Below are 264,778 nucleotides of genomic sequence, written 5' to 3'. Positions count from 1 at the left end.
TTTTTTTGTTTTCTTTGTTTTAATTGAGGACTATTAAGGTCATAATTTAGTTTTCTCTGGTTTTTTTGGAACTTTTTTTAATTTTTGTTTCATATTAACTATACTCCTTTGGTTGGTTTGTCTGCTTGGTCTGTTGTATATTTTATTTTTTAATGGTTAAAGCAGTTTATACTTCTAAGCCATTTACTCTAGTTAAGCTTCAAAAGATTTTCTTTTTTTTTTTAAGATTATATTTATATTCATGAGAGACACAGAAAGAGAGGCAGAGACACAGGCAGAGGGAAAAGCAGGCTCCCTGTGGGGAGCCTGATGCAGGACTGGATCCCAGGACCCCAGGATCACCTCCTGAGCCCAAGGCAGACGCTCAAGCACTGAGCCACTCAGGCATCCCCAAAGGGTTTTCAAAAACAGAAGGCTAATTTTCTGAAGCACTAGAAAATCCACTATTTTCTATCACAATCACTATTTCATATGCAAAATGAGAATTTTTCCATTGTCTCCTGTGCCAATTATTAACGTATTGTCTTGGCTCCTCATCCATCCTCCTTCTCCTGCTCTGTGATAATATAGCAGAACTGACACCATGTTAAGTTTTGTCAGGTGAAGGGACTGGAAAGACACTGGAAGAGGAAGGTCTCTCTCCCAGGTTCTGATGTATTCTTCTCTCAGGCTCCTGCACGCTGCACGCTGTGGATTCTCCAGTGCCCAGGAGCCAGCTGTTCCCCTGAAAACTCCACAGGAGGCTCTGTGTGAGTTCAGTAGTTAGTCCTCTGAGGGCAGCTTACCCCATCACAACAAAGGACAGAGTACCCACAAGTTCCATCAGTACAGCATCTCTGTGACTTTTCTGCCTTCCAATAAGCTACTGCCAGGCGATGCATAACGAGTTTTGGAACTGGGTTCCAGGAGTGGGTGTCTCTTCCTTGGCCACTCTATCTTAGCCCTAGATGTAATGGAGTAAGTAAAAAAGTATTCTTTTTACTTCTTCCTAGTCCAACCCTCCTCACTCTATTTCTTTGAAAGGTAATAATATAGATTTAGCACCAGAAAAAAACTCTAGGTCAGGGAGCTAGAAATATGACTTTTAGTTTACTCTCTTGTTGAGCCCAGTTCCTAGGCCCGAATTAATTCACAGACCCAGAGCTCCTTGACTGAAGAAAATATTCTGGTCCCCATGAAGAAGGACCATTGTCACAGCTACATACTATAAATCTCTACTGAAGACTTTCCACAGGGACCTGTGGTCATTTACTAGAGGTATTGTGCATTAGTGAAGTAGAAATACCCAAACATTTGGAAAATTACTGGACATTGGCTCTGAATTGAAGCGAATTCCTGGGGACCCAAAATGCCAATGTAATCAGGTGATATATGGAACACTAGCTCAAGTCCATTTTACAATGAGCAAAGTTAGTCCCTAGACCCACCTTTAGTCCCTAGACCCACCTTGTAGCTATGTGCCCAACTCCTAAATGTATAATTAGAATAGAGACTTGGCAATGGTGAGAGTCTCTATATTGGCTCTTTGATTCATAGAGTTTGGACTATTATTATATAAAAAGCCCAGAGAAAACCTCTGGAACTTATCTCTACCTATAAAAATAGGATACCAGACACAATACTGCATCACTGGGGGGAATTTCAGATATTAATGCCACCATCAAATATTTGAATGAAGCAAAAGTGGTGAAACCTACAATATCCATATACTATTCAACAATTCAATGTGTGGAGAAATGAGGCAGATATTAGAGAATTAACATGGATTACTGTAAGGTTGATAAAGTGGTCATTTCAATGGAAGCTGCTACCCCAGATGTTATATCTTCACTGGAATAGCACAGGCCTTGCCATTTCATATGCAGCTATTCCTTCGAGCCAGAAGTACACCTTCAGAGACCTCTCATATCTCCTGCTCTCTACAGAAGTATGGTCATATAGAGACCTTGATCTTTTTGACATTCAGTAAAATAATTGCACTGGCCTACTATATTGATGATATTTGCTCATTATATATAGCCAATTGGAAGTAGCAAAGATTTTAAATGCCTTAGTAAGACATATGTGAGCTAGAGGGTGCCAGATATACAAAGATGTAGGGGGCCACCTCAGGGAAATGTCTGAGGGATCAGTGGTTTAGAGCATGTGAAGATATCTCCTTCCAGGTGAAAGATAAGTTGTGCACCTTACATCGCCTGCCATGAAAAAAGATGCTCAATAGGCCTTTTTAGATTTTATAGGTAATTTATAACACATTCAGGTGCAGACTTCAATCCATTTAAAGAGCTATCTGTAAGACTGCCAGTTTTTAGTAAAGACCGGAGTAAGAGAAGGCTCTGGAACATGTTCAGTCTGTACACAAGCTCCTCATTGCTTTGGCTGTATGATTAAGCCTATCTGATGATACTCAGGAGCACATAAGGATGCTGCATGCAGATCCTGGCAAGCACCAAGGGGAAAAATCAGTGTGTATTTCTAAGATCATGGAATCTCTCCATCTCCATTTATTCATATACTTATATGTATCTATATATACTTACATCTGTATCTAATACGGATAACTACTCTGTTCTTAAGGAAGAGCTTCTTCTGGCTTTCTACTGAGCCTTGGTAGAGACCGAACACCTAACAGTGGAACAGCAGGTGACTGTGGGTTGAGTATACCTTCATGAACTCGGTTATTTGAGCCACACAGCCATAGGATGGGAAGATGCAACTGCAGCAGTCTATCATCAAATGGAGATGATATAAAAATTGTGTATAAGAGATGATGCTTGGGCAGGTCTACAAGGTCCGAGTAAGTTGCAGGAGCAGGATTTCCCCAACACCAAGAAATGTTGTGCTGCCTCTCAAATTCATACCTATGGCCTGGTGTATTTCCAATGACCTGAGGAAAAAAAAAACCCTCATGTCTGGTTTCCAAAGGGGTACTCACAATATGATAGTTCTAATTTAAAGTGGATAAATATAGTACTAGAGTCCCACAGGGTAGCCCTGATTGTCATTAGTGAAAGGAATCTTCTCAATGGGCAGGATCTTCAGCAATTCATCTGGTTGTTCACTCTGTGAGAGGGTCAGAAATAACAAATCTCTGCGATTCCTGGGCAGCTGCTAAATATTTGGCTGAATGGAGGAATAGAATTAGAAAATTGGTGACATGGAGTCTGGGGAAAACACTGGTGACAAAGAGTCTAGTGAAGAAAATTGGTGACAAGGAATCTGGTGACAAGAGCTGTTGTGAGCAAGAACAGCATGACATTCCATCCAGGTCCTTCTCTCCCTGTCTCCCCTACTGAACCAAAGCTTTAAATGAGGCTGGATGGGGAACAGTCAATGTGCACACCATTAGAGCACTAAAAAGAAACTTGTAGCTGGGGAAGGAAATAAAAGTTACTTCTCCCCTTGGTAGATAGACCATCCATGACACCCAAGGACACTGTCTGCCTAAGACACATGTATAACCAGAACCAACCTTGCAGGCTTTTTTCCTTTATAGTTATCAATAAAACAACTCTAAAATTTATACAGAAAGCTGAAGAAACTAGAATATCTAAAACAATTCTGGAAGGAAAGGCAAGGATTGAGGGCATTTTGTTTGTCTTTTTTCTTGGCCTACTTTTAAGATTTTTCTCAATATCATTGGCAGTTTAAGTAGGATGATTCTAGATGTGGTTTTCTTTGTATTTTATCCTGAATACATGAGTTGCTATTTTTTTTTTAAATCAAATCTGGTCATTTTTACCCCACATTTGTTCAATATTCTTTTTTCTTTCATTCTCATTCTCATTCTCATTCTCATTCTCTCTCTCTCTCTCTCTCTCTGTCTCTCTCTCTCTCTCTCTCTTACTACTCCAGTTACATGAATATCACCCTGTTTCATATAATCCCATTAGGGTTCTGTACTCATGTTTTCAATATTTTTCTCTGTTTGCTTCCATTTTGATGATTTCTATTAACCCGTTTAGAATATCAATGGTCCTTTTTTTTCTGTTTGGTCTGCTATTAATCCTCCTGCCCACCCTTACCCCAGTGGATATTATTATTCCAAATATTATATTAATTAGCTCTTGGTTATCCACTTGGTATTTTCTTTAAGGCTTCAAGTTATTCCTCAAAATCCTCCATCTTGTCACTCATTATATCTATGCTTTTCTAGGGATTTTTAAAACATATTTATTACAGCTATTTGAAAATTTTGTTCTACCATTTCTACACTTCATTATCTATGTTTGAATTTTATGATGGATGGTTCCCATTCACTGTGAGTTGTCCTGCTTTTTTGCACATCTTTTTATTATTTTTATTGTAGGTTGGACAGTGCATCTAAAGACTGGGTATGTATATTATTTCTTCCTTTTTTAACATAAAGTACATCACTTTATTATTTGTTCTTTTTTAACATTAATGACACCACTTTCTTCTGTTAATATTAGGTAGCTAGTGTGAAATATGGTAAGAAGTTGTTCAACTTGATTTGGTCTAAAGCTAAATTAGTTTGGAAGGAGGTGGCTTTAATTCCTCTGTCAGAGCTTTAGAATTAGAACACCAGGAATTGGATAGATCTCTGTTTGCCATCCCCATGTGTACTATGAAAGCATTGATATATTTGATGTCATCAGAATTTGAATTGAGTAGTAGTTGGTTATGACTTTGATCAGACTCCCTTCATCTCTGGCTTGAACTGGCTTGACATTGAGTTAGTTCTTTCCCAACAGTAGGGACCCACAAATCATGAGACTGCAGGACCTGAAGACTGCATATCTGTGAAACCATGAAGTTGTGAGACCATGAGGCTTCAAGACTGTAGGCATGTAGATCATAAGGTTGCAGAGATTTTCTACTTTTCGGCCACACTCCAGCTTCTCCTAACTCATCAGAATTCCCATGTAAGAGCATTACTTGGCAAAAGGAATGTTTCTGCTTTTGAGGCTCTGGGAGTTTCAAATCAAGCATGCCAATGCTTGGGTTTGTTAAAAGTAGCTGGCTTCTTTTTCCAAGCAAACATGGTGCACGCTTGATTTTCTACCAGCCCTGCTGCCACCCCCAGCAACTCTTCTAAGTATAAAAACATGAGCTGTCCCTTTCTTGTGTAGAAAATACTTGCTTCTCTTGACTTTGATCCTTTTAAATTTCTTGGTATCCAAAGATCTTCACTAGTTTTAAAGAAATTTATAATCTTTTTGTTGCTATTGCCTGGATATTCCTTATACTTTTAGTGAGAGTGAGGAATATGTAAAAGGCTACCTCTGGCCCATAGATATGAAGTGTCTATGCCTAAGTGCAGAGAAATGCCTTTATTAAGGTAAAGGTCATATACTGAAATTAATAAAAATTAATTTTTAAAAACTAAAAGCTATAAAAATCACCATTAATCCCCCTACTTCCTTTTTAAGTATTTATACTTAGAAGCAGAATGATCACTGACCTGAAACCCCAAAGGTAATCATTATTAACATTTTGGTGATTATAATTTAAGACATTTCCCTACTGGATTTTGTTTTTGCTACTTCTTATATGGATGTAGCCATATATGCATATAATCACATCTACATTTTTACTCAAAAATAGAATAATCTAACACATATTGCTCTTTTACTTGCTCTGCTCACTATCACTCTTCCAAATCAAAATATATAGATTTTTGTTCTTAATTGCTGCAGAGAATGCCATTCCACTGGCAAGCCATAATTTATAATAGTCTTCCACTGAGAACCATTTATGTTGCTTCCATTTTTCACTGTATTTAATATTTTTATAATTATATACTTTAACATTCCTAAAAGAAGAATTTCTAAGTGATAAAATATAGGTTTTAATAGATAAAAGGACAGTTTTGTAAGTTCAAGGAAAACGATGAAGCTATTGCATTTGATTTAATGTTCTAGCTTTCATATTTTCTACCTAGTAGTTATTCATATAAATGCCTTAATCATTGTTTATATGCTTGCAGTTAAGCTTTCTGTTTGACCAAAATTTTTGGATTCTAAAATATTCAAGACATAATCCTAAATGCTTGAAATGTTATAGTCAAGTGCAGTAGAAATAATAGGGCCTTTATGAGGTGTATGCAGCCTTGAATCCCTGGTTGGCCAAGCACCAGCTGTGTATAACTTCTTTAAGCGTGTAGAGTGGACATATTGACAACTCATGCTTCACAGGGATTGTGAGGATTAAAAGAGAATGTTTGCCCAGCACTTAGACACTATACAGTATATACTCGGTAATTTATAGCAGCTATCATTATCTTTCTGGAAACGTTGATCTCAATGGAAAGAGGGTGAGGACCAGAAATAAATTAAATTTTAAAAATTAATGATTAACAACTAACATATGACTAGAGATAAAAATCAGTGTAATAATACATAAGAAGGATAAATTGAGATAATGAAATGACAGTTTTACTTCGACATTTCTGAAGTGGTTAAAATCAATACCAAGGAAATTGGATTGGAATAATGGGTAATCAGTTCCTTCCTGGATAGGGAAGATCATTTTTAAAAGACTTAGATAAAGAAAAGAAGTTTTAGGGGGAAAAAAGTGCTTTCAAAAGAGGAGAGTAAAGCTTTTTGGTCTCAGGGAAAGCTGATAGATGGCAAAATAGTGAACAATATAAAAAGAAACGATGTCCTTACATATGAGGGCAGTTTTGTTCACTATTAAAGCAAACAAATGAACAACCTCAGTTTCATACCATACTAGTCAACTAAGCTAAAGAAAACCAAACTAAACAAATAAATTGTATTCTTTTGCCTTTTTACGGCATAGAATTGATCCAAATTTAAATCCAATTTATAGTGATTTTCTGTCAGAATTATGAGTGCACGTGACTGTACTGCAACAGTCCACCTCTAGTAAGCAGAGTCACAATGACAAGAAAAATGAGACTTCCTGAAATAAGGCCATGTGGGAACACTCCCTGGGATACCAGATGACAGGGAGGGATGGGAAGACTCCTGACCTACTGGCCATCCTCTCTTAGGTAAGAAAAACACCTCAAATTTTCAGCTCTCTGCTTCTGCTCATTGGAGACCTTCCTCCTCAGTGACTCCCACCAAGCTTAAGAAAGGGAAGGACTTCTAAACGAGGACCCACAGCACCCACCCCCCTCATCCCTACTCCGCTGTCCTCTAGGATGCACAGCTATGATTTGCATTTCACCAGCAGACTAATTAATCACAAACGAAGGTAACGAAGTGAACTCTGGGGAAGAAAATATGGGTAGCAACTCCACCGAGTTCCTTTCAGTGCGAGCAGCAGAAGAGTATCAGAATCGACCCTTCTACCTTCACCAGATTTCCCCACGCACATCCAGATACAGTGAAGCAGAGAATGGTGAGCATTGCAAGGATCTACTAATGAACAGGTGGCACAGACATGGCCACTGCAAGCAAGTGTCATGATCCCTCCCACTCAGCCTCATCCCCTGTGTGGCAAACACAGCAACCACCCCTCAGTGACCACGCTGCTACTGAATTTCTCTGCACATGAAGAATAAATAATCGATTAGCTGTAACCATGGAAATATGGCCCAATACTTATTTTAAAAGCCTATTCTCTGCAAGGGCTAGCATGCATGGTCCCTTTCTATATTGTACCCCGCTGTGTCCACTGGTTTGGATAACCCAGGAGTTGGAATTTTAAGCAAAACTAGATTTTATTCAGATTTCCTTGGGAGCCCCATCTTACAGTGTTTGGGAAACTTTTTTTTTTTAAGAGAGAGAGAGAGAATGAGAGAGAGAGAGAGAGGCATGGGGGGAAAGGCAGAGGGAGAGAGAGAATCTCAAGCAGACTCCCTGCCCAGCGGGGAGCCTGAGTCAGGCTCAATCTCACCGCAGTGATTAGCCGACTGAGCCACCCAAGTGCCCTTACAGTGAATGTTTGAGAAACTTTTAAAACAAAGCAAGGAATGCCACATTATCCTGATATGTGTTGTTTTTAGGTCTAACCAGTAGGCTAGAGAAGAAACCCCCATAACGATAAAAATCACACAGAAAACAAACATACGTATAGTCCATTATTACTTGTTTGTAATTCAAAGATAACACCTGCACGATGTATGTGTTGTGTTTTTCTTCTTCACTTTACACTATCCATTAGCTACTCTGCTAGAGAATATACCAAAATTTAAAAAGAAATGAAATAGAGTTCTATTTCATTAGGAGTCAAAGGTGGCCCTTAGGAGCACAAAGTTACCATACTGAAGAAAAGTTACTATATACCTTTGTGTTAGGCAAAGAGGGAAAGTCGGGAACCTGAAAAGCCTCTGCTTTTGTTCAGAACAAATTGGTGTGTATTGTTCTCATTAAGATTTTCTTTTTAATTATAAAATACTAACAGTTGTAGAACATCTTTAATTCATTTATTTGTTCACTCAACCAATCAACCAACATTTACTAAGTGTGTGTGTATGTGTGTGTGTGTGTGTGTGTGTGTGTGTGTGTGTGTACTCATTACTATGCTGAGAACTAGGAATTCAGGAGTAGGACACTCTCTGCCTTTGGGGGTTCAGAGCCTGGGAAAGGAACCCAGACAGACGGTTCCAATGAGTTCCAAGCCCTGGGCAGTATTCAGAGATTGTGTCTTGCAACAAATGTATGCAGAAGATTTCTGGACTGTGTTTTATAAATGAGGATCCTGAGGCTAAGATACATGAAGCCATTTACTTGGGGACATTCAGCTACTAACTGGAAAGGGTAAGATGTAAACCAGTCTCCCTGACTCCAAAGCATGCTCTTCCTACACTGCCCCATGGTGGGAGACAGGAAGACCAACACAGCACAGTCCAGCCTGGGGTGGGGATGTGGGGGTTGTGGGGGATGGATAAAGAGCTCTGGAGCACTGTGCACTTTGTCTTCGCCCTTCTAAAATGGTACAGACAAGTTAATCAGAAGGAAAGTCAATATTATGGCTGCTTGTTTTTATATTTCTGCCTGACATTATAGATAAAAGGCTTTAATTCTGAGTATCTTTGAGAACACAAAGCCTTGGAGCTCTGAAGTATTGATTCAATAAGCGTTTCTAATTAAGTGGTTTAATAGGCAATCTGACCCAGTAAGATTCATGAGGAATTTACATATGCTGTCAGTGCCCCGCCCCCTTCCTCCCCGTAGATCCTCTTTTCCAAGAGCAAATGGAGTGTGTTTTCCCCAGCCTGGCAGCCTTCTATGTGTGTGCTCTCTTAGCTTCTTTTCTTCTGATCTAGTCCCTTCCAAGGCCAACATTTCCAACCCACTTCTATTCCACTGAAGTGGAATAAAACTCCACTGACGGAATAAAAACTGTTCCCCCAGGATCTCCTCACTTCTCTGTATCTTCCACATCTGCCTCCCCTGGCCAGAGGAAATTTGTTCTATAAACATGCAGAAAGTCTCTTCCATTTAAAAAGAAAAGAGAAAAAAAATAAAAAAATAAAAAAGAATGCAAAACAGAAACTGAACAAAACCCTCTTTAACTATTGCCGTTTTTCTATTGCTTGTCTTCCTTTTTTTTCTCATTTCTGGAAAGTTTTGCCTCTACATGCCATGTTCAATTTCTCACTTTCTTTTCCTTTTTTAAAGGTTTTATTTATTTATTTGAGAGAGAGCACATGCAAGCACATGCACGGGGAGATGCAGAGGGAGAGAGAAAGGGAGAAGCAGATTTTCTGTTGAGCGGGGAACTGGAAAAGGGGTTTGATGCTAGGACCCTGGGATCATGACCTGAGCTGAGGGCAGATGCCTAACCAACTGAGCCACCCCAGTTTCTCACTTCTGATTCACTCATTACCCACTTGTGATGTGCCCTTCAAAAAAAAAAAAAAAACACCTCTGAATCATTGTAGAACTTTATTTTTTTTTACTCATTTATTCCTTTACTCTTTATGTATATGTACGAGTATCACAAAATGCTTTGGAAAATCTCAAGTCCCTGATTCCAAATGCATGGGACATCTGTAGATTGTGACTTTGACTGGTGCTTTTAGCGCATATAATACTGCTATGCTTGCCTTCCATGACATGTTTTTTTGCTTCTTTTTTACTCAAACCATCACTTCTTGGTCATATGCATCCTGACCCATTTGTGTAGGAGTTCCCTGAATTTGGTCATTGGGCCATTGATTTCTTCTTTCTACACACTATCTTTGAACATTCTCATTGAATCTAACGGTATGAATAATTTTGTTGATGAACTGTAATATTTAGCTTTTACAAAGCTTCAGAATCATTTGCTCAATTGCCTACTACAATTATAATTTTCATGTCTCATAAGCACATCAAAGTCAATATGCAATCAAGTTGAATTTTATACATCTCCCTACATGAGTTCTTCCCCTTTGTTTGATAAATGGAGAAAAGAGACGACTTTTCCTTGAAATAATTTATATGGCTATTCCATGTTGAAGAAGGGTGTAGTTAATTGAATGGTGGCTTGCCAAAAGATATATCTGCCTGGAATCTGTTGGTATGATCTTATTTTGAAAAAAAAAAAAAAAGGTCTTTGCAGGTATAATTATGTAAAGGATCTTAAGACAAAATCATCCTAAATTATCCAGGTGGGCCCTAAATCCAATGACAAATATCCTTATAATAAGAGAAGAGGTCAGAGGAGAAGGCTCTGTGAAGATCATAGCAGAGATTGGTATTATTCTGCTATAAGCCAAGGAATGCTTAGAGCTTGAAGATGAAAAAAAAAAATTCTCCCCTAGAGCTTTTGGAGGGAGCATGATCCTGATAACACCTTGATTTCAGATTTCTGGCCTCTAGAATTATGAGAAAAGTTTCTATTGTTTTAAGTCATCAACCTTGCACTTTGTTATAGCAAGAAACTAATATTGGAAACTAACACAAATGGAAGCTCCTTTAGTGTTGTATGTGCATAGTGACTACTTTTCAAAGAGTACACTATAAAAAGGGAAAATAATTGAGTAACTTTGCAGTAAAGAAACCCAACAAACACCACCTCAGTCACATGATGAAGGACAGCAGCAACAGTGATAAATCATGTTGATATGTAAATTCTTGATATTGTGTAATGAGAATGGCATTTTACCTCTGTTATTTCTCCCCAAAACCCATATCACCAGTGTAATAACTAAAAAGACATAAGACAAATTCCTGCAATGGCGAATCCTATAAAATACCTTACCAATTCTCCTCAATGCTGATATAGTAATCAAAAACTAGTAAAGTCCAGGAAACTGTCACAGCCAACAGGAGCCTAAGAAGATGTGATGACTAAATATAATGTGATATCCTTGATAGGATCCTGGAACAGAAAAAGACATTAGGTAAAACTAAAGAAATATGAGTAAACTAGGAACGTTAGTTAATAATAATGTATATTGATTAATTATAATGAATATACCATAGTAAATAAGATGTTAATAGTAAGGGAAACTGAACACAAGTATATGCAAACTCTTTTCTATTGTCTATTCAATTTTTATTTACAAAACTGTTCTAAAAATTAAAATCAGGGCAGCCTGATTTCAGGGCTCATTAGTTTAGCACTGCCTTCGGCCCAAGGCCTGATCCTGGAGACCTGGGATCGAGTCCCACATCGGGCTCCCTGTGTGGAGCCTGCTTCTCCCTCTGCCTGTGTCTCTGCCTCTCTCTCTCTCTCTCTCTCTCTCTCTCTGTCTCTCATGAATAAATAAATTAAATCTTATAAATAAATAAATAAATAAATAAATAAATAAATAAATAACTGGAGCACCTGGCTGGCTTAATCAATAGAGCATGCAAGTCTTGATCTTGGAGTCATGAGTTAGAGCCCCACACTAGGCAGAGATATCACTTAAAATAAATAAATAAAGATTTTTAAAAATAAAATCAGGGGCACCTTGGTGGCTCAGTGGTTGAGCATCTGCCTTTGGCTCAGTTTGTGATCCCTGGGTCCTAGAATCCAGTCATGCATTGGGCTCCCTGCAGGGAGCCTGCTTCTCCCCCTGCCTATGTCTCTGCCTCTCTCTATGTGTCTCTCATGAATAAATAATAAAATTTTTAAAATAAAATACTTAAAATAACTTCAAGTAATTAGATCAGACTAAGATATCATATTTTACTAAATTTAATTTCTGAATTTTCCTCATGTCCTCAGCTAGAACATAAAGATAATTTTAACCAAAAATAAAATACCCTCTTCTTCCAAGCAAGCTACATTATGCTTATGGCAAATCCTCTTGAATATGTGAAAGAGTAAATCTTAGATAGTCTGAGAAAACCAGACTGTATATTTCAGAAGGATGGTACAGAGAGCCATAGTGTGGATATAGAACATGCAAGATATATAGTGAAGACAATGAGTCAATTTCATTTCTGTAATGGTTCAAAGAACCATACTCAGAAAGGAAATGAGAACAATGTGAACTCAATTATTCACATCAAGAGAATCTTTATTGCTGTGTCTTTTATGAGATTTGTCTAGGATCTTCTGGTCACTGCAATCAAAGGCTCAAAGGTCTCACCTGTAATTTAAATTGTTATGGTTTGTTACTATTTTACAAACTAAAGGCTAAGAAAAGTGTAATTAGTTCACTTTACAATAGTAGATTTTTAATATTGCAGCAGTTAATTATCCAATATCTGAAATATCCTCTTGCTTTCAAATTCTGACTGTCTGTACTTATTTCAAAGCATGAACAGAAAAAGTAGAGAAGACAAAACTTAAAATTGTTAAATTGCTTGTTAGTATTTACAAAGTATAGACAAAATCATGTTTAGTGATTAGCTGTGCAAATTCAAAAGTTAAGTGGAAGATATTATGAATACAATATTAACCCTGTGAATGAAGTGCAATAAAATCAACTCCATATTAAACTCATAGTATATGGTTTCACATACCTGTAAACAAAAATGGTACAAGATACTTAAAATAATACATACTTATTCAATGATGAAAATTTCCTTTCAATAAATATACATTTCTGTTTTTTACAAAAATAGTTACATAACTCTAGTTGATTTAGCATAAGGGCTGATTATAAGTTGGAAATTAAGTTAAAGCTAAGAGACTTCACTTTTAACCAACAGAACACATTTGCTTCTCAAGAAAGATGCTCTTGAGTTAAAAAGACTAATAGAAAATAATATTAAGTTCATGAAAACTCATTCAGTGGATTTAATTTGTCAAAAACTTACTTTTATACCCCTACTCAGATAGCCTATGGGGCAGTGAACAATCAAGTAAATTATAAAAAATGGAGTCACAGAAACCCAGGAGCTGAAACTAAATTTAAAAAGCAGGGAAAAGGAAAAAAATGTCATTTGCCAATGTGTGCCACTGTGAAATGAACTCATTTCACATATTTGCAAAGTCCCAGCCCATATACTTTTCCCACAAATTCAACAAATTATCCTCCTCAATGTAAGCTTACCTGTCAGATGTACACATATTATGGCTTTCACTGTCCATTTTTCTCCAGGAATTATTAACTTCTAAAAGGGATTATTAGACTTACAACACATGTCAGGATATAGTAAAAGCAGATGACAATCACCTACTTTAAATCTCTAGACTATATATCAGAATCACTTGAGCTGTCTATTGCATATATGGATTCTTGAATTCCATTCCTGGTATATGAGTTCTGATAGCAGAGATCCAGAATCCACCTTATCAATGAGCATTCAACTTGATTCTTGGCACACCAATACTTAAGAATTTTGCTTCAAGCTAATATAATTGATTACAGTGTAAAATAGTTGAATCACTATATTGCACACCTGAAACTAATTTTATACTGCATGTTAACTAAAATTTAAATAAAAACTTTAAAAAAAGACATAAAACTGCTGAATAGGAGCCAAAAGTGGTAACAAATAAAATATAAAGGTTTAATGAGCTGACACCTAAATTTGTTTGTTCACAGATTAAATGAGAATATGTCGAAGAACATCACAATACAAATTAAGTAATAGTTATATGAATCAAACCCCGAATGTTTTCAGGCTGTTTGAGGATAGTCTTCATTTGAAAATATCCTTCTTTCCTTCTTTCTTTCCTCTTTCTTAAGAAAAATCGAAACAGTCTCATATTTGAACTAATGTTGAGATCAGAAATCCATAAATGCATATAAATAAATACTTTAATTGGTCTTAATGCATTTCCTGTGTTGTTAACTCAACATGGGAAATTTCATCATTATTATAAATGTATATCAACTGTTACCATTCTGAAACTAATAAACTTTGACATATTGATTTTCAAACAGCTCAGAAACATAATTTAAACAAATATGTGCTGACATTTTATATATTCTTATTTTAAAATATAAATCACACGTTTCTAAAGCGGTCAATAGAAGGGAATCAAAAGTTTACCTCTGTTCAGTTAGTAAGCAGCTAATTATTCAAGAAGAAAGAAATAAAAGACAGATCTCCATATACCGTTGAGGTCAGAGCCTTTCAAAATCAACCGTCAGACAGGAACAAGACAAACAAAAAGGATGCCAGAGAGACAAGAATCCTGGGGCAATACACACACAAATTAAGTGAAAATCATGCCTATCCCTCTACACATAAGTGACAGCCTGGTCCAAAAAAGATCTATTTAGGAGTGAAAGACTCTGACCCAAGATTTGTAAAGACCCAAATCTTTACAATTGACACATCCAATCCTTGCCCTACACTCCACATTCTCCAAAGTTCACTTCCCTACTTTAGAATTAATAACCCCTAGGCACCAGTCATAAGTATGATTTTCACAATTACTGAAGGGTTTTCCACTCTGTCCTGTTCAGAGCAACCATTGTAGGTCACTGTAGCTCAATCAGAATTTGAAGTGTACCATTATTCGAAATGAGTGCTTTTTTTATTAATTTCACTTTGGCTCCTAAATTACTTTTTGACATTGCCCTTTCAAAAACTTGATTTGATATTGGCTTCCACTGTGTGAGTTACCTTTCAATCAAAAGACATTTCCATTTTATATTGTTTGACCTGCTTCTATTGGGGGCCCCCCATTGCCTTGCTTTGTGTTGAGGCATCTCAACCTCTATCCTTTCCTACATTCATGTCTTCTTTGGGAAAAACAACCCTATTACAGTCCTAAAGACAATTCCTGTTTGCTTTCCCCTTCTGCCCAGAGAAATACGAGAAGGAGCCTCTAGACCAATGCTTATTATATTTTCCTTCATTTCACAATAACTATTTTCTAGGCTTTTACAAAACTCATATTTATTGTTATGCATATTCACTGTAACAATAAAAAATAGAAAAGATAATTTTCTTGTTCTTTCAACCACATCATATAACTGATGATAATATTTTGGTGTGTATATCTCCATTTTTATCTCAAGCTTTTGCAAACATATGCAAATACTGATTTATATATTTAACCTTTACTCTTATGTGGTTTTCTAGGTGTGGTTATTTTTAAAAATTTATTTGCACTGGAATTAGAACTTATTCAGGTATTGTTTTTTTCTTATTTTTCTTCATGCTTTTGCATATTTTCATTGAAACCGTACCCTGGGGACTTTGCTTCAGCATTAGCTGACCTGCCAGTTGCTTCCTGTCGAGCTATGCTCCTGTTGAACTGCAGCTGTCTGCCCTCTGGGATGTCCAAGTGTCATCTGGCCTCATCCTCAGCTTTTCTTTTCTTTGAGACTTAAAAGCGACTGGATCCAATTTAATGAGTGAGTGTTAATGATTGATACTGTGGGACGCCTCAGCAGTCCAGGGCCTACCTTTGGCCCAGGGCATGATCCTGCAATTCTGGGATCGAGTTCCACATTGGGCTCCTTGCATGGAGCCTGCTTCTCTCTCTGTCTATGTCTCTGCCTCTCTCTCTCAGTGTCTCTCATGAATGGATAAATAAAATCTTTTTTTTTTTTAAAGATTGTTACTGTATGGCAACTGTTCCTTGTGTAGGACTCCTGGAACAGTGGCTTAACAGGGACTCTGTTATAGCAAGAAAGGGATTCTAGAATTTGTGGAACAAGCAGGGTGAATTGGAAAATTACTCAAGTGGACCCAAAACATCTTAGGCTGATCTATTGAAACCTTTATCTGTTACTTCATATGGTTTTACTGGTCATTTCTTTGAGGTAGAAAAATCACTGCTTCTTCAAGACAGGTTGATTTTCTTTTTCACAAATGACGTGTCCTTCAAGAGCAACTTTGCTGCTCAATTAGCTGGGTAAATGATATTTGTAAAACAGACTGGGCAGCCACTGGGTGGCAGCAGAAATTTGAAAAATATACAGCATGGATACACTTACTGTTTTATCCTATCTCTTACCACTTAGCATACTAAAAAACATTATTTTCAACAAACTGTCTTTTGACAGATTATATTCATTAACTTACCTCTCTCATGTAAACTAGCATACTCAACTATGAGAAAAATAGATAAAACATTAAACCTTATGACCCAATATTCTATGAATATAATATACATTTTTAATACTATTCAGGATGATTTTAGATAGATATGGTATTTTCCTAAAAATTAAAAGCTGTCATTACTTTTAATAGTTTTAAAAATCTAAGAGAAGTCTTACAGATTCAAAGAAATGCTGAGGAGTTTAGAGAAGACAAAGAATAAAATTATTCAGAATCCCCAAAACTAAATTAACCATAGTCACTGTCATATATGTATAGTTTTTTGATGTCTACTTTTTTTTCAATAGTAAAGACTTTTTTTTAACATCATGTTTTAAAAATGCTGAGTTGTCGGGGCATCTGGGTGGTTGAGCATCTACCTTTGGCTCAGGTCATGATCCCAGGGACCTGGGATTGAGTCCTGCATTGAGCTCCCTGTGAGGAGTCTGCTTCTCCCTCTGCCTGTCTTTGCCTCTCTCTGTGTGTCTGTAATGAATAAATGAAATATTTAAAACAAAACAAAACAAAATAAAATAAAATGATGGATTGTTTAATTTAATATACTGTGAATTACTTGCTCATTTCATTAAATGTCCTTTTACAGAGTTATATTTAGAAATAGAAAAATATTACCTCACATGGCTAGGCTAGTTTATAAGCAATTCCTTCTGGTAAAGCATTTACCAATTATTTACCGATTTTTAATATTACTCTTATAGACAACTGTTGCTAATTCTGAAGTCAAGCTAGCTGATAGTTTTCAGCCTTCCAATGTTAAGTGGTAAATTAATATCTTTTATAATGAGAGGTCCTGAACTTTTCTCTGAGAGAGAGTCAAAACCTCCTGATCAGAATTGCCTGGACTGATCCTACATCAGAACAAGTTTGAGGCACAGACTTCTGCATTTTAACAACTGAGCTAGTTCAAAGTTTTGAACCAAAAAAAAAAAACAAAAAAAAAAAAAAACAAAGTTTTGAACCATTGGCACTCTGATCAAACTATACAGTCAGAAAATCTCAACAATAATGTGCAAACTTGGAGAAACACTTATACTTCACTTGTCTCCATTTCTTTATCAGTGGAAAAGATGATGTGTCCAGTTTAAGGTGATGTCAAGGGAATACTGGTGTATATCAAGAGCTCATTTCCACCTTAAAATGCAGGCTTTGGAGACACTGCAGGCAAGAATATGCTTCTTTGAAACCAGAGATCATTTATTGTGACTGTCATATGCAACAAACTTTATGCTAAGCAGTTTACATGTACTGCTATTCCCCAGAGCAATCTTGCCAGGTTGCTATAATTTCATCTTTATGGATAAGCTCAGAGGTTCAGATGGGTTAAGTAAATCAACCCAGGTGACTATTTTTCAAAGTCAAAATTGGAATTCAAACCAGTCTTTCTGGTGCTATGACCTATGTTTATTCAACTCCAGGACCCTGTCAGGCTACATGCAGAAAGGTACAAAGGTAGATAGGCCAATGAAGTTCCTTCCTGGCTCAGTAAGTTGACAAGGAGTTATTGTATGGTTACTGGTTTGTCGCTTTCCTCTGCTATTTGGAAGTGGCAAGGGAATATTTCAGAGCTGCTGTTGTTGCATATCATGCAGTTAATTGAGAGGCAATTGGATTTATTTGTTCTTTTTATTTTTTTAACTCTGTCATTTTAGATGGTGCAATTATTAATTACAGGTCAGAAAGTGTTATACATTGCTCAGAGGTTTGGGGAAAAATGTAATAAAATAGAAGACAAAAACATATCCCTGCTGACAGTTTCTTTAAAATGTATAACTACTCACAACTACAAGGGAAATGTGGCAGATAAGCTAATTCTGAAGTAGTTCATGCAAATTGACAAGTAACTAGAACCACATGGTTTAGAAAGGGCATGGTTTTTGGAGACAGGTCTTTTCTGGGTGACTTAATAGGTTTGACTCTTTCCTTATCTGAAAATAGGGATCATATTACTTTCTTAGCTCTCCAAGGTGGCTTTTGTCCTAGCAACGCACCAGATGATATAATATGTGAGGCCCTTTTAATACCTTGCTTGGTGAATAAATAATCCAATTTTTTATTAGAAGCCTAATAACATGGGCTAAGGAAAACAACTGATTTTAGTCATTTACTAGGAAAGTTAACACTTCTCAGGTTGTGCCTTTGGAAACAGCTGATCCCATAAGTTATGCAAGAATCTTGGTAAGTGGAAAGCCTAGGAAGTTGATAGTTTTGCCTTCTAGACATAGAGGGTTGTTTTAAGAATGAGAGATAATTTTATGTAAATTATCGGCTACAGCGCACTGAAATTCAGTGCCCTACATTTGCTTTTACCAATAACCCAAAGACCTCTCTGTCAGATATTCACTTGGCATGCACCTGTACCCTCACATCTTCTATTCTCGACTTAAAAGTAATCTTGTCAGTCACCTTGTGCAACCACAACAAAAGACCATGAACTGAGTGGCTTCAACACAGAAATTAAATTTTTTTTTTTTAAGATTTTATTTATTTATTCATGAGAGACACAGAGAGAGATAGAGAGGCAGAGACACAGGCAGAGGGAGAAGGAGGTTCCATGCAGGGAGCCTGATGCAGGACTCGGTCCCGGGTCTCCAGGATCACGCCCTGGGCTGAAGGCAAGCACTTAACCACTGAGCCACCCAGGGATCCCCCAGAAATTAAATTTTCTTATGGTTCTGGAGGCTGGGAAGTCCAAGATCAAGGTGCTGGCTGGTTTGGTTTCTGGTGAGAGCTCTTCTCCTGGCTTGCAGATGTCACCTTCTTGCTGAGTCTTTACATGGGGGTGGGGGGGCGGGGGGAGGGGGAGAAAAAACACCTTGGTACTTTTCTTAAGAGAACATTAATCCTAAAGTATCAAGTCCCATTTTTATGACCTCATTTAACTATAATTGCCTCTTTTTAGGTCCTATCTCTATGACAGTCACAATTGAGGCTTCAACAGATGAATCTGGGGGGATACGCATAGCATTTCCTCAGTAAGGCTTTCCCTAGGAAGCCTATATATGTTTACAACCTCCACACCACTATACAGTTTATGCCTTACCATGATTTCTTTTCCTTTATAGCACTTTCCATTTTCAAACTATACTACATATGTCATATATTTATCTCTTAGCTAGCTGTCTCCCGACACAAGAAGAAAAACTTAGGAATTTTGACTGTTCATTTCAGCAATTATAGCACCCATGATGGAGCCCGGCACAGAGGAAGCCAACAAAATAAATACTGCTATGCACATAAATGGACTATCCTCTGTTATGTACCATGGAACCTGCTAGAGACACCAAAATAGATGAGATCCTACACCTGCTCTTCAGTAGGTCTTGGTTCTGCTATATAGACAAGGCTTGCTATAAGTGAATGGTAGCTCTCTATAACTATAAACTATAACTCAGGAAATGATCCAAAAGGAATGTAGAAATCTGTATTGTGCACAGTCAAGGGAGATATTTGCTTCTGCAGGAGCTAACCTCTTCAGATTTGCATAAATCTATTTGCTGAACCATGGGTCAGGAAATCAGATTTCCCATTATTAAAGTTATCATTCTTTCTTGGTAATATTTATATGAGCCAACTTCAAACCATAAGAACAGGTTAAATCCATGTACTGAAGTACATTTTAAGTATCCATCCTCACAGGCAAATTACACATTCAGAAATATCCCAGGACAATAGTTTAATAAATGACCATGCATAAGAATAGCCAATTGTAAAGCCCAGATCTTCCTTTCTGATAAATTAGTCTGAATTCACTTAAAAAAAAAAAAAAAAAGGAAAGAAATGATTTACTAGGTCCTGGCCAGAGAGTTTTCTACGTCATTCAAAATTTTATTAAGCTTGCAAAGGTATTTTTTAAGCACCCCCTCATTAATTTGGATGTAAAATTATAGGAAAAAATAATCTCTAGCTACAAGACAACATTAATTTTCTTGCTAAGGTCTAGTGACAAAACAATATTAATGCATATTGGTCCTATTACTGCAATATTGAAATGAGGAGATGCTGATTTACCTTGTCTGGTGAGTCATGCAGGGCACGAAACCACAATCCTGAAGCAGACCAGACCATCTGTGCTGTTTTCTCCAGATGAGCCAAATTTGGTGACAAACCATTTTCCATACAAAGGAGCTGTTCTTTTTAAATTATTCTATTTTAACTGAGAAAGTATAATTTCTCCAGTAAAAGATGCAGAAAAGTTATTTTGCTTCTCATATTATATTACCTAAATATCTTTACTCTGAACTTAGACAAAGTAAATTAAATTATGACTTCAAAAGAGATTTTTCTCTCCAGAATGTTCATTTTCTCAATTATTCTCCCCATCCATACTCAAGCTGTTCTGGAAAATAGGATGTTTCCTGGAAAGGTACATTTAAATGGCATTTTCCACTGAAATTAATTCTTTAAATGTCATTTTCTGAGAAAATTCATTTTATGACAGTATTTTGTGGTACAATTCTAAAACACAACACACTAAAGAAATGTTTGGTAACTATTTTTTCCTGAAGAATCAAGCCATTGGTAAAATCTTTTGTCCCCTGTAATGCAGTCCCTAGCACAGATGTGGTGATCAAACTAAACAAGTTTGCTCATTGAAGGTTGGATGAATCTTGGCATCAAAATGCTCCCGTTGTTGGAATCCCCTTTCAAGTATTGAGGGTCAAGGAGTATGCTCTGCTTATTCAGTGAAATGACATATTCTCCTTAAGTAGAAAAGAAAGTTAAAGCATCTCTTGGGAAATAACAAATTTCCGACATGATCTAACCTTATAAATTTAGTATTACTTTGATAGATCATCAAATACTTACTTATTAAAATACTTAAAATATTAGCATGCCAGATGGCTCTAAGAAAAATAGTTATGAGTTGATAAAAGATGATTTTGTCCTCTGGGGAAGATTGTGAGTCAGACGGTGAATAGGAATGTGAATAGCCCAAAGTCGTGCTCTTATCCTTGTGGCATGAAAAGAGACAGGAGGGCAGAGGCCACTGGGCACTACTGAATAAGCTTTTCTGTATTTCTACCACTTATGTTCCCAGTTACCAGGCTGGAATAAATGAAGCAGTAGGATTTACTTATCCAGTTAAGGTTTGCTTGGAAAAATACTGATGTAGGTGAAGCTGATCTCTGGTGTTATCTATTGGCTGTCCATCTATGCATTCTCATTTTCCTCAGTGACCAAAACATTTCCCTCTTGTGATTATCAGCAAAGTGGGAGGCTTTTATTTCTTAGAAGAACTGCATGAGGCACTGTGAATTCCCTGACTTCAGTCCAAATCCACAACTTACACGTGCAAGACTAGACCTTTGTGTTATCTGAGCTCTACTGAATAACAGAAGTCAGAAGCAATGTCTTCTCCCTTTAAAAAGGAAGAGCTCACATTGCAATTTATATCAGGACTCTGCTATTTTTTTTTTCTGTAGTCTCTGTAATATGACTCTGTAACATTTTAACGTCCAGAAATATGTATCACATTAATCTAAAAAAGTATTAGGAAGTCAATGACCACCAAGGACATCTGATACCACAAACATTGTTTTAATATGCTGTTAACTTTCACAAAATCAATTATCAACATCTAAACAAATTCCTAGATTAATGTAAGAAGGGCCAGAAGGGGACAGAGCTCTAAAATGTGTAAAGGATCATACACTTTGTAGAAATCATGATCAGGAAGGACCGTGTCTTTAGTGATGAGCCCTGTTCAAGGGAAATGATTGGGATGCTCACAGGGAGGAGCATGCCCTCTCCGTCACTGGGTCAGGTATGGGCAATGGATGTTCCTCTGGAGGTTTCGTTCTCATCCGGTAGCAGTTCTAAATAGTTTCACCCCCTTGATGTCTCTCTCTTCGCCAGCGCACCTTGTACACGTCTTGATTATACTCCTGTTATATTAAAATTATTTTATCATCTCTCTCACTAGCCTGTAATTTTTTTTTCAAGGTTTGGGACCCTCCTATTTTTCTCAGAATACATAGACGTCAGCGAAGCAGCCATTGACTGCATCTTGTAGTAAATAAAAGGATGGACACTGGTCTCTGAAAAACATTTTTTGATACTCAGATTTTTCCCATGTATTCTTTTGTTTAAGCCTTGGGCTCCTCATTTATTACATGGCTACAATAATAGTGCCTGCCTCACGGGATTTTTCTAAGGACAAATGTGATCATTAATAGCTGTGAAATGCTTTGCAGCACTCCGCACTAGCTTTTTGCAAATATTTTCTATTTTTAAAAATATAGTCTGTCTTTTGGGAATTCTGGAAAATTGCTGATTTGCTTAGTATACAGCTAAAACTCCAAGTTTATTTCTATGAAGAGAGTTTATAAAATCTCCTTTATATTCAGATCATGAAGGCTAAAGACTTGGAAATAATTTATTGAAACATGACGTCTAGGCAACCTGCAATTAAAGTCTTCAAATAAATTCATGAAGGGACGCTTCCTAGGATTTCTGTTCAGTTGCCTTTTGCAGGGGGTGGGGGGGAGCCCAAACAGTTGTGTCAACTGCTTTCCTCGGTAGGTTCTTCCAAAATAAAATATTTATCTTTGATGACAATGAAGTGTCTATGTGAAACTTAATGAATCACTGGGTAAACTACTTGTTCTCAGATAAAGCCTATGATGGATACAAATAAATACCTCCGATGCTGAGTGCAATTTTTACTCAAATCAGGCCAGAATAATGTACACAATATTGCATACAATAATGTACACAATAATGTACTAAGAACAATTGGATATTTGTATAAAAACTGTATAATTGTTCCTATTTCATGAGAATATAGGAATTAAAACATAAAGCATTCAGATTGGTTTCAAAAAACATCGGCTTAAAAAATGCTGGACTGTTCAACTTTCTCTAGTGAAAGTTATTTATTTTTTATTTTTAAAAAGATTTTATTATTTATTCACGAGAGACAGAGAGAGAGAGAGAGAGGCAGAGACACAGGCAGAGGGAGAAGCGGGCTCCATGCAGGGAGCCTGACGGGGGACTCGATCCTCGGTCTCCAGGATAAGGTCCTGGGCTGAAGGCGGCGCTAAACCGCTGGGCTGCCCCTCTAGTGAATTTTAGAATAAAGGATGCCTGTGAAATAATGCAATGAAAACAAAAAAATTCCATGCTAAATAAAATTAAGAAAGCATTTCATAATATTTTAATAGAAAAAATAGGACAAAAAAGGAATGCTATCATTGTAGTGAAAATAGCTTAATGACACTTATAAGTATCAGTTTTCCATTGACTCATTTGGGTAAGTTGGACTTTATTATAAGCATTTAATTCAGTTTTTGGAGGAAGCCCTTTTATTTTGTTCTTTTCTTTCGCCCCTCCAAATGTAAACATCCTCTTTCGCCATCTGGTGGCCAAAGTCAGCATTATAGAGGAAAACAGCTGAGCTACGATTTAACCAATTGTTTAATGCTTTCTGATTCATCTTAACCTAAAAATATGCGTTTTTAACCAATGTAAACATAACTGAGGCAATTTTGTTCCAATGGCACACAGCGCTTTCTTCAAATAACTCTAGCTGTAATGTTTAATGCAAGATAAAAAAAATTAACCTAATCGATTCTTTTAAAAAAGAATTTTGGAATTCATTTGGAGAGTTAAAATTAATTATGGTAGTTAACAATTTGACCCGAATGTCTTTTGACTTAAAAATTAAACAAGATCTTTATGAAAGCAAGTTGCAAATATACTTTTTAAATGATAATAAGCACAGTAGATATTGTTAATTTCAAATAGGTTTCAGTTTTAACAGTTAAATTGTGTGTTGACAATTCACCAAACTGGAAAGGGTCGATAATTCAACAGTATGTGGTTTTTTTTCTCCCTAAAATTTTTTAAGTAAAATTTTCGATGTATTTAACACATTTTATGTAACTACCTCATTTCATAAAAAATTAAAAATGACAATTATTTAATGTTTAATTTCTTTATTTTCTCCAGAATATTTTAATATTGAAACCCAAATTGTTACTTTGAGAAAGGGAAAAAAACAGAGAAACATGAAGAGACAAACATTTCATTTCATTTAACTTATGGTATTGTGAGCAGTCACTTTTGTAGGCAACACTTTTCTTCTTTGTAGAAAAGAAATAAAAAACAAACAGCACCATTAAAGAATGCATGATCCCTGAATTCTAAACAAAACACTGTCTAAAAATTGTTTAAATGCTCGTTGCACTGAGTCACATTTAGTCAGGTATCAAAGCAAGCATAACAGTATTAAATTGTAGCAGTCTTACTGAATCAACTGCTCCCCCTTCTGAGGATTTTACACACCTTTCGTGAGTTTTTCCTGTGGGAATAATATATTCTTTGGTAGAGGACTGAAGGAGGGTTTTACTTTTCTGTATGCTGATATAAAATGTCTGTATGTTCAGGGCCTTCGCCCCCAATCTGTGTTTGTCATGCATGTTATGTTTGGGTTGATTTCACATTTTGCTGTTACACTGTAGGAGTAATACCGCCTTTTTTTTTTTTTTTTAAAGGCATTAAATGGCTAATGTCAAACAGATGTAAACATTCAGAATACTGACCCCCAAAAAAAGTACACACACACACACATTAAAAAAACAAAACAAAACTGTACTGAAAATATGAATCAGATTAGGTTTCTAGGAAGCAGGGGGAAAAATACAGCAGTACAAGAAAATTATGGCAACCAAGTAAAGCACTTTTTTGGAAACATTCATGAACAGTACAAATACAACAAAGTTTTTCTACAGTCTAAATTATTCTGCAACTATCAAATATAGTACAAAGCGAAATAGTATGTGCTATAAAAAAGCAGCTCCTTTAAATTATAGTAAAAATGCTTTTTGTTCGCTTTACAGTGACAAAGCATGAGGACTGAAGACAAGAATTTTATATTCAGTGACATTTTGGCTACATAGGCCCCTGACAGTCTGACGAGTTCCTTTTCTAGGACTCTTCACATTGTTCTCTAGAAACACAGAAAGACAGTGACTCTGGGCTCTGCATGCTCCGCGGGCTCATTCCCACCAGGGAGCTAGTGCGGTGCTGGCCTCCACACCAGAGAGACGATGCAACCCTAAGCTTGGCTTCAGCTTCTGTGACCTGGAACCTCACCAGACCAAGCAAGAACCGGGAAACCAAGGCCACAGTAACTTCCTCTCGCGAAACGGTGCGAGTGTTTAAAATGGGGCTGCAACATCACGTATTCTTAATCTTGGCTGCGTTATGAAGCACCATGTGCACCAGCTTGTTGGGTTTTGTAGGTTTATTCTGAACGACTTAGAACATCCAAGGTCTAGAAGTCACCTAAACCTGCTCTACAGCTCATCCCAGAAACACATACCACCATAAAGTCTTTATAGCAACCAGGCTCAACCTCATAGGTTTGTTTTCAAGTTTTTTTTCTTCAAACTAGACCTTAGTAGAGAAATATTATATATAACTATGGTGCTCAGTTCACCAACATTTCTGCTACTCTCACTTTGGGGAAGGAAACTATTTTCATTTTGAAAATGAATTTGCATCAGAACGTTCTTATTAACATGCCCATTAACTACCTAAATGTCTTTACACACTTCAGGCATATGCATATCATAGAGGAGGGGGATGAGGGAATAGCAGTTCTCTGCTTTCCCCTGCTCCAAAAGTGCTACTTAGGGAAATACATCCTTTGTGATAAAGAAAAAAAAATTACATGTTACATGTGCAAGTTCTATTCCTGATAGGGATATCAGAGTGTCCAATGATCAGGATAATGCACACACTAACATTTGCACATTACACCACAATAACCATGTAGTAAATAACATACTACATTTGCACATAGGCAGACACCTGTGGAAATCAGGAAGTTAAGAACCTACTTACCTAATCCGAATATACTGGTTTTCGTATATGTATATTAAGTGGACACTTGTAAAATATCTGACCCACATTTTACTTCTGAATTTTTCTTTCCATTATTTTTTAGCCCAAAGATACTAATTTTTTCACTAACATAAACCATATGCGAACATTAGGAATTTGAGCTGGGGCAAAAGAGAGAAAGGGCACAGAAGAATTATCCTCTTTGGACCTGGGTGATAGAATCCATGCACGATCAACAATCGATTCACCAAAATCATGTGAAATATCACCTATTTTGTGAAAAATCAAAACATACAGAAGGACACTTTTTTCTTTATTCCCAGTACCTTGCAGGCAGTATCCCACAATGATGGAACCGACAGTGAGCTCAGTATCACTTCTGCCTCAACCGGACCTCATATACAGAGTGCAAAGCTTCGTAGACCAGGGTTTCTTCAACACGGTGCCAGTTACTGATGTAGTGATCTTTGAATCTGCTGGTGTGGCCAGTACCTGACACTGGTAGAGTGGCAACTGCATTCGGAAGGAGTTGGCATGCAAGGGTCTACATTTTACGGGCTCCCTTCTGTGAGACTAGAGCGTGCTCTTCTGAACTAGGATGGTATTGCAGCCAAGCCGACCACCGAGAGGATGCCGCTCAAACACAGCCTGGCACAGGGGAACTAAGGGTCCACTGCAACTTGCGCCGCCGCCTTCCTTGGGAGGGGCTGGTTAGTGCACTGCTCACTTTCTCAGTCGTTCGCTTTGTTAATTTCAATGTGAAAAACAGAAGTGATGGTCCGGAAGGAAGCATGGCAGCTCAGCCACAGAGGCAGACCCTTCTTTGCTTTTCTAAGTATCTTTCGCTATCAGCAACTTATTAATGAAAGTGACATCTGTATCACCTAACAAAATTTGGCAACATCACAATAATAAATATGGAGGAGAAAACAAACAAACAAACATGTACCATGGTTGATTCCTATTAAAAAATCACAAGTGTTTTTTTTTTCTCCCTCCAGGAATGTAATCTCTGCTTATTCCAGTTAAGTTTTAAGACATGTTTTAAGGGAATGTCAAAAGTTTACATTGATGTGAAAATGTCTGTCACTTTTACCCTGGATACAGAGGATACCCCCCACCCCATGATTTGTTTCATTTTTTAAATCCTACAGCCATGGTCAAGCAATGAATTAATGGCACTCCATATTTTGTGCTCTGCAATCTGAAGTTAAATGGGCGTGGCTTTGTTGTCTTTCATCTTTCCCACAATGTGCATGTGCTTTTGAACTTGCTTTAGGGAACAGAGCCTCCTGAACTACAGCTGTTCTCTGGCATGAGGGTGGTCAAAGTATGAGGAACGTAGCTCAAATACTCAACACTCAGACTTTACTGGATAAACACTGACGGTATTTGTAAGATGCAGTATCCCGTTTTCAAAAGCAGTTCCACTCCCCCAAATACGAAGAATGTACTGAATTCACCTGAGGGGGGGGGGGGCGAAAGAAAACAAAACATGCAGTACCTAGAACAACTTTTAAAACAAAGGCTATTTCAGAGTCAAGTATAATTATGTAGATTGTGAATCATAAGAGAAAAATTGTTCAGAAACGTATCGTCACTTCAGCCTTCTGTAGTTCCTTTCATCATCATTGACACTTCTGCGGAGTCAGAAGCCAGAATGTACTGGTGTCATTAATAAAGGGTACGATTATTTTTCCCCCAGTTTTAATATCTAGTAGCTGTACTGGAGTGAACAGAATGGACTGATATTTACATTATCAACCCACTTCTATGTGTTTGCATACACAGCATTTTACTTGCTTACTCTTTAAACTTAAGGGCATTTTTTCATACTTGCTCTTAAAAGCTACACACGATGCTCTGAAATCCTCTGGGCCTCTGGGCCTCTGTTGGTCAACTGATCCTACAGTATCAGGTGTCAAAGGGCTCAAACCAGATTACTGGGCATAGGGCCCACGCTGCAATTTCAGGTGTAAGACACATTTCACTACAATGTGTGCACAATGTCCAAGGCAGATCCAGAAATGCTGCCAGTCTCTGAAAAGAGTAAAAAGGGAGGGAAGAGAAGAAGGACAGTGGAGTTCATTAATGGCATACCTCCTTTAATGTATCTTTTGTGATATGAGCAAATACAAGGAATCATACACTTAAATCAGATTCCCCTTTCCAAATATGATTTAATCACTGTGGTCAAGGTAGGTCCAGAAGAGTCAACTGTGAAAACCCTTGTAATGGTTAATCTACAGAAGAATGAATAACCAACCACTTTAAGTCACTTGTACCATCCTCCTTCTACATCTGCATTTCTGGTTAGCATTAAGTAATTAAAAATGTCCTTTTTCTATCTACATCTGGATTTAAAAAAGAAAAAAAAAAAAAACAAATGGGGCAGTGACCTGTATACACTTGGACAGAAATTTTCCAGAGCTGGGAATGGCAACTTAATATGTAAAAGACATGCTGCTGAGCCACTTGGTTGGGACGCCATCTCCCCTTTCTGGGAAATGCAAGTAAAGAATCCCAGAGAGAGAAGAGAATCTGTTCCAAAGTAAAATAAATTAGCACGATATAAACCACTGAGTTATTCAATTTGTTGCTGCTGACGCCGTTTGGCTTTTCCGTGTTGAAAAGGGATACTGCATCTTTCCTCGGCTCTTACCGCACAACCAGGCAAGCTACACAGAGTTTGGAGGGACCTATGCAGTCGTCATGGCAGAAGGCCCCGCAGCCTTTGCACACAATCATGGCTTTCAGCCGGCAAGAGCATTTCAGTTCCAACTGGTCCGCATTGCTGCTGTCGGCAAAGTTCTGAACGGGCATCTGAGCGTTCTGACCGGGCAGGCCCGTGGCAGGGCTGGAGCCGCTTCCCAAAATCCCAATGGACTTTTCAATTGCAGATGCTGCCCTTTTGAAGCTCGTGCTACCAAAGTGTATTGTTGGATAATTTCCACAGAGCTGCTGTTGTTGCTGCACCTGCATTTTCTGAGCAGCTAATTGGGTAAAAGGCTTTTGTGGCTCAGAAAGCAAATAGGAAGAGAAATCTGCATTTTTTAACGCAAATGCTTTTAACTGTTCTTTCATTTCATTCTGGTCATAGGAAACTTGTTTCATGCCCAGTTCACAGCTGCTGCTTAAACCTTCCTCAAAAGAAAGAGGTTCCGATTTTATATTGCTACATATGCCCGTGGACTGTGGCCAACTAAGTCTCTTAGTGGTTTCCATGGTAACTGGTGGTTGCTTTTGATCGGATGGGACTTCTGCATTAGGAATAGGTGGAGGTAGCGGAGGTGGCGGTGGGGGAGGCGGGGGCAAGGCCAAGGGCGGAGGGGGCGGAGGGGGTGGGGGTGGGGGATGCACCAGTGCTTTGTTTGGCATGGCGTGTGCGGCCCCTCCCACGTCATCACCTTCTTTCATGGCCATGTTGGGAGATAACATGTTGGCTAACCTTAGCTGGTGAGGTGCAGAGGAAAGGCCCACCTCTCCCAACCCCTTCTGTTCCAGATGCCTATTGAAGGCAAACGCACCACAGCCCACCGGGGGCTTGGCAGAGGCCTGTAACAGAGCTGCACTTGGGATGGGGCCCCTGGCAGCCACGGGCATTTGGTAAAACTGCTGTCTGTGTGAGGTACCAGCATCGGGGTGGAAGCTGCCATTCTTGTCGACGTGAAACAGGTTCTGCTGGAAGCTACACGAGGGGAGCAGCCGCTTTTGCTGTTTGACCTCGGGGCTGTGAACAATTCGGGTCTGCATGGAGTGCTTGCTCAGCCACTCCTGCTTAAACGGCTGGCTGTGTCCTAGCTGATTCATGCCCGAGTTGATGACACAAGGCACTCCTTTGACATCTGGCTCCACCAACAATTTCCCTGGCTCGCATTTAACTTGAGTGTGTTCCCCCACAGTCCTAGCTACTCTCTTTTTGGGGTGGTTTTCTCGCTTCCTCATCTGTAGTGGTGCAAGGGTCCCAGCCAGGTAGCCCTTCCCGTCCGGATTGGGAGAGCTGGACGGCATCTCCACAACGTTCCTCTCTGGTGCTGTCTTCCCCGCTGAGGTAGTTTGAAGAGGCAGAGGAAGCCTGTTAATTTCGAGCTTGGCTCCCAACCTGGGCTGAGGCAACACTTTTTCCAAAGGCAGGTTGCCCTGGAGTAACTGCGTCACGAGTGGATTGTTAGCCTCCACGGACGACAGCCGGCAGCCGGAGCTCCCCGCACTGGGGACTCGCTTCAGGGGGTCTGGGGCCAAGGAAATGGGCTCGTCTACGGCGCCAGGGGTGGGAGCCTTCACGCTCTGGGCCTGCTGCACGCCGGGGGCGACCTCTGTGGCCGGAGGCGGCAGCTCGGGGCCAGGGAAGTCTTCTGTGTCCATTCTAAAGCCCTTGTCCACCTCGTGAGGTTCAGACTTCACCGGGAGAGTGACGTTCGTTAGGAGGTTCCTGGGGTGAAGTTCTGACATGTGGGAGTAGCCGGCGTGCTCGGTTTTGATGGCCTTTGGACCACTCTGCTCCAGAAATTCTTTCTGTTTACTGGGAGTGGAGTGACTGACCAGAGGCTGCCCTGTGCTCCTCATCCCCTCGTCATTCCAGCAAATCCGGTTGCCCGGGTTATATGGATTGCTACAGGTTGTGTCCGCTTCACTCTTGAAAGCAGTCGGGCCACGAGCCTGCTCGGCAAAGCAGTTACTGGGAGTGGTCACCTCGTTTAGTTTATCTGGAACGACAAGGGGTCCCTCTCGGAGACTGGAACCGGCTGCCTGCATTGCTTTATTATTACACTCTTGCTTTGCTGCAGCAGCAGTGATGAAACTAGAACTGTGATCGACGGCGTCGCTGGCCACGGGCTCCGGCCTGCTAATAACAGATACCTGGGGACACACCATGGGCTGTATGGAGGCTTCTGTCCTCACTGACCTGCTCGGGAGGTCCAAGCTGGCTTCCGCGCTCTCGATGGAGACGGTTAGAGACAATGTGGAGGTCAGCGTGGTGCTGTGGTCAACGATGACTTTACACGGAATCGATCTGTTTATGGCTGCTGGTGCAAAGCCCCCCGCAGGTGGCTGAGGTTTCCCAGAATTGTCTGCCCTGTTTCGAGGCCCTGAATTTTTGTCCGAGCTTTCAGCACTTAATTTGGGAGGACTCTCATAAGAGTTTATCGTAAGCATGCTTCCAGTAAACATTGCGACAGGTGGTCGTGCAGCCAGAGGGTCTGTGACTGCCCCTGACTCCCTACAGCCGAGGGCGGCTCTCACAGTGGTGCCCACGGGCCCTGTGGCCTGTTCTTCACTCCCAGGCATGGCTATCTTCTCAGAGGGAAATCGGCTGTTAATTCCCGTTGGGGGAATCAAGACAGAGCTCGTGGAGAGATGGTTTGGCAAGTTCTTTCCAATGGAGGGAGTTGGCGCAGAGTTGTACTGACTGGGGATTAAGTGACCAGCACTGCTGCTGGGCAGGAGCAACGGCTTGTCATCCATGGGGCTCGAGACACTGCAGCCCTCTGCTGTGACGGGGACAGGAGCGCTTTCGATACATTTTGGTATAATGGTTATGCACGGAGTGTCAGTTCCCTGGATGGTTTTTAACATGCTTATGTTACAGGCAGAAATTGTAGTGTTTGCACTGTCAACAGACATTAGAACAGAGGATTTATCAACAGAACTCACAAAGGGATGTTCTTTAATTGCTCCCGACATAGCAGTGCTGCAAACAGACACAGGGACAGAATTTTTATTAAAAAGCATGGGCACACTGCTATTTTCAGAAGAGGTAGATGAAACAATTTTCTCAGGTAAGTGTGACACGGGTATGTTTTCATCAGAACTATGCACAGATAAGTCAGTGGCAGTTTCTGGAAGTTTAGCTGGGTTAAGAGACTGCTGTAATACAGTGGTGGTCTCGCGGAGGTGTGCAGACTTGTTGCTAGGAGATCTGCAGTTTGGATTGACAATAATCACACCAGTTGACCCTTCAATTTTTGTTTCAGGAGCAGAAGAGACTTCTAAGCTTGGGGGCCCTTCCTTTGAGCTGAGCGGAGGCAACCGGGACTCTTTAGTGTTCTGGAAGAGGTGGGCCCGGGCTTGATGCTTTGCAAAGAGCTTTGCCTTTGTCTGCTCTTTGATGTGTGCCAGGGTTCTTGCCTTTCCACCCTCTCCTGGGCTCCCCATGGCTCCTGAGACGATGCTCGCCGCGGCGGCTACCGCAGCTGCTGCGGCCGCCTCTCGCTGGGCCCTCGCTTGCTGGGCCCGGGCCTTGATATCTGCAAGGGTCCTGGCTCCTGTATTCCTCCCACTGCTGACCGACGTGCTGGGGGATGTGCGAGACTCTGGTTTGGAGACTGGTTGGCTCTTGATAATGAAAGGTGGCCCAATTTTGGAAAGCTGGATCTACAGGAAGAAGGGGAGAATGGAAAGAGAAAGCTCATGGTACATGATCACAGAGGAGGCAGGTGGAAAGCGATAATGTGAGAGAGAAGATGTGCTGCATTCTCTCATAATGTGGCAGGAACGACACCTAAATCCCCGAATGGGCCTTTAGGGGATAAAGCGACAATAAATGTGGCATGAATGTGAAATTAAAATTTTCAATCTCTGTTTTTCATCTACAGAAACATCAACCGGTGACTTCATTTGGTATGGAAATGAAACATCTTCTTAATGCCTCATATAAATGGAAACAAAATCCATGCGTCTTAAAATGAGGTTAGCTAAAAAAGGCTTAGAGATATTTAGCTTTTAAATTATCTTCCTTCCTGGCAGAGAAAACTGGGACCTTAACTCTACATGAGTTTATCTCTTAATTTGACACAAAGAGAAAAACCTTAGCCAAGAGGTCAGGGGATTAGAATTCTCGTCCTGCCTTCACTCAAAGAAACTCTGTGATTTCAGGGATCACCATGCAGTTCGATTTCTCCAATGACCTCCTCCAGCCAGAGACTCTATAGTTTTTATGTACTCCCATACCAACCAGCACGCTGGCTCCTACATGCACAATAAGTGCACAATAAGAGTTTGTAAACTCACCTGTAAAATGAGACTAGTTATTTCTGGTCTATTTCCTTCATAGGGCTGCTATAAAGATGGAATGAGACTATATTTGTAAGAGTGCTCTGCTTTCCAAAGGGATCTGATATCGTTATCTTTCCATGAAAGCAAGGGTAACTCTGGTTTTCTGCCTCTAAAAGCAACTCCGGAGCTTAGGCAGTTCCTTTGGATACTGGTAATCTACAATTTGCTGAATTTCATAAAGTCACACTGTTCACCTACTCATGCTAATTAGGAGACTCACAGTCATCACCAAACTCATGAGGCACAAGACCCAACACCAACATCCCAAAGCAATGCCTGTGATGTGCTGGTCACTAAAACACTCTTAGAGTCATAGATTTGGAGAGCTGGAAGGGATCTAATCAAAGCCCCTCATTTTATAGCTGAAAAAACTCTTGGAGGGAAAATAGGTTGCCCTGGGGTCACAGAACTAGGGATTGACAGAGAGAATCTTTGGGTTCCCTGTTCAGGGCTGTTGACTGGTACTATGATTCCTTCGTTTTTCTGCTTCTAAAAAAAGCTTTTCCTAGAAAACATCTCTCTTTTTTAACATACATATATTTACACTATAAACAACATTTAACACATGATGTAGGATCATATCAATCTGAAATTATGCTTTGGAACTTTGGTGGATGAAATTATCTGTCTTTGCTATCTCATTTCTCATTTTCCAACCTGTAATGTCTCTCTTCTAATCCAAAGGTTCCAATGAAAAATGAATTTAGAGAGGAGAATCAATTTTTCCTGTTAAATATTTTATTTAGTTAATAAAAAAACTAAAAACATTTTAAAAATTATACCTAGATATACTTAAACAAGAATGCAAGGCCAAACACCAAATGTACTTATGGTATCCATCTATTGTAAAGTGTGTAGTACATTGAAAACAAGCTTTTGACAAGAAAAATCAGACTGCCATGTTCAAAAATATTTCCTATGAAAAGCACTTACATTTTTCTTTCCACTGCTTCAGAAATTAAAATGCACAGTGGGATTTTAATTGGAGTTTAATGTTCATCTTCCATATCTCTAGAATTTTATTTAATAGGGGTTACTTCATTAAGTAAAATAACTACAGCTACACTTTTAAAAGTCAGCCTTATGGGTATCATGAGACACATACAAAAAAATAGATGTCAGGGCAGAGTAAAATAAAGAGAAAGAGACTAAGAGAAACAAAGCTTGAATATGTTTTTAATTCTAAACCAAACCTATGGTGGAATAATCCACTTTATTGTAGAACAATATAAATGGACTGAGATGAAAGCACCAAATAAATATAGCTTATATTGGGTAGGATTTTTGTTGTTGTTGTTGTTAAACAGTGTTTCTTTTGAATTAATCCTAATTTTCAGTTTACTTAGGCACAGCCAATTTATATAAAAGGCTTGTTTTCTGAGAGTTAAAACCTACCTGGGATCAAAAGAGAATATATAAATGGGAATGTTTGACTACAACTTTATTATTTGTGAAGTTAAATATCTCTTTACTATCTCAAAAAATAGGATTTGTATATCTAAATATCTATTGCATACCTCAGGGTATGCAAAGTAATTTCATCAATTTACTCAAGAAATATTTAATGAGGCTCTTCCATAAGTCAGGTCCTTCTGCTAGACAATGGTAGTGGTGATTATTTGCTGGAAAATAAATGAACCAGTATTCTGTACTTTTACCTCCTTAGTGTATGCCTTTGACTTTTGACTACTTTCCCTCATCCTACTAAACTTTTATAGGAGGCTAAATTATCAACTTCCCCCAAGTACATGTACCTCTTGGTCCTATACCTTGGAGTCCCCAAAAGACTATCTCGTGGCCTATAGGTTCCTCCAGGCCCTGTTCTCCCTCACTATTTCTTTTTCCTTAAATGCTGAGGTCTAAATATATACATGTATCTAAAATTATCATATGAGCTCAGTGATCCTTAAAAAGGATTGTTTAATATTAGACTAGTGCTGGGAGTATTAGATCATAAACTACATAAAACCTAGAGGGACAAAAACCTTACTTAGTTCTGAGAATTAAGCATCTACACAGGAAAAGCCTATTTCTCTGGAATTGTCTTTATTGTTATTATTATTACTCCATACCTTCAGAGGTGGCACTCTGGGCTCTTCTCTTGGAGGCTGTTCTTTCTCAGGTGGGCTGCTGGATGACAGGTTCCGGGTAGACTGATCATCTTCTATCCTAGCCCTCTTTTCCTTACAGATTCCAAAACTGTGCTGCTCTGCAGTTTTCCTTTTTGATATCTCGGATTCTCTACTTTCATTTCTTATCCCATCGGGTGATTTGGAGGGCTCTGATAACTTGGAAGAATGCGAGGTCTCCAACCGATTCTGTGAACTCCCCTGCTTATGTGTTTTATTTCTAGAGCCTTCTGAAAATGAAGCCTTATCCACTGAGGAGACATATTGCTTGTCCTGTAACTTAGCTGATGGAAGCTCATTTCCCTTATTCTCTGTTTCTTCAGAAAAGACAGATAGCTCCAATGGTGAAGATGCCCCTTTCTTTTCTGTTCTTTGCAGGATATTATGATTTTTTACCTTTATTATTTCTATAGAAGGAAGTTCTGGAATCGAAGCAGGGTAGGGCTTTTCAGTTTCAACATGTGATTTACAAGGCTGCTGATTCAGAGTCTTATTGTGCAAGTCTTCAGATGGAAATGCTTCAGGAACAATGGAGGACCCCATTTTGAGGGGTTCAGGAGTATTTGATAGAGTCTTCGGTTGAGAGAGAAGGCTCTCTCCCAGGGGCTTGGCAGGAGCAGAGCCTTCCTCTTTCTGTGGGGAGAGCGGTTCTTCAGATAGGGAAGGGGACTTTCTTTGCTGATGCATCATTCTCTCATTCATGGAAGAATTAGAAAGTGGAGATGTTTCTGAAGGAAGTGGCAAACTGGATATAAAAGTAGTCTCAGATGTGAGAAGCATGGAAGACACTGAAGATGTTTCTGATGTCAAAGGTAAATCAGACATGGGTGATGTTTCTGATGTTAAAGGTAAATTTGATACTGGGGATGCTTCAGATGTTAAAGGTAAATTGGACATCAGAGATGCTTCTGATATTTCAGGTGAAGTGGATATTGGAGATATTTCTGACATCAAAGATGCATGAAGGTTTTCTTCGGGGGGATTTCTCTGATTATATTTGTCTGCATTTTCAGTGCTGGACACCTCAGAACAAAACGTTGTCTCAAGGGAGGCTGGAGTACATGATTCCTCTGAGGTGGACTGGGTTTCCCCTCCTGGGGATGTCAGGCTGGTACAGGCTCCCTCTGGGCTCTCAGAAGAGAACGAAGTTTCAGAGATGCAAGCATTCTCAGAAAGCTGTTCATCAGGGTCACTCTGTAGCTCCATATCTACAGCAATTCCTTCACTGGGAAACTGACCTTCTAAAGAAGATGATGCTGTTTTTATTTTTGGAGTATTGGTCTCTAATGCAGCTTCTGACTCCTTATGTTCTGTGTCACTGACATGAGTCATAGATGAAGTGCAAGGAATGAGAGAGTCACAGACTTCTAGCTGATCGATAACAACTGACATTTCTTCCTGGGGAGATTCTGATTTTTCTTCCACCTTAACTTCAATATGAGGCAATATTTCTAAAACATCATTCATCATAACACAGGATTCCAAGTTATCTTCAGGAGGTGCAACTTGGGGCTCTTCATGAGAGTTGGCTGGACTTTCAGACTCTTCAGAAAATTCTGGTATTGTCTTATGATTTTCATCCTGACATTCACAGATACTAGTCTCTACCTCTTCTGCAATTTCCTCCTGAATCACGGATTCTTCAGGGATCAAGATATCTTCTGATTCTGATTCCGCCATTACATCCTTACCTACATCTACCATAGGACAAAGCGTATCACAGAAATCAGGCTCTGGAGAAGTTGGACTTTTCATGCTTTTTGACTGTTGCTCTTCCAAGGGAGTCTGTGTAGAAAGACCTGGAAGGCCAGAGGTTCCACACGAACTTTCAGCTCCGTCATTGTTTGGTCCAGAAGTGAGCTTTATCGATTCCTCCCTTGACATGCCCAACCTGAAGAGAAATTATAAGTATTAAATATTATTCAAACACAAATAAGGTATAACTTGGAGGTATGGATATATATATATATATATACACATATATACACACACACATATGTATATGTATACATGTATATACATATATGCATACATATATGTGTATATATGTACATACACATATGTACATATATACACATACACATTCTGTTGAATACTATATATAGTATACTATATATAGTGTATATACATACACTATATTCAATTATAGTATTCAATATATAGCATACTATATATAGTATCCAACAGAAATAAAAGCATTAGTATTCAACAGAAATAAAAGTATATATATAGTGTATATATATACTATATTCAATATATAGTATATATATTTATTCAACAGAAATAAGAGCATCAAATTAATTTTATAATCACTAACATGCTTAATTTATGTAAACATGTTTATAATGACTTAGTTCTACTGCCTTTATAATCATAAATAAACTAAACTCTACATTTGGTTTAAAAAGGTATATATTTTCATTTTTACTTATTTATTTGATATAGATTTTTATTCTATAAGCAAGGAGACATAAATTCTGCCAAATGTTAGTAAAAGGAATTTAAAAATTACATACTATAAAAGATTAGAAAAATATGGTCAGAAAAGTCAAATGTATAAGATCTAAAACTTTTTAAAGTCAGAAAGCAGCACTATGTCTTTATCATGAAAAAACTGTAGGGCAGCCCGGGTGGCTCAGTGGTTTAGTGCTGCCTTCGGCCCAGGGCGTGATCCTGGAGACCTGGGATTGAGTCCCACATCGGGCTCCCTGCATGGAGCCTGCTTCTTCCTCTGCCTGTGTCTGTCTCTCTCTCTCTCTCTCTCTCTCTCTCTCTCTCTCATGAATGAATAAAATATTAAAAAAAACTGTACAGTTTTCAAAGGATGCAATATAAGCAAATAAGATTGATACAAGGTGGGTAGGTTGTAAAATCTTAAAACTGAAAAGACTTCCAAAGATTAAGTTCTCTTACACCAATGTACAAGGCATTACTCACCTTACTTTAATCTCTAAGTGTCTAATCTAAGACAATATGGAAATTTTGCAAAAGAGTAATGGATGTATTTGGTGTCAACAAAGTTGATTCTACTAGTTTACATTTATATGAGGCAAGACCTTAAAATTATTTGATGTGATCTTACTGTACAGATATTCCATAAAAGATAGCAAAGAATATAAATAAATAATCCAACCTAATATTCATGTCATAAGGAAAAGTTCATCAGAATTACAAAGATATTGTAAACCACTTTTTCCCATCATACTAAGTTACAATGTCAGCATCACATGGTAGATAAATAAGCTGTTCTAAAAGAAGTTAAATTCTTCAGACAATTACAAAGATAAGCAGAAGAGATATGTCTTTCTTCTGGAGAAAACATATCTGTCTGAAGAAATATAGTTAAAATAGTACTGATGTAGGAAAATATCTCAGTGAAACCTTCAACCTTTTGCTTAAATTCTCAAAATGAAAGGGAAATAAAACTGGATACATTTTTTGGATTGCATTCATTGACTTCTTTAACTAACATTCAGAAGATTCTAAAAAGAAGATAAAAGATACTCCCCCTCATTATTAGTCTCTTTTCTTTCAACTTTCCCTAAGATGGGTTCAAACGAACCTACAATTTATAACTATCTACACTGAGAGGAACAGAAGAACTACATTACAGATAAACTTAAAGCAAAATAATCAACTAGAAATATGGGGCTCGGCCAAGCAGAGATGCCACTGATACTAGGTTAAGTGTAGAATATACAGTACCTATCCACTGGCAGCCAAATTTCTGCTGGTTGGTTAATAAGGATCTAATAAATTTATTATTAATTCATATTAAATATATGTAATATCATTAAATATAACAAATGTATGTAATATATATTATACATATGTGTGTATATGTATATAATAGATATGTATATATGGACAATAGCACTGCATAAAATATGCTTATGTTGACATTTTATTATTTTCATTAAAAAAATAGATTTAAGATGGCATAAGGCATAGGTTGATTTTCACAGCACACCGCATAACACCACAAAGGAAAACAGTTAAGTTCAGAAATCTAGACTGTAAACCAACAGACCAACCCCTATAACTGAGTTAGCATCCCTATGGGTGATCTCTAAGTAACCAAAGCAAATATAGAACAGTACTATATTATAAGCAGAGTAAGTCACTAAGAACCATAATAAAGACCTCAAACAAATAGCTAAAAACTAAAGTAGACAACTCTTAAAAACAGGGGAGTTTGGATGGCAACATTCTTGGGAAAACTTAGAGCAGTAAAAAGACACTTGTCAACTGAAAATTATCTGACGCTATGAAACATAATCCTTCATACACTGGAGCCAAGTAATCTAGAAGTAACAACATTAGAAGAGCACTCAATGAAATGTCCAAAATATCTCTGTCATCCAGTATGTAATCGAAGACAGAAAGAGACAAAGACCAGTGACAATAAGGGGACAGAAACTCTATAGATAAACTACAGCAAGAAAAGGGTCAAAAAAAGAGAACTGTTTGTATTCAGCCCTCAGGGAGGTTATGTAATGGAGAATCATGCTTATTCACAGGATTGTAGCTGTTACCTTCCAGGGCAGGGGCCCTTAACCTGAGAGGCATGGAGGTCTAGAAGCCCTCAAATTTTATGTAAAAAAATTGTATGTGTGAATTTTTCTGAGAAGGAATTGTGGCATTAGGTGACTGAGCAAATCATTTAACCACACTGTGTAAACCTGGAAAAATTACTCAGTTTCACTGTATCTCAGTTTCCTAAACCCCTTTTTTAATGTAAAAGTAATAACGGTGTCCATCTTACAGGACAGTTGGGTAGGTTAGTGAAATAATACTTGCACAGCTCTTAGACACATATCAGAGCCAGGTATACTCAATCACAACATGCTGAATGGGGGGAAGACCTCTGTCATGCATAGTCTCTAGGGTACAGGCTCTCTGAGGGCAGAGCTTAAGAAGCCCTGTGAACATCTGCACCTCTGGCATCTAGATGAGATACTGAATTAATTTTGCTGAATTAAAAAAAAAAAAAGTGCCCACAGTCAACCGCAACTAAGGACCAGTGCACTGGAGGTAACTAGCTCAGTTGTACCTTTGCCAGCACTGAAAACAGTGCTCCCAACATTCCCTTTGTCAGAAATATCATCCTCCAGGTTCTTAATCCTGCTGGGCATCAGCATGACCTAGAGACCATCTAAAAATACATATTTCTGGGCTCAACTACTGGACATTCCCAATCAGTATGTCTGGCATGGGTCCTGGAAATCTGTATCTATTTTTAAAAGCTCCAGTGAGGATTTTGATGTAGCCAGGCTTGAGTAATACTGCTGGTGACAATATCTGAAGGTATATAAGGAGCCTGCTGCATTTTAATTTTTGAGAAAACACATTAATTATCTCCTGTAAGTTTTCTTAAATATGTATATGCATCCACGGTCCTAGGATAGCAATGAAAACAAGCCTTCCTACTTGAGAGTACTGCTATTTAGGACACTCCACCAAATGCTAGCCTACTCTAAGCAGGCTGTTAATCACGTAGTTCCTTTCAAGAACACTCATATGAGACTCCTGATATTGTTTTCTCTGTTTACCGGGGGAAATTTTATGAAATGAGATCAATTGGTACAGATTTTGTTACCTGCAACCACGTCAGTGACATCTACACAAAACGACTTTCAGGCATGAATTATGTACCTGGGAGTTCAAGCACAAATTCCTTTCTAAGGAGGATCTAAAGTCACTGTCAATTGTCAGTGACTTCCTTCTTCCTTAGGGATATGCTAGTCTCTGAGACTCTAATTCTGCTCAAGTATGATATGTCCCTTCTAAATGTGAGGCAAAAGCTAAACTACTTTCAATTTAATTCAGTTGCTACCAAGCTTAAGTGTGGCCAGTATTATTTTAAAGAGAAACACATAAAAAGAGAAATAATAAAAACCGGTTACACTCGGAGAGGAAGATAGATAAAGAGTAATACTTCAGGATCTTCTCTAAACACATGTATATGCACAGTCAACATTAGAAAAATGTGAAAATTAAGTGTGTCTAAAACTACTTAGCTCTAAAGTATTCATTAATGAACATACTTGGATTAAAAACAGGAGATTTTTTACTAAAATCTAGTTAAGAAAGCCATAATTGACTTCTATAGGATTTCAGGTGCTTTTTTCAGGCCAAAATGAATTTTCATGGACAAGTTATAAACCCTTGAAAGCGCATTTTTTAAAAATTTAAGTGCTGATATGCCACTATAATTTTACCTGCAATTTCTTACACTGTGGGACTATTGCCTTTTATCGCAGGTTTATTAAGTTTTACAGCATATGAGTGTGCTATGTGAAGCAGAGAATTACATTTTCATTTCCTTCTGAGAGAAATGAGAAAAAAATGCTCTAGTACTTACTTTTCTCCATAAAACCTTTCAAAGAATTTTTCTTTCCAAGGTTCTGTTTTCTTTTCCTTCTCAATTTCTTGCCTTATCCGCAACTGCATTTCTGGAGTAAATTCTCCTAGAAAGCAAATGCTTATATATTGAGTCAAAGTGGTCATCTCTTTTGCCGATTAATAAAGAAAACATGTAATTAATTTGAGTAAGCTTTTATGGATGTTGAAAAGTAAAACATAGAGTACTGACAACATTTCTACAGCCTCTCTTTTTACGAACATGGCTCAAACAGTCATTTAGTCATAGGTGAACTTTAAAACCCTCAGCAAATATACTGTGTGCTAGGGGCTGTGAATGAAATGGCATATATTCAGTGTCCTTAATGAAATCAGTCTGGTGGGAGAAAAGGCACACAATTGACTATAATATAATGCTGAAAGCCCTGTATGGGCTGTAGGAATAAAGGCAGTGAAAGTACAGAAGCAAAGGCACTTAATTCTGCCTGAATCGATTAGGAAGGCCACATACAGGAAATGGTTCTTGAGTTAGCTTTTGAAGGATGACTAAGCTTTTATAAAGTAATTAACTCACAAGGCACAGAGATATGAATATGTATATTTATGTTCTTTTGAGTGGCCAATTGTGGGAACACAGGAGTAGGATGAAATGAAATGGGAAAGGTAGGCTGAGGCCAATTAACAAATACACGGTTTAAAGAGGGTTTTAAATTTTTCCTACAAGAGACTGAGGGAGGTCCTGACAGCATTCACTCAGGGAGGAATGTGGCCAATTGGCTTAGAAACAAGATGAAGTGGAGGGACTTCAGCCAGGAGGCCACTGAATGGGACAGATGAGAAAGGAAGAGTAGAGTCAGGCCAGCAGCTGTGGGGATGTTCAAGGGGAATCAGATTCACAGCACAACTGACAATTCATGACCAGAACAGGAGAAGGAAGAGGACCAGAGGGATCATCAAGTTTCAAAGTGAGGAGCTCTGTGGACAGCGGTGACATTAACAAACAGGGGGCAGAAGGGATGGCAGACAGTAAAAGAAAGTGAGGTTAATATTGACATTATAGTTTTCAGCTGCTTGATATCAGCTAGGGAGATCCAACAGGCATTTGGAACAGAACATGGAATTAGGAAAAAGGAGTTAGAGCCAATATGGAAGTTTTTGGCATATGGACTACCAAGAAGGTGAAAGAGGCTGCTTTGCGAATGTGCACAGCTACAGGAGAAGGTACCCAAGAGAGTGGTGGAGACATCATCATGTATCATTAGATGGAAGAACAGAAGCTCTAGAAGGAAACTGAGGTATGGCTATCAGCAATGCAGCCACAGGAAACAATTTAAAATATACTGTGAATGTCTTAGGTAGATCGTTTCGTTTCAAATTGGACGAGGTAAAAAAAAAAAAAAAAAAGGATATTGCAGAAGGAGCCTGAAATTTAAGGAAGAGGAAACTGGGCTTTGCCATTAGAAAGTCATTAATATTCTCAAGGAGGCATTATTTCAGTTGTGTATAGTAAGTAGGGTTACACCCGATCATTACAATTTGAGCGAGTAAGGCAGTAAAATGATAGTACCATTGGTTATTTTTGTTCTTTCAGGAAGCATGGTGACTAAAGGAAGAATAAGGTAAAGTGGTGGCTTTAGGGGGAGAGAGCATTAAAAGAAGACTATTCAAGCTCTAGGACATTAAGAGAATACATAATGCTTCAAGTAAGTGATTAAAATTACCATTCCAAAGAAAATCTAGCTACATCAAAAAGTTTTTTATTATGTTCCAGATAATATTATGCTTCCTTCAAAAATGCCAAGTATAACAAAGACTTAGTGAAGTCATTTGGAATAGAATGAGAGTTTTTACTACATTAAAGTATACGTCAGGGAGAGAAAAAGACTCAGAAATCAGAGAAAGGTGCAAGGCTCAGTACAATGTGTGTATTCAGATATGCCAAAGAATAATGGAAAAGAGAAATTTACCTTCTGCCAGTCGCTGTTTCCATCCTTGAGCTGCATATGCAAAGAATTCGTTATTTAGTGCTGAAGAACTCAGGCGTAAAATTCCATCGCTTCCCATCTAGGAAATAAACGGAAAAAAACAAGATCCATCAAGGAGAATTCAAAGCAAAAGTATGCAGGAAAGAAGTGAAAACAGGGTGTGTGCATGAGAGAGAAAGTGCGGGGTAGGAGAAAGGAAGAAAAGGAGCCTAGCAGAAGGTGAATTCCCTAGTAGAAAAAATGCACTTTACTATAATGACACAAATATAACAATTTAAAGGAAATCTTTACTAGGCATTCCCATTATTGGTAGTGAGGAAAACAAATGCATGGGGTTTCATCAAAACAGTTTTATATCTTTATCATTTTACTACGTCCTAAGTGGTACCACCTTAATCACCATGTTTATACCTTTCAATTATCTTTTAGTTTTTTTCTATTATCTTTTATAAATTAAATTTTCTAAAATTTGTGAAAGCTAAAGAAATCCAGTCTGATCACTTGGATTTTTTTCTCTGGCTGAAGTTTAGACAAGAAAAAGCTCTAAAATATTAAGGCAAATACACCCACACTGTCATACAAATCCCTTCACACTTCTTTCCAATTTGGGTGCACACATACACATACACAAAAAAAACAGGTAAATGGTAAAGTGTAAATACATGCAATTGCATAGTATTAACCTCTTTCTTTAAACATACTAATTTTTTAAAAATTCACATGTAGAAGAGATTCAGATAAGCATCGTCAAATTGGATGCTTTTAACTTTCCAATTATTTATTGCACCTTCTATGTGCATGTAGTCTGCTTGCTGACATTGGAGATAAAAGAATTGGCCTTGTCCTTGACTGGTTGCTTATATCATTGAGGAATGAAGATAACACAGTGTCAAACATTGGGTGAATGGGAATTAAGAAGTGCAAAAAATAAAAGCTGGAGGATGATATCTAGATGGACATGAGTGGTGAGGAAGAACTTGATACCAGAGGCGAAGCCAGGTCCTGCAAGATAGGATTTGGACAGAATGGCTTTAGAGATAAAGCATGTAGTGTACTGCAGAGATTAGGAGCTTTACTGCAGAGGCAGGACATCACAGACAACCAGGAACTGGACCAGGTACGAAGGTGTGAGGTGCTTTAACCTGGTCAATGGCCTGGCTCCAATTACATTTTCAAAGACTTTCTCTTATTCCCATATATACGCTTCATGTGTCCTAATCTTTAATTGTCACTGCTACCTGAGATTTCTCATCCCCATGTTTCTGTCTATGGTCTTTTCCACACTCCATCTTCACCACAGAAATACTACTCCTCTCTTAAAATGTCACTCAACACCTTCATGAACATGTCAGCTGAACCACCATTCAGGAGCAAAGGAGAACACTGAAACTGAAAATCAGTATTATACCAACCCTCTAAACTGGATAATGGTAGATCAAATTCAGAAGAGAGACGCTGTGAAAAAACATAAGGTATGCTGAATGCTGCCATGACATGGACAGGGAAGCCGCAGAGTGGACATTCTAGGTTTCCTGCATCTAAGAAGATATGGATAACCATGCTAAAATATTCAATACACTTGGAAAATGTCAGGCAAGACTTTGTTCATTCACTGAATCACTGTTTACTCACTCAGAGCTATTTCGTCTTTATTCAAGACACTTATTAAGCCACTCATATGAACCCATGTACCTGGCACGTGTATACAATTGCACTGAAGAAAAAGCCCCTGCCCTTATAGTGAATATATTCTACATAGAGCAGATGCTTGTGGTCCCTGTAGGTCTCTTCCGCCCGCCTGGGTTCAGCACAACTGTAATGCAATTATATCACCATGCCAGTATCCCAGGGCAGTGTCCAACACAGCCCTTTGATCTGAATGGATTAAGTGCCCCACCCTTCTTATCTTCTGATTGGACAATTCTAGGACTATCTGGAATGCAGTATACATACTGAACCAATGGATGACAAATGGATATTTGGTCCTGTGTCCCCAGTAGAACACATGGTCCTGGAAACCAAGGGATGGGATGAGTGAATCTTCATACTATCTCTCACAGGAAACCACTGGCAGACTGTGTACTTTTGGTGCCCACAGTTCCAGACCATGTGAGATTAAAAGTCCATGCCCCCCCCCAAAAAAAAATTGAAATTTTTTTTTTAAAGTACATGTCCCCAGGGGAACATCATTTTTTCTAGGGCAAGGTCTCACAGACTTGGCACTATTGTCATTTGAGTCCAAATACTTCTTTATTGTGGAAGCTGTCTGAATGTTGTAGGTTGTTGACCAGCATCCCTGGCTTCTATGCACTAGATGCAGCAGCAACCCCCCCTTCCCAAATGTGACAATTGTAAATGTCCTCAAACATTACCAAATGTGCCGTTGAGGCAAAAATCATCCCCAAGTGACAATCACTGCACTACTGGACATGGTGAGGGCACCACTGCAGCTAAAGCTCTGCCTGGTTCCTCTGTGTCTCTCATGCTGGTGGGTCAGTAGGCAAAGAGAGGAGTTACCAGACAGGTGGGATAATCAGCACCAACGTGTCATGAGGAAAGAGGATTATTGCCATAGGACAGAGGCAGAGTGAAGGATATAGGGAACACTGGAGATTCACTAGGACCTCTCTTGGTGTTTCTGTATCTGGTGGTAACAAGTGAACATGGATTACAGCAATGACAGCCAGAAATGGTAAGGGAGCCAAAGGCTCAGACTCTTCAGGGATGACAGTCTGGGTGACTTCACCAGGCAAACTAGCAGAATTCCACTGGGTGTGAGGAAATTCAGAAATGGGTGACAGAGAAGGGAAATGAACTTCAATCATAGCCTTAAGACCAGCTTGAGACTAGCAGTATGTGTAGCTAGTCCACTAAGTCCCTGGTCAGAAGTCTGGTTCTTTGTTTTTTGTTTTTGTTTTTGTTTTTGTTTTTTTTTCCTTTCCAAAATACCATGACCAGCCACTCTTTACAGAACTAGTCGCAGAGGGAACTTAACATGAAGCACAAGGTCTGAGTGGTAGAGAGGTAGACTGGACTGGACATTGGTGAATCTGTATCTAGCCTGCATAAGTATAGAGCAGATGGGGCAATGCTTTTCAGCGCACTTGTCCCACCCACACCTATAACACTCTAGGGTTTTCTTTGCTACAGATGCAGCCTGGAAGTGCAGAGTCTGGCCCTGAGGGCAATGCCCCCATCCATGGGAGACAAGGATCTGTGGTAAAACGTCTTGTTTCCCTGTTGTCCTCTGGGACAACTCTCAGAGGGCCCTCAGCAGAACTGTGACTGAGTCATTCCAAGGGTATTTCCTCTTGTCTTCACATCATCTAATCCCTGGCTTCTGCTTCCAAACTAACTATACTCAAGTTCTTGTTCCAGGCTCCATTTCTGGAGGGAAGGGGCAGGGGAGGATCCTCCTAAGTAAGATTCTGAATCTAAGGAGTTTGGGCTTTAGTCTCCACATGGAGATGACCCAGTGAATGTACCTAAGGTGAACCGGAGGCTTGAGGCAGAGCATATATCAGCATGGCGCCTCTGGCTGGTCACCTCAAAGTCCAAGTTAGCCCCCTGATTTACCTCTGCATATTAATCACCTCTTCAACATGTGCCACAATAGGGTAAAGGTGAGAAACCCTGCTCTAGGTAAAAGGAAACTACCATTAAAAAGGTCAAAGTTGGGAAGAGTCCAAAAAGATTTATGTTTAACAAGATAACTTTATTACCTGTGAAAAAGATGGAATGGAGAGGAATGCATAACAGAAAGACATCACCAGCAGGTAACAGAATACTTCCAAAAAAGGAAAAGAAAGGCAAAATCTTCAGGAATGGGTGGAGGGCTTTAGGACTGAGGATGTAAAGGTAATGGAAGAACATTTCAGCAGACACCAAACACGCTCAGGATGACTCCAGGAAATGGGGTGGATGAAAAAGGCAGCTGAGCTTGAGCACAAGTCTTCAAGCAGTGTTATGAAAGAGATCTAGCAAAGACAAAAGGATGAAGAGAAGACAGGCCATCTAAGTGTTATGCCTCTAAGAAGTCTGAAATTTTTCTGTGAATGTTAACTCTGAACGTCTGTCTGTGGTTTCGGAGCCCTGAGAAAAAGCGACTTCACTTAGGAAGACTAAAAGGGAAGAGGTATTCTTATTGTGTAAATTTTAAATAGGACTAGTAGGTGGAAGGCAAGTTCCCTGAAGAGGTAAAGAAATTTGTTTGCTATGAAGTGCATTTATAGCAGGCACAATGAATAGGTTAGAATTCTTCTATATTTGAGGACATGCATGGTACCTTATAATCTTCTATAGTCCATGCAATGCCTAGTGTATTGCAGGTACTCAATAAATGTTTATTGCTGCCCTCGCTTTATGTAATGAAAGATTTAAAATTAAACTCCGGTAGCTGATAGGCAGGATTTTCATCTCATGCATTCTCCCAGGCCAAGAGCATGATTAGTTATTAATTGAAATTTCAGCATAATTTTAAGACACAAAGAAATACCAGATCCAGATTAGCTCTGACAGAGTCTCAAGGTTTCAGCACATGAAAATGCAAGGCAGTGTGAAATAAACACATTCAAAAATATGGAAGCTAGCCCTGAAGGAAAATGTTTTTCTTTTAAAACAGAAAAATAATATTAACTGCCAGACTTCCAGGCTGTATGAGATAGCACAATTAAACATTAGGGCTAAATTGGACTTAGGAAATACGTGCCAATAAAACTTTTAAAATACACTATTAATTTTATGGCCTTTAAGAAATACTGTCCAAAAGACATAACATTTTAATGAGCTGGAACAATAAACATTTCTGAAAGATTTATTTATTTATTTATTGCTGAGCTATAAATTCTTGTTTTTCAGATTACCCACGCTAGAAATGTTCATTCTAAAAACTCCCTTAACTCTCTTCTAATGAAGTGTCTAAGCTATGGATAAATTATGCTTCCTTTTTAATTAGGAGGAAAAAACTCTGAACGTTTTAGTTGTTATAGAGGAAAATAAATACGAGTAAAGGGAAATTCATTTGTGTTGAGATCCTTTCACAAAGGTTCAAACTCCTTGTTCGTGAGTCTATAACTTGCCTTTGGTATTGATTACAGTAACATCCATTTTGTGGGATGGATGTCTGTGGAATTCAAAGGGTGGAAATGCCAATTTTCCTTGCACCATATAGCCAGTTTTTGAAGGTCGATGAATTTTAATTCCGTACACGAATATATCTATGCTTAATAATAATCCTTCAGACCTCTAATATATTATCACTTTTTTCTTATTTTAGATTTCCTGTAAGTGATTCAGAATGCATGGCATGTGGGCTGCAAAATGGAACAGTGAGAGATGTGTTGGAGAGTTTGAAAATAGCCAGACAATAACGGGACACCTAGATATACTAAGCAATGTGGATTTCATTCTTCAGACAATGGGGAGCCATTCAAAGTGAAGCCACCTCACACTGCGTGTACGCAGGTAGGCAGGCTGCTGGTTTAGATGGGGTGTTCAGGATTGGCCTCTGGAATGCTCACTCTTAATAAGGGATATTCATGTAGAAACCTGAAAAAAGCAAGGAAGCATCCCTGAAATCGCCTGGGGAAGAGTGTGTGAAGTAAAGGGATGCCAATCCAGACACTGACCCTTGTGGGGGGGCCCACCAGGAGATCTGAAAACCCGGAGGCACATTGGACTGGAGCTACAGAATTGTGCTGGGCTGCAGACCCACTGTACAGACTGGCTTTTCCCCTCAAGTGAGCTACAAAGCCTTTGAGGGGATTCTGGTCTGAGGAATGGGAAATTCTGACATTTCAAAAGGATAGCTCTGACTGCTGTGTATAAAAAAGACTTTAGAGTGGTGCCATCCAATGGCAACATAAATGTCAGCCACATACGTGATTTCAGTTTTCTTAGTAGTCACATTGAAACAATAAAAAAGAAGGTGAAATTCTAATAACATCTTTTTTTAATACCACCTATGAAAAATGTTATTGTTTTGATATATAACATAGAATATTAAGATATTTTCATTGTTTTATGTATTAATTCTTCAATATCTAGTATATATTTATAAGCATCTCAATTCAGATCAATCATATTTCTATCGCTCAGCAGCCACTGGTGACTCGTAGCTACTCTACAGGACAGCATAGTTTTAGATGGTAAAGACTTACAAGGACACAAGTATGTAGTTACTGTGGTGATCCAGGAAAAGGATGAGAGTAGCTTGGAATATGGTGACAGCAGTGGAAATGCTTGGGTTCTGATTTTCTTCTGAGGGTTGAACCAATAGAACTTAATGATGGATTGGATGTGTGGTAAGAGAGAAAGAGATCAGGCAAGGATGACACCAAAGACTTTTTTTTTTTTTTTTTTGGCTTTGGCAACTACAATTATAAAATTTCTATTTACCAAAATGAAGACAACAGTGAGAAGAGGAGGTTTGGTTTTAAAACAGTTGAGGTGCTAATAACAATTTTAAGCAGGTGCCTCAGATATATCATTCTACATATAGTGTAGGGGATGCCCTGGATATAGCCAAGACTAGGGACAGAGGTTCCTGTTCAAGAATCATCAAGAGAAGGTCAAGGTATAAATGATGAAGTCTTAAGATTATTCAGGCAATGCAAGTAAAAAGAAGAGAGCTATTCAAGAGAGGTACAGGAACCGCAGACTGGATGGGGCTGAGTGCACATGTAATGAGTGGTGAATGAGACAAAGGTGTAAATGATGAGTCTCAGGCATAAAGTTTGGGTAAGTTGGTGAATACTGGTAGCGGAAATCAGGACAGGAAAAATACAAGGAGGAGCAGGAATCTGGACAAAGAAGTGATGGGATTTGTTTTGGATGTGTTGATATAAGGATATTTTAAAGGCATCCAAATAAAGAAGTCTAATCAATAACTAAGACTCAGGGCAGGAAGCTCAACAGTATGGGAGGGATCAATGAAAACTAGCAATTATCAGCAAAGAAGAAAACAAGGATATGATGAGAACATGGAAGAAGAATTTACTGGAATAGAAGACAGCTCTAAAGCAGAGCCCTGAGAAATACTGATCTAGAAGGAATGGGCAGGAAATGTAGATTCTGCTAGAAAGACCAAACAAAAGCTGTCTGACAGAGGTAGGAAGAAATGCAAGGAAAGATGCAAGGGAAGTGAGCTATATTGTATGCGTGTGCTAGTATCTATCAAACCATGTAGAATTATTTAGGTCAACAGTATGTGCAGTATACTATGTAAGTTGTGGTGCCCAATTAAAAAAAAAATCCAAAGAGTCTTTATGGCAGACACAAGCCAGGCAGTGGAGACTAACCAGAAGGCAAATGCAACAGCAAAAGAGTAACAAGCAGATGAACAATAAGCTGTCATCACTGACCCTCTTTTTTAATTTTTTAAAAGATTTTATTTATTTATTCATGAAAGACACACAAAGAGGCAGAGACAAAGGCAGAGGGAGAAGCAGGCTCCCTATGGGAGCCCGATGTGGGACTTGATCCTAGGACTCCGGGATCATGTCCTCAGCAGAAGGCAAATGCTCAACCACTGAGCCACCCAGGCATCCCATCACTGACACTCATACTCCAATCAAGCACCCTTGAACTATGGACCCCAGTAAGAATCAAAGGTAGGATATTATTCATTCTAATAAGAAATTTTTCATTTTTTACCTTATCATTTAGTAGAATTTCAGGTGGCTCAGAACACTCCATAGGTATGCTCAAGGTTTATCCATAAGCAAAAATGTAATTCTTTAAGCATAAAGTTAGGCATAAAAATGAAAGAGGGCTGCTGAGAAAGAAAGGATCAGTAAGGGAGACAGGAGTGACAATAGACTAAGGACAATCTGGCCACTAACTTTTGAATGCTATTTCTAAAGCTGCATTAAGACAATATTTCCTGGGGTGCTTGGGTGGCTCAATGGTTGAGCATCTGCCTTTGACTCAGGTTGCGATCCCAGGGTCCTGGGATCAAGTCTTGCATCAGGCTTCCATGCAGGGAGTCTGCTTCTCCCTCTGCCTATGTCTCTGCCTCTCTTTCTTTCCCATGAATAAATAAAGCAAATCGTTAAATAAAAAAAAAAAAAAGACAGTATTACCCAAACAGTACTTTGCAAAAACAGTAATTTAAATAGGTAATTTTAATTTTAATGGGTAATACATCTAAAAGGATATTAAATCTTTTTTAAACAGACTTTATGTATTTATTTATGAGAGAGAGAGAGAGAACGCACAAGCAGGGGGGAGGGACAGAAGGAGAGGGAACCCTACGTGGGGCTGGATCCCAGGACCCTGAGATCATGACTTGAGTCAAAGGCAGACACTTAACCTACTGAGCCATACAAGCTCCCCAGTAAACTGATTCTGCTGATAGAATCAGTTTGTATTTATTAAATATGGTTAAAACAATTTTCTTTACTGTAAGTACTTTCTAATGTACTATAGTTTATTTTTAATACCTAAGAATATACCTATAAAGCGATATTTCTCCAATTTTTAACCCTGTAATCCCCTTACAGAACAATTATCAATATTTCATGGAACAAGTATTCTTCAGAATATTTTGGGAAATGATGTGTTAAGAGCTGTAAATCAGTCAGAAGCAGTCAAATGAAATAAACCTAAGCACAATGAATATGCACATGTTAGATACTAAATCCCTGTTGAACAAGTGATCAAAGAATGCTCTCAGATCTGGACATGGGATAACTTTCACTACAACACAGAAATCAAATATTCAAAATAAGTAAAATAGTGAAAATAAAACTAGAGATTATGCTAAGTGAAATAAGTCAAAGACAAATACCATATGATTTTACTTATATGTGGAATCTAAAAAACAAAATGAACCAGAACAACAACAACAAAAAACCTCCCACACTCTTAAATATAAACTGGTGGTTGCCAGAGGACAGTTGGGTAGGAGATAGATGAAATAGGTAAAGGGGAGTAGGAGGTACAAACTTCCAGTTATAAAATAATAAAACACAGAGATGAAATGTATAGCATAGGGAATATAGTCAATAATAATGCAATAACGTTGTATGGTGACCACACTTATTGTGGTGAGCATTGAGTAATGTATAAAATTGTCAGATCACTATGTTATAGACCTGAAACAAATATAGCATTGTATGTCAACTATACTTCAATAATAAAGATAAAGTTAATGATTTTTAAAAGTAGTAAAAACTTGTAAAGAATGACATAATAGGCTTTAGTCTACAAGCCTAAACAACTTCAAGTTCAAAGCCCACTTCAAGAAACAACTATTTTGGGGTACAGGGGTGGCTCAATTGATTAAGTGTTTGCCTCCAGCTCAGGTCATGATCCCAGGGTCCTGGGATAGAGTCCTGCATTGGGCTCCCTGGTCAGCATGGAGTCTCCTTCTAACTTCTCCTACCCCTCACCCCTGGCTCATGCTTTCTCTCTCTAATAAGTAAATAAAATCTTTATTAAAAAAAAGGAAACAGGGATCCCTGGGTGGCGCAGCGGTTTGGCGCCTGCCTTTGGCCCAGGGCGCGATCTTGGAGACCCGGGATCGAATCCCACATCAGGCTCCCGGTGCATGGAGCCTGCTTCTCCCTCCGCCTGTGTCTCTGCCTCTCTCTCTCTCTCTCTGTGACTATCATAAATAAATAAAAATTAAAAAAAAAAAAAAAAGGAAACAACTATCTGGCATTCCTTTCTAAAAAATACATCAAAATATAAGCAAACATAACATCTTTTCTTTTAAAAAGTAGAGACTGTAATTTCAAGGGCACCTGGGTGGCTCTGTCAGTTAAGTGTCCGAGAAAAAAAATGAAGTGTTACACCATGTTCATCCTCCTTCTACCTTTTTTTAAATATGCATGTAGAGTAAGCTAAAGTAAACAAAAGGGGAATCTCAGAGAGGATATAAATATATTACCCCCCCCCAAATCAACACAGGCTTTTGTGTTATCACTGTTATGATAGGGCTTTTATCATAAAAGTCCCTCTTCTGAACTGAGCCTTAGTTCTTTCTATCACTTACTCCTTGGGGAATCACTGCTGAGCACTAGGGTGAAAATCACAAGGTATAAAGTTCAGCATGGAAAGGTTTGGGAGATGGAAGCTCTCCCACACTCTGGATGATGCTGGATATAATGCTTAACTGGAATGAAGTTCTTCAGGCAGAGGGATGGACAAAAGAAATATACAGCAACAGTTCATTATTTGATGAGACTTTTGTGGATGTGAATTGCAAAGGGCTTTGAAACTAAAGATTATAAAACGGCATAATGAAAACTAGTCCTGTGGGAACTGTTTATTGCCTTCTCATTAAAAAAAAATGCATAGAAACATATATCTGTATGAATCTACTTGTACCTCTCTATACATTCATTCATACATACACACATATATACATACATATATACATATATATATATATATATATATATATATATATATCTGTGTATCCATGCATGTACACACACACATACACCAAACACACGCAATTTGTAAGGCAAACCAACCACTTGGCTAAGATAATGGTCGTCTTTATTTTTTATTTTTTTTTTTTAAATTTTTTATTTATTTATGATAGTCACAGAGAGAGAGAGAGAGAGAGAGAGGCAGAGACACAGGCAGAGGAAGAAGCAGGCTCCATGCACCGGGAGCCCGATGTGGGACTCGATCCCAGGTCTCCAGGATCGCACCCCGGGCCAAAGGCAGGCGCCAAACCGCTGCGCCACCCAGGGATCCCAATGGTCGTCTTTAAAATGGGATCTCTTGCACATTCTAAGATAACTGTTCTCTCTCCCACCGGATGACCTGACCAAGCCCCAAGCCCCCAAGTCCACAGAGGAAATGTTCAATCAGAGGTTGGGGAGGCCATTCCCTAAAGCAAGACATGTTGGCAAGCAATTTCTCAGGCTCCAAGCAATGGGAAAAAAGAATTCCCTAGCAATAAGAGAAAAATAAAAGTTTTCTCGTAATTACTGCCATGAATTTCAGCATATACAATAAGGAAAACCACATTTGCAGGGTGTGCATATTAGAAATATATGAAAAGGGAATTTTCATATATTGATTCTTAAAAGTTTTCAATTGTTGAGTTTCAATTACTATACACATGAGATTTCTCTCAATCTTCTATACAATCTTATGAGCAACAATAATCATTTTCTAATGACATTATTCTATGTTTTTACAATCTGCCACCTTTTCCAAGAACCATCCCATTTGCAGATTTCAAAGGGAGGAGTCTCTATTCAAAGTACTATATTCTCTTTGATGTTTTAGCAGTTTGCTCAGAAGAAATATAGCCTGTAATGAAACAGGCGAGCATAAGATAAATAAAGATGCCTAAAGGCAAAAGTAAAGTCATTGATATATCAAGTTTTTATCAACTTCTCAAAACTAGAGACATGTGCTTTTATGCCTATCTCTTTTATTCAATTTTGTGGACAACCCCTGGTCATTTGGGAATTTTGATGGATCTTGGTATGAAGTGATTTTTTAATACAAATGCAGATAAATAAAATTTGAACAAGTTTTTGCAAATTGGAGAATACGTAAATGCCTTAAAAAATCTCTCTTATAATTGCATTTTTATCAATGTTCCCACTGTGGGAGGGAAATAAAGAAAACTTTCAATGTATCCAACCATGAGACAGAATACTAATGCTTTATTTAGTGAAAATCAAGCTCATGCTCTTGTGTAGATAAAATAAGATTATGTCATAATGTAGTGGGAAGCAGTGAATCACTGTTTCTACTTGTAATACACTGAACAGCTGTGTTTAAGTGACTATCTATTAGTCATTCATTTCTTTAACAAACATTTCATAAGCATCTACTACGTGCCAGGAACTATGAAATGGACAGCTTCCGCTACCACAAAAGCCTAGCACCTAGAATAAGACAGACAGCATGATAAGTGCCCAGAGAGGAAAAAGATAACTGTGAGAATTGCCAGGCCTGGTTATCTGGAATGCTTCTAATTCTCCCTTTGGAATCTGTAAATATCCATGCCTGAATTTACCTTTTTCCTCCTCTATATAGTTTAACAATGGCTCCAATCCACTTACTGTTCAATAATAACTAAAATCAATAACTATAATGACTATAGTTAATTTTGTACCTATAACGACCCTGTAGATAGGTAAGTGGTGAAACAATATAATCCCCCAAAATGATAACTCTTTATACCATATGGCTTCCTTTAATTAACACTCAAAATCTTCATATGCTAGGTACTGGGAATGCAGTGATAAAAACAGGCAGAGGACTTGAATAGATATTTTTCTAAGAAAGACATACAAATGGCCAACAAGCACATGAAAAGGTGTAAAACATCACTAATTATAAAGGAAATACAAATCAAAATCACAATGAGATATCATCTTACACCTCTTAGAATGGCTATTATTAAAAAGAGAAGAAATAACAATTATCCACACTGTTGGTAGAAATGTAAATTGTTACAGCCTACTAAGTCAAACAAGATGGAGGTTCCTCAAATAATTAAGAATAGGGGGTGCCTGGATAGTGCAGTCAGTTAAGTGTCTGACTCTTGGTTTCAGCTCAGGTCATGATCTCAGGGTCCTGGGATCAAGCCCCAAGTTGGGCTCCATGCTCAGTAGTGATTCTCTCCCTCTTTCTCTTCCCCTTACCCTGCTACTGCACACTCTCTCTCAAGTAAATACATTTTTTTAAAAATTAAGGTGTTATTCTGTATGTTGGTAAATTGAACACCAATAAAAAATAAATTTATTAAAAAAAAATTAAGAATAGAACTACACCAGGATCCAGATGTTCCACTTCTATATATCTACCAGAGGAACACAAAAACACTATTTGAAAAGATATATAGACACTTACGTATATTGAAGGAATTTTTACAATAGCCAAGAAATGGCAAAAACATAAATGTTCATCAGTGCATGATAAAAATATGGTATATATAATATATAAAAATATGTGTATAAATATTACTCAGTGATTAAAAAAATCTTGCCAATTGCAAGAGACTAGATGGACCTTAAAGGTATTACACTAAGAGAAATAACATGGCGAAAGAGAAATACCAAATGATTTCCCTCATGTGTGGAATCTAACAAAACAAATAAAACATAAACAAACTCATAGAGAATTGGTCAGTGCCATAGGGAAGGGAGTGATGGTGGGTGAAGTATGGCAACTAGGTTTTGTGGTGATCACTTTGTAGTACACACAGATGTCAAATTATAATGTTGTACCTGGAACTTATATAATATTAAACACCAGTTTTACCTCAGTAAAGAGAGAGAGAGAGAGAGAGACAGAGACAGAGACAGAGAGACAGAGACAAAGACAGAGACAGCTACCAAAACTCTGATGAGGGAGGTAAAGAACCTTGTTATAAAGCAAAATGCAGTGAGTGGTGGTAGCTGAAGAAATATGTAGCACCAAGATTTGCTGTTATCGTTTTTGCCTATTTTTTTGATGGATAAAGGCTAGCTGAGAAGGTCCACCTCTCTACATTTTAGTTTCATCATATGTAAACTTAGAATAACAAACTCTTCACTTCATACAGTTTTTGTGATTATTAAATCAATAAATATATGTATAATGCTTTGAATAGTGCTGGTGCAGGGAAAGAGCTCAAAAAGTGCTCTATAATTATTATTATTATTATTTGGTAGACGGTGTGACAGACACACCCTAGGATACCCCAGTGAGTCACCTTTGTATAATTTCCTCCCTTTGGGTATAGGAAGAAACTGTAATTTGCTTTTAGCCAATCGAAAATGGGAAAGAAAATGGGCTGTCACCCTTTTGATTATGTTACAAAGAACTACACGTTAACCAATGGAGGCAGAAACACTCTCCGGCTGGCCTTGAAGAAGCAAACAACCAAGTTGTGAATTGCCTATGGAGAGAGGTGACCTCTAAGAGCTGAGGGCTTCAACCCTACAGCTGTAAGGAAGTGAATTCTTCCAGCAACCTAAATGAGCGGGGAAGAGGATTCCAAGCTGTAAATGAGAATGCAGCTGGCCAAGACCTGGTTTCAGCCTGAACAGAGAAATCAGCTTAGTTGTGCACAGACTCCTGACCCAGGGAAACTGTGCTAATAAATATGTGCTGTTTTAAGCTGCTAAATTTGTGGTATTTTGTTTTACAGCACAGAGAACTAATTCAGAGGAAGAGAAAAAGATTATTTGATTGCTTCTCCTTTATCAGTTGAGAAAACTCTCAGTAGGCATACGCATGTGTGTGTGTGCATGTGTGTCTAGGGGATAGGAGGAGAGAACACAGGAATACAAGTAGGATTATCAGGCAATGGATTATGAAGAAAGAGCAGACTGTCATCTCTATGAGGGCAGCAATTTGCATTCCATGACAGAGTAGGTGCTTAATAAATATCAAGGAATGAACTAATTTTGTTGCAGTTTAGTTGTATCATTATTTGATGCTTCTATGTAACCTTATCCAGTCTTTTGATGAGGCAGTGCCCAAAAGACAGTTTGGTAGTGTATAAACAACTGATTTTGTTAGGAACATACAGGTAGCAGGAGATACATTTAGTTTCTGTCTTTGATGTAAAGTAATAAAGAGGGCGATAAAGCAGACAATGGACTTCAGTTTTTGCCTAGAGGTTATCAACACCACAGTTATGTTAATGTAACATAACATTCCAAAGTGTCAACAATTTATCTCTTCAAATTAAATCAATCTGTTGTGCATAAGCCAGAAAATGGAAGAAATACTCTAGTAGACTTTAAATTGTATGTACATACTGGTTTCTCTGATATCTTCTTTAATTTCTAATTTAAAAAAAAACCCACAAACCCTTCTGATATATGCAAGACATTTCCCTTGAATTCTCCATCTGAAGTAACCCAGCATGCCACAGTGGAAAGAGGGCAGACTGGGTTTAAAGTTAGAAAATCAAGTTGCTGAGCCCAGCTCTGCTTTTTTCATAGTTGTCTGAAGATGCTCCAGCTTTGTAACAGCTTTGAGTTTCTGTCTCATTATTCAAATGGCAAAATCAAACATACTTCCAAAGCTGTTATATGAATTGCAAGTAATAAGTGTAAAGAACCCAATATACTACTTAGCAAGGAGTGAAATTTTAAGATACCACATATGAAGAGTGAGATTTAGAAAGATTCTGAAAGATTCTGAAATTTATAGTAACACCAACCATTGTTTACTGAGTGCTTAGTTTGTGATCTTTCAAATCGTGGAATTCTCAAGTATGTCCTCTTAAGTTTATATCACCTGAATACAGATACCATATCTAAGAAGTAACATTTGGAGTGGGCTGCTTCGAAATGAGGCATCACAGCTGGAAAGTGCAGTGTCCAGGGTAGGCTTTGCTGCTTTAGTGTTGGCTGGTCATCTTACCTCTACTATTCCCCTGAGACATCAGCTCCTTAGCTGGGAGCAAAATCAGTTGTATTACCCAATCAGCTATTGGCCATGAGACAAGTGCGAGGGACAGTGCTGTCACAGAGAGACAACATACTATTACTTAAGACAATTGCTCTCTTGGATACCAAAGGAGATCCCTGAGAAGAACAAAGATTCCCCCAAAATCATATAGCAAAAGAAAAGAGGTCAAATGCATGTTTAATTCCCTCCTCCTCCCCTGCAATTACGTAAAGTTCCCCTGCCCCCAACACATCTCTATTTCTTGCAATCTGAGCAAGGCCAACTAACAGGACTAGAAAGTATTACACTGAGTAATCTGTTAAACATTTTCCACTTTGAGGAGATTGTACAGTTCATTGGAGAAGGAAATTCCATTTGCCAAAAAAAAAAAAAAGCCAAAGACCATGAACAAAGTTGGACGACAATGTAAATTAATAATGAGCCAGCAGTTCAACTTATAGCACACTATAAGAGTAGAGTTTCATAAAGATAAGGTTTGAAATCAACCTTAGATTTCCTATCAAGGGGATCCCTGGGTGGCTCAGTTGTTTAGCAACTGCCTTTGGTCCAGGGCTTGATCCTGCAGTTCTGGGACTCGATCCCAGAAATCCAGGATCAAGCCCCACATAGGGCTCCCTGCATGGAGCCTGCTTCTCCCTCTGCCTGTATCTCTGCCTCTCTCTCTCTTTCTGTGTGTGTGTGTCTCATAAATAAATCAATAAAATCTTAATTTTTTTAGATTTTCCTATCAAAATCCAAACATGCCATCTAAATCACACCAAGCACCTAGATGAAAATTCTGACACACAACTCTCCTCTTGTTACTGACAGAGAATGCCTGTCCACCACCTAATGTCTGAAATACTTATGTCACAGATCAGTGACATACATGCCAAACCTTCATTCTTTACTTCTTCATTTCTCAAAAGACTTTCTATGATAGCAATCCATGAGATGTTCCTAGGGAAATAGAAGATTGTATCACCAATTAAGTTCAAGAAACTCTGCTTGACACAAAGTTCAACAGTTTTATCTATTCCAGAGCTTTGGAGCCTTTACTGTGCAAATGAGTAAAGCATTTTTCAGGCTCCTGAAAATTCAGAGCACAGCTCTCAATTGGATAATTCTGAGGAACTGGTGTTCTACTGATTAGGTTCACTATGGGAAATGTTGCCTTCAGTAGCAAGGCAACAACTGCAGCAAGTACAGCAAGTTAAACCACTAGAGAATTAGAGAGCTAGAATCTACTACTTTACCACTCTATCTCAGAATGGACACATCTTTATAAATTCCAATTTAATTAACTCTCAATATGTTGTCAATAGCCAGAATAAGAAATGGCCGTTGTGAACTATGTCCTTGCCATCCTCACACAATTACCAGTGAAACATTATTCAAATGCAGTCTGGTACTTTCGACTTGCAAACCAATGATGCCTTTTTCAAAAAGTGAGGTCTATTGACTTTTTGTGTTTGTCTTTTGCCTTTGATCTTAGGAATTTTGGAAATAAGTTGTGTGGTCAAATGCAGGGACTTCACTCAAGAGGTGCTCTATAATGGCCACTCTGTATCCCTTCTTCATTAGCTGCTGTATATCTCTTTACCTATATCTCAAATATTTCATGTTTTAATCCCATGCATACCAATAGTTTTTACATGTAAAGCAATCATTAAAAATAAAGTCAGTTGGGGATCCCTGAGTGGCTCAGTGGTTTGGCGCCTGCCTTCGGCCCAGGGCCTGAATCTGGAGACCCAGGATCGAGTCCCACGTCGGGCTCCCTGCATGAAGCCTGCTTCTTCTTCTGCCTGTGTCTCTGCCTCTCATTCTCTCTCTGTCTCTCATGAATAAATAAATAAAATCTTAAAAAAAAGGGGGGGGGAGCCAGTTTTAACATTCTTGATTTTTTTTTTTGTATTTCATAAGTATGAAAAAATATTCTTCCTAAGACTACACATAAAAATAGAAACATCAAAAAAAAAATAGAAACATCACTGCTAATGATCAAGATATCACTCACACAAAGACAACGTTTCAGGCATTAATCACATGTATTTTTGATAACTGCAAGTCCACACTGGGTCTGCTCTCTATAGAAAAAAAAACCCTTCCTCCAATTACTATGGCTTGAGGGATAACAGAAAGCTAAACTGAATGTGATAAAATGTCTAAATGATATGTAAAAGGCTGATGTGACAAGCAAGGAGCTAATGTTCCAGCTGAAGGCATAAGCCTACTGTGAGTTTTTTAAATACACGAATGTACATGGCAGACCTACATATGCCAGGCTGGTCTTAAGAGTGTTAGGAATGAAATGGCTGAGCGTCTAGAGAATTTTCTGGTTCAAAAGCAGGAAACAGGGGTGCTGGGGTGGCTCAGTCGGTTAAACATTTGCCTTCAGCTCAGGTCATGATCCCAGGGTCTGGAACTGAGGCTCACACTGGGCTCCCTGCTCAGTGGGGAGCCTGCTTCTCCTTCTTCGCCCTGCTCATGCTCTCTCTTACTATATATATCTCTCTCAAATAAATAAATAAAATATTTAAAGAAGAGAAAAGCAGGAAATAGGACAAAAGTCTGGACAGAATGGGGAACTTAAGGAGTCTTGGTGAAGTTATGCAAATTTAAATTTCAGAATGTGTGCATGTGCACAAGCCAGGTAGTTCAGTGGACTCCTTCAAGTCTGCAATATGGTACTCAGCATCAATGAAGGGACACCATGAAGTGCTTCACTGAGAAACAGGAATAAAATAGGGGATCCCTGGGTGGCGCAGAGGTTCGGCGCCTGCCTTTGGCCCAGGGCGCGATCCTGGAGACCCGGGATCGAATCCCACATCGGGCTCCCGGTGCATGGAGCCTGCTTCTCCCTCTGCCTGTGTCTCTGCCTCTCTCTCTCTCTGTGACTATCATAAATTTAAAAATAAAATAAAATAAAATAAAAGATGCACTCTATTCCTTCCCAGTTAAGTAACTTTGCCAATTACAAATCTTAACTAGTCATCAAAAAACAGACAAGGGTTTTGAAAAAGTCCCTGCCAAGAAATGGATTCAACATTAATGAGCAAATTGAAGCAAAAAGAAATACAGTAGAACTGACATAGGTCCTTCTGGTATCTACCTACTAACTCGGGAAACAAGCTGTGGTCTAGGGCCAAGTTGGGAGAAACTTGGACAGAATAAAAAGGATGCTTGGTTCTCAAGGGAAATATGCAAGCAATAAGAAATACCCTTGGTCCACTTGAGGGTTAGAACTAACCATATGTCCTTGGGCAAGTTACTATAACCATTTGGAACTTATATAGAAGGTCTGTAAAATGAAGTGATTAAAATAAAAGATCACTAATGTTTTTTCCAGATCTAGTGTTTGATGACACAGGTAGAGCAAAGGGAAAGCAAAATGACAGTGATCCCAAAGATCAAGTCCAAATAAAGGTCAGTCAATGACAACAGGGCGAAACAGGGGTTGGAGGAGGCAGGTGCAGACAAGCACAACAAGGGTGCAATTTCCTGAGGTGGTGGCCACCTGCGCTGAAAGCAATCTGATTCCTTGAAGGTGGCTGTACTAAAATACTGAACTGATCCTGCTGAGATACAAAAGCTCTAGGGTGTGCATGTGTATGAAAAATTGAAAGAGCAAAACACAGGGACGAGTTCTAGGGGGAAAATTATATAAAAATAAGACCTGCCACTTGAAGTGTGTGTGTTGGTGGGGGAAGGGGTATTTTTAACAATTATGGGGGGGCCATTTCTGGTCTTTAATGATCAAAGAGGAAAGACCCAGAGGGTCCGGAGTGTACACACTGTCATACACACAACAGAGAATTTCTATGTACCCCATCGGCCTTACAAATGACTTAGAAGCCATGTATGCAAGGAAAACTTGCTATGAAAACTGTTAGGATGGGGGCCCCTGGGTACCTCTGTCAGTTGAGTGTCTGGCGTTTGGTTTTGGCTCAGGTCATGATCTCAGGGTCTTGAGGTTGAGCCTTGCATCAGACTTCGAGGTCAACAGGGAGTCTGCTTGAGATTCTCTCTCTCCCTTTTCTCTTGGTCCCTTTTCTCACTCACATGCTCTAAAATAAATCAATCTTAAAAACAAACCAACAAACAAAAAAAAACAAAACTTCCAGGATGATCCAAGACTACAATATCACTGCATCTTTTTGCATGGGTTTTAGTATGTACTGTATTTTCTTTCTAGGAATGTACTTAACATGTGTTTTGAGAGAATACTAAAATTGCTATATTTAAAACTTTTATAAAAGTTGTTCATGGAAAATTGCATTACTGATGTTAGCTCCAAATTTCTAGACAACCTATCAGTCTCCCAACTGCAGCTATAGTGACCACAGCCATCCCATGTGTGTACACAGTGATTCCACTCCCCATCTTGCCTTTACAGATGCTCCTTCCTGACCAGTAACATCCTAGAACTTGCAAGGTTTTAGTAATCATAATGCCTTTTTTATTTCTCTTATATACTATGTTTGTTACTGTGTATTATTTATATGTTTTTAAAATGTGAGTGTAGGAAAACTATATTTTCTGTGACTTTAAAGAATGTAAAAGGGCTTTCCAAAATATGTTATTTTAGAATAGGGTTACTACTTCCAGAACTTTCAATCTATATCAGTGGTTTTACATGTTTTGGGTCTACAGTGACTTTTCTCTATTTGATGAAAACTGCCAATGAAAACACTGTGTGGCAGACTGCTAACCATCTCCCAGGACCTATTCTGTCCTTCATTCTCATATGGTGACAGACACCTCCCATGAGTGTGAGCAGCATTAGAGATAATATTTCTGAGACTCTCTTGCAGTTGGTTGTGACCAAAGGATGAAGATCTCCACATGGGAATGTGAGCACACGTCATATATGTCCCTTGTGTGTCACTTCTGTATGCTTGCCTTCCACAATACTTGAGCTAGAACATGGACGTGTCAGGTTCAGGCTTGGAAATGAGCCATATCAGGGGCAGAACTGCTTAATCACCATAGGCCAACTAACTGTCTACTTATAAACTGTTATGTAGGGATCCCTGGGTGGCTCAGCAGTTGAGTGTCTGTCTGCCTTTGGCCCAGGGTGAGATCCTGGAATCCTGGGATCGAGTCCCACATCAGGCTCCCTGCAAGGAGCCTGCTTCTCCCTCTGCCTGTGTATCTGCCTCTCTCTCTCTGACTCTCATGAATAAATAAAATCTTTAAAAAAAATAAAAATAAATTAAAAATAAAAAAAATTTCTTTTTATTTTTAGAAAATAAAAATTTTCTCTTATGTAAGAGAAAAACTGCTACCATGGCTAAGCCATCCCTTTCTGGAGCTCTTTGTTACAGCAACACAGCTTCTACCTGGATACATCTTGGAAATAAACCACAGATAAATGCATATGCTTGTGCATGCACATACACACATGCTCACTGACATAGCAAAATGCTACACAAAACTTCAGAATGTCAGAACCTACAGCCTTTCTTGGTGCTCTAAGCTAAAAATTTTACAGCGGTTGGGGATAGCTAACAGTCTCTTGGGAAAGCTAGCTTAAACAATAACAGAGGAGCTTTCGTTTTGGAGCAACCACAAGGAAACTCATCTTGTCAGCCAGTATTGCAATCTACAAGTGAGAAACAAGAGAGCATTCTGAAATATAAAAAGTATGATTAAATGATTGACTCCTTCCTCAATACTAAATTCTTTCAAATCCCTTGATCTCTATTTTCAGGTTTGCAGGCAAGAAATCTTAACTCCAAAACATATTTAGCTGTGTTAATGTACATACTTAGTAATAACCATTTTGACTTGACAACTATAATACAATTCTTTGAATGAGAGAAATTACTAAAATTTCTTTTTTGCTCATTTATAAAGGGTGAATATCTAATGCAAACATTGTGCAAAAAATATATGAACTAAAAAACAAAGAGCCAAAAACAAACTTCACGATTAACCACTATGAACAAATAGGCTTTAAAAAGAATACTTGACAGGATGAGCACTGGGTGTTATACTATATGTTGGCAAATCGAATTCCAATAAAAAAAATTTAAAAATACATATAGAAAATAAAATTAAAAAATAAAAAGAATATGAGGGATGCCTGGGTGGCTTAGCAGTTGAAAGTCTGCCTTTGGCTCAGGGCATCATGATCCCAGGATCCAGGATCGAGTCCCACATGGGGCTCCCTGCATGGAGCCTACTTCTCCCTCTTCCTGTGTCTCTGCCTCAGTCTCTCTCTCTTTGTGTCTCTCATGAATAAATAAATCTTTAAAAAAAAAGAATCTGAGAAGAATTTTAGTAAAATAATAGCAACTGTAAGATTGACATTAGTTCTCAAAACTCTGCCAAAACAATGGTTTTCCTATTCTATAACTTTTTCTCTATCTCATCTTAGAAAGCAAGTAATAATACCTACTGAATAATCTATTGTCCGTAAACTAGAAATTGCAAGAGTATATGGAACTAATGAATTAATTTCATATAATATGAAAACAGAAGAAAATAAGGATTGCACATTCTATGACTGTGTATCATCAGTTTTTCTAGTAACTACAGGAATGGACAGAAGTCTTAATCTTTTTGACAGAAGTTTTGCATTGCTGAATGATATACAAGTGACTAGACCACAAATGTGAGAATGGGGGAGCCTGAAGAAGAATTCTTAAGGAAGCAGTACTGTAAAAATGCAGCACATTCTCTGCAAGGAATTCCCAGCCCCCCGCCCCCAACACAGAGTGATCCGATCACACCATATGCTCTCACCCACAGGACACATATGACCTACATGCAAACAATCAAGTCAACCACCAAATTTTATTCAAATGATCAAGGGGAGGAATGGCTTTTAAAATTCCAAGCTGTTTAAAAATCAGTTACCAGTGACACAATTCATTATCATAATAACTGAGAAGTGTTTCCATCTAATTAAATAATAACCATACACTGACAAGTTAACAATTAGTCATTTGGGAATTCAGACAGTCCATGATGTAGTTCCTACCTCAGAAACAGGAATAAAATGTAGTTATATAAATATTGTATATAATTAGGGAAAGGGAGCCAAACTAAATTTTAGAAGAAAATTGTGTATATTTTGAAAGCCTGTTTAAGGCATATGGTACAAAATCAAATTAAAAAGTAGATGAGAAAAAAAAAAAAAAAGTAGATGAGAAGAATATTTATCCAATTTGTATATGAAGACAAAAAGAAAGAGCAAATGTGAATGCCACTGAGATTAGAAATAAAAAAAATGATGTATTTTGCCAAAAGGAATAGAGAAATTATGGCAATAAAGTAAATTCAAACATCTGTTTACAAAATAAGATGTAATTTAGTTAATTTAGAAATCAATTCAAGAAAACCATGGTATCTACATATTCATTCCCAAATGACAAAATTGCTGTGTTGGGCTAAAATACAGGAAACTAAATAGAACATCTAAATGAAATAATAAATCTGAACAAATGAAAAAAAGTGTAATATTTTAAAACAACACTGGAGAAAAGAATACAATGATACAAAAAATGAGCAGTGTTTTATATGTAACTATTTTATCATAAAATTTAAAAATAATTTTACAGAATAAAGGGTTGGTAAAATATTTTTTCAAAAAAATCAAAATTTCTATTTCAAAATTATTGAGTAAAAGAAATAGAATAAAACATTAAATATGGTCATGATAAACTGAAAATTCATTTATTTCATTATATGGTTAAAGGCAATAATTTGGTCCCAAATATCTTATTGTCAAAAGAAAAAAAAAGTCAAATTTAAGTTTTTTCACCATTAGATCAATATTTAAATAAGTACAGAATTCTAAAATTAGGTAATCAAATTAAGGACAAAAATTCAAGAAAATTTACACTGGTTGGAATCAAAACAATTTCAAAAGACAACTTCAAAAATATACACCGTTAGTAAGACAAAGGGAGGATCTACTTTGCATCTTTGAACATATATTCAGAAGCTCACAGACATACTTTTTGAAATGAACTATGATCAGATGAAAGAGAAAACACAAATAAAAAAAATAAAACACTAATTTTGAAAACTCTTTCTAGTCAAGACATTCCAATTGTGAACATAATTTTTTTAAACTGAAACTATTGCTAATTACAGTTTTCTACCTGGCCATAATGAGGCACAAATGAAACATGGAGCAGCAAGAAGAAAAATAATACATTTTATCCAGATTGAAAGCCAGACTTGGCTTTTAAGTCAGACCTACCAATCTCAGGACAACACTGGCGAGGGGTAGTGGTGGGAGTGGAGATACCTGGGAAGTACTGGTGAGAAGGAAAAGCAAGGTAACTCTAGTTCTGTGTGATAGACCAGATGGGCTTACTACAGAGTCATATTATGGGAAGAAGAACAGCATTGTGTTTTGTTTTGTTTTGTTTTTTTAATTTTTGCAACTCTTTGTTGAAGTGTAACATATATAGAAAGTGAACAAATCACAACTACATAGCTTGATTCATTTTCACAAACTCATCACTCTCCTGTTACCAGTGTCCATATTAAGAAACAGAACAGTAACAACACTCAGAAGTGCCACCTCCCAAGTACTAATCCTCAAGGATAATATAACAACATAGATTAGTTTCACTTATCTTTGATCTTAATAGTGATGGAATTAGACACACATTTACTTCTGTGTCAAAGACTATTGCTCCACATGTTGCTGAGGTTCATCCATTCTACTACCTTTAGCTGTAGATCGATCATTCATTCTCATTGTTGTAAATTCAAGCACTGAAATATATAGAAATTCATCCATTCTGCTGCTCATGGGTATTTCAATAATTTCCAGTTTTTTAATCTTGTGAACAGTATGACTATAACAAATTTTGCTCATTTTTTTTTTGGTAAATCTATAGATGATTCCATTGGATATAAATGTGGGAATTTAAATGCCTAATCAGCTTTAATAAATATTGTCAAATAATTTCTTCAAAATGCTTATATACTCCCATTAAAGTGATAGTTCCATGAGCTTCACTTCTTCATCAATATTTTAATTGTCTATGTGTGATTTTCATTTTTGTTTGTCATACTAGCCATCTTCCTGGGTGTGTGGTTGTACTGAATCATGGCTTCATTTGTGCTTTCTTGATGACTAATGAAGCTGAGCACCTTTTATATATTTATTGGCCTTTTGAAATAACATACTTTTTTGAAGTGCCAGCTCAAGTGTTTTGCCTAAATTGATAAAAATTATTAGTATTAACAAGTAAATTTAGTGAGACTTTTAGATCACGATCCATAGAAATCAATGTCACCATTAAATGACAGCTCCAAAGATAAAGTAAAAATTTAGAAAGATACTAGTATATACAATAGCATGAAAAGTACTTTGGAATAAATAAGCCCAAATGAAGATGTGTGAGACCTCTATACCAGTGGTTCTCAACCTCTTAGCCTTGGGAAATTTGCCACTTAGGGAACACTGGGTAATAGCTAGAGAAAATTTTTAATTATTAGAACTGGATGTAGGGGACCCAACTGACATCTAGTAGCTGACATCTAGTAGCTGACAAATATCTTACCGTGCGCAAACCAGCCCCTGTAAGCCTATTCCCTAGTCCCCCCACCCAACCAAAGGTGATCCAGTGCAAAATATCTTTAATGCTGAGGTTTTAGAACCCTGTTGTATACTGAAAACTATAAAATGTTAAAAAAAAATAAAGATTTAAGTAAATGGCAGGAATGGAGTATACAATGTTTATGGATTGGAAGACTTACCACTCTACAAATGTCAGAAGGGTATGAGGAAATTCTCTGGAGTAGTGAATATTACTTATCCATCTTGGATATGTCAAATTATTAACTCGGAAACTGTCAATATGTGCAGGTTTTGTTAATTATACTTCAATAGAACTTAATTCTTTTTTATTCTCAAAAAGTCATAATTTACAAAAAGTCAATTTGAGAGAAGTTGTACAACATCTGCTAAAGGATTTGAATCTGTAATTTAAAGTCCTCCACAAAGAGATATCCAGACCTACATAACTTTGAGTGAATTTTTCCAAACATTTTAAAAAGAAATGATAATCTTACACAAACTGTTAATCAAATAGAACATTTACTAAATGATTTTAAGAGGCCAGCATTACCTTTACTAGCAAAACCTGACAAAGACATTACCAGAAAACATATTGCAAGGACTTGATCATAAATGTAAATATCCTAAACAAAATATTAGCAAATTGGATTTATATGTGTGTGTTTTGTTTATTCTAGGAATACAAAGTTTGATATCTGAAAAGCAACTGGTCATTTACCACAATAATATAATAAAGGAGAAAATAATCATCTCTATAGATGCAGAAAATTTACCCTTTGTGATTAAAACACAGAAGACTAGAACAATGAACCCTCCTTAATATGATAAAAAGTTTATTTTAAAAATCCGCATTAAGCTTCCTGCATAAAGTTGAAATAGTAAAATATTTTTCCCTGAAATTGAAAGCAAGAAACAGATGGCAGATATCACCACTTCTATTCAACACTTGTACTGAAGATATTATTCCGTGCAACAATGTAATAAAGACGTTAAGTATTTTAAAAGAATAAATAAAACTGTAATTATTATAGACAACATAATTGTATACTCAGAGAGTCCAAAAGAAGCTATACACTTTAAAATTAATGAGTTAGCACATTCACTGGGAAAAATCAATACACAAAAGTTTATTTCTATATTATCAACAAGAAATAGAAACAACTTATAATACCAGCAAAAAACAGCAGACATGTAGGAAAAAATCTCTTGAAAAGCGTAAAAGACCTTGCCCAAGAAGTTAAAGAAAACCTAAATAAATAAAAGGACAAACTATATTCATGGGTGATAAGACAGAATGTGGTAAAAGTTTCTTCTCCAAACTATTCTATATATCAGATGCATTCCCTCATCAAAAGCTATGTAGTTTTATGGAAATTCATACTATTTTTCAAAATTTCTATGAAAATACAAAGGGTCACTGAAAACCAATGGAAAAAAAAACAGAGTTGGTGGACTGTCTTTAACAGATATTAAGCTGCCAATAATCAAAATAAAAATGATTTGGTTCAAGAAGAGACAAAAGACCAATGTAAAAGAAAGGAAAAGTGTCCACAATAGATGCACATGTATCTTGTCACTTGTTTTTTTAAACAAAGGTGACATCACATTGCAGTGGAAGAAAGGATGGCCTTTTTAATAAAACATGTTTGGCAAATTGAGTATCATCTAAAACAAATCAAACAATCTGTGCCTCATCATACTCATATTCAAGTGCAAGTGGTCTGTAGATTTAAATCTAAAGGTATTATAAGGACATTTGTCATCATGACACAAAAAAAGCTTATTTTAAAAAAATCAACAAATTGGGATACATTAAAATTAAGAACTTCTCTCCATCAAAGGACATCATTTAGAGAATCAAAATATAAGCCAAAATGTGAGATACCACCAAGAACTGCCACGAATCAGTAAGAAAATGATGACCTAACAAAAAAGATGGGACTAAAGACCTGAACTAGTAATTCATGAAAGGGGATATGTAAATATCCAAAACTCCACAAAATGTTGCTCAATCTCATTAATCATCAGAGAAATGCAAATTAAAGCTACAAATAAAATTATAAAGATTGACAATATCCCATCATGGCAAAGATGTCAAATAGCCTGAATGTTCACATACTCCTGTTGGAATTAGGATAACCACTCTGCAAAGTTATTTATTATTATTTTTAAAAGCTGAATCAATACATGTAAACTCTGTAATCCAGCAGTTCAGCAGTTAGGCCACAGTCATATACCCCCAAAGACTTTTGTACTTCAGCAAACCAAGAAACACAGATTAAAAAAAGTGTTCAGAGCAGTACTGCTCAAAGTCTCAAACTGAAAACAACCCAAATGTCCATCAACAGAATCAACAAGGAAATTATGGTATAATCAGCCAATAGCATACTACACAGCAACAAGAATAAATTAATTACTGTTACAAATAACAAAAGGCATGAACCTTACCAACACAGCACTTAGCTAAATAAAACAGTACATACTGAATGACTTCATACATACATAGTACAAAAACAGACAAAACTGATGGTGATAAAGTCAAGGTAGTGGAATTCTCTGAGTGTTAACTGAAGAGGGGAAAAAAAAGAATTCTGAAATGGAAAGATATGCTTGCTCTTTTTAAAAAAAAACTGTATGTATTGCCAACTCAAGGTTGTGTTCATTTTTTTAAAAATTCATAAAATGACACAATTATCAGATGGGCAGTAATCTGTCTGTATGTTACACTTCAATAAAATGCTTACATAAAAATAAAGGAATAAATATGTTTTCCTTTCACTATTCCCTCAATTTTAGAAATAGTTGACCCATAGAACTGCCAGGATTAGATAAAGGGGAAAATGATGAAGATCCGGGATTGACAAAATGAGAAAGGATCAAAGCACATTGGAGGTTTGCTTAGAATAATGTAGGCTTAAAATTTTCTACAATCATCTGTAGTTTGGCTTATGTTTAAAAAAATCTAGAGTTCAAACAATTTTGCTGCTGAATATGGTTCCTTTTATATAATAGTAAAAACTTGTCATTAACAGACCACATTTTTTTAATTTAAATAAAGTTGTCAGTCACACAAGGAATAAGAAAAACATTTTCAGTTATATTAAAAAAAATTGTAGTGTTATCTTCAAGTTTTGGAAGTGAATCTCTGTAAGTTGGATGGTATCCCAATACTCTTCTTCCCCAATGAAATATACTCTTAAGGGATATTTAAAAACACAATAAATAGTAGCTTCATATCATGACAAAGTTATTTTGCTTTTTGTAATTATGCATATGTATTTTAAGACATCCAAAAAGCAAAAATATTCCTTATTTATTAAGAATCAAATGTATATTAATATATGGAAATACACAATACATTGAAATATATTAATTAACTTGTTTTACAAAGTGTTTTTTTTCCCCCTAGCTTCCTTCCTTTCCTTTCAATGGAATCTCTGAATAGATAAAACATTAGATGAATAATTTAAATGAGAACACAGAGTACAAAAAGTAACATTCTGGAAACTATCCCAAGAGAAGATTAAAGAAAATGGGGAAATTGAACCACTTGAAGCATTTCCTCAATCATCCATTAATGCATTCTTTCTTCCCTTTCACTCACCATTTATTTAATGATATCTCTATGTACAAAACACCAGATTTAAGTAACTAAAATTTTGGCACTAAAACACCAATTAATAAAAACAGATCCATAAAGGCTTGATGCAAAATTACTGTAAGAAGAAAAATAAGTGAAATATATATTCTAAGTATCCTTATCACCTCCAAGCTCCCACATTTCAATGGCATACTTATGCAACTTATCACATTACTTTGAAAGACTGTAAATCCCGTACAAATATCTATTCAATAACTTTATCCCCTCTGTCTACCAAAGAAACAAGATACTTAGAAATAGGCTCAAAGTTTATGAACTGCAAAATGCCATTTTATTGTAACCACTGAAAATCTAATATCAATTAGTTATACCATTCTCCAAAGCAAATACAAATTCCTCAAAATCATGAAAAATAATGATAAAGGTGCAATCAAAAGAAATATTCTCCTTCTTTGAAGAAAAAGTACTTTAAATAATTACTACAGGTAATTAACCTAGGTATTAATAATGGTAATTGTCAAGCTCTCTGCATTGTTTGGAGATGATCTATGCTTCAATACAACTCTTTTTACAAGCTTCTCTAATATAAAAAAAGCTTAGCAAAACTGCAACTTCTCAGTGAAGTATAAATGTGAAATGTAATTCAAGATGATAGAAAGAATATAAAGTAGGTTTTTTGATGCATTTTTACTCACAGAAATAAGATGTTAATATGAATTTCATTGAAAAATATTTATTGAGTACCTACTACATTACAGCATATATCAAAATATCAATCCATTATTAACATGTCACTTTTGGAAAAAGGGTGACTTATTTAACAAAATGACTTTGGCATACTTGGTAATCCAGCAGAAAAAAACAATTTGAATCAGTATTTATTATGGTTTATAAGTGTTACATTAAAAATCTATAGGTTCCATTTCCATGATGGTATTGTGATTAGCTGTGTGAACCTGCTTCCCAGTGAAACAATCATAATAGTGAAAACTATTTTTAAAAATATTGAAATTTCTGGAATTTGTCCTAAGAGCACAAAGCAAATGAAGAAACAGTTATTCAAAAAAATCTAGTAAATCTTTGTAACCATAGCAAAAGTCTATGCCACTTAAGCCCTAGCCCACTCCCTCTACTCAACAGGTTTCTGTGAGGTAACTCCTTTGCAGGTGTTTGTGGCCAGAAAGAGACTGCCTCATTTCTCAGCTCAGTCAAGGAGTATAGTTACTCAGTGGAAGGGGCAGGCCAATTTTATTTTCTTATCCCCTCTTAGCCCTGAGTTGCAGAGGCTAAATTCCCAGCAAGTATAGCCAAGAAGTCATGGGGTCTTTTCACCACCCAGTAACCACTCTAGGGTGGTGGTTCTACTCTTGGTATGGCAGGTCAGTATTAGTGGGGCCCTTAATGCCCTTCTTTCAGCTTACTTATAGGGTGGAGGTTTTATCCCAGCAGAGGCAAGATGAGAAAGACTAGAGCTACCACCTCTCGTCAATGCTCTGCTATGAAAGCAGAAGAGTCACATCTGTTCCCACCTCTGGAATAGTGGCTCTAGATTTTGCCCAGGCAGAGAGGAACTTCATAAGAACAGAGTTTCCAGGTTGTCTCAAAAGGAACCAGTTTTATTTAAAAAAAAGAATGTAGGGAAGTTTAAGCCAAAGGGTGCTCTTGAAACCAAGGGAGATTTTGCTAGTGAGCAATTAATGGAGACTAACAGCTCTCTAAGGGCAATAAGCTAAATAAACTAAACCAAGTTACCAGAGAGAACCAGGGAAAGAGATAGATATAAAGAGCCCTGCTGGGGTGAGGGTGGGGGGCAAACAAACCTCAAACACTGGCCTCAAAACAATCCCTGCAAAGGGGCTCTAATTTAATTGGATCAGAAATTTCTGGAGAAATTTATGCCCCAGGGCATTGTTGAAAACAATAAAGCAATTAGGCAGCGATTAATGGAGCCCAAGGGTTGGGTGTGATACCAAATAGGATTGTAAAAATTTTTAGCACAGTCTCTATTTACTCATTAATTTTATCCCCCTTGCTTACCAAGGAAACAGAACACTTAGAAACAGGCTCACAATGTTTATGAATGGCAAATGTAATTTCATTTTGACCACTGTAAACCTAATATAAAATAATTATCTCATTCCCCAAAGCAAATACAAATTCACTCTTCAAAATTATGGTAATGATAAAATAAAGGTATAAACAAAAGAAATACTCTCCTTCCTTATGGGAAAAAATAATCTCAAATAGGTATTTATAACAGTTTAACAGAAAGATCAGGGAAAGGGACAAAGAGAACTCCAGCATGACTAATTTTGGCCAAGACTGTGTTCCTTGAGAAGCAATAGTAGAGGCTTCACGTAACAGGGAAAATCAACTTAAATAAAATAATCCAGCTCAGTCTCTAATCAAAGTAATAATAAAACAACAGAAACAATCCCTGGAAATGGGGGTGGAGTGATCACTACACAGATTGTACAAACATAACTTAAAATATCCAGAGAGAAAGAAGCTGGGAGAGAGAGGCACAAAAAAACAGGTTGTGGCCCAATCAGAAAACAAAATTCCTGGTGAGAGGCCCCGACTTCGGATTTAAGAAAAAAGGTCTCAAAGCAGCCATCATAAATATCTTTAAACAACTAAATGAAGCCTTGCTTAAATAAATTGAGAAATGTATGATAAAAGTGTTTTTACAGATAGAAAATATCAATAAGAGATGATGACTATCAAACAGAACCAATTAGAAATTCTGGATTGAGAAGTAAAATAACTAAAATGACAATTTCACTAGGGGGACTTGACAGTAAACTTAGTGGCAGAAGAATCCGCAAACTTGAAGACAGAGCAATAAAGATTATGTATTCTAAGGAACAGACTGAAAAAAGAATTTTAAAAAAATCCCACACCCACAGCCTCAAAGAAATGTGGGACACAATTAAATGTACTAACAAATAAGCAATAGAAGTAACAAAGAGAAGCAAGGGAGAGAAGGGAGCAGAAAAAATATTCAAAGGAATTATTGTTAAAACTTTCAAAATTTAATGAAAAACATTAATCTACAAATTGAAGACACCTGACATACTTTAAGTAGGATAAATGTAGAGACACTCATGCCCAGACACATATAGTAAAAATGCTGAAAGCCAAAGAGAAAATTTTGAAAATAGCAAGAGAAAAATGACATGCCCAAAAGGACTAGAGTAACATTATCAGCGGACTTCTCATTAATCAAAAAATGAGGAGGAGAAAACCTCATTTACAATGACATTAAAAACAACAAAATAGGAAGAGATAGATATAACAAAAGAAATGCAGAAGTTACACTCTTAAATAACAAAAAAGTTGAAAGAAATTAATGATCTAAATAAAAAAAAATCCTTTGTTGGTGGATCAGAGGACTTCATATTAAGATGCTAATACTCGGGGATCCCTGGGTGGCGCAGCGGTTTGGCGCCTGCCTTTGGCCCAGGGCGCGATCCTGGAGACCCGGGATCGAATCCCACATCAGGCTCCTGGTGCATGGAGCCTGCTTCTCCCTCCGCCTGTGTCTCTGCCTTTCTCTCTCTCTCTGTGACTATCATAAATAAATAAAAAAAAATTAAAAAAAAAATAAAAAAAAATAAAAAAATAAAAATAAAAAGATGCTAATACTCTCCAAAGTGATCTACATATTTAAAACAATTCCAATCAAAATTCTAGCTGCTTTCTTTACAGAAATTGGCAAGTTGATCCTAAAACTCATATGGAAATTCAGGATCCCAGAATAGAAAAAACAATCTTGAAAGAAAAACACAATTGCAGTACTCACAATTCTAAAAATCCAAAGGGAAAAGTTAAAAAAAAAAAAAGATTAAAATACTTTGGAGAATATTTGTAGTATATTGATGTAGAGAACATATTCTGAAGCTAGACACCAAACACCATATCATAAATGAAAACTAATTTTTTTGAGCTACTAATAACTTAAAAAAGACAAAAGACTATAGATGTTTGGGGGGATAGAGGAAAATTTTCCCAACTGCTCTGTCCTTATAACATTTAGTCACATGCATATTATGCTGACCCACCTCACTCCTTCTGGCTTGCTCGTTCACACAGCCCTACTCTGACCATTCTTGGCTCATCAAGACCTGCTGTCCACTCATCCCTTCACTTCTATCCTATCCATTCTGATCTATGATGTTCTTAAGGTCTTGCTCTTCTCATCATTTGAATACACACATATAACAAAGGTCCAATCCGTGGTGGACCCACCACTCTCCACCCAGCACTTTCGGTAAAAATCTTCTCTTCTTAGCAAAAATTAAGTCTTTAACTCTGGGTTACTTATCACTTACTTCTCCAACTAGTTAATTGTGCTTTTTCAGCGAATTCACTGTCTCACTCTTCAATGATTTTTCCAAACTACATTCTCCTCAAGCTTTTTGCCTTCTTCCCTCTTCTCATCCTACCCATCGCTTCCTGTCCATGCTTTTGACTCTTACTTTTGTAGGGGAAAAAAAAAAGAATCTGTACTAATCATATAGGAAATCCCTAGATTTTACACGACCAAACTTCACACCCATCTTCTTCACCTACTTTCTTCCTCTCTTCCAGTATTCCAGAAATGGATACTGCCTCCTTTCTAAGGAAAACTTCTCCATTAGTACTTTGTTCTGTATTTCCCCACCCCTGCCTTTTAAATAAGCAACCGATTTCCATTTTTATCTTATTTAACTGCTCCCTCTCAAAGGAATCTCTATATCTTTGATCACTAAACATGTTAACTCCTCTCCCAAATGAACAAATAAATCAAATACACAAAATCCACCTTTATTTTTAAATCATGCTGTTTCCATTATCCTTATGACTATTCCACTTCATAACCAAATTTTTTAAAAGATACATCTGTCTATATTCTCTCTTTGCTTCTTTAACTCAACCCTCATCAAACCCTAATCTGGCCTTCTTACCTACCAAATAAATGAAATGGTTCTAAAAAGTATACTAATCAGAAAGGAGATAAAATTACTCATTCTTAGTTATCTGGGAAACTCAGGAGCATAAAATGAAAAGCAATTCAAATCATCAAACACTGAGTAAGGTGGCTAAGAAAAAAAAATAGCTTTCTTATACACCAAATCCAACAGCTCTATTATGGAAGAAAAGATCTCATTTATGACAGCAATCTTTTAGAAACACATTGGCCTCAATATAGTCAACAACTAATTCTAAAATCTACTGCTTCATTTCCCTATACACTTTATATGTAAGGTAAAGGAAGATGGTTTCCCACCCAACTTTTCTCCTTTGATTCTCTTTTGAAGTCCTTGCTCCAAACTGGCATTTTCTCCCTACCATGTCTCCAAAATTGCTCCTGTCAAGGTCATCTGTGACATATGAAATATGATAGTTAACTCTCAATCCTCACCTTGGGGGATACTTAAGTATTAAATAAATCACACCTTCCTTCTTAAATATTCACTCTCTTGACTTGGTGATACACATTGGTTTACCTGTCCCTCATTTCACTGACCATTACTTTCACTCTTTGTCAGCTTAATCTCTTTTATTCAGCCATCAAGATTTGGAAATCTCAAGCCTTAGTCTTGGGCCCTCTTCTCATTCTAGCATATACTACATATCATTTATAGCCATGATTTTAATTAACATCTAGATGTTGGTGGCTCCCTTTTTTTTTTTTTTTTAAACTTCAGCTTCAAACTCTAAACTTCATATTTATAAAGTCAAATTCTTATTCAAAATTTCCACATAGATTACTCAAATGCACCTCAAACACAACCTGTCCAAAATGAAAATCATGCTCCTCAAATCTCACCCACCTCAGTAAATGGCACCACCCTCCAACTACTGGTCTAACAAGGCACTGAAGCTGAGAGAAGAAATCAAGACAGTTATCACTCAAAGGAGAGCACAGCACCATGGACAGGAAATTCTGGAGTCCTTCTGCTTAGTGCTTATCAGTGCATAAATGTGAGAAAAACTACCAGAGGCCAGGCAAGAACTGCCTGTAACAAGCAGAGGTAACAGGGCCCAGGGCTTACAGTGTCTGTTCTCACCTGTCAGACTAGAAAAACACATGCCTCGGTAGTGAGAGGAATGTACCAGAGACTGAGCACTGCTCTGGTTCTGCCAAAGACATCTTAAGATTTCAAAGCATCAAACTGCTTCCATGTAACCTAACTGCATCGGGCTTTCTCAGAAGCCTCCTCAGAAGCTTTTTCTCACTTCTTTAAAATTATATTCCCAGGGGCTTCCGTGAACATGCACCACTTCCAGTGCTGGACTGGAAGCTCCACGAAGGCAGATGCACAGTAGTCTCGCATGACATAGTATCCCTACTGGCCAGTACACGCAGAGGCCACTGTAAAATTTTAATTAATACTTGTAAAAATGACTGGATTCTCATAAATCTCCTTCAGTTTATTAACAGATGTTCTCAAAATAATTTTTATCCTGTTTTAGTAACACATATTCTTGTTTTCTGAATTGTCACACTTGGGCTGTTTTTTGAACTGCTAAATCTTTCCTATGTCACGTTACTGAACTCTGTCTTTTCCTCCTGAGTGAGAGGTCAGTAGGTGTTGGATCAGTATTAGCTACTGAGATGGTTTCTGTCAGAAACTTTGTTGGACTTGGTATAAATCTTTCAGGCTCAGATAAGGGATCAGGAAAAAGTATATGTTTACTCCAGTGATACTTGCCCAAGTAGAGGTTTGGCACTTGTGAAGAATAGGGATTGATTCCTTAATAAAGAACACATTTAAGGATACATCAATGAGGCTAGGCCTCCCCTTATCTAGCAAAACAGCTAGCATTTGGACAGAGAACACAAGGCAACCCCTCAGCAAGCACAGACTGGAAACATTTTCTGCAGTGGTACTCTGCTGTTCAGAGACTAAAAGCTAGCAAACATTCCCAGAAAGGAAGAGTTAGTAGAGAGATCTTCTCTGGAATGCTCCCCCCTTTCCTTTGGCTGGATCACTCATTGCTGGTTGTGTCGAAGAGAAATTTATAGTCCGCTTATTTAGATCCCACAAAGAGTGCTCCTTTCCAGCCCCTTTCATTTTACAAATCTCTTAGCTATATCTAGCCTCACCTTCATTATCTCCTGCTGAAATTCCACACAGTTTTTGGCATCTGGATGGTATTCTTCCCCTAGGTTTTAGGATTGATAAAGAAATATAATGGAAAAAGCCAGTGTCATTTTAATGGAATTTAGAAGCAGGGAAGGTTATTAAATAATGCTGTCGCTGTAATCTAGAGGTTCGAACATTACTACACTGTTCACTCCCTGCTTATAATTGGTTCTTTATTTCTTTACAATGATCTTTAATAAATTTTACAAATGGAACCAAATGTTTTCTTAGGCAACTATATTTTTTGAATAGCATTTAATAACTATTAGTAGTTCTAAAGGTGATTTAATGAGTAAAATTCATTTTCTTCCTTCTACCCTTGAGCCTAATTTAGGGGTGAGAGTCACTGTATGACACCTGTTCATAATGATCCATGGTGACCTAGACATTAGAATGTCCCTTATTAAAATGACAGGCATAGGCACTAATGTGTTATCTGCCATCTGCATGACTCCCTTTCTCAAGATCTATTCATTTGCATGATAAAATGAAGTTAAAGTTCCTTCTCTCTATTCTCATATAAACTAAGTATTACACATATATGTATTAAATTTTATGTAAGATACCATAAAAGTAATTATGTAAATATTAGATGATAGTACCAAATATTTAATCATCCAGTATGCTTGATCATGTGTAATTGATTATACATGGCCAAAGACAGCCTCTCAAGCCATAAGGTTCCCACTTAGTATCTCATGTAAAGGAGGAAGAAAGTGGTTTAATGCACAGAATGGGATGTTCTCCAGGTTAAATGAGTGTGTGATCCCCAATTAACTTTCTTATGCACAGGACTGAAACTCCATTTGTCAGATTGTCTATGACATGCAATTGCTTGCACATATGTACTTCAATCCAGTCTATACATTATTTGATATACTTCAAAACAGATACCAATAAACAGGATTTGATGTTAATTCTCTAGTTAGCTAAGAAATGGATAATATCCAGAGAGAATTACTTTCCTCCATAAGCATAGAGCTCAAATGGCAAGCATGGAAATATCAGGTGTGCTCTGTAAGGATATCTTTGGCCATGTATGATTTACTATCACCAGTAAGTGACTTAGGCTAGAAGGAATATTGGATTTCTTAAGTACTTTAAGATATGCTTTCAGAAGCAAGGAAAAAGCCAGTGTCAGTTCCATTAAAATAATTACATCTCAAGTACACACTTTTACCTAAAGGCTTAAGATACTAGTATTTTTTCATATCTTTAATACTTTTGAATTTCTATAATCTGTTAGGTAAATTGACATTTCATTATAAACGCTATTTGTAGAATAAAATAACGGTATAATTTTTAAATCAATATATACAGTACATAGAGCAATCTCTAAGAGGAGCCTGAGTTATTGCAAATGTATGAGCTATTTCCATGGAGGAAAAAGATGGAAAGCCCTTTCCCATTTGCATTTATAAAGGCTGCGTGACTTCTTTAAATATATACACTGATGCCAACAGAGCCATCAGAAATCAATAAATCACATTCTCATGTGCTGTAAAATGTCTGACACACACATTCATTTTCCTAGTCCAAAATTCTCTGCAAAAGGAACTGTGTAAATGTTCCATTTTAGTTTAATGACATTCTCCACAGTTAAAATTATGTGCATTATTGCCAGTGAGTGCAAAAACCTGAAGAGCACAAAGCTAGATAGGATTTTAAAGAGCCTACACAGTACATATCCTTCAGTGGCTAGTCATTTAACAGACCATAGAGACACAGATATGAATGCAGAACAAAATTGGAAGATTAGTAAGAATGGATTGAAATGCTGCAATTACCATTTGGACAAAAATAACAGTCATAATTTATTTAGAAGCAGTTGGGGGATGGTCTTTTAAGTATTTGGAGAGACAGCCCTAATAGTCCCAATACCACCAAATGGAGGCAGAGATGAGCATTACTTAAAAATGATACAGATGACAGAAATGACAACAACCTATTCATCAGTGATGTTCAATTGGAAAGTGTAATAAAAACCTAAATATGACCCCACTTTAGCTGACATTTATTCCACCAGCTGCTATATATTTTTAAAAGGTCATAGCATTGTTCCATGTAGATATCATTTATAAAGTACAAATTCTTAAAGAAAGAAGAGATCTGCTTTGTAAAATAAAGGAGGTTCTAAAAACTCCCCAAGCATATTTTGCAGAGAGTTATGCACAAGCCATGTCTGGCTATAGACAAAAGCACTGAATTTATTCAGGTAATATTCCTACCTGGGAACTGAATGAAGAACTAGCTGCAATTCCACCCTGTTCATTAGCACTGACTAATGCTGCTTTCACCCTTTGGTTTCTTTGCACTTAATCTCTGAACTGAAATGCTATGACCAAAAAGATAGCTTTTGACCTATGTGTTTACCAAAACCTGATCATATTTGAAGTGTGTTATCTTGAGGCCCTATACTACTTCTTTAAACAATATATCTTTCTTCCTTTAAAGCCATATTTTCCCCTCCCTGACAGTTTTTTCAATGTGAGCCTTTGAAAATCTCTAATCTTGGCAAAATCCAACTCCTGGCACTTCTGTTACCAAGCTAAATGCACAGATATTTAGGATTACTGAAGTGAAAATCACGTGAGCAGACCAACTGGACCCACTGCCATCAAATGTTAAATGGGGCCTCAATGCTGTTCAGCAACCAGCTTTTCACCAGGATGGACCCACAGTATCACCCTTCAGGCTTCTTTCTAAAGCCTTGTCAGCCTCCCGACACTCATAACCTTCTAGTGTGTGAACAAGCACACACCCCGCAGTTAAAAACCCCTCCTTTTCCAGTCTACTCTTCTCATTTATTTCTTTGCTCCTCCTCTTTTGCTTCTCTTCTCTCTGATCTCAGAAATCAGTACTTTCTGTTGTCAGAAATCAGAAGCTGACTTTTTTTCTGATTTTTAAATCAGCTTCTTGTCTGATATAGCCCATCCTGTCTCATTATTCTGAAGCTTGGTCAATAAATCAAACCCTCTTTCTTCTATCTTCAATTTCTCCCAACAACGACCTCAATTTTTAGGACAAACACATGTTTAAGCCTACCCTGGCTTTTAAGACATAGCCATCTTCTGCTACTTTCAACTGTGCAATAAACATTTACTGCCTAAGATATATATTTAATTCCTCCTTCTGACCCAAATCCAATTACCAAGTCTTGATAGTTTTATCCCTAAAATGTCTCCTCAATTCCTGTGTTGAAGTCCTCACCTCCAGTGTGACTATACTTGGAAACAACACCTTTAAAGAGGAAATTAAGCATAAATGAGGCTGTAGGGCAAGGCCCTAACCCAATATGGTGAATGTCTTTATAAAAAGAGGAAGGGACAGCAGGGATGTAGGCACATAGAGAAAAGGGGCCATGTGAGGACACAGCAAAAAGGAATCTTTCTGCAAGCCAAGGAGAGAGATCTCAGGAAAATCCAACCAGGCCAGCACCCTGATCTTGGACTTACAGCCTTCAGAACTGTGAGAAATAAATTTGTTTTTAAGTCACTCAGTCTGTGGTATTTTGTTATAGCAACAACAGCAAACTGATGTCTCATGAATTAGGCATTTCTTTTTCATTCTATAATGCTTTTGGCTAAGTTCTTATGCTTATCAAACACATTATACTAGCTTCTAAGTGGATTCCCAGCCTATATTCATTCAGTCATTCAAAAACTGTTTACTGAACACTTACTCCATGCTAGGCACAGTGACTAGAAGACAGCCACAAAGCCACTGTCCTGGGGCTTCTTTTTTCTTGAGTGAAGACAAATACGTAAGCAAGTAACTATTAACTATGATTAAGTACTGGGAGGAAAATAAACAGAAAAGTAAGTCCGAGGACAACTGAAGAGGCTACTCTACATGGGTGGAAGGACAAGAAAAGCCTTTGTGAGGAGATGACACTGACAGGGTGGATGAGAATAAGCTGGCCTTGCCAAAAGATGCCATAAAGTGCCTCTAGCAGTGCTCTTAGCAAGCACAGGCGCTAGGAGCAGAAGGTTTAGATATAGGTTTAAAGACAGAATGGCTAGAGCTTAGCCAGGTGGAAAGTAGGAGAATATCTTTCCTCTACTTCATGCTTTATTCCTTCAACAGAGTCCTTTTCTAAAATAGAAATGAAATAATGTCACGCTCCAAACATAAAATCTTGGTATGTACTACATTGTTTACACAGAAGGCCTTTTTTAAAGATTTGCTTCACCTCCCCTTCTAAACTCAGTTTACTCATTCTGTACCCCCTCTCAAATTACATGTTGATGGACAGCAGATCCTTCTTTGCCTGTGTTTGGGGAGCATGTAGAAGAAAGAGCATGAACTTAGGAGTCAGACAAAGGGGTGTTCAAATTTTGGTTCTCATGTCTTGGAAGAAGACAGGCATAGGCACTAAGTAAGTCCTTTCCTGATCCTTACTGATCATAGATACAGATACTGATCATAGGCACTAAGTAAGTCCTTTCCTGATCCTTACTTTCACATAGATACAGTTTGTAAGAGTACAAACTCTTTAGAGAGTTATAGCAAGGATTAGTGATAATTGATGTAGAAGGCTTAGCACCATATGTCATCAATATTACTACTGTCACACACTGTCTCCTCTACTCGGAGTGCTTACCACACTTCTTTTCCAGGTAAATTTCCTCCATCTTGCCAGATGCAGTTTAGACAACACATTCTCTTTGAGGTGTTCTCTAATTCCCACATACAAAGTATAATTAACTCATTTTTCCTCTGGAACAATGTGTATGCTACCAACATAGCATGCTTCTGTAACTATATGCTTTTTCATCTCTCTTTTCCCTCTAGAACCATCACTTCTCTCAGGGTTGGAACTGTGACTTTATTGATATTTGTATTATCAGTGCTTATCAAGCACATAATAGGTGTTAAATAAACATTGGTTGGAAGAATGAATGAATTATATATTCCATTCCTTCCTTGAACCACTAGAATTTGGTTAACCTTAATATTATTCTACTTAAATCTTCAAAAAGTCTGTCAGTCAGGAGTCCCAGCAGGCATAGATGGCTTATTCAAGTTAGCATCATTTGAAGAGAGTAAATTAAAGCAACTACTCACAAAGAAAGGTATCTCAGGGTGCAGCAAACCACCAAGGAGAGTTCAGTAAACTAAAGCTAATAGTAAAACGTAGTATTTGACCTGAAGGGTACCAAGAGAAAGGGTTTATCAGAACTTGGACAGAAAGAGGGCTATATGGAGAGGACCTTTTGATAGGAGCTGGTCGATGGACACATCATGTGCTGACCACACAGTGCAGGTGAGGGGCTCAATCTCACTCTTCTTTTGACCAAACTCTTTTTGGGGCTCCCCAATAGCTGAACCCAATTAAATCCATGGGGCCTTCTCTTCCTGCTTCCAAAAGATTCAGGCCTGAAGCTTAAAACAATATAGGCCCCTGTCCTGAAAAAGGAGCAGAGGGACCCATGATGGCCCAAAGTGTGATCATAAAGCCTTATGTGGTGAGGTAAAGTATCTGCATGGAGGGAAGCCCTGAGAGGAGCTACAGAGGTATTGCACAGTGAGGAATTCCTCCTACACTGAGGAAGGGCCTGATATGCAGGAGGTACCCAAGTGGGATGGGTGGATAAGTAGCCTGTCATAGAGTGTGAGACTGGGTGTAGTAAAGGAGACCATCCACATGGGACAGTATGGAAGAGTGGCTGCCTATAAGGGGATTGATTAAATATTTAGGTAAATTAAGGTAATAAAAACTGGGTCTCTTAGTGTCAGTGTAAACTATGGAAAGGAGGAAAATTAGAATAAACCATGGGGTATTAGGTAAAGCCTGGAAGTATAAATGTAAATTCTTGGTTTACAAGATATAGATTATATAGATATAGACACAAGATACATATAGAAGTAAATGTTGATATAAATTGTGTTATGTTTATAGATTCTGAAAGATTCATCGTCTTTCTTCTGTAAGGTGTTCCTTGTCTCCAAGAGACAGAGGTAAGGAGGTATTCATTCATACACACATGCACAAAGACTATACTTGCTATGACATCCGGATTCCAAAGTACTATCCTTCACTACAAGGAACTATGGCTCCTTGAAGAAAAGGTTCATTCCAGGGCCTGGGCAAAAAAAGTCTAAGAGGAGACTGGAACAATGTGATGTGCTTCAAAGTAATGAAGTGATCAGAGGGCAATGGAGACATCAGAAGTTACAGGAGCCAGCTTGAACAGGCTGTCAGTAACCAAATGTGGGACAATTTGAGCATAGTCATCTATTGAAAAAACAGAAAACAATGAACCCATACAGATACAAATAAATGAATAAACTGAAGGTGTGAAGAGAAAGGATATTTACACAGTTTAAAAGAACCTCCTCACAAAATACTATTTAATTACAAAGAGAGAAGTAATTGTACTGCAGAAGACTGGCAGATACATTTTAATCAAATGATCAAGTGAACATCAGTGGTATTGGGACAAATAAATATTATGTGCCAACTAATAGGTGCAAGGTACAAATATTTATAGACATAATTTACTGGGGGAGGAGTGGGGTCTTGAACAGATAAACAGGCTAGAAACTAATTCTCTAACATATCTTCAAATTTTCTAAAAGTTTATGATTATTTAAAAATTAAAAAAAAATACAGAAGGCATAGGTCCTCCTGGTGCCTTAGTCCATACATGGTTTAGCCTCCTGCAGCAAAGCAGAGTGAAGAAGACTGATGGGTGATCTACAGGGACAAAGGAAAGATATCCCACTTACTCCCCAGTGACCTCCTAACATCCATTTGATCCTGTTGCCTGAACCAAATTAAAATCCATGGGACCTGGACAAAACCTGCACATGATGATCTCTGATATATTTGCTATTTTCTATTCCCTGGCTTCTTCCCATACTTTCTTAGTCACACCCTCTCACAAATACATGTATTCCTCTGGGATGACTGTTATCTTGTAGCCTCATCAAATCGCACAGTTGATGTCATTATCCACGTAGATTTTATAAACAGATGTAAACTAACTTCATCTCCTTCAGCTTTAAAACCTGAACATAGAACATTTCATGTAGTAGCAGCATCTCAATCCAACATGTTAAAATCAAACTCAATACCCACCCCACTACAGTGGGCACTGTTAGTGGACGACCAAGATTCTCCCCCACCCCCAATTGCATATCCTCTAAAATAACTTCCTAAAAACCAGATTTCTAAGGCACCCCTGACCTCTATCACAGTGCACTATTTTACTTGAGATGGTGAGCACACTGAAGCTCAAGACTAGGTCTAGCTGCTCTAAACAATTTGGATATTCCATTTCATGGCCAGAGGTGGTGTTTAAGAAGGTCATGTGATCTAAATAGTACCATTAGGGTGAATCTTAGATCTTTTCTTTGAAATACTGGGACAGAATTATTTTCCCCATGAATGTAAACCAGGGGCAAATACTCATTCTTTGATTCAAGTAGGCATCCTATCACAAAGGGGAATTAGAAAAAAACAAAAATCCAAATTACAATAGTGCCAACAACAAGAAAGATGATTTTTAAAATTAATTCATTAAATAATAATGAAATGGGTTCTTGACAATAAGTGGATCCTAGGACCAAAAACTGGAAGCCCTCTTTAACTTGTCTTCTAATTACCTAAGCCAATCAATTCCTTTATATCTAAGTTTGAGTTTGATTTTCTGTTACTTGCAGTATAACATGTAAAGGAGAGTAAAATTAAATATAAAACTAGATGTGAAAATGTTATAAAACAAGAAATTAACATACATGAAATCTAAGATAAGCAGGCCTCTATAAAAGAAAAGTAAAAATACAGAAAAACAAAATACCAGACAGGTTGGCATAATGACAGTTGGCACTGTCAAGATAAATGGGAAACCTAGCTTCCATATTTTCAAGATGTGATAACTGAAAGATCCCCAACTTTATATGGTCCAGAGTCAGAGGCAGGTAGGGACTACACCAGGGGAGAAATCTGGTAGAAACCTGGAGAGCCAAAGGAAGGAAACAGGAAACTTGGAACTTCCAAACTCTATACAAATATATAAAGACAAGCTTTCTTACATAAGTGAAACTCTGAGGTATTTCAAATAATTATAGTGCTTTCCACTGGCTCAAATAAATGTATGTAATCAGCTTCACATTTGCATACCTCTTCTACTCATTCTGGCTGAGAAAGTAGTGGTGGTGTTCAATCCCATCTGGATATTTCTAAGCTGTACTAAAACAGCAGCAGTTTGGGGAGCTTGTTGTAAGTCGGCTACTACTTTCTGACACGAGAGAGGATTCAGCTCATCTCAAGCAAGGCACACAGAAACAGAGCTCTAAATTTCTTGGTATCAAATGTTGATAGGCCCACAGAGCCTTTCTGTCTTCCCAAGTCACCCTAGATAAAATCTCCAGTTGCCTTCTAGACCTTTTACAACCCCATCCCACAGGCAATCTGTCATTTATTCCTACTCAAGTTGGTTGAAACTATGCCTGGAATTCAGTCCTTTCTTCTCATTTCCAAGGCCAATGCCCAAGGTCACAGCCTTATCTCATATCTCAACTATTCCAATTGTCTCTTACCCAGTGTCTCTGTGTCTTATCTTTCTGTCTGTCCAATCCATCATTCAGAGGGCTACTAGCTCCTAGGAGAAAATAAGGAATGCATTTTATTTATCCTTTGTCCCTCCCCTATGTCTAGGCATGAAAATAACTGTTTAAATTACTCTATCCATGCCATTTCTCATTTGAAAAACTCTCTGATGGTATCCACTAGTTTCAGAAAAAGTTTGAAGGGCTTAATCTGCAACCAGGTCATTAAGGTTGTAAACCATACTCCCCATCATCAGAGTAGCTCACCACTTTCCCCCCATAGGATGATCCAGTCATACTGAACTAGTAAATCTTGTGGAACACACAAGCAGTAAATCGTTATAAATGACATGCTCTCCCTCTGTCGATTTCACTTTCCCTTGGCTCTACTTACAAAACACCTATAAGTTCTTCAAGGCTCAAATGAAGTATCCTTTCCACCAAAAAATCTTCTACAATATTAGTTTCTAATTAAAGTTCTTCATCCTCTGTGCCTGCAGAAGATTTTCTTTAAATGTATATTTTGATATTTATATTGCACTTCCTGGTTACACTAAATTTGGCGTAGGTTTACCCAGTTATTAGACTTCTTACCTAGCAATGAACGAAGTATATTGTATGTCAGCATGAGGCTGTCTTTCTCCTATCTGTGATTTCTCCACAAGATTCATTCTTACATCCTCTGTATTTAACAAAGTATATATAGTACACAGTACATACCTGGTAAATACAGCTTGAGTAATTTACCAGTGGACTAAATGTTCTATGAGGACAGGTATTATGCCTTATTCATTTACACTTCTCACAGTGACTGGAGAATTGAGGAACAGAAGCTGCTACAGATTGAATAAAATACTAAGCTTAGACTGGTCTTCTGGGTAACCAAAATATTTGGCTAAACCTAGGGCAATCTGTCATTTGTTCATTCCAAAAGATCTATTGAGAACCTTGTAGTGCCAAATCTTATTCCAGGAGCTGGGGAAAGAATTATAAACAAGATAAACCACACGTATGTTGAGGTGGAGGAAACAGTTCTACAGCTAATAAATCAGTCTCACCAACCTCCCCAAAAAAGTTTTTCCTTAACTCCCAAATTTCAGTTCTTACCCACACAAATCTGAAACCTGAGAGTCATTATGGCTTCCCCCATACCTTGTTCAACTGTTATTTGACAAAATGTAAAATTGCTACCACTGGATGATGATGGTGATGGTGGTGATGATCACATTATCTTCTTCCTCTTTAATTTCAACACTATTCTCCAAATTCAAGCCCTCATTTTGCCTTTTTGGAACAACTAAAATTGCTTCCTAACAACTCTTCCCATTTTTATGCTTCCCATCTCTGCATTCCCTTTCAATACTGTGAGAATAATTTTCTTAAAAAGCAACAATCTTACTATATTACAGCTGTGCTCAAAAGCCTTCAATGGCTTTGCAAACACAGGGAGAATACTATTCAGACTCCTGAACGTCATACTCAAGGAATCTTCCAAAATTGACTTCCAATTTGTCTGTCCAGATTCTTTTGCACTGTTCTACCTACAGTCTAGACTCCCACAAAATTAGCTTTTGATTTTATATCTTTGAACTTTTCACTTGGTAGATTTCCATCTATTTTATTTAACTCTTGCCTACATCTCAAGGTCCAATTCAAGGATTTGTCTCTGAAGTTTGTCTCTGATTTTCCCCTTCAGCATATGAAAGCTCAATATACTTTGTTCTTTCCCCTCTAGGCTTACCTGTTTCTACCTCACATTTTGATTATTCATAAATATAGTTTATGTATCCAACTAAAGCATACTTAATCATCAATAAATACTTAATGGGCACTTACTGTCTTTCCATTGCTCCAAAGTATCTAAAACATACCATATTCATAGTAAACATCAAACAAATTTTCAAGGAATGAAGGCAAACCTCAAAACAGAAGTGTACCCAAAATCAAAATAATCTTTTTCTAAATATGGACAATAATCTCCACCAGAGAGATACATACAAGTGGCAGAAAACTGTAGCTCATCATATTTTAAATATATATGAAAGGAGGCAGCTAAGTTCATAGAAAACAGAATCAAATAAAAAGCTAAGAAAATTTATTCAAAGTAATATGGAAATGTTGAATCAATCTCACTCATTTCAGTATATGGATGTACCTCTCATTTTGAGATGCAAATACATAAACACATACACATTATGTCCATCAACTGGAAACTATATTCAGTGTCAAAATTTATTGAAATAAGAATCACAAGGAAATTTTTCCTAGTTGCCATTTAATAACTTTTGTGAAATTTAATAAAAGATTATGTGATGAAATATTTTTTTCCTTTTCTTTTGTAAGGAAACAGCTTTAGAAGATGATTGATGCCTGCTATTATGGGTCTATATTTGTATTTCCTTATTTTAGAGGCTTTTTGAAATACAAAAATAAACTTAAAGCATTTCCAGTTATACTAAGAAAAAAAAGATAAAAGGTAGATTATTTATAGGCAATCATATTCATGATGATAGAGTCTCAGAAGGCAACTGCAAACATAAATTTTAAATGCTTTTTGGAAGGAGTTGAGAATAAAAACATTTACATAATTTCTTAGAAACCCTGGCTTTTTATTGCTGCACTTCAATATTCCCTTCAGGCAAAGGAGCAGCTACTTCAAAGATTTATTTGATAATGGAATGTTTGATTTCTTTGTTTTCCTTTCCAATGTGGAAAGGTCTATTGTTTTCACTCTATAGCAACATGCTATATTTTAAAATTTGAATTGGCTCTCTACTGATAATAAAAATGGTTCTCTTTTGGCAAATTAAACACACCAATGCTAGCAATGAGTATATATATTATAAATATACTATATTGTTACAAAAATGGTCCATACATGTTTCAGTGATCTTTGAAAACAGAACTGCTACTTCACAAATAATGTAACTAGTGACTAATATCAAATGTCTAAAACTCCCACTTACCTGCCTATCCACTTCTGGGAGCAAAAGCAGGAGGTATTGTTGAAAATGCTGAGGTAAGGAAGCAAATGTATGTTTATTTATTAATGCCCTCAAGTTAGTGTTGACAAGAATAGATCCTGGGGTTTCTATGTCAATGTCCTCAGCTTTGGTCCATTTCAAGTGTCCTGTGATAAACAAGCAAGATAATAATTCACTGTAGGCTTGGGAAAACACGCAAATATACATACACATATATGTACACATCAAACATATTCAATAATGTGTTTAATTCTGTTGTCGCTTTTGAAAGTGACATTTCAGAAGGAACTCTCCAAAGTTTGTGTTTTTGTCTTGTCTTACTCGTCTTTTATTTTCATAATGTATACTTTACTCAATATTGTCTGTGTATTTTAGTCAAAGTAGACCAGGTCTAGATGAAGAAGTATTTTCATTTCGGTTTTCCAATTAATCAGAATTGTAAAAAGCTTTGGGAGCATAATGATAGCAACTATAATTATAGATTCTATAAGACCTTAGATCAATAATAACAATAATAACAGTGCTGTTAATTTTAAAAGCGATATTGACAGCTAGCTGAGAGCTGTGTGATTATATTTTAGGCAGAGCACTGAGCACTGGATTATTTCAAAAGATTCCTATTCGGAGTATTTTGAGAATATAATTTAAAAAGCAATCCTTTATAAAAAAATATTAGTTTCAAGGTCTAAAATACCAATACACTTTGAAGGATAATTCTACAAGTCAAGGTACACTGACCTCCAACAGAAGGTTATGTGTACAATGTACAACTCAAAATTATGACATAAGAAAATAATCCACTCTAACAAACAGACAGCTGAGCATAATACAGAAGAATTGCCACTTTCAGTTACCTGAGTTAAGAGAACACCCTGAATGTGAGTTGTTTTAATAGAGTATGTTTTAAATCAAGGGTCAGCAAATTGTGGCCCATGAACTATATTCAGTCCAATTTTTGTTCTGGTAAATAAAGTTTTACTGGAACACAGTAAATGTCTGATTTTTAGCTACTGCCTAGGTCTGCCTTTGCACCACAATGCAGAGTTGAATAGTTGTGCCAGAAATCACATGACCTATATTCACTCCCCAGCCCTTGGCAGAAAAAAATTGCCAACTCTTGTTTTAAATAAATAGAGACAAAATACAGAATGAAAGCCATTTATTAACAAACACGGAACCATGATAAAAGAATAGGCAACTTTGAAACAGAACTAGACAGAACACTTAGAAATGAAAATTTAGTTTTTAAACTAAAAAAGTAATGGACACAGCAGAGGAAAGAATTCCAAACAAAATATAGAGCTGATAAAAATATCTACAATGCAGCATAAAAAATGAGACAAAAAACAGGATAGTGAAGAAATACAGAGAAGGGTATAAGCAATCAGAATGAACATCTACAGAAGACTCAAAAACAGTAGAAGGAGGACAGGCAATATTTGCGGAGCTAAAGGCTCACATTTTTAGAACTTTTCTGAAAAAAAAAAAATTATGAGTTCTCAGATAAAGCAATACACCAAATTTCAAGAAGGACAAGTTTTTGTCTGATGTGCTGAAATTAAAAACATCAAAAATAAGAGTATCTTATAACAATCTTTAAGAAAAATAGATTATATCCAAAGGGGTGATAATAAGACACAGATATTTTATCAATGAATAACAGGTAGCACTAAAATATCTTCAAAGGATCAAGAGAATACAAGCATCAATCTAGATGATGGCAATGATATAAGAACATTTTTAGGATCAGAGCACTAGGATGGCTCAGTCAAGTACGCATCTGACTCAATTTCACCTCAGATCACGATCTCAGGGTCCTAGGATTGAACCCCTAGTTTGGCTATGAAATCAAAAGGGAATATATTTGAGATTCTCTCTCTCGGCCCCTCTCTGCCTCTCCCCTACTCCTGCTCACTTTCTCTGTCAAATAAATAAATAAATAAAATCTTTTTAAAAAACCAAAACAAATATTTTCAGGATCTAAAATGGGAACTCCTTTAAAGAATTCTCCTAAAATAATCACTAGTAGATATTCTCATCAAATGGAGAAATTAAGTGAAAGAAGAAATGAATGGGTTGCAGAAGCTACGGTCAACTGAAAGACTAATAGATCAGAGGAGCTCCAAGTATATATTAACTGTGAAAAATAATACTAAGAACTAGTGAGAGTTACATAAAGGAAATAAAAAAGTTAAATAAAAAGAAAATAAAATGGAAAATAACTGCATGTATGATAAGACAGCATGACCGAAATGCCAGCACTAACAAACCCTGGCCTGATTTGGGAAGGAAAGAGATGTGGACTAGTTCTTTACTTGGTGAAAGCTCTAGAGGTGACCCCTAGAGGCAATGAGAAAGAGTAATAAAAGAATACCAGGGGAAAAAATCTCAATGAATCAAATGGAAAGTATAAAAGCAGGAGGAAAAAACTCAAAATAAAGTCCAAGAAAATCAAAATACAGATTTTCATTCTAGATTTTTAAATTTTTTTATTGAAGTTTGATTTGCCAACATATAGTACAACACCCAGGGCTCATCCCATCATTCTAGATATAAAAAGCAATACAATCCAGCTATATGCTGCTTATAAGAAAAAAAAAACTTAAAAATCATAACGAATACATGAAAATGAAAAAGACATACCAGGTTGAGACTCAAGCAACAAAATAGTACAACAATATTAACATCAGACAACATAAGCAAAGGTAGAAAACCTTATTGGGGGTTAGAAGGATCATTAAGTGTAAAATGAATAATTCACTGAGAAGATATAATGACCTTAAATCTGCAAGCACTTAAGTACTCTCTTAACTAAAAAGAGAATGTGACATTATACAATGCCAGTGGGAAGTCTTAACATCTTATGCCAGAAACTGAGACATCAGACAAAAAAAAAAAAAATCTGTCTTAATAAGAGAAGTTTAACAATTCAATAATCAATGTTGACCAATGAATTTAACATAGGGCACTGCACTGAGCCATTAGAGAAAGCAATGTTTCATCATTACTCAGGGAACAGTAAAACAAACAAAAACCTGACCAGTGAGTCACTACAAATACATTTAATTAGGTAGTTATAACACAAACACAGCAACTCTCCAATTCTCTCATACTCATTATATATTTGGACACTCAAAAGCATTCTTCTAAGTATTTCATACATTAAAGAAAAAAAATTAATGGAAATTAGAAAATACTTGGATTCTAAATGACAATGCCAAAATTTGTGAAATGTAACTCAGTTTAAAAGGTGTATCTATTACAGATTAGAAAAATATTGAAAATTCAAGGTTAAGTGTATGAATCAAGAAGTTAATAAATGAACTAGAAAAATTTGAGAAGGAAGGATTACAAAAATAAAAGTATATAGTCATAAAACAAAAAAGAAGGACAATGAAGACCATCAACACCAGGAAAAGGGGCTTTGTTTTTATATTAGACTAATAAAATAGATATACCTCTGGTAAGACATGGTAAAAAGAGGAATGAAAGGTAGGAACATAATTCTAGATATAGTACACAAGACACATATAATGGAAAATTGATTTTAAGCTGTGTAATATGATCCTATGACTACTGAATATCTCTGAAGACCAACAATTTTTAAGTTATATTATTAAATTTAATTTAAAATTAATTTAAAATAGAAAACCCGAATAGATTTGCAAAAACTTTTGAAAATAGGTAACCTCCTCTACCCCACATACAGAATACATATTATAAATAGCCCTAAAGATGAGTTTCACCAATCCATTAAGGAACTCTCCCACCATTTCATTTTGTAAATATTCCATAGAAAAGGTTTATAAAGAAAGATTTTCAATTCACTTTATGAAGTTAATATAATCTTTATTCCAAAATAAGGGCAGCCCCGGTGGCTCAGCGGTTTAGCACCACCTTTGGCCTGGGGTGTAATCCTGGAGACCTGGGATAGAGTCCCGCATCGGGGTCCCTGCATGGAGCCTACTTCTGCCTGTCTCTCTCTCTCTTACTCTCTCTCTCTCTCTCTCTCTCTCTATGTCTCTCATGAATGAATAAATAAAATCTTTAAAAAAAAATAAGAACAGTATAAGAGGAAAAAAAGATCAACCAATATGACAAAAAAAAAGTACAAAAGTTGTATCATTTAGAAAAAAAATCTAAAGCAAATTTAACAAATTCTAACATTTGTTTAGTCAAGGAGCTAGGTATGTAGGTGTCTGCTTTATTAGCATCTGCATTTTTCAATATTTTTAAAGTATTTCACAACTAAAATAAAAGATCACAAGGAGAGAAGAATTAGGGAGAAGCTTTTTTTTTCTTAGCAGTGGAGGCATAGGCAAAACCTAGAGACAGAAATGTTTAGGCACATAGGAAAGGAGTCCGCTTAGTTGTCATTTATGACCTAAATAATCTCATATGAAGGAGTTGAGGTCATTTACTGAGAGTGATTCTGACTGGGGAGGAGTGTTGGGGAAATGAGAAAATTCTAAGACTTTGAAACATATGTTATAAGCAAAGCAAAAAGCAGGGCTTATGCTATTGGTTACTATTTAGAATGGTTCAAAATCTTTAAGAATAACATTGATAAAAGAAGATTCAGAGAGGTACATAAGCTTTAATGACATATCCAAAGGAAGATCTATTTCAAACATGTCTAACTAAGCAAGAATATGTTCCATAATTTTGGAACAAAGAGCAGATGAACTTATTGCTAAATGTATAGCCACACAGGAAGTTTAATCCCATTTTAATTATCTTTACACACTTACTCTTAATTGGCTTAAGAACAATCCAATTATATCTGATTGTCTTATCTCATTAGAACTGGTACCTCATCTCCCTACAGCATTCAGAGGAAGAAAAATATGTCATTTTAGTGTCTAATTCCTGGACAGCAGAGAGAATAAAGTAGCTGAATTCCAGAGAAGGAAGGAAGGGAAGCAATCAGTTGTCAAATTGCCACAATAAGGGTCTATGCCATACAAGAAGACACTAAGCTGACCCCATGATAAAAACCATGGGGAATATATCCAATCAGGGTCTGGGAAATTCTCTATTACTTTGACCAAAGGGAGTTCAAAGACCACCAATATGAGTAAAGGCTGCAGCCTCTTGGTCAATGGGTAGTCTGTAGGCTTAAACACTCCTATTTCCCAGAAAGGAACATAGAGGATTTATGCATAAAATGCACAAACACAGAGACACAGACATAACACTCACCCAAAGGGAAGGAGCCCAAGCAAGAGGCAAGACTACGGTCTTTTGTTACAAGAGGAACTATCCAAAGAAATACAGAAAGACTTCAAAATGAAAAAATTCTTCATTGTCTCAATTAGAGAGGAATGATTCTAAAAGAGGTCAGAGAAAAACAGGCTTTCAAAGATTCCATTTAAGGGGAAAAAATTGATCATAGGACAAAAGCAAATCATGCACAACATGATTCAACATAGCCTTCACAAATGAAGTAACTGTATAATGAATCTATTGGGTAGCACCGAATCCTTTAAAATATAGTACTGAGGTTAAAGAACTATGAGATTATGGTTACAAAACAACATAAATGTTAGCAACCTTGATGTTTAAAAATAATAAAATTGGGATCCCTGGGTGGCGCAGCGGTTTAGCACCTGCCTTTGGCCCAGGGCACAATCCTGGAGACCCGGGATCAAATCCCACGTCAGGCTCCCGGTGCATGGAGCCTGCTTCTCCCTCTGCCTGTGTCTCTGCCTCTCTCTCTCTCTCCCTCCCTCTCTCTCTCTCTGTGACTATCATAAATAAATAAATAAATAAATAAATAAATAAATAAATAAATAATAATAAAATTAACAAAAACATGGAGTTAGGAGGGACTGTAAGTCTAATTATTCATCCATCCTTTACAATATTCTGTCTAAAGTTATAATGAGTAATCAAAAAAAATCACTATTTCAGTTTTTCACATTTTAATACCTTTGGACAGAACTTTTAGATATGAATATATCTCATGGCAGTGTTGAGCAATTCTGTTTTTTTTTTTTTTTTGTTTTACTTCTTTTCTTTTTTATTATTCAGTTAAAATTAAACTTAGTACTCTTAATTAAAATGGTTAATACAGTTTTTTTCCTAAAACGATCTCTGGCTGTAGACATACAATAAGAGATATCAAATCACTTTCTTCCACCAGGTGAGGATAAGAGAAGTCTGATTCAGAAGAAGGCCTTCTTCCCCTGACCCCGCTGGCACCCTGATCTCAGGAGGACTCTATGCTTGCCTCATACCTCCAACATAGCTAGATAAATGCTGGATCATTTTGAATACCTAAGAAATCCATCTGAGGACCTACAGAACAAGTTGCACAGTTGGAGGGAGAGAAGAGGCCATACTGTGGAGGGTGGGAGGTGTGGAGATGGGATTTGGGAGAGAAAGGGATCACGGGAGAAAGTCCTCACTGCAGAGAGAGGAGAGGGAGAGAGTCCGAGTGCACAGTGGGTCGCACAAGGAAAACTTGTCCCCAAAGCCACTGACTGGGAATAAAAGGGGACTGATTATGTTGAGTGGTGACAACCAGTGGAGCTCAAAGACTGGAGTTTTAGAGTTCCACAGTATAGCTGATGTGGAGTCTGGGTGGATGCAGCCGGTGCTCCTGTGGAGAAGGAGGGCAGAGGCCAGGGAGTAGATGGCGCAATCTGAGAAATCCTCTGGGATACACTGGGAGAGACTCTTCCCAGATGTGGTGCATCTGGAAGAGGTGGCTCTGTTTCTCAGGGAACAAGAGTCAGCAGGTGCCACTGCACTGTCCTATTAATTAGCAAAGGCCCAGAGACATCTCCTGGGAGCACTTAATCTGAACTCACTCTTTCTGCTGCACTTTACTCTGAATTTCAAGCTCCTGTGTATTAGTGCAACTGCACTTCTGGGACAAAATGGCCCCAGTCCCAGTACACCTAGACCCTCCCCCAGAGGACCAGTCAGGGTCCATGCTGCACTGAGTCCCCAAATTTGGAGTTTTGTAATAGCCGGTGTGCCTGAGATAAACATGCATGCACTGTGCTGCCAGGGGAGCAGACAGCCCAGACATAGATGGGGCAAAGGCAGAAATCTGAGGGATGCCTGGGGCATGAGTAGAGACTATGTGCTCTTCTGTGAAGGCTTCCTGGACAGCAGCAAGTGTCCCTCTCTCAGAACAAGGGAGAGGGCTGATGCCATTCCACTCATGCCTGTCAGCATAGATGGACTTTATTGAGCACACAGCACTGATAGTTGAGGCTTAGCCACCTACAGCAAGCCCCCTCACATTGCACTCTGCAGGTCCTTCTTTACTAGGGCAAGTCTAAGAGCCAGACAGCAGGCTCCTCCCCCAGAAGACCAACACAATCCCTACCCCTCCCAAAGCACCAAGTATACCAACCACAGGAGAGCTGCAGCTCTAGTGGAAATAGGATCAGGCCTCTTTTAACAAGCAGACCCAGAGAATACCTAGGTATAAAATTTGCCACACTCTGGCCAAGGTCCAAACACTTCTCACTGCAAGCAAATAGAAATTCTGCAGAGGACTGACCTGAGAGAAAGAACAGTCAAAACACAGCAGCAGAGTGTATACAATATCCACCAGAAATACTTGCTCAAGTGCTAGACCCTGGACATTATATGACCTCTTCTTAATAAAGCCATTGCTCTCAGGAGAAGGAAACAACAGTTTTCCTTACACAGAGAAAAAGAGACCTGGACAAAATGTTAAGATGGAGGAATTCATCTCAAACAAAAGAACAAGAAAAGGTCACAGCCAGAGATCTAATTGAAACAGATATAAGTAATATGCCTGAACCAGAGTTTAAAACAAAAATCCTAAAGATGCTAGTTGGGTTTGAGAAAAACATAGAAGACACCAGGGAGTCCCTTACCACAGAGCTAAAACACCAAAAAACTAGTCAGGCAAAAGAAAAAACAACAACAACAACAACAACAACAAACTATAACTGAGATGTGAAATTGACTGGACATAATGACTACAACAATAGAAGAAACAGAGGAACAAATAAGTGACACAGAAGAAAAAATTATGGAAAATAAGCTGAAAAGAAGAGGGAAAGAAAAATACTGGATCATGAATGTAGGCTAGGCACTTAGTGACTCCATAAAGCATAACATTAGCATCATAGGAGTTTGAGAAGAAGAAGAGAGGGGAGAAGGGGCAGAAGGTTTTTTTGAGCAAATTATAACTGAAAACTTCCCTATACTGGGGAAGGAAGCAGACATCCAATTCCAAGAGGCACAGAGAACTCCCATCAAAATTAACAAAAAGAGGGTAACACCCAAGATATATCATAGTAAAATTTGCAAAATATATAAAGAAAACATCCTAAAAGCAACAAGAGAAATAAACCCCTAACTTAAAAAGGAGGACAGATAGGTTTCCAGCAGACCACTCTTCAGAAATATCGCAGGCCAGAAGAGAATGGCATAATTTAATCAATATGTTGAATGAGGAAAAATATGCAGCCAAGAATACTTTATCTGGCAGGGCTGTCATTAGAATAGAATGAAAGATAAAGAATTTCCCAGACATTAAAGAAAAAAAAAAAAAAAACCTCAAGGAGTTCATGACTACTATACCAGTTCTGCAAGAAATGTTAAAGGGAACTCTGAGAGGGAAAGAAAGATCAAAAGTAAAAAAGACTAGAAAGGGTGGCTGGCTCAGTCAGTTAAACATCTGCCTTCAGCTCAGATTATGATCTCAGGGATTTGGGATCGAGTCCCACAACGGGCTCCCTGTGTAGCAAGGAGTCTGCTTCTCCTTCTCTCCAATCATGCCTTCTCTTTGTCTTGCCTCTTGGAATTGGATCTCTGTTTCCTTCCCCAATAAGGGAAGTTTTCAGCTATAATTTGCTCAAATAAACCTTCTGCCCCTTTTCCTCTCTCTTCTGGGGATCCTATGATATGAAGCTTATGCTTTATGGAGTCACTAAAGGACCCAGGAATCTCCAGAAACAATGACTTAACAGGTAATACAATGGCACTAAGATCATATCTATCAATAATCATTCAGAATGTCAGTGGACTGAATGCTCCAATCAGAGACATAGGGTATCAGAATAGATTAAAAAAAAAAAAAAGAACCTTCCATATGCTGCCTACAAGAGACTCATTTTAGACTTACAGATACCTGCAGATGGAGAGTGAAAGGACAGAGAACCATTTATCATGCTAATGACCATCAAAGAAAATCAGAGTAGCCATACTTATATCAGACAAACTAGATTTTAAATCAAAGACTGTAACAAGAGGTGAGAAGGGCACTAAATCATAATAAAGGAATCTAACAAGAATATCTAAAAATTATGAATATTTATGCCCCAACTTGAGAGCACCTAAATATATAAATCAATTAATATAACAAACATAAAGAAACTCATTGATATTAATACAATAATAGCAAGGGACTTTAATAGCCTACTTAACAGTACTGGACAGATAATCTAAGAAAATCAAGAAGAAAACAATGGTTTTGAATGACATACCGGACCAGATGGACTTCACATATATATTTAGAACATTTCATCCTAAAAAAGCAAACTATACATTCTTTTCGAGTTCACATGGGACATTCTCCAGAACAGATCACACACTGAGTCACAAATCAGGCCTCAACACATACAAAAAGACTGAGATCATACCATGCATGTTTCCTGACCAAATGCTATGAAACTTGAAGTCAAATACAAGAAAAAAATTGGAAATACCACAAATACATGGAAGCTAAAGAACATCCTACTAAAGAATGAATGGGTTAATCAGGATATTAAAGAAGAAATGAAAAAAAATACACAGAAACAACTGAAAATGAAAGCACAATGATCTAAAACCTTTGGGATGCAGGAAAAGTGGTCCTAAGAGGGAACTATAAGAAATACAGGCCTACCTCAAGAAGCAAGAAAAATCTCAAATACACAAACTAACCTTACACCTAAGGGAGTTAGAAAAAGAACAGCCAATGAAGCTGAAAGCCAGCAGCAGAAGAATAAAGATTAGAGCAGAAATAAATGATATAGAAACAACATCAACAACAACAACAACAAACACAAAAAAAGTAGAACAGATCAATGAAACTAGTAGTTGGTTTTTGGAAGAATTAATAAAATAAACTCCTAGCCAGACTTATCAAAAAGAAAAGAGAAAGGACCCAAATAAATAAAATCATAAACTGAAGAAGAGAGATCACAACCAACACCACAAAAACAGTTGTAATAGGGTATTATGAAAATTTATATGCTAAGATATTGGGCAATCTGGAAGAAATAGATAAATTCCTAGAAACATAACAACTACGAAAAATGAAACAAAAAGAAATAGAAAATTTGATCAGATCCATATGGAATTGAATCAATAATCAAAAATCTCCCAACAAATAAAAGTCCAGAGCCAGATAGCTTCCCAGGGGAATCCTACCAGACATTTAAAGAAGAGTTAATACCTATTCTTCTCAAACTATTCCAAAAAAATAAAAAAGAAAGTAAAAGAAAACTTCCAAACTTAATACATGAGCTACCATTACCTTGATTCCCAAACAAAGATCCCATTAAAAAGGAGAATTACAGCCCAATTCCCTGATGAACATGAATGCAAAAATTCTCAACAATATACTAGCAAATTGAATTCAACAGTATATTAAAACAATTATTCACCAAGATCAAGTGGGATTTATTCCTGGGCTGCTGGGGTGGTTCAATATTTGCAAATCAATCAACGTGATACACCACATTAATAAAACAAAGGATATGAACCATATGATCCTCTCAGTAGATGCAGATAAACCATTTGACAAAGTGCAGCACCCATTCTTGATATAAACCCTCACCAAAGTAGGAATGATAAGCCTCATCATCATAAAGGCCATATATGAAAGACCCACAGCTAATATCATCTTCAATGGGGAAAAACAGAGTTTTTCCTCTTTGGTCAAGAAAAAGATATGGATGTCTGCTCTTACCATTGTTATTTAACGTAGTACTGGAAGGGGATGCCTGGGTGGCTTGGTGGTTGAATATCTGCCTTTGGCTCAGGGTGTGATCCCATGGTCTCGGGGCTGAGTCCCAGGATCGAGTCTCACATCAGGCTCCCTGCATGGACCCTGCTTCTCCCTCTGCCTGTGTCTCTGCCTTTCTCTCTGTGTCTCTCATGAATAAATAAAGTCTTAAAAAAAAAAAAAACCCACAACATAGTATTGGAAGTCCTGGCCTCAGCAATCAGACAACACAAAGAAATAAAAGGCATCCAAATTGTCAAGGAAAAAGCCACACTTTCACTACTCACACACAACACATGATCTATGTAGAAAAACTTAAAGACTCCACCGTGGAGTCCCTGGGTGGCTCAGCTGGTTAAGCATCTGCCTTTGGCTCACATCATGATCTCAGGGTCCTGGGATTGAGACATGAGTTAGGCCCCTCAGCAGGAAGTCTGCCTGTCCCGCTGCCCTTCCCTCTGTTTACGCTCTCTCTCAAATAAATAAATAAAATCTTAAAAAAAAAAAAAGACTCTACCAAAATTGCTAGAACTGATACATGATAAAGTCACAGGATACAAAATCAACATATAGAGATCTGTGGAATATCTATACACCAATAATGAAGAAGCAGAAAAAGAAATTAAGGAATAAATCCCATTTACAACTGCATCCAAAACAATAAGATATCTAGGAATAAACCTAAACAAAAAGGTAAAAGATCTGTACTCTGAAAACTATAGTGATCTGTTAAGTGTTCCATAGAAACTAAGTGTTCTATAACACGTATGAAAGAAATTGAGCACAACACAAATACATGGAAAAACATTCCATTGCTGATGGATTAGAAGAAAAAATATGTTAAAATGTCTATACTATCCAAAGCAATCTACAAATTTAATGCAATTACCATCAAAATGTCCACAATTGCCAAACTGTGGAAGGAGCCTCGGTGTCCATCGAAAGATGAATGGATAAAGAAGATGTGGTCTATGTATACAATGGAATATTACTGAGCAATTAGAAACGACAAATACCCACCATTTGCTTCAACGTGGATGGAACTGGAGGGTATTATGCTGAGTGAAATAAGTCAATCGGAGAAGGACAAACAGTGTATGTTCTCATTCATTTGGGGAATATAAATAATAGTGAAAGGGAATATAAAGGAAGGGAAAAGAAATGTTGGGAAATATCAGGAAGGGAGACAGAACATAAAGACTCCTAACTCGGGGAAACGAACTGGGGGGGGGGGAAGGGGAGGGGGGGGGGTGTTGGAGGGGAATGGGTGACGGGCACTGAGGTGGACACTTGACGGGATGAGCACTGGGTGTTTTTCTGTATGTTGGTAAATTGAACACCAATAAAAATTAATTAAAAATAAAAAAAATAATAAAAAAATAAAAATAAAAATAAAAAAAAACAAAATACCACCAGCATTTTTCAGAGTTAGAATAAACAATCCTAAAATTTGTATGAAGCCACAAAAGACCCTGAATATAGCCAAAGCAATTTTGAAAAAGAAAAGTGAAGCTGGAGGCATCAAAATTCCAGACTTCAAGCTATATTACATAGCTATAGTTGATCAAATCAGTAAGATACCAGCATAAAAACTGACATGCAGATCAATGGAACAGAATAGAAAACCCAGAAACAGCCCCACAACTATATGGTCAACTAATGTTCTCAAAGCAGGAGAGAATATCCAAAGGAAAAAAAAAGACAGTTTCTTCAACAAATGGGCTTGGGAAAGCTGGACAGCAACATGCAGAAGAATGAAACTGGACCACTTTCTATACCACACACAAAAATAACTTTGAAATGGATGGTCTAAATGTGAGACAGTAAACCATCTCACATCCTAGAGGAGAACACAGGGCAGCAACCCTTTTGACATTGGCTGTAGCTGATGGGGAACCCTCTTATACTGTTGGTGGAGATGCAAATTGGTGCAGGCACTCTGGAAAACAGTATAGCAGTTCCTCAAAAAGTTAAAAATATAACTACCCTGTAACCCAGCAATTGCACTAGTAAGTATTTACCCAAAGGATAAAAAACTACTGATTCAAAGGGGTACATGCACCCAATGTTTACAGCAGCATTATCAACAAGAGTCAAAATATGGAGAGAGCCCAAATGTCCACTGACTGATGAATGGATATAGAGGTGGTATGTCTGCATATATATACATATGTGTGCGTGTGTGTATATACACACATATACACAACAGATTATAACGCAGCCATCAAAAATAATAAAATCTTGCCATTTTCAATGATGTGAATGAAGCAGAGTGTATTGTGTTAAGCAAAATAATTTAGTCAGTGGAAGACAAATATCATATGATTTCACTCATATGTCAAATTTATTAAACAAAAAAGATGAACATGGGAAAAGAAAAACAAAGAGAGACAAATAGGGAGGCAAACCACAAAAGAAACTCTTACTTATAGAAAACAAACTGAGGGTTGCTGGAGGGGAGGTGGATGGGGTGATGGGCTAGAATGGGAGGTACGCATTAAGAAAGGCACTTGTGGTGAGCACTGGGTGTTACACGTATGTGATTTAAAAAAAAAAAAAAAAGATGTCCCCTATCAAAATACCATGGACTTTCTTCATAGAGTTAGAACAAATTATTTTAAGATTTGTGTGGAATCAGAAAAGACCCCGAATAGCCAAGGGAATTTTACAAAAGAAAACCATATCTTTTAAAAAAGAAAACCAATGCCAGATTTCAGGTTGTACTACAAAGCTGTGGTCATCAACACAGTGTGGTACTGGCACAAAAACAGACGCATAGATCAATGGAACAGAACAGAGAACCCAGAAGTGGACCCTGAACTTTATGGTCAACTAATATTCGATAAAGGAGGAAAGACTATCCATTGGAAGAAAGACAGTCTCTTCAATAAATGGTGTTGGGAAAATTGGACATCTACATGCAGAAGAATGAAACTAGACCACTCTCTTTCACCATACACAAAGATAAACTCAAAATGGATGAAAGATCTAAATCTGAGACAAGATTCCATCAAAATCCTAGAGGAGAACACAGGCAACACCCTTTTTGAACTCGGCCACAGTAACTTCTTGCAAGATACATCCACGAAGGCAAAAGAAACAAAAGCAAAAATGAACTATTGGGACTTCATCAAGATAAGAATCTTTTGCACAGCAAAGGATACAGTCAACAAAACTAAAAGACAACCTACAGAATGGGAGAAGATACTTGCAAATGACGTATCGGATAAAGGGCTAGTTTCCAAGATCTATAAAGAACTTATTAAACTCAACACCAAAGAAACAAACAATCCAATCATGAAATGGGCAAAAGACATGAAGAGAAATCTCACAGAGGAAGACATGGACATGGCCAACATGCACATGAGAAAATGCTCTGCATCACCTGCCATCAGGGAAATACAAATCAAAACCACAATGAGATACCACCTCACACCAATGAGAATGGGGAACATTAACAAGGCAGGAAACCACAAATGTTGGAGAGGATGCGGAGAAAAGGGAACCCTCTTACACTGTTGGTGGGAATGTGAACTGGTGCAGCCACTCTGGAAAACTGTGTGGAGGTTCCTCAAAGATTTAAAAATAGACCTGCCCTATGACCCAGCAATTGCACTACTGGGGATTTACCCCAAAGATACAGTTGCAATGAAACGCCGGGACACCTGCACCCCAATGTTTATAGCAGCAATGTCCACAATAGCCAAACTGTGGAAGGAGCCTCGGTGTCCATCGAAAGATGAATGGATAAAGAAGATGTGGTTTATGTATACAATGCAATATTACTCAGCCATTAGAAACGACAAATACCCACCATTTGCTTCAACGTGGATGGAACTGGAGGGTATTATGCTGAGTGAAATAAGTCAATCGGAGAAGGACAAACATTATATGTTCTCATTCATTTGGGGAATATACATAAAAGTGAAAGGGAATATAAGGGAAAGGAGAAGAAATGTGTGGGAAATATCAGAAGGGGAGACAGAACATAAAGACTCCTAACTCTGGGAAACGAACCAGGGATGGTGGAAGGGGAAGAGGGCGGGGGGTGGGGGTGAATGGGTGATGGGCACCGAGGGGGGCACTTGATGGGATGAGCACTGGATGTTATTCTATATGTTGGTAAATTGAACACTAATAAAAAATAAATTTATTTAAAAAATAAATAAAAAATAAAAATAATAAATAAAAAACAAAGATGTCAAATCATGTTTATACAACATTGGGAAAATCATTTTAGGTGACAGGATTCAGGGATACTATTCAAATTTTATTTTAATTTTCCTGCATTAATTTATTTTAAAAGTATGCATCATTTTATGAAACCAGCAAAGTTGTAATTCTTCACTACAAAAAGACGAAATCAAATGAAATACACTGGAATGAATGTTAGGGAAAAATGTGAGAAATTAATACAAAACAAATGGTAAGAGAGAATATCATTAAACATTTTTAAAAATGTTTACAACCCCTTCTCTAAGCTCCCAGAAGACCAGGAGATGATAATATACCAGGGTTAGCTCAGAAAGCTCCATAGGGAGGTTTTAAATGAGTTCCATCTTTTGCTAAGGCCAGGAGAAAGGCTATGAAACAACTGATGAGGCTAGAAAACATGTAGCTCAAAGCCTATTTTCAGCCATCACCAACCTTTCATCTCCACCAGCTGCAGTTTCAACTGTCTGATTAATATTTACTGTGATACTATTTTGCAAGACCTTTGACAATAAAAGAACCCAGTAGATATTGTTAGCATTTGTTTGTATGTATATCAGAATAGTGTTTTCTACTATGTGTGATGCAGAAATGGGTAAGAGACCAAGATTTTGTTGGTTTTTTATTTTAACATCATTAGAGAAGTGGTCTTTAGACTCATTATTTTATTTAATTGCACTCAGTCACTATGTTACTATGTCTATTCAATCACAGAGCTACTCCGAGAAATATTTTCAGAATTTTCATACATAACCTTGGTCAAGAACAACCAAACAGAACAAAATAAAACAAAAAAAGAAACCTATGTCAGAAGTAATGGGCTCCCATGCTAAATGACACATTTCTCATAAAAGTTTTAATATTACCATCAGAAAAACTGGAATGACTGAGGATATTAAAGTTCAATAATTTTTTATAAAAGATTTATTTATTTGAGAGAGAGAGAAAGTGGGGAGAGGAGCAGAGGGAGAGAATCTTCAAGCAGACTTCTCACTGAGTGTGGAGCTTGATGCAGGGCTCGATCTCACAACACTGAGGTAGTGACCTGAACTAAGACCAAGAGTCAGATGCTCAACCAACTGAGCCACCCAGGCACCCCTCAGTAATTTTTTTATTGTGTGTTCCTCACCCTCTCCAGGGAAGCTGGCGTATAAAGGGACCTGAGAGAGGTCTATGGCACTTTCTTACTGCAGTGCCTCAGGGAAGCACGCCACGCTCTGTTGTGCCCTGGGCTATAAACATGAGATTCCAAGATCCAAGTGAAATCTATACCTGAATAGGGTCATTATCCTGCAATTTGATTAAGTATTTGCCAGAGACCAAAAGGAAGCAATCGAGGGATTAGGATTTTATATCCGGTTAGGGGAATCTCACAATAAGGATGACAATTTAGACCTACACCCTAACCTCTGATTTTGACTAGATTTAGTTTGAGAGTTACCAATTTAAGTTAGAAAAGACTGACACCATTTGTTTTAATTCAGAATGGTTTCAACAGGTTAGGAGTTATATACAATTACCTCTACCTAGAAGAAGGTAAAGATGGCTCAAACCACATTTCTAAAACTGTATGAATTAGCTATCTAACCCTGATGGGGAAGGCACAAGGAAGAAACAGCTCTCCCTGTCTGGCTGGCTACTGGATGTTGGTTGGGTTCATCTTTCTTTGCACTGTATTTGTAGCTATAAAAGAATGACCTTCCCCAGGGGCATAGGATCATTTTTATGCAAGGGTATGTAAGCATGCTGAAACCTATAGGATACCTCATTCATCCAAACTTACTACCCCTTCAGCTACTTATAAATAATTCATACCAAAATTATCCAGCACCTACTAAGTGAGAGGGATATAATTGGTGTGGTGAGGACCTCAAAGATAGACAGGAAGGTCACTATGTCTACGGGAATAACAACTTAATGGCAAAGAGAGGGAAAGCAAAATATAAATAAATATGCCTTAAGGAATATTAAATACTATCCCAAAGCTAAAATGCTTCACAGCATTGAGATTCTTTTACTCTGTAAGATCCCTAAGGTCATAGAACATCAAAAACATTACTTTCTAAAAGAAACATGGGTTATTGTCTAGAAATAGTTGTTTAAGGCTCTTCCTTTCATTTCATCCTTATCTTTTTTCACTTTTTATTTTACAGTGCTGGGCCTATATGGGAGGCTCCCTAAACACTGTTCACTTCATTTGCACAGAATAAGCCACTCAGCCAGTTGCTTGCTGGTTAGTCATCAGTCCCATTTCCTTCCCAGTAATCACCTTCAGCTTATCTTTGGCAGTTTTTTACATTAACTGACTTATTTTAAGTCCCACCTTCTTCCTCCATCTGCCTGATTTTATAGGATCAGCCAGGAAATCTTACAGTTGCTAGGCACCCCCCTCCATGTGTAACTAGTAAACCTGGATTTTAACACTGGCAGATTCATCATGTCACAGGGCCCTGCTGCTCTTCCATGGTGCCTGCAGGTCCATAGTATGGGCTAGGTGGTTCAACATCCAAATGCCCAGGATAATGGTGTAGACTTTGGAGCTAGCTACTCCTCAGCTTGTATCTTAGCCATGTCATTTACGGGGGAACCTCCTTAAATGGGCCTCAGTTTCTTCGGCTGAAAAATGGAAATAATTCTACTGTGCATAATTGAAGGCAGTACTAAACAAGATAACTTATTTTTTTTTTAATTTTTTTTTAAATTTATTTATGATAGTCACAGAGAGAGAGAGAGAGAGAGGCAGAGACACAGGCGGAGGGAGAAGCAGGCTCCATGCACCGGGAGCCTGATGTGGGATTCGATCCCGGGTCTCCAGGATGGCGCCCTGGGCCAAAGGCAGGCGCCAAACCGCTGCGCCACCCAGGGATCCCACAAGATAACTTATTAAGAGATACCTAGACTATTACGTTAAATACAAGCACTGAATATGATTTCACTTTTACATCCCTTCATTAAGGTAGCTTCACTATTCTATTACTTTGCAGTCTTTTTTTTTAAAAAAAAAAAGCAGCTTAAAATGAACACAGTAGTCTCCTTTATCAACTTTTTAAATTGCTGACAAGTCAGCTGAAATACTCTGACAATACAATTTTTAAATGTAAGACGTTCATTGCCATGTAGGGCTTCTAGGTAACAATAGTTAGAAAGCAAGAGCTCCTGACTAAAACCTGAATACCTGACAAGATCCTGATAACATACTACACACCTTTTTTGACTTCCAATCCTGAAGTTAGCTCAGTAATTAAATAGGGAGTGCCCTATGCCTTGAATTTTTTTAGATGCATGATATGCGATTGACTGTACCGAAGTTGGTAGCAGGCCATTTTTAACCGAATGTCACTAATTTTTAAATAACTTAGGATATCAGAGGACCTGGGTGGCTCAGTGGGTTAAGCATCGGCCTTCAGCTCAGACCATGATCCCAGGGTCCTGGGATAGAGCCCAGCATGGAGCTCCCCGCTCAGTGGGGAGTCTGCTTCTCCTCTCCCTTCTCCTGCTTGTTCTCTCTCTTTCTCTCTCTCTCTCTCTCTCTCTCTCTCTCTCTCAAGTAGATAAATAAAATCTTTAAACAATAAATAAATTATTTATGATATCACAACATGGCATTTTTTAATACATTCTTTACATATCACTCTCCCATGGTAGTTTTCTATTTTAGAAGCTACTCCTGTTAAAGTACATACTTTACAACCCTCAAAAGACTAGGAAAAAAACACAATAATACATATTAAGTGAGGATATAAACACACATTCACACATTTTGGGCTACACAAAAATTATAAAATTATTTAGCTTTGGAAATAATGCAAAAGAGGTAATTATCTATATGCCAAGAATGTAAACCAAAAATAAACTCTGTTTAACTAAAGAGATCTTATCTAAATATTATATAAATCTTATTCAAAGGCTTTTTATTGAAAGCATGCTCCCAGGATTTGGCAAAATTCCTGGTATAAAATAAGCAATCAGTCAACCTTTATATGTGTGTGTGTGTGTGTGTGTGTGTGTATGTATAGTAAACCTTTATTTTATATATATATATATATATATATAAAATGTTTCATATATATTATGTATACGTATATGTGTGTGTATGTGTGTGTGTATATATATATAGAAAGAGAGAGAGAAAGAGAGAAACTCTTGATTGAATTTTATAAACAGATGAATTGCAAATAAGAATTACCTAAGTTGCCAAGAAAGTAAGTGGCAGAACTGAAAATAAAGTTCAGATCAGTAACTGTAATTTCTACCAACCATCTGACAAAGTATTACAATGATCCAGGTCATTATCATTACCCTGACTCAGAAGTGAAATAACTGAGAGAGAGAAATGAAGCCATTAGGTCCAGATTTCCAACAAAGGAGATTCAGTAGAGAATTACAATGTTCAGCCCTGGATATGTTTATTTTCATCTTTTTTAATTGTCACGTTACGTTTTCTCTGATGCTGCTTCTGAGTATCTGATGCAAGTTATCAGGAAGGAAATCTGCTGAAGAAAACCTGCTGCTGACTTGCAAGACCCAGGGACTGTGTCTCCTACACTACACTTCTCAGCAATTTTACACTGTTTTTCCGACAAGCACTACTGAATATTTTAAGCAGCATCCATGACAAGCAAAGCAGAGCAGTTTTACTGCAGCAGACCCCAATGACAATGTCCTCTATAGTTGAATGAACTCTTTACAAAAAGTTGCACTTTTTTTCCCCCAATACAGTATATTCCAATAAACTGAAACCCAGTTGCAGAAACAAAACATGGCACAATAGATAAAATCATGACTTGGCAGATAATTTCTTAAATATACAGATCACATTAAATCTCCTATCTTTACCCAATAATATCATTTATGAATTCAGCAATATGCTAAGACCAATCTGTTGGAACTGTACTTTCTTATTTAGTACCCTTTCTGGTTTAGATAAACTGGAAAGATTTTTAAGTTTCCTTGTTTAACCATTACAAAAAATGTTCTAAGAATTTTCCATAATTTCATTGAAAAAAGATATAAATCTCTAAAATGTGAAATGTCATAGTCTATTGAACACTCACCCAAACCAGACTTTTTTAATCGTTTTAAGTGCTGACTTGTTTGTTTTCCAGTGGGAGATTTTTGCCCATGTTTCATTTCTTTATCTGAACTGTCTGCTTCACCATTTTTAGATTCGGATCCTAAAAAAGGAAATAGTTATTATGTCATTATCTTCCTTTTGCTGTCCTTGAAAAGAAAAATCTAAAATTATTTCAAAAACCATAGATATAATCTCCTTTTCTATAAGTTAATTCACTACCTTTGGCCACAATCTGATTCCTCTGCTGGATATAAAGAGAAAAGCCCAATAAATCAATCAAACAGAACAAAAAGCAAGAACAGATGGCCTAATAGTGGAGTCAAAAACACGTTCACTGATCTGATAGCTTTAAAAAGAAACACTCAGATCTTTTGTAAAAACACACGGATAAGCGTAGACAATTCTATACCATTTAGAGAAGATGCAAGACAGAGATAGAAACATGAAAGAAGAGAAGCTTGAAGAGAAGGAGAGATCATACCTTTATAAACAACTTTATGTTGTAATAGGAACAGAAAATGCAAGCATCAATCTATAATAAATAGAATGGTACATAGCTGATAAAGTGACAGAAGGTAAATTAGAAGAAAAGGTCAGGGCTGTACTGAGGTGAGAAGAATGTTCCCAGAACACAGAAACTAATAAAGGATGCCTGATTTTGCAGCAGAAGACTGAAAAACAAATTCACACTCACGGAAGAACTGCTTTTGATGGCATTACATATCAGCATGTGGTCCACCATTAAAGTTCAACATTCAAACAAAAGCCAGAGCAACAACAAAAAAATCCACCTAGCAGTACCACACATTTTCTTACACCTATTGACATTAGAAAATGAAGTCCTTTGATGATGAGCGAGCTGGTGCCTTTTCTTTTTTTAAGAGTGAAATGTCTTATTATTTTTGTATCACTGAAAGAGTCCAAAGTCTAAAAAAAAAACAAATTAAAACGGAAACCTCTAGTAGAAATATTATTCGGTTGCAGAGAAAATTCCTGACATCTCTCTCAGTGAAGAAGTCTCCTCCGGGAAGAAACTGGCCAAGCATACAATATTTTAGCGCTTTACCTGAAGGCGAATCCGACTGCTCATCAGACACCTTTAATGGTGTCAAAACAACACGAGGAACAGTCTTGTTTACCATCATTGAGACTCCATTTCTTCTTTTCTGCTGCTGCCTCAAAGCCTACAAAACATAACAAAATATAACATACAAATATAGCCAAAATGATGCCTCATAATTGAAATAAATGATCCATTTTGCCCATCGTTAGATACAACCTCTTAATAGACTTAAATTCCACAGAGTCACTAACTGGTCCTGTTCTTAATAGTCCTCTTCATGTCATTTTCCCTCAAAAGCCTAAAATTAGGCTTTGGCAAAGGGTAGCAACCTGAAACCATTTGGAGTCTAATTCTGAAAACAAAGCAGCACTTATAGCACAGTTCTACCTTAGCTGTGTGGCTTGGGAGCCCATGGAACTTGCAACCATGACTCCCAAGTAAAATAAATGTAAAATAAATGTTTCGAGACCAGGATAAAAATAGATGTGTCTGCACTTCTCTTGCAGGTGCGTCTTCTTCAGTGGCCTGCTCGGTCAATCAAGTTAACACCGAGTGTCATCAGTATGTACAGCAGGTAAGGACTACAGTATTGATGCACTCACTCAGCCGTGGGGAGCGCTGCACAAAATCACTGAACATGGCAGGAATCATTTATTTCTGTGAAGGGAATCAGTCCTAATCTTGGAAACCTTGCAGCACTTGGCTTCTGTCTGCTTGACTTTGGGCATTAACCTTCAGAACACGAACATGACGGTGTTCTGGCAAATCCAGGGGAAAAAAAAAAATTGATACGAGAATAAATCTCTCCAAATGGGAGTGCTTTGTGTTTCATAAATGAATCAACCACGGTGATGATAATGTAATAAAAGACATTTAAAAGTTTTGAAATACAGCTTATCCAGCGGATCACTTTACACAGAAAATTACCTGTAATAAAAAGGGTCTTCAGCACACTAGACTGAAGAGACATTAAATTCACAGTTACAGGGACGCTAAAACTCCTCAAAAGGTTAAAAGGCTGACCACAGACAGTCTCAAACATTTTTATTCCTGGTTTCTGTGTCATTTCTACCCATTTTATAACAACTCAGTTACTTGATTTATATTCTTCGACTAGGAGTTGTCACAACCTCCTAAAATACTGCATTGGCTGTATATCCCCTGCTGTCAGAAACAATGTCATTTTATTTGCAAAGGGTATTAGTTGAATGTCCAACCTGTAGACAGTAAGATTTAGTAATCAAATAATTACAGAAGTAAAAAATTAAATACCATTTAAATGAGAGAAGGCCTCTTCATAGGAAATTTAGAAGCAAATGGGAAAGTGAATGGCTTGGGAAATCTATTACAAATGATACTGTTGGCTAATGATAAAGCAAGCAACTTCCCTTCAATTCTTGTATCTACTGAGCTTTTACAAAGTACCAGGCCCTGTGTAGGGGGCAAGAGATAAGAAAAATGAACAAAATGCCTTGCTCCTCATCTTCAGCTTACTGTCAATAATATATTTAATGAGACCACGTGTGCTATAAAATATTTAAGACATTTACCCTTACTTTCATCAAGGTGTATACAACTGCATAAATCTCTTACAGCCTGGTGTAAGAGCTCAGAGCACTTTATAGACATTAACCTATCAAACCAATAATAAAACAGAAGGAAGCAACACAGTGCCTTATATTACAATTAAGTCCATTTTTGCCCACTCCATAAGACTTCACAGAACAATAAAACGTGTACAAAGAATGATTAATTTTTAGAGGTCTATACATCATAGACTTCAACTACTTCCCTTGGCAATCCAAGTGGGTATTTTAAAAGCATTCATTTTACGTTAGGGAGGGTAGGTATATATTTGAAAATACTGGTTAAGTAAGAATGTGAAATAACAAAGGGCCCACCTAGGAACTGGAATCATAAAAATGGTATGTCTTTTTATAGGATTTGTGGTAAATAATTATTAAAGTAATAATTTTGTCATCAACTTTTAGAGCTGAGAGGACTCTACTACAGACAAATTAGTAGCTGGACAGAAAGAAACCATGACAGAGATAATATAATAAGAAAAACCTGCAGCTTCAAGGTGGAGCCAAGTAGGGATAAAGGAATAATCAATATTGAGACCATTTCAATGATTTTTGTCTAAACATGCATTTACTATTCAGAAATTTAAAGAAATATTTCTGAATATAGTATTTTTTAATGCTAAAATGAAACAATGTATCAACAGGTGACCAAAACTAAATGCCCACAATATAAAGAAAATTGTTTTAAGTGTATTTAAAATATGTATACTTTTCTGTTTTACTTCTGAAAAGCATGCATTATAATTGACCCTGAATAACAATCTCTAGGGGCAGAGAACAAAAATTGGGAAGTTTTTGTTTCCTATGAGGCCAGTCATAGCAGTGAAGTAGTCTACTAGGCAAACTTGAGGAGCATCATGGTTCAGTTATCAGAAGGGGCATCTTAATCACATTTACTAGATCTATAGTCACATTAGGCTAACTTGCAGATTCCAGTTCACTTCCTAGGAAGCAGGATTTATTTGACTCTGGACACTAGGGACAACTTCCAAGCAGATCAGAATGTGGATGTAGGTACAGAAAACAATGCTCAGTAATTGAGCGGTCTGGGATAGTGTGGGCTCCACGTAAGAGAACTCTGGCACCTGCCATGTCCATGAGGCAGGCTGTACAGTGGTTCCTGCATTATGGTGATTTCTGTTCTCTTGCTGTATGGTGTTAATCCTACAAGTAGACTAGCTGGCTGTTCATGAGTTTTTTTTAGATTATGTAACTATTTCTGCAACTAGGTGTATATCAACTACTCAAACATATGCTGCATGTCTCCTCACAAATGTGAAATGCTTTTTTGGAGTATATGGGCTAGGGTAAAATAGTGATGGGGGTGGGGGGGCTGAAGTGAGTGAGAAAAGCACATGCCCCATTGGAGGAGGCAGTAAGTACTCAAGAAATGCAACACAACTGGATTTTTAGGTGAGCTTTCCTGTTTTTAAACAAACTGCCAGACAAAACAAAGATGACTCTGAGTTAAATTCAGCCCGAGGGCACCAATCTTCGAGATCTACTACACACATTTCCAATGCTCCTCACTTCCTCAAATAAATGAGTCTGACCACTGCCCAATAGAGGTATTAAATTCCCCCTATTCTAACATGCTGACCTGCAGAGGACTGGGGAACAGTGCAGAGCCATTCTAATGACTGTGTCTGTGTGGTGTGATGGGTAAGAGCAAGGTTGCAGAGTCAGAGAAAAAATAAACTAACCAGCTGGAAAACGCTAGGTAAATTACATGGGTAATATGTCCCCATAAAACGAAGACAATAGTGTTGTAAGATGTTTTAAATAGGAAATCCACAGAACAGTATTTAATGCTATTTGTAGCACATAGTAAATATTCAATAAATGTTACTTCTTATATAATTTACCCATTCTGCAATGAATGCATTTTTTGAGGACTTATTCTGTTGTAGTACAGTGTACACACAGCTGATCCATAGCAATGAACAAGACAAAAGATTTTATTTACATTTTAGCAAAAGACTACTAAGGAATTACATAAAATAAACATAGTAATTTTATATACATACAAGCACTAATATAATTATGCCAGGATGAGGAAGTAGAGTAACTGGGGTGGGAAGAAAAATCTCTTGAGAGGTGACAGTTGAGACAAAACCCAAGTGAAAGGAGAACCAGCCACATGAAGATATCAGGATCTCCAGTCTAATATTAGTATTAGACCTCACAGGAAGTCTTTGGTGGTTCAAGGAACAAATAACTTGGGGAGCTCAAAAGGAGGACCAGGAAGATTACAGAAATGGAAAAGAATTCCCTGAAATGACTGCCCAGTGTTTATTAGGAACAAGAGATGTATGTTCAAAGCAAAGGCAACTCTACAACCTCAGTCTTGTCCCACAGCCCAAAGTGACCACTCCAGCACCTCTGCACCAAAGACGTGAAAGAGGCCCAGCAAAAAGAAAGCATAGTGTGTCTTTCAACAAATAAATGCCGTTTGCCTTTATGCACTTTTTCAGCATACATCTTAAGGCTCCGCGGCATGAAGTACATTACATCTCACACCTTGGGCAAACTTCTTAACAATTCTGAGCATTTTGAGCAACTTAGGGAAGGGTCCTTAAACACTCCAGGAACTCTTCTGCCTCAGAGCCTCTGCATGAATTCTTTTCTGTACACAGTGCACTCTTCCCTCAGACATCTGCATGGCTCATTTCCTCATATACTTGAGACCTTTCTTACTGCCTAAGCCCATTTTGGGCTGCTCTAACAAAATACCACAGGCTGGGTAACCTGCAAACCATAGAAATTCATTCTTCAGAGTCTGGAGGTCAAAGGCCTGAGATCATAGGGCCCCTCCTCTGGATTGTGGGCTTCTCATTGTACCCTCATATGGCAGACAGTGGCTAGGGAGCTCTGGTAGGGTCTCTTTTGTAAGAATATTAATCCCATTTATGACAGCCCCATGCTCATAACATAAGCCACCTCCTAAAGACCTCATCTCCGAATACCATCATACTGAACCTTAGGATCCCAAAATACAAATTTGGGGGGACACAAACATTCAAATCACACACTCTTATACTGCTTTTCCCACCATATTCTCGATCCCCGACATCCAGACATCCACTCTACTTTATTCTTCCCCACATGGAAAAATAAACTGTGCAATGTCATTTTCTTGCCTTTCCCAACCTAGAATACAGACTCTACGAAAGACAAGGATTTTCATCTTTTTTGTTCACTGACATATCCCCAAGTGCCTAGAAGATTACCTGAGCTATACTAGGTGCTCATAAATATTTACTAAGTATAAATAAAATAATTAAATAAATTTAATATATTTATACTAAGTATAATTAATATATAATATTTATACTAAGTATAAATAAAATTAAAATAATTTTAATAAAAATAAAAAAATCCCTCTTCTGTCTCTCTTTAAAATATATAACTGGTTTATTCAAAAGGCAGAAATCAGCATGAAACAAGAAATAATTTTATTCTCTTAAAATTGCCTTTACACATTTCTGACCCATTTTCCTTGCTCATTTCTGAACAATATTTTACATAGAACCCACAGCTTCTTGGATTGTCTTCAAGTATTTATATAGTCTCATTTTCAGGTTTAAATACATGAGGTCAAATATAAAGCCTTCTTTCTGCTCTCCCCAGGCCACGCCTATGACTCAGATAAAAAAAGCTTCATTAGTGAATAGATTCCCGATTTTACTCTTCCTCTATTTCCTTCCTCTTCTTCTGGGTTCCCCAGGACTGGAGTTGAAAATGAGGAGAAAAATAGGTCAACGCCGTTTTACCTTGTGTTATAATAGTCACAGCACTGCAATCTTTGGGGAGGCAGAGGCCAACTGCTAGATTCGTATGTTGTACATTATCTAGTTATACAGATTATATTACCTACATATCTATTACCTAGTTATAACTATAACTACATATAGTATATATATCTGTGTATATATGTGTGTATATAAAACTCATATATATATATGAGTTTATATATATAAAGTATATATATCATATCATATAAAGTATATATATTATATATCATATATATCATATAAAGTGTGTGTGTATGTATATGTATATGTGTGTATGTATATATATATATGTATATATATATACATATATATATATATATATATATATCTTATAAAGCTTCCTAACGGTGTATGAGATACCAGGTTCCCTTCCTGGGAACTCCCTTTTCATGAGTGTTTCTGAGTCTTCCTCTCATGTAGACTGTGCCTTTCACCGAGAGAGAGAGAGAGAGAGGATGTAGCAGAGTTCTATCCAGTTTTATAAAATCCCTTTAATTAATGCTCCTTGAAATGAATCTTGAGCTATTTTTTTATACTGGTTGCTGGGGGATGGTCCAGGGCCATCTGGCCTCTCTCACTAAGTCCTCTGAGACTGTGTCTAGCACCTCTCTTTACAGCAGGTATACTTCTATACCAATGTCCTCAGTTTTAAGCTTTAGCTAAAATTCCAGAAGAAAAAGAAAATTTCAGTTTTACATCATATATTACAAATATAACAGAAGTTAAATGCAACTAATCATTATTTAAATTTGGATATTCCACAGCCTGGAAAGTAAAAAGCCATGTAGCAGATTAAGAAAATAAGAATAGGAGGGTCACTTTAGATGGTCGTGGGAAGTTTGCTCTGCATAAGGGTACCCTGAAAGGGGAGATTTTATTCTGTTGTGAAATTATGAGAAGCAGCTTTTTCTACTCCACACCAGAGGTCTCAACTAGCTAGAGGTGGCTTTGTTGCTCAATCTGAGTAGCATGGTTTTATTTTGACATTGACATTATATAGTAAGTCTTACTATGTTAGCCTAGAGGGGTATGATTTCACTGAGGGGTATGATTTCAATGAGGTACTTTCTGACTACTCAGGCCTTAGCTCTACTTCGAAATGCTAATGGAATATCTTATTGAACAACTTTAAATTCTGTAATTTCAAATCCAGAAACACTATCAAAATTTCAATAAGGGTGTCCTGGTGGCTCAGTGGGTTAAAAGCCCCTAACTTTGGCTCAGGTCATGATCTCAAAGTCCTGGGACTGAGTGTCCCATTGGGCTTCTTGCTCAGCAGGGCGTCTGCTTGTCCCTCTGCCCTCTGCCCCCCTCAGATAAACAAATAAAACCTTAAAAAAATTAAATAAGAAGATGGCAAGTGTAAATGCAGTCAGCTGTGAAGGAATATACCTTTAAGCTGCCCACATATATAATGTCCAACAGGACCAAGCTCCACAGAGTACATGGTACTAACCAAGTTTAATACTTCCAGGTATTATACAGTATGAAAGAAATTTACAGGCTTAAACTTGGAAATAAACTTATTTTTTAAAGGAAACACATAACAGATCTAAACCAGTCAGGGAAAAGTAAAGATCCTATCATTCATCAATTACAATTCTGGCTTTAAGCAAAAGCAAAAGGAAAGAAATCAAAAGAAATGGGTTGAGCATGATTTTCTCTGGAGATGTATTGTGATGTTCTTTTATAAAAGAAACCAAAAAAAAAAAAAAAAAAAAAAACAAACCCTTTAAATAAGCATCTTATTTTTTAAACAGAAAGCTTGTCAGATAACTCTAAATAAAATGGTCCTCATTTCTACTCTAATGAAAAATGAAATAAAACCTAAAATCACAGGCTTTTGTGTTAACTTAGAATTTGCATAAACAAGTAATGCCTGTTTTATTATAATAGAAAAACAACACTAACAATGTAACTTAAGAATGCACTGACTGAATGCAAAAAGCCCTTCACTGAAAAATCTGAAAATATCACATGCTGTGAATGCTAAAATAATTAGAAATACACATATATGAAACAGCTGGCTGAGTCAGGCACCACCAACTTGCATTGTTGCTCATATGCTAAATGTCAACGCCCATGTTCAGAAACTGCTATCATGCAACATAACCTTTGGAATTTCACAGTATTGGTCAAACATATAAAGCTAAAGCAAAATACCAACACTGTATCTGCTTTGTGATATGAAAAGAGGGCAAAAGATCTGCAACTTTATGGATAAATTCTACCACCCTAAATAAATAATGAAGGAAGTCAAATAAAACAACAGCAACAACATAGAAAGGTTCTGTTCTACACCATGTTACATCCCATCATAACAGAACTCACCCTTCCTTAATCTTTCATTTGATTCTGCTGTTTAAAAACTTCCAAAATTTAATCTTTCTTAATCATCCTTCTTTAAAATTCAAAATCTAATCATTTCATATTTTTTAGGATCATTACAACTAAAATAACAAGGCAGAAGGAAGACAGGGAATAAGGTAATAATCAGGAATCTGCTACTCTCCAGAGGCTTCCGAATGTGTTTATTTGGAATATGCTTATTCAGAAAAAAAATCTACCAACATAATGATATATTATTATTCATACTCTAACATGTGATGTTAACTAACATTTTGATGATCCGAAAGTAAAAGGGATGCAAATATTTAGAAGCATAATGAAAATATTCTATGTCAATAGTCAAGGGACGTTATAGCCTCCATATTGTCCAGACTATAATTATAATACAATGAGTAGTACTGCAAAGTAAAAGGACCCACTCCCTATACAGCATGCTTCGGGGGGATGGGGCCTCAGACCTGAGTAATTATGTCTGGCTTATTTTGCATTAATGATTATTTTGAATAATATTATTATTATTACTAGGATTATTATTTTTACTACACTTATGCTTATAAAGCCACTGGCTTTTATAAGGTTTTATTTTGTTTTGTTGTGTTTATTTCTTTTTTTCCATCTACTTCTTTCTAAGAATCTACACTGGCCAGTTTACAAAATACTAAAGTCCTACTGACCCAAAATATACTTCTAGTAAAATGTTAAGAGCTATATATTTGATATATTTGAGTGTCTAACAGTAATATGTGCTGATACTGAACATAAATAGTCTGTGTTCAAAAATAATATTCTTAATGATCATGCTGTATTGCATCCCTTACGCTATACAAATACCGAAGCATGTAAATTTCCTTGGATAATGTCAAAAATGTATCTATCATATTACATATCATATGCTAAAAGGCAGTCTCAGTTAAGAGGCAAGAATCTAAAACTATGATTTTGGGTTCAAGTGTCATCTCCAAAATGTACTCATTGGACAATTGTGGGCAAGTTACCTATATTCTCTGAGCCTTATTTTCCTCATTTGAAAAATGGGAATGCTAGTGCATACAATAAAGGATTTCTCTGAGGATTAAGTAACATAGTATATATAAAATACAGAGCATAATGCCAAAAATTCAGAAAAGTAAATACCAGCGAATGTAATTGTTATTAGGGTCATTCAGTTGGCCCTACATTGAAGATTTATATGTGCATGTATACACATAAAATATATGTTCACAAATGCAGAACCCATATATATGTACACATATGTATATATACACTTACAAAGAATTCTACATGGTCATACCATTCAACTATCTAAAAGAAAAGAAAGCTGCAGATTTGCTGAGGCTGCTACAATTTAAAATGCCTCATGTTCAGTCAATTCTTGAAATGCTGTCTTAAGAAATTCAGCAATTACAGGGAATCTGGGCAAAATTCTGCAAGAACAGCTTTTTTCTAAATGTATTTCAAATATGAATTTGATTATTAATCAAACATTAGCATATCTGTTACATATTGTGGCACATTCTCATAGTAGCTAATTTTGTATTTGGTTATACAATAAAATTTTAAGAAATTAACATGTAGCTCTTTCAGGGCATTAAGAAGCTTACAGGACTGGTTTCTTAAAACAAGGCTTAGGCCTGAAGCAAGCAAGTGGAACTTCCCACAAACACATGCTCTACCGCAACACAAAAGCACTAACTCAAAGTTGTGAAATTATTTAGTAATATAAAAAATGTTCAAATGATATGAAACCAAAATGAGGAAAGTAAAAAAGAGTGAGATATGACAATACACAGATCTGAATCTTTATCTTTACATTCACATACAGGAATACTTCATGGTATACACATTTTATAAATCACTGCCCTTCAGAAGTATGACTTTCATTTATGACGGCATCTATGTTTCCTAAATGCCACAAATACCAGTACCCAGCTCTGTATCCTCTGTTCTCTCCTGGCTAGTGTTTTATTATCTGCATCCTATTTGCCGCCTGAATAAGCCTTTTCCTGGACCTTCCCACTGTTATCCATCTTTTATTTCATCAGTTAAAAAGGGATCTCAACATTGAACTCAATTTTGTTCTTTGGCCTAAAACATTTTACAAGATATAAATGGTAAGCTCACCAAAGACTATTTGATGCAACACTAATTATCTTAAATATAATACCAATGAAAGGAAATACTGCAATTTCAATAATTAACACAAAATAGAAAAGTAATGTAATTCAGTACAAAAATGTTGAGTTTCTTTCTTAAGTCTCCTTGTCTGAAGTAGATGAGAAGGTAGGGGTAGACCTTCTGGAAGACTGGATAGGACTATTAAGAAGTGTTATAGATTAATGAGACTTAAAAAAAATTAACTTACAAAAATGGCTTCTTTTTCCTTCTTACAGATATATCACTAGAATAATACTTCTATTTCTACACTTGGTAAGGTCTGCAGGAGGTGTGATGGAGGGGGCTGTCACAGAAAGAGCAAAATAAAATATGGAAGAGGAAAGCAGTTAAACAAGGGAAAGCCATGAGTTTTTACATGAAAGGTCACATGTAAAAGCTTTCCTGACAGCATTACCATCATGCACTGTCCCCATTTAACCATAGCATCTCCTCTTCCTCTTCCACACACAATTTGGAATTTGCCAGCATGGCAGCAATAGCTAACATACACTGAGTGGTGATTAGGGGTCACTCATTCTGCCACTGGCTTTCAATGTCTCATCTCACATACTTCTCAGATCATTCCCATGTGAAATGTATCATTATTTTCCACATTCTCTAGAGAAGAAATTTGAGATTCAGAGGAAAAAAAAAAGTGTCTTGCCCAGAGTCGCAGGAATTCAAACTGGGTTATTTCAGAGCCTAGACCCCAACCTTCCAACCATTCCCTCCTATTACCATCACATTGCAAGGCACAGAGATCAAGACTGCTTAGGTAATATCAAGATGATATTGTACAACTAACCTCCATTCAATACCACTCACTCCCCGATGGGCATCCTTGATAAAAAGGAGCCACAATTGCTATTTTCCTCATTTGTAATGTGCTGCATCTCAGTCACAAGAAAGAAACTATCTGTTTATTTCTTACATCAACTATCAGTCAAACATGAGACTAGAGAGACATTATTTTCAAGATATGCATTTATGAAGCCAATATGTTTACTACAACCCTTACACGAGAAAATCTTAATATAAGTTTTTATGGTTCTGAGCACATTTTTCCTCTGTTTTACATCAAAGTTCTCTGCCAAGCCTCTCCTAGTTTTTAGCATAGAGTAAAATTAGTGTATGACTATTATGAAAGTGGTTGAATTCAGGACATCCCTGTTGCTCTCTGACTGCTAGGTTCTTATTGATTTTCACTTTTTCCACATAATGCCCATTACTTTAAGTAGGCCAAACAAAGAACAAATGCCAGTTCTCTTACCTGTTTAAGAGCCTTTTTGGTGTGTTGCTGAAAGGAAGACGCTAATTTGCTTTGCACTGCTGTGTTAGTAAGGCTTGAATCTCGAGTGGAAGATGCTTCATCAGTTACCTGCTTTGCACAAACTAGAAACAGAGAGAGATAATGATATTACTAATTTGAATTCCTTTTTTTATATCCACTGTAATTAACTCGCTTGGAGCTTCTCTCCAATTGAAAATGGATACCTAAAATAAAGCCAAATAGCACAGTAAAAAGACGAGTATCTAGATTTGAGAGAAGGATCACTTAATAACTGTGTGGTCACAGTTACATGTAACCTCTCTACACCTCAGTTTCCTTACCCACTAATTGATGATAATTTCTATGCCATAGGGCTATTGTGCAGACATAAAAAAGAGTGTAATTTCTACCTCAAGACTTGGAAATCAGTAGATACTTTCCAAGCCCGAATATGCAGATTGGGCAATGTATATTATTTTGAAGAAAGCATGTAAATTAATGAAATTGTTTTATTTTTTTTTTATTTTTTTTTTTTTAATGAAATTGTTTTAAATCTACCAACCACCATTGTGTTCTTCCACTTAGCAGCCCTCTTTCAATAGATTCTGTGGCCTTCTGGGACATGTTTATTTTCTCCTATGGACCAAGTCATCTATCATGGAGAAGGAAAATAAAATCCAAAATGTTGGATGTCAATTTAAGGAAATTATTTTCAAGGAAATCAGGCCCTCTGCAGATAATCATATAATCTGTCCATTTTTGCCCAAGTCAAGCGTTCCTGTTGTCTATTCAACAGAGGACATTTTCTTCAAAAAGGCTGCTTTTAGAAGAACCAATGTCTCACTAACATGGGTGACAAGGGCCCACACTCACTCTCTGTTCTGTGAAACCTGGGTTAGAACGGCCACTCTTCTTCAGTCCCCAAACCTACCACCTAAGAGACAAAACAGAGACAGTACCTTTTTTTGTGCCTGACTCTGGCAGCAGCACAGATGCGGACCCTTTTCTATGCACAACCTTTTCTATGTACGCCAGAGGGGAAGGAGGTTTTTGGAAAAAATCAAAGTAAGGAAGCACTAGGATTAGTGGCAGAATGGAGGCATATGTCAAAGGCAGGAGGCAAGAAGTTGGATGGAAAAAAATAGCTTGAGAACATATTGGAAAAGCTCAAAATATGACTTCTTAAGGGCACCAGGGTTAACACTAATCCAAGAAAATTTTCCAAGGAACAGAAACTTAGAGAATTCTGACCTGAGCTTTAGAGGCAGGTGGAGGAATAAAAATTATTCTAGTCAAAAATGGAAGCAAATGCACGTGCAGAGTGTTGCGAACACTCAAGCTGCTTTAGATAGACTCAAGCACATGCTGCCTAGAAATAAAAATGCTCATGAAAGAATGCTGGGGACAAAAGAGGTAGTCAGGTTTTGTTTTAATACAGAAAGTAATCAAATTGCTGATTACTAAACAAAATGAACAAGTTTTGGACAATAATTGCTAGTTCTTAATGCCAAGCACTTTACATACGTGATCTCATTTCATCCTTGACAATTCATTGTTACTTCCTTGCAAGATGGAAAGGTACTGTCCCTGTTTTGGAGAGAGAAAACTAGAGCCCAGAAATGCTCAACAACTTGCCCACAGTAACAAAGTCAACAAAATAGCAGAGCTGGGAGCCAGGGCCAGACCCATAATTTCCCACTTACATATTTGGCCTTAAAGCTCAGAACTGATGTAGAAAATTCAATGTCTATAGAAGTTTAATTTAGCTGCATCCTGAAGGTACTGAAACAGGAAGTTAATAAAGGCAGGGAGATCAAGTCATTTAACCACAACATGAAAAAATGTAGAACTGTGGGTGAGAGTGATTGGCCCAGGAAATAATAGGGTTGAAGAAGCCAAAAGGATTTGCCCATCCATAGAGTTAAGAGAAGTCTCTGAATTAAAGATCAGCTGACTTGTTTCTATTTGGTATCATATGATACTTTTCCTTAAAACAGTCTAAGGTTGTAGTTAACATTAAAATGTAGAAACATTTTATAACACTGCTACCCTGAACTATATGACTCCAAGGTTTTTCTCCTTGAAATGATCACTAGAGCAAATTGTATCACTCTGCCAACTCTTACTCAAGAAGTATTAGAAATTAATCATCAGTTTACATTCCAAAGATAAATTTGCTTTTACAGTGATTACACACATGGGCTCATCAATGTTTGAAGTCTCTACAAAGTGTGAAGAACTGAGGAATTGAGAGGAAGGTGGCAGACGGGACAAATGATTCCAATTGAATGGACCTAAATGTTGCAATAGAAGCCCAGCCAGGAACAAAGTGTGCATTAGCAAATATGTTTTATTACTTCACATTCTCAGAGTAGTATTTCCAACTGGACAAATGGAAACTTACTGATGAGTTTAAAAAGGAGAACCAAATGCTGTTGGATTTTAGGAAATTTGTGAAAAATATGAGATACTTCTGCATACTGGACAAATTTACCAACTTGCTTAGGAAGTGCTTTTATTCATAAGTCTTTCAAAGGTAAATGCCAATGAAGCAGGGACAAACAACGACAAATGCTGAATTAGTGAGTATAATTAAAGCCTTGTCCCCCTTGCATTCATCTGACTGCTACAGTAAGAGGTACTGCTTGCATTCATCTGACTGCTACGATCAGCCCTCCTTCCTGAGGATAACAGATATCTTTTAACTTGCTCTATTTCTCTCTGCCCAAGGAAGCCACAGAGTATCATGATACCAGTTTCAGTATCAGAGAATATAATGCATAGTTTGATTGAAATTCACTATTACACCAGGTTAATAATGACTCACGTATATTTAGTGTTTCCAAAGGGAAGATTTGGTTCAATCTGGAGCCCAGAACTTCAGATGGAGGGCAGGACAATAAAATGAAACAGCATCAAGCAATCCTATGAAGTTTTTTTCTCAAGATGATTCATTTTTCTTTAACTCAACTCTATTTTGCTTTATCTTACATTCTATACTATACTCAAATGAAGCATCATGAAAACTCCTTCCTACATAGTCAATTTCCTCCTTGATTCCCTCTTTTGAAACATGGTCCTATTTCCCTGAATCAAATAATTTTTCCCTAATCATTTATTTCTGATCAAATAATTATGGAATCTTTAGAAAGTAAATGTAATAGAAAATTAAATCTATAAGTGAGTGTTCCTTTGAGTTAAAAAAAATACCTTATTTTTATGGAAAAAAGTCCAGAAATAATAAAATGCACAGTGTTATCCAGAAACTCCAGACAATGCACCTGCATATGTGGCGTGTATGTGCATGTGGGGTGCGTGTGTGTCTGTGTACTGACAAAAACTGACCCTTAACATGGGCGCATGAGTGATTTTATTCACTCTTTTGCCATGTATATGATGAGGGTGGCTGAATCGAAAAACACCAAATAGTTGGACTGTGGAGGTTCATGCAGATTCATATTCTGACAAAATACACGGTTTTCACTTTTACTTAATTCTTGTAGCTTTGTTAATAACAGATGTGATAAATAAATAATACACAGCTCATTTTAAACAGTTGCCTGAATATTTATATAAGGGACTAAATCTGGGCTCTGAAATACAAGCCAAAGAAAAATTAATGTTAAAGAAAGGGCCAAGGGAAATTCCCTGTATGTGAAATTACAACAGAAACCAGGAAACTGAAGAATTAGGACAGATGTTTTATCCAATAAATATCAAACACTGACAGGCAGCTTAGAAAGTGATATCTTTTTGGCATTCAAACAAGAATAGGGCTTTTTTTTTTTTTTTCTAACCTCACTGGTGTGATCACAAAACGAATGTCAGGATTTATACCTCAAAACCCCACAAGACTGCCTGCCCTTTCCGTAGGTGGACAAAATGAAGACAAGGAAATATTTTTTTAAATGTACAGAAATGCTATTTCTGTCTACATTTTGCATGGCTGCCAAGACTAGGCAGAGCCAACAATATAGTTAAAAGCTAATCTGCTTGTTTTAAATTCAAACAGGTAATGAGATTCTCAGTATTTGTTGCTTAACTACTCCCACTCTCACATTCTCACCCAAGTCCTCCATCCAAAATAGTCTATTTAGGAGGCTTAGGAGATAAGAGAGATGGAGGCTTACACACCATCATGAAACAGTCTTGAAAGCTGGAGACACTGGTGACTGTCCAGCAAGACTGGACTTTTGACTCGGAGTCTCCATGTTGCTCTCCTCTCTTTCATTTACCATTCAACTTGAAAATGAGATCAAACTAGAAAACATGGGTTAGAACTCATATTTTTAAAGTCAAGTAACAGAAGCTATGGGCAATGCTCCCCTCACTGTAATTACTAATCCACTGACAAGTGTACAAGAAGGCTTTGACCTTTAAACCAAGCCACAAAGAAGGGAGAGATCAGAATGCAACCTTGACTTTGTCTCTCTCTCTAGTCTTACATTTTGTCTGCCTCCCCAACTCCTATCCTCTCTGACCCAACCAGCCGAGACCCTGCTGTATTTCCTGAACACAGTGACTTGCTGTATTTACTATAATTTGCTCCGATTATCCTTCATCTAAATACCCTTCTCCATTTCTTTGCCTGGCGAATTCATCTTGGCAGACCAAACTGAAACAGCTTCCCCAAAGCCTTCCTGACTATGCCAGTCTCTGAGGTCGACTTATTCCTCTTCTTCCCATGTTTTCTTGGAACTTAGTATATGAATTCATGGCACTCTCTGCAACTGGTGCTTCTCTCTGCCTCAATCATCCACAGGTTCGGCAACTCCAGACTTAAGTGCAAAGATGGGCACAGAGTAGTCAATCTATAAATGTTTACTAAATTGCTAAATTTGATTTTCACTAAATTTATCTAAAGTGTCTTTTTTTAATGTGAATTTTCAATTGTTGCTTTAAATAGGAATTCATGGAAAGGGACCTTAGCAAAGCAGTTTATTATTAGTGAATTTTTTTATCTTACAAAAAAATTTAAAATCATCCTAAAATCAAATAGGAAAAATATGAAAACCAACCACAAAACATCCTATGTATGTCTGTGGAAAGTCACATGACCTGCCACTCAATGTCAATAAATTTCCTTCTGCCACCCTGACTTGTTGCCTTATTTTAGGAAGAAAGTGACAGTTTGGAGGCTTTGCATAATGAAATAAAAATCAAAATAATGTAAAAGTCAAAATCAGAAATCACAATGCTTATTCAAAATGGCAGGAGATACGTGAAGGCAGAACCACAACAGGGACCAGGATCTGGACACAATATAGTCACTGAAACAAAGATAGTAATTGCTGTATGTCCCACCAAACAACACAATAAGTAACAGGCTATCAGAGGTAACTAGTATTTACAGGTCTAATCCAGGCAGGAAGAAGAACAGCTTTTGATCCACTTCACTGCTATCAGTTCTCCCTCCAATGACTCCCTTTCATTTTTCTGATCGAACTAGATGCTATCCAAATAATTCTCTGTAGAAATAATCCTGATATACACCATAGATTAAATTTAGTTTTTATAAATAAAAGATATAAATTGAAGAGCACATGGTATCTTAGGGATAACACTGTGCCCAGTTAGAATTCAATCACATTTTAAAAGAAAATGGAATCTTAGAGGAAGCTTATTTATTTATGAATCATTTATTCATAAACTTTTGCTGAGCACTTTTGTGCTAAGCACTGTATACAGGGGGACAGCATCAAATAAAACCTAGGACCTGACTGAGACGATAAAGCTTTTTTTAAATGTATTTTTTCTAAAAAAAAAAAAAAATGTATTTTTTCTAAGAACAATGGTATAGAACTATTAATTCTACCTGAGGAAAGCCAAGCATACAAAAACCTACCAGTAATAACTAAAATTTGTTCTGAAAAATAGGTAAGCAAACAATTCAAAAGTATCCCCAGATGGCAAATAATTAAAAAAGCTTGTTGGGATTGAGTACGCTTTATGTATCATACTTATGTTGAAATTATTCATACATATCAGATGTTCTAGATACATATATATAGTAACAAAATACATGCCAGAAACTGTTAAAAATGACTTAATGAGGACCAGGCAAACCGATTTGACCCCAAAATCTTTCCTGGAATCCATTTCTTTCAGAGGAAAAGTAATTCCTTAATCCTTTTTGGATCCAGACTAAGGAGAGACTACCTTCTTTAAAAGCATTCCTTATTCCAAGATAGGCACAGATATCTGGATTTTAAAAACTTCCCTCACTGCAATAAAAGACAACATTCAAAGCATATAATATGCCAAGAAAGGCCAAAAATTACATAGAGAAATAGGGGCAATAAAATAATGAAAAAAGCTCTTTTCCTCTAAGAAACTTTCAAGGGACAAATTGTCTAAATATTGTTAAGTACTGATACTCGATATTATTTAGAGTATCATCAATGAATAAAATACAGCTAATATAACTGAAGTTTTTAATGTATTTTATATCCTGCTTCATTTGCCCAAGAAGGCCCTCTTCCTAGTCAGAAGAGGTTTGCAGAAAAGGGAACAAAATAAAACAAGAGGAATGGTTAATCAGATGATAATTATACCAGCAACGTCTATCAGTAAGAACATCCTCCTAACAAGATGTAATCAGGCTGATATCATAGGCTACCAGTGATGCTCATCAGATATCATGGAACTGGACAGACTGCAATTTCATTGCGATGTCCACAGATGATTCACTGACACTTCGGTTTGCCGCGGACAGGACACTGAAACTCCCCAGGCAACAAGGAAGAACATGTGCACACTAAAGGTACCTCTATAAGAATCTCTCCTACAGGTACTCAATTTATCACCAAAGCCATTCAGTTATACTAATATCTCTGGATATCCAACAAAATATCCCTCTCAACTCAGAAAAGAGAAACCCAAACCAGAAATAAGAATAGTTAATAGAAAAAGCATATCCTATAGGTACTAGCCTTTCACCACCTAACCCCTTCCTGCAGATTCCCCTCTCAAAATTATGTAGAGTAATAACACAATAAACTGTTTGTGTGGGGGCAAAACAGTAGAAGCTATTTCTTTTATACTGCACAACACCTGTGATCTTCTACACTGCATTAGGTTCCCGAAACATCTACCCAGAAATACAGCAATCCACTTGGAAAATGAAAACTAGCAAAAAGCAGGTAGGAAGAATATCATTAAAAGGTTGGTACAGGTCAAGGGTGTTTTCTTCACCAATGGGCATCACTACTGAGTGCTTTATACTTTGACACATAAAAGAGAACTCTAGTATACAATAAAAGGGAACTAGATAAGGTACCGAGGTGGTTAACTGTTTGAGAAATGGCTCTACACTGTCGCCGTAAAGAGAGAATGGATTATCTGACATTAAAGAAAGTACTTTACTTTTTAAAGAATAGGTGCTTTGTTCTTATATACTAATTGTAAACTAATAAATCAAACAGAAATCTGGCTAGTTAAGATGAGTAACTGAGGGAATACCTTTAATTCTGGTTTTATTTGAGAGGGAGTTTGCTTTTATTATGAGATCATACTCTCTATACAATCTCTATCTCTATATTATAAAATATTTCTCTCATAGCACAAGAGAAGGGAAAAGTACATTTAAATGTGTCACTTTATCTGTGCTTAGAAAACTTTCTTCTCCTCCATGACTCTAAGCTATTAAAACTGACCAATCCATTTTACAAGATCAAAGTTCACAGTTCAAGGGCAAGTATGCAAGAAAAAGAGGTCCCTAATGGGTAAAAGAAAAGAGTAAACCAAAAATGTTTCAAAAAGCTGGGGTAAGTCACTTGGAGAAGTTAAGATGAAGGGGGTGGTATCGAGATGATGCCCAGCTGTTCTTCATCATCAGACAAGGGCGGGGGGAGAGAAAATTAGTTTAATTAAAAGCACAAAAAGATTTCAGCATAAGGAAAAAATTCTTGACTATAAAGGTTATCAAAACACAGAGGCAAATATAAAGGAGCCTGAGATTCCTATCCCTCTGGACATTTACTATTAGAATAATATCTAACTGAATCAACTGGCTTAAGTTAAATGCTGGCTTGAGGTCCAGCCTGCATCAACTTGAAGTCCCTCATATTTCTCATGAATGCTGTGCCTGGGATCAAAGAAGGGAGAATAAGAAAGGAGTGGGCAGAGGAGGTCTGATATCCTGCCAATGGTCTTTTCTGACTGTGAAGAGTATTCTCTTTCCTCCATATTTTCTTCCATTTGTAACTAAAACAATATAATTTTCACATACTTAAGTTCCTCGGGGCCGCCAATGTAGAACAGGTGTCTCCGTGAGCTAACCAAGCTGTTACGGAAGTTAAAGAAAAGACAAAGTCAATTAACCTAAGAAAATCAGGGGACCCAGTCAATGAAAGAATTCCCGACCCTCATCTGCAGGATTCTGAGGAATGGTTGTCAGGTAAAAATTGAGGGTGCCATCCTATGTGAAATCATTCTGGAGCAACCCCGGACTAGCTACTGAAAAACCTCCAGCGAAACTAGACCAATCTCACCATAAGGAAAGAGACACGAAGTAGGTTAGCAATATCCTCCAAAATTACTCAAAACACTGTCTTCACAGCTCCACAGCCCCTTCATTTTCTTTTCCCTGCTCCCCTATATAAAATTGTCACTGATAAACTGTCTGCGTGACTACTCCCTGAGGGCATCTAAATCTTCACTAGTACACTTCTCAGGGCCTCCAGGACGCTCCTCATCTGTATGTAATTGATGTCTCAACAGAGATCCTAGCCACACACTTCAGGCCATCTTAAAGCACTTTTCACTTCTGAAAAAAGACCCCTTAAACTGTGGCCTCTGAGCCAATGAAAACAAAGAGTGAGCTGAATAATGTTTCATTAAGTTAACACAACTCTGCCAAGAATCATACAATCAGAAACCCACTTATAAAGCTGGCCGTAAAGAATAATGAAAAAGGACCATATAGAATTCTTCAAATGTTGGAATCATTATATACCCTGGGATCTAAGGACTAAAACATAGGATATATGTTCTCTATAATTTTTTCCCCTAAATAGAGACTTTTAAAATACTAATTCCCCCGCTAGAGTGCTGCTTCCTCCCTGAAAGCCATTAGGGTTAATAACAAGCAGAACCTTTTTTGATCTCTGTGGATGAAAATTGTACATTCTCCGGTTTCTTCATTTTAAAAAAATAGGATGGTTGCTTTTGATTTTAAACATGTAATATAAATCAGGGCCATGAAAAGAGAAACTCATTTTTTCTTGTTAATAACAATTTATAAATAGAAGGTGAAGAGGGTGAAGACTATGTAGTGATGCTCTCATTTCATATAAAATATGTATGGGTTCTGCAGCCAGGAATGCACTGTAAGTCAACTTAATATGTGTGAGAAAACTCATGATATACCAATGTATTATGCTCAGAAAACAACTCAGACACAAATATACCCATATATCTCTGACTAAAATACCCCATAAAATCCAAAATATTTTCTTTGGGTGACATAGATCTACACTTATATTGGCATAAATGGTCATGGGATGTCAACAAAGATATATCAAGTGATTCACCTAAATCACTCTTCAATCTCTAGAGCTAAAGCCTGTAAAATCTGAAGAGTTTATTTTCTTGAGTCTATATGCCTAATTCTTATTAACTTGAGAGACTGGTAGGAGTCAAAGGAACATACACATAACTGTAGTTCTGTGTCTTGTAAATCCTATAATCAATAAATATACCACTTTCCCGCATTGTAAAAATTTTCAACAAAACTTTAAAACAAAATTTCTTGGCCAAAGATCACCCATTTAATAAGAATGTTTCTCTGGCCAATTGATTGCAAGAAGAGGACTGAAGCATTATTGTTATTACCTCAAACCTGAAGATTCAGATATTACTGACTGGAATCAAGCTGCTAAGATTTTGTATTACCAGTTCTTTAAAGTGCTTTAAAAAATATTTCTTTGCTTACCCTCTTTAATGGTACAGCGAATCTCAGTTGATCTTTATTAATTTGAAATGCCTCTATGGTAGCAGAGGCTTATTTTCTGGATTGCCACAAGGTTATGTTACCAAGTGGCAGTTATTATTCACCTCCGCACTTCCCACTCTTTCATCCCAAAGGAGGAATGAGAGAGGAGAAGGAAAAAAACAGATGGTGGGACCCTCCTCTTTTCTTTCCTTTCCCCCTCTCCCCCACCCTGGCTCCCTGGTCCACACATCCCCACACATCCCCCACCTTCTCTCTCTCTCTGATTATATTTTCAAAGTATATTTGTACAGCTGTTAGAAGTGCAGAAATTCTATCCATTCTAACTTCTGGTTCAAATATGTATTAGAAACAGAATGGCAAGGAAATCACCTGAACTGGTTCAGTTTCATGGACTTTATTATCAATTTGCAAGAAATCATGTGGTATTCCACTCCTTAATCTGGATAAGCCAGGGGTTCCTCTTTGTCAAATTCTCAAGTCTATAATCAGAATAGATTTGCACAAATGTTGGGAAAGCAAATTGTATCAATGACTCCTGGCTAAAAGAGTGCCCTGTGATTCCAAGGAAGTATCCCAGTGGTTAGAGCCTGGCTTTTGATGTCATGTACACCTACCTGGGCTTGCCACTTAGATGAGATATTTATCTAATTTTATTTTCTCAAAGGCAAAAAAAAATTTTTAAATAGATTTTTTAAAAAAACCAGAGGGATCCCTGGGTGGCTCGGTGGTTTGGCGCCTGCCTTTGGCCCAGGGCACGATCCTGGAGTCCTGGGATCGAGGTCCGCATCGGGCTCCCGGCACAGAGCCTACTTCTCCCTCTGCCTATGTCTCTGCCTCTCTCTCTCTCTATCATAAAAAAATAAACCTTTAAAAAAAAAAACAGAGCCTAGAAAGATTCTGTATCTCACAGGAATATTATGAGGATTAAACCATATACAAGCAAACAGCTTACAAAGACTGGGCAGTGGAAGCAGTCCTTTTCAATATATAAGTTTGGCAAGGTTGATGGGCTATACAAGAAGTATATGGTACTTATATGGAACGTGGATAGGAAATACACTTGTCCTAAAAGAAGCAATTGTGGTTTGCCAGAAGATGCAAAAGTGGGTAAATCAAGAAATACTCAAGGAAACAAGCTATTTACTATCTGTTCAGTGATTCCCCAAAGCAATTTCTCTAATGCAACTTCAAAGGAGAGACCAGGAAATGTGACTTGGTCACATTAGCTTGGAGGGGTGCTGGTAATACATTACTTTGTGAAGTTCCTCTTCACATTTCAAATTAGGGGAGGTTGCTTTCCCTACTTGTTTTAGCTATTGGCTAAGTGCTCCCACCACCTGGTCCTCCACCCCTTTCTAGGCACTAAAACCCTCCCACTGTTTCTCTGAAATTCGGGGTTAGCCAATTAGCAAGATCTCCTATTAGCCTCCATCTTTTCTCTGCAAACTCCCTTCACATCTTGATCTACAAAAACCTGGCTCTCTCCAATGAACACTACACTTCCCCTAGGACCCTTCAGATAGAAGACCCTTTCTTTTCCACACACTTTGTGCTACTGAGCCTGGAAATGGGAGAGATGACCTCTATTTTCCCCTGCTGCTCCTTAGTTGCCTCCAGCCTATCTCATTCCATCAAACCATAGCAGCAACTATGCTCCTTCCTGCACTTACCTACTAACTCCTGCATCATTCCCCTTCATGTTTTGAAGGCTTTAGCTCCTAAATGTCATGCTCTTTTGATGCTAGTTCTAACACAATTGTCGGTTTCAATATCCACACAGGTAATTCTCTGGTATTTTATACCTGAGCCACGACCAGCCTTTGCATCTTTGTGCAAATTTAAAAAAGCAATGTTTCCACCAAGGAGACCCAATTTCATCCCAAAACACTAGGCTGGGCAAACAGAGGGTTATTGTGTTTCAGCTGCCTTGGATGGTCTCTTCTTTCGGGCCACTCTGAAGAGGATGCACAACGCATAACCATTCCTGACAGCCTTAAACCTAGGCTCCTTCTTTCTTTCCTCTCATCTCTGACATATATTCCATAATATCACCCTGACCTCAATTTTGTGTATTCCACTCTCACATATCCTTCATCCTTCAACTCATTTTCTCTAGAACACCAAATCAAACAATCCTTCCACCCCAGTAAGACCTCCCCCTCTGCACCATACCTCACAGGATTGTGTCCCTTACTCACATCTGCAACCACCTTAAATACCATGGAACCTGATCTTGACTATTCCATTTCATGCACCCTTAACTCCTCTGTCCCTCTCTTACTTCTTCATTCACACCTGGCAAAATCCCAACACCGGCCAAATCCAACTCTGTACCTACTCTGCACTTGTAACGGAGGTCATGAACATGACTGGAGAAAAAGTACCACCTTGTTGACTGGTCTCATACCAAATTCAGAATTAACAACCTTAAAAGGATCCTTGATCCTGCCTGACTCTAGACAAACATTTTATATATTCTCTCTAAATCTGAAAAACTACCTCCCTGGTCCTCATGCTGCACTGATGAAATTGTTTCCTATTTCTCGGAGAAAAATGAAGCAATAAGCATATTTCCATAAGCCTCTCCCAGGTGTTCTCACCTCCCCTCATTTCTATCCAAATACCCTGACTTATCCTCTCTACTTCCTTAGAGCACCTGTCTATACTCCTAATAAGGCCAGTCTCTGCATCCATTTAATAGATCCCTTTTCCTCTCATCTAATCAAGCACATGGCCACAGGACAACTTCATCATTATCAAATTCTCCTTCTCAACTGGATTTTCCTCATCAGTATAGAATTATTCTAATATTTATCTCTCATATTAAAAAATAACTTTCTTTTGGTTACACTTTCCCTTCTAGCCATTTTCCCATTTTTCTTCCCTTTACCTCAAAAATCCTTGAAAGTATCAGCTACTTTTGAGGTCTCCATTTTGTTCTCCCATTCTCATGAATCTACTTCATTCAGGCTTGTGGTCTCACCACTGGATAGAAATTGTCATTGCCCAGTTCATCAACAATCTCACAAAGCTAAATCCAATGGTTATTCTCAGTCTTCACTATAAGTTGAAATATCCAAAGCATTTAACACATCTGAGGTGCTTCCTTCCCAGAAATACTTTCTTCACTTGTTTACCAGGACAGAGAACATGTTCTCCTAACCATTTATCCTCAGTTTCATTTTTCTGTAATTATTTCTCATCACTTCCCCCAAGCTCTTAAAAGTTAAATACCAGGGGATCCCTGGGTGGCTCAGTGATTTAGTGCCTGCCTTCAGCCCAGGGCGTGATCCTGGAGTCCTGGGATCGAGTCCCACATCAGGCTACCTGCATGGAGCCTGCCTCTCCCTCTGCCAGTGTCTCTGCCTCTCTCTCTCTCTCTCTCTCTCTCTCTCTGTTTCTCATGAATAAATAAATAAAATCTTAAAAAAAAAAGTCAAATACCCCTGATCTCAGCCTTTGGGCATCTTCTCTTTTCAATTTCCCTTCAGTTCTTTGGTGATCTCATCCAGTTTCTTGTGTTTAAATATTGTTTATAGACTGACCACTTCCAAATGTGTATTTCCAGCAAGGTCTTTCCCATGAATTCAAGACACATAAGTCCAATTATTTAACACATCCACCAGGGTGTTGAAAATGAATGTCATACTTAATATGTCCAAAACTGAGCTCCTGATCAACAACTCCCTGCCCCTCAAACTAATTCCTTGTGGATTTTCCATCTAAATTAAAGACAGCGCTAACTTTTCTATATGCTAACACTGATATTTTGGGGTTATCTCTAATTTCTTTTTTAATTTCATAATCATACTAATTTTAGCAGCTCCTATTCAGTCTAGCTTCATATATATCCAGAATCCAATCACTTTTCAGTATATCCACTGCTACTTTTATTCAAACCACCATCACCTCTTATCTGTATTATGGCAATAGCTTTCTGAATGGTCTCTGTTTTTGTCCTTTGTGTGTGTGTGTGTGTGTCTGTATATGTATATGTATATATACATATATATATATATATATATATATATCCTCCTTCATATATATGTGTGTGTATGTATGTATGTATTTTTGTAATTAGTGCTTCTGCTATACTTTAGCTCTTGCTAAATCTAAGTGAGATCACTGTCTCTCTAGCTCAAAACCCTACAAGAGTTGAACATCTCACTAAAAGCAAAAGACAAAATTAATTAAGGCATGATAGCATCCGGCCCCATAACTTCCTAACTTCATATCTTATCATCCTCTCCTTTGCTCACTCTGGCCTCCAAACACACTGGCATCTTGATGTTTCTGACACATTCCAGGAACTCTTCTGTTTTAAGGCCCTTGTAATTGCTGCTTCTTCATCTAGAACTCTTTCCCCTTAAATACCTTCTCCCTGTCTTCAGATCTTTTCTCAAATGTACTCTTCTCTCTCACCCTAATCTCACTTTCTGGCAATGAATAAGCTACACATTTTATACATTTATTTTGCTTATTCTCTCTCTACCAACCTAAGATCCACGAGAAGTCTCTTTTTGGTCTTATTTTTTACTGCTGTAACTGCAGTGTTGAAAATAGTACATAGCACATAGTAGAAACTCAATATATAGGTTGAGAGAGAGCATACTTGTATGCTAAAGCAGGCAGTACAACAAGGGGAATGACCCAATGCGATTCCCCTTCATCCTCCTGAAGAGGAATAGTTTGCCCCATTTTACCAGCACTTCCAGAAAGGCAGAAATTGCTATGCACCTCTGCCTTGTTCTCTCTGTAACCGCAAGGACCTGTCGAAGTTCACAGTACTACCACAAGTGTGGGGTTGAGCTGAGTTTTTAAAAGGTAGAGAATAGGGACATCATCATATGTTCTCATTCATTTGGGGAATATAAATAATAGTGAAAGGGAATAGAAGGGAAGGGAGAATAAATGGGTAGGAAATATCAGAAAGGGAGACAGAACATAAAGACTCCTAACTCTGGGAAACGAACTAGGGATGGTGGAAGGGGAGGAGGGCAGGGGGTGGGGGTGACTGGGTGACGGGCACTGAGGGTGGCACTTGACGGGATGAGTACTGGGTGTTATTCTGTATGTTGGCAAATTGAACACCAATAAAAAATAAATTTATTATTAAAAAAAAGAATAGGAACATCAAATACAGTGAAAGTTGGTTAAAAAAAAAAAAGCCTACAGAGCCAACTTCAGCCCTTTTACAAAGAATCTGTGTTTCTTACCTTAATTCACAATGTCTATTGCAGATTAGATAGGCACCAAAGTAAAATCAGTCTCATGGGGGCTATCAGAGAGCATACCAGCTTAAAGGGCAGGAGTGTCCAGTCTGAATACAAAGAGACTCCTGTAGCTGTTAATAAAACAAATGGCTTTGGGCTATTACTGAAATATGATATTTCTCAAGGATCCTTTAAAGTTTGTTTGTTTAAAGATAATTTACTGATTTCTATGAGTCCACCAACAGAGGCTTTAATGACACAGTCTTCCTCCCAAATCATGATCTGGGTCCACTTTGTGGGACCAGTGGGTAGGGTAGGAAAAAGTACAACAGTGTCTGTGGACTGAAAATTTGTTAAAACTGCTGTACGGAAATTACATACACCAATGGGATCATAATGCAGATGTCTTGACAAAGATAAAAATGAATTAACATGGACAGAATTCAGAGGCAGAAAACGCCCCCTTAGAATTCTGGAAGAGTCAGTCACTTTTCAAAAGTGTTTCACAAGAATATAACTTATTTGGCTCTTGTTCAATTGTGAGGAATATTAGTCCTAGGTTTAATTTACTAAGGACAAACCCAGGAACAAAGCTAAACATAAAACTACTTGTGATCACAGGAAAAAGAAACACAATGCAGAAAATGCCTCACAATAGAATACAACCACCAGACACCTCCAGTAATACTGTCACCTTACAGGAGAAATATACTGATAACATTTGAGAATATTATCCAGAAAAGTCCACAGTGTCAAAAATTAAAATAAAATAAAACAAAAAGCAAAGAAACGCACACTTTTCTTTGGTGCCAACCTTTTAAATCCAAATATTTGATGATGAATCAATGCAGATGGTAAAACTTAGAGAAGGAATTGTATCTCTAATGGTTGGGATCAATCAGTGGAATTACTGGAATTCTATATAACTCGAAGAGAATAAGGTTTATATCTTGACCTTTGTCATACGTACCTCCATCTCCTTCTCCACTAGCATTGGCCTCTGCCATTTCTGCGCCATCCAGTTCAGATTCACAGCCTAAATCCAATGTTCCGTCAGCTGGGCATGATGACTCCTCTTTCTGTATTATTTTTAAAAAATGATGATTTATGGAGATATACTGACAACTGAAAATATTTAAAATACTTTCAGAGTCCTAAAGTATTACCACTGTTACTTGTGATTTGGAATTTCAACAGATTTTTTTTAATGTAAAATCTCTAAAAAATATGAATTAAAAAAAACTGGGAAAAGCACATTGCCACAGATGACTTTCTTAAACCTCTTAAAATCTGCACAAAACAAAGTTTCCTTTTGATATACATTGTTTCCTTTTTTCCCCAATTCTACACTTTTTTTATATTAGAAAATGGCTTCACAACTCAGAATTTTACCAGTAAATTAAATACCCAAGTAGCTACAAAAAGCAACTGAAATAGTACAAGTCTTTTTGATTAACCTGGTATTTTCTGAAACACACAGTAAGAAGGGTCCCATGTTTTTAGTAGCAGAGAAGGAACCCCTGGTTCTTCGCCAGGTATAACTTTTAACATTAAAAACTGTCTTCTCAAAAGAAATGAATGAACTTTAAATGTAATCCATCATTTATTAGAGCAGTGACTTATTTTTAACTTTATAAGAAAAAATACATTGATTTATTTGTTCCAAGTTACGCAACCATTTGTAGATCATCAGCTTTTGTCTTCTGGAATTTTGCATCTTAGATAGCATTTCCCATTCTAGTAGGGAACGGGATTACACTAAAATAATTAAGACTCCATTATCTGAAGCTTTTTATTTCATTTCTCTATTCTTCTCACACAACAATTATGCATTATTTAAAATTCCCTTGAAAAAAATAAAATAAAATAAAATAAAATTCCCTTGATACACTGCTGTTTCAAAATTGAATAATTTAAATCAGCAACTTTTCAGGAATAATGGATAAATTTATTTTTATAAAAGACAACAATGTGTACAGGTGTGAAGCCTGTATATCAACTGAGGCCATAAAGTCAAATAGTTTACTGCAACCATGATCATCTAAAGCTCTTGGCTGATGATTCATGGCACTCCTCCATGTAAATTTTTAAGAATCAAGAATTTTAAGGAAGCCACAACTATTTTCCATTACCATATGTTAGAGTGAAACCACAGATATGCTTTCCTTGAAGAAAAATGTCATTGTTTATTCTTAATATGAAATCATTTTTAAGACATCTGAAAACATTTAAAAGGCATAGGGGTCATTTTTCTATCCTTCACCCAAATCTAATTTTGTTTACCTTCAAATGTCTGAAAAAAATGCATGATACACAGTAATAACAGACATAATATGCAGAAAAATCCAACTTACTTTGAGAGCATAGAGGCCTGACTTTCCAGGGATTTTGAAGAATGTTCCATCCCCTATTCGAGTGTTAGTGTGAAGCATTGCATTCAGACAGGCTAATGGAGAAGTTCCACTAGAAAATAAAAGTGTACAAAAATGAAGCAATCTGAGATGTAGTTTCTGTGGCAAAACTGTTCCCTCAGTCTCTCTCTCTCTCTCTCTCAAAAAAAGAAAAAAAAAGGACCTTCTCACATGCCTTTTTAAAATATCCTCCCAACCCCGAAAACATCTACATTACAATAACAGGCCAGTCCAGTTTTGCCAAAGTTAATCAGATGCATCTGTCTTATAGGCTCCAGGCAAAAAGTCTCCTGAATTGAAATTATGCTTTTATTCATAAAGCAACCAACACTCTATTTCAAAGAAACCAGAGCCCAAATGTTTATGTGCTGTTATTTTACAAATAATACCATGAAGCCTCAGTTTTTAAATATTACAGACAACTTGATGGTTGCACTTGAATGATCAAATAAACCAAGTTCAAGGACAGCTCCATCCTATAGGTTGAAAAGTGACAAAAGAATAATAAGAAACCAGGGAAGAACTGATTTGAAATTACAAGTGTTTAAGTTACTCACAGGACTGCCTTTCTCACACAGCCAAATAAAAATCTATATCTGTGTTTATACCTGATACAGCTTCTACAATGACATCCTTTTCTCAGATTTGTCAATAAAAAAATAAGTGTTTGGGAATTCTTCCCAGCTTTATGTTCTACAATAAAGATGCAAGTGATTGAATTATGAAAATAGATTTTTAAAAGGAATCAAACAGCATTAAACTAACGATTAAGAATATCAAAGCACATATGTACAAACAGTATTGAAATATATTCATTATACCTAGAAAGATGTTTGTGAAATGCATATGTATGTATTTTCTGGGGTAGACTTTAGAACCTTTTTTGGGTTTTGTTTGCAAACTAATATTTTTGCAAGTTGGAATTTGGAGCTATAATTATTACTTTCATTTACTTATGTTTCCATGTATATTTTACTTCCTAATATGCTAAAACATCAGTATTTGGTTGAACCAATATGGATTAGAGGCTTTGCTCCACCACATTGTGCCTTAGGGGTTCTAGGTATTTAATCCAAAATATTCTCAGATAAGAGTACCTCTAGGATATTAAGCTTTGAATTTCTATGATAGAAACATAATTTCATGTTATTTAATTAGAAGTTTCTGGGAACCCTGGGTGGCGCAGTAGTTTAGCGCCTGCCTTTGGCCCAGGGCGCGATCCTGGAGACCCGGGATCGAATCCCACGTCGGGCTCCCGGTGCATGGAGCCTGCTTCTCCCTATGCCTATGTCTCTGCCTCTCTCTCTCTTTCTCTCTCTCTCTGTGTGACTATCATAAATAAATAAAAATTAAAAAAAAAAAAAAGAAGTTTCTAAAAACAAAAATTGGGAAATTTCTTACCTACTATGAAAACTCACCAATAAAATGAAAAAGCCAAATTTGCTGAGTTGCCACAGCATATACTTACACAGACATACACACATATGTGTGTATGTGTGTGCATATATACATAGCATATATACTCATTATGGTCATAAAGGTTTATGAGTATTATAATAATAAGAACACTGTTATTTTAGGAAGCAGCTCCTCTGTGCCAACATGTCAGTATGATCCCAGTGGATCTGACAGGAAGTAAGAGCCCTAATATAAAACAATGTAGTAATGACACTAACGTATACGTTAATTGCATTGTGTGCATTTACTTTAATATCTTTCCTCATGAAGCTTTTCCAAGTTTACAGACCTCATTTCATTATTTTTCCTCACAAAAGATTTTTTGCTCATATTTCAAGTGGGCCAGGCATACCTGATACTGTAAAATATATTCATCTCTCCTAGAAATATCTCTGTCCATGAACAAATTCCAGATAAATCATGCTGTACATGTTATGCTGAGCACTCCAAAATACCTATTTTTGTCATTTTCTCTCTAGATAAAAGCACAGACAATTTGAAGCTAGGAAATTATTATGCCAGATTTGTGGAGTTTTAATTTAGTGAAACTGTCAGAAACACAGACTTTCTGTAGAGACTTGGCAAGAAAATGTGAACACTACAAGTAAAATAGAATCCAATACATAAAAATGAAAGAATGCAGACTTTTAAAAATATAACAGTTGTCCACCTAACATCGAACCTCACATTCTTACTGCTTCTTTCCTGAAGTCCTGACACAGATTTAGAATATGAAAGAATAATACAGATTTAAAGGCCACTAAAAAATGCTGAACAAATATAATTTAACATTGCTATAATTTACATTTTCTTTCTAAGGTACAGTAAGTGAAAGATAATTGTAGAAGATAAATTGACTATTAAGTAGCAGTTTAATGCTATGCATGCTGCAAGTATAAGTGATAAGCACCCAGTTTCATATAAATAATAAGCTCTGTTGAGCATGAATATATTATTAAATTACACTGTTTATTAATTCCATAAACTCAAGACTTACTATGGAAATATTTAAAAATATGTACTTCAGAATCACATGACAGTGTATCTCCAAGTCTCAATGATCACTATAATTCTCCAAAATCTTTCCCAAAACAAACATATGAAATTTGTTTTATTTCAAAACTAAACAACATTTGCATTTTAGAAGAATTGGAAAATACTTTTCAATGAAATGCAAATTCTACAATTCAAATCACTGGCTGATTACTTAGTTGTAAGCATATCACCTGCATTTCTTTACAGAAAAAAAACTAATTATATGGCCCATTTTATCTAAAAACAATAAAACATTAGAATCAAAAGAATTAAATGCTTAATAAAAGGTAACTGTTTCATCAATGCAGAATACACATAGGAAAATTATTTTTTTAAATCTTTCATACCATTTACTTATTGCTTTTATTCTTAATAGCCTCATACAGTCTAGAAAATTTGGATTGCTTTTCCTGAAGAAATGAATGTCTTAATGTACTTCTATTGAACAGTAATAAAAGTCTTATTTATTTTTATTATTTTCATATTCAAAAAACCTATAAAGTATGTCCTGGACCATATTAAGGAAAATATATTTATATGCATACATATTTAAATACATTTATGTATGAATATATAGTATAATGATTTACTGTGTGTATAAAAGATGAGGCAAATAGATGTTAAAAGTGTATTCTTAGCATAAACACCTTCTATAAGGCAATTCATATTTTTAATGAATTAAACACACTTCATTCACAGTTAAGGCAAGGGTTAATTACTTCAGTTGGCATTTAAAAGTTAAAAATTCTGTAATAAAAATATGTATATGTGTATATGTATGTATGAAATAATAAAGTGTTAACATTTTAACAAGAACAAAAAAAAAAAAACCTCTGAACTTTCAAAAGTTACTTACTTTCTAAAAAGATGAATTGGAAGAATCATGATGTCCCAAATTATAAAAGGAAAACCAAGAAAAAAGAAAGAAAATAAAGTTAGCTTTCCAACTTAAAATGCAATTCTGCATCTTACCATTTCAATAAACAGGACAATATACAAAAACACACCAAACTTGTAGATTTGGCTGCCAATGGGGAGGAAAAAGTGGGGAGCTGAGGTGATAGGCACCTCGTACTTTTTTCCGTTAATGCCTCTACAACATTTTATCCGTAATGCACATGTATTTCTACATCAGGAATATAATTAGAAATAAATACAAAGGACAATATTTGTCCCTAATTCTTTTCTTTCTATTCTCTGTAATTGGGCCTTCCTATACACCTGCCAGGGTAGATATACAGCTTATTCTACTTGTTTGTTTTTCTCCCTAGACTGTAGGGTTGTGGAACCCTTCTGGTTTGTTTTCATTTCCCACAACCCCTGAAGCAGAACAGGGGTGGAATTTGGAGGCAGGGGAGCAGGCATAATTTAAACTGTCTAGACATCAAAGAACCCCCAGAGATGCTTTGCAGAGCCCTGGTGCTGTGCGATGTACAGAAAAACCATTGCTTTATCACATCAAATTGCTGACAGAACACATAAAATTTTACTAATAGTGCACACTTAGTGAATGGGCTGGATGGCTTATCTATTTTAATAATTTTAAAAACCACAAAAAGTACCCAGGGAATGCAAATGGAAGAATATTTATAGACATGACAAAGAAAATATCATAATTATGGTCCTCCATTCCCTTATGTATAAAATAGCAAGGCTGTTCAATATTTAAGTAACCCAAATTTTAAACCACTTTATTTCACTAAGCATCTCTTAAAAATGTCAGATGAAAGCTGTTTCCTAAAAATATTTTTAATCTCATTTTTCAAATATGGGAATATCAAAAAATTAATCCCAAACAATGTCAGTCAAAAAACTCAATAAATTCAAGAAGCAATTGTTAAGCAATATTTGTTATTAATGTTATTGTGCTATTATTAATATAAATTAATAGAAACAATTACATGTTCACTGTCTTTCAAAACAATTCATAATAGCTCCTTTCAAGTATCTCCAGTGTTGATGGCCTAAGAAAATATCTTAACTATAAAGACTATATTTTTAAGAGGAAATTACGTGGGTGTGACAGGTAATATTTTAGTTCTTGATGGAAGATCTTTGTGTTCACTATGTGAAAATTAAATTGATTACTTAGGACTTGTGCATCTAAGTCTTGTATATGTTACACTTCACCAAAATGTTTTTAAAATGTTAAAAAAATGAACAATGCATTCTTGGATTTGTCTATTTATTTACATCTTTAATGGGTAAGTCATTACTAGTGGAAAAGAATAAACTATTTCTATCAGTGTGTGTGCATGACTCCTTAGCATACATAGGCACAGTGTACATTCGCTGAAAATCTGTAACTTAGATGCTTAAAAAGTATCATAGAAAGGCAAGGCCAAATTAACTTCTTACTCTTTGAGAAAAATTACCACTGGTCTGGAATTCTTGAAAATGATAGAAATAACAATCTAAAACTATACATGTTACCTACCTAATCCCAGCACATAAAATGTTAACCAAAAAATTATCTATAGCAACCCTGAATTTTGATTTTTGAAGACAAAAATGGTGTCCCAAACTTTGTAGTGCCTCAAAGAAGATCATTAATTAACATTTTTAATGAGCGCAGACATATGAGAAATAACTAATATTAGAGTTTTAAAAATATAAGAATAAATAGGGAGAACCAATTAGCTCAAGAGATGGATCATGACAGAAAGATATTCTGCATATTTCCATGTGAAGAAAATCCACATGATTTTCAATTTTCAACACATCTCTCAGGTAATATAGAAATGTAGCCCCAGTACACTTTTGAAGTGGATATATGAGGCATGAAATAATTACCAAGTGACATATGCTATGCAAGTTAATTCTTAAATGTAGAGAAACAGTTTCAGACTCCAAACCTAAACATTTGTCCCTGATTGGCCTGAACAATATAAAAAGATATTCTTCTTAGAATATAAACAGAGATTTGAACTTAGACCTTTTATTCACTTTGGAGACATTACCAAGCTGCCACCAGACAGTGGTTCATACAATCATATTCATTAAATTGACTTTTTGTTTTAGGAGACAAGATTCTCAAAACATTAAAATAGGGACAAGAGTTGATCAGTATTATTTCTAAATAATATCTATAAGGAAACTAAGAAATGAGCCTATTAAAGTATAAACTAAAGCCTATAATCCAAATTATAGTTTTTAAAGACCCCCATCTAAAGTCTGAAGTGAGATGTCTATAAATCCTTGGTTTATAGACATCACATGAACAACACACCACAGGTTTAGCTGGATATTGGCAACTGTTTCTCTACATGTCATGTGATCACTGCTATACCAGGAAAGGCAATAGAGTACAACAAATAAGGCTGTGGCTTCTGGAGCCCGTCAGCTTGGTTCAATAGTGGCTAGACCATTTACTAGCTGTGTTACTTGAGACTTAACCTCTCTAGGTCTCAGGTTCCTTGACTACAGAATGTGGATAATAAAAGTCACTATTTCTTAAAGGATTATTCTGAAGAATTAATGAGTTCAAACATGTAAAACATTTAGAAATACATCTGGCATACCTGAAGTGTTCAAATATTGTAAACTCTCATTATTATGAATACTACTCCTCCTCGAAGAGGTACAAAGGATGGTAAATGGAAAGAATTTAAATATTTCATAACTTGTCCAAAAAATTGGCTCAGGGTTTTTTTTTTTAATTTCACTTTCACTTCATGAACAAAAATAAGAGAAGACATAAGTGAGCTTATACTCCAACCCCATAGCCTTCAACATGTGAATAACATTGAAAATAACTTATTCAGTAAAGGTAGAAGGAAAAGAATGATAATAAGATCTATTATTATGGTTACATTTACTGAGCATTTCTAACGTGATTGCGTTTTCACGCCTATTATCTATACTCCTCGTAGCGACCATGAAATGTAAGCATGCTGTCCAGTTTAGCAGATGCAACTGAGGTTGAGAGATTAAGAATCTTACTGCAGTCAAATAACAACTAAGCGATGGAGCTGAAATCCAAATTCTATTCTGATTCCAAAGCCTATGCTTTTTCCAATCTCCCACATTCTTCTCCCCCCAATTGCCTCCTCCACTTAATTAACCTTGGATACTAAAAAAGAATATTTAGCACTTGAAGGAAACACACAAGGAAAAGCCAGATGATGGCAAACAGTAAATGTGTTTGGCTCCATCTTCACTCAATGCCACCTATAGCAATGATGCCCTCTAGGTAGATTTCATTATTCTAAGAACTAGGCTGCAGAAGATGACATTGTTCATCTTCTTCAAGCGATGCTACCTATTAAAACTAGAGAAGAAAGAACTTTGAGAGAATGTGGTAGAGAATCCATGCCCACAATTGAGATGCCTCTTTGTAGAAGTAGATCATTAAAGAATAACACAATCCATTAACTGAATAAACATTTATTGAGCACATTATATATGTCAAGTTAATCTTGAAATAAATTTACACTCTGACAGTGCTTTGCACATAATAGAAATGCAGGCTGAACTCAAGCGAATTATCTGAATATATACAAAATGACAAGGGATCTAGGAGAAGGGAGCCTTGAGGCATGTGGCACAACAGGAGTAAAATCATTTCAAATTTAAATGTTATCCTTAGTTTATTCCAAGGAGATGACTGACATGGAATCAAGTGCCAATTTCTTATGTCACCAACTCTAATGCAAAGGCAACCAACCCATGGCCACTGGTGGCACTTCAGGACTTTATACTATTTCCCTATTACTGCAATCACAAAGAGAATATTTTCAATTAGGCCAAAAAAATGTATCTTCCAAAATAAAATAGTGAATTTCATATATTAAGAAAAAGACTAATTATATTTGGTATGATAAATTAGTTTCATATAAAAATGTGAATTTCTATATTCTACTTGTACTCTTCCTATCCCAATGTGTTACCAATGGCTAATACTATAGCATTTCTGAATGTGTTCTATGAAATATTAGTCCCGAGTGATGCTCCAAAAGAACTGTCAAATGAGTTTCAGAAAAGAGCATGCTGCATTCTTTGCAAACTCACTAAACACATTAAGGATATATACTAAAGTCTCTGAAAAAAAAATCCTGCTTAACTGAAGAAACCTCTTTAACTCACTGTTTCCTAAGAATAAGCAAAAACAAACAAAAAAACAGCAAACAAAAAAACCCAAATTCTCCCTCCTGCAATATTTAGCAACATCCCCTATTATAGTATGCCAAGAAATCTACTTGAGAAAATGCTGTACTATATTTATGACTCAGAACATTAGGAAAAAGTACCTAGCAGTTATACTTCCAGGAATATTTAATTTTATTAGCCAAATGCTTAAAATATTATTTTAAAGGTATACAAAACATCTGTTCCTCTGTGGAAAAAAAATAATGCACTGTGATGAGTATTTTTCTCTGTGCAAATCTGCAAAACTGAAAAATAGATCCAGGAACTCTGAATAGCATTGACAAATGCATATGTAACATTCACATGTAGTTGAAAATACTATATATTTGCAATATTACCCAACATAAAAGTCATCTTACTCATCCTCCCAATGGAGACCCCCCTCTAGTTCCTCTAACACTCTCTCAGTGTTGGGTACTATCCTCCTCCTCATCACCCACGACTGAAGCATTTCTCACACTCTTCAAGCCATCGTACCTCAACAAAGTTCATTTTTTGGTTTGCCTTTTGGCTTCTTCACTTCCTAATTCAAACAGTATTTACATCACAGGAGGATAGTTCGATAGCTCCCAACCCTACCTTCAGTATCTCCCTGCTCCAATGCAGCCTACCCACTGGTGCCAAAGCAATGTTCCTATTTTAAAATAATCTAACAAAAACACTGCTTAGACTCCTCAGGCCATGCCATACACTTGATTTCATTCATTCATTCATTTATTAAAATCAGTGGTTTCAGAAGCACAAACTTTTAAGTGGAAATGACAGTCTCCTACAGGATAGTTGGCGCCTACCTCATCTCCAATGTTCAGATTACTCTTCACCCTCAGACTACTCTCCTATAATCTGATCCAACTCAGTAAATCATATGCTTCCATGGTTTCCAATCTCTCTGTTTTGGTTCATATTAAACCCTCTGCCTGAAAATGCATCCCACTCCTTGCTCCATTTACCACTAAAAATAAAACTTTTAACTACGGCCTGTATGGTGACACCTTTTGTGATCCCAGGGCATTCCTGGATTACAATATTGACACTTTGCACATCCCTCATGGTTTCATCAAAATTTTTATACTTCTAACTTTCCTGTCCCTACCAAGTACAAGTTTGGGGACTCCATAGAGGATTGTCACATATTCATTTATTTTTGTATTATCTGACGAGCAATCTCAATCCACTCAAAACATGTCTGTTGAGATGAACTTGATCACTGCCATGAAAGCTGTTACAATCATGCATTTGTAGACATAAAGCACCTGCAATGACTACTATCTATATTCTGTTGCAATTTATGACTATTATCGTGTGTGTCAAACACCATACACACCACACTGGCCATCTTATATATGCATGCTGTGCATTCCTGTCTCTTACAGACTTTTCTGTTCTCAGTAATGTGATTCCAGGTTAGTTACCAGTGAAATGGTCCCTATTTCCCCACCAGGAAGGCTAGCTAGATTAAACAAAATGGTCAAATGGTGGGAGTTTGGGGAACTGATATAAAAATAAAGAGAAAGAGCACACATTATTTTCAGTGGAAACATAAGCTGTAAAGGTACAAAAACAATTAGCTGGTGCCTACCGCTGCCTCCACAAAGAGAGCCTGCCAAGAATAAAGCTAACCAGAGTAAAGGAGAGCACAACATGGAAAGAAAAGAGGGGGTGTGGGGAAGATGCTATCACTTGAACTCCTGCATTATCTAGTCATGTTGAAGGTCAATCCATCGGATGTCTGAATTAAATAAGCCAATAAATCCTCTGCACTTTTTTTTGACACTTATCAAATAGGCTAAATGATTTATAAAGGCTGGCCTCCTTTTTCCAGGCCTCAATCTTCTCATCTGTAAAATGATGAGTTTAAAATAGGTGTGCTTTAAAGCTTTGCTAATCCCTTTCTGGCTAAGATTTTAAATACAATTAATAATGGTTTGACTATTGGCTTACTCTTCATTCCAGCCATGCTACCTGTCTTCCTACTCCCTTCACCTTCAATGTCTTCTGTTTTCCTCTCTTCTTATTCATGTGTCAAGATCCCCTTACCTTCACTTCCTAAAAACTTCCAATGACCTCTCCAGTCCATGATCATCTCTGAAATTCCAGAAGTTTTATAGTCATTACCACAAGTGTAGCATTTAATTCTGTGCATCTAACACCACATTGCTTGATGGCATCTAGCAAATTAGGACTGCAGCTTCCTTAGAGTTCCTGGTGGTCCCCTCAGGGGCCTGACAGACTTGGACACTCATGAAACATTCAAGGGCTGTTGATAAAGTAACATTTTACAATTTACAGAGTAGAACGAAATTTGAAGGTTGGCAATACCAAGTACTGGCTGAGAATGTCCAGAAATAGAAACTAAGAAATACTCTAGTGAGAATATAAATTGACACAACCAATTTGGAAAGACATCTGGCAATATCTAGGGAAAAACAAAACAAAACAGAAGTATGCATGCTCTGCAGATCAGCATTCCACTTTTTGGTATAGACCCCAGAAAACCTCATGCACATTCACAAAGAGACATTATTTAAGAAAAAAGAACTGTCAATAAACTAAATATTCACCAGTAGATGATAGCTATAGACAAAAACATACTTTTACCTAGATATTCATAACAAGACTGAAATTCTGCATATATAAATTCTGTTGTATAAAACACAGCAAATTTATGACCCAGATTGCCTCTGAGAAAAAGAGGAAATCAAAGAAGTTCGTTTTACCTGCTAGACTTAATTTTTAAAAAATCCATAGCAACTATGACAACATGTCCACAACTGTGAATTTCAGCCACTGGTTGTTGGTCTACGGTATTTTACTGTATTTTCCAAATTTTTCAAAACAGAAAATCACTCATTTTTGTTCTTTTACCCACAATTTGGCTTCTCTCTAATTCTATCAGATGCTTCCCTTGTGTCCATTGTGTTATTGTTTAAAGATTCTTGTGTAAGCAAATCAATACATGGAATTTATATGGAAAGTGTAAAGTTATATCATTACACAAAATTAAAAGTAATGAGTCCTTCTCAATTTCCCCTAACTCTACCTATTACTTTAGAAGTAATGACTACTAAGGATCTACCATGTTTTTTTCCAGAGCTTTTCCTCTGTTTGTATGCATAGATGCCTGTATTCAACTCTACAGTTTGGTATTTTAAATTTATTTTCAAATAGAAGACAGCAGTTAGCGCACACTGGTAGGTACATGCTTCTTTGCTTAATTACACAACCAGATTTTCCCACAGAATTATTGTTTGTTCTTAATATTGTACAGACTGGATATTAATATTCATAATATTTTTCACATCCTATAGAGCAGAAATATAATTTTTAAAGCATTTCCTTATTTAACATTTAGTTTGTATCTAATTTTATCCACTAAAATAGTGCTGTAATAAATAATCTGGTATGTACTTCTCTCTATATATATGAGCTATAGATTTAATGCTTGTGTCCCTAACCCCCAAATTCATATTGAAACCTAGTCTTCAATGTGATGGTATATAGAGGTGAGGGCCTCTTGGAGGTGATTAGGTCCTGAGGATGGAGCCTTCATGAATGGGATTTGCATTCTTATAAAAGAGACCCTAGAGAGCTTTGTCCCCTTCCTACATAAGAACTCAATGTAAGGTGGAACATTTATAATCCAGAAAGTCGGCCCTCACCTGACCCTAAACCTGCAGGCACCATGATCTTAGACTTTGATCTAAGACCCCTGAACTGTGAGAATCAAAATCTCTTGTTTTTTTTTTTTTTTTTTCAAATTCTCTTGTTTATAAGCCACATAATCTGTGGTATTCTGTTATAGCAACTCAGACTAGGAAAATATGTATGGCTACTTCTTGAGAATAGATTTCTGAAAGAAATTATTTGCTCAAAAGAGTTATTTTAAGGGATGCCTGGGTGGTTCAGTGGTTGAATATTTGCTTTCAGTTAAGGTCATGATCCTGGGGTCCTGGGATCGAGTCCCACTTCCAGCTTCTCTCAGAGATCCTACTTCTCCCTTTGCCTAGATCTCTGCCTCTCTGTATTCCTAATGAATAAATAAAATTCTTTAAAAAAATAAAAAATAAAAGGGTTATTTTAAAATTTTGATAGTTACTTCCAAATTACAATTTCTTGAGAGTAACTATTTTCCCTACCCTAGTCAACATAGATAGTATTAATCTTTAAATTTTTGTTAATCTGTCCAAAATGGAAAGAGGTCACTACAAGTAGAGGGAACAGAAAGAACAAGGCACAAATGGACAAAGCTGAATGTGGTAGACAGAAACATGATTATTTATTTGGCATTTCCAGGGGAGGGAAGGGTGGTTGGGATCAGTTTCCAGAGGGAAGATATGTACCCTGCCATGCAAATGTCTAAATCCTATGGCCAGGAGCTTAGACTTCATGAAAGAGATAATAAAGAGCTCCAGAGGATTTTAAAGAAGAAAATGCCCTTGTCCCTCTGTTAGCATGAGGATAGATCTAGAACAAGACATTCCTAGAAGACAGATAGATTAGGAGCCTGCAGTACTGGACTATAGGGAAGATGACAAGAACCTCAACAGAGCAATGATGGTAGGTCAGAGATATGGAGGAAGAGTCAAAAAACACATGTGAAGGGATGCCTGGGTGGCTCTGGTTTAGCGCCTCCCTTCAGCCCAGGGCATGATCCTGGAGACCCGGGATCAAGTCCCACGTCGGGCTCCCTGCATGGAGCCTGCTTCTCCCTCTGCCTATGTCTCTGCCTTTCTTTCTCTCTCTGTGTGTGTCTCTCATGAATAAATAAATAAAATCTTAAAAAGAAATGCATGAGAAGAAATAGTGTGGGGGGAGGATCAGTAAGATATAAAAACCAACTAGATGCGTCAGATGGGAGGATAAAGAATTTAGGATTACTTTAGGGTCTGGGGGTAAATGGTGGTATAATTAGGTAAGACAGTTAATAGAGAAGAGGTCAATCTGGAAAAACAAAATGTAAATTTAGTTCTGGACTTACTAATTTAAAGGTATACATCCAGAATTCTGATCCATACATGCATCACAAAATTAATGCTGGAGTTAGAGAAAAACACTGGGGAACCATCGGCATATAGATGGTATTTAGAAAGGTGAAAACTGATAAGGCACAGATGTAGAGTAATAAAAGAAGAGAAAAATGACTGACTTGGGCTTATTCTATTCCAATAGTCAGAAAACTACACTAGAAAATATTTCTGAGATCACAAAAGAAGGAAAAAAGAATCCTGCAAAGGATTTCATTACAATAATGAAGTGTAACTCTAACCTCAGGATATGATTATTTTAGAAGTCAGAATAAATCTCTGTATTCATAGGAAGAAATAACCTATAAATGGGAAATTACCTAGAGTATCTTGACAGCAGGAATCTTTCTTTTAAATATAGTTTTCTTTTAAGAAGTAATATAAGAACCATTACTAAGTATCTGTCAATGGATGAAAAGATGAGAAAAATCACTCAAAATCTGAACCCCTTAAAACAACTCTAAGGGGATCCCTGGGTGGCGCAGCGGTTTGGCGCCTGCCTTTGGCCCAGGGCGCGATCCTGGAGACCCGGGATCGAATCCCACGTCGGGCTCCCGGTGCATGGAGCCTGCTTCTCCCTCTGCCCGTGTCTCTGCCTCTCTCTCTGTGACTATCATAAATAAATGAAAATTAACAAAAAAGAAAAAAAAATTACAAGAGGTGGGAGGGAGACGAAAGGAGGAATTTAAAAAAAATAAAATAAAAAAAAAATAAAACTCTAAGTATTTTATAAATTTTCTTCTAGCCTATTTTTTTGGTGTGTTTCTAAAGTTATAATTTACCTAAATTTTGAATTACAGTATTTCATTTTATGTTATACCCTCTCCATATTATAAAGCCATGAGAAAGATATCAAATGGTTAAAAATATTCTATCAACTTATTTCAAGTCCATGGTTTTCAATCTGTCTATATATTAGAATTTTCAGGAGACTTTTTAAAATGTAAATCTTTAGGCAACTCCAAATCTCCAGATGGGGCCCGAAGAGCATGCATTTTCTTGCATCTTTCCAAATAATTCTAATTTGCAGCCAACTTTGAGAAGCACCATACCACTCACTGGTAAGCATTTAAATTATGTCCTTTATAATTGAAATAGCATTAATATGAATACCTTAGCACATACAGTATTTTTCTTATATTTAGGAATATTTTAAGATAAACTTGCAAAAGTGGCATTATTAACTCAGGATATATAAATTATGTAATGACTTTTCGCAAATAATGCCAATTGGCTTTTCAAATGAGTTATTTTGGTTTATATTCTCACTGATAATTACATAGCAGGAAGTATCATTTGGAGTCAAAGTGAAGTGCATGGATTGAAACTATCTCCAATGGTTTACTTTACCTTGCATTTCTATGATTATTAATAAGATCAAATGCTTACCCACGTACTTACTTATTCCTTAGTTTTATACATTGGAGCTCTTCTGTTCATGTCCTTTGACCATGATGCTCTAAGGTCATTACTTATTTTATTAATTGTTTTCATAATCTTTTTATATAATACCTCCAGCATATTAACTAAAAATGTTTACTTACTTAATATATTTTGATATGCAGACACATAAAAATTTCAGTAGTTAATTATGTCAATTATTTCCTCTGAACTTTGTTTTATAGCTTTTAACAGTTAAAAGTCACTTCCCTATCAAGGGTAGATTCAAATGTTGGGTTTGAATTTTTCTCATTTTTTCCCAATGGTATGACTTTTCAAATATAAGTTTTCAATCATGTACATATCTTTCTCAATATAAAACACAACACATTACATGTTCAATAAACATTTATCATTTTCAATGGTTTTCTATGGTTCAGAAAGAATAGTTTCCTTGCCCATTTCTGATTCATGCCCCTACTTCTCTGCAGAAGAATTTGGTACTGCTCATCAGAAATTCCTTGATCAGCAGAATGTCAAAAGAATTCAGAGTTTTGCTGGCGACAGGGAAATTTTTACCTTTAAATGTTTGATAAAGGAAATGTCTAAATTTAACTGCACCAACCACTCCTGTTAAGATTGGCATTCACACAAAAAGAACAAATGTCAATTTAACTTAGTTGTGTTTTCTCCTCCTTCCTCCTCCTCTTCCTCTTTCTTTATCCACTTATATTTTTAAGGTAATTTGTTCAGTGGTAGTCATCTGCTTTAATTAGAAGTATTACAGTAGAAATATATTTAGTAAACATAGCTTTCTGCTTTAAATCAGAAGTTTTATGAAACACAAACATCATTGTTTTTTGGGACGGCATGAAATACATCTACAAAATTCAGATTGAATTACAGAGTAAAAACAAACTTTACAAAGGGCCTAACTTCTAAGCAAGATCTATTATGGAAACAATATGCTTTGAGAATGGAAGAGTAAATACAAAGACTAGTGAATTAAAGAATCCTTCTCTTCCCCAAACTTAGTATTTGACACTTAAAAATACATCTAAGAATCTGGCAGTAGGCCTAAAAGAAATTTAATACATCTAGTTCTTGTTTTAATTTCACCCTCAGGAAAATATAATTCATGAGAGGCATAAGTTAGGAGCAGGGATTGCAGAAATGCTATGTCTCCTACAGTAAGCCATATTAATACTCTTCCATACAGAAAAAAATCCAGTAAGATAAAGATAAGAATGCCCAGGATCAATGCAAATGTAAAAAGAGAAAAAACAATACTGTTTCAGGCTAATGGTTTTGGAAAACTACAAAATTATACACACATACATATTAATAAATTCCAAAAGTAATGTTACTAATATGTTATATATGTGTTACCTCTGTTTTATAGAAATAAACATCTTCTTTAGGAAAAAATGCGCATTTTGATGACCCATGGGGAGAAATTTATCTTTAGACAAAAGATTTCCTGTACATTATTTTACAGCAATATCAATGTTCCAGCCAGGCACACAGAGACCCTCCAGACAACAACTCCAGTAACAAAAAGGGAGAAAAATATGTAAATGTAATCCGAGTGGAAAGGAAGAGAATTGATGAGCCACGATAATAATTCAAGGACAATTATTTTCAACCTGGACCTCTACTTAATCAACTAACTAAAGGGTAACTGATTAAGCAATTGCTAGAATTATAGAGAACTATCTATGTTTATGTAACAATAAGGGAAATATCCTTGTGCCTTCCTTCATTTTTCTATGTTTCAAAAAACAAAACTTGAGATATGGCTTCTGGCCATTTGGCAAACATATGAAGTAAGCACGACTCCAACCCACTCATTTAACCTGAATTAATATTCTTGAGGTTTTATATAGCCACTTAAAGCTTTCAGGAAATAGTTCCTCGATGCACCTGCCACCTAATTCCATGAAATCAATATTTCACTTAAGCTAAGTCAGGAAATCTTAAGGTGGTGAATTCAATTATGACTGTTACTTCATGAGCTGTTAGTAGATAAAACATATCACTGAAATTGAAAATCATCACAGTTAAAGAGCTTTACCTCCTTTGGGGGGTGTATTTCATAAGGTACCATTAACATAATTAATAACAGTTTATCATGTTAGAGTAAGAATAACAACTTTAATATATGACTCTGTATTTTTCTATTGCCAAATGTCAGTTTATAAACACAAAAACAATGTTCTCTCTGGCTATGCCTAAAATAAATCTATTGTGTGATAGTAGGAGTAAGCTGCCCATCAATATGAAAAGAAACACTGATAATATTCAAACTTCATTTAAAGATGAAAACAAGTATTTACTGAAATCCAGATATATTACTATTTAAGCAGGAAACAAAAATTCACATCTTCAGTCATAAGCACCATATTACACATGAAAGGCAATGGTAAGCTGAGGTTTCATATAAAGTTTTGTAGATACATTAAAAAAAAACAAACAAAAAGCATTTATAAACAGAAAACACCTAGAATTGGTCTTCAAATGCTGCCTTTTCTCAGATAATCACTATCTGATTGACCTCCTTGCACTTGATTCTTATGGTTTTCTAGGATCCAATGTGGGTATTGCTACTTCATTTTCAAAAGAGAGAATTCTAGACAAATGTCTGAAAAGATAAATTGCAAAACTCTAAACCTATTTATCCCATAAGTGACAAACATTTGATAATCCTAATATTGCTCATCTTGTCACCTGGCTTATTAAACTGAGTTTTAAGAAAATTCTAGAAATTTTCAAAACAATCACTATGCTAGTACATTCCTGTCTTTCATTTCCTCCTTGGTTTGCTCATGCCTTCTGATAGGCATTCTTTTTCTTCTTTTTTTTTTTCCCCCTCTTTGCGACCCCCCACCTCAAGTCTAACATTTGCCTGTGGCTTAACATTTGACTGTGATGGAAAGACTGAGTTTTGGAATCAGCAAACTCAGACTCAAATGCCAGATCTTCCACCTATAACTGTGAAGTAAGGCAAAATACCGAACTTCTCTCAGAATCAATTTCCTCATCTGTAAAATGAAGAAACAGCACCTATTTCTCAATGTTACTGTGTGGATTAAATGAACTAAAAAATAGAAACTGCTTGGCTCAGTGCCTGACACTGATCAGTTACTGCATAAATGTTAGTTTCCTGCCCTTTTGCCAAAATGACATTCAACAGACAGTTCTAATGATATTTACAGATACGTACATCCGTGTTTCTTCTTCGCAGTTCTTTACCTGTATTCTAATATTAGGCCTAATAAACTTCCTCCATGTTCAACACTCAGCAAGCTTTTCATTACTCTAAAGGAAAATAACTGAAATAACATTTCATAAATAAATAATAGCCAAGAAAAGGCACCAACTTTCTAAAGAACATGTTCAAAATTAAAGAAACTAGCATATTCTCTGTAAAAACTTAAAATGCCTAAGGAGTTTAAGGAGAGAGAGAGAGAGACAGTATTTATGCTGCAAAACTCCTTCAAAGTACAACCCAATTTGATTCTTAGTAAAACAGGGTTAGAAAAATGAAGTGCTCTCAGTGAAGATAAAGCAAAACATTTACTGGGAAAAATCAGCCATCACCCTCAAGAATATTTATTAACATGGTCAGGCTACTTCACTTAAAAGAGCCCCAAGCAAAAGGGTGAACAAGCAGACTACAGCTTTAACAAGAAAGATCATTGAGATGCAGTCAATGTTCACAGGGAAGAAGGCTCAGATATATAACAAAAAGGAAAATAAAACATTTCTAACATTGCAGTAGGATTTGCATGTATAGATAAATTGGTAGTCAAAATATGGCCACAGTTTACACAAACTGTAACTCAGAGGAATTAGAAAGCACACCAGGGCCTCCCGAATTTTCCCTTTCCAACAAGTCACACTTCTCAGTTTCGATTCTAGTCTGCACTGTCACACTGACAAAACAGAAATAACGTATGTGAGCGACATCCATCTGGGAATCACCCTCATATCCTTCTACACAGTCATTCAAATCACACTGCCTGGCCTCCAGGTGTCCAGTTGTCTTCTCAAACCCACCAAACATGAACAGGGGAATGAGTGACAACTACGCGGTTCCACACAGGAAGACCCTCAATGTCCATTTTCACCCGTCCCTAGCTGGTACCTACCCGGAAGGAATGAACGGAACCACTCCAATGCAATCCCAGCCACTCCTGCTAGTTCAAGCATTCGGTTCAGCATCACCTCATGACCAACACGAAAGCAGCTGAGGCTCTAATATAATCATCATGGAAAGTTGTCCCAAATCCTTCATTCGAGGAAGATCCTTCATACACACCAACGCTGTCTCCAAGCCATGCCGGGGTCTGAAACCAGACTGGAAAATATTATATATGTGTATATATAGTAAAACTCCCACAAACCACTCTTCTACTATGTCATATTTATTTACAGCTGCTTAATCCATCCTATAGATATAGATATATAGATATAGATATAGATATATTGCCTTCTCAAGGTGAAATATGAACATTCAAGGAAAGATGCTTTTCATAGTAGAAGGTAAACTGAAAGCATATGAAGACCTGGTGCTGCCTGGTAAGGTAGTTGAGGTGGTCCCAAATGGAATATACTCTGTCCTGAAGGGAAGAGAGAAAACACAATATTGGTTTCCAAGGCTAATCTTCTAAACTTGATACACAGGATCAAACTATTCTGTTGTTTTAAAAAACAACAAAACAAAACACAACACCTTGGCTTTTTCAGGAGATGAGGAAGCAATGCCAGATTAACTCTTGAAGCTCTGTTTCATATTACCAAACATGTGCCTTCTTCCTCCTGAATCCCACTATGTGGATGCCACTTTGATAATCCTGGCTACCATTGCCTTGACTGCATTATCAGAATCTCTACAGATCAAGGAACCCTCCTCTACTTGCTCATCATACAGACAGAACCAGAAACCTTTGAATGGATATCAACTTCAAATGGTGGGGGGTGGGGTGGGGGAGAGATCAATGGAGCCCCAAGAGCTATTATATGTTAAAGAACAAGAACAAACCAACTTATTTAAAATGTTAATTTTCCCTCTCACTGCTTAATGAATAGGCTTTTAAGAAACAAAGAGACAGACATTATGTAGTTTTCAAAGCTAAACCAGCAAATGCACTATTTTTATCTTCTTGAAACCTTTATTATAATATTAAAGATTACATATTTCCTTTTTGCTGCCCCTTCTCCTAAACTAATACTGAAAACTAAAACTTCCAATCCCCGCACAAAATTTAACTGTTTCTCTATTTCCAGAATGCCTAAAATAAAATTAAATGGGTTAAAGCATTGGAGCATTATTTTCTATGTATTTACCCTAAATTATTATTTGCATTAAGCAAATGGCTATCTGACTGCTTGTCATATATACTTCCATTTAAAATTAATAGAATTCTGTCTTTTAATCTCCATTTCAGTTGTTCTACTGGCCAGACTCATCCCATCCTTGTTAGCTACAGTCTGTATTAAAATGAAAAATCTCAGCAATGTCCGTCCAGTATACTGCCTCCTCTACCTACTGAATATATACTTTGGCTCCCAAGTCAACTATTCTACTGATATTAAATACGCAGAAATCTATTAGGTTAGGACCTGAGATTTGTATCAAACATAATACTCATTACGGTTTTTTTCTGGACACTTTCCACTAACTTCACTGCATCTCATAAAAAGTGACATTGCTCTCATAAGGAAAATGTAAAAACTAAATGGGTCACCTAGGCAAAGGACTTAAAAAATACTATACCAAAAGAGATAGACCACGTGGTTGATAGCTAAAACTTACTGTCCATTTGGTGCTTAGCAATATATAATGCTTTTCCTCCTAAAATGTTAAGTCCCCTTGTTTGACATATTGACCCTCTGTTGCACAACCTGAGGGTCTGACCAATTACAGTAAGTATAAGAGTCTTCTCAAACCATCCCTTATATATATGTTGGCTGAAGATGTCTGTAAGTGATATATGTTCAATGAAATAAACATTTGCTGAGATACCTACTATGATCTAGGGACTATACAGGATATACAAACATGAGTCAAATGGGCCGCTAGCTATCTTGCAATTCATAGTTTAGATGGAAAAAAGACATATAAACAAAAAGAACTGTGATAAAGATTCATTTAAAACCTCCCTTGAAATATAAAAAAGGAACCATATTTCTGCCTGGGAATCACAGGGAAAGTTGCCCAGGGGAGATGACAATTTGCATCTTAAATGATAAACAGGTAGCAGGATAGCAGTAATGGTAATAATCAACAGAAGCTAAGCATTAGCATATATGTAATTTAGTAGAATCTTGGAAATCAGATCACTACTCAAAAGTAAAATATATTCTGTCCTATATTTAGTGTAATAGACAGCATTTCCATTTTAGTATAATGGAAAACTCTCAGTATACTACGAACATTTAATACATATTAAACAAGCCAAAACTGTGAGAACCTTAATGACAGAAGCACACAAATAATGACATAGATTTCCAAATAATTATTCATTTCCTACATGTCTAAATGAAGACCTCCTCAGAAATAGCAAAGTGTTTTTTTCATTAAAGTCTATTCTTCAAAATTTCATTTTGTCCTTGAAGCTTCATAATCAAGTATCAAACAGAATTTGGATGATAATACAAATACACAGGACTCTGAGACACATTCCCCCCCCCCCTAAAATACTAATTATATAATTAGCAGGAGGTACTGTTACGGCACTACATGTTAACACATAGAAGTCTGGAGGGTGCGAAAGCAGGAAATATCATATTGATATTCATTCAAAAGGCTAAAGTGAACCAGGGGTGTCTGGGTGGCTCAGTCAGTTAAGCATCAACTATTGATTTCAGCTCAGGTAGTAATCTCGGGGTCTTGAGATTGAGTCTCCTGTCAAGCTCAGCCCCGAAGTTAGCTTGAGTCTCTCTCTCTCTCCTCACCTCTGCCCTTCCCCCCCGGCACACACTCAAATGTGCTCTCTCTCTCTCTAATAAATCTTAACAATCTTTTTTTTTTAAAGGCTGAAGTGGCCCAAATGTGAAAGCTAGCTAGGGGAATAGTTTCTCAGTTACAAATAGGACTCCCAAAAAGGCATCTCATTTAATGAAAAATTATTAACTTGTTGGTATATTGTAAATTAGGAAAATCCCTGATACCAGAGTTCCAACACTGGTCATTGGCAGACATATAAAAAACAACTCAGGATCAGAGCACCAGGATGGGTCAGTTAAACACCCAACTCTTGATTTTCACTCAGATCATGATCTCAGAGTCTTGAGATCTGGCTCTGCACTCAGCAGGGAATCTGCTTGAGATTCTCTCCTTCTGCACCCCCCCCCCACTTGCATGCCTACACACTCTCTAAAACTAAATAAATAAACCTTAAACAAAAACAACTCAGGGGCACCTGGGTGGCTCAGTCAGTTAAGTGTTTGCCTTCGGCTCAGGTCACAATCCCAGGGGATCAGGTCATGAGCCCCGCAGTGGGCTCCTTGCTCAGTGAGGAGCCTGCTTCTCACTCTCCCTCTATGTGACACTCCCCCTGTTTGTGCTCTTTCTCTGTCAAATAAACAAATAAAATCTTTTAAAAAATCCCTAAAACTCAGAATCTGCTTAATTAGGTTACAATGGCTTTCAATCTTATCACTGCATCTGAATTAATAACATAAACTGGGGCTCCTGGGTGGCTCAGTCAGTTAAGTGTCTGCCTTCAGATCAGGTCATGATCCCAGCATCCTGGGATCAAGCCCATGTCAGGTTCCCTGCTCAGTGGGGAGTCTGCTTCTCCCACTGCCCCTCCCCCTGCTCATGCTCTCTTTCTCAAATAAATAAAATCTTAAAAAAAAAAAAGAACAATTTCAAATCCCTTATGAAATTTTAGATAAAAGTTTAGGTATTAAATAACATTACATACTTATTGAAATCATCTTTTGGCACCAGTGTTCCAAACACCACTGAAAAATACCTTAGAATACAAATTTGACTTGAAACCCATTTAATCTTGATTAATTTCCCCAAATTCCTAACAAGGCAGAAAGCAGTGAAATCTCATTAGTCAAGTATCTTCCAATTGACAGCACATTTCCCAAATTATATTATTTCCATAGCAGTCTTATGATGCAGATAAAGAGATGCAATTTCCCCCCATTTTACTGGAAAGATAAAAAAAGACTGAGTGACTTATCCAGGATAACACATTATGTTAGAAGCAGAAAGAGAGAATTAAAATTCCCATCCACTCAATCAGAAAATATCATGAGCCTATTACATGAAGGGCACCATGGGGAAGAGACGAATCAATGAGACATGAACTCTACCATTAAGGAAATTGCAGTCCTATTATAACAAGAGAAAATCTGAGAGAGTTTATGAGATGCTACAACAAAGGAACACACATATTATGTTATAATGGACTAGGAAGGATAAAATAATTAATTAGAGCTAGAATTAAAGAATTCTTTACTGAGGAAGTGGTATTGGACATTGGAATTGAACTGTGGAGGACAAGAAATGGTGAAGGTCATTACAGGCTGAGCAGAGTCAGAAAGACTTGAACATACACAGAATGTTTACACAAAGTCAAGTATATAGGTAATTATGTTTTCAAATGTCAAAAATGATAATACATATTTAACCTATTCAAGTCCAAGAATGAGATTTAATTTAAAAACAGACATAGCAGAGGCTGGTAGTTTTCTCTCAATAACTACCTTTCCCTACACTTAGGACTCTTTCATTTTAGCTGGGAATACATTTCCTGCAGCAGAATATGTTCTCCAGCTTCTCAATCAGCTAAGTGCAGCTCGGTATCTGGCCAATGACAAGAGGAAAACACTTAACTTTCAGAAGGTTTCAATAAAGGGACTGCATGTGTCCCTTCTGCTGCTTCTTAGAACATTGTTTCAGTGGCAAGCCATGTTAGACCATCAGGAGGAGGACAAAATCCTAAGGATAATGAAGCAATAAAACAGAAGGACCCAATTCCCTGAATATCCTGATGTAGCAAAATTATGGTCAGAAATCAATATTATCATATTGTAAGTGAGGAATAAAACAACATATCATGAATTCATAAGAATTTGATAGCTTCAAGTTATACTGAGCTTAACCTCACTTAATCCATAAAATAATTATTATATATATTCCATACTACACTGATATACTAGAGATTCATTTATAAGTCAAACAAATTATCAATGCCAGAAAAAAGAATCAATAGGTGAAAAGTAGATTTTTGCTGTAAATTCACATTAGTTGACAATTTACCCATTGGACTTCTTGGTCCACTCAATTTTATTGTGATTACATCTAAATATTTAATTGCTATCCATTTTTTACTGAGAACAGAGGAAAATTTAATAACTAAACAAAAATACATCATCACAGTGTGAATGAAGAAACAGAGCAAGCTGTAAGAGCCCAGAGGGGAGAGATGAACAGAGGAGAATGGCTGCCAAATGACCTGTTTGCATCAACCTGTCTCTGGGCAAATCTATTCACCCTTTCTTCACATATTACTTCATATTACAGGCATTTCAAAGAATAACTGGAATAAGAATATTTAATAAAATGATCTGAGGCATCATACTTTACTGAGCTCACTGGCTATCTACATCAGCCCACGAAAGAAGGGACATAAGGTGATGGCAACTGCTCCCCCTGTTCTTCCCAAAGTCCTTTGGGCAAGGTCTTGATGGCAACAAGGAGCTGCTGAGGCCAAATCTGAGAGTATTAAATTTCTGGTTGAAGTATAAATTACAGTACAATCTCTCTTACACCCCTAACTTCTGCCAACAGTGTTACAAATATGTACTACTGGAAGCAAATAAAATCAGGTAACGGAGGGGTGACTGGATCAATGAAAACCCATCACTTCAGGAAAATCAATTGAAAGACATGTTCCTTCTAATAGTACCTTAGAATAGAAGATTTATCTTCTTTTCTTTATACAGTCTTGCCTTCACTTACTACTAGGCTTTTGAACATTCTTAAATTCAAAACTGATCAGCCTCATCTAAGTTTTAAGATAAGTCAAATATTTACCAGTTCTATTATGGTGGACCAATCACCTCTACACCTTAGTTTATTGATCTGTAAAATAAAGGTTTAAGACTTTATGATCTGCAAAGTCCTTACCCCAGAAACAGAATATTATAGCACTGAGTTAAACTTCACCTCAGAGTGCAACCTGATATAATAGAGGCTGCTCTGCATGCACTGTTTTTAAGGAAACTTGCTTTCAAATAAATTCTCAAAAGCATTGCTTAAAGTTGGGGTAGTAATGAAAACAGCAAACAGCCTCTTCTGTAAAACAGTCCTGATGTTAACAAAGGGTCTAATTCTTCAGCTGTTAGGAATTGTTCAGCCCATTATTCTTCTATCCCAAAAAACTCTTCTAAGACAGACTGGAAATTGCTTGGGTGACCAGGTGGTCGGAAATTGGGTAAGGAAAGGACTAGATTTAAAATAATTATCTACTCCTATTCAAGTTTCTACAGATACTAGTTCACAATTCCTCATCACTCTTTTTTATGAGAAAACAAGTAAGAATATATACCATTGTATCTAATATCCAAACTAATTTGTAAAACTTTGAAAACTAAGTTATGGGTGGCTGCTCAAAAGGTAGTATCTAAATATAGTATATTACATAAATCCTAATTTAAAAAATCAAGTTACCATTTCTAATATTAAGGCTGGATAAAATAATTGAGCAGTGAAAACTGTTCTAAGTAATTCCAAATAGTACTTTCTGTATTCCTGATTCAGTACTTTCCTTCTTGGCGTGGAGGTGTAAGGGGATTCCAAAGTGATCCCTGTTTATCGTAACACTTCAGAATTTAAGATTGGAGCCATTTAGACTTTCCCACTAGCAACAGCTTCTTCCAACAGATCTTCATGAATGACAGTTTTCTGTATCTAGTACCAGCAGGTCACCTTCAATAAACACAAATTAAGCAAGAAATTGAAAAATAATCATTGTACAAATTGCTGTATTTCATGCAGACATGCTAGAAAAGAACTAAATAATGAATTCAGGTTAGCTATAGTGGCCTGAAGGAGAATGTTCTCTGCTTGGAAATTTTACATTCCTGTACATTCATTTTATTCTGAAAAATGAAAAATAAAAGTAAAAAGGAAAGAATATTATTTTTATATCTTCCGCTAGAAACACAATGGATGGATGAGATGAGGAAGGATGGATAAATGGTCATGATATAGATTACTAAGGACAGTAAAATTCATCTGTCAACTCTTTGCGTAAGATAATTTCTCCAAAAGGGCCTAATGCGGCTTCTGAAACCAGACTCACTTATTCACTTGGGCCTCTTTTCCATCCCCTAGATGTACTTCTTAAAAGGAGAACAATGTTAATAACTTAGCCTACCCCCATCTAAGGATGGTTTAGTCAACCCAATCTATTTTCATTCAGTTGTTGCACCAATGGAGTCAATGCCACCCTCTAAAATTCCCTTTTGGATTATCTACAACTTGTCAGCAACTAGGTTTTGGCTAGTCACAATTTGCAAGCTCCCCAGAAACAAGCTTCAATCTGTAGGTCCAATATCAACAATAAAATGGGGAGAATCCTATGGAGTCTTTGGTCCTCCCATTACCTGAGGCATGTTTCCTAACCTCACAGCATTGACCTTTTAAAGCAAACAGTAAGAAGGTACATTCAAATATGCCTTGCTGTTGTCTGTAAGCTCAAATCTTCAAAGTCATACTCACTTTGGACATAGCCTAAAAAGCTGCTAAAGGGGATATGTTTGGGGTGGGGGGTGGGGGTGATTTACTTAATAGAATCACATAACCCATACCTTCCTTAATCAAAATTTTATTAGATTAAGGCTACAAATATTTAAAAAGGTTCAGTGCAAGTGGTTCCGTATCAGACATCAAATCCATGATTTGCCACTTGTTAGCTGTCTCAACTTACTTAACCCCACCTGCTTCAATTTCCCTATCAGTAAAATGGAAAATAAAATATCATCAACCCACCTTAATGTTTCTAAAAATATAATTCATGTACAGTCCTTAGCAATATAATATAAGCAAATGACTTAAAAATTAGGAATCCTTTTAACCATCAAGCCCTTACTCATTAACTTGCTTGACATACTCCATAAAGCATAGTATCTCAGCTCTCTGCCAAACAAATTAATGAATGGATATGTAAATTCTTTACAGTAATGGCCTTATATTTGTGATGGAAAGACAATATTTCTTGATATGTTAGAATATCAAATATCTTATCAAGAATTCAAGGGAGAATTAGAAATTCCTAAATTTAAAAACTAATATATAATATATATAATATATAATAATATATATGTATATAAATAAATAAAATTATGCACTAGGCTGAAGACATACTTCACAGAGAAGAGATGAAAAGACCTAATTAAATGACACAGAAAAATGGTCCAGAACTGTGTTGTTAAATCCTCAAAAACTGGGACTACATTTTATTCATTCATTAATCTAGCAACCTCTATCCTCTCAATAACATAGCATGTGCTTAATAATGGAATGAATATAGGCCTTAAAGTTTTCACAGAACCTCAGGATCTAACACTGTGAGCACAGTGAGTAGGAACTTAGTAGGTATTTCATTGATTACCATTATGTTCTGAAACCTACATCTCCACAACTTTATTTTCTTTTCTCTGATGTCCTCTAATTTGACCACCAATCACAAGACAAAGCTCTGCACCTACTCACCTGGTCAGACTGAGAACTGGGCAGAGCCTGAGTACAAGCCTTGCACAGCATCTAGAACAGATTTTAACTTTTTTTTTTCTTTTAATATTGATAGACATCACCTGAACTTGAGGCAGAATCCCAGTCCATGATTATCAATTTGATTCTGCATTTAGGCATCTCAGGAGTTGCAGGATAAATAATCCTTAATTGTCCTGAAAGAACTAAGACTTGTTCTTAGGAATTATACAAGGTAGCTTTTGGAAAACCTGGCTTAACAAAGCATCGTAATTTTTATTCTCCTGAAAACAAATCAACTATAAATAGAAGTCCCCATGTCAGCATATCAATTGTTTTGCATTTGAATAATGTTGTCAAGTTCAAAACAACGAGGCAAAACTAAAATCATAGGCATGTGGCAATTAAGAGCACAAGCAATGAAATTAAAAGATAAAGAGAAAAATACCAGTTAGAAAAAAAATTAAATAAAATCATCACAGTTTAATGCCTATTCCTTCCCAAAGGTTTTCATCTGCATAGGATACTTAGAATCACATACAATGTAATTTTATATCCATTTCTGCTTCTATTTCTGCACTGAAATATTTATAGAGTGCTCAGTATTTCTGGAGTAAATTATACCTAGATCTTGATAAAGCTGAAATCACCTAAATTACCTTTTTTTGTTCAATTATTTGGAAGAATGGAGAAAGAAAGCTTGACAGAATAAAAAGATGTATTAAGAAATGGCCATTTCATAGCTATAATTGCATTCCTTAGTGAATATTGATGCCTTGAGGGCTATATGCAGTCAGCACAGCTACTTTTACCAAAGGTTTCAAATAAAAGCCAAATCAATTTATATTGTATGAATATACACATTATATTTGAACACAAAACTTAAGCCAAGTATTCTACTGGTTTATGTGAAAAATAACATATGAAAACACATATTAGGAGTATATAAAAACAGAAGCACAATACAGTGTTAAGCATAATGTTATGAATACACTCCAAGATTAATCAGATATTCAAAATTCTAGAAATCTTATGTTATGTGTGAGTTCTGGCACTCTAAAGTGTCATATTCAATCACTATGATGAACTGAATTTTTGTGCTCCCAAAATTCATATGGTGTAGCCCTAGCCCCCAATGTGGCTATAGTTGGAGATGAGGCCTCTAAGGAAATGATGAATGTTGAATGAAGTCTAGTAAGGATGGGGCCTTGATGCGATAGTAGTAGTGTCCTTATAAGAAAAGATGGAGAAGAGCTCCCTCCCTCTCCCTGCACACACACACACACACCCAGAGAGGACAAGTGAGCACATAGTGGAAAGGGGACCATCTGCAAACCAAGAAGAGACCTATCACCAGGAACCTACCCTGCTGGACCTTGACTTGAGACTTTAAGCCTATACAACTGTGAAAAATACATTTCTCTTCTTTAAGCCACCCAGTCTATAGCGTTTTGTTGTGGCAGCCTGAGCAGACTAAGCCAATCACTATTAATATGACTTCAGTCAGGGAACAAAGGAGAGGTCTGTTCCAAATGTATTATCTTGGCGTGAGGCGTTTTCTCTCTGAAAAGTGCTACCTCTCCTTTCGGCAGCCTAATCTTACAGTCTTTTATGGAACAGTGTGATGACTGCTGGAAGCGCATGTGACTATGCGCATGCAAGCACATGACAGGGTGACATGGTTCAGGAACTCCTCATGGGGCTCTACTTCTACCTTCTCAAATCACAAAGAGATAACATGGGAAATGTGGCATTGGAAGACAAGTAATTACCTGTGGCTACAATAACAGATGCTTGGCTACTTAAGCTTTAAAGCTGCAGATGTCCCATCTGATTTAGGTAGAGCTAGGAGTTGGAACTCTACCTTGTAAGGTAATGTTTCACATAATTACTTTTTAACTCAGGAAATGCTTCCAAGGGAATATATAATCTTATTCCCCTGAATCACTTTTTCACAATAAGAAAAGTAACTTAAAGTTAAAAAAAAATTTTTTAGATGAACTAGGAGAATGGGATTAAGAGGCACAAGTTTCTTATTTTAAAATAATGAAGTCATGGAGATCAATTACAAGTATAGCATAGGGAATAGAGTCAATAATATTGTAATAACGTTTGGTGACAGATGGTGATTGCATTTATGGTGAGCACTGAGTAATGTAGAAGACTGTCAAGCCGCTATGTTGTACACCTGAAACTTAATAAATAAATAAATAAATAAATAAATAAATAAATAAATAAATATTTAATTTGTGGCAGACTGTGAAGTAATTTTTAAACAATTAGTGATATCCATGTATACATTTTGAATTCTTATTTAACCAGTTTTATACCATTTAATCTAAAGCAAGTTAATTACACACAATGCCAATGAATGACATTTTATTTTAAAGATTTTATTTATTTATTCATGAGAAACACCGAAAGAGAGAGAGGCAGAGACCTAGGCAGAGGGAGAAGCAGGCTCCATGCAAGGACCCCGATGTGGGACTGGATCCTGGACCCTGGGATCATGCCCTGAGCCAAAGGCAGACACTGAACCGCTGAGCCACCTATGTGTCCCAGTGAATGACATTTTAAGTGATATTTTCTTCAGAAGAACTAAATATATATAAATGATCAGATTGCCAATTCAAAATACCTTATAAGATATAATGTCTGTTTTCATTATTTATATCATAAGCCCTACATTATCAGAATATCATGCATATTTATTTAGGTATCATGTGACTAGGAAAATCGTACCGTACCCAATTTCATCTAATTATCACCAATCATACAACGGACAGCATCTTTTGATTCATAGTTTGCTAGGTGCAATATATTCTCTGGAATATTGTGGATGATCAGTTAAGAAATTCTACTGTAAATGGTAGTGTGTGTTTGAGAAAAAAAATTATTTAAAATGGGGGAGACTGGGTTTAAAGAGACAAGATAAGAAGATACTGTATTAATCTCATTAAAATATTATAAGTGCAAAGATTGAATGGCAAGGAGTAGGGATACAAAGAAAGAAAGATGTATTTAGGAAGTAGAACTAACACTACCCAAGAACAGACTGGCCAAGGGAGCATTGAAGAAAGGAGCTGAGAATGAATGTTTGGGAATTCTAATCTGAGTAATGATGACAAGTAAAATTTTATATCAGAGAAGAGGTAAGTTATTCTCAAGGCTCACTTACACACTTACATTCACACAACTATACACACGCAAAAATAAATGTAGATTGTCCTATGTTTCTGTTTAATAACACCACTGTCTGGTTTGCCCCTTCTAAGTAGCTGACTGTGCACACCATTTACACAATGAGAGGATTAGATGTTAGCAAATGGCAGGGGTGACACTGTGAGTTAACACTGTAATTCTAAAATGCCTCAGCACAAACCAGACCACCATTTCAGTGTGAAAGGACGGATGCCAACATGGAGTCTAGAGATAAGAATTGATTTTGCAGTAGAAATTATTTGTGTTTCTTTCTTATCTCTAGACAAAACATTTCAGCAGCTAGAAAGAATCATCTCCTATAGTACTAATTAGAAACGTAAATCTCACCAAGAGAAATGCCAAGAAATTTTATTGTTTGTCACTATACATGGTAATAGAATTTTCTGACATTTATCCCCCTAGAAAAATGCAACATCTTTAATAAACCACAGTACGAAGTAGAGATCCTAATTTCAGCACATTACAACACAGACTGCAAAATAGAAGACATGCAAAACCTAAGGCAAGTAGCTAAAAACAAATTTATTCCAAGAATTATGAGTGCGAATAAAAACTTCTCATTGATACCAGAATAATTGCAAAATCTTGGATTGTCAATTGCATGTTCCACATTGCAAAATCAAAAAATATGTCCATATTTCAAGTAACACTAAACACAACAGAGACTGTTTATAAAGTTTTTCAAATATCCCTACTGTGGTATGTAATTATAGGCTGTTGCTCTGCAAATGGTTGATGAAATCTAGCAGATTTTTTTTTTTAAGTAAGGCATCTATAATCTTGTAAAAATGTACCTCATAAATATTGCCCTACCCCCAAAACAGAGGGGTTTTTTTATTGTTTCTTGTGTGGTGTGTTGGATTTTTATTTTGCCTTTATTTTATGACTGCTTTACCTCCATTTGCAAACTATTTGCCTATGCGTAAATAATATGAAAACTAAATCAAGGTTCATGCTACATTAATGATAGGTATCTTGTAATGATAATGCCCAGCACATAAGAAATTATCCCTCTCTGACGAATAGCTGTTCTGTTCTCACTAGGTAAGTGCTGCGAGCCTCACTCCTTAACCTTGCTGCCCCTGGACGTGTCGCTATATGGGAGCACATACTTCTTTGGAAGCATCACTTTAAAAATTACATGAGCAGAGAAAAACATATCCTAAGGCATCAAAAATCCCTCAGTCCTCTTTGTAAAGGAATTAGAACCTCTGAATAAGCAAACCAAAAACAGAAAAGCAGAATTAGGACAACCCCAAATGCCATCCAAACCAACATGGTAACCTGAGTTACTCCTCTTTTTCTATGAACATATTTCCGATTACTGGAGACAAGTGCTCTCTTTGGCAGTACATATACTAAAATTACTGCAGACAAGATCATATTCTACAGTAGCACCCTAACTCCCTGAGGAATTGGGAATGTTTAGTCAAGCAGTCCAATCAGGCATATCAAATATCCATCCACAAAAGCAGCAGACAGGAATATGCACATTTTTCCCCCTCTATACAAGCAATATGGCTATTTCATTGACAGTAAGGTTCTGATCATCTGAAAAGCATTCCAAACATCTATGTCTTATTAATTGTTCACAACTCATAAACACAAAGTAGCAAAAGCTTGGAAATACTCAGTAAAGCAAATATATAGGTGGACCAGAATAAAATTATACTGATAAAAATGTTCTATGTTATACAGAAGGAACTAAGACCTCCCAAATATATTTTCATTAAGAATTCTAGAAAACCATGCCATGCTATTTTTTTCAACAAAAATCATATGTCCTTCTGACCTTTTTGTAAACCACATGGAAAGTATTTATTCCAGTCTGTCTTTTCCAAACAGAATTTAATCACACACTACACATTTCATCAATAACATGAAAAAGATACATAGAACATGATATAGAAAAGCTGTCCTCTTTTTATCATGTATACATGAAAAGTATGCAATTTAAAATGTCACTTGAAAAGAAAAGATAACATGTCAAGAATTTCATTGCAAATAAATTAACAATATCACATATACTGAACTCATTCAAATACTCATATCAGCTTTGCCAAAATTATTGGTGTGTTTTTTATTACAAATTACAAGCTCAAACCAGAGGCACTTACAGTGTCTTAAAACAGGCAACAGCACAATAACCTTACTTGCTCACATATAATCTGGCAGAGATTATCAGCATGCATGAATTTAACAGGGCTCCCACAAAACTGTTAGGTTCTTTTTTATTAAAACACACAGAGTATTAAATAGGATAAAAAATATAACATATAACATTTAAAAGAAGCTTCTAACCCTAAATGGAAGCTAAAGTCATCACTAAGCACGGGAAAATTAACATCTTGAAAAGGAAGATTATTTACTCAACAAATATTGATTGACTATCTGCTGAGTGTCAGGAGTGTTAGATGCCCTTAAAGAGCCCACAGGTGGGCACAGGTAGACAAATAAGGACAAAATTACAGGATAATGAGGTCAACACTACAGGAGAGCTGTCTGGCACATGGAATGAAGGAGCCCCATGGAACTTGAAACAAATGGCATTACTTTAAATCCAGGTTCAGAATGACGATGACCAATGTTCTGTTTTCTAGAAAAGGTACAGTGATGGACTGTCTGGGGGAGGTCCACTATCATGACCTCTCATCCTCAGAAACCACTAGTAGGTCATGGTCACCTTAAGTAACTGTCACAAACACTCCCTTCCATTTAATCAGGTGTATACTAAACTCGCATTTCTTGGAAAACACATCATAAATACATACCTAGAAATTAAACAGCTATGTATGGCCTTATGATTATGGGATTTCTAAATGTAACTTAAGAAAAATAGATGCAGTTACACTTCGTTTACTGAGCTACCATAAATATTTGGAGAACATTTAAGAACTTGGAAGATAGCAAAAGAGTACATTAAGTAGGCAAAATAAATGTCAGAATCTGCTCCCTAAAACGACATTACATAACAGGTACCAAAGCCCAAAACTCACTCAAAACATGTACTTTTATTTTAGAGATGATTCTAATAAGCAAACCAGGAAACAAGGGTATTAAGAGTGGTTACAGACACACTGGCCATAAAATAACAGGTCTCAGCTGGCAAGAGAGAGAAAATTCAAAGAAAGCAGAAAGAAATAACGTAAAATGTGTAGTTTGAAGACCTTCAGTGCAGAGCAGATTTTACAGAATAGAACTTAAACATAACTATGGTCTCTTTCTTTGCCCGTTCCCTTTCCTATTCAACTTGTAAATTCTTGCAGGCACATTCAATATTACGATACTGGTTCATCAGTATTTGTAACAACATTTTTTTTTCTTTATGGAAGGACACAATTGGGAGGAGGGGGTAGAAAAGGAGGGTTATATTCAGGGAAATAGCAGGTTACTTTTTTTTTTCCCATTTCAGAATTCTTTACTCTAAAGAAGCTGTTTTGTGTTTTGTTTTGTTAACTACATGTGCGTAAAGCCCTTTATAATATACCATTCTGGGAAGACCAGCATTTTGAAAAATATGAAATAATGCTCTGGCAATAAGTGTAATTAAAATGCTGTTCAGAGGCATGGTACGGGACTTCTATATCTCAAGGTACATAGCAACTGATGGCAGCATAGTCACTCCTGTTGAGGAGAGTATCGTAATGAACAAATTTCCAATGTCTGCTTCTAGGAGATGCTTTTTATGTCTGCGTTGGCAGATTCCACTGGCACATGGCCCACATTCAACAGGAGTTCATATCCTTAGATTTTTACCTCCTCTTTTTTTTTTTTTTTTTTTTTTTTTTTGGCTGCTGCACAAACATTTTCAGTGCTTTCTAAATGGCATAAATATTTTCAGGGTTTTTGACAGGCAGCAAAGAGAAAATTAATTTCCAAGTGTCTCCATTTTGTTCCCTAACGCCATCCACTGACATCTGGCTTCAAAGAACAGGATCACCCCTACCAGAGCTGCTAGGCTCTGTCAGCAACTTCTCTCCCCACTGTAGCCTTCAGTTTGTTAAAGATGCAACTCTTCCAAATGGTGGAGTTAATGTTATCTTAGGCTGTGTCTTCAGAATGGGCAGAAAAAGCCTCAACAGAGAGATGAAAATTTGAGCCCAGATGTCCTACACTCCTCTAAATTGTGATGTTCACAGATCAAACTTGCAAAGGATGTATTTTAAAGAACTAGAAGCTGATGTTACCCACCCTTTATAGTAAAAGACGTTACAGGTAATACTGATTTTTTTCTTAATAAAGCTGACCCCAGGAGGATATCAGCTTTAATTTTCACTAAGATGCAACTATTGTATGCTCAATGGCTTGTAGGTAGACAACTTCATGCAAAAATAATTTACTCTATGTAACATGGATGATTACACACTCATTTGACAACTCTATGTTTCTTTTGTAACAAACATTTTTTCTCCTTGAGTAGTACCATCAATTTGGGCCTAAACTGACTGCAAAAGCCAAAACTAAAATTAATTACTAAATAAAGGATCATCATAGATAAACAAAATGCAGTGTGTGTGTGTACAATGGAATATTATTTGGCAACAAAAAGGAATGAAATACTGATTCATGCTACAATATGGATGGACCTTGAAAACATTTTGCTAAGTGAAAGAAGCCAGATACAAAAGGCTACATACTGTATAATTCCATTTATTTGAAATGTCCAGAATACTCAAATCCATAGACAGAAAAAGTTGAATCGTGGTTACCAGGGGCAGAAGGGAGTAGGGAATGGGGATGGAGTTTCATGTAGGATGATGAAAATGTCCTAACATGAGATAGTGGTGTTGACTGCACAACTTTGTGAATATATTAAAAACTGCTGAATTAAACATTTTAAAAGGGTGAATTTTATGGTATGTGAATATCTCAATAAAATTGTTATTTTTTTAAAGTCTCAATAGCTGATTAATGACCCTCCAAGTAGAGGAATTCTAAATATAAGAGGACTAAATTTTCAACGACAGCACTTCGAGTTTTATCACAGTGACCTAATCTTTATATCCTGGGATCTATCTATTAAGCCTATAAAAGTGTTCCTCTTTACTTTCAGAAACAAAATCTCCTTTTACAAGACACAGAGAAAGAGTAGTAACTTCAATGAAGGACTTATTCATATAGCAGAGCTCTTTGTTGACAAAGTACCTTCTATATTAACCTGTCTAATGTAATTTATTAAGCCAACAGGCAGCCCTAAGGAAATATTGGGTCATCCAAATATTTGGCAATCACAAAAGAATTTTCAGGTAATTACTTCACAATCAACTACAGTATCAAATCTAGATACATCTATTGCTTTGCAATTAGTGGCAATGAAAATAGAAAATGTAAATATGAATACTGACCTTGTTTCTTTTAACCCTTCCTTCTGAATAACTTCCAATATCTGCTTCGCTGTCATTGGTGAGTTGGGGTGTTTTTCTAATGCCTAAAAAATAAAAATAAACATAAAATTCCTAGATTATTGTATGGAAGCATACAAAATAAAAATATGTGTGAATCATGCAATCGTTCCTTAACATTTTAAAGGGGGAGGGGCTGATATGTCAAAATAAGATCCCATCACACAGTTCAGGTATCCAAAGTGAGAATGTAATTCTTTTCTGGAAATTAATGGCAATTTCTTCAATGGGGGTTGGGGGTCATTATTTTAAAAAAAATGTCACAAAGGCATACACACCAAAAAAAAAAAAAAAGTAATATGAAACCTGAAGAAACCAAGTTAATAAATGTATATAATTTTATTTAAAATTGCTAAGATTTTATGGGTAAAGACAGACTTTCAGGCTACTTAAATGTTTTCTAAATTTCCAGGACTTTGGAAACATGGAGCCTGGACACTACCAATAGCAGAGAACAAAGTGCTGGTTAGAAATAACCTCACTGGATTAGTTTGATCAACTTCTTTTGTATTAAAAAAAAAATGAGGAAAAAAAATCCTTCATGGCCAAAATGGAAAAAAAGCATACATACAGAAACCCAAGTAAGTCATTACACTGTGTGTTCCAGTTCAGCTCAGTTTCCTTTCTTCTGCCTTTTTCAATTAATTTCAAGTAAACCCCTTCCTCTTCCCATTCAGCCCATCTCAGTTTTATGAACTGAGTCCCATTTTTCTTTCTCTCCCCTTCTGGCCTCCTTATTTTTTAGTGGAAGGGAGTTCTTTTAAAGTGTGGGGAATACATGGGACATAGCTCACTGTTTCCATAGGCATTAGACCATCAGACCTGGAAATCAAATTCCTGTATTTATCCAGGGATTTAACTACCTGTAAAGAAAGCAATAAACACTGTTCACCAGCACGGACTCAGGGGCCACCTCTGGGAATGAGAAACAAGTCTACACATATCCTCACAATGACTTCCTCCAAGGGTAGACAACACCTACTTAAAGATGCTGTACAGAAGGTTCTGCACATTCCAGAATTCTAATGTATGATTATTTACTAGGACGATCATAATTATCAACAGGGTTACTTTGAAAACTAACAATTGAAAAGGCTCTGAATCTGCTCCAAATAGTTCTGTGATCTCTCCTACTATCATGGCCAAATTTCAACTAGCACTAGCAAAGGTTCTATTCATCAAGGCCTCACATCCAGCCTGCCCTGCCTCACCAGTAGTGCCTCTCCCCTGTACTCCCTTCTCTGGTTCCCAGGAAACGTCCCCATTTTTCCCAGCCCATATCCATCCCTTAGCCATAGTCGGTAAGTCCTTTAAAGAACACAGCAATATGATCTACGCTAGAAAGAGGGTATGGCAACAAGTACATCAACAGGAAAGAAGGAAACCTGTCTTCACAGGAGGCCACTGGAGAGCCAAACTGAAGCCTGGGAAGGGGGACAAAGAAACATAGGCATAGCTGTATAGGGAAGAGGACTAATGTGTAAAAATACTGGTTTAAAAAAAGGCAAGAAGGAAACTGCATCATAGAGCTGCAAAGGGGTGAAGATTAGATCATGGGGAAAGGTGGGAAAGAAAGAGACATGGAAACAGAAAGGCTGACAGAATTTGTAAAACGAGAACCATACACAGAATGGTGCATACTTATGAATTGTTGAAAGGGGATGCTATGGGCACATGGACTATATACACGGCGGGTATCACCCCAAATGACAAGCAATGCTGGAGACACACATGGTCTCTCCTGGGAGAGATGGGCAGAAGGTCAACAGACACACACACGTTAGCAAGCAAGGAAGAGGGAAACCATCGGGAAGAGGCGCAGGTTGCAGAAAGAGGAGAAGAGGGGACGAGGTAGAGAAAGGAGGAAAATTGAGCTGAACTGGGAATGGCCAAAAAGCAAACTGATTAAATCCAGAAAGGGCCAAAGAGGAAACTCCAGTGTACCGGGCAACGTTTTGAGGGAAATTTGGGTGCACTCAAAAGTGGGGTTACTCACTGTGGAGGACTCCCTGTTTCTCTTCCTGAGTACAGGCCCCTCAGCACACCTGGGCAGCTCCTCCCCGCAATTGAGAGAATTTGGATAGCCCTGTCCCCTTCTCTATGACATCACATCCTACTCTACAAAGGAAGTAAAAGTGCCAAGAATTACATCGTGGAGTGGATGAGAGGCGGGAAGGAAATGATGAAGCCACACAGAACACCAGAAGCCACCCTGAGTTCCTGCAAGACAGAGAAAGGAGACAGAGAAGGAGAGGTTCCTGGTCGTGAACAAGCGTCACTGAACTAGCCATGTGGACATGAACAGGATGAGAGAGAGAGAGAAAGAGAAATCATCTTCACAGAAAAGACCATTGATACTGTCAAAATAATGAGACACATGGTGGAGACATGAATCAGACTCACAGGCAGCCATACTCGAACACAGCAAAATAGAAAATACAATTCTCATTTTCCACCGGTGATAATCCTTTAAAATGACCTTATTTTGGGGTAGTCAAAATTGGAAAAAAAAAAAAAAAGCAAACTCATACCTGTATTATAGAAAACAAAATGTACCCATAAGCCTACAGGCAAGAATATTAACCACTGCTAATATTTGTGTCTTACTTTTAGTTTTTCCCCATCTACATATATCAATCTAATATACTTATATACAGCATGTGCACATATTGTTAGCTATTTAATTTTCTCCATGTAATATGAATTCTTCAAAATGGCATCATAATTAACACTTCACTGAAAACAGGCATTTGTATCGTTTTAAAAATTAAATTAGTAAATAATATATTGAATATAACTTTCTTAGAGTGTTACTGAATCAAATGATGTGAGCTTGGTCATGTCTCAATACACAGCCAACTGCTTCCAAAAAGATTTTAACAATTTATACTACCACCAAGCAGAACTAAAACTGCCTCTCTTACCACAACTTTGCCAATATTCAGTATAATCTTTTAGTAGTATTTGTCAACTTACTAGGTCAAAATGCAATGGCTCATTGTTATTCTAATCATACTTCTGCAAATACTAATGAGGACAAAGTTTTTTTTTTCCCCCAAATTAATATCAAATGCAATACGACAGGATATTTGTTTTCCTTATTGATGTATAAAAAGCTCTTCATATAGTAAAATAGTATTTATTACTTTGCATATTAATAATATTTATTCTTTTTGTTACTTCTTTTTTGGATATTTTAGGGAGATTTGCAAAGTTTTCTATTTTCACATCAACAACTCCATCAGTTTATTCCATTGTGACTTCTGTCTTATGTGTAGAAATTCCTTATAACCAGAGAACATGCTAATATCTACAAATATTTTTAAGGTATATTTATAGTTTTACTTTTTAATTCATCTGGAATTTATCATTTTGTAGCAAGGTGAAACACCAACGTAAGCCCACCACCTATAAGTAAGTCAAGATCCCCCCACTACAATTTGTTTCCTAAGCTAGTCATGGTTCCTGAGTCATCCTCTACCATATATTAATACTACAGCAGTGAAAACTCTTTTGGATGGGAAACCAAATAAATGTGGGAACCCGATATATAAAATGCACAAAAGCAAGCTATTCTTGTTAAGGTGGAGATGAAAGTGCTCAGAGCCCCCATATTATTCCCTCTAATGGCCAAAGGCACTTCTGGCAATCTTCAGGGTGTCTAAAAACTAGACTGCAAACCATTCATTGTCCCTGGGGCTCATCCAGGATCCAGAGATCCCCTGAACTTTCAGTCAACTGCAGTGCCAGCAGTACACCATTCTGAATTGCTCTAATATTATAATACAGTTCACTATCTGGTTCAGCCACTGTTCTCATTATTCCTTCTTAAATTTTTAATAGTTCACTTCTTTATATTTCCAGATGAAATTTAGATTGGAATTAAATGAGACATCTAATTAAATTTTTAAGCAATTTACACAGTGTTCCATGTGTTTAAGTTTTGTTTTATAAACTGCAATAAGCATTTTATTGTTTATATTTTCAGTTGCAAATATGAATACACTTTTTCATATAATATTCTCACGTTTTATTGGGAAGACACACAAAAGCCATTGAATTGTGATAATTACTATCTATACGAACATCTAATTGAATTCTTAATAGTCCTAACTGTATAGAAATACAGAATCATATTTTCTACAAATAATGTGAATTGGGTCTCCTTTCCAACACTTCCATGTTTTCTCTTTCCTACAATATTTACTTTGGATAAAAACTGATCTTTTCTAGTCCCTTTCAAAAAATTCTGCTGAAAATTGAGCTGCTTTGTCATTTATTTCCTCAAATACAGGCCCCCCCAAACTGCTGAGTTTCCCAAAGAATATCCATAGCTACAACTATCAGCTGCCCTGCCAAGGGAAGACTGTAATTAGAAACTACTGGCCAGATATCAAGTCTCTTCTATACAAATTGGTCTGTCACAGTGCTTAATCTTTACATAAAATGCCTTTCCTTTCTTTGTAAAAACAAATTGCCCTCCTGTGTTCAAGCCATATTTGTGAGTCCACTTTACTCTTACTCTTTAGGAGCTGTGTCTTATACGTCTCATGCTTCCGCCTGATGCACTAAAGTCCTTTCAGTCCTTCTTTGCCTCCTTTCTTCTGCAGCAATACTCCACAGTAGGTTTCAAATTTAGCATCACTCTCTATAAAGGGGGATTTCCATGGTGAGGGATACAAAGTTCGTATACAATCTGCTACCTTCCTACCAATGAATCCCCTAGCATTTTTCAAGGCCCTGAAGAGTCATATAGAATTGCCAAATACACTACTGGATTTCACCTTCTCTATTGATGTAACCATCTCAGAGCCTATCTCAAAAAATATCTAGACTCCTACTACTTTGAGACAAGACAGACTCATCCCAGAAAATTCCTCCTCCAGACTTCTACATGTCCCAGTAGGAGAAAAAAAAAAAAAAAAACCCTGCAAAGAAAGGATAGTAATCTAGTTAAGAGAAGGAGAGATTAAGCCATATGATTAAGCCATATGATTAAGGCTACAGGCCAACCTAAGAATGTATTTTTCTATATTTTAGGTTTAAACATTTTACTCTAATAAGTAAAAGGTTTTAAACATCTTAAAGTTTGCTCAAGATTTCCTTGGTGTCTCTCGAACACAAAATTCATCTCAAGTATTCCTAAGATAAACACTCCAGACCAATGTTCACCTAGTGGTTAAAATCTTGGTCCTGGGATCCCTGGGTGGCGCAGCAGTTTGGCGCCTGCCTTTGGCCCAGGGCGCGATCCTGGAGACCCGGAATCGAATCCCACGTCGGGCTCCCGGTGCATGGAGCCTGCTTCTCCCTCTGCCTATGTCTCTGCCTCTCTCTCTCTCTCTCTCTGTGTGTGTGACTATCATAAATTAAAAAATAAATAAATAAATAAATAAAATCTTGGTCCTTCATGCCCTAAATAAAATTTTCTGAGCTTACTTATTAGATGGCAAAATAAGATGATTTCCATAATTTGAAAGCATGTCAATGATACACGATTAGATTTGTGGAATCCTCAGTGAGCATCCAGCATCTAGCTCGCTTCCCTTTTCTAACACTAATATGTCCTCCCCTTAATTCAGGCTGGCAGTTTATTCAAATGTTTTACTGTTTAAAGTCTCATGTCATAAGGTAAACGATTTAAGGTCATAACAATAAACCATTATATAGCTCTCTATGGTTAAAGAGTGCTTTCACATAATACAGTTTATTTGCTTTCATACAACATATATTATTTTATTTGACCCTTATAACAACTTGGTGAGATGCATAGAGGAGGCAGGATTAACTTTCTCGGAGATGCACAAAGTTGAAGTAATTGGTTCAAGATCATAAGCTGGTAAAAGTGGAAAGACAGGACTTGTATATGTGATAATACTGCTGGCAACTATGTTTAAATGTAATAAGAATAATAATTAATATTTCTTAGACAATTCTGTCCTAAGTGTGTAGGAGCTTTCCTTATATTATAATAGACTCCGGGATTCCTATTTTTAATATTCCCTACTTCTGCTATTCTTAAGAAGCCCCAAAAGTCCATGTCATTCTGATGAAACATGAATTTGGATCACTGACAGTATTCAGATGAGGAAATCAATCACGCAAGAAGTGACAGCACTTGCCAACTGCCCAATATCTGCAGCTCAGTTAGGTTGTGCTCTAATCCTAACACATGCAGCTGCTAGTTAAGGGTTTAAAGACGATGCAATTTTTCTACTTGCATGACTTTTATGGGGGAAGTTATATGTGGGAGTAGTATTTATGAATGTGACTTAAAAGATGTGGAAATTTTGTTGTAATATCCTTAAGAATATCCTTCACCCAGAATAAAGCAACCTCCAGGAAAATCAAGTGTCCCAACATCGGGCAGCTACTAGGTGATGAGTCCAGGGCTCCTGACACTGAAGTCCGCTTCTCCTACTGAGTTAAATTGCTTCTCCTTAAGGGCTTGGGGGTTGCGAAGAAACTGATGCTTTATAATTCAGATATTATACACAGTACCTACCTCATAATCCCCACCTCAGCAGTCTATCACTTAAGAACAATCGAATATTTCTTTGAACTCGCAGATAATGGTTTAAACTGTACCTTCCATTGGTAGCACTTGTCAAACAGTCATTAATTCATAGTAACTGTTTAATGCTATTCTTGCTACACTGCAAGCTTTCGTCTCCATTATTGTTCACATCCCCAGATGGCAGGAGGACCAAGTCCGCTTATAAAGAGACCAAGTTAATATGGGGAGATGCTTTCGGTCACTCTATCTTAGGGATGTTTATGGCATAATCAAGAAGGTTATGGCATCTGGAGTCAGTTGGAGCAAGAGCCCCTACTCACTAGCTGTCTTAGACATTTAACTTCCCTGAATCTAAGTTTCTTCATTCCCTCATTTGTAAAAATGCTGTGAGGACAAAATAATAAATGTAAAGCACTTACTATTCCAATACGCCAAATGACTGCCTACAGCAATATGTGCTAATAAACATTAGTTAATACTGCTGACTTGGGGTGGGGGGAACCCCTCTGAGCACATCCTAGAAACATGAGGACAACAATATTTTAAAAAAAGGACATTAGATGTTGTCTCTTTTTGAGATTTCCTGTGTAAACTGCACTCGAGCTTCTACAAATAAGGCTAGCCATGTACTGCCATCCCTCATGCCTTACGACTGCCATACTTATTCTAATACAGGTTCGCAGGTAAATGTGCACACACTGTGCCTAGTTTCATCATCCAACAGTCCTATCCGTGTTTAACAAGATGGGCTATACAATATGGCACTCTTTTAGACACTGCTGTGTCACCCAGAAAGAAAAGCACACTACAGGGACAAATTATCCTGTTATACTTGTATTACAATTCAAGTAAAAATACAGAACTACAATAAAAACTTATTTCCAACTATATACACTTAAAGACAAACTTTCAAGCAACTATAATAGAGTATCATTGAATATCCATCAGAAAAAAAAAATTCTATCTGTAAGATTACTTCAGTTGCTCAGCCTCATAAAACTAATCACAGCTGAGAGTAGAAAAATGGCTTTGTGAGGCCTAGAACAGTTCAAAGAGTGATCATTACCTGAATCTGTAGATAAAGTTCTATACAACTGAGAGGTGAATTCTAATTCCCTGCGGGATTTCGGCAACTCTGTTCCCTCATTAAGTTTCTAATCCTTTGTAACAGTTGCCATTACTTATAACACAAAAAGAAAACAGAGTAAGAGACACTAGAATTTCTAAAATGTTCTAAAAAAGGTAAAAGATAAATATTAATAACTACTTAAATTATGATACATATGAGACCTGTTTTAAGTAGTAAAACATCTCTTTAATGAAAGAAATGCTTCTCCCAAAGAAATCTGCAGGCAGTGTGCTCTATTCAAAACCCACTAATTATTGAAAAGCTTTTTCTCTGCATCAAGTAAAAATTCTGCTTTCCTATAACTTCTATGTAGTCCTAGTTTTCGCCTTTCAATGTGACAATTATTTAATATTAAATTACAAGCACTTTCCTAACATGAAAGCTTAAAGTGACTATGTTATATAAATTTACAAAATAGAGCCGACTCATTTATTCATATGATATACTGCCACCTGTTTGAATACACTATTAAGGGCTCAGTCTTCTTTTATCTCTAGGCTAATGAATTCTGTTTTTTCTCACATAAAATAGTTTGCATTGTCTTGAAAAACACCCTTTGAACATTGAGTTTGCCAGTGTCACTTGTAAAATAATGCTTTAAAAATTATACTAATTGAAATAAATTAGCTAAATACCATTAATACTCTAAATGTAGCTTATATAACATATAAACATAATACAAAAATATATAAACATAATACAATATAGTGAAACTATTAGTTCCATTTCTCTAACATATAAATATATTAATACAACCTAGTATGATACTTGCTCTTTCTCGTAGTCCTCATACCATCAACCAACAAATATTTCCAGATCTTTCAACATTTGTTTCTGAAATCACATGCATAATTCTGTGGTATATTTCCCAACCTACTGGATGTTAATGCATGTTTGTTTGATGCACTAGTATTTGCTTCAAACCATTTTTATGGGCTCTGAAATCTTATCATTCCCAAATATCCTTTTACTCCAGGTACCAACTAAACTTGTGGTATCTACAAATTTGAAAAAATAATTATTTCAGTCAAATTTCATCTTTTTATTTATTTTTTTTAAGATTTTATTTATTTGAGAGAGAGAGAGAGTGCATAAGCAGAGGGGAGGGGGGAAAAGGAGAAGCAGACTCCCTGCCAAGTAGGGAATCCAACGCAGGACTGGATCCCAAGTACTCCAGGATCATGATCTGAGCTGAAGGCAGGCGCTTAACTGACTACCTTTGGGTGCCTGACTCAGGCACCCAAACTTCATCTTTTTAGGTGAAGGTTGTTTTTCCTACCTTATAAGGTTCTTTTGGAATCATCATTCTCTTGTTCAACTGTCCAGTTTCCCTTTCTATTTTGTGATACCCTCACATCTGACGAGTATGACTGTGATGAATTCTTCAAGTTACTTGTGATAGGGCTGAACAAAGCAATGGAAAACAAAGCCACAACCATGTGGCTGCTGCTGGAATCTTCTTTTAGACTGATCCTAACTAGTCAATCAATATACTTGGTAATAGATGTTCAATCTTCTAAAAATTCATTTAATTATACTTCAAATGACTGGCTGAAATTTAGCTCCAACAGGAACATCCTCCTGATATGTAAGTCTAATAATCCTATCAAAATAAATTAATTTAGTTTGACATGAATTAACTTAGAGAATCCATAATGCCTTCCAGGGATCACTACTTCCATTTCTAAATCCTTACAGTCATCTGTTTAATAATACACTCTAGAATTTCACTGAGAGTTGAAATAAAGCTCAATAATCTGATTTCAAACACTTCTTATATCTCTTTTTATAATAATAATAATAGCAAACACTCAGGAGTGACTCTGCATCAGGTATTATTCTAACATATATATAAACTTGCTTAATCCTCATAGCAACCCTCTTATCATGTAGGGACACTTATCATCCTCATTTTATGACAGGATAAGGTAACTAAAGTGCAAAGAACTTATTTAACTTTCCCAAAGTCCCACAGCTACAAGGTAGTAAAGCCAAAATTTGAACCCCAGTGGTCCAATTCTTAGACAATTATTCTCCTGTCTCTGTGATTTTCTCCGTGATTATCAGCAGCACTTCTCATCATATCTGCAGATTCTTTCAATGTCTTGTCATTGAGCTCACATTTCATCATTTCATGTCCCATCTAAAATACAGTGAATATAACTTCTATGTTACTTTCTGACACCTTTTTAAAAAATATGCAGTACTTATTTTTTTTCTGCACTATTTTAAAGGAAAAAATATGTAATCAAATATTTCAAAACCGAGAAATCATGCTACCACTCTGATCTGGAATATCATACTAATTTCATGGCAGCTAAAATGCTGAAGGAAACAGTGAACTCCTATTAACTGAACAAAGGAAATATTAGCTTGTCAGAGATGATAAAGGTTTTCTTATTTCTAAACTAAGAGAATTGTCTCCAATAGAAATTCATATAAGTGGCACTGGGTGGTTATGAACAAGATCTTCAATGAGAGTTTCACCAAAGCAAGCATGAGACAGTTATAAATGTTGTCACAGAACTTCTCATAAAAATTGAGAATAATAAAATAATCCAAGTAGATAGTCTTCCCAAGGCCCAATATAATTAAATTAGGATTATATACTCTAACAATAACCTGGAGTTTATTTATATTTTATTACTATGGATATAATAACTCTAAAAACCAGGCTTGCAGGTGGCAAAATACATTATTATGAAAATTAAGGATCTTAATGTGCATTTTTGTCCACACATGGGAAACTAAATACCTGTTTACATGGAAACCTATGGAGAAAGCCAGCATTCTCCTCAAAATAACTTTCTGAAGCAGCAATCAGTTGAGACCCTAAATTTCCATATCTTGGGAATTGTTACAAGGTGCTTGTGTTAATAATAGAAGGTAGTACAAAGAATGCTAGAAAGCATTCTGTAATAGAAATGCACCGGGTTAAAAAAAAAAAAAAAAAAGAAATGCACCGGGTAATTTTGCAAGAACTTGAATTATGTTAACATATTTAATTTTTACAACCACTCATCAAGGTAGGTATTAATGCTGTAGACAGGAGAACTGAGACACAGATATATAAATTCACTTATGTCAGGCTATTCCCAAGTAAGAAGCCAATGGGGATTCAAATCCATGCCCTCAGACTCAGGTGATTCACCATCACAATATAGTATCTTGTAGTAAATAGTGCCAACTTATTTGTTCACCTTTAGGAAATTTCCTTACAGAAATCTACAGCCCATTCTGCAGGTTCAATGAAGGATTATTCGAAAAAAAAAATTTTTTTTTAAAGACATAATCTAAGAGGGCAGTAGTTAAATAAAGGATAAAGGAAGGCACATACATACCATAAAATAATACACTATCATTGCAAAGAAAGTATGCACTGACATAGATATCCATGAGAAGGTGATGAGTAAAAATAAGCAGGCTGAAGAACAGTATGTAAAGAAAGCTATGTATTCAAGTGTATGTGTTGTCCATACACATACACACAAACCAACACACATTCACACCATATAAAACTATTCTAGCAGTTAACAATTGTTACCCTGGAGAGTGATAAAAAGCCAAAAGTAAAAGGATGAAATGTCATACTTATTTTATATCTGTATATTTATAAGCACAAATGACTTTCATAATCTTTAAATTGTTTATTAATCTCTATATTATGTCATTTATATAATTTATGCTTATATAAATTATATAATACTTAAATAATTTTAAAATCAGTTTTGAACAAAATAAAACTGAATACTCAAACAGCAACAAAAGCAGTTATACACCTTATACTGTAAAGCACAGTGGAGAAAATAAAATATAAGTATATTGAATTTTTTCCAAAGCAAATATTACTCATCATTCAATCTGAGTCAGGAAAATTCTTCAGTGTTATTCTCACAGACTCGTCTGAAATGACACAGCATCCAGATGTAGCTGCCAGAAGGAATTAGTTGCAAAATATATCTTGAGATAATTGTAGAAAATGACTTTGTTATATAGAATTATTTGATTCTGACCACTTAAATGTTGAAGAATGACAAAGACAATGACGCTTACTTTGTCACAGTTAATAGTCATCCTTTTCTCCTGACTATAGTTAGACAACAACATCACTTCCTCAATAATTCATTGATTTAACAAATATTTACCAAGCACACACGTACACCAAAATGAAATACAATAAAACATGTCATCACCATCTCTGGAGACACTTATCCTCTGGTTTACTATAGTTAGGGAGGGGAGGGTGGCAAACCGCTACTTTACTTAGAAATGGATTTAAATTAAAAGGAAGGAGACCAGACCCTATGCTTTCTTTCATATTTATTTAAAATGCTAATTTAGTCTACACAGAAATGATCCTTGCATACCCCATTTCCAAGGGTGGTAATTATAATTCAGATTCTATGGACACAGTGATAATCATCACGGTATTTTTTTTTTCTTTTTGGTCACTGGTTCATTTCTAGTACCTGGCACATGGTGGGCACTTAATAAAAACTTGCCTAATGAATGAAAACAAGATGAACAAATGACAAGGAAGAACTGATGTACTGAACTTATTGTGCTGTGTACACACTCCTTATTCTCTTCTGAAAAATGTCCTTTGATTTAAATAGGAGCTATCATATTTAAACTTTGATTTAAATAGGAGCTATCATATTCCTGTAGATACTTATCTACTAATGATGGGGTGGGTGGTGGGATGGTAGGGGTTGGGTACACAAGGAGGGCCAATTATCAATCTTCCCCAGGACACATTAGCCTAAATCTGAAGAAAGTAAATCTCAGGTGCTTTCTGATAATAACCCCATGTGAAGAGAGCCTGAGGTTTGCTGGAAGCCAAGTTTCTAGCCATGTGGAAGAAGCCAGGCTCAGAAAATAAGGCTTCTGTATTGAGAGAAACAGAGATGAGGGAGTCCTGGACATATTCACTCCTTCTTCCCAGGTGTTGCTAAGGACCTTTGTTCTCCTATGCTGGTTCAGGTTTATACAAGTCATCCAATAAATTCAACTTCTTACTCGGTTAAAGTTGGATTTTAGTCACTGTCCATGACCAAATGGTCATGACCACTGTGTGCATTATACTAATTACTAAGTTCTTAGTTGGTTCTTTTCACAGGATATTTTTTAAAAGTACAAAAGACATGTTTCTAAGCCTGATGTTAATGTTTTATTCCTTCAGAAGATAAACAAAAGAGTAGCTATTGCTAACACTTCTTCATCACTGGCAACCCAAATTCTTAATAAGATGAAACTTGGGAATGCAGAATATTAGCCCTTTGTCAAATATGCACTTTGATTCATCCAGACACATAGTTAAAAAATTAAACAACTGTATAAAATTGAGAACTCACCAGGTAAAGCTATAAATAATTCTAGCAGTAAGATGTCTTTACCTAGAACACAACTTTGATGAGCAATAGCTAAAAGAATTTCTGAATCCCAGGCTTCAGAAAAGGGCCAAAATTTTTAAAATATGAAGCAGGTATCCTAATATTTTTGTGATATATCCTAGAGGCCTTCTGAGGGCCAAAAGGCTTATGTGATATGTCCATCCCTGTTTCTAATTGGACCCATAAAGTAAAAATCTAGCATAACTTTTTATACTAAAAACCAAGTCAAAGATCTCTCCCCAGATTTACTATACTCAAGTAATTAAGATCTAATTTAAGTTTCTGCATCTGGATTTATGCTACATACATTCTTGGGGCAATTACTTTTATATTCTACTTAATGTACCACTGACCTTAATATTAGCCAAGTTTTCCAACCCTCTCCATCCTACACCCCTTTCTGTCTTTTTTCTTAAACTACGTAATGGAAGAATAAAGGCCATATTTACCAGGGCACAAAGCAAACAGAACTGGTTTCAATCAGCCAATATTTGTTGATATGAAATATGGACTGAGTCTCTTTAAGGAGGCAATGGAGCATTAAAACTTACCTTTGCCAACAAAAAAGATTCTTTATGAAATCAGATAGTCCCTTTTGCTTTGTAGCCTTCCTCAGTTCTGATTTTGCCAGTTGAGTTCTGCATACAACCAGGCTGGGAGCTCATTATACTATAATACCACATTTAGATGTCAGGATGAAGAAAAATGATTAGCTCTGATGTGATCAAAATATCTATTCCTTCAAAAGAAATACAAATAAGAATTACCTATTAACCAACTCTAAATTAGTGGTTACATAAAGTCTTACTTAGATTTTTCCCAGAGGTTGCCATTCAGCATTATTAAATTATGCCTGAAGATAAATTAGGCCAGATGTTTTTCTCTTAGATCCACTCAACTACAGGCAGTAGGCAGCGGGCCGACAAGGAATCAAATCCTCCCTACAGAGGCTATCTATAGGAAAAGCTCTGAGAGTTCTGCTAACTACCCTGCCATTCAGGTTTTAAGAGATAATTGCATCTGCCATCAGGTATAAAGGACATATAGGAGAACAAACATCAGAATATTCTGTAGGTATCCTAGCGCAAAAGGGAAATAAATATAAAACACATTATCTCCATATTACTGGAAATTAAAACAGGAAAATGAAAGTCTGCTTTGTGACCCTAGCAATTCAGAGGTGGCCTTGCCTATGGTAATTATAATTAATATGTCCCCATATAAAGGCCAAAAATTTTGAAGGGATTCTCTGTGAAAATCAATGTCCCCTACTGATAAATTATGTCATAATGAACAATATAATTTAACATGTATCGGACTGTGTATTACAACTCCATCTTTATTTGAGCAAAAGACTGGTAGAAAGTTGATGGGAAATCCGGTTTAGAAGTTTTGCTTTAGAGCATAGAACAGATATGGCTACACACTGGTGAGGTAAAGGGCTGGACAAACATTGTTCATCTGGTTTTAAGATGCATATGGTTAACACATTCCTTGTGGTGTGAAAGTCTGCAAGCTTTCAAGACAAGTTTTCTTCCTTCCCACCCCCCCCCCTTTTGCTACATGAAGGGATAAGACTCAATGGGGAGTCTGTCGGCTGTCAAGAGTTTCTCTATGCTAGATCTAGAGGAGAGTGGACACTGGTGGGAAACAGCCGGAGGGTGACTGAGCCCTCAATGAAAGGGAAATGTAGACAGGAATCTCTGAGACAGACTGGGAAATCTAATCCCTTAGTGGGAGTACTCCCTCTACCCGCATTCCCCTAGGCCAAAAGAGAGAGAAAAAGAGAAAGAAAGAGGTGTTATTACAGTGTCTGCTTTCCTCTTCTCAATGGTGTGGAAATCTGGCCATACCTTTTCAATGAAGCACAATTTGTCTGGACTTGGGAACTTGAACTCATTTAAAATGTCCAGGTGCCCCTTTCTATCTCTTCAACTATCTTGGAATTCAATTCCCTATTAACCATAATTGTTCTACTCCTTCTGGTGAGAGAGCTTTCCTCCCCAGTAGAGAGAATGAAAAACAAGCATTTTACAAAGCAAAAATACAAACAGAATTATCGTAAGATGGAATATAAAAGATTGTGATGAAAATTCCCTGTTTACTGGTCAGCCCAGGTGGCTCAGTGGTTTAGCACCACCTTCAGCCCAGGGCCTGATCCTGGGGACCCAGGATGGAGTCCCACGTCGGGCTCCCTGCATGGAGCCTGCTTCTCCCTCTGACTGTGTCTCTGCACACACCCCTCCGTGTGTGTGTGTGTGTGTGTGTGTGTGTCATGAATAAATAAAATCTTAAAAAAAAAAAAGAATAGATATGAGAGGCTGATTTTACAAAGCAGTTTAATGTAATGGAGAAGAAAAAAGGGACCTAACCTTGTCTGCCTCCCTTACCTCTCAAGCATGTAATTATGCATTTAGTGTCTCATAAACAAAGATAGAAGGCGCCATAGAACAAAAACACCTGTTTTGCTATAAAGGTAGAGATACAAAATAGTAAAACAAGAAACCAAAACAGAACAAAAAAATAAACCCACCACTTGAAATCTCAGTGGATTAAAACAAATGCTTATTTCTCACTCACATCTCTATGTCCACATCTCTAGAAGCAGGATGACTGAAATTCCATCTTGTCACCAGCTTCTGTGATCAACACAACTGAGAAAGAAATAAGGGGCATCAAACACTGGCTACAGGGAACAAAACAACTCACATGGTTAATGCCTAACTTCAAGGGAGCAAAGAAGTCCAGCCCCACCATTTGTCCCTAAGGAGGGAAAATGAAAGCACTATGCACCAGCCTACTAACAAAATATCCAGTCAACCATTCGTTAAAGACAGAGAAAGAATTTTCTTAAATAACTCAGTAGACAATATTTTTCTCCCTGTAGACTCTATCTAAGACAATTAAAGATATATGAACAAACACATGGAAAAAAATGTAACAAAACACTAAAGTTTATTAAAGTTCTACCGTTTGTTTCTTCATCATCCATTTTTCTGGATGACACCTTTCACGTGCTTAGAATTGCTTTCTCTCCCTAAAGCTACCTCCCACTATCATCTAGTGTCAAGAGAATGAGACAAAATGTCATGAAAAGATGGAGGGGGAAAACTGGACCAATTAAGAAAAAAACTCATTCTATACTATAGCTTTTAACAATGGGGGAAAATGGTTAGCTTTAATGCATCTTGCATTTCCTAATATGAAGCTGAGCTCAGTAAATAGTGAATTCTGAGATAAAAGGAGGGGAGACAAGTCATCAGAAAATTTTTAAAAATGCAATTATCTGTATTTGTTGACTGTTTTTCCCCCTACTGACAGTCTTTCTTATCTAGTTACTGGAAGTTGGCTTGCAAAGATAGCATTAGTCAAAGAGTGACAAGACGGACATATAAAAATTGGAAAAAGGATAAGAACAAGAGAACATTTTTGTGTATGTTTGAATGTCTTTCTTTTTCTCATTCCCTCATCAAAGATCCCAGTGGATTAAAAGCATTCTTCTCTTTATACACAGTAGCATCTCTGCCTGGAGCAGACCACACATGAACATGAACTCTCAGTAACATGTACCTTCATCCAAACTGAGAAAGTGTAGTCAAATTTTCCTAAAACTGGGGTGCAGGGCAGGATGGAGGCAAAGGAGAAGAAATGTCCCCCAAAGCATTATTTCATTTAAACACTTTATTTCAACCTTTATTTCATTTAAGCACTAAGAGAAGAGAAATCTTGTTAGATGAATAAACAAGAACTGACAGCAATAAGATTGCCCATACAATTCTATAATGAAGGAAGAAGTCATTATGTGGATCTCATCTCAATATTCAGAGGAATAAATGAAGATTTACACTACAGGAAAGTTTGATCTTTTTTGCTAAGCTCAGATTCTCTAAGGGTCACGGTCAACGCTGTAAAGAAAACTTGGCATCTAGTTGGTGAATAAAAATATTTACCTGTATCCAGAAAGTACCTGGAAATTTTATCTAGGATTATGTATTTTGTGAATTTATACCCTAAATTGTGTTAAACTATGTTGTAAATGTGATATGTAGACTATTCACCTAGAACTCTAAAACTGCTCTGTGAGGGAAGATAGAGAACAGAAGCCATCCATTGTAACTTTTAGCCTCTAAATCAGGGAAGTTAATTTCAGAGGAAACAGACCAAAGAAATCTTTAGAACCTTCGCAATAGCTGCCTTGGCTTTAACATTTTTTAAATATAAAATGAAGATCATAAGAATAATACCAGAAAAAATGAATGAGAAAATATCTATATTAACATGCTCAAAGACTAGAGCCCAAAAGTTGGACATGGATTTCAATCATCGTTCTACTACTTACTAGCACAGCAAGTTAAATCACCCTCTCTGTAGTAAAGGCAAGGGCATTCATAATTTGTTTTTCCAACATACTTTCCATCTGCTCTTTATTGGTGCTTTTGTGTAATTTCCCTCTGCTCTATGCGATCCTTGTGTGGCAATCAATCATGTTATCTGATCCTGGCCATTGCTGTGAGGAAGAAGTGTATCAGCCAAGTAGAGGAGAGCGAAGACTTCCTTGGAATTAGCTTTAAAATAATAAAATAATAATAATATAATAATAATAATAATAAATAGAGAAAGATTGATTCTTTTTGTACTGGTGTGTTAAGCTTAAAAGACACAGGTCTGGGATGCCAGTGACTACTTCCTCTTGCCCAAAACTCCATTTGAACCCTGCCTACAGTGTGAAGGCAAGCAAAAACAAAGACAAAAGTGTAGAGAAAGCAAATACCTTGAAAGCGTTCTCTGAACCTCAACATCTACTTAGAACTAAAGTCTACCCTTGGTGTTCTCAGTTACCCCTTTTGCTTCAACTAATTTAAGTTAAATTTATTTCACTTTGAACTGGGAGAAATTCAACTGGGAGATATTCTAAATCTAAATTTCTTCACTTAAAAAATGTGGATAATATTACAATGTGTCTTCTGGGTTTGCTCTCAGGATTAAACAATACACATAACAAGTTAATGCAGTATCAGGCATAAAAGTACCCAATAAGTTTTAGCTCTTATTAGCCATTATTATTAATTAGTGTTCCGCAGTAATAGTAATATTTTATGATAATATACATGTGAAGACTATTCCATTGTTATATAAGATTCTTATACTCTATGGCTAGGACACCAAGCTTATAAATATTTTTACTTATATGTAAAAAGGAGATTATTTACTCTGCAAACATTTCCAGTCTGCATTGTAGTCAATGTACTAGGTAATTCAGTTGGTTTGGAAGTTATTGCAAGCCTTTATAGATCATCACTGTGCCTTATTAAAATCAAATACAGAAGAAGATTAGTTTTAGGCTATTGAATTCCTAGTATGCTACACAAGCTTAAATTTACAGCAAAGTATCTCTTATGCCCTAAGAAGTTTTTTTTTTTTAAGTTAATTTCCTAAAGGTCGAGGTCCATATCTTATTACATTCCCAAGGCAGCTAACATATTAATGGCAGGAACTGAATATTTTCCAGTGCCATTAAGCATGATGACTATCAAATTATTATCCCAAAGTAATAAAAGGTGCTAGTGAGCAGAAAGTAGACACAGGCTTTCAAAATCCATCAGTTGTCCAGTTGATTCTTGAGAAATCTGATCCTTTCTCTAGATTGTACAGTGACAATTCAGCATGGCACAGAAATGAATCAAGGAGACCTAACTTTTATAGTTCTATAAAAATGTTGAAAACTTTTAGACTTAGCTAATAGCTCCCCTGAAAAATCCTCTTTGACTGCTTCATTTTATTTAACTGCAATCAGCAACAACCAAAGATGAGGTAGTGCATTAGGTACTTAGGAAACAATTATAAATAAGAAATTAAACAACTAATTATATTGTCACAATGACATAGTGCTTTGAGAACATATAAAAGCTGCTCAAGGGAGACTAAAATCTGAAGAAAGCATAGGAAATTGCCATTAAAGATAAAAAGAAAGGGGACAGGGAGGATGTTACAAGGAGAAGAAATAACACATATAAAGTTTAAGCAAACTATGGGAAAGTATGATAAATTCAGAGATCTAACACAAATTTTATATAACTGGAGAAGAGAATCAAGTGATGAAACTGGAGAAGTATGAATAAGATAAACCTAAAAGATTTTGAAACAAATAAACTGTACTTTTAGAAAAATGCAAAGCTTTAATAAAGGGTTTTTGAAAAAGTAGCATTTTGTATATTCTCTGTTAGCAACTTGAGATTCACTCTCTGCCCTCCCCCACACAGCTCTGTGACCCGGTAGGCTGACATCTATGAATTTTCTCAACAGAGACCTCCTGTCCTCTAGCTTCTGGATGAATCAGCCAACAGGAAGCAAAGGGAAGATGAGTAAATAGAAGTGGGGGGAGTCAGTGTATTGATGTGATGTGCCCCCCTCCCCAGTAGGGCTGAGGACTGGCAGTGGCTATATTCCACTGCATATGGTCACAGTCTATGTCAGGCACCCTTCTCCTGTAGGCACAGCCCACATCATTGTGGTAACAACTCCCTACTCCTCTTGGCCCCCCCTCCAGTCTAAGGGGAATGACAGTTTCATGATGGTTACAACCCTGATTTGCCTCACTAACACTTGTTCTTTTCTTTTGTGGTGTCCTTTAAGATATTTCCATCTGCTTCCTACAGAAACTAAGTCAGCCTCAAGGGGTACCATAAACCAGTTTTACCTTTAAAGATGTAGTTATGGAAGTAATAAGAAGAATCATTCTGAGTGGAGTTAAGTCTATAGTCAGTGAAATCAGTACAAGGTTGCTGCAGCAACTTAAGGAGAAAAGGAAAAGTAGCAGACATGAACATTAACCGGCATCTTCTCATGTCAGATGTTGTACTAAGTACATTATACACATTACCTTATTTAAATATTCCAGCCATTCTTTTATGTTATTCCCTGTTAATACACAATGGAACTATAATTGAGGAATGTTATATAATTTGCCCAAGGTCAAATACATAGTAAGTGGAAGAATTGAGACTCAAATATTATCTGCCTGACTTTTAAAGACTGCTTGTCTTTACTCTATATTCTTTTCCTAACCTATATACTGCCTGTGTCAAAGTAAATTACAGTGGAAATGGAAATAAGTGTAGGATGTAAGGATAATGATTTGAAGAAAAGGATATAAAACTAATGGAACTCAGTGATTACTGGATAAAAGGGAAAAATACAAAAAGACATTAATGATGACAAGAAGGTTCCTGGCTTGAACAACTGTGAAAGCAGTGGTGGCTTTCACTGAGAGATGAAAGACAGGAAGAGCAGACTTGCCAGGAGCAGGAGGTGGGGAAGAAACGAGACATTCAGTTTTAATCTGCTGACTTTATCAGTGCTATGAAAATGCAGATGGAGAGGTTTCCACTATAGTACTGAAGAGGCCACACACACCTTTTCATCAGTGCCTAACAATTAAGGTATAGATACAAACATTGGAGTCTGACAATTAAATGCATCTGCCTGTGAATTTGAAATTTGAACCTGGGATGCAAAGATCAAGCAGATCATGATACATTGGCAGCAATGGCAGTGACCTATGCCAACACTAAGTCACAGTGGTGACCATTAGTGGTGCCCACAGCAATATCCCAATTATTTTTGCAGCATGACTTCCAGTGTGTGTGTGTGCTGCTCAGCTTCTATTGATCCTTGTCTATTTTTCCAGCCTGGTTTTTTGGATCCTTCCTGAGGATTATATGAACTACCTCATGGACTCCAAAAAATCCTTTTCTACTTAAGTTATCAAGACTTGCTTTCTGTTGCTTGCAATCCAGAATCCTGACCAATGAAGCTAACACATTCATTGCTGTATTTTGTTCAGTATTGGGGGGGGGGGCTTCTTTCTGCATTATTATTAAATCACTTCTAAACCCTAAGCTGATTATGCTAAACTACTAGATATTGAGGGAACTCTTAGAAGATTTCAAAGAATTCATCATCTGGTGGGGATACAATGCCAAAAGTAAGTTCTATATTACAACATGATTAAAAGCATAACAAAGGCAAGAATTTTGTATACTCTAAAATACATACACATACATACAAACACACACACACATACACTCATAATACTAAGCAGAATAAAGACAAATCGACCTATAAACATATAAAAGAGTATTAAAACTGCAGAATTTCAAGGGTAAAGAGAACATGTAACAACTCTCAGATACTTCTTAAAAAGTAATAAACTCAACTCAGACACAATGTCACAACCACTGATACAAGAATATAATGAAGAAACATTTCCAAAATATTAAGAGTAAAAAATTGTCAATTAAACTTTTATTACTAGCTAAATTATCACTCACTGGTGAGAACAACATTGTATCTTTTAGTTTTTCCCCATCAAGTTTCTCCACCTTTTTTTTTTTTTCACTGAAAGATGTGCTAAGCTTTGTGAAGATATCGCTTTTTGAATTATAATCTACATATTTGGGAGATAATCTTCATAAAGGCTTCTCTTGGACACTTTTGTACATACAACCTGGATTATGTTCAGATGAAATTTATGAAGATAGGAATGATTTAGGGAGAGAGTATGGATAATAGTTTGAGGATGTGGCTGTTTGCTCACAGTCTCTTTTTTGATTCTTAGAACTTCATATGAGTCTAAAAGTATTTCAAACTATTAAAGTTTAAAGAAAAAGATTATTTTTAAGGGTAGGCAAAACAAATACATTTTAGATATATGAAGACTATTAATGGACCCAGAGCTTCTCATTAAAAATGAAAAAGAAAAAACAAACAAAAAACTATTAAAGGAGATAATTTACAAAGAAGGTAGAGTATGATACAAGAAACAGAGTTGAACACAGGTGATAAAAATGTTGATAAGTTTAACTACTTACTGGTAAATTTAATTAACTATCTTCATTGTGTTTTAAAAGAATATAAAATAAACCTGCAGGAGCTGTAGAAATTGGAACAGTGATATGACATATCACTGATACAAAAATGTAAAATTCTGCACATTATAGGTAAAACAATCATCACATACCACTTAAAAAAGTGTTGTCAATATTGAAAAGGGCTTCCCATGACCTGTTGGGTTTTAACTTGAAGATAATCACAAGAGTTTTTAAGCAGAGAAAAGATTAAGATCAGATCTACTCTAGAAAGAGATATACAGCTTTTGTAAGATTTTAAAAGAGAGATTAGAGTCAAAACTAGTTGGAAGGTCAGAACTTCGTAAAATATAGTGAATGAAAAGAGGAGGAGCTAGATGTGAACTATATTTAAGATGGAATTTACTATGGTTCACAGATATTAGGTGTTTAGGTACGCACAGATTAGTACCCCACCCAGACAAGAATGCTATCACATTTCTCTTTTTGTACTCAATGTACAATATACTTTTGTGGAAGGTACCCAATAAATATTTAACTGAACTGGATAAATTTCATTTGAAATACCAGAGTATGTAGAGATACACAAAGGAATTACTGATATAAGTCTGAAATTTAGGGGAAGGATCAAGGCTGGAGTCCTAATTATGACAGAATGGCCACTGAGGCATGAGACATGGTCAAAGGACAGGAGGAAAATGAGAATAAAATGGAGGGAGTGTGCAGCATTCTGAGATACACTGATACTAAAGAGTAAACAGAGAAGAGTACCCTCCAACAAGCAAGAAAGAGCAAAAATAGTGATGGAAAGGGATCAAGGAGAATATCATACTTAATTTCTTGGATTGCTTTAAAGGATTTAGGAAAGACAACTTCTGCTTGCAAGAATCTGAAGACATTATAACATATTTTCAAGGATTTTCTTATAAATACTTTTTAAAATAAGAGAGTATAGGTTGTGCGTGTATGGTGGGGGGAAGGGCAGTTAGAGGGGGTGATACGGTGATTTATAATGATATATATTCCATCTTTGTCCTTTTTCTTGCATAAACCTCCCCAAACCTGGGAATTTCCTAGGTGTTGAGAATGATAAAAGTGTCTTTCATTATGTTAATAAGATGACTTCTGGAAAGCACCTAGGGATGGGGGCTTCTTGACAATAGAGCCAACCATGTGATTAGGTTTGAAATTTTAGTCCCATTCCCTCACCTTGGGGGAGGAAGAGGAGCTGGAGGTGAATCAAGTGCTAATGGCCAATGATTTGATTAATCATGACTATATAATGAAGTCTCCGTGAAAACCCAAAGGGACAGAATTCAGATCACATCTGGGTTGGTGAACACATGGAGGCTTTGGGAGAGTGGCTCACCTGGAGAAACATGGAAGCTCCATGCGCTATCCCCCCATCTTTCCCTATGCATTTCTTTCATGGGGCTGTTCTTAAGTTTTATCCTTTACAATAAGCTAGTGATCTAGTAAGTAATGCATACTAGTAATAATCTAGTAAGTGATATATTTCTCAGAGTCTCATGAACTGTGTAGCAAATTAATTGAATCTGAGGAAGAGATCTTGGGATGCTCTGATTTATAGCCAGTCAGAAATACAGGTAACTACTTAGACTTGCAACTAGCCTCTGAAGTTCATGAAAGGCCATTGGAACTTCCAATCTAGAGCTGGTAGGTCAGTCACAAGCACGTGAAACAACCACTTGGACTTGCTATTGGCTTCTGAAGGGAATGGGGGACAACTCTTGTAGGACTAAAGCTTTAATCTGTTGAATCTGATGCTGTCTCTGGGTAGATAGTGCCAGAATGGAGTTGAATACTTGGATATGCTGCTGTTGTCAGAGAATTGCTTGTTGTGTATGCGAGAACCCCTTCCCCACCATGGAAATTGAGTCTCAGAACACTAAAAGAGCATTATACAGAATCCTGATGGTCCAGACAGCAACTCAGTTCTTTTGTCTTGTCAACAAGGTTTTGGTATATACAAATTATATATACAGTCATTTATTTTTGACAGTAAAAAATAAAACCAAGAATAACCAACAGCTTCATTATGTCATGTGTTCTCTATCTACTGATCTAGAAAATAAGCCCAGAGATACTATCTCAATTTCTAACTCCTTGAAATTATTCAAATAGGTTCTAATACCTTATAGTTAACAAAATCTCAGAAATGCCATCTGTCTTCTGATAAGGTGAAGAGGGTCCATACTATTCCTCCTCTAAGTCATAAATAATATATTCAGAAATCAACAACTGTGTAACTGAAGAACAGAACACTCACCAAAAAAAAAAAAAATTAGCAATTTTGGAATTATTTTAAACATCACTATGAGGTTTTTCATGGGCTAATTTATGCTAAATATATGCAAAATAAATCCATGGTAAATAACTATTGTAAAATAAATTATACATCTATATATTTGGGGGGGGGGAACTCACACAATTTCTAAGTGTGGCCACTAAGTATAGTTTTGCACTGGCACAGAGGATTCCTCAGGTTCTCAAAGTTCCACCAAAGGCCTTTAAGGTCTTGGATGTCACTTAAGTTATACATTTCGGCTATTAAAGCCAATGTTCTGACAAGCCCTTTGGCTCTAACCCCAGGGCATGAATTTGCCTTAAAACACATAAGAATGTGTCAGAGGGCTACATGTCAATCAACCAGAAGTGCCTTTTCCCAATTTAATGTTGTCAGTTGCTGACATTAAAACCAGCAACAGTTAATTGTTCTCACTTCAAGTGGGAATTTTGAGGGGTGAGGAGAGGTAGATGTCTAAGTTCAGGCTGATAAAGCTGTTAATTGCTACCCTTTTATGTAGATTTGTTTAATAATGAAAACAATGTGGCTAATCATATAATGTTTCTATTTGTTCCCCAAGGGCTCTTCAGGGAAAGTTTCAATCCCGGCTAGATTTCCACAGCTACCAACTGTGCAAGGACAAAAGCAGAACAATCAAGGCACTCAGTGCTGGCAAATAGCTGAAAGTGGTTCTATACAGACGCCCCTCCTCCCAGCCGGGTCAGGAAGGAGCTGGGATCTGCTAGTGACAACCTTTGCAGCAGGGGTGTGGGGAAGCTTTTAAATGATAAATTAATGATAATAATTTTATGCAGACTTTTGATGAAAAAGGGAAAGAGGAATGAAAAGCAAGCAGGGAATCTGAAAAGCTGGAAATAAGTCTGCTGTAGGCAGATCCTGCCTATGCTATGCCTCCGTGCAACAAATGAGTTAATTTCACATCAGTTAAAATGCCTGTGTTGGTTTTTTAAAAAATCAGAAAGACATGACACAGATTTAGAAAAAAAAAAAAAAATCCTGTGCCAGCTTTGCTCTTTACAGACAGGGTGATGATACTGGGCATATCATTAAACCACACATTTGAAGACTGAGGTACTGAAATAACACTAGCTACCTACTGATCTCAAGAGACTATTTCAGGCAACAGAGTGCCCTGTGTACATTTTCTACAAATGTAATGTATATTACTCACTGATGTTTACTTTGCCTCATTTGGCAAAGGCTATAGGTCAGAAGAAAGCTGTGTTATTTAAAATATTTCTAAAATCAATTTTGTTTCGGGCTCTATTACCAAATAACGGAAGCATTCAGAGACATCCCCAGACCACTGGTGTTCCCTCTCTTTATAAGAGTCATTTTGTTTTGTGTGTGTGTTTTAAAAATCCTATTTCTGTTACCAGTTACCCCACTAGCCCCACGCCACAATTTACAAGGTCCAACTGTCTTGAAATAACTTGCAAATCCCTCTTCAATCTGGTCACAATGTAATTTTCAACTTTATTGCAGTGCCAATCCCCTCAAGTCTTTGGATATTTCTAGACTTCTCTGCTCATGGCCCCATTTTCTTGCCTGACACGACACCTTTGCTCATGCAGGGATCTCTTCTTAGAATGTTCTCCTCTCATCACCTGTTCAATCTTACTCATATTTCAAGGACAAACCAAGTTCCACCTCATCCATTAAGCCTTCTGCAATCTCCACATACCATGCAGCTTCTCCCTTCTGTAAACCTATAAAATAGCACCCGCTTGATCATTCATGTGACACCTGCAGATGGTGTCTGGTCGGTCTTCCCCCAGCTTTCTTTTTTCTCCTCTACTGAACTCAACACTCCTTGAGGATGTATCTTTGTATCCTCCCCAGGGTTTGAGCTGTATAAGTAGGAACCCTTAAAATGGTTAGGGACCATACTTCACATTTTCAGTGCACTTCAGTGAAGGCTGAAACTATTACATTATTAAATATTAAATTTCGTTACTCTATTAGTTCACTTCTCTGTGGTGAAATTCCTTTACAGGTACAACTCTACAAGTCTAAAAGCCAAAGCACACCAAGAGTCCCTTCCTGACATCCAAGGAATCATCTGCTACCAAAGGCTTGCTCCAAGAAGAGAAAACCTTAAGGAAGAATCAACTCTTAAAATTCCCTTTCATGTCAGCAGGAAATAAAAAATTAACAACCTAAACACTAGGCCTAAGTTCACACTTCTCATTTATTTCAAACACGTTTTTCCCAACTTTAAATTCAAAGAGGCAGAGAAATTGCTAAACTCTTTTCCATCTTTCAAATTGCAATGAAAATTTAGGTTCCCCATCTGAAAGAAGAGATGATGAGATACAAACATAAAGAGATTATGTTACGTGTAGATCACAGAAAACAGCTGAATCAAACCAACTGAAATGTAAGTGATTGAAAATAAAACCCCATTTGCCATATACGTTAACCAGGCTCATAAGCCAATAAGCACTGTCACAATCATGCCCAAATGCACCTCGGGGGCTCACCCCAAATCACAAGTCGAAATGTTGTCAAACTGTCAAGGCCTGGTCATAACCTGAAATCTAAGCACCACTAGCACAGTGAAAGAATGACAAAAGCAGTACCAATGCTCTCCTCTCCATCTACATATCATCATTCTAGAAAAACTATATGTATTTCTAAAATACAAAGACAAAAGACAATGCAACCAGTAAACTGACAATTATGAATTGTTTTCTATTTTAACAGCCACCAACACCATTTGGCTTTATTTCATGAGAACTCTAAGAGTTTATTTAGCATATAATGCATTATGCAAAAGAATCTTCTCAGTGCAAAAGATTTGCAGAGATTTCCTTTAATTCCTATACCCCTACTTAATTTTTAATAGAACGTGATTTACAAAATTTCAATTTACTTAAAACCTTCAGTAATTTTCTGCTATGGCATGAAGAGATTGATGTCTGTTTTCTCCCAATGAGGCAAATTTGCCATTAATTTTTTCCCCCAAAGGTCACCTTGAACTACCAAAAAACAAAACAAATAAAAAAAAAAATACAAAAACCCCTACTAATAGTCATCTATGTGAATGTACCTAAACTACAAGCAAATAAATCAGCCATGTTACCAAGCAGAAAGCTATTGAAGATTGTTAAGATTTATTTTCAGGTGCCAGTGAGACTAAACAAAGATTGTAGGGAATGAAACAAACAGAACTCGGGAAACAAATTAATACACTGAATCATTATCTTACCAGCAGCATTCCCTATAGAACAAAATGATGAAACTATCAAAAGGCACTTCTCAAAGCAACAACATTTTTGCATGTCAAAAAAAAAAAAAGAATTAACCTAGAATAATTTTATAAATAACAGTATGTTCTGTGTTAAGCCAGTAACAAAGAAACCCCTTAGTGCAGTAAAACAAAGTCCTGTCAAATCCCCATTTTTTTTCTACAAAGAAGCATGAAGATCCTTTCACAATGGTTTAAACTGTATTTATAGTAACAGAGTGAAGACTTGAGATAAAAGTCAAAAGGATTAAAGTCAAAGCCCTAGCTCGACATGAGTTATGGTTTTGATTTTTATTCTTATTGTGGTCTACAAATATTAAGACAGAAGATACTTCCATGTGATTGTGGGATCCTCGGAGACTCTATAACCTTAGAAGAGCAGATAAAACAGATGAAAATGCATCTGGTTTAGGAGCAGCCTCCATATTAAATGGCAATGCGCAAAGTAACAACCACAACTGCAGAAGGCTGAGGGGGAGTAAAGGAGGCTGAAGGCTGAAATTTCTCCAACTGATGCAGGGCAGAAAGGAGAAAGAAAGAGAAAGAGAGAGAGAGAGAGAAGAGAAAAGAAAAATATATGGTATTGCTGTTTTAAAATGGCAGCCTGTTAATAATCATGATATTCTTGAAAATACAAAAAAAAAAAAAAAATTGTACTACCATTCCCTCTTTCCTAAGCTAAGCAAGCTCACCACATATAAACATGATATACTTCTAAGAAAATTGGTAGGGCTTGATAGCTGCATCTCTATCTAAAGCAAAATCCCTGGAGTTCCCACTCAGAGTTTGCAGATTTACAGACCATATACTTTTCTCACAAAGAAAGAAAGCAAAAATTATGTTGTTGACTGGAAGTTCTTACTCTACAAAGAACTGTTCTTCTTCCATATATATTTTTCTTAAAAATGAATGGAAAGGCTACATTTAAACCTAAGCTTTTGGTCACAGTTCAAAAACTGTATTTTGCATTTCCTCTCCCCTGATCCCCTCCTCCAAGATAATCTCACTTACCCACTCTCTCCAGTAGAAGATATATATTATATGCCGTATAATTGGAAAGTTATTCTTAATGTTAATTTGGATACTCTCTTTAGTTCATATGTTGCAAGAACTACATGCATATTTTCTGTCTACCCATAGTCTTTACTTTTAAACTCAGACACCTAGCTTAACATTTGATGGAGAAAAGGCTAAAAGTCCTTAACAACAACAACCATAGCAAAATCAGCAGGGGTAGTGTAAAATAAAATATGTAATGATAGTATTTCTAGCACAGAAATGTCCCTAAAACAGCATTGCTTTTTAATGGCGTGTAAATACAATTATAAGAATAAAAACTTTTCATGCAAGTTTGTAAGACAGTTTGTCTATATGTATTCATGTAATCATAAAGAAACATGAAAAAAAAATCCCTCTTACCCAAATGGATCCTTTTCTTTTATTCACAAAGTTAAGAAGGATCATAAGTCACAATTACAAATCACAAATTTCTAAGAAAGATATTTCCAGTGCAATTACTTGCTATTTTGTTCAGTATTTTATTTCAACTGTCACATTTTGAATACATACACATTTGTACAACTACCAGGGGAAAAATAACTTGAACCAAATTGAAAAATTACCATAACTACTAGTTCAATATGTCTGGTTAAAATAGAGACATCTGGTCTATCATTAATTCTTTTGTGTTGATGACTCCTAGTGTGTCTTTTCCCATCAATGAACTTTGTAAGAGCAAAAGGCAACTTTTAACAAAAAGCTGTGACTCAGAAATCTATTTCAGGATTTATCAATACAAATCTATCATGCTTAGATCAAATAGAGCACAGTATTTTAAGAATAGTAACAAATACTGGTTGAAGACAAATGGTAAGCTTTAAATTCCATCAGGAAAAAAAAAAGGTTATTTATTAAATAATTCTCTGCAGGCAGATAGAGGTAATTCATGAATCATTATTTTAAAATATTTATAAGTCAACTCATTCGCTTGTTTAGAAAACACACTGAAGCTCTACAATACTTGATTGCCACTCCAAGGAACCTGAATAATGCATTTTCAGAAGCCTTGCACACCCCCACACAATTCTGAATTAATGGCTGAGCAAACAATAAGTAATGTACTATGCTCTAGCAAAAATTCAGTGATAACATCAATCTGGCATCTACTTAACACTTACTGCTTACTTTTCGCATATTCCTCACAGATAAGTTTCCTCCCCCAGATGCAGTTCATTAGAGAATGACTATCACCTGCCCATTCATCCAGACAGTGAGTGATTTAGCAATTAACACAATTACAGATAAGAGGAGAAATCATAATATACACTACTACAAAATAAGAGATGAAGTAAAGGGGCCTACCCACTTCGACATCCAATAACTAGATCACAATTAAAAGGGACTTTTGTCACTTCTTCGACAGGGCAATAGGGTCAATTATTTAAAACCCTTTGCTCCAATCCAGAAACATACCAGCAAGGCCCTTCAACCAAACTCAGATAATTACTTTTGACAAATGTTCTCCTTGAGCATGATGTAGTTACTCAAAAGCTTTAAAAAAAAAAAAAAAAAAGGAATCCCACAGTTATGGTAAAACAATCTTTACAAAGTCAACCCAATAACATGTTCTGTGGTCTTCCTCCACCCCCACCCCCCACCCCACCCTCTATGGCATGCAGTCTGCTTTCTTTTGGCCAATTATAAAAGACAGTAAGTTGCTAAATAAATATTTAATTTATGCAGCCGAAATCCTGAAAGGCTGAGCTTCAAATGTAATGCCTTGCATTCCCGTGAGGCACACTGTACAGAAATATCCTTTTTTAAAAAATCCGTTTACAGCTGTCCTTTAAAAGAAGAAAAAGAAGAAGAAGAAGAAGAAAAAAAAAAAACCCACACATACACATGCATCAAACCAAAGACGCCGACGCCCCTCTGCCAACCAGCATTTCTATAGAGACATTCTTTCGATGATTAAAACGTAAGCTCCGAAAGGTTAAAGAAAAGCAGCCCAGTAACACCGCCCAGGAAGCCAGCATTAAAACACACCTAGCTGTACACTCTTAATGACCTCCCACTACAAATGACACTGACCCAACTTCACCAAACATACACACGCCCCGACACACACTCAAAAAAATCGCACACACGTGCACAGAATGTACACACAAACATCGAGCACAACACAATACCTACAAAACACAAACGAACTTGATCCGCACGAAACATGCACGTATCCGTGTGCATCCATCATGCACACGACGCGGCACACAGACACGCACGCCCTAGCCCACATGCACACGCCCCGCAAGTCCGTGTCGGACACACGCCGTGCATGCACGTGTGAAATGTATGAACTCACGAACGCCGAACAGACACACAGACCGTGCACAGAGTTATTGATGAAATTCCGGGAGGTGGAGGGCCCGGGAGGGAGTGGTAATTGCCACACAAAGGTCTCCGGAGCGGCAGAGAGGGAAGTCGAGCGGGGCCGAGCGCTCGGAAATTCACCCGTGGCCAAGGCACGGCCGAGCCCCGAGCGCGAAGTGCCGGGAGAAGTGTCCCGGGCGGTCCCGGGCGCGGCGGGCGCGGGGCTCCCCGAGATGCTGGCTGCGCCCCTCCGCGCGCGCACGCACACACACAGGGGCCCCTGGGCGAGCCCACTCCCGCAGAATAACAAAGAGCAGGAGCCCGGCGAGCGGGCGGCGGCTCGGCTGGAAGTGGCCGTCTCCGCCGGCGCGGGGCGAGCGGCGGGGCGAGCGGCGGGGCGAGCGGCGGGGCGAGCGGCGGGGCCGGCGGGACGCGCGGGCGGCGGGCGGCGGGCGGGCGGCGGGCGGGCGGGGGGCGGTACGTACCAGGCGGGCAGCCTCGGCCCAGGTGCGGTCCTTCTTCTTCCTCTTGTCTTTCATGTTTGCATCTCATTGATGGTTCTGATGATGACGTGGGGGATTCCACGGGGTGCTCGGGGTTCGGGCGCGGAGACAATGACCCAGTGACCCGGTGACCCGCACTCGCTCCGCGGGGGGAGGCGCGCGGGCGGCGGCGGCGGCGGCGGCGGCGGGTGGGAGGGATGGAGCGAGGGGGTGGGGTGGGGTGGGTGGGGGCGCGCGGGCGGCGGCGGCGGCGGCGGCGCGCGGCGGGCGGGCGGGCCGGGGGCGGGGGCTGGGGCGGCGGCGGCGGCGGCGGCGCGGCGGGGCCGGGGACGGGGGCGGGGGCGGCGCCGGCCGGGCTCGCTCGTGCGGGGCTCGCGCTGCGCCGCCGCCGCCGCGGCCGCCGCGGTGACAGCTCCGGGGATGCTCCGCTCGGCCCCGCTCACAACAATACACTCTGACGTCACGGGGAATGGCGACGCGGCCGCACACTCGCCGCGCTCACACTCGCCGCGCTCACACTCGCCCTCTCGCGCGCGCACACCCGAGCACACTCGCCGCGCGCCCCCCACTCCGGCCACGCCCTGGAACCCTCGCGAGACCCCTCTCCGCAGCCCAGCCCCTCCCCCGCCAGGCGCTGCGGGCGGGCGCAGGCCGTGCCCCCGGGGCCCGCGAGGGCCCTAAGCCGCGGACGCGGTGGCCTTTGCAACTTGTGTACGGGTCCGCTCCGCAAGTCGAGGCTTCTGTCCTGTGCGCTCGCCCGCCCGCCCGCCCGCCCGCTCCCACACACACACGCACTCCGCGCTACTTCCCTCTGCTGGACTCCTTTAACCCTTTTCTGCTCGGCCGGGTGGCTTCCCGGAGCCCTGCCGGAAGGGTACGAATCCGGCCCCTCAACACAACTGCTACTGAACGTGCAACTTGACGGCAACACTGAGCCACCTCCATCACCTTAAACAATGCAAGTCCGGAGAGCCGCGGCGCTCGGTGTTTTTAGACATCGTAGGGTCATCGTTTCCATAGCGTCGAAACGTGATGCGTCTGTGAACGACTGCCCAGCGAACACTTGGGTGTCTTAAAAATTATGTATGATTGCCGGGTTTGGGATACGTGAAAAGTTGGATTGTTAACCTTGTTAGCGAGCTACAGAGTGATATGTGAAGGCTTGGAAGTTTATTGGAGCCTTTCCAGCTTCTTAGATCGCTGGTAAATTGTTTAGGTCAAGAAAGTTACGGTTAAGCAAAGAAAGAAGCGGCTTCGTGACCCACACATTAATTATGTGTGTATTTGACTATCTAAAAAACAAAGAGGGGCACTCATACTGGATTATTTATGTAAGGTTATTTCCTAAATGTAATAATAATGGTATGTAAATGGTACTTGGAGTTTTTTCATGTACATTATCTCGTTTGACCCTTTCAAAACAAGGCACTCAAACATAGATTTTTATGTCTGCTGCACAAATGAGGAAATGAAACTTAAAAACATTACACTGCATTCAAGATCTCTTGCTAAATCAGTTTTGGGAACCGAACCCGAGTCTTTTGACCCTACCCCCATGTTGTTTCTGTTATTCTAAACTGCAATACTAAAAACAAACAAGTAATAAAAACACTCCTACATAGAAATGGACATCTACATCTAATGAAAATACATATACCCCTAAGAATGAGAACAATACTAGTAAGGGGATTCCTTTGAGAATAGTGTCAAATGACTGAAGTAATAAAAATGTTTGATTACCTAAAATTAAGTAGAGGCGGTTCACAATCATAAAGAGCTGATTACATTAATTCTTTAAAAATATTTACTTTATTAATTCAATAAAATAAGAAAAGAGCTATGCATCGGTTTAAGGAAATATCTAAAAATTATCTCCAGCTTCCTACTTTTCTTTTTTTAAATAGATTTAGAGAACATGCTGAAGTTATCCCTAGGGGGAACATTTATCCATGCAATTTGCATAACTCTATCCAGGTGTATTGTATTTTTACTTTACATTTCAAATGTATTAAATTTGAATCACGTTCACATCTGCTTTTATTTTCAGCAATTCTCTTTATAACTAAAGCAATTGATATATTTCAAAGCATTCTCATTCTAATGTGTTCTCTTCTATTCAGAAGTACCTATTGCAAGTAATCAGACCACAACATATAATTTGTTATTTTCTGTGAAATAGTGCTTAATAAGAAGTTTTGGAGTCAGCTAAAGGAAAACATACTTATGTGGTTGCTTTGCAGTAACTTATTATTCTTTAATAAACAATTCTGGTTATTACAGAAGAGAAAATATATCATCCCTCTTAAGCAGATGTAAATTGATTTACATTAAAAACAAAAGAACACCTAAAACTAAATGCAGTTATTTGTGCACTCGTTCTTTTGAGAGTGAGCCAAGTATAAATAATCAATAGTATGAAGACTCTTAGATTCTATCTCTACTTTTGGATGTTTGGGGATAAATATTCTGTAATAGGTGAGTCTAGTTAAAGGTGCTTTATGCCAATATAACAGATTTCACAGGCACCAGAAGAGAGGTGGGCCACCCCTGCAGAGAAGCTGTGGCTGCCATTATATTCTTTTCCTCCACATTTGCCTATGTACATTCAGCCATACTTTCCCTTAGGACTCAGTCTCCCAATAAATGTGGTGGAAGGAAGGAGTATATGTATGAATCAACTGTAGTTCTTTCATAGTTTGGTAAACTATACGAGCATCTTTTAAGCAGAGGCAGATAGTCATGAATGGCATAAATGTACAAGTAAAATTATGTGAAAATTAGTAAGAAAAATAACTTTCTCCTGTGGAGGGTAAAGAAGGCTTTAAGAAAGAGATGTCCTTTCAATGGGAGTTGAAGGATGGGAAGGATTTGAACACTCGAATTTGTGAGAATGGAGAACAAAGTGCAGTAAAAGGACAATTTAGAACTGGAAAAATACTCAAATGGATAGATGACATCTACCAAGTGCTGCTGGCATTCATTTAAATTTCATATATGATCACATGTATTTCAAGAATCTTTCCTTTAAATGAGAACAACTCAAAGAGCAGAGGTTCCAGTTAGAAGTGCCCTATAAATTCTTCCTTTTCTGAGATCCCCATTCAATTAGACAGAATAGGGATGACTCCAAAGCTCATTTGGCATGTGACAGCACCTTCTCTGCATTACCCTGCCTTCTTTCTTTCCATTCCTGCTTTTAAGCTCAAAATTCGACAATTCAAACTCCTGTTGTATGTGTCTACCTTCATCAATTCCAGCAGAACTTTTCATTTCCAGCAATGTTATTTTATTTTACAAGACGTTTAACAATTGATAAACACTCAATACAAAACAAATCCAAACAGTAATAAATATCAATTTTATAAGACAAAATAGAGGTGATGGTGTGCTGGCCAAGGATCAGCGTTCATATGAGACTCCAATACTAAGAGAAGAGAGACTTAAGAATGTGAGGACAGAAGTGTCATGACTGGTGTCTCAGGAAATACAAGGTTTCACCATGAAGCCTCATCAAAGTGTTGACCCAGTATGGGCAAGTTTGAGTGTTGCCGTCAGGAATAAGGGACAGGGAATGCTTTCATTGCCATCCCACATACCCATGGCATGTGGAAGTCTAGAATTAATGGAAATCCCTTCCCCCCTTCCCCCACACATGCCTGCCAGCAGGCAAAACACAGAGCAGAAGGTGGGGTGGGGAAGGAATAATAAAAGTTGGGAGGAGAAAAAGAGGCAAAAGTTGCCAGGGGGATGGAAGAGGTCTTCGGGGGGTCTTGATGACCATATAACATGAGTTTTATTTCTGAAAAATATTTATTCTTTATAAGCTGAGAATCTCTGAATTCTACAGATAAGAACGTTTAATAATCTTATTTTTCCTAAATATCTTTTGTCTGTGACCAATTAGGATCTCACTTCTCTGGGAATTTCACGAATGTGGTCACCTTGTCTGCTTATCCCCTACCCAATTCACTGAATGTCCGGCATGAAGCAAATTACTTGTCATAACTAGGCCCCAATAAATATTTACTGAATAAAAAATAAATAATTGGAAATTTAGTAAATTGATCCCTTTTACTGTAAATACAAGTCCAGTCAATCAGGGTCTGTTTCTTTTTCTCGTAAGAGCAAAAAGTTTTATTTTTCCCATTCCTCTATTTCACTGTACAGTTCAGGAGTAATACAAAGCGAGGTGAAATAAAGCCAATATCAGCATTATTAATTATGTATAGTCAAATATTACTGAGTAGAGCTCCTAAGGGCTAATGAATTATGACCTTGTCTCTCTTGCTCTAATCCTATATATGCTATGTAATGCACTTTTCAAGTCTTTCAATATATTCATTTAAAGTCAGTTTATACTATGAATATAAACATTAGCCTCACTCCAGGAACATACAGAAATGTTTTAATACTATTATCTGAGACTAATTTTATTAAAACTCATGACAATTCTTCTACTAGGAAATGAGGGGATTAACTGTGATTATTTTGGTTTTGACTCAAAATCTACAACAGTTTAATATGGTGAGATTTTAGTGCGCTCTAATTATAGAGATACATTCAGCTAAAAAAAAATGCTTTTGAATTTTCTTCAAAACTTTTCTGTAGCTGATTTTATTTGCACTGTCAATTCATATAATTTTCTTTTTTAGTTGAGTAGAGCTACCTTGACACTCATTTTAAATTCTCCAATCTGTATTATTACTACATTTCAGTGCTTTATTTTCACATATAATAATGGCACTTAGGCATTCTTAAATCTGAAGAAAAATAGAATAAAGTGGAAAAATATTTTCATAGTTTTCCTCTTTTACATTCTTAAATTATTCTTTTTTTTTTTCTGTTTTATCTACTTCCTTTGTGAAATAACACACTGCTTCTGAGTAGAGCCCTTCATTCAAGAATTTACCTTTTCCCCCTTTAAACCCTTAATTAGGCATAGAGAACACAGTCTGATTTATGGCCTGGTGTTTAACAGGACTCATGCTTAATCCATTACACAAAGAGGGATACACATATTCCCTAACAGCACCACTCATTAGTTTATACAAAATGAAAAAACACTTAGGAAATGTAAATAAAGCTTTGCTTGATACTATCTTCTTATGCATATGTAACGTGATCAGAATATCAACATTACGGTCTAACAGCTTTTTGCTTATTTTCAAAACTACAAATTAGATCTCTCTAGGTAAACTCTAATTCAATCCCACATTTAGTGGATAAGAAGGAAAATTACATGCTGCTAAATTCATCTTTGTGTGGAAAGAATGTTCTTAGTTCACAAAGGAAAAGACTAGAATTTTGATTACAACTACTGTCTCAGGCTCTGTAATTCAAAGGAATCTTGGCCATGTTACTGATAGTCTGCTTGCCCTGGTTTCTATGTTTACCAAAGGGTAATGTTTATGATTGAGACTCCCCAAAACTTTGGGGGAATCACTAACAGGCAATTGATTGCAGTAATTTTCACCTACCTGCTATTGTAGGTTATACAGTAAGATATAAAAAGTATGCACTGTAGATATTAATCTAGGAGTGGAACTTCCTCTTCATTTCGTGCTAGCACCAAACCCAAAGGAAGATATAAGGCCATTCTACAACTTTTACAAGGATGAATTGAAGTGGTGGGGAGATAGGGCTCCTTTTGTAACTGAAGAATTCTTATTGCTTTCCCGTTGAGTTTTATTGCAGAGGACATAGCTGATCATCTTAGCCAGCACACTTCCAGTAACCATGGGGTGACATGATTGATTGGTTAAATAGCGGGAATAACTAGAAGATCTCTTAGGAACCCATTGTAGCCAAGGAAATGCCATCCAATTGTCTACTGGTTTATGTGGTAGAGAAAAGAAGTTGGGGGGGGCGGACATGAATGCTGAAATTGCCACCTTCACTCAGAGTCTTACCTAGCAGTGAGGAAAGGCAGCAGGACGTTATTTCAGAAGAAAGAACAATGACCCTGCAGTGTCTGAAATCAGTCCAGGATTTTCATTGCCCCAGTGAGGCTTGGGGTGGGGGTGGAGCTAAACATATTTGCCTTTTATGTGAGAATAGAGAAATCCAGAAAAAGAGATTCTTGTTCACCCACTCCCCCTGACTTTCTACCACTCTATCACATTTAGGCAAGGTGTCCCCGAGGAAAAGGATCAAAGATAGTTATGACATGTAGATGTCAAAATAATGGATCATGCATTTGAACAATATCTGGATTGAGTTGCTGGTAAGAACTTTGATCAATGCGCATTTTTTAGCAGAAAATTCTTTTCTCTGGAGACTCTCTTTCTTTTTAGACCAAGAGGCGATTAACTCTGTAGTAAAGATCCAAAATGTCTAGATCACAACTCTTCTGCCTAACGCATAATCATTTAATTTCCATTTCATAAAACTAATTCCTTCTTCCCTTCTGTTTGTGGGCTTATTGCTGAATTCTTTAACCAGGCAAGGAATGTTTGGGCTCTGGTAAAAAAAAATTTTTTAAGTATTTTTATTTCTTTTTTTTTTTTTTTACTTGAAGTATAATAAACATGTAATAAAATGCATGGCTCTCAAGTGTTTTGTTCAATGACTTTTGATAATTGTATACACCTCAGTAACTATCATTCACAGCAAATGCAGAACATTTCCATCACCTCCAGAATGTTTCCTTATGCTATTCCCAATCATTCCCCACACCTCAGAGAAATAATCACTCTCAGATTTCAATCACCATAGATGAGTTTGGCCTGTTAATGGACTTTTAATATTTTCTCCTTCCTGCAGTTTGTCTATTCATTTTTGTAGTGGTGTCAGGCATTTAATGAGATCCAATTCCTGATTTTTTTTTTTAATGATTCGGTCTTTGAATATTGCCCAAGAAATCTTCGTTTACCCAGGCTTCAAGAAGATATTCTTATGTTTTTATTTCCAAGTTTTTATATTTTCCATACTTTTAGAAATAGTATTTCAATTTTATTTTAGAGTTTTTTGTTGATGATACATAGAAATAAAATTGGCTTTTGAATATTGATCTCATATACTGTCACTTTGCTAAATTCACTTATCGGTGTTACAGATTCAAGGACAGTTTCTATGTTTAAAATTATGTTGCTTACACATAACAGAAGTTACAGTGTTTTTCTGATTTAATGCATTTTGTTTTTCTTGCTTTCTGTAATTATGCAACACTTTTAATTCAGTCTGTTTTTCTGAATTTTATTTTGCTAAAGTTTTATCAATTTTATTGAGGTATAATTTATATACCACAAATTTACTCAATGTAATTCATAGATTGATGTTTTTATTTTTGAATTTATATGGCTGTGCATCCATAACCTTAATCTAATTTTAGAAACTTCTGGTCACCCCAGAATGTGCCCTCATGCCCTAATGAACTCAAACCCTGCTCCTACCTCCAGGGCATATAATCACACAATGTGTAGTCTTTTATGTCTGGCTCCTTTCACCTAGCATGATCTATTTTACATGTGTCCATTTTGTTGCATGTATCAATACTTTGTTTCTTTTTATACCTACATGGTATTTCACTGTATGAATATACAACATTTTGTTTAGGAATTCACCAGTTAAAGGACATCTGGGATGTTTCCATTTTTGACTATTATAAATAATACTCCTATATTTGTGTACACATCTTTATGTGGATATATTTTTTCATTTTTCTTTAAAAACACCAACAAGTGGAATTACTGTACCTTATCATGAGTATATAAGCTTTTAAATTGGGGCATCTTATTTTAAATATGTTTACCTTTTTAAGAAACTGACAAACTGGTTTCCAAAGTGGGACTATTTTCTTTGATGAAATGCATATTCAAATATTTCCCTATTTTTTATTGTCACATTATTATTGAGTTTTAAGAGTTCTTCATATATTCTTCATGAGTTCTTTATCAATTATGTGATTTACAGATATTTTCTCCCAGTCTATGACTTTTCTTTTTTTCTTCATGGTATCTTTTGAAGAGCAAAAGATTTTGATTCTGGTTGAAGCCCAAATAATCAAGTTTTTCTTATATGTGATAGCCTTATGATATCATATCTAAGAAATCTTTGCCTAACCTAAGATCACAAATATTTTTCTTATGTTTTTATCTAGAAGTTTTTTATTTCAGTTTGTAAATATTTGTATATGATTGATTATGAGTAAGGGCATGGATTTTGTGGTATCAGTTTATTGGTTGTGGCATATAGATATCCAATTATTTCAGTACCATTTGTTGGAAAGAATTACCTTTCTTCCATTGAAGTGTCTTGGCATATTTGTTGGAAATCAATTGACCATAATTATATACAATTTTCTGGGATATTAGGTCGCACTTATCTGTATGTATATGTATGTACACACATGTGTATACATATATGTATTTTATCTATGTATACATATATTTTTATCTATACATATATTCTTTATATATAGATAGATCTAGATCTAGATATTCTATATGTGTTCGATCTATGTATTCTTATACCAATATCATACTGTTTTGGTTATTGTCGTGTTAAAAATTTTAAAATCAGGTTGCGTAAAATCTTCAACTTTGGTTCCTTTTTTTTTTTTTAAGTTGCTTAACCTATTCAAAATTCCTCAGCTCATCAATGTAGACAGAATCGGCTCATCAATTTCTGACAAAATAGGGATGGAAGGAGGCTGCTGATATGTAGTCCCTATCAAGACCTTCCACTGTTTTCTCCCTTGCATTATTTTTTAAAATAGACTTTCATTTATTTGCGTATTTGAGAGGGAGAGAGAGAACATGAGCAGGGAAAAGGGACAGAGGGAGGGGGAGAAGCAGACTCCTCAATAAGCAGGGAGCCTGAATCAGGACTCAATCCCAGGAGCCTGGGATCATGACCTGAGCCGGAGCAGACGCTTAATCAGCTGAGCCACTCTGGCACCCTCCCTTGTGTTATTTTTTATGATAAATCTTTAATACTCCTCATCTTTGTTCCTCTGCTCTTATTAAGTCTTCCTCCTACCCCCGGCTGCTTCAAGAATTTTTAAAAAATTATTAGTGCTTTTGAACAATTTTATTACAGAGTTTTTGGTGCAGTTCTCTTCATGTTTCTTGGCGTGAAATTCACTGAGCTTCTTGCATTTGAATTCATTGTTTTCACTAAATTTGGAAATGTTTCAGCCATTATATCTTCAAATGGTTTTTCTATTTAGTGTTTAACCCACACCCCTTTCCCACTAACTGGATGCTTTCTAAAGAAAGAAATTATGTCTTTATTGCCAGCATTGTAGCACTGTGATTATCCCAGGGTTTAGTATGTATCACTTGTTAAGCAATATCTGAATGAACTAATGCATGAATTGCTAAGCAACAAAGATAGCATTCATTCTACTCATTTATTTTAATGAAGTAGTATGTCTTTGAACATCACCACATTAGTGGTGGATGGATTATATATTATCAGTTGTATCTAGGGTTAAGTCCAACCATCAGACCAAGACACTCTAATATGATCTCTCCATTTTCTCTGGTAATTTTTTTTCCTTTGGTAAATGCTGTCATTCTCAACTTGAAAGGAGCAAGAAAAAGAAAAAGGAAAAGAAAGAGAAAGGAGTGGAGACAGAAGAGAAGAAAGGAAATGAACTTGGACTCCCCTTTTCAATATCTTAATGATCAATAAGGAATTTTCTGATCTTCACATGTACAAAACTACAGTTAGAGGACTTTAATTGACTTATTTTTAGGGATCAGTATAGTCAAACAACGTCTATGTTAAAGACATTATAAATGTGGAAATGTCTGGTTCTTAGGGTTATGCCAATTGTAACTATAGCCATCATTTTTAGAGCACTTATGTTGTGACAGCTTATTATAAGGCCTTGTTATTTGCAATAACATTATGAGCTATTTACAATTATTATATCTCTTTTAAAAATGAGGGAGTTAGGTTGTAGGGAGATTTAGTAAGTCCTGCAAAAGTTCATACTACTTGCAAGTGACAGAGTAGAGATGAAGCTTTATGGAATAAGTCAAAATTTACTTTCACCTACTCCAATTAAGCACACCACAACACAACAGTGTGCATTTTCCTGCTATAAAATATTTTGCTCTTGGTCACCTGGGTGGGTCAGTCAGTTAAGCATCTACCTTCGGCTCAAGTCATGATCCCAGGGTCCTAGGATCAATTCCTACATTGGGTTCCCTGTCCCGCAGAGTTTGCTTCTCCCTCTGCCTCTCTATTTCTTCCCTCCCTCTGTTGCTTATGAATAAATAAAAATAAAATCTTTAAAAAAATGTTTTGCTCTTTTGTTAACAAGTGAAAATAAGGCTACATATTTTTGTTATACTAAGGATTCTGCTGCAATATATACACCACAAAGAAAGATATTGAGTCAGTTAAATTATTTACATAATTTATCCACATATATTTGTAAAAAAAGCATGTGCTTTCCTGTTTTCTTCATGCCTGTGTGTATGTACGTCTATTTAAAAAAACATATGTGTAACTTAATGAAAAGCATGCATTCCATAATGCAAGGAAATTATAGTAGTATTACTTTCCAGCATCGCAGCAAGATATAAATAGATGCTTATAAGTAAAATTAGGTTAATTGCTGAAAAAATACAATTCTTAATAAGATTGTATTATATAAGTGTTTGCACACATAAAAATCCTTTAATATATGTGGGCTTTGCTGCATTGGCATAGATAATTGACAGCTTTGCCACTACTAGCTGTGTGATCTCAGGCAATTCTCTTCCCCTTTCTGAGTCCCAATTTCCCTGGATATAAAATGAGACTAATAATTTGTTACTTGTAATAAAGGATCTGATTAGGTGATATGTGAAAGAGCTTTGAAAACTTGAAAGAACAATACTTTCCTTAGATATGTAATAATTATTATGAATAATAATCACACACAATAAAAATGTATTCAAGGAAAAAATTAAATAAGTAAAACTACATAAAAAAATACCCAACATGTATTTAACTTAGGAACTTTGAGACAATTACTTTTTAAATAACATTGTATTTTAGTTTAGTTTTAGATTTATAGAAAAACAGATATACAGAAAAAGAGTTTCCCCACAAACCATATCCAGTTTCCCATATTATTATTATTATTATGTGCATTTGTGTCACAATTTATGAATTAATATCTATATATTGCTACTAACTAAAGTCCATACTTTTCATATTTCCATAGTTTTTACCTAACATCCTTTTTTCTGTTCTGGGATTTCAACAGGATGTCATCTTATAGCCATCAAGATTCTTTTGGCCCCTTTTGGCTGTGAGTTTCTCAGACTTGTTTTTGACAAGCTTGATAGTTTTGTGGACTTATAGTCAGATATATTTTCAGGTACTTTGCAGGATGCCCCCTTATTGGAATTTGTTTGATATTTTTCTTATGATTAGACTGGAGTTACAGGTTTTTGTGAGGAAGACTGCAGTGGTAAACTGCCATTTTCATCAAATCCTTAACAAGAGTACATACTATCAACATGATGTATCACAGTTGATGTTGGCTTTGATCATCTGGCTTAGATAGTGTTTGTCAAATTTCTGCACCATGAAATTTCTTTTTCCCTTCTTTCCTTACTATACTTTTTTGGAAGGTTGTTAGTATATGCAACCCTAGGGACAGGTGGGTACATTATTGGATTTTTCTGCATGACAAATTTTTATATTCTCCACATTTTATTTATTTGATCATTATTAATATCACTATGGGTTATAAACGAATACAACATTATTTATTTTTGTACTCAAATTGTTCTAGTTTGGACACTGGGAGTTCTCTGAGACGGCCCCTGTCCTTTTGATACACCTCCATTACTGTATTTTTTGTTTTTTTGTTGTTGTTGCTGTTTTAAATCATATCCCTACCTTCTGGCACTACAAGATGCTTCCGGCTCCTCTTGTGTATCTCCTACTCCAGTTACAGAATCAGCCATTTCTCCAAGAAGCCCTTATTCTTTTATTGGAGAATGGTATTAGAAACCAGGATCTGAATGCTAAGTGTGCTTGTTGCTCTTGAGGTGTTTTTTCTAGCACTTCTCAGCTGATAGAGCAAGGAAATATGTGTGAAAACTAACCTATGTACATACATGTGTCTATATTTCTAAATGTAACCATCTGTATGTATATTAAGTTAAACATGAGTTCATATGATTACTCTTCAACAAATTAATTACCACATGGATCATTCTAGCCTTGGCTAGTTATAACCTTCCACTACAACAGTGAGAAACATGGCTCCCACCATCTACCATCTATTTAATTGTTCAATTCCAGTATACATGAATAACTATATTAGAACAATTACCCAGCACTGCCATGGGGGAAAAAAGCTTCAACAAAACTTAATTATGTTTTCCTCCACCTCTTCAATGACATTGTTTAATATATTTGTAATAAAGCTAGATTCCTTTGTCATATTCTGCATTCCACTTTGTCATTCTATTATGTCATGTGTCCACCATTACAGCATCATAATGTCCACCATTGTACATCATATTGTACACACATCATATGATGTGTCCATCATATTACAGCACCATTCCCCAAATCCCTGGCAAAAATAATCGGTTTACTGTCTCTATAGTTTTGCCCTTTCTAGAATGTCATACAATGGGAATCATATAGTATATGGCCTATTTAGACTGGTTTATTTTATATAACAATATGATTTATGGTTCATCCATATTTTTTAAGATTTTATTTATTTATTCATGAGAGACACAGAGAGAAAGAGAGAGAGAGAGAGAGGCAGAGACATAGGCAGAGGGAGAAGCAGGCTCCATGCAGGGAGCCCGATGTGGGACTTGATCACGGGTCTCCAGGATCACACCCTGGACTGAAGGCGGCGCTAAACGGCTGAGCCACTGGGGCTGCCCTTCATCCATATCTTTAATTAGCTTATTACCCATTCCTTTTTATTGCTGAATAATATTCCATTATATGGATGTACTACCGTTTATTTGTCCAGTCATCAAGCAAAGGGCAACTTGTTCCTTCTAGTTTTGGTCAATTATGAATAATGCTGCTATAAATACTTGATTTTTGTGTAGATGTAAGTTTTCAACATATTTGGGTAAAATACCAAGAATGCTATTGATAAATCATAAGCAAGGCTATATTTCACTTTGCAAGAAACTGCCAAACTTGTCTTCCAAAGTGGCTGTAAGATTTTACATTCTCTTCAGCAATGAGTAAAAGTTCCTTGTTCTGAATCCTCAGCAGTTTTGTTTATGGGTTTTAGGCATTCTAATAGGTGTGTAGTGGTATCTCACAGTTGTTTTAAATTTGCATTCATCTAATGACAAATAATATTGAACATCTTTTCATATGCTTATTTGCCTTTTATGTACCTTCTTTGGTGAACTGTATATACATATCTTTTGCCCAATTTTTGTCAATTTTTTTACTGTTGAGTTTTAAGGGTTCATTGCATATTTTGAACACAAATCCTTTATCATATACGATTATACAGATAGGTTCTCCTAGTCTGTGGCTTGTTTCTCCATTCTCTTAATAGAGTCCTTCTCAGGGAAGAAGTTTTACATTTTCAAAAAAAAAAAAAGAAGTTTTACGTTTTCAACTAAGTCTAATTTATCAATTTTTTTTCTTTCAAACATTATGGTTTCTTTTGCGTGTGTTGTAGCTAAAAATTCACCACCAAACCTAAGGTTACATACATTTTTCTCTTTCTTTTTTTCTAAAGTTTTACAGTTACATTTTACATTTAGAGGTATGATCCAGTTCAAAAGATGTAGTTTATGGCTAGGTTCAATTTTTTTTTTTTTTTTTTTTTTTTGCACATGGATGACCAGTTGTTCTAGCATCATTTGTTGAAAAGACTATTTTCCATTAAAATATCTTGAAACTTTGTGGAAGATCATATGAAACAAAATTGTTTAATATGTGTTTGAAGTTAACTTGGTTGTTTAAAAGATGGCACTAGCAAGGTCAATATTGAAGTTAAGTCTTAGATTAGCAATTTGGATTCAAATAAACAAACTGTTTTGAATACATGTGCCTCTGTATGCTGGGAGTTTTCTAGTCTTCTAACTCTGCTTGCTGATGCACATTCTTGTTTATAAAGAGAGAAAATATAGTTTACTCAGGTAAAACCCAGCACCACAATATGTAGATTTTTTATTGCCTTGTTGGGATGAATCAAAACAAAACAAAACAAAAATACCCAGGGGATAGGCAAGCATATGTTGGATTAGTAGCCAAATAAGTGTTGAATACTCTGGAAGTCAGTCGTTCTTTCCCAGTATGCGGTAGAATTGCAGGCTACTGTGATACTAAAGCTCATCATCCTGGCTCCTGGAGCTACGGAGAAGGGTGCCATGAAGAACTGAAGGAAAGTATAGTATATATATGTATTATTATCCCAGTGGTTTTCAGCTCCCAGCAGTTGGGAGTCAGTGTCTTGCCCTAAACTTTATGGCCATAGCAACTTACACCTCTGCACTCCACCAGTGGATGAAAATGTTTCTGATCATCATCAGGTATTTTTTCCCTCCTAATAAAAAACACCATGCCTTGGAATTCTTGCAGCAATAAAAAAATTTAAACCACAAATGTCTACACAGAACAACAACAACAAAAGCCTATCCACATTCATTTTGCAAGATAAGTCACTTCTATCTAAAAGCAAATAAAAATAGCACCAGTCCAAATTCTGTCCTTCCCCACAGCTTTGAAATACATCGAATAATAAAAGAGGTTATGGTGATGTCTATCTCTGAAAGTGCTGCATCTCTTCCTTGAATGCACAATTAACACAAAGGTAATAGGTACATCTATAACCGTGAGTTCATAAAACCCACTTCGGAGTCCAAGTCAATGTCAACAAATTTCTCTCCTGTGAGATGTGCTCCTTTAGAATTTTGTTGGCTTGTCAGCTGTTTCATTAATATTTTATAACAGAAAGTAAATGTCTTGAGATTCCAGAATCATCACAAATTGCCCCAGCTCCACTCTTGGTTATTATAATGTCATCAAAATCCTTTGATATATGTATAGAAGCCTCCTTATAGGGAATAGTTTCTATTCTCAGTTTATACATATGCAGAGTGAGAAAACCTATAAAACTCAACTTTAATGCAATTGAAGGTTTGGAAGCCTGTTCTGGAAATCTGTGTACATTTTTGTCTTCTGGATGGTTCCCATGGCGAAGGGTATTCAGCACCTTTTTCAGGCAATGTCAAGCCTCTTGAGTTTTTCATCTTTTTTATCTGGCCTCCTGTTTACAAATTGATAAAGAAAATATTAAAATGAAATGAATATAAATAGCAGCTGTAGAATGTATTCTGCCAAGAATAAATCCTGTGTTAGAATTGCTAATGTATTAGAACTGTTTTATAGGGAAAAAAATATTTCTTATGACATTCCATTCTAGCTGTAATTCCAATATAGGATTGTCTTTATATAGAGAGAAATACAGATTAAAGTGGTAAATTAAGGAAAATATTAGAGAAATTTCCTTTCAAATACATGTCTTCATATAGTAGGAGTCCAGTAAGTATTTATGCAATAAAAGTGATATTTAGGAGATTAATTGATATTAAAAATTAATTTTTCTTACTGGATGTATGTAAAGAGCTTTAGTCTTCGCATTTTTTACCTTAAAAATGTGTAAACATAACTAAAAGCTAAAAGAATGAATACATGTATACTATCCACTTAGATTCAACAATTAAAGGTAATATATTAAATATATTGTTACTTTTGTACCTCCTTTGTGCGTCTGTATTTGTGTCTTTATGTGTAAATAACTTTAGCTATGAGTTTGTGAGTTTGTGATGAGCAGCTCCTTTTTTGTCTCTTATTCACATCAGTTTTGAGTCCGAGGGTACAATTAGCCTCAAGGAAGACCCACTGGGCACTTACAGGGTCAAATGCAGTAGTCTTACAATATATTTTGCTAAGCATACACCCTAAAGAGTTAAAAAAAAACCCTCAAAATCCATTATGCTACTATATGCAATGTTAACACAATAGCAAATTTGTATATTACTAAACATACATAAATTATTAAATTAAAAGAAAATTCTAAAGATTAAATAATACTTTTATTTTTCATTTAATTCATTAATGGTACTAAATATTTTTGTTGTCATTGAAATTCAAATAAATCAACACTGGTTTTTAATAAGAGTACCATAATTAAAAACATTTTATTATTTTTAACGAGATAGTTTAATCCTAAACTAACACATTAATTAACTAATTTAAATAGAAATAAAGCTAGTTTAGTTCTAAATTGGGTTAATTTCAAGTCCTGTTTATAATGACTATAGAATGAGAAATGTACTTTACAAAAATGCATAAAAGTAAGGGAAGAAAGATTTCATTGGCTGCAATTACTAAATTATGATATACATTTTTCAACTACATTTACCAATAATGAAAAGGGTTTTCCTGAAGTTCACCAAATATATTTCCATTTTCTCCATGCCAATTAGTTGCTTTAGCAAACTAGTTGGAAGATGTTGGATTTTAATCATTTTAACAAATTGTTAAAAATAAATTCCTAAAATTCTTCATTTGGAAGATTAACAAGTTAGAAAATTCTGTTTTCAAGTTTTGTTTTGTTTTTAATTTGACCAGATATGAACATATTTTCTTTAGAATTAAAATATTTAATACTATTTTAGCAACAAATTTCACTTAATGATAGTAACATTTTCAAACATCTATTTCCAACATTCTATTTTATTCTTTAAGGTTCTTTTAAAACACAGCTATTTTCTCAATTATTATTAAAATAGTATTATTATTAAAATAGTATTTAATACTAAAATAGTATTAAAATTAATACTATTAAAATAGTATTTCTCGACCTGGGGAGCTCAGTCGGTTATGTGTCTGCCTTCAGCTCAGGTCACGATCCCAGGGTCCTGGGATTGAACCCTGCATTGGGCTCTCTGCTCAGCATAGAGTCTGCTTCTTCCTCTTCCTCTCCCTTTATGCTTTCTTTCTCAAATAAATAAAATCTCAAAAAATAGCATCTCTTCTTTAAAGCAATAACTAAGTATATATATATATATATGTACATATATATATATTGTATTTTTTAAATTTCTGTAGATACATGTTGTTGACAGCCATGTATTATCATATGAAAGATCTGCAAAACTGGAACAAATATATTTTTGTTTAAGAAAGAAATACGTAACTCATCTTTAAGCTCAGTGACTCTTTTAACTAGTTTGCTATTGGATAATTTCCAAACTCCTGAATCACGCAAAAAGTTCTGAAGGTCAGTCCTGTTATCTGTATAAAGCGTTCTAACGATTCTACTATTTAAGATCATATATTCCATTGGTCCATTACTTCACAAGACACTAAACAACTTTAAACTAAATCAATAATTTAGAAGGCCCCTCTTAGACCCTTTATGTCATTTAACTATTATTCTTCTTTTCCTTCATTATCTTCGTGACATACCCCAGCATCACTGTATGTATTAAAAAGTAGGAAAGTGTGTATTTTTTCCAATTTCCTTTCTTTTTTCAAAAAAAAAGTTATAGATAAGGACAACCTAATATTTGTTTCCAGCTCCTTAATACATGATCTACAGGTTCCCTGGAGCCTGTGCATCCTTTTGTACAGAACACAAGTATAAATGATATTTCAAACTTGGGTTTGATTCAGGCAATCTTTAGTAGCAGGAGGTATAATATGGCTTAGGAAACATCTATTTCATGAAGTCTTACCTTGGATCAGGGTTTAGGAAGGCATCTTTCCAGGAGATCTTCCAGGGTTAACCCAGTAGATCCAGTCCTTTGGAAAGAGAGGTGGCAAGAAAGAGCAAGATAATCATTCAAATAAACTGTCATTTATGCTATTACACAGTATTGCAGCATGCAGCTCATAGATTAAAAATCAAGATGATAGCAATCAGAGCGTACAGAAACCAGAGCCAAATGTACCTGTGGGTCTTGCCATGGCATACCTAACTGAGCTTTAACCCATAATGGAAATCTGATGGGAAAGGAGTGGGAAGAAATGAAGGAATGTAGTAGCCATGGTGGGCCATTAGATCCCACATGTGGTTTGACTGTTCCAAGACTGATTGGGTGTTGTAATAAAGGCTATATACTTTTATCATCAGTCAGGACTGGCTCTAAATTTGAAGATGTGCCTGTAGCACTTGAGAGAAAGCCAAGAAAGAGATTGATTACTATATGGAAGATAAATGCACTAATATTTCAAAGATATTATTTAAAATATTTTTGAAGCCACCAACAGGCAGTATGGTAAAATTCAGCCAAGCTTCATATTCAGTGTAATTGTCAAGTTACTTTTTGTGCTTATCTTGATCTATTGGACTACGATTTCCTAAAGGTAGTCATGGGGTCTACTGAATAAAAAGTATTTCAGATTCTGACCTGGGTTTGAAATCAAATCCCACCATATATACCTGTATGAACTAAGAAATTTAAATAGCAATGGTGAGTATTAGTTACCTTAATCCCTACCTCATCGGTTTCTTCTGAAGATTAAATACATTATTTTTAAAGTTCTTTTTTTTATTTTTAAAGTTCTAACACAGTTTTTGACGTACACTAAGTGCTTAATAACTGGGAGTTATCATTATTATTAATTTTATTATCTCAATGTTTGATAAACAAAAGAGGAAGTATGTCTAATTACAAATGTTCATATTTGTAAAATTATCTAGGCTTACACCGAACTGATTTACAAAATAAAGAAGGTAGTTCTGGGGACTGCAGATTCAGGGAAGTTTGAATAGGTAAGATATACTTTCCCCCATTCCTTTTGCCAAGTATAGCTAAAAATCCTGTGTATTACATATAAACATACATAAGAAGACTCTGAAAGGTAGAGAAAAAAAGCAAGACTGGCTAGAAACTTGGGTATCCAAATCCCAAAGCAATTAATTCCTTCAGTTTTGTTTTTGCCTCATGTATCCCAAACAGGGTATTGGAGAAGTAAACTACCCAGAAGTACCAAAGGGTACAAGGAAAAGAGAAACAAAAAATAAAACAAATAAAAATAAAACAAAACCACCAAGGCCCAGAGAGGGCCAATCTAGGTCAGGAAGGGACAGTCTGGTAAGACAGAAATCTTCAAGAGAATCACTGTGCTATTCCAACCAAATACCCCAAGGTAAAAACTGTGGCTGCATTTCCACGGATGCTAGCAAAGGCCACATAGAGAGTCTAGACCTAATTATAATGAAGTGCTCCAAACCCCTCACCTATCTCCCCTGCCTCAAGACAGAAAGCTGAGTGGAGTCTGGGATTTTCATCCATTCCAGGTATTAAGGAGTTTCTCTACTTCTGCAGTATTAGTAAAAACCATATAGTGAGCCTGGACCTTCACCTCAACCTGGTGGTAACAAGTTACTCTTTTCCTTCCCTGCTGGAGTAGTGTCAGAGAGGCATAAGGGACAGTCAGGACTTTCACCAGGGCTCAGAGTTAATAGCAACATCCTCATTGGGAGGCTATATGGAGAGCCTGAACTTCCACTCTGTCCAAGAGTAACAAGGAACCCCTTCTCTTCACCCAGGTGTTAAAGGAGGCTGGGTAAATAATCTAGACCTTCCACTAACATTTGGCAGTTAGAAGCGAGTCTTCCTTTACATGATGGGACCAGTGTCACAAGAGAACTGATAAAACACAAGATTCAAATAATTTTTCAGTCTTATAATAATCAAAATGTTCAGGTATCCATCAAAAGTCACTCATATCAAGACATAAGACATCTCAACTTGAATAAGAAAACATTAATATATACCAATGCTGAGATGACAGATGTCAGGATTATCTTGCAAAGAATTTAAATCAGTAATGATAAAAATGCTTCAATGAACAATACACCCTTGGAACAAATGGAAAAATAGTCTCAGCAAGAAATAGGAAATATAAATAAGAACAAAATGAAAATGTTAAATCAAAAATATATAATAACTGTAATTTAAAAATTGGGGGATGGACTCAACAACAGAATGGAAAGGACAGAAGAAAGAAACAGTGAAGGTGAAGATAGAACAATAGAAATTACACAATCAAAACAACAGAGAGAAAATCAACTAAAATGAGATGAACAGAGACTAGCCATATGAAACTTTAACAAAACATCTAAAATTTAGTATTTGGCATTTCAGGAGGGAAGAAATAGGGCAGAGCTGGGAAAAGGAGAAAGAAAGAAAGAAAGAAAGAAAGAAAGAAAGAAAGAAAGAAGAAAGAAAGAAAGAAAGAAGAAAGAAAGAAGAAAGAAAGAACGAAAGAGAAAGAAAGAGAAAGAAGAAAAGGAAAGGGAAAGGGAAGGAAAGGAAAGGAAAGGAAAGGTCAAAGAAATAATGGCTGAAAACTTCTCAAACTTGGCAAAGGAAAAAAAATCTATAGATTCAACCTCTATGAACACCACACCCAAAGAAATGCATGCTAAAGTACATCATAATCAAACTTCTAAAATTAAAGACAAAAAGAAAAACAAATCTTGACAGCAGCTAGAGAACTGATGCTTTACTTATGAGGGAACACCACTTTGAACGAACAATGCATTTCTCATCAAGAACCATGGAGGCCAAAGGGAAGTGACATACTTTCAAAGTGCTAAAAGAAAAGAACACTTAATCCAGAATCCAGTATCTTGCAAAACCACATAGGAAGACATTCTCAGGAGTGCCTGGGTGGCTCAGTCAGTTAAGCATCTGACTATTGATTTTGGCTCAGGTCATGATCTCAAGGTCATCAAATTGAGCCCCTCATTGGGGGGTTCAGTGTGGAGCCTGCTTAGATCCTCTCTCTTCCTCTCTTTCTGCCTGTCCTTCTGCTCGAAAGAAAGAAAGAAAGAAAGAAAGAAAGAAAGAAAGAAAGAAAGAAAGAAAAAGAAAGAAGAGAAAGGGAGAAATTTTCAGATAAAGAAAAACTAAAATAATTTGTTGCCAACAGATCTAAGAAAAATGATTGGCTAAAGAGAGCTCTCTAAACAGAAAGGAGTATAAAAGATGGAATCCTGGAATATTAGGAAGGAAAAAAGAACACAGTAAGCAAAAATATGGATGAAAACAGTAATGTGATACTCAGGGCAGCCACTGAAAAAAAACCATACAGAGACACTAAAAACACTATGGATAAATGAAAATGGAACTCTAAAAAATGTTCAAATATCCTCAGGAAGGCAGGAAAAACATAAGTATTTTTGTATACAAAATATACATATAATATATAATATAATAATCATATACAAGATAATATATACATTTAATAATCATATACAAGATTATTCTAAAATTTAAAATGGAGGGGCACCTTGGTGGCTCACTGGTTGAGCATCTGCCTTCGGCTCAGGTCGTGATCCTGGGGTCCTGGGATTGAGTCCCGCATCAGGCACCTCACAGGTAGCCTACTTCTCCCTCTGCCTATGTCTCTGTTTCTCTCTTTGTGTTTGTTATGAAGAAAATAATTATTAATTAATTAATAACATTAATTATGTTGTGTTAAATGTTAAATAACATTTATAATGCAAAGGCAAAGGAATTAGAATCATTAATGTAATAGATTTTATATAAAAAGAGAATAAACTATGAGGAATCAGTTTACTCTATCTTGCAAATTATATAGCTACCCTAATTAAGTCTGGGTGGTATTGGCAAAGGGATAGATAGATAGATGAAATAGAATAGAGGGCCAGAAAATAATCCAAATATTGATAAAAGATTTAACTTAATGAAAGGAGAATAGACCTTTCCACAGATGGTGCTGGAGCAATTGGAAATTCATAGGCAGATAAATGACCCTCAACTTAAAGCTCATATTTTTTATGATTTTTTTTAAGTAGAATATTTAGGTGTGGAGCCCAGTGCAGGGCTTGAACTCACAATCCTGAGATCAAGATCTGACCTGAAATCAAGAGTCAGACTCTTAACTGACAGAGCCACTTAGGTGTCCTTTTTTGAAGTTTTCTAAGAATTGACTGGTAAGACAGGAAAACACTAGTGGTGAGCATTTAATGTAGGCACTTCTAGATCTAACACTAATACAAAGGCAGGAACAGGAGTGAAACAATAAAAATAAAAACAGTTTGTAATTCTGATATAAAACAGAGTAGACTTCAAGTAAAAAAGCATTTTCATCATGATAAGGAAGGACACATTATAAGTCTGAAAGCCACATTTTACAATATAGATATAGCTTTTATGAATATTTATGCTTCAAATAACACAGTATCCACCTTTAAAGAGCAGAAGATGGAAAGAGACTAGATACAAATGCTAATAATAAAAGATATTTAACACTATTTTTGATAGAAGAACTAAATATAACTCAGTGTACAGAGATCTAAATATCAAATTTTACACCATGAGAATAGAGATGAAAACTTTTTTTGGATCAGTTCTGAGAGGATGTTTGATTAAACAAAAGAAGATAAAAATAATTATCATGATACAGAGTAATGATCTTCACAGTGTGTTTACATGTCTTTTTCAAATATTCAAGATATCTAGGGGTGTGTAGCTGGCTCACCCAGAAGAGTATGCAACTCTTGATCTCAGGGTTGTGAGTTTGAGGCCCATGTTGAGTGTAGAGATTACATAAATGGATTTTAAAAACTTTAAAAAATTTCTAGATATCTATCCATTTATTTAGATCAAACCTTAAAGGTCTCACTGTTTCTAGTATCACACTATAAAGACTTGAGAAAAGAAAATTAGAAATATAATGAACAAAAAATAGAATTAGCTTCAACAACTATATATATACATATGTATATAGTTGATTTAGAATGTGATACAGTTGTAGCACTGCAAACAAAGACTAAAGCTAAGTATATATTTTATACATCAGAGACACAGAATGGCATGCATCATAAAATCCTTAACTTTGAAAATAAATCATATAATTTCTGTACCAGTATCCAATTAAGGATCCCACATTGCATTTAGTTGCTGCATCTCATTAGTCTTTTCCAGTCTGTAATAGCTCCTCAGTTTTTCTGTGTTAAAACATCTTCAACATAAAATTTTATAAAAATCAATCATGTTAGGGATCCCTGGGTGGCGCAGCGGTTTGGCGCCTGCCTTTGGCCCAGGGCACAATCCTGGAGACCCGGGATCGAATCCCACCTCGGGCTCCCTGCATGGAGCCTGCTTCTCCCTCTGCCTGTGTCTCTGCCTCTCTCTCTCTCTCTCTCTCTCTCTCTGTGTGTGACTATCATGAATAAATAAAATCTTTTAAAAAAAATCAATCATGTTAGTTCACAAAAAAGTATCATTGATTTTCATAGAGAAATGTTATAAATAACCCTGTCATCATGCAATATAAATATAGTGTTTGCAAGAGACTAGGTGAATGGGGAGCAGTGATGGATTAGTCAAAGTATATAAAGTTTCAGTTATGCAAGATGAAAAGTCCTAGAGATCCATGTACAGCATAGTGCCCATAGTTAATATTATATTGTTATACTTAAAAATTTGCTAAGAAGATAAATCTTATGTTAAATGTCTTATCACAAAATAATAACAATAATAAAGATGATGGGAAGAAACTTTCACAAAAGACAGATATGTTTATGGCTCAGATTATGATAGTTTTATGGTGCATTTATATCCCCAAATTCATAAAGTAGCATGTCAAACATAATTCAATAAAACAGTTTTAAAAGAAGAAATTAAAGAAGTAAAGCAGGAAAAGCGATACCTCTAACTAACAAATAAATATACTGTTATTCTTTGAAAAAAGACAAAACATTCAAATTTCCAGCTAATTTAGTAAATGAAGAGTATTGACATACATAGTGAGAAATGACACAAAGATAAAAACACTGAAACAGAAGAACTATTTTAAAAAATAGTGGAGGTGGTTTTAGGAAAATGTCTGTGCAAACAAATTTGAAAACCTAGTTTAAATTAATAAATATAGGAAAATAACATGACAATTGGTGTTGCTAGAGATAGAACATTAAATATAGGAAAATAACATGACAATCAACGTTGCTAGAGATAGAATGTTAAAAAACAAGAATTTCTATAGAAATTAAAAAAAAAATCTTAAGGAATTACTCTACAAAAGCACCAGGTCCAGTTAGCATCCCAGGAGAAATGTCCCAAGCATCTAAAGAACAGATCATTGAAATGCTACACATAACATATTAGGTGGAATAAACAAAGAAGAATGCCCTCCACTTTTTTTGAAGCTAGTTTAAAATTGATAATTAAACCAAATAAAATTAGCACAGAAAAGAAAATTATAAACAAATGAATAACAAACTCATGAAGATAAACTCACTATGTAATGACAATTGAGTGGTATTTATTTCAAGAATTCAAGGTTGGGGGCAGCCCGGGTGGCTCAGCAATTTAGCGCCGCCTTCAGCCCGGGGTGTGATCCTGGAGACCCAGGATTGAGTCCCTGCATGGGAGCCTGCTTCTCCCTCTGCCTGTGTCTCTGCCTCTCTCTCTCTCTGTCTCTCATGAATAAATGAATAAAATCTTTAAAAAAGAGAATGCAAGGATGGTTATACATATCTCATGTAATCTACACTCATGATCAGGAAAAGGGAAATACTCCCATTCTCCCTTCTATTATTTATCACTGCACTGGAGGTATTGCCCAAGGGAGCAATCAAATAAAGAACTACAAATTAGAAAAGAAGTGAAAAATTCTCTGGTAGCAAAAGATGCAATAGTATACCTAGAAAACTTGAGATCAATTATCATATTGTCAAACAAGAGAAATGAGTAAGGTAGCAGGATGCATAAATAATATGCAAAGATCAATAATCTTCATATATATATAAATAATCAGCCAGAAGATAAAATATTAGTGAAAACCCCATTTTTAGTCATCAAAGAAAATTAAATACTTAAAAATAAATTTAATAGGAAATGAGCAAATTCACAAATATAGGTTTGTACAAAGGAAACACAACCAAACCAGTCAACATCATAAAGATGTCAGTTCTCCCAAAAGTAATTTACAAATGTTATACTGTTCAATAAAGTACCACTAAACTAGTTTTATATGGCTAGAAAACTTGATACTAAATTTCATGTGGAAAAATAATCATGGCCGAATAGCTAGAAAAACAATGAAAGAGAGAAACTATAAGGAACTCGCCTCACAAGATATTAAAACATACGAGATAGCTTCTATAATGAAAGTAGTAGAGTATTGGCCAATAAATAGACTAGTGGATAATAGAAATTTCAGAAACAGACCAGAGTACATATGGAAATTAAGCACATAATAAAGATGGGATCACAAATCACTGGGCATAGGTAGGATTTTTAATAAATGGTTCTGAGACAACTGAGTAGCCATTTTGAAAAAGATGAAGATGAAGATGAAGATACATGTCACAGACCATATATAAGAAAAAGAACTCCTAATGGATCAGGAGCCTAAATACAGAACACACATACATCTGAGTAGTTAAAGGAAATGTGTGTAAGATCCTCATTAACCTTGGTGTTGAAAAGGCATTCTAAATATGACTCAAAATCCAGATGTAATGTTGAAAAATTGGTAAATTTTTCTGTATTAAAGAAAATCTTTGCATGATGAAAACACAATAAGGCAACTTTAAAGACAAGTGACAAACTGGAGAAAAAATTTATAACTTCCAGCACTGCCAAAGGGCTAGTATTCCTAATATATGAGGAACTGTGAATGGCTTCATAGTGACTGTATTAATCAAGAAGTGTTAGAGTAATTATCACTGCATTTCAGAAGCCTCCTTGTATTAATTATGTTTTTCATACAGAATCATCCATGTGGTAATTTTAAAGAAAATATACACTTCCATTATTTGAATTACAGTTGGGCATAGCTGCAAATTCAGAATACCTTGCCTTAGGCAAAAATTGTCTTTTGGAAAATTGAACTGAGAATCATTTGATCGCAAAAGCCATAACCACAGCCTGATTTTATGTTAATTGGCCAGGTGACTCGGGTTTTAAAAGTAAATTCCTTCGCCTCATCTCCTAATCAATTTACTGCTCTGTCTTTGAAGTTCTACTACACATTCTGGACTAGTCTGTGGGTAAATCCACCACAGTCTCTTTGACTAAATGGATGTTAATGAAAACAATATTGAGCTTTTTCTTGGCTAAATTACCTCTAACAAGACATTTTAGAGTTAATTTAATGAAGTGCACTAGGAAGTTAAGTAAGTGGCTTTTTTCATTAAATGAGGCAAATTGGAAGAGAATAAACACAATAAATACTGTAAGGTGTGAGTATTTTTATTGCCTACAAACTATTTTGAAATCCTTCAAGTGAAAATGTAAACTGCTGACATTAATCACTCCTTTCTATGTCTTATCTCCCTAAATATTAAGCTGACAAATTTATTTTATCTATTGCTATTTTGATCTAGTATGATTTAAATCATATATTAGTATATGATATTGCTATGTAACCTTAATAGATGCATCCAAATAGTATTCTTTTTTTTCTTTTTTTCCAAATAGTATTCTAAAGTAGAAAAGGTTGCATCTTAAACTTATTTTACCTGCAGGAATACATGTGTTATTTTCAAAATGTGAGTTAGAGATAAGAGAAATTGCATGGCTATCTTTCTTACTTCTAAGAAATGCCTTTCACACTAAATATTTGCATGCTGATTTGAAGTTTACATAGCACTTTAACATACATGACTTTTTTTATTCTTACAACAAACTCTTGAGACAGAGGGGTTTTTTTGTTTGTTTGTTTTAAAAATAAGAAAACAAAGGATCTAAGAGATTAAAGGATTAAAGGACATAAAATCATATCGCTGGTATTGGTGAACTTTTCCTATAAAATAAAGCGCTTCTGTGTCAAATAAAGTTTATTCATTAAATGGCCTGGGGATAAATTGTTTCTACGTGTAAAAAACAAACAGCTGACGTGTCTGTTTAATATAGATAGTCCACTATCCGTTTTTGGAATTGGTAAATGCTTCACAGGAAAATTTTCCTGATATTTCTTAAAGTAGTCTGTATGGGTAGACCTCAGCAATACATTAACTGGAGTGCGTATATACTTTCACCAAGTACTATAAACTCTTTTTAAAATAAACAAGAAATAGTGACATACTCTGTACAATCAGTCCAGAAGCTTGCTGACTTGTCACAAACACATGTTATACTACTGCGTTGAGTTGGAAGCAGTGTGTTTAACCACTCATTCTCCAGAAAATCAGAAGTCCTGATTTGTGGAGTTTCACAGTTCTCTTCTGTAAATATTCTCACTGTTGTCCAATTTCAAGTTTCTAGCATGGTTGTTACTGGATGTAGAGTGAGAAGGGTTGTGACTATTGGCTCTTGGTGGGCCAGTGTAATCCAATCTGGGCACATCACTGGTTGGAAATTGCCATCAATGTCAAAGAGCCTGAATGTAGTATTTAGAGAAGAAGTAGTAGAGGATATCCTTTTGGATTTAGATTAGCTTTTGTATCTTGCCTGGGTCACTTGATATTTTTACTTGATCCACAACCAATTTAAGACTAGAGAAAGGTAAAAATACAAAGATGAATACTTCCTACCCCCATTTCACCAGAAAACTTTCAGAGGTAGAGCTCTGGAGTAATGAATCCACTAAGAATTTAGTCTGCCCTGTGCCACATAAAATATGACAGCCCACAGAGCTCCAACGTAATGTATGCTTTCTGACCTTGAGTAAAAGAGATCTTCCTTGCATTACACAAATAGGATTTCTCTCTCAAAAATTCATAGCTTAGTTATGGTCATAACAAAATATTAGGCAAGTTGGGTAGGCTCTGTTCTACCAGAGTCTACAATATAGCTGAAAGAAGGACTCAAACCCAAGGTACAATAATGCATATCTTAAGAGGAGGCATTCGAAGTTAATCTTTGATGTAATAAATGTCTAAGTGCTTACCCACTTGACATCAGCTTTTGAGATCTCATATTTCTTGTCCTTTCTCTTCATACAGAACAATAAATTGTGGTGGTTAGAATACAGATTAATTCAGATTTTCCTATGGATAGATATGTTCAACAAGTTACACTAACACTAATATTGGAGCAATTTGGCACATTGTTTCTAAATTATAACTCTATCTGTGTGAACTGGAAGTATCTTCCTTAAACCCAATAAATTCTCCTAAAAAAACTAATCTTGCTATTCCCTGGATGGTCTTGTGTGATGATAATCCATGGCAATTCTGAGTGGTTTTTTTCAAGATCTTCTTGGAAGGTCCAGTGAATAAATTGCTCTAAGAAAATGTGTCTTGACCTTTGAGGGCTTTGTCAAAATAGTGGGAAATAATCCTTCAGCAAGAAGAAATTATCCTTCTCTTTTGTCTGGGTGACGTCCTGATTCTCAAAAAAAGTAGGAGGCTGAAAACAGACAAGCAAAATTCTGTTATAATAGGTGAAACTCAGGATTTCCATCATAATACTGTAAATTCCTAACTATGCGCATCATATGATTTTCAAAGTGGAGGCCTCAGAACAGAAGCAACAGCACAGGGGAACAGATTCTCAGCCTCATTTTAAATCTACTGAATTAGAAATTCTAGAGGTGGGACCCAGAAATCTGTTATAAGAAATTCTCCACTGGGATGCCTGGGTGGCTCAGCGGTTGAGGGTCTTCCTTTGGCCCAGGGTGTGATCCCGGGATCTGAAATCGAGTCCCACGTCGGGCTCACTGCAGGGAGCCTGCTTCTCCCTTAGCCTGTGCATCTGCCGCTTTCTCTGTGTCTCTCATGAATAAATAAATAAAATGTTAAAAGAAATTTTCCAGGTGTTGCTGATGTAGGCTCAGGCTTGAAAAATCACTGTCTTAGAATAATGATCTTTAACATGGAAGGTCTTCTTTTTCTGCCTATAAGTTTTCTTCCCCATTGGTTTATTGAGTCCAATTTTAGAAAAATATATAGGTAATTTTTTTCATGATGCTCTTTCCTTATCTGGATGCATTTTTTCTTTGTTTTTTTTTTCCCTCCTATATTAATGAAAATCTTCAAACACTACCTATTAGCTATTAACTTCTATGAGTACTTCCAGGATAAACTCATATTATTGAGAGAAAGTTACCTGAATCCTCTAAAACTTCTGAACCACTTCAACTAGATTTACTACCACTTTAAACAAGCACAAGTGGATTTCAATTATACAAGTTTTAGAGACGGGTTTATTTTGCAGCTAATAAGGGGTGAGGGGAATCCTTCAAGAAATTTCTACGTAAGTCTCTGGTTTAACACTTTTATATGAGGGGTCTCTTTAGGCTAAGTTTAAGAGTCCTAAAATGTACAGTGAATTCTTCTCTTCTCTAATCTTCAGAATGTGGTTTAACTTGCTGGCTCCAGGTATTTGGAAATTATTTTAGAAGAACATGCTTTGCTCCATGTGTGTTTACTTGAAGATCTGGCTACTTCCTAATATTGTTAGCTGCATGTATTTGAGAGAAGTCAGTTTCCATAATTACTTAAAAAGTCACCAAATCTAGGAGCAGCCAGGTGGCTCAGCGGTTTAGCGCCACCTTCAACCCAGGGCCTGATCCTGGAGACCTGGGATCGAGTCCCACATCAGGCTCCCTGCATGGAGCCTGCTTTTTCCTCTGCCTGTGTCTCTGCCTCTCTCTCTCTCTGTCTCTCATGAATAAGTAAATAAAATCTTAAAAAAAAAAAAAAAGTCAACAAAATCCAGAGATACTAAGCCTTTTCTCCACTTTTCCCAGATATTTTTTGCTTCTCTCTTCCCTGCTTGGATTCTTTCCCAAACCACTTCTCTTTAGTTAATCCCAACTCAATTTTTATTTATTCCCTTTCTCTTGTTCTGACTCTACTTTTCACTGTCTAGGTTTTATTCTGGTTTCTTTGGCATGTGCTGACTGGCTCCAATTATGGAAACCTTATATTTACTCTTTTGAGATCCATAAAAACAGGCTCTTTCACAGATAAGTACACTTTTCATAACTAAACTCATCTTATTCAGAGAAATACTGACTTTAAAAGTAATGAGACTATTGGTTCTGGTTTAAGATAAACAGGACAGGAAAATGTTGCCCTACTGGGAACTAGATTTGCTGAACTTTTTTCCTCTTTGTGTGCTTAAATGGTTTATAACTTTTTAAAAAAGATTTTATTTATTCATTTGAGAGAGAGAGAGAGAGAGAGAGAGAGAGAAAGAGAGCACAAGCAGGGTAAAGAGAAGAGGAAGAAACAGACTCCTGCTGAGTAGGAAGCCTGATGCAGGCCTACAGATCCCAGGGTCCTGGGATCAGGACCTGAGCTGAAGGCAGACACTTAACGGATTGAGCCACCCAAGCAACCTTGTTTATAACTTTTTGAGGGAAAGTTCTCAAAGCTGGAAAGCTTTAATACTATCCTCTAGTTGGAGCACAGCATCCAGGAAATGCTGTAATTTGCAGTGTTTTAATATATGAAATAAAACATTTTAACTTGCTGTTTTAATATCTGAATATCCTACATAAGATCATAATATTTTGCTCTGCATTTTCTTAGACAATGTAAATGTTACATATCCCTGAAGATTCTTTTGCACTATACCTGAAGTTCATAGAAACTAGCTTTATTCTTCATTTAGCTGAGTTACTAACAATCAAGGACGGGGCTGATATATATTCCACTTTACCAATAAAATCTGCAATCTTATTCATTTGTGACATATATAATGCTTTTAGATGTGCTTAATTTAGTCTTTCAGTTATGTTAAGGAAGCCAGTATCCTCGGGTATTAGTTCTTTAAGCTTGAGATACTATAAAAATATGAAATACTCATTTGTCAGACCACTAATTCCTTAGTCCTTTAGTTTGCAAGTGCTCTTCTAATATGCAAAAATGTGGAAGATTCCTACAGCTTCCCTCCTTTATCAGTGGAGTTGAGAATTCTAAGACACTTTATTGTCACTTTCAGATTTTGTACCTCCTGATTATGCTTAATTTTTATCAATTTTGTTGAAGAAAGTTATTCTATCCTACATTAAGGAAAGAAGCAGTGTGTCAATTTTAGTTAATATCATACGTAGGGATCAGAAAATAATGGTGTCAAATACATATGAATTTAGTTATAGATTCTATGACTGATCCAATTAAAGAGTTTCAGGCTTCTAAATATTTAAGTCATTGTCAAGAACATATGTAAAGTATACTCATAAATCACATATTTCTACAATTATTTTGGAAAAAGTTAAAAATAGAGGAAAGTACACAAAAATATCTAAACCATGAGCATATACTGAAATTAATAAACACATCATTCAGTGTTATTTGCTTCACAAATTTTAACAAAACAAAATTTTACATATAGTTAAAATTTCTATTGTCAAAAAACAAAACAAGAACAAAAAAGTCTCTATTGTCCACCATTCCCATCCCTTCCATTCTTCATTATTATGAATTTGACCTAAGTTCTATCAGTTCTTATTTTATATTTTCACATGTTCATGTGCATCTATGAATATGGTATCATTTGTAGGTATTAACTTTTTAAATATATATACCATATTATTCAGTCATTCTGCAACTGGCTTTTAAAAACTTCATCTTTGCCAATGTATAGAACTACTTTATTTCCCCTTCCTAATTAGGCAGACAGCCCCACAGGAAGCAGGACCTGGATAATAAAATCTCAAACTTCCTTATAAGTAACGTAACTTTATTTTTTGTTTTTATGTTTTTATTTTTATAAATTTATTTTTTATTGGTGTTCAATTTGCCAACATATAGAATAACACCCAGTGCTCATGCCATCAAGTGCCCCCTCAGTGCCCATCACCCAGTTACCCCCACCCCCCACTCACCTCCCTTTCTACCACCCCTAGTTCGTTTCCCAGAGTTAGGAGTCTCAAGTTCTGTCTCCCTTTCTGATATTTCCCACTCATTTTTTCTCCTTTCCCCTTTATTCCTTTTCACTATTTTTTATATTCCCTAAATGAATGAGACCATATAATGTTTGTCCTCCGATTGACTTATATCACTCAGCACAATACCCACCAGTTTCATCCTCATCGAAGCAAATGGTGGGTATTTGTCGTTTCTAATGGCTGAGTAATATTCCATTGTATACATAAACCACCTCTTCTTTATCCATTCATCTTTCAATGGACATTGAGGCTCCTTCCACAGTTTGGCTATTGTGGACATTGCTCTTATAAACATCAGGGTGCAGATGTCCTGGCGTTTCACTGCATCTGTATCTTTGGGGTAAATCCCCAACAGTGCAATTGCTGGGTCGTAGGGCAGGTCTATTTTTAACTCTTTGGCGAACCTCCACACAGTTTTCCAGAGTGGCTGCACCAGTTCACATTCCCACCAACAGTGCAAGAGGGTTCCCCTTTCTCCACATCCTCTCCAACATTTGTGGTTTCCTGCCTTGTTAATTTTCCTCATTCTCACTGGTGTGAGGTGGTATCTCATTGTGGTTTTGATTTGTATTTCCCTGATGGCAAGTGATGCAGAGCATTTTCTCATGTGCTTGTTGGCCATGTCTATGTCTTCCTCTGTGAGATGTCTGTTCATGTCTTTTGCCCATTTCATGATTGGATTGTTTGTTTCTTTGCTGTTGAGTTTAATAAATTCTTTATAGATCTTGGATACTAGCCCTCTATCTGATATGTCATTTGCAAATATCTTCTCCCATTCTGTAGGTTGTCTTTTAGTTTTGTTGACTGTTTCTTTTGCTGTGCAAAACCTTCTTATCTTGATGAAGTCCCAATAGTTCATTTTTGCTATTTTTTCTCTTGCCTTCATGGATGTATCTTGCAAGAAGTTACTGTGGCCAAGTTCAAAAAGGGTGTTGCCTGTGTTCTCCTCTAGGATTTTGATGGAATCTTGTCTCACATTTAGATCTTTCATCCATTTTGAGTTTATCTTTGCGTATGGTGCAAGAGAGTGGTTTCATTCTTCTGCATGTGGATGTCCAATTTTCCCAGCACCATTTATTGAAGAGACTGTCTTTTTTCCAGTGGATAGTCTTTCCTCCATTGTCGAATATTAGTTGACCATAAAATTGAGGGTCCACTTCTGGATTCTCTATTCTGTTCCATTGATCTATGTGTCTGTTTTTGTGCCAGTACCACACTCTCTTGATGACCACAGCTTTGTGATACAACAAAATCTGGCATTGTGATGCCCCCGGCTATGGTTTTCTTTTTTAATATTCCCCTGGCTATTCGGGGTCTTTTCTGATTCCACACAGATCTTAAAATAATTTGTTCCAACTCTCTGAAGAAAGTCCATGGTATTTTGATAGGGATTGCATTAAACGTCTAAATTGCCCTGGGTAACATTGACATTTTCACAATATTAATTCTTCTAATCCATGAGCATGGAATATTTTTCCATCTCTTTGTGTCTTCTTCAATTTCTTTCAGAAGTGTTTTGTTGTTTAGGGTATCCTTTACCTCTTTGGTTAGGTTTATTCCTAGGTATCTTATGCTTTTGGGTGCAATTGTAAATGGGATTGACTCCTTAATTTCTCTTTCTTCAGTCTCATTGTTAGTGTATAGAAATGCCATTGATTTCTGGGCATTGATTTTGTATCCAGCCACACTGCCAAATTGCTGTATGAGTTCTAGCAATCTTGGGGTGGAGTCTTTTGGGTTTTCTATGTAGAGTATCATGTCATCGGCGAAGAGGGAGAGTTTGACTTCTTCTTTGCCAATTTGAATGCCTTTTATTTCTTTTTGTTGTCTGATTGCTGAGGCTAGGACTTCTAGTACTATGTTGAATAGCAGTGGTGAGAGTGGACATCCCTGTCTTGTTCCTGATCTTAGGGGAAAGGATCCCAGTGTTTCCCCACTGAGAATGATATTTGCTGTGGGCTTTTCGTAGATGGAATTAATAATATAGATAAACCATTAGCCAGCCCTATTAAAAAGAAGAGAGAGAAGACTCAAATTAATAAAATCATGAATGAGAAAGGAGAGATCACTACCAACACCAAGGAAATAAAAACGATTTTAAAAACATATTATGAGCAGCTATATGCCAATAAATTAGGAAATCTAGAAGAAATGGACGTATTTCCGGAAAACCACAAACTACCAAAACTGGAACAGGAAGAAATAGAAAACCTGAACAGGCCAATAACCAGGAAGGAATTTGAAGCAGTCATCCAAAACCTCCCAAGACACAAAAGTCCAGGGCCAGATGGCTTCCCTGGGGAATTCTATCAAACGTTTAAAAAGAAAGCATACTTATTCTACTAAAGCTGTTCGGAAAGATAGAAAGAGATGGAATACTTCCAAACTTGTTCTATGAGACCAGCATCACCTTAATTCCAAAACCAGACAAAGACTCCACCAAAAAGGAGAATTATAGACCAATATCCCTGATGAACATGGACGTAAAAATTCTCAAAAAGATACTACCAATAGGATACAACAATACATTAAGAAGATTATTCACCATGACCAAGTGGGATTTATCCCCGGGATGCAAGGCTGGTTCAACACTCGTAAAACAATCAAAGTGATTCATCATATCAGCAAGAGAAAAAACAAGAACCATATGATCCTCTCAATAGATGCAGAGAAAGCATTTGACAAAATACAGCATCCATTCCTCATCAAAACTCTTCAGAATGTAGGGATAGAGGGAGCATTCCTCAACATCTTAAAAGTAACATAACTTTAGAATCAATAGGAAATGTAAAAAAAGAAATTCACCTAATGTTCACAGGATACTTACTCTGTATAGGTCTCTAACAGGAAAGAATTACACGAAAGCTCCAAGTATTGAAGTAAAATGTATATTTATTCTTTATAAGGTCATCATGAAGTTGAGTTTCTGTGAAGGTCAATAAGCCAAAATATACTCTATATTGAAATAATCAGTTTAAAAATCTAAAGCAGATACATTTTTAAATGTAAGTCTCTGAATATTTGTTATGGGAAACACATTTATTAAGAATATTTGTGGTATAGAAGAGAGGTTAAGATGGAAAAGGAGTGAAGCAACCCTAAGCTTTCCTCCTCCCTCAAACACAGTCAGATAAATATGAAATCATTCTGAACATCCAAGAAAACAAAGCTGTATGTCCACAAACAGAAAAAAACAACTCACGGAATGTAGGAACTATGAAGAATTGACTTGTGGGAGAAAAGAGTCCTGGGTATGGTGGAGCCAGAAGGTGTCCTATTGGCAAGACAGTAGCAAGAGAGAACAAGATGGAGAAAGTGTGGGGAAACAAAAGAGTAAAAACACACACAGGACACTGCAGAAGAAAACTGTTCCCCAAACCCACTGATTGGGAATAAAAAAGGAGAGGGTCTGAATACCATCAGATTTTGTTTGTGTTTTTAATTTTTGTTTTTATAAATAGTGGAGCACAGAGTCTGAAATTCCAGAGGTCTGAAATCCCTCAGGTACCATTGAGCTGCCCCACTCATCAGTATAGGAACAAAGACACCAGATAAGGGAAACTGGCACCTGATGTATGTTACAATTTACCATAAACTCTGAACTGCTGCAGGGTCCCATAATTTTCTGGGATAAGCTGATACAGGCTAGAACCTCTCTCAGAGGATCAGTTGGCATGAGGGGGGTGTGCTCTGAAGGGTGCGGCTTTGAAACACAGCTGTGCCTGAGATAAGGCATTTGAGAGCTGCGCCATTTGGTGGGTGGACATTTCCGACACAGGGTGAAGGCAGGGGTCAGATAGACACTGGTAACACAGGAGGAGTCACTGCATGTATGTCAGAACAACATGAAGAATGGTGGGAGTGAACCTCCAGCTCCTAAGAGACAGGAACAGGGTGCAGTCATCTTCATTCCTCACCTACCAGCATTGATTGATGGACCCCAGTGAGTTGAACAGCACCACCAAGTGGAGAAGAAGCCGCTACATCAAGCCCAGCTCCCCTGAGCCCTGAAGGCACATATCCACTAGGGCAAGTCCACCTGAGAATCAAAGCAGCAGGCCTCTCCCCTAGAAGACCAGCACAAACCTCTCCTCTGCACTAAGACTACTGATCATAGAGTGCTGCAAAGCTTCAGCTCTTGGGGAAACAGGATCTAACTTCCTTTCATTTTATTTTTTTTCTTTATTTTGTTTTTCTTTTCTTTTATTTTCTTTTTTTTTCTTTCTTTCTTTCTTTCTTTCTTTCTTTCTTTCTTTCTTTCTTTCTTTTTGGATACAGAAAGAGCATTGACTTTGTATTTTATTATTAATTTCTTTTAAAAATTATCTTTTTTCTTCTATCAAGCTTCTTCTAATAAACAGACCAAAATACATGTAGTATCTACCTTCCTTTATTTACTTTTTAAAATTAATATTTATTTTATTTACCTTTTTTCCCTTTTTCCTCCAAAATGACAAGATGAAATAATTCAGTAAAAACAAAGAACAGGAAGTAGAACTCACAGCCAGGGATTTAATCAATACAGATATAAATAAGATGTCTGAACTAGAAGTTAAAACAATAATAGGGATACTAGTTGGGCATGAAAAAGCACAGAAGACACTAGACAATCCGTTGCTGCAGAGATAAATGAACTAAAATCTGGTCAGGCTGAAGTTAAAAATGGTATAACTGAAATTCAATCCTGAATGGATGTGATAACAATGTGGATGAATGAAGCAGAGGAATGAATCCATGATATGGAAGATAAAATTATAGAAAATAATGAAGCTAAAAGAAGAGGGAAACAAAGGTAATGGATCATGAAGGTGGGTTAGGGAACTCAGTGACTTAATAAAACAGGAAAACATTCATACCATAGGAGTCTCAGAAGATGAAGAGAGAGAAAAAGGGGCAGAAGCTTTATAGGAGGAAACTATAGCTGAAAACATCCCTAACCTGGGGAAAGATAAAGACATCCAAATCGAAGAAGCACAGAGAATTCCCATAAATTCAACACAAACCAGCCATTGCCAAGGTACTTCATAGTCAAGTTCACAAAATTCACAGACAAGGAAAGAATCTTGAAAGCAACAGGGAAAAAAATCTTACCCTACAAGGGAAGACAGATCAGGTTTGCACAGACTTATCCACAGAAACTTGACAGGTCAGAAGAAAGTGGCAGGATATATCCGACATGTTGAATGAAAAAATATGCAGCCAAGAATACTTTACACAGTAAGGCTGTCATTTAGGATAGAAGAAGAAATAAAGAGTTTCCTAGGCAAACAAAAACTAAAGGAGTTCGTAACCACTAAACCAGACCTGCAAGAACTATTAAGGGGGTCTCTTTGAATGGGAAAAGAAGACAAAAAGCAACAGAGACTATTAAGGAACAGAGAGTATCACCAGAAACAACTTTTCAGGTAACATAATGACACTAAATTCATGCCTTTCAATAATCACTCTGAATGTAAATGGACTAAATGTTCTAATCAAGATATAGGGTATCAAAATAGGAAAAAAAAAACTCCACAAGATCTATCTATATGCTGCCTATAAGACACTCATTTTAGACTTAAGGACACCTGCAGATAGAAACTGAGGGGATGGAGAACCATCTATTGTGCTAAAGGACATCAAAAGAAAGCCAGAGTAGCCATACATTTATTAGACAATCTAGATTTTAAAGTATGTGACAAGAGATGAAGAAGGGCATTATATCATAATTAAGGAGTCTATCCATCAAGAAGATCTAACAATTGTAAATATTTATGCCCCCAACTTGGGAGCATCAAAATATGTAAACCAATTAATAACAAACATAAAGAAATTCATTGATAACAATATAATAATAGTAGGAGACCCCATTTAGAGTGATGGACAGATCACCTATGTAGAAAATCAACAAGGAAACAGTAAGCTGTTCAGTATTTGCAAATCAATCAATGTGATACACCACATTAACAAAAGAAAGGATAAGAACCATATGATCCTCTCAACAGATGCAGAAAAAGCGCGTTTGACAAAGTTCAGCCTCCATCTTGATAAAAATCCTCACCAAAGTAGGGATAGATGGAACAATACTTTAACATCATAAATGCCATATATGAAAGACTCACAGGTAATATCCTCAATTGGGAAAAACTGAGAGCCATTCCTCTAGGTCAAGAACAAGACAAAGATATTCACTTTGACCATTAATATTTAATATAGTACTGGAAATTCTAGCCACAGCAATCAAACAAAAAGAAATAAAAGGCATCTAAATCAGCAAGGAAAACATCAAAACTTTCATTATTTGCAGACAACATGATACTCTATGTAGAAAACCTGAAAGACTCCACCAAAAAATTGGGAAAACTAATACTTGAATTCAGCAAAGTTGCAGGATATAAAATTAATGTACAGAAGTCTGTTGCATTTCTATACACCAATAATTATGCAGCAGAAAAAGAAATCAAGGAGTTGATCCCATTTGCAACAGAACCAAAACCAATAAGATACCTAGAAATAAACCTCAAAGATCTGTATTCTGAAACCTATAGAACACTTATGAAAGAAATTGAAGAGGACAAAAAGAAATGGAAAAGTATTCTATGCTCATGGATTGGAAGAAAAATACTGTTAAAATGTTTATACTACCCAAAGTAATCTACACATTAAATGCAATCCCTATCAAAATACCAACAGAATTTTCCACAGAGCTAGAATTCTAAAATTTGTATGGAAATACAAAAGACCCCGAATAGCCAAAGCAATCCTGAAAAGAAACACACACACACACATGCACACACACACACACACACACACACACACACACACACACTGGAGGGACCACAATTCTGGACTTCAAGCTATATTACAAAAGCTGAAGTCATTAATGACAGTAAGGTGCTGGCAAGAAAACAGATACGTAGATCAATGTAACAGAATAGAAAACCTAGAAATGGACCCACAACTTTATGATCAACTAATCTTCAACAAAACAGGAAAGAATATCCAAGGCAAAAGACATAGTTTCTTCATCAAATGGTGTTGGGAAACTGGACAGCAACATGCAGAAAAAGGAAACTAGACCACTTTCTCCCACCACAGACAAAAATAAGCTCAAAGTGGATGAAAGACCTAAATGTAAGACAGGGAACTATCAAAATTCTAGAGAACACAGGCAGCAACCTCTTTGGCCTTGGCAATAGCAACTTCTTACTAGACACATCACCAGAGGCAACAAAAGCAAAAATGAATTACGGGGCCTTCATCAAGAAAGAAAGCTTCTGTACAGCTTTGAAAGAAACTTGAAGGAAACAATCAACAAAACTAAAAGTCAGCCTACAGAATGGGAGAAGATATTTGCAATGACATGTCTGATAAAGGGTTAGTATCCAAAATATATAAAGAACTTATCAAACTCAACAGCCCCCCCCCAAAAAAATCCTCATATTAATAAATGGGCAGAAGACATGAATAGACACTTTTCCAAAGAAGACATCCAGAATTACAGACATATGAAAAGATGCTCCATATCACTCATAATCAAGGAAATATAAATCAAAACTACAATGAATCACCCCCCTCACCCCTGCCAGAATGCATAAAATTTACAATACAAGAAACGACAGGTGTTGGTAAAGATGTGGAGAAAAGATTCCCACTGCTTACACTGTTGGTAGAAATGCAAACTGGTGCAGCCATTCTGGAGAACACTACGGAGGTCCCTCAAAAAGTCAAATATAGAAGTACTCTACTACCCAGCAATAGCACTACTAGGTATTTACCCAAAAGATACAAAAATATAGATTCAAAGGGATACATGCACCCCAGTGTTTATAGCAGCATTATCAGCAATTTATGGAGAAAGCCCAAATATCCAACAACTGATGAATGGAGAAACAAGTGATAGGAAATCCTGCCATTTGCAATGACATAGATGCAGCCAGAATGTTTTATGCTAAGCAAAATAAGTCAGATAGAGAAAGACAAATACCATGTGATTTCATTCATATGTGGAATTTAAGAACCAAAACATGTAAACATATGGAAGGAGAAAAAAAGAGAGAAAGAGAGGGAAACAAACCATAAGAGACTCTTAACAGTAGAGAACCAACTGAGGGTTAATGGAGAGAGATGGGTGGGGATGGGCTAGATGAGTGAGAGTATTAAGGAGGGCACTCGTTATGATGAGCACTGGATGCTGTATGTAAGTAATGAATCACTGAATTCTACTCCTGCAACCATATTGCACTATGAGCTAACTAGAATTTAAGTAAAAATTTGGAAAAAAAAATAGAACTGCAGGCTTAATGTAGAAAAAATACAAACAAACAAACAAACAATAACTAAATATTACTCCAAAAAATGTTTGTGGTATAAAACTATGTTTGTTCACTAAACTTGCAATTTGTTATAAGTGGTCAAATTTATTTCCTAACCTGGTAAAGATTAGCCTATTGGCTATGGGTAAATCCCTCACTTCTTCAGTTCTAATCAAACCCCATCATTATAAGTGATGTATAGATTCATTTAGAAATTAGGAATATAGCTATACACATTCTCCTTCCATAAAGGTATTTTGCAAAAAAAAAATAGCTATTAAAAAAAGAAGTACCTCATTGAATTTATTCCTACATACAATTCTATTTTGCTAATCATCTACTCATCTACATTTTTGAACCTATTTCCTTATTGACAGACAAGTTTTGCTGTTATACACAATTTTGCAGTGAACAATTCTGTATCTGTATAGAGTAATACTCTATGACTGAACAATTTTCAGGATACCTATCCTAATGGAAAAATACTTCCCACATGGTAATATAGAGACAGAATACAAAGCTTAACAAGGTGTGTTGAATGAAGTACCAATGTATACTTGTTCCAGGTGTGAATAGTTCCAGTTTCCTTACTTATTGGCCAACACATAATGGTGTCAGAAATTTAACACATGTCAAAACTGAGTAAGAAATTTCATTATGATATTAGTCACTTTTAATGATACTTAGACTTTCTCTTTTCTGAATTTCTATTCAAATACTTTATGTTTCATTGTATTTTTAATATTTTTAATTATCTACTGGAAGTCTTTATATATCCTAGATATAGTATCTTTGTTTACTATGTTGCAGATATCTTTTAGTATGTTGCTTATTTTTTAAATTTGATTATGGTGTTGTATATACAGGACTTTTAAAAAGTTTAATTCTAGTATAACATATAGTGTTATATTAGTTTTATTTGTACAATATAGTGATACAACAATTCTGTACATTACTCAGTGCTCATCTTGATAAGTGTACTCTTTTTAAAAAAAAATTATTTATTTATTCATGAGAGACACACACACAGAGGCAGAGACACAGGCGGAGGGAGAAGCAGGCTCCACGCAGGAAGCCCAATGTGGGACTTGATTCTGGGACTCCAGGATCACACCCAGAGCCAAAGGCAGATGCTTAACTGCTGAGCCACCCAGGCATCCCTCAATGAGAGTACTCTTAATCCTTAAACTATTTCACCCATCCACCCCCGCCCCCGCCCTTTCTGGTGATTGTCAGATTATTCTCTACAGTTAAGAGTACGTTTTTTTCTTTTCAGTTTGTCTCTTCTTTGTTTTGTTTCTTAAATTGCACATATGAGTGAAATCATATGGCATTTGTTTTTCTCTGACTTATTTCACTTAGCATTATACTCTCTAGATCCATCCATGTTGTTGCAAATGGCAAGATTTCTTTCTTTTTTATGGGCTGAGTAATATACATAACTTGTTTACAATTATTAAAACTGTAGACTATAATGTCTCTTCTGATTCATCATGGAAGTATAATTATCAATAACTCTTGTTCCACTTCTTCTTAACTTATAATTCCAACTAAATATTCAAATACATTTTCCTTCCAGAAAAATGTATTTGAAAGAATGACCTTATTGGGAATATACTATAATTATTATGCTTCTATAATTAATGACATCAGTGAGCTTTGAATTCTTAAAAGATATGGAAATTAGGGGTGCCTAGGTGGCTCAGTTCGGTAAACATATGCCCTTGACTCAGGTCATGATCTCAGGGTCCTCAGACTGAGCCCCTTGTTGGGGCTCCCTGCTCAGAGAGAGTCTGCTTCTCCCTCTCCCTCTCCTGTTGTCACCCCTTCCTCGTGCCCTCTCTCTCTTTCAAATAAACAAATAAAATCTAAAAAAAAGAAAAAGAAAAAGAAAAAGATATGGAACTTTAAAGATTAGTTTCACAAACTTGCATTTTGGCACTGAAAGGACCCTTAAAGATAATCTTTCTTCCTTTGCACATAATAGAGCTAAAGTCCAGAGAATGTTGTGGCCAAAGAGCCAGTATCCATAGGAGGTGTATAGGCAGAATCAATGTCTATTTATTCCCAGTTCACTTCAGTTCTCATTAAATCACAACCAAAGTAGCCCCAACAGCCAAAAGATATAGTTTGCTTTTCAGACTTAAAGTACATGGTATTTCTAACTAGTATGTTTCCTTTCCTTTGAGAAATGAGTGACATTGGACAGTTGGTACTCTGATTTTATTTTATTTTATTTTTTTATTTTTTGGTATTCTGATTTTAGATAACACCAATTTTCTTTGTAATGAGGGAAGATAAGAGCATGATTAATATTAGGCCCTGTAAAGAGAAGGGCGAGTATGCACAATTACCATACACACTGCTCTTCCCAGCTACTCCACTCAGCAGGTGGCAAGGAACAGAAATGAATTTAACTTGAAGAAGTTTTACCAAATTCAGCCCCTAGAAAACCGTTTTCACATTTAGAGGAATCCTCTAGTAAAGGCTGAATTAATTCAGGTTTCCACATGCAAAAGTTAAGTTTGGGATATTGTTCATAATAGGGAGAATTACAATGTAACTGTGCTGTTTTAACTACTTACTGTTACCTTTAGAGTATCCACATTATGCACACATACCCATTTATTACAGGAATCAATTTATCCATTCAGTTTTGTTGTTACCCTCCAGGTGAAAGAACCTGTAGTTGGTATAGGGATTAAACAAATATGACTAAGAATGCAGCTTTGGGTTGGTGTGAAGCTATTTTGAAGGACAGTTGAAATGTTTTCAAACATAACCTGAGCTTTTTATTTCCCAAGCTGTTTGTAAGTAAGAGTCCTTTCATCTTTTTATGCTAGTTCACCATTTATTTACATCTTTTAATAGTATGTTTCATAGTTCTGACATCAAGGATTATACATCCTTTCCAGTTTGTTTCAGTTTTGGATCAAAATAAAACTGAAGGGTATTGGGAAGAGAAAGAAAAAATAATAATTGTCAACATTGTAGTACTCACCTTTAGGAAGGAAATCTACATCACAATCAAGTATGCATATGCAATCTCTATGCCATAAAGCACTCTGAGTCTTAGAGGTCAGTTTGTGTCTCACATGATATTATTCTCTAGTTTCCATGGCAATTACTTGTTTTCATTGGGTAACTGAGCGAATTGCCACATCTGTTCTTGCTGAGTTCTCTTTTCCCCCACCTAACACAGAGCATAGGGAATAGATTCACTTCTTAGTGCACAAAGATTTACGTGCATAACTGTCTCCACATCAAGGAGAGACCATAAATCTCAGGTCAGAAAGTCACATTTGCCCTTGAGTGCCTTCCTTTTTTCTACCCAAATGTTCTTCTCTTCTTCTATAAACACAACTAAATATGCATTTATTCAATGGAAAAAGAGACATAACATTCCCCTTAGGCAATAAAGAGAAACATATATTTATAAATTTATTGAAGAAATGGTCATTTGTGCACTTGGCACAATATTCTGGAATTCTAAATGGAAGATTCCCATGGGTAAATTTAGATGATTTTTTTCTTTTAAGCAAATATGTGTTAATTGATAAAGTCTTTTAGGTAAATATTCAGAAATTTTAATTTGGGTGCCAGGTGGAACTAGAAAACCTTTTCGTAACTTGATAAATCTTTACTAGCCTCATTGAAATAAGTAGCAGTTGAACTGAGTCAATTCTTTCTTATTTCCTGTACCTCTGGAGAGAGAAAAAAATGATAACAAAGATGCATAGAGACATTCAGGCCAACATTTGATTCACTAATACTGAGAGGCATGAAAGAGATTTTTTTCATGTATTTCTTCTATATCCTTTTTTAAATATGAGAATGATAGGATACCATCTGAGAGAAGAGACACCATAGGGCTTCTATTATTCCCTCTAGTAGTCAGGTACTTTTCTAGGGCTAAAGCCTCACATCGTATTCTTCTAAAACTGTAGAACCTACTCCATATCTTTTGCTAGATTTTTCTTGGGAGGATTAGGTTGAGTAGTCAAGATGTAAGAGATATTCTAAAGATGGTACTGCTCTGGATGGTTTGGAGTTTTCTTGGAAAGTTCTGGAAACATGAGGGCAATCTGAAATTCTTGGGTATAGGAAATCTTTTTGGCCAACTATAGTCTACCCGATTTGAGAGCCAATTGGTTTTCCAAATATTTTATCTTTTTTATTTTTTTTAAAGATTCTATTGATTTATTCATGAAAGACACACACACAGAGAGAGAGAGAGAGAGGCAGAGACACAGGCAGAGGGAAAAGCAGGCTCCATGCAGAGAGCCGATGTGGGACTTGATCCCAGGACTCCAGGATCACTCCCTGGGCTGAAGGCAGGCGCTAAACCACTGCACTACCCAGGCATTCCCCATGTTTTCCAGATATTTTCATAGGAAGTTAAGACCTAGAGTTTAAGAAAGAGAAGGACGCCACAGTCATACAACAACTGGCTAAGAAAAGCTGGACGCCTGTGCCCAAGCTGACCTATAGTTAAGCCAAAACCTGAAAAGACAAGAGGCAAGATAAGAAAGTCCGCATACGAGTACACAGGCAGGGATGAATGTAATCTATGGTGAAAGAATCCAAGAGTGATATCAAGCTAAATTCAAGATTCAAATTGTTCATCCACATAAGCAGGAAATTCAAAGAGACCTAGGCATTTGAGAGTTTAATTCCTCTTTCTGAGGAGAAGGCCTGAGCAAGATATCAGGTCACACTGGCTGAAATACCGTTCCAGTAACAGGAGTTAGGTTACATGTACAATTATCTAAAGTAACTAAGAAACAGCAGGATGAGCTAAAGTGTGAGCTCAAGCTCTGACCTAGAGAGTATTGAGATGTAAGGATAAGAACTGAATTCTCTCTTGAGCATGGGGCTAAATCCAAGAGACCAAAACAAAAGGTCAGAAATCAGATTGGTGTAGAGAAGTAGAGACTGTTACAAAGAACAGCATACCCATAGCATCACTTCCAACAAGGCTAGTGAGCGTTTGGGTGGGTGAGCCTAATTTAAATGTATAGTATCCAGCTGGACATTCAGAAGGTTTGAAGTATCAGGATAAAGAGCTGAGAGACTATCGTGTCAGTCACAGTCTTTAGGAAGTTTACACACTATAGATATTCATGTTCCTCTGCTAAATCCACAGCTAAAAAAAAAATCTTTAGTACTGGCTAATTCATAGATTTTGTGATTATCACAGAAAACAGACCAAAGAGTTGGAAGCCAAAAGCAGATCCCTCAAGTCATCATTTCTCTGGGAGTCAGAAGGCATGGCGTATGCATTTAACAACTTGCCTATCAATTATCACTAGCATTTAATATTAACAAGTGAGATTAGGCTAATACATTAAATTTCTCCTCTCCTTTTGTCTTTTATTCAACGGATATTATAATAGACATATTATGTACAAGATAGAATGCTAGGTGACATGGCAAGGATGCATAAGTAAACAGTAAGGCCCAGTCCCTCTCTCAAGGTGCTTAGAGTCTTGCAGAGAGATGGTACACAGCTCATTTTGCCAATCAGGACTCTCCTTAATCATTTTCTCTAGGCTATCTCTATTTCTGCCTTTTTCATTGAGCCCTGACCAATCATTTATGCCTTTTCCATCTCTTTTTACTTTTTTGATTAGTACTGCCTTTATTGTCCTACCCTAGAGGCTCCTTTTGTATGTGTCCCCTTCCCCTTGGCACCTTTCAATTAGTAGTTGGACTCTTATAAGAATATGGTAGGATACAGTGTCTCTGCCTCTCACTCTGCATCTCTCTGTGTCTCTCATAGATAAATAACTAAAATCTTAAAAAAAAAAAAAAGAATGTGGCAGGATAAAATGCACAGATTTGCATTATACTTGAGTTTTCAGATTGGTTCCTGAGGAATAACACTGGCTGGGGTTGATGGCAGAGATAGGTAGAATGAAGTGATTGTAATTTAAATGTTTATTATTTGTGTAATTAGAATACCTTCATTAGGTTATTCTCAAATACTATTATACGGTAATTCCACAAAGTCAGGGATAGGGTCCATTTCTCTCATGTACGTAGCCTTGGTGCCAAAAAGTGCCTAGCAAATGATAAACAATATTTAATGAATGAATGCCATGCATGAATGAACGGACATTTAGATGATTGACTAGTGAAAGGCAGGGCAGGAAGAAACAGGAGGGACTGGAAAGGCATCCCTGATGGCTCTTGGGGTGAATGCAAAAATGTTTTTATTTGGGGCAGGTTATAGGAAATGAAGCATTAAGGAGCCTTGAAATAATAAACCAAAGTCTTGTCCACTTCATAGTTTTTATTGAACATGGTCCATGCTCACCTCTACAGAACTTTGCAGAAGGATCAAAACACTGTATTTAGACATCTTAATAGGCCTTGGAGTCAGCCAGACCTGGCCATGCATGCCATAGCTCCACTTTTATTAACTGATCTGGGGCAAATTACTTCATCTTCTTGATCTCCACCTCCCTTCTTTGTAAAAAATGGAAAATGATAATTACCTGACAACATATCTGTGAGGGTTAAAAATGAAGTGCCCAGAATCATTCCATATAAATGCTCAACTACTGTTTTTTCCTTCCTTACAATGCTCACTGTTCCTCCTGCTGTTCCCCACTGGTTCCCCGCTCCTCCTCAGGCTATTTCATTTCCAACTCCGTCCATATTTTCTTTGTTAATGGAAAAAGCTAACTGTTTAAATAAATGATAGCAATAATAGCATATTTGAATTTTAAAGAGAATTCTGACAAATAAATGCCAGATAAAATGTATAATTTAAAAGAGTGGAGCCAGTCAGAACAAATAACAGAAGACAAATAATATGAGCAAAAATCTGTAATAAAGAATTGAAAGTCTCAAGTTGTTCTTTCAAAGTACACTCGAGTTCTTATTAGTCATAAATTTATATTTACATAATAAATATAAAAATGAGAATTTCAAATGATTTTATTAACATTAATCCATCTTCACAATTGAAGCTATTTTTTCACTTTCAGACATAAAAGCTAGTAAATTACAAAAGAAATAAAGCATTCTTCTTTGCTTCTAAGTTTGATAGATTTTTCTACGGGAAATCTCTGCAGTTTATTTAAAACAATTCTTTGGGTGAAATTAAATGTTAATTACCAAATGATTAGTTCATATTTTAGCCACATAGATGAATACATTTTTGACGCAGATTTATAAACTTTTAAAAGAATAATAGCTCAATTGTTATATAACATGATAGTTGTCTTTCATATGTATGAACCAATAAAAAATGAACAAGCTTTATTCAATAGTACCTTTTTACATTTATCTTAATTGACTAAAAGTATCCCATTGATTCTTCTGCATATTGATCAAAATATTGTGACAATGACACAGAGAAGGAAATTATCCTATTTAAAATACTGGTAAAAACATAGTTACTCTGAACCAAGCTTTATTGGATATGTCAAATAATTATCCTTTTTTTTTAAAAAAAAACTATATTTTCCTTTAAAATGCCAAGAAGGTACAATGAATTCCCTACCACATTCTGCCTAAATGAACCAATAGTACTATGATAAATATGGGAAGATTAAATTATAATGGAGATTTCTGTGAAATTATTTTTATGTGTTTATTTGTGAGTAAAAACAAAGTAGTTCAAGTGAAAGGTAAATAAAACACAAGTTGTAAACTAAGTAAAGGGCAATGTTTTCATTTGATATTTTAGATTTCCTTTTCTCTCAAGATTCAAATCTCATCTCAGGGAGAAGTAGGAATCATAAAGTATTCTTGTCTTTCTTTCTTTCTTTCTTTCTTTCTTTCTTTCTTTCTTTCTTTTTCTTTCTTTCTTTCGAGTATAGTTAAAACAGAATGTTACATTAGTTTCAGGTGTTCAACACAGTGATTCAACAACTCTTATGCTGTGCTCACCACAAGTATAGCTACCATCTGTCACTTTATGATAATACACTGACTATATTTCCCTATACTGTATCTTTTATTCTCATGACTTATTCATTCTATAACTGTGGAATCTATAGAGCAAAACAAATGAATAAACAAACAAAAGCAGAAACAGAATTATAAATACAAAGAAGTGCTGTTGTCTTTTGCACTGTTACATCAAGGCTTTTCTGTAGGATTGAAGTGACAATGGGTCCAGGCCCAGCCTGCCCAGTGATCATCACCACAGTTCACTGTAGTTGTAAGATGTAACTAGGATATGAAGTATTTAGTCAATTTGCCTACTCTATTTTCTCTCAAATAAAGTCAGCTGTCAGTAAAAAAAAACTGTGTCTTGCAATTTCTTAAAGTTAACCCATTGTATGTCTTTGAAAATGACGAAGCCTATTCTTCTTTTAGCTAAGGTTGTTCTCAGAGAAAAAGTACTTTTTCTTTAGCTGTGAAACTGATGGATGTTTTTAAAACCCCCAAGGAACTTGTGCTGGCAGCTAAGGTTGCAGTTTCAAAGATGAAATAGATGAGGTATGTGTTTTTACATAGAAAAATGTTCTGGATTTCTATTTGAAGTAGAAACACCTATGCAGCAGGTACTGATAAGTCAATGCAATTAATCAACATTTAAAAATTGATTTTACTAGTCCTTAAATATTTTAACATTTAAATTACATTATTTAAAATTATCAGTACATTTTTAGGCCACTGTAGCATTTTAGTAAGAGGTGCGCTAGCTATGAATTATCAAAATACTGTATTTTTTAGAAGATTGTTTAGAATTGGAAAAATCATTAAGAACCTATTTAATGAGGATTAAATACATTGAAATGTCTATATGAATATGGTGGAATCTTGTCCTATAGGAAGAGAGGAGAAGGAATATAAGGGTGAAGAAAGAAAGGGAATAAGAAGAAATCAGATTTTTTTATTCCTGATTTAAAAGAGGTATTGTTGTCATCTGATCTGACCCAAACCAGTTTGTCCATCTAGAACTGTGACATTCCTCAACAATCTTAGATAGGTGAGAGCTTTAGAGGCATCCTCAACAAATTTTCTACTAGGTTGTATGTTATAATAAGAGCAATTCTCAGACAAATTCTGCCACAATTAAATATTTATTAGCAGACAAGTATAAAAATACTAAACAACCCTTCTTTTCGACTTGGTAAATTGTACACCTCTCTCTCCTTAAGGAATTATGATAAGAACTTTGCATGAAACTTTTATTGGAGGCAGATGCTACAATATTCTAACACCACGAGCAGATAATCATCTAGTCAGTTGGGTACAGTATTCTCATGCCTAAATGAACTAGCAATAACAACTATAATAAATATTTCAAGATAACATTATAATAGAGATTTTTAAATAAAATGATCTCTGTGCTTATTATGTTGGGGAGCAAAAATATAGTTGAAAAGAAATGTAAATAAAACACAATTGTAAGCCAAGTAAAAGGCAGAGTAGAACAGAGTCGTAGGAGACTGGATCTCCTTTCTGAAGAAATCTTTTAAAAAAATCTTTTCTTTAAAAAGAAATCATGTTGCCCCCATGCTGAGGCAACAGGGCAGATATTTGTACAATATTGCCAGCAATTCAGTTTGATTACAAAATTAATATATCAGAGGTAACAAGAATTTTAAATATACCAGTTTCCTAATCATGAACTTCCATATAAACCCTTTCCAAATATCATATTGATTCTTCCTTCTCACTTGCTCTTTATCCATCCAGAATCTTACTTTGGTACATTGCCCTGAGAACATCAAATTTGAATATTTAGCAGAAAGACAGTATATAATATCGTTTTAGAAAGTGTCCTTTTAATATCAATCAAGGCAATTGGCCTGTAACTAACTTTCTTTCTTTCTTTCTTTCTTTTCTTTCTTTCTTTTTTTCTTTCTTTCTTTCTTTCTTTCTTTCTTTCTTTCTTTCTTTCTTTCTTTCTTTCTTTCTTTCTTTCTTTTCTTTCTTCTTTCTTCTTTTTCTTCTTTTTCTTTTATGGTTGAGTAGTAATAGTCCACCACATCTTTATCCTTTCATCTGTCGATGGACATCCAGGTTCTTCCCATAGTTTGGCTATTGTGGACATTACTGCTACAAACATTGGGGTGCAGGTCCCCATTTGGATCACTACATTTGTTTATTTGGGATAAATGCCCAGTAGTACAATTGCTGGGTAGCTGTATTTTCAACTTCTTGAGGAACCTCCATACTGTTTTCCAGAGTGGCCACACCAGCTTGCAATCCCACCACCAACCATGTAAGAGGGTTCCCCTTTTTCTGAATCCTTGCCAATATCTGTCATTTCCTGACTTGTTAATTTTAACCATTCTGACTGGTGTGAGTGGTATCTCATTGAAATATCTTTTAATATACTTTATTTTATTCTAAATTTTTGCTTTGTTCATTCTAAAGCTTTTATTTCTGAAAGACTTTCATGCAGTGCATTCTTTTGTCTTGCCATTAGTTGTTCTCATCAAATATCTTGTTTCATTTTGTGTGGACATTTCCTCTGGGAGGTATCAGTTATCCTGTCTGATAATGAGTAAAAAAGGTCAGATCCCGGGTTATAAAACTTTGTAAGCTCCAAGGGAGTAAAAATGGATATGGTCTGTGATTACAGAGTTCCAAACACCAGAAAATCACAAATAATCACTTTTTATTTGTGAAAATTTTTCTTATTAGACTTTCAAGCTTTGTCTTTTGGGTAGAAGTCAAATTGAGAGGAATGACTTCTTATGTTATTCTATTATTTATTAAAGAATGTGCACTGGAGTGTGTTTGCATCACCATTTAGTTTTGTCAGGTTTTGTCTGATATACTTTCAAATACACAATTGTGTACATATGGACTTAGGATTTTTATGTCTGTCTGTTGGATTGTCTTCTTATCATTATTAAATGTCCCCAAGTAACTTTGGTTATTCTCATTCCTTTACTTTCAAATATTCTGTGTCACAGGATCTATGATGTATCCCTTATAATTACCATGTTATTTTTAAAAGTGGAATCTAATATTCTTACTATTTCATTGAAATACTTGTTTCATTTAAATATAATTATTGGTATACATGGAACAATACCTACCATCTTGCAACTTGCTTTACATGTGACCCATCTCTTTGTGTGCACTTTTCTATTCTTACTTATCTTTCTCTGAATTAATAAAATATTTTAAATTACTTTATTTTTCTTTTTTTTACTTTATTTTTCTATCCATAACTGGTTATGCATTCTTTTATTATTCTTTTAGTGATCTCTTTCTTAGAGAATAGAAATGTGATGTAATGAAGGTAATAACATTATTAATTTTATAATTTCCCTGATAATGCTAGATCCTAGGCCTCTTGAAATCTATTTACCTACCTCTCATCATTTGTCTTAATATTGTCATGCATGTTAATTCTGCATATATTTTAGATTCTACAACACATTACTATTATCATTCTGTACAATCAGCATACTTTTGCAAGTATCCACCCACTTATTTACCATGTCATTGCTCTTCATCTTCCTCCATTTCCAAGTGGCTGTTTAGAATCATCCTTCCTCTGCTGAAAATTTTTTTTCTTGGTTTGTCTGGCCAGAAGTTTATACATTTAATTGATACTCTTGAAGAACCAGCTTTTGGTTTCATTAATTCTATTGATTTCCTTGTTTTCAATTTCACTGATTTCTGCTTTAATTTTTTCTTTTCTTCTGCTTGCTTTTGGATTAAATTGCTTACCTTTCTGTAATTCCCTAAGGTAGGAGCTCAGGTTTTCTATTTCAGGTATGTTTTTCTCCAGTATATGCATTTAATGCTACATTTCCCTCTAAGCATTATGTTTGCTGCATTCTACAAATTTTAAGCTGTATCTTTCAATTAATTCAAAATATCTAAAAATTTTTCTTGAGACTTCTTTAATCCCCATGTTATTAGGACAGTATTATTTAATATTCATTATGTATTATTCTGCTTTGTGGTTATTTCTCTGTTCTTGATTTCTAGCTTAATTTCACTGTGGTCTAAGGATACAATTTGAATGATTACTATTATATTAAATGTGTGAAGCTGTGTTTTGTGGCCTAGAATGTGGTTTATTTGTTGACTATTTCATATGAGCTTGAGAAGAATGTGTATTCTACTATCATTGTATATAACATTCTATAAATGCTGATTTATAGACCAATTTGATTAATGATGCTATTCAATTCAACCATATACTTACTGATTTCTTTCACTGTTGGAATTACTGATAAAGGGATATTGAAGTCTTCAACTGTAATAGTGGATTTGTTTATTTCTCCTTGCATTTCTATCAGTTTTTGTATTGTGTATTTTGGCATTCTATTATCAGGTGCATACATGTTAAAGATTATCATGTCTTCTTGGAAAATTGACCATTTCATCATTGTGTAATGCCTCTCATTGCCCTCATTAATTGTCCTTGTTCTGAAGTAGGCTTTGTGTGAAATTCATATAGCCACTCCCATTTTCTTTTGGTTAGTGTTAGCATGGAGTATCTTTATTTTTCCCTATTCCTTTACTTTTAACCTGTCTGTGATTTTATATTAAAGAATTTTTTGTGAATTACAGGTAGTTGGAGCTTGTTTCTTTTCCCTTTCCCTTCTGATAGTCTTTGTCTTTAAAATTGGCATAATTAGGCCACTTACATTTAAAGTTATCATGGATTTAGTTGGATTAATATGTACGATTTTTTAAAGATTTTATTTATTTATTCATGGGAGGCACAGAGAGAGAGGCAGAGACATAGGCAGAGGGAGAAGCAGGCTCCCTATGGGGAGCCTAATGTGGGACTTGATCCCAGGATCCCTGTCTGAGCCAAAGGCAGACACTGAACCACTGAGCCACCAAGGTGTCCCAATATGTACCAATTTATATTTCCTAGTCACTATAATATTTTTTCCTTTCTTTTAAAAATCTCATTTTCTTCCTTCTTTGGCTTTAACTGAGTATTTTCTGTTTCCATTTTCTATCTTCTCTTAGCATTTTGACTATACTTCAAAAAAATTTGTTGCTGCACTAGAGTCTGCAATATACATTTTTAACTAATCTAAATCCACTTTCAAATAACACTGTCTCACTTCACGGGTAGTGCAAGTGTCTTACAATAGATCTAGAACACCTGAATACTATAATACTATACATATCTACTCTACTATAATGGAGTAGTCTCAATCCCTCTTTCTCACCCTTTATAACGTTTCTGCCATTCATCTCATTTATCCATTAACTATAATCACCCAATACATTGCTACTATCACTACTTTGAACACTTATCTAATAGGTAAGAATAGGAGAAATAAAAAGCTTTTATTTTACTTTGACTTATTCCTTCTGTGACACTTTTTCTTTCTTTATAGATTTGGGTTTCTCTGGGTTTCTGACCTACATCATTTCCCTTCTCTTGGAAGAACTTCTTTCTTATAGGGAATCTCTGCTGGCAATGAATTCACTCATTTTTGTTTATCTGAGAAAGTCATTTCCTCTTTTCATTTTTGAAGGATACCTTTGCTGGATATAGAATTTTCAGTTGGCATTCCTTTTTTTCTCCCAACATTTTAAATACACCATGCTACTCTCTTCCTCTTTGCATTGTTCCTGGTGAAAAATCTGATGTGATTATTCTTTTTTCCAATAGGTCTGGTATGCCCCCTTCTCTCCCAGCATTTTTCAATATTTTCTTTGCCTTTAATTTCTGGAAGTTTGCAGATGATATGCCTAGGTTTTATATATTATGATAGTTATCCTGTTGGTGTTCTTTGGGATTCCTGAATATTTTTTAGTTTGGTGTCTGACATTAATTTTGGAAATTTAACATATACTATTACTTCAAAACAATACTTCTTTACAATACTTCTTACTAATCCTGTTTTGTTTTCTATTTCCTTCTGGTATTCCAATTACATGTATATTATAACTTTTATAAATGCTCCATAATCTCATAATTCTTAGATATTCTTTATTATTATTAATTATTATTATTACTTATCTCTGCATTTCACTTTGGGAAATCACTTTCCATTGCTTTATCTTCAAACTGCGGATTTCCTTCTTGTGCAGCCTACTGATGAACCTGACAAAGGCATTCTTCATTCCTTTACAGTATTGATCTAGGATATCCTTTTGACTCTTAGAGTTTCCATCTTTCTGCTTAAATTATTCATCTATTAGACATGTTATTTTCTTTCCCATTGAAGGCTTTAACATATTAATCATAGATATTTTAAGTTCCCTAATATTTCCAAAATCTCTGTCATATCTATGGTTCTGGCGCTTGCTTTATATCTTCATATTATTTTCTCTTGCTCTTCAGCATATCTTGTAACTCTTTTTGTTAAAAGTTGAATATGGTATATTGGGTAATAGGGTCTGAGGTAAATAAGTCTTCAGTATGAGGATTCATATTAATCTAGCTCAAAGTTGGGCTGTGTTTAATGCTGCTTGTTAGCTGCATATGCAGAGGCTTCAGCTTTCTCTAGTGTCTTTGTGTTTTCTTCCCAGTTGTCTTTGAATTCTCTAAGAACTCTTGAACAGACTCTGGGTCTTGCAGCAATTTTACTGCAATTCACTGTTCTTATACTGTAAGCCTGTTGATGTAGTAGTAAGGTGAGGAGGAGGGGAAGCCTTCTATCATCTTTTGTAAAATTGATCTTTAAGTGAGCCTGAGTCTCTGGGCTATGACTTTAAACGTATTTTTCAGCTTCTAGCCCCTTGGAGGTGAGACAGGAAGGTTAGAAGGAGTTGGGTTTGGTTAATTGCCATTCCATTGGATCAGATAAGGCCCTGGTACAATATATTCTTTCAGAGTGTAGGTCTTTTTTATGGAGAATGACTTAGATATAATTCAAAATGCATACTCTCCCTCTCTCCCTGACAGAAACAGGTGGTATTTTTTCTTAGGTCTTTTCCATTAGAATCTGGCAGGGTTCATTCTTAGAGGGAAAATCCATGAGACTGTGGGACTCCTTAGGAATTTCTCACTGTAAAACCAGTGCACCCTCAGCCTCCAACAATTCATTAAAATTGCACTTTCAGTGTTCCTACCAGATTGTGGCTCTAGCAGCTTCTGCTCCAAGTATGCAGTTCTGAACTGTGACTCTCTCTATTCATTTCTCCTTAGTTTTCTGTGTGGTGGTTTGCCCAGGGTCACCATTTCTCTGATGATTCTAAGAAAAATAATTGGTTTTCTGGAATACTCAGCTTTTGTCTTGTTTTAAGGACAAGATTGATAACTTCTAAGCTCTTTACACAGCTGAGCTCTATAAGTTTGTTTTATACTTGTATTTGAAGGTTTTCAGGCAACGTGTTGTTGCAGTTTCTATTTGTCTCTTTCTTTCACCTTCATAAGTATATACAGAAAAATATTCTTACTGGGTAACAAATTCTAGGTTGGCAGTTTTTCTTCTCAGTTATTTAATTGTGCCGCTGCATTGTGTTTCAGTGCCCCTCATCTGTCTTACTATTCCTCTTCTGAAAGTAATATGCTTTTCTTTCCTTTTAGGAAACTACTACTTTTAGGATTTTTCTCCTTATTATTTCTGTCCATCAATTTTACTCTGATATATCTAGGATAGGTTATCTTTTCATTTATGCTTTTAGGGATTCCTAGAAATTTTTGAGGATGCTAATTTATGACTTTTTGAGTATTGCTTCTGGTCTAGTCTCTTCTTTTTTTTTTTTAAGATTTTATTTATTTATTTATTCATGAGAGAGTGAGAGAGAGAGAGAGAGAGGCAGAGACACAGGCAGAGTGAGAAGCAGGCTCCATGCAGGGAGCCTGATTTGGGACTTGATCCCGGGACTCCAGGATCATGCCCTGGGCCAAAGGCAGGTGCAAAACTGCTGAGCCACCCAGGGATCCCCTCTTCTTTTCTTCCAAGATTATTATTACACATTTGATAGCTTTTCTTATGCTTTAGTTTGGGTTTCCATTGAACTGTCCTTCAGATTACTAATCCTGTCTTCTATTTTAATCTGCCATTAAATCTATTAGATAGATTTCTAGTTTCAGGTATCATACTTTAAGTTCTAGAATCTTAGTTATATATATTTTTTTCTTATTTAGTTCAAGTGTCTGGTGAAACTCTTAACATTTTCATGTATTTTCTACAAACTTTTCCTCTATTCTCCAGAGTAGGTTAATTATAATTATCTTAAGGTCTTTGTCTGCTAACTACAATATCTGGACTACATTTGATTCTTTTGTATATTCATTCCTCTTTGGCTTGGTCATATTGTCTTACCTTTTGGCATAGCTAATAATTTTTATTGAATCTTTCTGATGATATTATCCAGAGTATTTTCCATTTTTTAATGCTAGGCAGAATAAGTTGGGTGCTTGGTGGCCATTTTATAAATAAGCTTCAGGCTACCTAGCCTTCTGGAGCTTTTTAATGAGAGTACAGTTATTTGTCAGGACTCCTCTTGCTGGTTAGTCTTTGTCCTCTCAGCACTGCAAGATGACATAAAATTCTGAATCCCTTTGAGAGATTTTTGGCTTAACTTTTTAGTGTTCTGTACTGAAGGGCTTCAGAATTATGTGTTTAAAAAGAAACAACATCTACATCAAGATCTCACAGTTTTTTTACCTTTGTCCAATCTTGTGTGCTTGCTGAAATCTCATCTTTTTCTGCAAAGGCTCTCTGTCCTGCCAAGCCAGGAGTCTAAGCCTATAGCACTAACTCCCCCACGTTGGTAAAATCCTCCCTTGGTAAAACTGGCTTCAGATCATCAGCTCACTGTTCCTGGCATATACACTGGAGCCACTTCCCTGAACATTCTTTGTTTCCGGAGATTGCATACAATTCAGTTCTGGTTTCTATGACAGCTTGTTTGCTTCCCATCTCACATAACTTCAAAACTTAGCAAATGTGTCATGTTCTGAGACTCCATTTTTCTCCATTACTATTTCAGCTAATTTAATGACCAAAGTTCTATTATGTCCCTAGTGCAAACTGCCTCCTGCAGACACCTGTACCAGAACTCTGTATCACACCTGCTATGACAATAGGGGGGGTGGTTAATGATGGAAAAG

At 36.4% G+C, this 264,778-nt stretch overlaps 1 protein-coding gene across 2 annotated transcripts; it reads right to left on the bottom strand.

The window, feature by feature from the left end:
* Positions 1 to 27,146: 27,146 nt before the first annotated feature.
* On the bottom strand, positions 27,147 to 207,794 carry ASXL3 (ASXL transcriptional regulator 3). Of its 2 annotated transcripts, none has more exons than XM_041723063.1 (12): positions 207,710 to 207,794; positions 176,320 to 176,402; positions 140,909 to 141,017; positions 139,525 to 139,633; positions 123,387 to 123,508; positions 112,237 to 112,354; positions 111,151 to 111,270; positions 90,883 to 91,046; positions 43,690 to 43,786; positions 41,724 to 41,829; positions 35,303 to 37,250; positions 27,147 to 32,549 (listed from the first exon to the last, which is right to left on the bottom strand). In XM_041723063.1, exons 1-12 carry the CDS (start codon positions 207,761 to 207,763, stop codon positions 28,833 to 28,835), a joined length of 6,747 nt encoding a protein of 2,248 aa, XP_041578997.1. In that variant the 5' UTR covers positions 207,764 to 207,794; the 3' UTR covers positions 27,147 to 28,832. The 2 variants fall into 2 exon arrangements, with proteins under 2 accessions (XP_041578997.1, XP_041578925.1); XM_041722991.1 differs by lacking the exons at positions 176,320 to 176,402; positions 207,710 to 207,794 and adding exons at positions 158,391 to 158,393; positions 159,162 to 159,295.
* Between the last annotated feature and the right edge of the window lie 56,984 nt (positions 207,795 to 264,778).

This window comes from Vulpes lagopus, chromosome 1 (assembly GCF_018345385.1).
Source record: "Vulpes lagopus strain Blue_001 chromosome 1, ASM1834538v1, whole genome shotgun sequence".
NCBI lineage: Eukaryota > Metazoa > Chordata > Mammalia > Carnivora > Canidae > Vulpes > Vulpes lagopus.
The sequence above is the reverse complement of the archived record's forward strand: the minus strand, read 5'-3'. Positions and strand labels throughout refer to the sequence as shown.

Coding starts and splice junctions, on each gene's coding strand:
- ASXL3 (XM_041723063.1), bottom strand. CDS start 207,763: ATGAAAGACAAGAGGAAGAAGAAGGACCGCACCTGGGCCGAGGCTGCC. Junction 176,403..207,709: donor GGGCCGAGGCTGCCCGCCTG/GTACGTACCGCC, acceptor TTTATTTTTTAG/GCATTAGAAAAACACCCCAA. Junction 32,550..35,302: donor CCAGAGTGCCACCTCTGAAG/GTATGGAGTAAT, acceptor TTCTTCCTGTAG/ATCCAGCTTTCCAAAATTGG.